This window comes from Pleurodeles waltl, chromosome 4_2, assembly GCF_031143425.1.
Source record: "Pleurodeles waltl isolate 20211129_DDA chromosome 4_2, aPleWal1.hap1.20221129, whole genome shotgun sequence".
NCBI lineage: Eukaryota > Metazoa > Chordata > Amphibia > Caudata > Salamandridae > Pleurodeles > Pleurodeles waltl.
Window position 1 is genome coordinate 134908903 of NC_090443.1, and position 288358 is coordinate 135197260.

Genomic DNA, 288358 nt, shown 5'->3' on the forward strand with positions numbered 1-288358 from the left:
TTTGATCGAAATGAGCAGCTGTCTCTCCCCCGATGGCCGGAGCTCCGCCGTCACCTCTTCATATCTCTTTAGACACCTGACCACACACAGTTTGGGAGTATGCTCAAAAGCGGGGTAGGTTACTGACCTGGTACTACACTTTGTACGACGAGAAATTGTGAAAGTCACTCCCTCTGGAGAAAACACCCTAGCAGATACATCCAAAGCCCGGACATCCGAAACTCGTTTGCACGAAATGAGGCAGAGCAAGATTCCCAGTTTTGCTGATAACTGTTTACGTGAAAGGTACTGATTATCGGGCCATGAGATCAAGAAGCGCAAAACCTGGTCAACATCCCACAGGGAGGCATATCTGGTTCAGGCGGTCTAGCCATTCGAATGCCCTTCAGGAGTTTGCACACCCACGGGTGTTCCCCAACGGGGCGATCATTAATTGGGGGATGCCCCACCGAAATCGAGGACTGAAAGGAGTTAACTGAGCAATAGGATTGGCCAGAAGCCGCTAGGCCGGCTAGAAAATTCAAGATATCGGTATTCTGGGCCCCCAAGGGATCGAAGTGCCTTGCCATACACCAACGAGCCCAGCAGTTCCAGGCTGATCTGTACCTCTTACAAGTACTAGGGGCCCAGGCCTGTCAGATGAAATCCTCAGCCTCCTGTGAAAGTCTGTGGTCCGCCCAGCGATCCCGGAAATCCTCCAGGCCACCAGAGAGAGATGGCCCTGGAGGGCTAGCGGATGGGACTGCCCCTCTGGATTTGACAGTATGTTTGGACGGACTGGAAGTAGGATAGGAAGGTAGCAGGAGAGTTCCAGAAGCACTGGGAACCCAACCTGAGACCGCCAGGGCGGTGTGATTAGAATCACTGTCGCCCCCTGACTACGAATCTGAGCAGTTACCCTCGGGATCAGTAGGAAAGGGGGAAACGCATAATTCTGATCCCGACCCCAGTCCTGAAGGAAAGCATCGACTGCCATCGCCCCGGGAGCCAGCTGAAGTACCGGGGTAACTGAGTGTTCCACCTGGACGCAAAGAGGTCCACCGCACAAGGGCCCCATCGATCCTAAAGAGCTAGGAATACTGCTCTGTCCAGGTGCCAATCACTGGAATCCTCCAGATATCTGGAGTTCCAGTCCGCCAGGGCGTTCTGGGATCCCGGAAGGTATTCCGCTGAAACCGAGATTTGACGTTGAAGGCAAAAGTGCCAGAAGTCCTTTGCCTGCTCCGCTAGAGCCTTCGAGCGGGTCCCCCCCAAGCGGTTGCACCGCCGAAACATTGTCCATCCTCAGAAGGACGCAGCAAGAGACCTTGTCCAACGTCAGAGATCTGATCGCGAACGAACCCGCAAGTAGTTCCAGACAGTTGATGTGGAGGCTTAGTTCCCGTTGGGTCCAGCGGCCCCCGAAGGAGATGTCCCCACAACGAGCTCCCCAGCTGAACCGGCTGGCGTCCGACTCTATGACCAGATTAGGTGCGGCCCCGAAAATCACTCTGCCGTTCCACGCCTCCATGTGATCCAGCCACCACTGGATCTCCGTCCGCGCCTCCTGGGACAGAGCAATCAGCTCCAAGTACGAAAGGCCCCGACGTAAGTGGTGGGCCTTGAGGTGCTGAAGGGCCCTGTAATGGAGTGGTCCCGGGAAGATGGCCTGAATCGAGGAAGAGAGGAGTCCCACCACTCTGGCCAAATGCCTCAGGGAGATCCTGTCCCGTCTCAAGACTTTGGACAGTTCCTTCTTGATCTTCGTAATCTTCGTGCCCGGGAGAATGAGGGACGCTGCCTGGGAGTCGATGAGGAAACCCAGAAAGGTCATGGACTGCGAGGGGAGCAGTTCCGACTTCTGTGAATTGATCACGAACCCCAGGTCTTGCAGAAGCTGAACAGCTATGTTCACGTTGGATATCAGCTGCGAGCGCGACTGGTCCATCAGGAGGATGTCGTCGAGATAAATAAGCGAATCCCCCGAGCCCGCAGGTACTCCACTACTGGTTTGAGTAGCTTTGTGAAGCACCACGGGCCGACGACAGGCCGAACGGCAGGGACGAGAATTCGAATGTCTGTCCTCTTCAAATGAATTGCAGAAACCGACGATGGGGGCGAAAGATGGGGACCGTAAGATAGGCGTCCTTGAGGTCCAACCGCACCATCCAATCCCCGCGAAGCAGGAGGTCTCTGAGCACGTGGATGCCCTCCATTTTGAAGTGGCAGTAAACCACCCACTCGTTGAAGGACTTGAGATTGATAACGGGTCGGAAACCCTTGTCCTTCTTTTCTACCAGGAAAAGATTGCTCACGAAACCCCTGGGATGGATGGTCAATGGGTAAATAGCTTCCTTCTGAAGAAGCCCCTGAACCGCCGCATCTATCAGTGCTGCATCCGCATCTGAGAAGACTAAGGGCCGTGGAGGAGACTCTTGAACTGGAGTCCCCCTAAATTCTATGCGGAAACCCGCGACCGTCTGCAACACCCAAGCGTCCGACGTTATGGTCGCCCACTTGTGGGCAAAGAACCTCAGCCTCCCTCCTAGAACGCGAGGGGAAGAAAGGGTAACACTCACTGTTAACGCCTCCTGGGGCATTAGCTCCACCGCAGGCAGTCCTCTTGGTCTTCCCTCTCCCCCGGTTGGGGAAGAAGGTACCCTGCCGGCCGTCCCTCCATCCGTTGTTACGCGGTGGGTAGGGGTTGGGGCCTTGCTGGAACGCACGGCCGGAAGAGCGGCCCCTGCCCGTCTGGCCCCGCCGAAAACCTTCCCCGGAAAGATTTTCTTGATGGAGCTCTGCGCCTTGTCGAGCGCAGAAAAAGTCACCACGAACTTGCTCAATTCCTTTAAGATAGGATCTCCAAACAAGTTCCCCTGGGCCACAGCCCCAGCCTGTGAGTTGGAGAGTTCTCCTAACTTAGGGTCTATTTTAATAAGTAGGGATCGTCTCCTCTCTGCAGAGAGAGCGCAATTTGCGTTCCCTTGCAAGCAGACCGCCCTCTGGGCCCACCCAGCCACAATATCCGTGGGCATGGGAGAGTTGGACCGCTTAGCCCGTTCGGCAAGTTGGATGATCTGCGTGAGGGGACCCAGGACATCCAATAACTTATCCTGGCACCCCCTCCAGGAACGGTTAATACCTTTCTTCGGATCCTTGTCGTACTTCCCGAAGAAAGTACACATCTTAGGATCCAAGTCAGGGGTTGCTGCCACTCAATCTGGCAGAGTCGGGCGCGGGCATTCTGCCCGTAACCTGACCCGAACCTCTTTCTCCAGAGGCTGGCGGATTTTGCTGGCCACTTAATCCGCCACTTTCTTGTCCGGGTGCCACTCCGAAGAGCGGGGGTAATATAAATCCTCTGGTTGGAACATTTCCGAATCTGAGCCCTCAGTTCCAGGCGGGCCTGACAAATTAGAGGACGGGCGCCAAGGACGCCCCGCTTCCTGATCTTCCTCGGAGGAAGAATCCCTGTCTGTGTCCCTCACGACCCACTTAGGGGAACCCTGATCTGGGTCCGATCTGGTGTGAACCACTTCACAGGTCTCTCCGGGTTCGGAACCCTCCCGGAAGGGTGGTTGCTTTAGCGTGCGCGCACTCTTACGGAAGGCTTCAGCCAGACTACCGAAGCCCTCCAGGTGCCCCGCGACACGCTTGCGACATTTCTTGGGAACTGCCTCTCCCTGTAGGTCAGTTCCCGTCACCCCAGCCAGTTCTGTCCCCTTGAAGACATGATCCGAGAGCCTGGCCACACTGTCCTTTAAGGGACCCAAGGCTCTACTAATGGCCTGTGTCAGCAGGAGGTCCACCTCAGGGGCCAGGGCCCTCTGAGATGAACTCTCCCCGGGGACAGGGCGGGGAAAACATCATGCTCATGTGAATTCTGCATGAGGGCACAGAGGGTTAAACTGCAGGATTAAAATGCCCTATGCGCTACAGGGCAGCCCCCCCGCACTCCTGCCGGAATGGAAAATGTGCCCTAAGGCAAGGGCCTCAACGCACGAGACGCACGTTAAATAAGGGCCCGAGTAAAAATACACCGCCACGCGGTGTGTGCGGGGGTTGGCAGGGCTTAAAGTGAGCAGGGACTCACTTTTAGCCCAAACGCGTTTTCCCAAGGTGACCGAGCGCAAACGCGACTCGAATCGCTGAGGAGAAACGCTCAGGAACACCAGGGCGCGCGAAAGAGCGCCCGCTGGTGGACCCGACTGGTATAAAAAATCGATCGCGCTCGGGCTGAAAAAAGCCTACCACGCGTCCAGTTGCCAAGCAACTGACAGAAACGCGCACGCGATCAATACAATAGGTAAACTATATATAATATCAGTAAATCGTCAAAAGACAATCCTTTGCAACTCTACAACTCAGAGACAGAGAAGGGGACTTATCTGAATCAGAGAGCAGTGAAGAAAGAGGAAGAATGTCACTTCCTGGGGATATTTATACAAGCAGTCGGATGGCAGTGTGATTGGACATTGGTTGCCATGGGAATAGGTCTCTTGGGCATTGTAGTTTTCTTTGTTGAACTTTAAATCTGCTATTAATAAAAAGTGAAGAAAGATTCTGCATAATCCTCGCCTCAGGTCCTGACATAGAATTGGAAAGGCAGGACTTCTTAGTTTTACATGCCTTCAGGTGTCACCTGAAAGGTCACGTCAGGCACTAAAATCTCACCCATGATCAAGGGGTAGACATGGAACATTCACACAAATAAACACTGAAAACTTGGCAAGTGTACTCCATTCTATTTTATGTCCAACCCTGTCTCTTCTCGCAATCATGGTCCCTCAAGAAGCATTCGTGTGTGGTTATATGTGTCATAAGGGCGTAGTCTTTCTTCTCTGTTCATGAAGGCCTTAGACCGCTCAGTAGCCGTGCTTTTCTTTCTGGCTAGACCAGTGGAGGAAGAGCGTCAGCGTCACTTGAGTCTACTTCCTGTCCTGTTCTTCCAAGATGGCGCAGACGGTGAACATTAGTGAGCTGTCTCTGCAACAGCTGGAGGGTTTGAAGAACCAGCTTGACCAGGTGCGGGATTGGGGGTGAGATGCATCTGGAGGGTTTTCGGGAGAGTTGACGCTGTGTGTCTGTAGAGGAGTGTAGTACTACGGATGCTGAAAGGAAAGACCCGTGAGTTTGAAAGGCATAAGGGTGATCGTGTGGGGCATTGATTCGTGGCGAGAGGGCGGGGGCTCGGGGAGTTCGGCACCTACGGTGGAGCGTGTTGCATATATTATTAGACTTAAAAGACTCCTTTTGTTTTCGTTGTCTGTGTATTGATGGGATAGGTTTTCCTTTACAAATAAACACAGTTGGGATTTTTGCTGTACAGCGTTTATTCGGAGAGCACCTTGAAAACGAGTACCGAGCCACCGAAAGCGTCTTTGATGCCTGGTCTCGTGAAGTTTAATAACAGGGGGAGGGGATTAAACTTGACCGATATGTTAGAGATTCGTATCAACTTGCTCCTGACACGTCTCCTCTCTATTTCTAGTACGAGTCTCACACGTCTATATTTTAGTGCTAACCTGCGTATCAACAGGAGCGGTTAAAGGTGTGCGTACCAGTGTCCGCGCACGTGTGCGACAACTCTTAAATATCCATTACTATAACATTTCAGTTTTATACTTGAGCCTTCGAAATTCCTTGCAGCTTTGAATGAAGACTTGCAGTCAACGGTCTTATTCTGCTATTTGTATTATTTGAATGTTTGATGCATCGTGCTGCACTCCATTGTTACCACTTAGGATGGACCTTGGGATGAGACCACTGTGTGACCGGTTCGTCCCCCTGCTCTTCTGTAGGAGGATCTGCGTTACCACAGAGCTCCACTGCCATCGGCAGGGGCTTGAGGATATCTTGTCGAAATGGCTCTGGCAACACAGCATGGTTTAAATATTTGAAATCCACCTTTACAGAGATAGGGCTTGCAAATCTGTGGAGTGCTCCAGGTGAGGTGGGGGCTGTTCTAAAGATCAGCTCAAAGACGCCTTTTGGCATTTTAGAGACTCGCACCTACATTCTCAGACGGACTGAGGGTCTCTTACGGAAGCTTTCCTTTTAGTAAAAGATACTTACATTGAGGAGTACTCATTGGATGAGGTTGAGCCACCCATAGCTGGCCGTCTTTACCTGCAATTTCGTTACCAGACCCTACCTCTCCAAACCTTTATTGCTAAGTGGGAACGAGGGCAGGGGGTTAGTGATCAGCGATGCCCAGCATGTGATGTCAGCAGTAAAACTGTGGAACATGTTATGTTCTGCTCGGTTTATTTACGTTGCAGGAGGCTGTGGATAATCCGGCTCTGACGGTCACTAGGTGTCCGGATGTGCAATGACACCCTGAAAATACTGAGGTATGATAGCAAAGTGCTGCTCTTTGCACCAGCTAGACACCTGATGGGAATGTGAGGACGAGGGAAAAACTGCGTACGGCATTCAACAACATAGCTAGTCGCGCACTAATTAGTGCCAATCATACTGCCAAGCTCTGCACTGTCGTATTTGCTTGTGGGCATTGGTGTAAGTAACTACATGTCACTCAACTCCTATCGCTAAGGGCTTAAGTCTAGGTGTGTCATTGTTTTATGACTCTAATTTTATCCTTATTTCCCTATTCTATTCGAATAGAGAGACTTTGTTAGGTAGTCAACAGGGTTTTTACAAATGTGCCAGATGTAAGGCTTGCAAAAATAGTGTGAATTGCAAAACATATATGTTACCTATTGGTAAAGAAGTTAAGATTAAGAAATTCTTAAATTGCAATTCAGATTTTGCAATATATGTAATTTGATGCCCATATGGGTTCCGATATGTGGGGAGTACAGTCTTTCCAATGAAAAAACGAATTTTGGAACATTGGCGAGCAATTAGAAATAATGATGTGAACTATCCGGTGGCACGCCAATGTGGCCAGGTACATGGAGGGCAAATTGACAAGATGTTTTTTGGAATTGATAGGGTTTCTGGAACCACGCTATTACAGGTGGCTTTCATCAAAGTAGTTAGATCGTATCCCCGAGAAAATTTATAAAGTTATGAGATTATTTTAAAAGAAATGATTTTGTTTAAATGATGCAATGGCATCACAACATTGATTGTTAGAAGTGATAATATGTAATGAATGGATGTACCAATTTTCAGTATCATTATTATTGATTATATTATAGGATGGATAATACTGTGGGCCAATTGGCATTTCACTTTTTGATATTAACAAGGGAAATTTAATTGTTTAAAGGTAATACATATACCGCAATAATAGGATGGCACACCGCCTTAACAGGTTTATTTTGATTAGGAAATGGAGTAATGTAAAATTAGGTACCGCAACAAAATGAACATCCATTTTTTTATATTTTGACTGTTATCATTGAAAATTACAATGGATTGGTATAGTATTTCTTTGGCATTTGTGTTTCTTTTATGTTTAGTAAAGCAAATAGTATATTTTCTAGGGGGGATGGGATCTCTGTAAAAGAATTGGGCTAGGAAGAAGACCGTAATGGTTGAAACGCGTAGCCGTTGATGTAAGCTGAGACTTTGCTACTAAAAAGCTATTAAAGAACTATTGCAGTTGTCTGGAGTGCCGGCGTTCTATTTTCCACATTTTATTATACATATATACTTTTGCTGCAGAAGAGGTTTCTGAAATGTGCTGGTATCAACACTAAAAATTTTCAGAAGCCTTGTGATTTTAGTGAACTGATGGTACAGGCCAGCACCCCACTTTGAAAAATGTTCTGGATGCCAGTGCAGTACACCATCGCCCACTTTTATATGCAGATTAATATCTTGGCTGCAGTCTGATTTTGAAAGGTGCGGTCAAGGCTGTTGCGTTTACACACAATTGCTGTCATTACATTAAAAAAATTGCTCCCACCTCGTGTCAGTTAATGCTAGCAGGGTCACAAAAGTCTGTTGTTCTAAAAATTGGGTCATGGTTGTAAAAAAGTTAAGAGGAGGCACTGTCACTTGTATCTCTGTTGAATTTGTTTTATTCACAGTCCGACATCGCAAACCATTCTTGAATATTCCCTTGGTTGAAATCACTTTCTTTTTATAACCCGGAAGCACAGCATGTCTGGCTTTCCAAATCCTAATTAACTCTCAGAACGGAGTTTATAGTTTACTGGGCAACCTTCTTTGCTTTCAGCAATATGTATTCAGATTGTCCAGTTTTATCCAGCCTGAGTCAGTTCTCATAACCCTATTCTGTGTGGATTGTCGTGTTTGGTAGAGCTGGTACTATTTTAAATAAATCACACAAGTGGAAGTTTCTAGATTTTTTCAAATATAATTTTCTTTTGCTTAAGGATAGCTCTAAATCAAATACAACCACCAGAGTTCTTACTAGTTCATGGGAAATCCCATTTTTTTCCTGCCAAAAACTTAGATTTACTTTGGTGCCTACAAAAGGAATTTTAGTTGTATCCACATTTAGACATTAATAATTATCAGTCATCCAATAGTGTATATTCTGTTGGCATAATTGTTGCTGATATCTCCTACAGATCTACCATGATTTCAGTATGATCAGCATACATTTAATAGAGAAGTCCACAAGCCTTATTCAGGCGAGCAAGAGGGACCCCATAAGAAGAATGGGTGTCCTAACCAAGTTGTCCTTTTTCATAAAAGAGCATATGTACTTTAGGGCTGCACCTCTTCCCACCCCCAAATCACTTCATTCCCTCATACAACAGCTAATGTCCACAGTATCAAATGCTGTGGAAAGCTCAAGAAGAACTGAAACCACCAGATGTCTTTTGTCCAAGAAGAATAACATTCCTTCCCTCATATTTGAAATGACCACCTCTGGTCCTCATAAAAGATTAAATCCTGATTGATAATCTGAAAACAAACACATTTTCTGTGCAGGCCCGGAAGTTACTATATTGTCAGAATTTTTTTTACCAAGAATGGTGGCTTGGACTCGAGATGAAAACTGCCCACTATCCTATGGTCACATGTGGATTGTGTCGCATGTGCTGTTTCTATAGCCTCTTTTTAGCAAACTGGGGTAATCCGTCTTTGTAAATCTAGTATTAAGAAGCCTAGCTATTTTATCTGTCAAAACACTAATATTTGTCTTCATTAATAAAGCAGGAAGGACTTTCTTCCTTTGTGATAGTACAGATTGTGGCTAGTCTATAACCAACTGTCTTTATTGTTACCAAATCGAAAGAGCGAAATCTTTTTTAAACTTGTTCAGCATCTGATCTTTCAAATTTAAATCAAAGATTAACGTTTGAAAAATACTTAATAATTTGCTTTCTGAAACTTGTATATGTGTCTCCTCTAAAAGCCTTACGTTCACAAGACATGTAATTTCCTTGAAGGGCTTAGGGTTTATCTTGCAAATGCCTATCTTCTACAATTAATTTGCTACACTGATGGTGGCTGCAAGCTAATTTGTCAGTTATTTTCTGGATTCTTATGCAAAACGCACTTTATTGACAATATTTTTTCTTCCAGTTGATAAGTAACTCAGTACACCAACCATTAATCTTTCTACTAGAACTACTAAACAGTCTTTTGTTTTTTTTATAGGGGTCAGCAGGGTAAGAAAGGCATCACATTTGGTGTGAAATGACTGCAGCATAACTAATGTCTTATTATGCATAACCAGCGTTTCACCTAACAAAAAATTAAGCACCTGTTAATTTTCTTTTACAAAGTTTGTTTCTAGGTTGCACTATTTAACTTTTTATTATGACTTTATGTAATGGAGTGGTCTAAATGTAATCATAAATTGATGTGTCCACGAACAAGGTATAGAAATTGTACAAAACAGTATTCCCTCGGAAAGATGAATGAACCTAATCTCCCCTGGCTACTAAAATCAATACAAAATAAATTCTGTTTGTATACTGGATAAATATTTTCTCATATAATCATTGCATCAATATAGCAAATCTCTTGATTACCGGTTCATATTTTAGGTCCCGCAACAGGAACGGTGCACTGAACAGTGACATGAGTGATTAGTGTGTGCTAGTGTTATTTTCAAATATGGACAGTCTAGAGCAGAGATCTTCAAACTTCTTAATGCCGGGACCTCCATCTCAAAAACTTTTAGGTGTAAGGATGCCCTCCTGACAAAAATTTCTAGAACCTGGTACTCCTCGTCATTGACAGTCATAAACGTCCCCTATTCCCACAGCAAATAATTTTTAAAGTGAGGAAATAATATTAAACGGTGTTTAGCAAACCAAATGTCAGTGAGTGTGAGGGCGTGGTCAAAGTTGTGGCTAAAAACGAATGTTTTAATTTATGAGGAATTGGCGTAGGGCAGTGCTGCAAGTCTTCTTGCTACATTGCCCTACGCCAATATTAAAGGGCAGAAATGGACCATGTTTATGAAATACAGTGCATTCCTGTCCTTTCGCACAAATTGCTTCCTAGTGCCAACAGAGGCTGGATTGTTTTTGTGCAGGAAGGAGGACCATCCTGCACAAAAACAATCCCAAGAAGCATTTTCCATTTCTATATGTGTGGCAGAATGCAACACATATGAAAAGAGGGAAAAATGAGGAGAAATTAAGACATTTCTTCTCATTTCACCTGCTCTGGGGAGGCATAAGGTTTTGGCACTGCTCCAATTTATGTGATTTTGTAAATCTGGGGCAGCGTCAAAATCCGTGGGTGTTGGATGGGAATACCCAACACAACGCCCATGGAGCGCCTCCTTGACGCTAACTAAGGCAACATAGCGGCTTGTGGTGCTTTCCCTTCTCCATATCTATGAGGCCATGTAAAACCACACAGGGTGGCTTTGTGTTGCCTCATAGGTATGAGTGAGAGGCTTGTGCCACCAGAGCGTCAAAAAAGTGAAGGGGCGCAAGCCTGTTTAAAAAAACAAAAAAAACGTTCAGAATATTTTGGGCCTTTTTTTTTTTATAGGTCTTTCACCATCGGGTAGCTACATATAAAATATCAGGCAGTTTAAATGGCAAATAAATTTGCATTATGAAACTTATATTGGTTAATACACTGCAGAAGTCTGTGTAACCAGAGAGCAACTGAATTAAATTGTGGTTGGTGCAGGGGATAATAGTGACTTGTGTATTTTTAGTGCCACAAGGTCAAAGCCTGTGACTGAAAGCACTGTGAATATGTAAGGCATTCATTTATGCCTGAATCACACACAGTATAAGATAGGCCACTACAAAAAGGTTTAAGAAAAAATGATGCTTCCCAAATGTAGATTTAAATAATACCAGATGTGCAATACCATTTTTTTTAATAGCTGTCCCTTCAACACCTCCAGGTGAAGTAAGCGCTATGTAAATCTAATTTAAAGAACACACTTCAAAGTGCAGTGGTTAACTCTTTGCACTACAACTCAGAAAGAATAAATGTTTGTCATCACAAAGCTTTGATTGATTCGATCATTTAAAGCCAGAACTGGCTCCGAAGCATCCTTTACAGTTGTAGATTACCCTTTACGTTTTCAGATCAACTTGTAGCGCACATTTGTATTTCATTCAGGAAGCTGGTGTCCTGGAACGAAGGTGTCCTTAGCTGTCTGTGCGGCTTAGTTTCACAGCACAGGAGATTCAATAAGGCAAAGTTCAGGTGAGGCTGGGGGAAAGCGAACCACCCCTCCCAGCCCCTTGCCCAGAATTCCAAGGCCCACCTGGGGGGAGGGGAGGGTCGCACCTCATAGTTTGGGGACCTCTGTTCTAGAGGCTGATATAAGCCACAACTGTAACAAGACTCCAGGTTCGAGAACGATGTGTACACAAGTTTCATCAATATCAGTTCACTAGTACTGTAGTTGACGTTTCAACCCCGTGGTAATTATTACAGGGTTATCATCAGCACCATATGGTAGCAATCGGTTCAGCATAGTGGCTGGATTAGGGTCCTATAGCAGTGGCAGTCACTGGATGCACTAATCCTTCAAAAGACAAGTTTTGAAATACTCCTTCAAAGAATTGGTAGAAAAAAGGTCCTTAATCATTGAAAGGCATGGCCAAATGAAGTCAGCGGTTTCTAAGTGTACAGTCATTGGCTTTATTGGACACCGTGCAAATAAAGAACCAAATGCTGTGTGAGAAGGACTCCCAGGCCTCTGGTGGAAGCCTTTTGAATCAAGCAGTTCAAAGAAGCCACTGGACAGGGTATAGTCCTCGTTATTCCAGAAATTGGAAATGTCCTAGAATAAAACCTTAGTTACCTGTGGTTCAAAGATTATAAGAAAAATAATAAAGTTTTCTCAAATAGAATTATGATATTGTGGTTGCCTGTAAGCCACTGCTACAGTAAAAGATAAATCTGCCTAGTCATACATGTAGTGGTTAGATGTACAGTAGACAAAAAGTCCATCCAGTGTTTGTTTACAGGAGAGTTGCCCTTAGTGAAAGAGCAAATACCCCACCCTTTCTACCTTCCTAATCGAAGCTTGGCAGCATGTTGGTAAAATGTAATTTTAAGTATACCTAATTGTTCTTGAAGAACAACTGTTACTGATATTAGTTGAATACCTCACCCATCCCAGTAGACTTTTTAATTATGTTGATAATTTTAATAGATGAGCAAGAATTCATAAGTGCAAACTCAAGTGAATGGGTTGCATTATCTTCACTCGCTCTCTCAAACCATACACTATCTAGAGTAATCTCTTTTTTTTAGATATACCTTCATCAAAATCAGATGAGTTTCTCATCACAAACTCTAACAAAGAGAATCAGACCCCATCTCCCACAACCCTGACACACACAAACCTCTCACACAGATAAATGGTTGCCTTAGATAGGCATCTCTGTGAAATACATTTTTTATGTATGAAATAATTATTAAAGATATCTCTATAGAGCACTTTTACCACAAAGTGTTGTCTGGTGATGTCCTGAACGAGGAGAAGAGAAGATGGTATTGATACTGCTCCTAAAGCTGAGAGCTGCACCCCAAGTTTGCAAGTTGTTCTTTCATCCTCTGTCAATAATTTTAAGGACCCTTGCAAATGAAGGGACTGTTCTAAAAATCTTAGATCAGGTGTCTCCAACCAGTCGGTTGTGAGCTACCAATAGCTCCGAGGCCCCTTCAGAGTAGCTCACAGTATGGAATTCATTTTTAAATAAGCACTTAGTGACATTTTTCCTTTTAGAGTTGATGGAAGGCCGTGTTTATTTTATATTATTACTATCAGGCTGTAGATAGAAGGGTCTGATAAGGAGCAGTGCTGAAGTCCGTTGTATGATCCATGGTGAGGAACAGAGGTGCAGAAATGAAGCACTAAGCACTCTTAAATAGAAGCCCTTGTCAATTCAATATTGGAGGTGGTAAGAAAATAATGTTTCTCCATGCTTTTAAATTAGAGAAATTGAGAAGTTACCTCATGATTAAGTTAACTTTTCATTTTAATTTCCTCAAACTTTTTTTCCAAAGTGTTGCATTTACAGAAAGCAGGCCTCTTTCTCACAGTGGCCAGTAGAACACTGTGCCGATAGTCTTTTTTTTTTTTTTTAAATGGGAGAAATGTAAATTTCAGAAAAATGTTCCAAGTTCTGAACAATGTGCACTTTAAATTTCTCCAATTTACAAAAAAACTGTTAGTGTAATACATGTAATGATGCCACATATGGTGAAAGGAATGTCCTGTTCGGCAAGAACATACAAGACAAGCTCTCAGTTACCCATACACACGCATCCTATTTATATGCACACATTTTTAGACATTCCCAAAGACCATGCTCTCACTGACACACATGGCAGCCCTGTCATAGTGCCCCCAGGCAAAGCATTTTTTTCAAACCATAGTGTCTGGTTCTACAGACAGTAGGCTTAAAGTTAAGGAAGCTGGACGTGGGGGGAGTTTGGTAATTATATGTGAGTTGTTTAGCCTTAGGTAGCTCACAGTGATTTTCAATGCTCAGAAGTAGCTGTCGCAAATGAAAAGGTTGAAGACCCTTATCTTAGATGGCCAGAAGTCCTTAAATCTGAAACTCTATAGATTTTTTGGGGCCTTCCCTTGCTTGCATATATATTAAAAGTGCAGAAGCATTTGAAATATTTTAATTGGGGACAGTGCCTGAAGCGATTGCTTGCCTGGCTGCAGTCACGTATTACACTTCCTGAGAGCGAGTCTCCATTGGGCAAACCCAATAGAGGGTGGTGTTTTAATCCAACATTGAATTGACCCCGAGTCCAATAAGGATAGCTTTCATCGTAGGGTTTAATAGATCACTTTAAGAAGGCATGCAATGTGAAACTTTGTTTTTGACAGCTTTGTTACTATGTAAATCCAAACTAAGCATATGTTGTCTGAATTTACTCAAACAGTTTACAGTAGAAAAATCCTGTTGAAAAGTTATAGAAACCCAGAGACATATTGCCATAACAATCAAACGTGTTTCAAGCACAACAACCTCCATTTTACTTTGAGGTTGAGCTAGCTTGGATTCACCCAACATTAAATGTACTCTAGACAGGTAATTTTTCAGAGTCGGTTTACCCCAGAAGTGTGAATTTATTGAAAAGCTATGGGTTACTTACATGTGATTGTGACCTCGGTGGTGAAAGCTGCTGCTCTGCCGCCTCTAAATATTGCCAGAATGCCAATTTAAAGAGGCCCCAGGTCTTCTCTTTGACCCATGCTTTTTGCTTTGGTGAGTAAATCCTTTGCCACCTGATAAACAAGGGAAGGTTTGGTGCAGGATTGGAGACCGAAGGTCATCACACATTGATGACAAACTCTTCTTTCTCTGCTACCCGTGATGGACTGGGCAGCGATTGATGGGGGATATTGAAACTCTGTGATGAAACCTCTGGTCTTGTGGTTAACAAGATAAAGATAAATTAGTCTTTGTTACCTGCACAGGGAGGATGGAAGGCTACCAGGTAGTAAATCCACTGTGTACCCAAACTCAAAATGTTAAATAATTTTGAAATCCATGTTGCTGTCAAACCATTACAACCCTCTTAGATTGGATCCGGAGAGATCTTTGGGGGTGTAATTTACCTTTTTATGGGGTGCATTGTTTTGTTGATGATGGTCTTCCTCACAAACTACACTCCGGAAACTCCTGAGTGTTTCTTTGAGCATGAGCCCCGTCTCACTCTTTCTTGTGGGTGTGTAAACAACCCCGGCTCTCCTGGGACAAATGTGTCCAGTCAGACTATGATGGTGGATTAAGTATTTTAACTATGCACCATGCTACGTCGGACATAGTCATTTGTCATAAACAAATGGTTCTGTTGATCCAGAGTTGAATCCCCATTAGACTAGAAGGTCAGACAATGTCAATATTTTTATGGCTCCATAGCTCCTGACTCCCTGCCCACTAAACTTGCATTTAGCCTGCTGGTGGAACGTGATGCACTGGACCAGATGGGAGGGCATGTTAACACGTGAAGTGACACTGTGGCAGGGGATGTGATTGGCATACTTAAATATGAAGTTGTTCTGGACATGAGATGTCATTGTAACCTCCAAGCTGAAGGATACATAGGAACCCAGTTATACGAAATCCTTAAAACAATTTCAGAGAAGTTTAACTCTTCAGTTCCCAATTCTATAGTTCTTTTCAACTATGGGATGCTCTGGAGTACTAAACATGCTCTGGAGTACTAAACCGCAGATCTGATGGCCTTTTTCTGAATTTAGACCCCTGGAAGCTAAGATTAGCCACCACTCCAGCCTCAGCGGGTAGTCAAGTGCGTGTGTAAAAGGGCCGATCAGCCCATGTGTGCTGCCATCTCGGTTCGGCTGAGCTCTCCACTTCACAGTTTTTTCTCAGCGTAGATCTTTAACTCTGCAGAGGAAACCTTATTTTCACTAATACATTTAATTATCATTCCTTAATTGTTGAACCCCCCCCATCTGACATTTTCCCAAATGCTAAGTATGGTGAAATCCGTGACAGTAATATAAAAACAAATACTCTGCTTTTTTTTCAACTTGGTACCTTTTTTTTTCTAAAAAGACTTCTTGTGTCCGCTTGCTTTAACGTGCAATGCATGTCTTTATTTAATAAGGTGTGCAAACTTAGTCCCCTGAAAGAAATGCAAAACTTTCTCTTTAGTGTTAAGTGGAAAAGAGGAGGTAACATCAGTCCTGTGGCTGAATTCCACACTATGTAACCAGGAATCTTCTACTCAAATGCTGGGTTCCTTTTTTGACCACATTGTGTGATCAGACGCAGATCACTTTATACTACTGCGGCTCATTTTAATTGATAGTCAATTATGAGGGCACCTTCAGTAAATTCAAGTGTGCTATCTAAGAACCTTACTTCTTCAAAGTTTTAGTAGACTATGTTGCGCCGCATAAAAAAATATTGGTCATAAATAAAGGGCACATGGCAAACTAATACATATTGGTTTACACGTGCAAGTGTTATCAGGGCATCATTGATGTAAAAAAACATATTTTTTTTTAATAACCTTACCGACAATGGTCTAATCTAATGCACAACAGTAAAATACAAGAGTTAAAAAAAATAACATCTTTAATTTGATATTTTTTGTTGTATTTTTGATATTTGGTGTATATTGTTTAAATGGCAAATCTTTCGATGGCTCAGCTTGTTCTATAACTCTTTGAGACAAGCCTGACCCCTGACATTGCATTGGTTCCTTCTGTGACTTTCCAGGCTTAAAAACCTAATTAATAAATTAAGAGGAAGATGAGAAGAAATGGAGGGGAAGATGAGGCGGTAAGTAAGTTGATTTATAAAGATTGGGAAGGGGCTTTAGCTTATCTAAGAGATGCACTGATAAGAGCAGAATTTAACTAATAATACCATGAAGGACACAGATGCAGGTATTTTAAGATGCCATTTTTGTCGGCTTGCCTAAGGGCATACATGTCGGAGGGATCATTCTATCGCATTCTCTGTTTATGACATAGAATTCAAATTATTGGAAGAATGTGACAGAGATTGCAGGCACTCATTCAAAAAGTATTCTCCCCCTCTGACTGATAGTTCTTAGGATCTGGAATGACTTAAATGTATTTTTAAAAAGTTGGCATTAACTGTTTCGATGTAAAACATAGAGTACCAAATGTTAAGGAATGTTGTTTGAATTTAGACATGTGCATAGAAATGGAAAAATTTAATTTACAAAAAGCGAAATGCATAGATAAGATCTGGGTATCATTTATGTCATTTCAGATCCAGAAGAAGTTAACAGTTCTGTTGTTCAGTTCGACATTGCATTGATGTTTGTCCTTGTATTCTATGCGAGATTCGCCAACTTTCTCTGAGTCTCCCTTTCAAAGATTCCTTCAGTAGATGGCATCCCCACATTTGATGAAATCCTGGTGAAAGCTACTAACAAACTGAGTTTGAACAGTTTAGCCAACTATTTAGTCATTTTTGAAACTCACTCAATTATCACGCTGCCTACAAGCCATTTTTAGGGTCGAGCCTGCGTTGCTCTGTCAACTTCACGTCCGTGTTTTTTATTGGTTCGTGGGCTTGCCTAATAAAATCTGCTTGCTTTCATTAGTGGAAGGCACGCATAAGTCATGCCTTTTCCGCTGGCTAGCCCCCCTGGAGCGCAGCGACCAATTACAGAAAACATGCGAGGCTCGCTGTTTTCCATCAGGCTTGTGGACTTCTTTTTCTCTAATTTACGAGCGCGACCTCGCTTGGCAGAAGTCGAGCGCTTTACATAGTTAATTTCACTTTTTCGGGTTATGTACATAAATGCACTTTTGCCCGATAGGTGAAAAGTCGGGTTAGGAGTTTACAACGCGATCAGCTCTAACATGAGCAAACACGAGATCCGTTGCATTGCAAATGCTTGTTACCCTTGGTTCCAGGCTTGTTGGATCCCGCCATGAAGTTATTCTTACAAGCGCTTCATTTGGAGCTTCTCCAGCCAGACTGTAGAAGAAATATGCACCTCAGGACTATATTCCACTTTTTGCTTAGTATAGATCCTCATCCAGATTTGGGGATTGTAAAGGCTGCAGGGAAGTACCATCCGTGGTCTCCAGCTTCCGCTGCCTTTCCAGAGAAAGAAAGTAAAAGGATGAAGGCTGTTAGCGCTAGGGTCTATGAAAATGTACAAACTACTTTGAAAGCAGCTAGTGCCGATGCGTTGCTTGGCAGGTGCGATCATTCTTTGTGGGACTGTGCCCAACATTTTATAGCCAGGTTTTCTCATTGAGGGCAGGAAAGACTTTAAAGAAATCCTCGAGAGCTTAACGGTGTCAGCCCAAGAAATTGGTGCGGCAGCAGGTTGATCATATCTGCCTTGCATGACTATTGCCATGGATTGGCTATGCAGTGTTTTTCCTGACTCTTAGTCTTGAAGCCTGAAGCCCAACAGAGATTTCAAGCATACATTTCTCTGGAACATTTGCTTCTAATGCAGATGAAGAAATGCAACACACAAATTCAGAGTTGGCAGCAACAGAAGGAGAACTGTCAATCTTGAAAGTCAGCATAATGAAGGGGTTGACTTGCGGCTTGTTTTCTTGCAGGAGAGCCTCCTGCAGAACAGTGACTCTTCCCTTATCTTTCTTTGTTCACCACTCCGGTTTGGGGAATGATACGCAAGTGCAGAAATATCACAAAAGGCCAATGGTTGCTGAGTTTTGTGCCAAGTTTCTGTTCTGAGTTTCTCATCTTCTCCAGTAATACCATAAAATAAATTGTGTAAAATCCACATCAGCCCATTTTATTATGTGGGAGCAGTCCTGGACATGGAGGCTGCTGACACTTGTCCTTCAAAATGGGGGGATTCCTTCTAGCCACATGAAGTGTCACATTATTTTAAAGATGTGACATCCAGCAACTTGTCAGATTTTCTCCCGTCAGGGGGGTCTTTGGTTTCATACATTTTCCTAGTTCCACATCCACTAATCTGGATGAGACCACGTCAGCAGTGTCTAGAGAATCCGTGGGCCCAGTATAAAGGCAGCTAGGACGACAATATGACTGTAATTGAAGCTATCTTTACATCTTTTTCTTGGTCCTGCTGATCGCAGAACTCCATACAAGATATGCCATTGCATTAGGATGCTCGGTCACATTGTTATGAGGAGCTGCATGGGACACCTGCATATTGGGGGTTCAAGATAAAGACGTCCTACCTTTTCAGTTTTCTGAGACCGAGGGCAGTCCATCTAGCTCAGTGCACTGTCTGGGCAATAACAGATGCTCTCATTCTACACTTCTTGTCTCAAGAATCAGACGTTCTAGAATTCAGTAATTGCTTGGTATGTCTACATTAGAGCAGTCCACCTGCTGATGATTCAGCTCTCCCAAACAGACTTTCTAAGCAGGATCTTTTTTAAAGAAAACCATGAGTGAGTGTAAAATTACAAAGTGCTTCACAACGCCTTCTGTGAATTGGGATTTTCAAAGCCAGATCTTTTCCTAAATGTGGATAGCAAAAATACCCAAACTACACCATGTTTAACCAGTGTAGCACCATGAGAAATACCCTTTGATAATCTGCTCAAGACTGGTACAGAACTTTGTGCCTTTCCTCCAATGCTTAGTATTTCAGCTGCCATAAACAAATGAGAAACAAGGCTTGCATGATCCTAATAGTCCCTGATAGCCAATTAAGTGATGTTTACTGATTTGCATCAGAGTCCAGCAAGAAGATGCTGTGCAGACTGGCACTCTAGTAATTTTCAGAGGCCAGATCTGGCACACTGTAGCCTTTCATGATTGAGTTTGGCAACCTAGTGCTCCAACTCTTGAAGTGCGGACTCTTGAGTTTTTTCCACAACATTGCAAGGACATTTGAAAGCAGGCTAGGTATCTATCCACCAGATGTCGTATGCTGTTAAATAGAAGAGCTTCTGCTTCTGGTGTACACAGAAGAATATTGACCTGATTTAGATGCCAGAAGGAGGCAACACTCCTGCAGCTTATCTACATGGAAAATCTAGTATGTAGTGTTCTTCGATAAAAGTAGATTTTGCAGGCACTACTGGCTATAGCAAGTTTAATTCACAAAACTATTTTAAGCATCTCTGATATAAAAGATTTCCTTAGTGGATTAAGAATAGGTTTCCTCTAATAATTCAGTCTTCGCCTCCATGGTAGCATAATGTATGGCTCTCAAAATTGTTACACCCCCTTTTGAACTGATTCATAAGGCTACCTTAAAATGCATTTTTTGGGGAAATATTTCTTTTTTATTCGCAGCCATCAATTCTGCATGGTGGTTTAGTGAGATTTAGGCATACTGCGGTTATGAAGCTGTATGGTATTTCATATGAGTAAGGTTTTCATGAAAATTCAAACCGGTTTCCACTCAAAAATATTGTCAAACATTCACACCAATCGGACGATTTCCCTTTCAATTTTGTGAGCAATCCCTCATCTCAATCAGAGGTGTCTTTTCCATTCTTTGAGTGTTAGAATAATTGACATTTATGTGAAAAAGATTAAGGACATTAGACAATCAAGCCGCCTGTTTGTCAATTATTTACGCGTTCATACAGATTTGGCCACTTTGAATAAACAAAACAATCCATCTAGAGAGAAACTGCTCAAATAAGTTATTGTCACGCTATAACAATTACTTTGTAAGGTCAGGGGCCTATCTAAAATGGGTAAAGCATCTACAGCATTATTAAGGAATATTTTAAGCACTGAAATATGTAAAGAGGCTACTTGGAGGTCCGTGCATAATTTCACAACTTACTATTGTCTTGACTCCTATTTCTAGGTAGGTGACCAAGTGGACAAACTTCTTTACAAAACCTTTTTAGTTTTTTTTCCATTGTGTCTTTTTCTGCCTTTTTAGGTCGCAGCCTACCACACAGCAAAGTTGTCTGGTTTGCTAAAGGCATCTTGGGGACATTCAGAAAGTTGACCTAGGAATGTATTTTGCCCTTTGCTTGCCATTGGCTCTGTGGTTTGTAACTCACATTTTCTTGCTTTCCGTTTGCTGGCTTTATTTGTTTTAGGCTGACCAGCTTGAGTTCGGTCCTTCCCTTGCCAAAACCTTATTCACAGAATCCTTCAAGTGGTTCCTTTCTGCAGACAGGGCTGTAAATCTTGTTCTTATCTTATCAAATTTGCTGTGCCTTCAAAGACCAAAGTCACATGCCAAATGCAGTCTTTTAGGGGCCCGTGTTTTCTATTCTCTAACTTCAAAGTGAGAGAATTTATGCGACAGTCATGCTAATAGTCGTTTATGAAAGAGTATTCTTCTAGCACACAACAACATTTAAATGAACTGTGTAAGTATTTCAGAATATATCAGAATTAAGAACGCACAAATGACACACATTTTTGTTATTTCTTAAGCATGGTGGAAACAAATACTCTAAGATGATCAAAATGACTCATTTTTGTTTGTGCACTGAACCGTTTCATTAGTAAAACGGTAGTATGTGCAAATATAATGGTCATTTCAATTAAAATGTTTTGTCTGTAATTGCTACCTCACCATGAATACTCCACTCTACTCTGCGCCACTCCATGCCGCTGCACTCTGCGCCACGCCACGCCACTCCATTACAATTCACGCCTCTCTACTCTGTCAATGCACTCTTCCCCACTCTACACCACTGCAGTTTTCGGCACAACACTCTACAGCACTCCAATCTATTCCACTACACCCCACTTTACTGTATGCCATTACACTCTGTACCACTCTATGTAACTGCACTGTACTCTGCACCACTTGACTTTACGCCTCTTCACTCTACTTTTAAACAATCTTCTCTTCAACACTGCACTCACGCTAATCCACTCTGTACCACTCCACTCAATGCCACTGCACAATATGCCTCTCTATTCTTAACCACTGCACTCTACGTCAATGTATTCTCCACAACTGCACTCTATGCCACTTCACTCTGCTCCGCATCGTTGTATTCTACGCCACTCAACTCCGCTCTTCTTCTCTACACTCTGTCACTCTACTCTGCAACACAGCACTTTCCACCACTCTACTCTACTCCACTGCATTCTGTTACTGCTCTGTATCAATCAATCAATCAATCAGTGAATTTATAAAGCGCGCTATGTACCCGACAGGGTTTCGAGGCGCTGGGGAGGGGGGGGGGTGCTGCTAGCGTTCGAAGAGACATGTCTTGAGGAGTCTCCTGAAGGTGAGGAGGTCCTGGGTCTGGCGTAGTGAGGTGGGGAGAGAGTTCCAGGTCTTGGCGGCGAGGAAGGAGAAGGATCTGCTGCCAGAGGTCTTGCGCTGGATTCGGGGGACGATGGCGAGGGCGAGGTTGGCAGAGCGGAGTTGACGTGTGGGGACGTAGAAGTTGAGTCTGGTGTTCAGGTAGGTGGGTCCGGTGTTGTGTAGTGCCTTGTGTGCGTGGGTGAGGAGTTTGAAGGTGATCCTTTTATCCACAGGGAGCCAGTGGAGGTCCTTCAGGTGGGGGGAGATGTGACATCGGCGGGGTATGTCGAGGATCAGGCGGGCGGATGCGTTCTGGATGCGTTGGAGTCGTTTGATGTCTTTCGTTGGGATGCCTGTGTAGAGTGCGTTGCCGTAGTCAAGTCTGCTGCTGACGAGGGCTTGAGTCACTGTCTTCCTGGTTCCTGTTGGAATCCACTTGAAGATCCTGCGGAGCATGCGGAGGGTGTTGAAACAAGAAGAGGAGACAGCGTTGATCTGTTTGGACATGGTGAGAGCAGAGTCGAGGACGAAGCCGAGGTTTCGTGCGTGGCTGGCTGGGGTGGGTGGGGGTCCGAGGGCGGTGGGCCACCAGGAGTCGTTCCAGGCCGAGGGGGTGCGTCCGAGGATGAGGACTTCGTCTTGTCGGAGTTGAGCTTCAGGCGGCTGTTGCTCATCCACTCGGCGATGGATTTTAGTCCCTCGTGGAGGTTGGTTTTGGCGGTGAGCGGATCTTTGGTCAGGGAGAGGACGAGCTGGGTGTCGGCGTAGGAGTTGATGCTGAGGTTGTGATGACGGGCCAGTTGTGCGAGGGGGGCCATGTAGATGTTGAACAACGTTGGGCTAAGAGAGGAGCCTTGGGGGACGCCGCAGATGAGGTTGGTGGCTTTGGAGCGGAAGGGTGAGAGTCGGACTCTCTTGGTTCTGTCGGAGAGGAAGGATGAGATCCAGTTGAGGGCTTTGTCTTGGATGCTGGCTTCGTGGAGACGGGTTAGCAGGGTGCGGTGGCAGACTGTGTCGAAAGCGGCTGATAGGTCGAGGAGGATGAGGGCTGAGGTTTCGCCGTTGTCCATTTGTTGTCTGATGTCATCTGTGGCGGCGAGGAGTGCGCGGTCTCAGTGCTGTGGTTTCGTCTGAATCCAGATTGTGAGGGGTCTAGGATGGAGTTGTCTTCTAGGAAGTGGGCGAGCTGTGCGTTGACTATCTTCTCGATGACCTTTGCTGGAAAAGGGAGGAGAGAGATCGGTCGGAAGTTTTTGAGATCGTTGGGGTCAGCCTTGGGTTTCTTGAGGAGGGGTTGGATTTCTGCGTGCTTCCAGCTGCCCGGGAAGGTGGCGGTGTTGAAGGAGAGGTTGATGATCTTGCGGAGTTTGGGGGCGATGATGGCGTCGGCTTTGTTGGATACGTGATGTGGGCACTGGTCCGTGGGAGAGCCTGAGTGGATGGAATTCATGGTTGTTAGGGTTTCGGCGTTGTCTACTTGGGTCCAGGTGGTGAGGCGGCAGGCGTGGGAGGAGTCGTCGGGGGTGGGGTCTGGCGGAGGTGCGGTGTTGAAGCTGTCGTGGATGGCTGCGATTTTCTGGTGGAAGAAGGCGGAGAGATCGTCGCAGAGTTTCTGGGAGGGAGGGACGTCGTTGACGTTGGCGTTAGGGTTGGAGAGTTCCTTCACGATGCAGAAGAGTTCTTTGCAGTCGTGGGCGTTGTTGTTGAGGCGTTCTGTGAAGTGGGCGCGCTTGGCGAGTCGGATCCATTGGTGGTGTTCACGGTTGGCGTCCTTGAGGGTAGTAAGGTTGTTGGGTGTGCGCTCGAGGATCCATTTCTTCTTGAGTTTCTGGCAGGTGCGTTTGGAGGTGGTCAGTTCGTCTGTGAACCAGGCTGTTTTTTTCTTTTCTTGGTTGGCGGTGGGTTTCTTGAGTGGGGCTAAGGTGTTGGCGCAGTTGAGGATCCATTGATGGAGGTTGATGGCGGCGGTGCTCGGGTCGGTGGGTTCGGGTGGTGGGTATTTGGCGAGTGTGCTGGTTAGTTGGTCTTCGGTGACTTTTCCCCAGCGGCGGTGAGGCGGTAGAGGGATGCGGTGGTGTTCGGTGTTTTTCTTGAAGGTGAAGTGGACGCAGTGATGGTCGGTCCAGTGGAGTTCGGAGGTGTGGCTGAAAGAGATGTGGTTGCTTGAGGTGAAGAGTGGGTCAAGCGTGTGTCCGGCGATGTGGGTGGGGGTGTTGACCAGTTGACGGAGTCGGAGGTTGGTGGTCAGTGATGCGGTGTTGGCGTCGTTGTTGTTTTCCAGGTGGAAGTTTAGATCTTCCAGGAGGATGTAGTCTGGAGAGGCGAGGGCGTGGGTGCTTGCGAGGTCGGAGACGGTGTCGCTGAAGGGGGCTCTTGGTCCTGGAGGGCGGTATATGAGGGTTCCTCTGAGGGTAGTGTTTGGGTCCGTGTGAATCTGGAAGTGGAGGTGTTCGGCTGTCTTGAGGGTGTCGTCCGTGTGGGTGTGGATCTTGAGGGTAGATTTGTGGGCGATGGCTATCCCTCTGCCGATTCCGTTGGTGCGATCTCTTCTGGTGATCTTGTATCCGTCAGGTATGGCGATGGCGATGTCAGGGGCCGAAGAGTCGTTCCACCAGGTTTCGGTCTGGAAGGCCACGTCTGGGGCGGTGGTGTCGAGCAAGTCCCAGAGCTCGATGGCGTGTTTTCGTGCGGAGCGTGTGTTGAGGAGGATGCAGTGCAGGTGGTTTGTGTTGGTTGTTGCTGGCTTAGTTGTTCTGTTGCAGGAGAAGTTGCAGGTGCGGCAGGAAAAAGGTCCTTTGGTGTGCTTCGGGCACTAGACTCTACTCTGCACCACTCTATGCTACTGTACCCCACTCTGTGCCACTGCACTCTATGCCGCTTGACTCTACTCTGCGCCATCTGCATATCAGCTTTACGCCACTCCACTCTGCACCACTCGGTGCCTCCGCGCTCTATGCCTCCACACCACTGAATTCAGTGCCACTGGACTCTATGCCACTATACTCTGCAACACTCTACGTTAATGCACTCTACACCAGTCCACTCTACGCCACTCCAGTGTATGCCACTCTTCTTGACTCCACACAATGCCACTCCTTTCTACAACACTCTACTCTTCACCATTCCACCCTGAGACACACTACTCCACTCTCCACCATTCCACTCTGAAACACTCTACTCCACTGTTGACCATTGCACTCTGCGATACTCTGCGTACTCATCTCCATGTCCCTAACATTTAGCCATGCTGAACAACCGCCACACTGCTGTACAACATGGCTAAAACACATTAGCAAAGCCAATAGCTCTTGCATAGTTGAGACCTATTGGCTTTGCCAGTGCTTGTATTGAAATGGACTTACCACTCTGTTCAATGATCTTGATTATTGATGCTTAATAGCTAGCTGAGATGGAATGTTAACTGTAATGCTAGCTCTTCCTGTAGTCATAAGCAACCCCCTTCCCTTCTAGTGCACAGGACTATGGCGGGAACGGAGGCGAATATTAGGCTGTTCTCTCTTTGTTTCCTTTATAAGAACAAAACTACAGTTCCCATAAGTTTATCGCTCCTTCCTGGCTGCTTGAGGCTTTGATTAGTTTCTGGCTCAGGGGGCGCGATATGGTCAGCCAACCGCTAGAGGGCTTCACACTATTTATTATTCGTGCTGTACCCCCTGGCACGTCAGTTTCACTATTCGGTTTCTGGAAGTGAGACACGGCCACGCTCGCTACGGGGGCTGTCAAAATCCTTTTATAAAGACTATCTGAGTCTGCCTGGAGTTTGAACACCCTCGCGTGAGTAAGAACGTAGTTTATGGGGACTCTACCCAGGCGATTTGGTAACCATCCGAATTCTAAGGGTGTATGTGTCCCAGGGCCGCCTTCCCTCCCAGACAGTCTCCACCCCAATAACTGCTGGGGCTTATCATTCCTGGTTTTACCACCAGTTCTGCTGCCCTCTAGCCTTCACATATTGCTTACCAAGGCTCACATGGCCATTCTTAACAAGATGCAGGATTTTGCTGATTATTTGGGAGAGGAATCTAACGAGAATATAGAGGAGGAGGAGATAACCTACCTCCTAATAGACAATGAATCTTGCCACATTATGAGCATGACCATGTTTAAGGCTGTCTCCCAAGCTGTGGCGCCCTTGGAGAAGAAAATAGTCCAACTTCCAACACAGTTCCTACACTCCTAGGCAAGAATCTTCTGGGCCTTGCCTCCTCACCTCCAGGGCAGCCTCAGGTCCCATCTGACCCCTCACACAAATGTGCTTACAAGCCAGTCATGGATCAGTAGGCCAACAGGTTTTAACCCAGCCTACCCCCTTAATGCAGTCTCCACCCTAGTACTTTGAAGGGTCCTTCTCTTTTCCCTCCCCAGTCGGATCCTGTGGTTGAAGCTGATTCCTGCACAGCTACAGACTGGGAGGGTGACCGGGGGAACCAAATAGGCCTTGGTGTTCCTCCTTGACAGGGGAACGTAAGTCGGTCCTGGGCCTTAGACCAGAATCTGATATCCTGGACCTGAATGATCTGTTTCACCCATACGCTACAAAGAACCCCCTATGTGGCATGTCGCCTGCGGACACCTTTGGATAAAGAGGTCCACAATTCCCTATGAGCCAAATGCCTACATCTCTCGTTAGAAGGTAAAGTTGCCATCATCCCTGACGTCAACACTGTGATGGCTTCCTTTTTGGCCAAATTTGTAAAGGATCCCAAAAACAGGGATAGTCCATTCCTGGTGCTCATGCCAGGACAAGTTGCTTGATGTGGCAGGCCCCCGACCAAGATTTTAGACATGGCTAAAGATGCTAAGGGTACCCTCATCTCTCCCGAAGGCCTTGTCGGGGTGGGCTCAATGAGCCATAATTTTTCTGGGAAATGGGAATTGTGCGAGTTCCACTGAACAATCGTTGTTGAGGCATACGTGGTAAAGGCATTAGTGGTAACAACGCAGTTGTTGTTCCACCCGCATTGTTCAGGCATGCGTGGCTCCAGCATGCGTTGTTCCGACATACCTTCCAGCTCGAGATCTGCCATCTTCAAAAGGGTTTCACGTATTCCCAGTCGTTTTTCCCCGAGAAAGTCAAGGAAGAGTTGCAGTGGTGGATTGCCCACATGGACGCCTGGAACAGGTGTGCCATTTGTGGATCCCAACCGGATCTCATTATCGGATAATAGTGGTTCAGGTGCCCATTGCAGGAATTTCTCCACAGGAGGAAACTGGTCCACAGAAAAACAAGCCCTCCACATTAATTGAGAACTCATTGCGCGTTCCTTCGCAGAGAAATGCTGGACCAAGGACAAAGCCCAATGTTGCGTTCTCCTCACGATGGACAGTGCAGCGGCAGTCTGATACATCAACCATCTGGAGGGAACTAAATCGAAGACCCTCTCTAACTTAGCCCACAACTTCTAGTCGTATTGCCTGGCCAATCAGATTTCAGTAACGGCGGAGCACCTGCCAAGGAAGCCCAACCAGGTGGTATACTGCAACTCTCAGCATTGGCAGGGTGTCAGCCTCTGCCAACTCCATCCCCGAGATCCAATCCAGGTGCGGTCCTTTCACCATGGACCTGTTTTCCACATGACTGGCTCACCAACTAGACCAATATTGCTGTGAAACCCAATCCCCACGCAGTGGTGACACTGGCGTTTCTCCAGGATTGGAGCATGGAAAAAAGGTACGGATTTCCCCCCTTTACCATGATCATGAGGCTATCTACCCAACTTCGGAGATAGAGGCTGGCCTTGGAAGTGGTAACCCCAATTTGGAGATCTAAAGTCTGGTTTCTAGTTCTGATGGCACTTTCTTGGGATCTTCCCCAAATTCCAGATCTTTTCCGGGGTCCCCACAGGAATCGTCACCACCTAGTAATAGAGGTTTCTCTCCATCTTATGGTGTGAAGGATTACAGGGAACGCTGGAAAATCCTTGGCATTTCAAGAAAAGCTGTATCCCTGCTTGCTAAGTCCTGGGCAGACAGTACGAACAAACAATATCTCTCTGCCTGGTCTAGACGGTTGGGTTGGTGTTGTCAAAGACAGCTGGATCCTGTGGGGGCAGAAGTTGTCCATATCCTAAATTTTCTGGCATTCTTGGCCTCCGAAGGTCTGGCCTTTAGATCCATTCATTCTGCTGTTTCGTGGGTCATGTTCCATTAGAAGGGCGTCCCGTGGGGGAACACCCTCTCATTTGCAAACTTCTTAGAGGTATCAGACTGTCTATTCCCCCGGGTCCCCAATACGCTACTCTTTGGGGCGTGAATAAAGTTCTGCACTTTTTCAAATCGAGGTCTGCGAACAAATACTTGTCAGAAAAGCAATTGTCAGCAAAACTGGCTACCTTTTTGTGTTTGGTGTCTTGTCGCAGAGTTTCGGATGTACGAGCATTGGACGTAACTGGTAGAGTATTTACTCCGGAAAGGGTAACATTCAGCATCTCTAGAAAAACAAAGTGCAACTCAAGGATTGTTTCTCATTTGATGTTCCCTTTTGTACCAAAGCTATATGAGAGAGGATCGCTGCCCTGTGGGGTACCGTCAGCTATTAACTGCCGTCACTAAACCTCACAAGGCAGTGTCCTCTTCCACTATTGCAAGGTGGATTAGATGGACCATGCAAGAGGCTGGAATTGACACTTCAGTGTTCAGGGCTCACTCGGTGAGCGGAGGGAGCAGCGTCCGGAGGGGATCTTGAAGGACAGTGCTGGCCGTGGGTTGGGGAGACCGCCTCATGAGGACTCATGGGAACTGTAGTTTTGCTCTTTTTTTTTTTGCTGTTTACTTATAACGTTATCAATGGCTGCTGGCTAATAAAGGAAGCGAAGGGAGAACAGCCTAATCCTCGCCTCCGTGTCCTTAATAGAATTGAAATTTTGCATTAAGATAGCTAGGAAAGTTTTCATTGACTACTGTTCTAGAATTAAACTAGCTCTGAAAGGAAAGAATTAATGGGATACTTGTACGTGCTCTTTCTCAAAGGAGCAGATTAACTTTTCCAGCCTCCGTAGGTGCTGCATGTTTGGCTACGTTGTCCTTCATTACTTATTTTTTTTTTTTTTTTTTTTTTTTTTTTTTTTTTTAAAACCCCTTCACTGCTATGCCTTTCCCCTCCGAGGTGCTGAGCCCTTTTTTGTTTATTTGTGTTGGTTCGTGCATACGACTCCAAACGTTTTTTTTCTAGATAAGGTGCCTATACCAAATTTGCCTCTACCCCCCACCCCCAAAAACATCCTGGGGCGTCTAAAGATACACCGGGTTTGTGGATTCCCATGGAGCGAATTGAGAAAATAGGCAAACATTTTGAGATCTAGATATATACACATGCAGTGAAATCCAATTGTTAATTTGGTAATAACAGATGTACTATTCTATACTCCTCCCCTCCACCCCCATTCAAGTCTACAGATTAAAAAAAAGGTACCTCACTTGTGTGTGCAGACCTAGTGTCCGTGACAAGGAAACAGCCCAAAACGCAACATGGAGGCAGCACATTTTTGCACCCAAAACTGACCCTCTTTTCCAAAAGTGGATTGCTCCAGTTTGTGGACCCTAGTTCGGCTGGCACCTAGGGCAATCTAGCCAACTTGTACATTTTAGAAAACTTGACACCTATAAGTATCCAGGGTGGGCTGACTTGCATGGCTCTCACCATGTTTAATTACCCAGAATCCCTTGCAAACCCCAGTCTTCCATCCACCCTGCATTTCCCCGCCCCCCAAAGTCTCATGATAAAAATAGTACCTCACTTATGTGACTGGGCCTATTGCCTGGACCAGAACAAATCAAACCTAAGTCAAGGCGGGTCCCTTTGCGAGAACTCCCCTTGATGTTAGTTTGATCATTTCCTATCTCGGGCACTAAACGCAGCCTCACAAATGGAGCAGCATTTTTATTGAGACAAGTGGGGAAACGCTGGGTGGTAGGAATATTGTGGTTTGATTCCGATTCTTGAGGAATATGGCACAGAAATGTAAGGAAAATGTGTGATTTTAGTCACAGGACATGGTTAGTAAGAACTTGTTGGGATCTACGAGAGGCACACCACCCTGTACTCCCCTGGGTGTCTAGATATTTGCATAAACTAGAGTTGGAAGTTTTTCCTTCGAGACAATGTACGTCCTGGCAGAGAGGGACCGAAAAGACAAATATTACGTCACAACCATCATTCCTCAAGTACACACACATACTGGTTGGATTTCGCACAAGGGCAAATGAAGGTTCAAAACATAAAATTTCATTAACGAAATTTCACAAAAATGAAATGCACTGTTAATGATTGAAAGGTAAAAAATCTGAACCAATGACTTGCAGCTCGTGAGCTGTAAAGCTGCAACAAGGCACAAGTCGCTTTACAGGCCATTCATATGTTTTTCATATGTCTAACACACAAGACCATTCACACTGCCAGACGTGGACCCAGCACCTTACAACATTCACAACAGACCACGCCATTCAAGTGCCCATCACTTTCATACACCATGACTGACAGCAATCACACCGACTGGCAGCTGACGGAGTGTGTGGACTGTTTTTTGGCTTAGCAGTGTGTGTAGTGACCAGTAGCAAGTCACTACTCTCACACCACCATCCCAGAGTCAGTCCATGCACACTGCCATCGTATTTTTGTTACCAAAAAGGAAAACACAAACCAATTGGAAGTAGATGAAAAACTATACTTATAAACACAGCAGCTCTAACACATCACACTAATGCCAACCGTGGCAGTTTACTTTTCTGTTAATGGTTGCTCCCAGTGTGTGGTACAGTTTTAAATATGTGGGTGCTCACAGCCCACGTTTACAAGGACAATTGGTGCAGTACATACGACTCGCCTTCCGCACACCTCTTCAGATACAGACTTGACATCCCCAACTGGGAAAGTTTTTTGTTTTTTGAGGGGGGGTGGGGGGGAGAGAGGAGAAATGCAATCGGGAAAATGGCGATCTTTTAATCTAGCTACGTTCTCCAATGCTCCGAATCTAGAAACTCTTGCCTGTTCCAGTATAACAATGGCTGCTTATCACAGACTGAACAAATGTCATCTTTGACTCTGGACAACAGTCCTTGAACACAACAAAAGCATTGAAGTCCCTAATTGGAATAAATGGATAGCCAACTTCTTATACCAAATGTAAGCCTTACGAACAGCAGTGAGAGGTTCCAACCTCTGATCTATTCTATCTACATCACCCATGTCCTAATTGTAGTCTAAAAATGCACCCAGGTTTGTGCACTTCAGCAACCTACTCCGAAACAATCACAGGTGAAGTACTTTCATTGTCGATGGTAATCGGCATGTAGACATCTCTCCTGTGTGAAAATTTCACGGCTAGAAGTTCATCACTACACAAGGCACTGCACTGTCCCCTCTTAAGATATTTTTTTTTTGTTTGTTATGTACAAACAAGCTCCTTTGTGTAAGATTTATGGCTAGAGCGGATTGTGCCCCACGCATCAGTTCCACTTTGAACAAGTTCCTCAACACACACCAGTGTAGAAGTAAGTTCCCTCACAATTTTCTTACTAACTCTGAGAGTGGACTGACAACCGGGGGGGGGTCAGTACTGGAATCCCTACCACTGTGCACCTTGAAATTATAGACCTATCTAATTCTGCTCTCAGAGAGCATATACATCATAATTCCATAATGTGCCTTGTTGCTAGGAATGTACTGCCTAAAAACCATACAGGCCTTGAACAGGACAAAAGACTCCACCACAGCTATTCCTTTCCCTGGAATAGAGATCTGAAAATCGATGTACAAAGTGGTCAAGAACAGGCTAAATCTTAAAAGGACAGTCCCCATCAGGGTGATCTTGTGGCAATGCTGATGGATAATCAACAAATGCAGAATCCAAAGAAGGAGCAAATACCGATCTCGACTCATGGTTGCAGGAGATATAGCCATTGCCATCAATGGACTAGTATACCAATATGAAGAAAGCCACTGCCCATCAAAAAAGTTAAACCCAAAAATGTCTTCAAGTCATCCAGATTTGTGGGAGTCCACCGGCTAGCTCTAGTGTGGGGTTTAACTCTGGCACTGTAGTCCCTCAAATACCTTTCATCATACAAATTAGTCTGGTCGACTATCTCATCCAAAAATACAGTTGCCCATAAACAACTGAAAGAAATTTATAGCCAAACTGTTTTCAGTATTCATTCTACGCTCTGCAACAACAGCAAAGGCAGACAACTGGGGCTGCACCAATTTTGGGGCAACCGATAGTTCAGCACTTCGATTGGGAATCATTTCAGCCCAATGCTGCAATCCAGATGCCTCTTGCTGCACTATCGGCACATCATTGTCCTCCTTTGAAACAGGCACTTCCTCCACACTGAGAGTGGCTTCATCATCCGGTGATTCCTCTCAGACAGAAAGAGTCTTTCTCATGATCATGGTTGGCAGAAGATTCGAAAAGCATACCACAACCTGCTGACGGTAATCCTGCGGCTAGCCATAATCCTTACTAATAAAAGTAGCTTGACAGATAAGTCACCAATAACTAACACTATGTAAAATAAGTAATACAAAGTGTAGCTTTACCACAATTACCTATATAGTAAAAAATTAAACCACTCACTTGCCTGAGGCAGCTAGACTCGCAAGCGCCTATTCTGCACAGACACAGCAAGCACCAAAGATATCCCATTAGAAAAGAAAAACAAAAGAAAATTACACACAGGACAACACAATACACATCATTCCCAAATGCAAACAGAATTTCACACACAATAAAACAGGTAAATATGGTGTTATTACACCATTTACAAAAACACATCTATGCAGGGAAATGATACTCATTTAGAGTAAACAGAACAAAAACTATCCTACCAAACACATGCAACTAACTCTGCAGATTTACCAGTGCAAGCGGAAGTCGCAGCAAAGGAAATCAAAAGCTTTGCACTAGAATAAAATGGAGAAATAAAACCTTACAATCATAAATGCTAATGATGACAATAAATAAAACCGTTAACATTATAAAACACCACCCAAATGCCAGCCACGCACATCGCCAGCAGCAAGCCAGTCAACACACAGTGCCTGCAAAATCCTTAGCCTCCACACACTGCCAGGGAAGCGCCATACCCACTCACCCCCTCCCATCACAATGCCGGGGAAGCACCAGTCACCCCGGCCCCCCCACACACACACTGCTGCCGGGGAAGCGCCTGTCACCCCTGTCTCTCCTCCCCACCCCCCCAACACATACATACACACACACACACATACTGCCGGGGAAGCGCCCCCCCCCCCCCCCCTCCCACACACACACACACACACACACACACACACACATACACTGCCCCATGTGTCTATTTTGAAATAAATGAAACCCACCCTGAGCCCAGAGAAGGACTTACTGTGTCCTTTCTCTAGACGTGCTGGAAGCCATTTGTCGGCTGCATTTGATGACATTGGCTCGCATACCATCAAATCACCGGGTGGTGCTGGGGGTGGCAGCGGAAGTGAATGAATCTTTACTTCAATTATAAATATACTCATCAAAGAATAAGACAATATAAATAGCACATTCGTTAAAACAAAAGGATCACAGTATAAAAATTCCCTCTTCGTGAATAAAAAATAAAATTCACAGCTGTACTCGATAAATGAGATGACTGATCTTCATAATAAAATCCCATAGTTCATCAATTTATTCGAATAAAGGGCACTCTTCAACAAGGAACAAACTGCCACAATATGATCATTTAGCAGTTGCAAATAAAGGCAGGTTGAAATTGGCAGAAACCCCTTGCTCTAAGAAGAGGCAACAAATACCCCGTTCTAAGGCAGTAGTTTGCAAACTTTTTAATGCTGATACAACTGTTAACTGCTCAGTGCTTCTCTTGGCCAGAACCTGGAAACACTAAAGCCCCCCCCCCCCCCCTCCCGTTTGAGGACCCCTGTTCTAGGGGGAATCATAGTACCCACAGCACAGCACCAGCGCTCTAGAGTCTGGGGTGAACAGTCATCACACAGCCAGGTATTAATAGGGGACAACTTGTATTGGCCTGGAGGGACACAAAGATTAGATTGAATAGCACCCAGCCAAAAACTCTTGAGAAGCGATCTCACCATGGATTTCTAACAAAGGAGAGGTGTGTTTCAGGACCCACATTGGTTTTCTGGAGCAATAGAGCTCTCATAGATGTATTTCCTAGGCCAGATTCTCTCTGCGCTCCTTGGCCTGCTGGAGGAATTGCTCCTTAACAAGCTTCCAATCACCTTTGGTTATTGGCTACAGACTATAAAACAAATTGGGTGCCCTAAGGATGGAGCAAGACTTCTCATGTCCTTGCTCACACCCAAGACAGTGTTCAATTATTTCTCTATTAAATGCAGTGTGCTCACCACTCCAGATGGTAAATCACAAAAGCTGCAGAGCAATTTTAGCGAGGTCTGACATAATCAAAACATAGAACATGTATGAAAAGGCTGGGGCTTGTGGGGCCCAAGACCAACAACCTTCTGCCAACTCAATTCTCTTCGCGTTGGATGACTTGGCAGTTATGGTATCCCCGGATAGCAGAGCCATATAGCAAAACTGAGAGGCATTTCATTTTGTATATCTGGAGGAGCGGTTAATCGGTTTACTACCCACCATTAATGCGAACCAAAAAAGAGATCGGCATGCTTGTTTAAAACTTGAGCAGTGATTTGGAGGGCATGGGATCCAGTTATTTTGCTGGTCAAAAGTGACCCCCAGGTAAGGAAGTGTGGCCACCCTTGTGATAACCCGTCCATTGAGTGTAATTGGTCTGAGCTTAGGGGACCACCTCCCACAGATATAAGATGTCTTTGAGATATTGACATCCGACTCCAGCTCACCCATGAATTCAGCAAACCTGTCAACCAATCCATTAAGCTTGCAAAAAATTAACACCTCATCATCTGCATACTATAGGGAAGGCACAAATGTGGATTTAACCCTAGCATTGACATCTAGGTGTAAGGCGCGAAGGAAGTTAATCAATGGTTGTGGCAGCCCAAGGCTCTCTAAAATACTCCAATGCTTTGCACGATTTACCCTGTCAAATGCGCAAATCAAGGTCATAAATGCAAGGTAAATCGCTCCCTTCTTCGCTACCACATATTTGCCCATTAGCAGATGTAAGTTCAAACATTGTTCTATTGTTCCCCAGCCCTCTCGAAAACCATACTGCGCCAAGCAAAGAACATTGTTAGCTTGTACCCACTCTTCAATGCATTGCACAATAATACGCCCCACAATTTTAACAGTGGAATCAAGTAAAGAAATTGTGTCGTGCCTACAGCCCTTTTTAAAAACAGGAATAATAACTGCAGATTTCCATGAGTTTGGAATGTCGGTTAATGCAGTGGCATTTACAACATTGGTCAACAAAGGGCCCCAGAGAGCGATGTTTCCCTTATAGAGGTCCATATGGACCCTACCGGAGCCTGGTGCTTTGTTTGAAGGACTGCCTGTTATAGCTAGACGAACTTCCTCAACTCCAAAAGTGATTACCAATGGGAATAGAGGAGAACCCTTAACCTCTTGGAAAAGCTTCTGCAACCAATGAATACATCTTTCTAAAGTGGACCACCCACGTGAGGGTGGTAATATTAGTTCCTATGTCATCGGGTGAGGCAAGGTAACTGGTTTACCATTAACTCTGTGCCAAAAGCCCCTTGCATTACCCAGCTTACAGGTACTCCGTAACTTCTTCCACAGCTGCTCCTTAAGAATTTGCTTCCTGTTTCCAACAGCGTCCTTATGGGCATCTCCAGCAATTTTAATTAGTTGCTGGTTCCTGTGCCTAACCCAAAGGGCAATTTGTAGGCGTCAGTGCTTAATTTGTAAATAAAAATGTGCCGGTGCCCAAAGCGCTCCTCTTAAACAGGCGGCTGCTGCAATTAAATGTGCAAACACGGAATATTGAGGCAGCGTAATCCTGAAGCCAGCTCGGGCCTATTCAATCTATTTACAGCCACTCCCTACCACTTCAGCTCACTCTTGCAGCTTTCTGCTTTCTCCCATTGTCACGCTTTTTAGTTTTCCTCTTCCTCCGGCTTTCCCATGTGTGTCTTTTGCCTGCAGTAACTGCTTGAGGCCGAAAAATAAGGGCCGGCCCTCAAAAATAAGTGCTGGTGCTCCGCACCAGAAACAACAAGCACAAATTAAGCACTGGTAGGCGCATATCAGCCACTCTGCAACTTCTATCAAACCAAACAACCGTGGGGCTCCAGATGGCCTGGAAAAATCAAGCATAATAGATTTTATGGTATAGTTTAGACTCCAAATATCAGCCAAAACATTGACCGAAGGGGCCTCGTTAGCTAACAATAAATTTAGAATGCATATTTAAATCTGATCTGACTAAAGTTTCCAGCACAGTGGAGATGGAAATATTTCACCATTTAAGCCTAAGGCCCTGGTCTTTAGGAATCAAGACTCCCACACTTGGGGCACCAGTTGGGGAGTGAGTAGCTGGTATTACCATCCTCACTTCAAAAGGGTTATAATCGTTATAGAACGATTCATGCACCTTCCCAGAACTAACCAGCATTTGCAATGCAATTGGTCGCGCATTTGTGAAAGTTGGCGTTCTTGGTGTTGAACATTGCATTTTTTAAGCTTTTTTTTTGTATGCAGGTGAGTGATGATATTTGCATAGTGCTGTTGCCCTTCATATGACCTTGTGGCACTGGAGAACCAGAGAATAGGAAATGGCTTATGGGGGAGGGGGAGGGAGACAAGTAATATGCCCGCTGAGGAAAAAAGTAAGTAATAACATTGAGGAAAAAGCACACACTCTTGGAGAGTGCTAGATTAAGTAAAGCATGTGAAATATAAGCAGGGAACAACATGGTTACGTTAACGCTTTTACCCTTGTAAAATGCTGGCTCAAAAACCTGCAACATTTACCATTCTAATGTGCACAAAGCAGGGAAAGCGTGCAGTATCACAGGCTGTTCCTAGGTGTCCCGTGGGACCACCTTTGGCCACATATGGGAGTGCACCCTGCAGTTTTGAATTCCACACATCCTCAGTGACGGTCAGGCACTGTGCTGTGAAATGAAGCGTGGCACCCGTTTTGTGAAACGTTTTTTACGCTGTGCATTCAGGTTATGAGGGAGGGGAGACAAGAGTACTATGCTGAATGAAAAAAAAAAAGTAAGACTGTTTTCTGGTGGAAATATGTATTCTTGTATAGCCCCAAAAAATCTTCCCAAAGTGATCCTCACAAGGTTTCACCATACCGTGAACAAAAAACACCTGCTGTGCCCAAAATATTACCACAGATAAACACTGTACATGGCATGTTAAGCATTCACGGTGGACTAGCGTTTCCAAGTAAAAAGACCCTCATTGCAACTTTTTAAAGCCATGGATTCTCTAAGAGCTGATACTAAAGTAGCTATTTACGTGTGCTAAAGTGGCATGAGAAAATTGGGTGGGGGAGGGGGTCCTCAGAGGGGCGTGGCTGATGTAATGAAGGCATGGCTCAAAAACATATCCGCTAAAAATCTGTCTATAGCATAATGTGCCGCCCGCTTGATATTTTGATGCTTCAGTTCTGCAATGATGAGACTGTGAAAGAACTGTAACACGTCTCTTTGGAGTTTCATCAAAGGTATGAAGGGTGGTACTGCTGCAGAGTTAAGATTTTTTTTTTTTCCACCCTGAGGGTGAGGGCAAACACTAAGAGCACCAAAGGGACCAGTCTCGGCACCTGCTTTTTAGAGCTGCCAATGCTGCACACCGGCAGGACCTGGCCCACTTAAAGCTCTGATAACAGGCCGTTTGCTGTAACATGGCTTTATCTGCTGCGCAATAAAAGTTTCATGTAAGGGGCGGGGGCTTACAATGTGCACGTGTGTAAAGAAATGGCTCCCTGTTGCAGTTACCCCCCACTTTTTGCCTGATACTGATGCTGACTTGACTGAGAAGTGTGCTGGGACCCTGCTAACCAGGCCCCAGCACCAGTGTTCCTTCACCTAAAATGTACCATTGTATCCACAATTGGCACACCCTGGCATTCAGATAAGTCCCTTGTAACTGGTACTTCTAGTACCAAGGGCCCTGATGCCAAGAAAGGTCTCTAAGGGCTGCAGCATGTCTTATGCCACCCTAGAGACCCCTCACTCAGCACAGACACACTGCTTACAAGCCTGTGTGTGCTAGTGAGAACAAAATGAGTAAGTCGACATGGCACTCCCCTCAGGGTGCCATGCCAGCCTCTCACTGCCTATGCAGTATAGGTAAGACACCCCTCTAGCAGGCCTTACAGCCCTAAGGCAGGGTGCACTATACCATAGGTGAGGGTACCAGTGCATGAGCACTGTGCCCCTACAGTGTCTAAGCAAAACCTTAGACATTGTAAGTGCAGGGTAGCCATAAGAGTATATGGTCTGGGAGTCTGTTTTACACGAACTCCACAGCACCATAATGGCTACACTGAAAACTGGGAAGTTTGGTATCAAACTTCTCAGCACAATAAATGCACACTGATGCCAGTGTACATTTTATTGTAAAATACACCACAGAGGGCACCTTAGAGGTGCCCCCTGAAACTTAACCGACTGTCTGTGTAGGCTGACTAGTTCCAGCAGCCTGCCACACCAGAGACATGTTGCTGGCCCCATGGGGAGAGTGCCTTTGTCACTCTGAGGCCAGTAACAAAGCCTGCACTGGGTGGAGATGCTAACACCTCCCCCAGGCAGGAGCTGTGACACCTGGCGGTGAGCCTCAAAGGCTCACCCCTTTGTCACAGCCCAGCAGGGCACTCCAGCTTAGTGGAGTTGCCCGCCCCCTCCGGCCACGGCCCCCACTTTTGGCGGCAAGGCTGGAGGGAACAAAGAAAGCAACAAGGAGGAGTCACTGGCCAGTCAGGACAGCCCCTAAGGTGTCCTGAGCTGAAGTGACTCTAACTTTTAGAAATCCTCCATCTTGCAGATGGAGGATTCCCCCAATAGGGTTAGGATTGTGACCCCCTCCCCTTGGGAGGAGGCACAAAGAGGGTGTACCCACCCTCAGGGCTAGTAGCCATTGGCTACTAACCCCCCAGACCTAAACACGCCCTTAAATTTAGTATTTAAGGGCTACCCTGAACCCTAGAAAATTAGATTCCTGCAACTACAAGAAGAAGGACTGCCTAGCTGAAAACCCCTGCAGCGGAAGACCAGAAGACGACAACTGCCTTGGCTCCAGAAACTCACCGGCCTGTCTCCTGCCTTCCAAAGATCCTGCTCCAGCGACGCCTTCCAAAGGGACCAGCGACCTCGACATCCTCTGAGGACTGCCCCTGCTTCGAAAAGACAAGAAACTCCCGAGGACAGCGGACCTGCTCCAAGAAAAGCTGCAACTTTGTTTCCAGCAGCTTTAAAGAACCCTGCAAGCTCCCCGCAAGAAGCGTGAGACTTGCAACACTGCACCCGGCGACCCCGACTCGGCTGGTGGAGATCCGACACCTCAGGAGGGACCCCAGGACTACTCTGATACTGTGAGTACCAAAACCTGTCCCCCCTGAGCCCCCACAGCGCCGCCTGCAGAGGGAATCCCGAGGCTTCCCCTGACCGCGACTCTTTGAATCCAAAGTCCCGACACCTGGGAGAGACCCTGCACCCGCAGCCCCCAGGACCTGAAGGACCGGACTTTCACTGGAGGAGTGACCCCCAGGAGTCCCTCTCCCTTGATCAAGTGGAGGTTTCCCCGAGGAACCCCCCCCCTTGCCTGCCTGCAGCGCTGAAGAGATCCCGAGATCTCCCATTGACTTCCATTACGAACCCGACGCTTGCTTCTACACTGCACCCGGCCGCCCCCGCGCCGCTGAGGGTGAAATTTCTGTGTGGGCTTGTGTCCCCCCCGGTGCCCTACAAAACCCCTCTGGTCTGCCCTCCGAAGACGCGGGTACTTACCTGCAAGCAGACCGGAACCGGGGCACCCCCTTCTCTCCATTCTAGCCTATGTGTTTTGGGCACCACTTTGAACTCTGCACCTGACCGGCCCTGAGCTGCTGGTGTGGTGACTTTGGGGTTGCTCTGAACCCCCAACGGTGGGCTACCTTGGACCAAGAACTGAACCCTGTAAGTGTCTTACTTACCTGGTAAAACTAACCAAAACTTACCTCCCCTAGGAACTGTGAAAATTGCACTAAGTGTCCACTTTTAAAACAGCTATTTGTCAACAACTTGAAAAGTATACATGCAATTTTGATGATTTGAAGTTCCTAAAGTACTTACCTGCAATACCTTTCGAATGAGATATTACATGTAGAATTTGAACCTGTGGTTCTTAAAATAAACTAAGAAAAGATATTTTTCTATACAAAAACCTATTGGCTGGATTTGTCTCTGAGTGTGTGTACCTCATTTATTGTCTATGTGTACGTACAACAAATGCTTAACACTACTCCTTGGATAAGCCTACTGCTCGACCACACTACCACAAAATAGAGCATTAGTATTATCTATTTTTACCACTATTTTACCTCTAAGGGGAACCCTTGGACTCTGTGCATGCTATTCCTTACTTTGAAATAGCACATACAGAGCCAACTTCCTACAACGTTTATTCTACTTTTTTGGGGTTGAGGTGCGTATATGTGATGAATGGCTTCTAACCCTGTGTGTAGTGTATAGGGCAGTCGTCGTAAATATGTCACTCAGTTGTGCCTGATGTTGATTATTCTGCACTCGCGTGCTGTTGTCCCGTGCATGTCCTGACTCACAAGAAAGGTTCCTGAAAACTGGGTTTCCAAAGCGGAAGTATGGAGAGCAGGCATGTGTGTCATGAAAACAGCTACTGGCCAAAGAGTGCAGGGAACCGGCTCTTCGACAGGGAGGATGGCAAGTGAGTTCGTGCTTCACATGCCAGGAACATGTGTCAACAGCAGACAAGGTGGGGATACCCTGTAAACAAGGTAAAGTTCACCTCATCCCTATTGAAAAACACACCAAACAGTGGTGCTTCTTTGTGGCCCCTGAACACCGCTTAGAACAAATAATAGGTGGAAAAGATACTCTGCAAACTTTAAAATAAATTGCCCATAGGGAGCTGGTAAGCCCTTGCCTCTCCTTGCAGAACAGAACCCCTGTGCACTGCGACTCTTACAGCTACCAAGGCTTGTTTGCTTCTGATTTAGGAGACCTTGAGGCTCAGTATAGCACAGGCCCCAGCACTTCCTACTGCAAAGCACAACCTCCTCTCTGCTGCTCCAGTGACGTGGGGCTCCTCTCCAGGTGTGATGAATGGGCCTAACTGCAAATTAGTGAGCCTGCTGCCAAAGGGTTGCCTGTGGGGGCTGTGACTTCTTCTGTTGGCACTCCCCACTGCTGAGGGTCACCTCAGACTCCCCTCCAAGGGGCGAGTCCCCTGTGCCTTGCTGGTTCATTTCAGCCTTGCAACTCTTCTTTTGCTCCTCTTGCATTTGCCAATGCTTTTTGGTGGTTCTCCTGCACCACTGACCATCTGCGACCCGACAACTGACGTGGGACACCATCTGCACCGCTCCAAGGACTTCTCTTCAGCTCCTGGGCTCCACAGCTGGTCTTCTCTCATCGTCAAAGTGGTTCTGCATCCACAGTGTGTAGTGGCTCCTACCGCAACTGGACACTCCATTGTGGACTGGACTGTGTCCCCTTCTTTTGCAGGCTTTCTGCTACTAGAATCCATCTTTGCTTGCTTCTTGTCTAGTCTTGTTCTTGTACAGTCCTTTTTCCAAACCCTCCTATTAGTCCTTGGGAAAACCAAGTACTTACCTCTGCACTTCTGGTTGCCGGGGGTCACTCAGGTACTAGCCTATTGGGATTCCTAGTTCTTCCAGCTCCCCTCTAACAACTCCTCATCCTTGGGTGGGGGACTGTGTCTCGCATTCCCCTTCCTAAGTATATGGTATGTCCCTCCCATAGGGCCCTTGCTATTTTTACTAAGTATTGCCAGTGCTTGTTGTTTCTATGCTATTTACCGATTGCTGGTGTGTATAGAATTAGGGGGTCATTACAACCCTGGTGGTCCAAGACCGCCAGGGCTGTTATGACTGAAGCACCGCCAACAGGCTGGCGGTGCTTCCCAGCTCATTACGACCGCGGCGGAAGAGCCGCGGTCGCACCACCGGGGGCCGGTGGTTTCCCGCCACAATGGCCCCGGCGGTAGTAATCTGCCAGGGCAGCGCTGCTAGCAGCGCTGCCCAGGGGATTGCGAGTCCCCCCTACCGCCAGCCTTTTCCTGGCGGTTTGAACCGGCAGGAAAAGGCTGGCGGTACGGGGAGTCGCGGGCCCCCTGACAGGGCCCTGTGCAGCTTTTCACTGTCTGCTATGTTTCTGCCCGCCGGCCCAGCGGGGATCTCAAAATGGCCACGGCGGGTGTGCGGCTGCATTGGCGGCCGCCCGGCTGTCCGATCTTGGCAGATGGCTTCAGCCGCCCGCCAAGGTCGTAATGAGGGCCTAAGTGTGTACTTACATCCAGTTGAGGGAAATGCCTATAGGTATTCTAGTGTTGTGTTACTATAACAAAGTATCTTTATTTTTGTAACACTGTATGGTTCTTTCATGTGTGATGAGTTGCTGTGTGACTGTAGTGGTAATGCATAAGCTTAGCATGTCTCCTAAATAAGTTTTGGCTGCTCATCCACAGCTGCCTCGAGAGATCCCTGGCTTCTTAGACACTGCCTACACTTTACTAATAGGGGATCCCTGGATCTGGTATAAGGTATTATGTCTTATGTGTGCTGCATACATGAGAGAGGCAAACCGAGGAAGGGGTGTAAAGACAAGCACTTTGATGTCTCAGATAGTCTGGGAGTAAAGAGATGGTAGCAGTAGATGTTAAACGTTTGTTGTTGTTTGGTACAGTGACACTGGCCCCCTATCTGTAAGGTTGAAAATGAGTAGTGGCAAACATCTGTCCAGTGATCTCATTGTGATCAAAAACCTTCCTTCTTGGGATACATCTGGTACACTTTTTTTCTGATTGTCTTTTATTTCAATAGGAAGTGGAATTCCTTTCTTCATCTATTGCCCAACTGAAGGTGGTCCAGACGAAGTATGTGGAAGCCAAGGATTGTCTTAACGTTCTCACTCCAAGCAACGAAGGCAAGTGTTTGGGGAACCTGATAAATGGTGGTGTTGGCCTTGCATGAGATACAGAATATGGATGTAGTATATTGAAACATATTTCAGTATATTTTGGGAGATTGAGGATTTGTAAGCTGGGGTTTCATGTGTGCTGGTGGTGCTTGAACAACAACAAAGACAAACTCTGAGAGAAGGTGTTTGGGGGGTGACGTAGTAGTATGCATTCGGGCACCACAGAAGTAATCTTTGTCTACAATGTTGCAAAAGATTTGTATGAAATGGAGTAGTTTTATATCAAGTGGCATTCGATCAAAGCATCTACACCAAATAAGAACGTTACTTATTCTTTACTGTATTATGGATAAGGTAGTTATGTTGGAGACTGTGTCCTTTGTAAAGTTTTTTTTTTTTTTTTTTTTTTTTGATACATTTTGCATATGAACAGATTTGGACAGCACTTTGCATTGTACTCTGCTAAGTTTTGGCATGCCTTAAAAAAAAAAAAAAAACATGTGAAAAAAGCATTGATTTCCATAGCAAATTTTACTGAAAGATATAGAGAAAAACACTGAACGGATTTACACCAACTTGCATGAAGAAGAATTATACCTGTAGTTTAGGCATATTAAATTTAAATCTTTTAAGTATGTGATTTCATCTCCTGGGTTGCCCAAGAAGACTCCAAACCAGTTTCCGACCTCACTGAAAATCCAAGTGCCCACTTTGGTCTCAAGAAAATAGCCTCTGAACATTTGACTCTGCAGCGCACATCCCGTACTGCAGGGCTCACATTTAGGCCAAAAACAATAAGTCCTCTTGTACATCTTTACTTAGGGTCTGATTACTCACCAATTAGTTTCCCTCACTGACATGCTCCAAAAAAACTCTTTACCACATAGTGTGCACCCACAGCTACTCAGACTAAGCATACAAGAAAAGCTAGAAAGATGATTGTTATTGCCTTCTATTTCTCTGTCAAAAGAGAACTGGAAATGACCTGTTCCAGGGACTCTTCATATTATTCTGTGCTACACCTTTGATTAGATGTTTTCCACCCCTTCGAGGTATGTAAATGTGAAACTAGTTTTGAAGCCTCTAACAAATGGTTTGCTGGAAGATGAGGCAACCTAAAAAGGGAATGATGCAAATTGGGATGCTTATGGTGAAAGTCATTACCTGCAGAGGATAAGATATTTGTTTAACAAGACTTAGGAAATTCTATAATGATGCCATAATGTAAGCTGATCAATGAACCCGACATTTCCAATATCTATGAGAAACTGACCAACCCAGATAATTATACAGTCCCTTTCATCCTGGATATTAAACCTTGACCTGTAGCTACACAAATATAGTTCTTCTGGGTGCTCACTAAGTTATTAGGGTGTCTCCAGAAGTCCCCAAGACCCAAAATATGGAACCACCTCGAAACATGCTTGAGCCAGGGGATAGAAAGTGCATTTGGTCTACCTAAAATGTCTTGTAAAGATTCCTTATATGCAGCTAACTCAAGGGTAGTCCAGATGCGCACCCAGAAGAGTAAAGGCCTTAAGGCTATTACATCAGAAATGCGGGGGAACCCAAGATCCCCAAAAAACTGGGATCAATGGAGTGTTACAAGAGCATGCAAGAAGAGTTCTTGTAAAGTTGTTTTCCCCTACAGATAATTTGCTAACATTGGACGAGCTCCAGACCTCGGCACCATAAGACGCAGCACCCTTGGCCTTTGCTAAAATAATCTTAATAGCTGGAGGTAGATTTGTAAAAACGCAGGATAGCCCCAGATCTGTGCTGAAGAAGTGCGGTACTCTTATCAATCTTGGCCTCCCATTGCATATTGTTAGTATTTCTTAGCCCCAAATAATCAATAGAACATACCTTACTTAAGGGGACCTCATTGAGTGAAATAGTGCATTTTCTGGTGGGGCCCCTACTGAGGATCATAAATGTGGTTTTGCTGGAATTAAGCTCCAATCCATGGTCTGCACAGAAAGCACTGAACCTGTTCACCAGAACCTGGAGGCCCATAGAGGTTTTGGAGATCAAAAGTGAATCATCAGCAAATAATAAGATCGGAATGTTTTGATCATTCAAAGAAGGGGCGTCATTTTGACAGGCAGACACAACTTGCACCACTTAATTAATGAACAAGGAGAAAAGAGTAGAAGCAAGGACACCACCCTGGAGCACCGCCGCCTAATATCTATTTGATCGGTAAGTTCGCCCTGATTGCCCCATCTCACTCGTGCATAGGTGTTCTCGTGCATCCTTTGAATTAGATGTACTAGGTTCTCCGGGGTACCAATTTTATACAAGACTTCCCATAACTTCCCTCTGGGGACCAGATCGAAGGCAGATCTCAAATCCACAAAGGCAACAAACAAGGTTTGTTTTGCTAGAATGACATATTCCCAGAATAAAAGGGAGCGCCTAAAGACCTGATCCATTGTACTAATCCCAGAAAGAAAACCAGCCTGAAGTGGGGATAATACCTGATTGTCCTGAACCCATTCCATAAGCCTGTCTAAGACTTGCTTAGCAATTTTCTTTTGCAAATTGTCAATGAGACTAATTGGTCTGTAGTTAGCGGGTAAACCCAAATCACCCTTTTTATATATGGGAATTATTTCCGCCCCAACCACATTTCCGGGATAGGACCTCCTGCTGCTTTAGCATTTGACAATGTATTTATATACCACGCCCACATGACGGGTTCAGATTTAAACAAGTCCCCTGGTATCTTGTCGGGCCGGGTGCCTTACCCGGTCTTAAGGAATTGATGGCGGCTGTGGTTTCAGCCATTGAAAAGACAATGTCCTCTGCAGAACTATCAGCAGATATTCTGCAGTCATTGACCCCATTGCACAATTTATCCTGAGATGAAGGCATGAGGTCCTGTTTTACAGATAAGGCATAATGCTCGAAAAAGTGGGCCACCCATCTTTCGGGCTGGATACGCATACTAATAGTATTGTTGCCCCCTCTGTCTAGCAGCCAACAGCCTCCAAAAATACCTATTATCTTGGTTCTTGATTGCATCCAGCATCGTCTGCCAAGTATCATGTTCCCAGTCTTTCTTAACTAGTTCCAAGGCCTTGTTATACCTAAGTCTAGCATTTCTAATCACCCCCTGGGAATGCGTTTTGAGGGCAGATTTTAAATTAAGCTTCGCATGAATAAGGTCCTTATTAAACCATTCCCTTGATTGAGTATAATTGGGGGAGTGCCTAGACATGATTTCCTTGTGAAAAAAAATGCCCTGTAGGATGCATGCCATTTCTGCATGGATACTTAAGATTGGAATGTTACCAGCCTCTTGCTCATCGAGCTAGAGAAGAGTTTTAAAAAGGATGAGTAGAGTTCCTTGACCAAGTATGGGTTTGACATTACTTTTGGCAAGCTGACGCGTGTTTGTCTATGATTCAAAAGGGGCCTCAGAATATCATTGGTCTCAGAGTTCTGAACTCTCCTAAACGCGTGACTGGTTAAAGTAAGACTTAGACGGTTGTGATCACTATCATGACTGGGTTCTACCTTCATATCTAGGGTACTGGACCAAAGCCTAATATCCACTAGAAAATAGTCAATGGTGCTGGAAGAGGGTCCTCGCTTAAAAGTGGGGCAAGATAGTGCGCCCATTGCATGCTCCTAGTCCAAATCTAAGGCAGAGTGAAGTTAACTGTGAAGCAACCCCAAAGGTCATCCTCCTCGGTTGTCAAATTACTAATAAAGGTATTAGGTTCGAAAGTGCAGTTCATGTCTCCTGCAACCACCAGAAAACCTGATGAATGCAGGTGCTCCATGTGTTCAGCTATCTGGGCAAGTACTTTGGACTCTACACCTCGATAAACAGATCTTGCATACACATTGATCATGGTCAATTTGAAGCCGGGTAGGAAAGTGAGTTGGACACCCAGTAGGTCATACGAATTAAAACATAATACTGAATGGTCACATTTTAGTTTCTTGTTCAACAAAATAAGACCCCCTTCGATCTGCCAAAACCCCCAGATGCAGGTTACGCCGCAGAGGAATATGTTCTGAACCCATCTAAATAGATCGGCTCTTCAGCCCAGGTTTCCTGGAGTAAGCATATACCTGCTTATTGATGAAGCTAACCCACTCCGGGTCTCGTAACTTTTTCCCAGTTCCTGCCACATTCCATGACATAATGGCGAGTTCTGAACATAACGTCTCAATCCCGGCTCTAGATTGTGAAACATTCTCTATATTACCGATCCATTCTTCCCGACTGACCCCGGTGACTGCAATGGGAATCCCTGCAAAAGCAGCAGAATTTAGTCAATCCAGGTCAGATAAAGAAGGGGAGGGATTCTCTGTTGTGGTTGGAGAACAGCTCCTATGTGGATCTTGGGCCCTTCCCATATGGCCATCACATGAAATAGAGCGACTACTAACATTGCCACAAGGTGGATCCGTGCAGAGACTAATACCAGTTATTGCACCAACCCTCAAGGAGCTAGTCCGTGAAACAAAAGCAGTAAGATTGTCCACCAAGAGATTATCCACGAGGAGAATTGAGATAAAATCGAACTCCGATCCTTGTTGACTATATCTGCACACCTCCAGGATGTCGGACCGGATAACAGAGAGACAGTTCCTCTGGGTCCGTAGCTAATAGATGATCTTATTGGTGAGGGAATCCAGTGTCTCTTTACAACCAGACGACAACCTGGGGACCCCTGTCATATGTATGTAGCCACCTTTCCTCCTCCAACCATGTTCCCCCTTCATATCATACACCTGAGTTAATCTTGGGGGGCCAGGGAAGAGTGGTCTGGATGGTCTGACAGACACCTGTGCTCCTGTAACTCTCTGTGAACCCTTAATAGTGTCAAAGTGACAAGCTATAATCTGCTTACCTTGACCATATATACTCCCATTTGTATTTGGGGCTGGATTAAGCATTTGCCCAGTTGGAACTGACACCGATGGGCAGCTCGCTTTGCCGTTTGCCACCATGTTTCCGGACCTTGCATGGGGCACTGGGCGTGCGGAAGGGCTGGCCACTTCAACACAGGTATCTAACACAACTGGCGTAGTAAACACCCCATCAGGAACAGAAACAGGATTAGGGTCACCCTCTTTGGACAGTTTGCAGTTGCACACTGCCCTCTGTTCAAGAAGTCCAGTAAATTGGTTCAAGATTAATAGTACCAAGGACTTTAAATCGTCCAGCTTCTGGGAGATGGTAACCAGATTGTGTGCTCTATTTGGTTGCGCTTTCCTGTCCTGGGTCAAAAGTGAATGAATAATGGAATTCCCTCTTTCTGGTTCCTCCGGGGATGTGTGCAAGTCGCATTCTGGGGGTTCACTAAGTGCGGACAGGGCTGAAAATCTGTTAGAGCAAGGAATATCAACAGGGACTAGGACCTCTAGGATTGCGGAGGCTGGAACCCCAACTTGAGGACATTCAACGAACTCCATACACGGAGCCAATCTCTTCATAGGAGAAGGTGTTAATATCTGGACTGCAGGAGCGGGATGAAGATCCGCCTCTACAGCCAAAGGAGGCCTCTGTGGTCTTTTCTTGAAGAGATCAGGAATCTTCTTATGGGAGATGGTGTCAAGACTTGAGGGTGGAGGAATGGAGGGACTCCTCAGCATGGCCTCCACCTCCTCAAACAACGTGTCAATAGCTTGGAATTGATTGCTACTGGTATTGGAATGACCATCCACTTTCCCACTTAGCCGTTTCTTAAGTTTCTTTAGACCAGAATGGGGCACAGGAATATCGGCTGCCTTCCGTTTCCCCATAGCTTAATCAAAGTAATTGAAGATATTAAAAGAACGGAGCGTGAGTAACACAAATGTCATTGTTCGCCTTACCTAGGACGCTGGCACCCTGGAACTTAGAAGGTTGGCCCAGCCCAGGCTCGAGCAGGCGAAGACGTGCCCATCTTGGCCCGGGCGCGTCCCGCGCAGCGAGGCTCGAGGCCCCTGAAATAGGGCTGGAGCAGCAAGGAATGCTGGGTGGTGTGGTCCCTTAGTTCCCTCCGCAATAGTGACAGCGTCCAGGAAATGCACGTCTACATCTCCTTGTTCAGTTAAAATACTTTGGTGCTTGGTACAAGATTAGGTTCAATTTAGAAGATGCCTTATCAATTTTCAGTGTGAAGTCTCTTTTTGGCCCTCTTTTATCATGTACTCATTATACCTTGATAAGCATACGAAGTGTAGAACATATTGCGAATGGCACTTGAAATCACCAGACTCATCAGTCTGAAAGTGTGTCACAAAAAGCATGCGATTTAAGATGCTACTGTGAATTTGTGGACTTCAAAGATCCATCCTATAGATCTATAGGACAAACACATGCAATTGTATATGATTAGTTTGCTACTTAGATACATCTAAGTAGCAAACTAATCATATACAATTGCATGTGTTTGTTCAGATTTTAATTATCATTATCTCATACTTAATTAGTGTGACAGTCACGAACAGATATGTTTTGATACGTTTTCAGCCTTTCTTCAAGTGTAGGAGATAGGAAGCTATTCTATCCCTTTTCCCATTCGTTCTGGGTCTGCTGATATGGTGCAAACAATCCTGATCCCAATTTCTGCCACTTTTTTTCTAGCAATGATTCAGTTATGAAGTTTGGGACCAAGGCCTCCGTGACCAGTGCAAAGTTCAGTTTCCTAATATTATGGAAGACCCAATTTGGAATCTGTCATGCCCCTCCGCTTCACCCAACCTCCCACCCGGGAATAAAAGTCGACAACTTTGGTTGCAGTTATAGGTTCCTCCTTTGATTAATGAATAATGTGCAACAAAAAGCAAACCTATCTTGTGAACTCTGCAACTTATATGTTTCAGTTTAATGATGCAGCTGGTAGGCCTTCTGAACACATTGTGAAGCTGGTGATAACGTTTTTTTATTCTTATTTTTGGATCAGTGCACAACAGATTTGTCAGCAAAAGGTGAAGAAAAGTGTCTTGTCTCTTTTTTAAATATTTTCTACGGTAATTATGGTCCTAGTTGTAACACTGCATTCTGAGAGACTAGAAATCTGAGATATAATTTCCTCTTGAGATGGAAATGTATTTATGCCAAAAACGCAGTTTGTGATTACAAACAATGCTGCACCTCCAACTTCCCTTTAATATTTTACAGATTGAGTGGCTGAATCCAGTCTTTGCCAACAAATCTAATACTTCTCCCCTTTCACATAATGTATAGCTTGTAAACAAAAGAATGTGCTTTAGTATAAGCAGGGCTTCTATATTGAGCCCTGTTGAACTTTGTAAATCTGTCCAATTGACTCCACATCATAGCATATCTTGTATATTTCTAATGTGGGTGCTTTGGTGAGGGTGGTACTTGCATATGTTTTATTGGTTAAAATGTTCAATTGACATGTCTTGTCTTGTTTTTCTTTCCTAGGAAAGGACTTGCTTGTCCCACTGACCAGTTCTGTATCCTTTTGATTTTACAGTACCCTTATTTTTACAACATTGATATAGTGACTTAGTTGCTCAAGATTCTGTGGTACTCCAGCAATGTGTTTGTAATGCTGATGTCCATGGGGAACAAGGTGGAAACTTCACTAGACAGCCCTTGAAAGTGCTGTGACTCATTCATGTGGGTCGTGCCAAAATCCATCTACTTAATCTCACATTAATATCAATAATTCAGAGATGCAATTGCACCACACACACTTTTTCCAGGTCTACTTTCTTTACTTACAGATATAACAGGTGTTTGCACCAAGATCAATGCGCATCAAATGTCTAGTTTCTGGCAAGCAACCGCTTCTAAAAAAACATTAAATAGGAGTCCTGTAAGTGTTTAATATTAGAGCAAATCACAAAACCTTTCGGCTTTTGTGTAATGGAGGTTGTGTTGCGGGTGGTGTGAACTTGGTTGTTACTGTAGTCTTCAAGGTAGAGGTTGGTTTTTATTTTCTCTAGTCTTGTTGCTCTTAACTTTGTTTAAATATGAAGATACTTATAAACAGCACCTGCACCACCACTGAGAGGTCTTCACATATGCCATTTTTTAAATTTACACTGCAGCAAAGCTGTAAAACATTGAGCAAACAATAACTAGTGCATCAATAACATCAAAAATGTAGAGGAAGGGTTGTAGAGAAATGTGTATTTGTGAAAGAGATCCATATTTAAATTTCAGCTGAAAGTGTCTGGGATAGGTATAGTTCTCAGTTTAAAGAGTAACAACCAACGATTGGGAAATGTTTACATTTTTGTTTTCTTTCTGACCAAAATTTTTAAACCATGGATTCCTCACATTCAGAATATCCAGGTCACCAGGCTGGATGCAGAAAACGTTCCTAGCATTGACTCCTGCGTGCCAATTGGTACAGTAGCAACCGTCCGCACCCCAGAAGTGAGGGAGCTGAGCCACATAAAGACCCTGGCCTTGCGTGTTGATGTTAGTTTCCTTCTTTCAGCACCATTAAACGTGGATCTCGAGCTTCTGTTTTCTGATGACTCCAAAAAGAATATTCTGAATGTGTGCTAGGAAAGATGCTTCCGTTGAAAGTGACAAGATTCTAATGGTGTTGTGACTGCAGGAAGCAGGTGTCTCTTACATACATGTACAACCTTTGCCTGGGCTCTGGTAACATCTCAGTGATGTGAAAAGTGTTACATCATGCACCTGAAAGTGAGCAGGGAGTGGGAAGTGAGGCTGTTGTGTTAGCAGCTACGGGACCACTCCTAGTCTTGAGGCAGGTCCAGTGCAAAGTCCCACTCTCACTCAGAGTCTCTAAGTAAATTGAAAATGTGCCACAAACACAAGAATGCCAAGCCAGGCTCAATTCCGTTCCACCACTCGAAATCTGATGAGAAGTAGTGAGGGTGACACTGAAAAGGTCCTTGACTGCCTGTGTCTTCTGACTCTGATCCAGTTATTCAGCTGGCCCTAGCACGCCCTACATTTTTTAAGGCTGTTGTCAGCCCTGCAGCAAATGTCAGCCTTTGAGGTGGCCATGTTGCAGATTATTCAGTTGCTGCCGGTTTCCTCCAGTGCCCTTCATGCCCCCACGGAACCACGGGGTGTCCATTCAAACATATGGCAGCAGGCTGTCTCACCATTGTATACCATCCCTTTGTGACCTGGTTCAGTGCATGTGCTGAAAAGGGCCCAGACATCAATTCTGGCTCCAGGGTACATGTCGGTCCCTTCAGTGCCTCTGCAGGCGGCAGACCCAGTTCTGATACTATTCTCCGACGTCAAAACGAAGTAAGCTGCATCAAGCTTATAAAATGCTGTTAGATCACCAGACACACAAGGTGATGGCAAGAATGCTTGTAATAAGTCTAAACACAGTGGTGTAAAATGTGGCCAGTGGTTTAGATTAATTCAAACATTACTTCATCACCTCGTTGTTTTTGTATTACGTTACCAGAGGCAGGAATCCCTGTTTGGCTTTTATTCTGACACAGTATGAGGCCCACAAAATGTTCCCCATGGCACAGATGATGTGACAAGGCGTACAAGCTGCCGCTGCCGCCACCGCCCTCCAAAGTTGAAGGGCATTACTTAGCCTTACTAAATGCTAGGTGGCTAGACATCTCCCCAGTGACGGGGCCGGACTTCCACCAGAAGAAGAAAGCACCTCATTTACTGAGAGAGTGCAAAGAGCCATAGTGCCAGACTTACAACTTCCCACAGTTAAAAGCCAAGCCAGTTTAGTGAATGGAATTCTCAAAGCAGGTCCTACTCTGGAGTAATGCTGCCATTTAATGAGGTCTTCATTGCCACTGGGACAAAGCCATGCAGCGCTTCTATCATTCATCCTGTGGCTAAGCGAGAGACCAGCACCTGGTGACCCTGACTTTCTAACAAACATCACATGCCTAAAATCTTTCTTGTCCAGGCATACAAGTGAAGTCTTTCTGAAGGCTTTTCCTTCGAGCCACCAGCTAGGGAGTTGAAGCATAAACATAAAATATTTTTTCTCAGCTAACTTTCCCCTGTGCTACTTGAACACAATGTGCCTTCTAGCATGTACACCAGTTACTTATAGGACATGACAATGGAGGTCTTGCTGCTCTTCCTGGAAGACCTCTGGGCTTTACTTTCCGAAATAATTCAAGACGGATAGGTTGAAGCAAAATGTGTGTTACTGGATTTTTTAGGGCTTGTCCCCCATGTACATGCCCTTTGAAAGATCTTGACTCTTAGGGGCTTGAATGATTTTTAAAGATTTTTTTTTTCAACACAGCAAGATCTTTGGAGTTATTGTCTGCAGCCAGGTATGTCCACCAGCAGTACAGTTAATTTAGGGGCCACTGAAGAGGCTTATCCACCAAACAACGTCCACCTTCTCAGCCTGGGCAAAAAACAAGCCAAGCCTTTGAGGCAGAGAATGCAGTGCTGGCCAAAGCTGTTTGCAGAAGGATCAGTCTCCCACTTCCTCCCGTGCTGCAATAGCACATAAGCTGCTTTGATTTTTCTATTGCAGACCCACAACCATCTGGTAGAGGGCAGGGATATTACTTTCTCTCCAGCAGGCAATCTATCATGTAAGACTGCTGGGTTTTATATTATTCAATGGGACTACGTCCTACTTTTCTTTTCGCCCCGTCTCCTATTCCAACCCACACCAAAATATATTTTTGCAGTTCTCTAGGTGGAAAACATTAACCTTGTGCTGGTCAAAGGCAACATTGAGTGGATGCAGGACTCTAAAATGGGCGAGGGGTACCATTTGTAGTACATTCTCATGCCGAATAAGGGCAAAGGGAATGTTCACAAATCGGACGGCTGTGTCATAGCTCAATTCCAGATATTGAAGATGCATGTATTCCTGTACCTTGATGACTGGCTGCTCAAGGCAATATCACCACTGTAACTTGCGACCACCTCTGGAAGACTGCCGCCCTCTTGCCTTGAGGGTTTTCCATCAGTGACGGAAGTTCCATCTGAAGCTTACATGGAGGATTTCCTTCATAAAGGCTGTCCTTGACATAGAGGCATTAATGTCTTTACACCAACCCCAACGTTTCCAGGACATTCTGCAAATGATCCTGATGCTTCAGACTTGGTACTGGGTCTTGGTGAGAACAGTTCTAAGACCCATTTGGGCTCCTAGCCATGCACACCCAGATTTGGAGGTTGTGAGTGATGCTTTGCTGTGGAGATTTGGGGGTTGAGGGTCATTTAGAAGAGGGGGACATCAGAGGCCTCTGGTCTCCATGAAGGGACAACTTCTCTGGGTGCTTGGGTGGTCATTGGTATTGGACAGTATCCTTAATGTGTAGTCTTATTTATCTTGGGTGTGCCATAGGACTTGAAAGTCCAAGGTAAGCAAGATGAACAGTCAAATTTTAAACTCGCTAGCATTATGAGTTAAATAATTACCCACAAACTCTCTATACGTACAGGCAATAGTTTGGGTAGAGACCAATTGAATCCCGGAATGGTCAGTGAACCACAGTTAAACATTGTGGAATTACTAGTGTCTGCAAACTATAATCACCTAACACCCCCATCAGCCTTTCTGTTACCTGGTTTGAGGGAGCAATAGCCACTCTCGACTTTGAGTGAAGGCACATTGGGTGTACACCTTGGACGGCGAAGCCCAGTATTTTGCTGTCAAACCGCAACAACAATTTTTAAGCCCATTTGTGAACTCGCTAACATTATCAAATTTGTAGTGGGAAAATCCTAGCGTAATCCAGGCAATCAAGAACAAAGGAAGAATGGCATAGCTTTGGACATCATGCATGGATTATACTCATTGAGTCGCAATAACCCTACAGTGTCAAATGGCTTGGTGGTGTGTGGCATAAATTTGGTCACATTACGCATTTTCCTTAACCTGCTCTCCAGATGTATGTCCCAGGCAAGCTGAATGATGTGCAGCATGTGCTGATCGATGTGGGAACTGGTTATTACGTTGAACAGGTGAGAGAAAGAACTAAACAAATCTGCTTAATCTCTCCAAGTTGGGGGTATACATCTGCTTTCATTCATTCATTAATTCATTCATTTATTCATTGATGCATGGCTACTGGAATGAACTGCATTTCACAGTATGAGTTTCGCAGAATAATATCCTGCACTTAAAGTAAAGCCCCTCTTTACCTTTTGAGATGTCTCTAACTGGTAGTACAAAATCCAGGTCAGCTTCTTTTGCGGTGCAGGACTTCATTACTAGCTACTTTTGTTTGATCACCAGAATGTTATCTTGAAACTACACAGGTTCAACAACACTCCAACAATCTTCTCCCATTCCATCCATCAGAGTAAGTTTTAGCTACCTTTTCTTTTTGGATGCAATGCACCAGTATCTTTGCCATCCTGAGAGTAGTAGAGAATTCTTACGGCTCCTTTCCTTTGTTGAAGTATCCATATGTTGGACTGAGATTCTTGAATGATAGATTAGATGTTTTATGACACTCTTTGTCAGCCATGATAGTACAGTATTTTTGCATCAGGACAGTACACTTTTGCAGCACTTATTTTTCACCCTAAAGTAAGTTCGCCCCTAGAACTCTGCTTAGTAGGAGCTCTAGGTAAACATTGTTAGAAGTTATGGTTGTGAATTTGTCTACAGGTAGGCTTGAAGTACTTTGCTGATAGGAGCTCATCGTTCTCCTGTAGTGATGGATGGAATGCTTGAATTGATCAGACATTGGTAATTACTCAGGGCCACATCCCAATCCATCCTTAATTTGCACACCTCAGTGTGGACCCAGCTGAAAGCAGATCCAACTTGGCCATGATCCATTGGGATAAATCCAACCCAAACTGCCAAGCCAGGTACTCCCTAAACAGCAACACAAGCAACCCAGGACCAGTTTCATGATTGTTATGGGCTCAACCACCAGTTATAGCTTGGTTCCCTTGATGGTGTGCACGGGACCCACATCTAGGCATACCCGTCCTACTTACTAGGACATACTAAGTATAGCAAAAGTGTTGGCTGGAATGCTTGAGCTAATCTCAGCCACTTGTAATTACTCAGAGCTGCATCCCAATCCATTGTTATTTTGCACACCATACCACCTCCATGTGGATTTAGCTATATGCAAATCATCCTTGGCCCTGCTCCACTGGGAACAGTCTAGCCCTAACTGCTATCCCAGGTCTTTCCTGAATCATAACACAAGCAACCAAAGACCCGGTATCTCCCTCGGTATGGGCTTATCAGATGGATTGGGATGGGGCCTGAGTAACTATCAATGGATGAGATTAATTCAAGATTTTCATAGTCACTTTTTGTATACAGTAGTTGTCCACTAGCATACCTAAAGAAGGTTACCTGGATGCGTGCTAGTCAGTGTCTGATAATGATCTGACTTTGCCTATTCTCTCAGTGAGAGTGTTTATCTGTGCTGAGTACAATTTCTGATAAGACGTAGCGAGAGGAAGGTATGAGTGTTCTTGTTCATGTTTTCTCATCATCGCCTTGGTTTGTTCTGCATTGGCCATACATCCATACAATATACCGATTTGTAATAAATTGACCGAGAGACCGGAAGGATTATATACACCATCAGTGAGATTTAGTCTTATAGATTTTTTGGGGAAGTGAACATAATCAATGAGTTTATATTTCATTTAACTGTGGAAAAAGAATACACGAGACACTGGCTTACAACCTGGGCTATTGGTAAATTTGACATGTCCATTCGACTGATCCAGAGACTTCGATCACCCTGCAGTCATAATACAGACCTTAGCAGCTATTCCTAAGTGACTGAAAAGGCAGGGCCCTTTGCCAGCCAGTGCATCTTCTCATCCCACTACTGATTCACTGGACACAGCTCACATCTTGGATTCACTGGCGCTAAAAGTGGAAAAAAACGCCTGTAATTAATCTGACACCTCCCTCTTTCACCCCTGTTCAAAAACTTCTAAGTTCCATCTACAGCTGCAAGAAGTTCATGTCTGTGGGCTCTTGTAGGTAGTGCTTTCCACTGGGAAAGCTATTGTAACACAAAGTCATGTTTTGTTCTCTTTAGGGGCCTGATGCTATGACACGAACGTGTGCAGAACTCTGCTTGGCATGCCTTGATGTCTGTGGCATGTTCTAATGCTTCAGCACCCCAACATCAGTGTCCATTGCAGAATTGGCTCGCTCTACATTGCAGCCCTCGCAAAATCAACTCTGTACCCACACACACAATAAAAGTACACAGTGGTATGGGGAATGGCATGAGCAATGTTGAGGGTGGTCTTCTGTGTAGAACTTGCTGTTACGGTGTAATGTGTGTATATTGTCCATTTTTGCCATATGTCTGATCTGTTTTTCCAGAGTGCAGACAGAGCCAAAGACTTCTTCAAACGGAAAGTGGAATTTCTAACGAAGCAGATCGAAAAAATTCAGCCAGCACTTCAAGAGAAGCATGCTATGAAACAGGGTAAGGTTGAGATGCTTGGAAAATGCACCAGGGCATCCTGCGATGATGACTGGTCACATGTTAAGTCGCTCCACCGTAGAGCATCTGGGATGTCCTATGCTCGTTTTTCCTCTGAGTCCCACAACGGGTTAATGTGCTACATTTTGACAATTTTCAAATGATCTGCTGAAATAGACCAGTAAATAAACCGAACACTCTGCCTGTGACGCCCGTGCAACCTCCTCACATTGAGTGGAAGTTGTAGCCCCTTCCAGTCATTAACGACCCCATGGGGTAGTGGTATAAGCTGCCCACATGATTCCCCAAGACTTGGGCTTGGAACAAGCTCATCATCCGCTATGATGTTTTATGCCTCAGGCGCACACAGATTAGTCCGGTAATTCCATTTTAGAGTTGTGAACTTGATGACACGTAAGTGGATGCTTTCCAAAATGTCATTCTAGGGCTAGGGATAAGACACATACATATTGTTGGATTTTGAAGTACAGTTTTGGAGTAGACAGATAAATGTGACTAAAATGTTTCCGTTGTACAGTGCACATAGATAAATGCTTTGAGAAAAGTAGTTCTAGAAGTGGGCGTTAGACATCCTCATCCGTGCTTCCCGTATCTCATTTCAGTGGTAACGGGAAAGAGGGGCAAGAGGGGAAATGATCGTCTTAATAAAATATCACGTCAGGCTTTAGAGTCGGACACATCCTTTCCAAAATCTCCTCATTGGTGTGCACATGCTGTAGGGTAATGTAGTTCTGTTATACGGCTGTTCATCATGTTATTATGACAGGGTTGGCCTGGGCTCTTGCTGCATACACTGCTGAGAGTGAGCAGAACAGCAACAAGAAGCAGAGGCCCCCCGATGTATCGAAACCGAGCAGACAGACGACAAAACCCGTAGAGACGGTCTGAGTAGAGGGGAATCAGACGGGGGAGGACGGGGTGACAGAGCTGGTAAAAACGAACCTAGCCGATGGAAGATAAGGGTCTAGAAGGGAAACCAAACGGGTGCAGATCTGCACACAAAATGATCTCGTGTTTCTTGATATTTCATAAATAATTGCGACGTTTTCCCTCTAATATCGTAATAATTTAATTTCTCTTTTCCAGCTGTGATGGAGATGATGAGTATGAAAATCCAGCAGTTATCAGCTGCTCAAGCTGCGGCAAAAGCCTGATGCTCCACTTGACTGAGTTGTTGCCCGGTGCTTGGACTGTCCTTCACACCCTCACAAGCTGCCTGCAGCCGGAGACCGCCCTTTTTAGTCAGGATTTAGCCAAGTCTTACCTGCCTATAAATATCCCGTGCAGGAGAGCAAGCAGATGGAACCGAATGTTGGGCAGAACATGTGTTCAATTTACTTTCGTAAATGTTTTGTGTCTTAAATTAAGTTTTTTTTTTTTTTTTGTTTTTTTTTTGTTTAATGTATTTCTCACGAAATAGAAGTAAAAGCTATACAATGTTACATCAGCCGTGCAGTGTTTCATTTTTTTTCAATTGTTATTGCTGGATGGGAGTTAGTGTGCCAACCTTCCCACGAATCTTGGTGCAAGGTGCATGAATTAAATGGTAAACGGTCAAGAAATGCATTCTACCAGGGTGTCTCTTTCCCTCATAACTTGAAAAACAATAGTGTTTTTTATTACTGATGTCTTCAGAAAATTCGTCCTCCTGCAGTCGTTTCAGGGGTCATGAACAACTATTATGAATCAGTTTCATGGCACAGTAATATGACCATCGTAAGATTCTCTGATATTCATAAGCTGTAAAATCTCACTGCACATGTGCAGGATAAAGAAAAGTACTTTTAAATACAATTTAGATGAAAATAACATAAACGAACCCTATCTGCTAGCAGCAACTGTTCCTGTTTTTTTTAATTTTGTATTTTTAACTACCAATTTATCTAGTGCAGTCATGTAACAGATTCTGCAAACAGCATCCTCACCTAAGCCCCTTCTACCATTCAACAAGGCGTTAACAGAAACAGTTTTAGCAGCATGGGGGAAGCCTACGTCTGGTTAACTTTCAGGTCGTTTACAGTCATTGCCCAGTAGCTGGTGATCCGAAGTTTTGACTGACCATCTTTGTTTATTTTTGACTGACCATCTTTCATCTGAGTATATGGTGGTTCAAGTGTCTTTGTGTCCCAAGCAGAACCCTGACTCATTCCCTGCCTCTCCTTTGGACCTGAAGTAAAAAAAAAAAAAAAAGGAGGAAGTAGGAAAAAATATTTTTCTCTTAGGGATCCCAACTCTTTTGTTGTCGCGTACTACTTGTGTCCTATCATGGTATTTACATTCTTTGCGGAAGAGTAGATGGTACAAATGATTGTACCTAACATCTTTGAACGCTCAAAGGATTATTTCCTTGACTGGGTGCGACTCAGCATATAATCAGGTCTGGTCTTAACACTGACGACTCAACGACATAATCAATTAGCTCGTCTATTGCCATTCTCTATTACTCCTTGTTATCGTCTGCTAGATTTTCAGGGGGTGTCCAGCAAACCTAATAAAGATGCCATTTGATCGCTGTCATCTGCTTGGCGATAAGGCTGATTTGGCCCTGGAAAGGGTTCAGGTAGGTGAGGGCAGTGGTTTAACCACCCATCATTTCCATAGAAAATATTACAACTTTCATGGGTTCTCTAAGGGAGTACCACTTTTTGTTTTGTTTTTTTGTTTTTTGCAACACCAACCTTCTGAAGCGAGCCAATGGCTAAACCCAATTTTGTGCCAGTACAAGGTGCATAGTGGTTCCAGGTGCCACCTGATTCAGCAGAAGCCCTCCCCTTCCACTCCTGCCCTACCTTACTCCTGAAGGAATACTTGAGGCCTGTGGGAGTGGTGTAGTGTGTGGGGGGTCTCTCCCCATTTGCTACACTGGAGGACTGTCACAATGGTCACCTGGGTCTTGCAAACTGTCTAACCAGGCTATGCCTTTCCATTCCAGGAGTATCCTCCTCCAGTCAATGCTCTCTCTTCTGCTACATACCCCCTTGTAAAAAAAAAAAAAAAAAAGGATTATTATTTGGGGTGGGCGACTGTCCACTTCAAGGAATAATCACAACCCTTTTCAGGGTGACCCCTTAAAGCCACAATTAAACCGATTTCTGGCCACCTGGTAGCTATGACACAGGGCAGACAGGCTTAACTTGGGGCAATGTGTAAAGTATTTATGCAGTACCAAGACAATAATAAAGACAAAATGCCAAACAATAAAAATCTCAAACTGAATACGAAAAATAGAGTAACCTTCTAAAAAATGACCAAAATGCCTAAAATCTAATAAAGGGAACTGACATTATCATTTTTTAAAGTAAAAATAGCGCAGAAAAGCACAAGGAACAACCTAATCAATGGTCACGGTAGAACATGACCTAGGTGCAATTTGAGGCCGACTATAATGGAGCATGGGTCAATACCATACAGGTTTGTTCTGGTAAAAGATTTTAGCTGCTTACTTACTCAGTCCTAAATCCACCACAGAAGGAGTACCCAGTAGGACCTCAGGGGACACGTGGAAACTCACAGGGTGGTAGGCAGAGGCCTAATCCAGGTCCACTTGCCACTGATCTGCTGGGTACTTCTAGAAAAGGGCCTCTTGTAGCTTCTCGTATTCCTGTAGCTTGAACAGGAGGTCAGCCTTCTGATCCTTGGAGTCCATGTCTTTGTCCTGTGTACAAGAAGGGAGCAGGTTCAGTTCTTTAGGTTTTCTCTCAGGCCACAGACAGCAGGACCGGTCCACGTCTGATCTTTCACAGGTTCAGTAAGTGTTCTGAAATGGGTGCCTAGAGGTGCCGCATTTATGCTTAGTTCTGGCTAATGGGTAGGAGAGAATCCTGGGCACACCCTAACCAATAAGCTATAATTTTCTTAAGCTAACCCTACCCACTTTAGGCATTTACAAAATTGGCCACGTTAAACCGGGTCTCAGAGAGGTGGTGGTGTATGTGGGGAGTGTACTACAGTTACCCTACTGTCCTCTCACATCTAACACTAAAATCCAGTTTTAGGCAGCCACTATACCCACAATAAACCCAGGGATAGAGCTTTGTTAGGACAAAAGCAAAGTCGATAAGCAGCCAGACATTAGATCAACAAGAATTGTCTTGGCAACCTGTTTTATCCCTTTCTCAAGTAATCTCCAATGGTTATATTTATACCCAGCAGACCTGTCAAGCAGGATTTGACTCTCAAGCAGGATTCAACACTGTAGTGCCAAAATGATGCCCTAAGCCCCCACTCTGCATATCCTGTGGGGTTCAGAGGAATTGTCTCTGCCCTTTCAGATCAGACTGTTGTTCACTTCTGGGAGGCATTTGTCACCTATTCAAACCTATTCAAGGCTAATCACTGCCTGAGACAATCTTGCGAGCCAACAGATTAGCCTCCAGGAAAATAAGGCAGAGAAAAGGTAACTTTCTAAAAGTTACTTTTCCTTAATATTTTTCTTGTTACTGGATGAGATTGTAAGGTCTGTATGCAGTGTGCTACCTAATTGAATTTATTTTTATTTATTTATTTGAGTTCATTCGGTCTAGAGATCTAGGCCATTTTGAGTAACAAAGATAACAATCAAACATGATAAAATAGTATTTGTTAAAAAAAAACAAGATAACAATAAAAAACAGTAATAATCAGGACAGTATAACAATAAGATCAACAGGACTAAGTATTTGATTATAGATAAAAAGTAGAATAAATAAGACATGGCTAAAATATTAAGAATAAAAAAGATAAAATATAAAATTCTGTCTGACAAACCAATGTGTGCAATTGTTTCCCCGTAAGACCTGGCCCTCATCAAAAATAAAATAACAGTTGAGACTCCTTCTGTCGACTAATGACAGGATGGCTCACATGCCCTTTGAAACAATAAGCCTACGCCGGATGTACCAGGCCTCCGCTAAAAATTTGGTAACTGTAATAGCTACCACGGTGGATGAGTCGTATGTACAGATTCTGGTGGCGTTTGCTCTATCATGTAATGACATATTTTTGCAGAGGGAAATGATCCACCTCCCTCTGGGATTTTTATACAGAGGGCAGAAAAATAGTATATGCTCTATTGTTTCTTTGCAATTTTGGCAAGAGATACATCTATCATTTGAAGCGATGTTAGATGACCAGTGAGCCGTAAAACCATTAATAGGCAGTGTACCATATCTTAGTTGGAGATATAAAGCACGGGCGTACGGAGGCATGGGAAGGTTCAAGAAGTTCTCAGGCCAGGGCTCGTGCTTGAATTGGAGAAATTCCATTGTTAGCCTGCCCGCCCCTTTTTGGTGCAAGGAGTCTTCGTTAACTTTCTCCCAATATCTTTTTGTGACAAGTTTCTTTGCATTATCGGGGATTTGATCCGGATAGTTCCAGTAGGAAGGAAAACCTATTTTGACCCAGGCAGATTTCATTTCCTTCAGCCATGGGATTTTCTCCAGTGCCTGGGGGGTGGCTATGAGCTCTCTTATAGCCAGCCTATATGGTTCGAGTTCAACAGATTTCCATAAGCGGATCCAATAGGAGAGAGGCCTTAGGGCTGCTGTGGTTTTGATACTGTTTAGACCTAGGTCTAGCCTTAGAGGGGTCATTGGTGAGCCCATACCTAGCCGGGCAATCTGTCTAAGGAAATGGTTTTCCTTGGTTTGCAGAGTATCAAGGTTTTTGTGGGACCCCCAAAGTTCCGCTCCATACAGGGCCGCTGCTCTGATTTGGACATTGTAGATCTCTGCAAGTATGTTCAAGGGGGGACTCAGAGCCTTTCTCGATCTACGGACAAGGGCCCCACCTCTCTGGCTTATAATGAGAGCCCCTTTGTCAATGGCTGCCATCCATTTGCCTGTGGTCGATAGTCTGAAACCCAAGTAGTCGAACTCTTCTACTTTCTCCAGTGGGATCGAGTTCATTTCTATGCTAACGCGCAAGCGTTTCTTGGAGGTACTATACATCATGAGTTTTGTTTTCTTAACGTTTACATCCAGACCATAGTCACTACAAAAAACACAGAATTGGTTGATCAGGTTTTGGATTCCCATTGGCGATTTAGATATCAAAATTGTGTCATCTGCATATAGCAGACACAGGATTTTTTTCCCAAACAATTTAGGTGAATCATTTATACAGTTCTCTAAGTAGTGGATGCAATTATTGATATATAGCAAAAAAAGAGTGGGTGCCAGAACACATCCCTGTCTAACTCCTTTTTTTTAATAGCTACGGGGTCAGTCAACTCACCCCCCTGGCCACATCTAATTTGAGCGAAAGTATTTTCATGCAGTTGAGCAATGAGTTTCAGGAGACCAGATGGCACTCCCATGTTTGATAATGTTGACCACAGCAGGTTCCGGGGGATCAAATCAAATGCGGCTCTGAGATCTATGAAGACCACATAGAGATTACCCCTCCCCAGGTCAACATTCTTCCATTTTATTGACATGAATCTTAGGGCTTGGTCAACTGTACTCACTGCAGGTCTAAAGCCTGCTTGTAGGTCAGAAAGAGCTTCGGACTCCATAATCCATTCCTCAAGATGGAGCAAAAGATGCTTTGCATAGATTTTTTGGGAGTTATCAAGGAGACTAATCGGACGATAATTGGCAGGGATGTTCGGATTTCCTTTTTTAAAAATGGGTACTATTTCGGCCCCTTTCCAAGTGGGAGGAGCGGGGGCCCCTGCTGCAATAGCATTGCAGATAAGGTTGAGATATGGTGCCCATATATCTGGTCTTGATTTGTATAGATCGCCTGGGATCTTGTCTGGGCCAGGGGCTTTTCCCCATTTCAATGAGTCTATTGCTGCTCTTGTTTCGGATAGAGAGAATGTGATCGGGGTAGTCTCATGGTTTATTGGGGCATCAGGGGCCCACAAAGATGCTTCAGAAGGCCCTTCATATAGTTGCCCAAAGTGCTCTACCCATGATGCTGAGAGGATTGATGAGCCAGGTGCGGCAGGGGAGTTGCTACAGTCATCAGTTATTAGTTTCCAGAACCTAGATGTGTCATTAGATTTAGCAGTCTCCAAAATAATAACCCATCTGGCCTCTTCCCAACTTCTGTGTGCCTTAGAACATTCCTTCTTATAAACTTTTCTGGCTGTTCTTAACAGCCCAACATGGCCATCTTTTATTGCTTCCAGGAGAGACAGTTGTGCTTCTCTGCAACAGTTGTCAAACCAAGGAGCGCAGTGCTTTTTGTTAGATTTATTGAGAAACTTTTTTGTGAAAAGATGCTTTAAAGATTGGAACAAGTCAGTGTGGGCTGCTAAGACTCTGTCACCCTCCCCGTTCTCATTTAGGCGGATCATACACTCCATCTGGTTGGCAAGCAGGTTGTAAATGGATGCCAGGTGTTTAGGGGAAGAATGAACAGATTCCCATTTTAGGTTGCGTCTGTTATTTGTTAGAGCCAGCTGGGAGGCATGGCTCTTGGAGTAGGGCACAGTAAACAAAGGAAAAAGTCCTCTGGTTGATAAAATCAACGGGTCATGATCACTCTCAATTTGCTTTTGAACCCTCATATCAAACATGTGGCTCCACAGTCGGATGTCAAGAAGTATATAATCAATACGACTGCTGAGCCCTCCGCGCCTAAAGGTAGCTTGTAGATTTACATCCGAGCGTGAGCGACCGTTGCAGGCTCGGAGGCCATGGGCTAGTGTGATGTCGGCCAGTAAGCGCGCAGATTTATTCAGCCTTGGTCTTTTGTTGGAGACTAGCTGAGGGATGCCCCAATGGGCATCCTCTTCTTTACATATTCCTTGGATTAGAGGATTAGGTTCAAAAGTGACATTAAAATCCCCTCCAATCAAAACAAAGAAGGAAGGATTGTTTTTAAGAAAACTGTCCAAAATGGACAGGACATCAGAATCGGTGTGGGAGCTCACATTCCTGTTATAGATATTAATTAAAAGTAACGGTCTCTCTTTAGAAATCATTATTAATAGGACTTGCAAGTCAGGGCAACCCGTATCTATTTCTTCTATCTTGCACCTAAGAGAAGTGTTGATCCACGCAAGCAGCCCTCCCGATGGTGTCCCAGAAGAGGACTTGCGTGCTGGAACCCAATAGCTTTTAAAGCCTAGTCTATATTTGGGTTCTAATGCCCACGTTTCTTGGAAGAGGCAGATCAGGTGATCATCAGTAAGACTGCCCCATCCTGGACTTTGTAATTTGCTTTCCAACCCTGCTATGTTCCAGCTGAGTACCTTATCGAGATCCTCTGTTTTTATGGACCCTGCTTTATTCTGAGGATATTTCCTACAGGGGGAGGAACTGCTAGGAACCATACTAATTCCCTCGGGTATATTAGGACCAGTGGCTTTCTCGCTATGTGCCATGTGAACCTCGCTGGATGTGGCCCCAGCTATATATGAATTAGGTAGGTTGGACATGCGGGTGGACACCAGAATGTATGGAACAATTGACAGGGACGGAATACATTCCTCGCTGACTTGGCTCGTGGTGCTTATGGGTGATCCCTGGTTAACAGGATCTGCCAAGGTCAAAGGGGCACCAGAGTTAGAGATGCTGAGGGCAGTAGGGTGAATGTCCTCAGCATCACCATTGCTCGGAGCCACTTCCGAAAGGTCGTCTCCTAGTCAGTCTGTTTCAGAAAGAGATGACGAAGGGCAACTGGGGCCAAATAGAAGAATAGACTGTGTGTGGATAGCCGGGGAAGCCCCGTATAACGTTGGCGGTTGTCTACTCCAAACTGGCGTGGGAGGTGGATAAAACACTTGTAACCTGCAAAGGGAGGCTTTTCCAGTTATAGGATAAGGTCTATTAGCGTTTATAAAGAGCCGTTGGACAAGGTCTGGAGAATTAAAGTTGATAACTATGCAGTCCCCTGAACCGATCTTCGCTAGGGAACCCACCCACCCACCCTACCCTTCTCACCATCAGTATTGAGGGTGTCATGGAAAAAGCAAACCCTGCGTTCACGTGCAACCAATGAATAACCTTGTTTTTAAGTTCGGTAAAAGATTCAGTGGAATGAGGTTTGAGTTCAGGAACATTCGATATAATGAGTACATAATGACATGATTCTGGTGGCAAATGGAGCACTTTTGGATCTGACAGGCCCCTGGACTTGTCGCTCTTCTGGTGTTCTGTAAGCAGGTGATCCCAAGTGGGGTTGCCATCTCCCGGATTAGTTACAGGGTTATTCCATGTGGCGGTTCCTTTTAAAAGGGGAACTGGAACCATATGGGGCTTATTCATTAAAATACTAGCTGTTTTGACGGAGCTGGTCCAATCTTGGTTTAAAGAGGAAAAAGGGATTTTTGCTATTTGGCCAGTGGGTCTGTTGGCAGTGATGGGGTCATGGTTGGCAAGGGGATGGGATTGAATTTCTACGGATGGAGCAATTTTGGGTGGCTGGCTATTGATAAGGCTTTCCAATTTGTCCTCAATCGATTGGAGGCGGGTTAAAATTGGAAGAAAAAGTTTGGAAAGCTCATCTCTTATGAAATCCCTGGTGTACTCATTTGTATGACACTCGTTTGTGTTGTGTAAGGGGATTGATACCGTATCCTTATTAGAAGGTTGGGCCATGTTAGAGGGGCTCAAAGTCCTAGATCGTTTGTTTTTAAAAGCGGGTTCCCTTCGTTTCCGTTTTCCTTTGGTATTGGAATCTGCTAAGGTGAGGGGGCCTTCGTTTGGGGGACTCTGGGCAGGTGGAATAGGTGCAGCACGGGTGGTAATTACAATTGGGGTTTCGTCCTGATTCTCCTGGGAATTTTTGAAGGGGGAAGGGAAAGGGGTAGTCAGTACAGACTGTAATTCTGGTCGCGGGAGGGCTGTGGGGCTGAGCTAACATGAACTAGGCTGTTATTTGAAGAAGGGGGGGGGCAGCTAAGCGTCGCTGCACTAACTCTATTTCTTTTTCAAGTTCCCCAACAGCCTTTTGCAGAAAGCCATCTAAGGTTCTGTTAGAGTGCTGTTTACCTTCCAACCCACCCCCACGTCGACGGCCCATTATTCTTTAAATCAGGGGCCTTTAGTGGGCCCCGGCTTATAGGGGTGTGTAGGCCTTTGGGACCCAGCCACTGACACTATAGTGTGATTAATAAGCTTCTCAGACCCTGCTGTTAACAATTCCCAAAAACAAGACCACAGTAAGACGCCCAAACGTATATATATAAAGCCTGGCCCAACCACTTATCGGGCACAGACAGGCGTAGAGCGGGTAATGAATTATGGGCTCCTGCCCTTGGGGGAAGAAGAATGGTGCCGCCTCCTTCCACCCTCCAAGAAACGGAATTCAATAAGCAGTTATATGATGAACTGAGATAAATTCAGCTGAGTATGTGGATACACCTTCAAGTATCCGGTTTGGGATAATAGTTTTCCACGTGCTTGGTGGGGCCTGGGGCTCTGTGGAAGAGCTACCCACGCACCGAGCAGAGGAACTTGGAGTCTCCTTCAGGCAGCCATAGACAAGTTTGCTGTATGGACCACGTCTTTGGGTAGATGTCAGGGGGGTGGCCCTGCCCTGCCTGGCGATGACGGGCAAGGACGGGCCCGCCCTGGGCCCGGGCGCCGCCCGCGTCCCGCGACGGCGGGAGCGCGAGTACAATTTAAAGGGCTCCTGCCCCTTGACCTCCTCCCGGCAAACAAACAGCGCTTCCCGCGACGGCGGGAGCGCGAGTACAATTTAAAGGGCTCCTGCCCCTTGACCTCCTCCCGGCAAACAAACAGCGCTTTATTTAAATGTGAATGTGTTATGGTAGGGATTGGCTACTTTTTGCAATACATTTTGATTTATTTTATAATCATTTTGACAACAAAATGGATGGAATGTGTTTTGATAATTGGGATAGAGATTAAAATATCATGTAGTTAAATTATTATGTATATATTTTGTGGTCAATTTATTTAAAAAAGAGAAAAATACAAAAGCCCTCATTATGACTTTGGCGTTCTTTTCTTAAGACCACCAAACCCATGGGCGCCAGAAGACCCACCATATTACGAGTACTGCAGGATTTCCACCGCATTTTGAGTGGAAATCCTGCAGTAGTCATGCTGGCGGGTGGAGGCGAATAGGCAGTTCCACCACCGGCCCCGCCCAAAGGACTCCACTAGCCGTTTTTCGACCTGTAATACAGCCTGGTGGTGTCCTGATGGTGGGGCACTGCCGGCGGTGGAAGTGCCCGTTCCCTGCTGGACGACCTCCTTGCCAGACAAAGTAAGTCGGGCGTCCGACAGGGGAGGGGGTGGGAGGGTTTGGGGTGTTTTGTGTGCATGTGTGACGGCGTGTTGTCTGTGTGTATGTATATGTATGCGTGTGTATATGGGTGTTGTCTGCATGTATGTATGCATGGTTGAATGCGGGTATGAATGTTGAGGTGAGTGCGGGTATGAATGTTGAGGTGCGTGCAGGTATGAATGTTGAGGTAATGTGTGTATGGATGCTTGTGAATGTGTGTATGTCTGGTGTATGAGTGTATGAGTGTATGCAGGGTTGCGTGTCTGCGTGTATGCATGGGGAGGGGCAGTTCTGTCTTAGAAGGGAGGTGGGGGGCTTCTGTTGGGGTGGGGGGGGATATTGGCCTTGCTGGGGGAGTCGTCTGCCAGTGACAGGGAAGAAATTCCCTGTCACCAGTAGCCTTTCCGCCAGGGTTTTCGTGGCAGTGCTACTGAGCTGAGGTCACGGAAACCCAGGTGGAAAGCAGACTCCTAATACCATCGGGGGTCTTCATTGGACCACCGGGTCGGAGATGCTAATCTCAGGCCCGGCTGGTCCAACTGCCCTGGCAGTATGAGTGGGGATGTGGTGGGTTGGCAGAGGCCAACCTGCCACACTCATAATTTAGAGGTCTTCACTGCCAGCCTGTTGGTGGTGGGACCGCCACCGCGAGTCTGGCGGTCATGAGACCGCCAGACTTGTAATGAGGCCCATAATTTTGTGTCTCATAGATCATACAGAGGTTACATGACAAACTGAACTTGGACAGACCTGCCTGTAGAAATTCAATGGGGGTCTTGTTAGCAAAGGCCTGCTGATTAGTTCTTCCTGAGCAGTACCATTTGGTGGAAGGTAGCAGTGAGGAATTGAGACTGAAGTTTCTGTTTTTAGCTAGGATCTGCCATTTTGTCTGTCATTGCTAACTGCTTCAGGAAAGATGATGACCGCCTCAGACATCATTGTGCCTGGGTTGTGGGTACTTCCTGCTCAGAAGCATCATTTTACACAAAGTCGGTGTCTGAAGCCCAGCATAAGAAGTACATTTGAAAGCGAACCACCCCACACCTGGTCTGAAGTTAGACCGTGGAGCCACATCCTCTCTCTAGAATGTTATGTATAAAAATGACATCCAAACCACAACATTTTGTACCAGTTCAAATTGCTTCATAGGCATGAACATAGGCAAGAAAGAGATTGCTCTGAGGAGCACTAAAAAAAACCTTCTGTTTGACCAGATCTTGGGTCTCCCTGGCAGCTATTCTCCCAGAGGTGAGGGGACATCACCTTACATTTGCACTTTCGGATGAAGGAGCGGAGGGTCTGCTTAGTGCCTATGAGTGGTGTACATTGTGGGAGAGCAAAGGAGTCTGCTGGCCCTGCAGGAGGAGAGACTGTTCAGGTGGATGAGTCTAGATTCGTAAACCCCTAGAAAAAGTAGCCTGAGCGAGTGAGCCAAGACCAACCTATACTGCAAGAAAGCCCCCAGTACTTTCTCCACAGTACGAGGCAAGAACTGCACACCAAAGACTACTCAAGCACCAACATCTGTGTGCCCTCTGACTGTTGTGGGATGCAAGTACTACAGTATGAAAAGCAGCAATAATGCTGAGGGAGAGATGATTGGTTTAAAAAGGATGCAACTGCCAGAGCACATGTTTTCAGAGGCATTGGCTGAGAGGAGGGTCACAACTACTTGCTTTAGGATTCGTCTGCATCAGGCCTGATGTTTCCAAATGGCAAAAGCACCTTTCTGCCTGGAAGCTGCACGTGCCAAAGATGACATCCCTCTCAACTGAGAAACAACAAGCAAGTATCGCAGGTTTCCGCCTGAGGTCATACAAAGCAATGCAATGACTCAAGCAGGAGGACCTGAGACTGATTCTGACTGCAACAATGGGGGCGATGGTTTGGGGTGATGATGAAGTGCCTGTGCGTTTATATCTTTGGGTTACCTGAACGTAAGGATACGCTGCGATTCTACCAAAGATTGCTGGCAACTATAATGAATAGAGTAGCCTAGGGAAAAACAGAGCATTCGGCACAGGAGGCATGTGGCACTCACCGGAAGGGGTGGGGGGGGGGGTGGGGGGGAGAGGATCGTGATCAGGGTAATACTATACATTTGCAGAAGTGATTGTGTACTAGTTAGTGCTGCTGTTTGAGTACTTTTTTTTTTTTTTTATTACAAAAATATAAGCACAATATTTCAATGTGAAGTCTTGGGTTGCTCATCCTCCCGAGAGTCAAGTAAGGAAGTAGTTGTACTTGACCCAGTTTTCAGAGTCGTAATAGGGCACAATACAGGCCAAAAGTAGCAGATGTTATCAGCCCCTACAGTTGGAGCCCAGTAACTTGCATGTGCCTAGGTCCCTCTAAATGGGATCTGACCACTTGCTTTGATAGCTGCCTCCAGTGAAGGTACGGGTGACATGGTAATCAATTTCCTGCCTTGTGATGTGGGCTTTACTTTAATAATGACCAGCTGCACTGCTCTAAGAGCTTTCTTTATTAGACCAAAACACTCCTCATCTGTAGAATGTATGGAGCCGGTGTGGTCTAACCTTCATTGTACATTATGAGAGTAAATTCTACCTTGCTAGGCACTTTTATTATTAGATTGTCAGTGTTATCTTATGTTTGAAAATGAGCTGTCAAGATTGTGCCTTTGGTAGTTTTGGATGGCTCTACTTAATTGAGAGAATGCTTCCTCCCAGCCATTTCCTGTAAAAGGTGAGGTGATAAACTAGTACAACGGTTTCCCTATCTCCTCATATTGTGGGAGATATGGTTGCCTGAAATTCAGAAATATATTAATGCTCATAGATTTCTCTAGCACAATCAGTAAGTCCCAATGTTCTATGGTTCTCCGTATCGTCTGGTGCAAATCCTTTCCCTTCACTACCTAATTAATATTCCAAGAAAAATGCATTCAGATAGATTTAGCCAGATCCAAAGGGAATGCTCTTGGGAGGTGCCCCTTTTGACATGGTCAACCCCCACATTTTGCAATATTGTGTACAATTGACAAACTCCTCTACCTGTGTATGTTCCTAGTGTTACCTAGGGCCTGGGTAGAGGAGAGGGTCTCTAAGGGCTGCAGCACATATTGTGCCACCCTCAGAGTGCACCCCCCCACCCCCAACACGAAAAGCACAGCTGCTATTGCAGACTGCATGTCCTGGTGCCAGCCAGGTGAAAACACGACATGGAATACCAAGGGGGTGTCAAGTCCCTACGACTGCATCTAAGTATCTGTAAGTCACTCCTAAAGCAGACCTAGGAGACCTAAGGCAGGGAGCATTATACTTAATATGTGGACATATCCGCACAAGCAGATATGCCCGGTGATGTTCAGCCCCATTGCGGAACATTAGAAGTGACCATGGATCCCATCTTAAGGCATGTGCTGGGCACCCGTCAACACTAGTGACCCAGTCACATAATGGCATCACTGAACTCTATGGTGTTTGGTAATCAAAGACCTTGTCTTAAATCCAGACTGATGCGAGCATCAGATTCATTCTGACGTGCACCCAGAGGGCACCGTAGAGGTGCAACCTAAATCTCACTAGACTCTCACTGTGTTGGCTTACTGGTTTCAACCTGTCTGCCGCCACCAGACTGGCTTCTGACCCCCTGGAGGTCAGATACAATACCTGCTCCATGAGCGGTGTTACCACCCACTCTAGCAAGATGGTTAGCAGATCTGCATCCCAAGGCTAGGACCTTCAATGACCTTGCCGCCTTTGGTATGTAAAATCCCCTGGCTTCCCCAGAGCTGGGTGCCCATTTGGCACCAGGATAGGCTGGAAAATTAGTCAGTAGACGTGTACCACTTCTGGGCTAGCCACTACCCGAGGACACTCAAGGAAGGGCTCCACCATCTTGGTTTTGGTTGGAACTAGCCTTTCTGGGATAGGGATATGCCCACTCCCCACAGGAAGTGGTCATACAGCTGATATAGGCACCCTAAGGGTAGGTCTGCTGTTGGCTACTACCATACACGCCCCTGAACGCCCCTAGATTCAGTATTTATGGGCTCCCGGACACCAGAAGACAGATTCTTTAGACCCAAGAAGGACACCAAAGAGCTGTGAAAAGCAAGATCAGAGGAGCAGCTACTGACTTTGCCCGACCCTGCCAGCTGCCCACAATCTCAGACTATTGCGCCATTCATCTTGTCCTGCAGCTGCTCGGCCTCCAGAAGCCTCGGTGGACTGCCTGGACTTCTAAAAACCCCAGAAGCTGCCATGGAGTAGTGGAACTACTTCCCTGCACCTTGCAGGCACCTAAGAAGAACCCTGTGGATTCCAGACCGCATAAAACCCAACACAGACAGCACCACTTCACCTGTGCACCCTAGTCTGAGTTGAAGTGGGCCAGTGGTGCCACTGTGGTCCCTAGCCCTCCAAGACACAGCCCACCTGGAGTGTCTCAATTGTGGACTCCCCAACACCACCTACAGCCTTTTGTGTATGCCCCCTCTATTGAGACCACCTCCAGTAACGGACTCCCCGACGGTCCTGCACACCTCTATACCTGGCTGCCCCAGACCGAAGAGAAGAGGACCAAAGGTGTCCCTACGTCCCTGAGCTTTGTGAGACCTGACCCGACCTGTTAGTTCGGTTGGACTGGACCCTCAGTCCACTCCTGCAGCCCACCTTTTGCCACGACCCAACGGTCCAGGGCACCCCTGCACTCGGCCAGCTTAGAATAAGGAGAAGAGGACCACCGGTGTCCCCAAGCCTTGCAAGAGTTGAGTTCCCCTTTTGGCTCACTCGGACTAGCCCACCCAGTCCTCACCTGCAGCTTCTTTTCCCTAGGACTAATCCCCAGTGGAATCAACGAGGCACCCGACGTTCTAAAACACCTCCCTACTCTGATGCCCCAGAGCCCCCCCGAGGTGATGTTGGTGCTGCCTTTGACAGTGCCATGTGCCTTAACTCTTGAGAACTGGTCCTGAAAGACCCTGTTGAATGCCTGTATGCTATACCTGTGTTTTTCTCCACAGGTTTGCATTATTGTTTTAAAAGACACTTCAAGTAACTTGCTATTTTACTTCAAAACTGCAACAGTGTTTATCTTGGTTAAAGTAATCTGGTGTTGAAACATAATATAAACAAAGTAATTATTTTTTTTAGCAATTGGTCTCAAGTTCCTTCTTGAGTGTTTCTCTCATTTATTGCCTCTGTGAGTACAACAGATGCTTAGCACTACCTCCTGGTAAGCCTAACTGCTCGCCCACACTACCACTTTTGGGATTGTCATTTGTAACCCTGTAAACCAATAAGGGTTGCCTGGACTAAGTGCATAGTGCCTCCATACATTGGTGCACTACATTGAAATGCAGCTTCCTACAATTCTATTTTGCTTGACTGGTCAAATATATTTCTGTATGCTTTTCTTCTCATTCCATTGCCACTGAAAGTGATCACCAAATTGAAGCAGTCCAAATCAAAGATGCCCCTTATAACTCACCATGTCAGTTAAATCCAGATATTCGTTCAGCATATATACATGGCGTGCCTGTTGGATCTTCCAACTCATGATATTCTCTCTAAATGTCCCATACATCGACCAGGATCATAGTTTTGAATTGGGTTCTTGTATATTTTGCTTTTCATGAATGAGGTAATAGTTAAGATGGTTGTAAGACATTACCATCTTTTGTGTGTTTTACCCCCAATATTTGCCCTACTTGTTTTTCTGGGTTTAGAACTATGTGCATTTTACCCCTGCTACCCAGCAATAAAGTGCCTGTGCTCCCCCTTTAAGAATGTCGAAATTGGCTTAACCCTAACTGGCATGATTCTTTCCTATGGGCCTTAATATGGTGCAGAAATATACCCATGGCATGGAAAATTAAATGTCACTTTTTGAATGCAGCATTGATTGTGCCATCTACTACAATGACAGAAAAAAATGTGGCTTCAGGTCCAGCCTGAGTAGCTTGACTGTAACAGCCTAACTCCGCTATAAAGACAAGTCCAAATAATACTTTTTGAAATGTGGGAAACTGCTTTTAAGTATTAGTAAGTCACCCCTGAGTACATCTCAGCTCACAAGATAAGGTGCCTGTCTGATATTTATGTGTGAAATTAAAATGGGTTGGTCATCCAGTGACTAGGTCCCAAAACCTTCACTGGCAGGGAGGTAGCAGAATCCTAGAAAATGTCAAAGCGTGTATCATGAACTTTAACCTGTAGCTTTTTACGGGAAAAAGCTTCAAAAGTCAAATATTCTCTTGGTTCTAGTAACAGTCCAATTAATTGGTTGTTAAATAGGTAATAAATATTTAGGAAAAGTAACTTTTAGAAGGTTACATTTTCCCTGCCTGTAGCTCCTGGAGATTAATTTGCATTAGCTTTCCAGCAGCTGCCCATCCAGTATGCGTCCTTAATGAGGTGTGAAAACCGCTTCCACAGCAGGAACAATGGCGTGGGTGTTGGGAGGTGTTTTGTTCCCTTTTATTGGAAGACTAGTTAGGGTGGACCCAGGAATGTCAACTTGTAAAAGGGCCTATCCTTTCACAAGAAAATGTAAGGTGAGACCTACAGGAGGCTACCCTTTATCCTGTGCCACCACACTGGCTCGCTCCAAACCAAGTAGGAGGGAAGCTACCCCAAGAACTGCTTTTAAGTGACCACAGAGGGAGGGAACAGCTCATTTCCACGGCCAGACCTCTCACTGGGAACACAGCCTCTGCACAAGGGAGGAAGGGTTTCTCCATCTTGAATTTTAAGAGTAAGGTGCATTGTGGAATTGTTTGCTGTGGGGTAAACAGGAACTGCTGCAAAAGGGGGCAGGGTTGCCCCTCGAAACGTTTACTGCATTAGTTAGGGAGGAGTCAGGAGTCACCCCACCCACTAGCTGGAGCCAGCCATAATCAGGACACCCCAAGACACCCTCTTCAGAACATTTTCTGGTTCTGTGGAAAAAAAGAAGGCAATTGTTTTTTGCTTATGACCTGATAGGAACCCTGAAGGACTGGACCTGCTCTTGTACGCAATACAAAGAAGTGGATTCCAGGAACACAACCAGAGGCAAGACTCCTTTTTCCTGAAGCAGTTAGTTGACCAGTACCAACTGACCTGGAGCTTGCTGGTGGCCTTTGCTGGAGTGAGTCCAGACTCTTAATTACTGTCCCTGTGGTCCAGGGAGCCCTTCAAGTGGTGGGCCACTCCAATACTTGTGGAGCAATATGATGCCCTCAATGCAATGGTGTGTGATTTTGATGCACACTTCTCAGATATAGCTTCTGGTTTGCCCCACTTGAGGATTTTGAGCTTAATAATAAAAAAATAAAAAAGACTAAGTTAAAAAGTAAAATTCTAGACAGGGATGTACCTGCTTGTTGTATTTGACCTGTGCTTTATTGTGGTCAACCTGAAATCATGCCTAGATCCTGGTCTACCACTCCTATAAGAGTAACATTAGCACTTAAGGCTTTTTTGGAGCTATTTTTTTTTTTTAACCTAAAACATTAAAAATTCATACTTCCTGTTCTGCTTCTTGGATTTTTGTTGTTTAGGTATCTTGTTAATTAAGTTTTACTCTGTTTCTGATTTGGTATTGGGATTTTATTGTACGGTATTTTTGCTTTATTATACTTTACATATTTCCCTAACTTAAAGCTTTCTGTTCTGTGCTATAACTACCAGAAGCTGTTGCTCAGTTTAATTTAGTGACTTTGGCTTTCATCCAGACAAGTTAGTCCTCTTATGATTTGAGGTGGATGAGAAACGCAACAGCAGAGGGCACACCTGGAGGAGGTGCCTCAGAGGTACGAGGGGTGATATCTTTGCCTGGAATGGCGACTGGGCACTGCGTGGAGTGTTCACCCGAGTGGATAGCCACAGTGTGGAAGGAGCCCTGATTAGAGGCCTCAGGAGGATCCTTTAGAGCCACCCCTCAGTGTACCTTTAGCATACCAGGAGCGGAGGCAGTGGCGGCCCGTCCTTTAGGGCGGAGGGGCACGCCCCCCCCACCCTATGAAGAGTGTCTGTCAGGCTAAACAAAGGCCAGCCTGACAGACACTCTTCATGTTCAGGTCAGGCAGCCAGGAGCAGACATGCGCGATTTGCGCAGACTCCTGGCTGCCTGAGCTGAACTTTGCTGGGCTGAGGAGATCACAGCTCCTATGGGCGTGACCTCCTCTGCCCAGCAAAGGTGCCTCGAGGCCCTCCCCTGGGTGACGAGGAAAGCGTCACCAATTGACACTCTCCCTGGGTGCTTCAGGTTTAAGCCCTGAAGCGCCCAGGGCGAGAGTCAATCAGTGACACTTCGGGTGGGGTCAGCAGTCTCACTGACCCCATCCCACTCTGTGACGAGGCTGGGACTGCTGCCTTCCCTCATTGGCTGACCTGGGAAGGCAGCAGACCCAACCCTCCAGGGACCTGGAGGCTAAAGGTAAGTGTGTGTAGGTGTATGTATGTATGTGTGTTATGTTTTACATTGAATGTTTGGTGCGCGCGTGCATCTTTGAGTGCTGTGAGTGTTGTTAATGGATGTGCGTATGTGTGAAAGAATGAATGTGTGTGATCTTGTAAAATGAATGTTTGGTGCGTGCGTGCATGTTTGAATGGTATGTGTGTTGTTAATGGATGTGCGTGTGTGTGTGTGAAAGAATGAATGTGTGTGATCTTGTAAAATGAATGTTTGGTGCGTGCGTGCGTGCATGTTTGAATGGAATGAGTGTTGTTAATGGTTGTGCGTGCGTGCCTGTGTGAAAGAATGAATGTGTGTGATCTTGTAAAATGAATGTTTGGTGCGTGTGTGCATGTTTGAATGGAATGAGTGTTGTTAATGGATGAGCGAGCGTGCGTGTCTGTGTGTGAAAGAATGAGTGTGTGTGTGTGTGTGTTTGTGTGTGTGTGCCCCGCCCTCCCCCCTCCCAACGCTGCCGGCCGACACTGAGCGGAGGCACCGTTGGTGACCAGGACTCCGGCGTGCCAGTGTGGGTGGGAGACACAGGATAAGAGACAGGGCCTAGTGATGCCCACAGAAGCGAGGAGAGTGCTGGGGGCCGGCGGAGATCCGCCTCACAGTTACGAGCGTCGGACGGGGCAGCAGGCGCCTCCGAGACCCGGTTTATAAGAGGAACTTTGCATCAATAAAAGCTGCAGCTGTGGACTGGGTTGTTCGCCATCATTAGGGTAATCGACAAAGGGGAAAAAGAAGAGCCCCAAAAGTGTACACTGGACTGGCGCTAGTGCATTATTTATAGTGAACTGCCCAATTAGGGGTTGCCCTGCACCATAATCTGCCAGCATGGCTATACAGCGCGCAAAGAGGGAGGCTTCCTGAGAGACTTCTTGAGTAAACTTCCACCAAAAAAGATCGATCGATCTCAGAGGACCTAGGGACTGACAACTGACCCCTCTCACCGAAACAGCCATAGAGGACTCGCCTGCGACAGCAAGGGAGCGCCTCAGAAGCAGAGAACATCTGACCTTCCCTTGGTTCTGCGATCAGTGTGGGACTCTCCCTGGCGCCTCCAACCTGTAGTGCCACATTTCGCTCTCACCCGCCTGGGAGGTGCTGACAGATAGATGTGGAGGAGCTCCCCATCTTCCACACCTCATAAACACGGACTTGTTTGGCTACTGGCAACACGGAGCCCTAGTGTGGTATTGTCTGCTAACAGAAGAAGGAACGTATTAAGTTTCATGTTCTTCTTGTTTGTTATTCCCATATAGGTCATCCAGGCGATTCTCACTGCACATTAATTCAAGGAGGTGGGTGGGTGGGTGATGTGTGAGGCAGGTTATCACCCTTTCTGCTATCAATGCCCGATGCAGATTGCTTTTCAGATAGCCCACTTAACCCTCTGACTCAATGATCAAAATACTTAGCCTCCATATTAGGGGCCTTAATTCTCAAGCCAAACGTTTAGCTTTACTGTCCATGTTAAGTTAGTCCAAATGTGACATATGCCTCCTGCAGGAGACGCATCTCTTGAAAAAGTACTGGCCATGTCTCCGGTTCTGCTGTTTTGACCTACAGTTTTTTTTCTTTGGCCCATAGAAGCAAAGTGGGGTGGCTATGCTTTTAGCAATGCACTTCCCGCGATAAGTGGTCCAAACCCAAGCAGAACTCCAAGGTAGATTGTGGTCACTCCGTATTTCACTCCACACTTAGACCTTCATGATAGCCACGATCTACAGCCCCAATGATCACCAAGAAACATTCCTTAGAGATGCTGTGGGCCAGGTGATAGCGTGTACACACCAGGATGTGCTAGTGGGGGACAAATTTAAATTAGTACCTGACACAGTTCTGGATCTGTCCACCCAACGGACAGGGCAGACCGGGGCATTCACCGCGACAGGCTAACAGATATCGGACGGGTAGACAGTGTGGCATGCACACCTTCCAATTTCAGAGGGTACATGTTCTACTCGTCAGCCACCAGACATATGCTAAGCTGGACCTGTTCTACACCTCCCAATGATTCACGGCTGCAATTTCCGCGGTCCACATAACACCATCAACCCTCTCAGGTCACTCTCCTATAATTATAACACTACGCCTCCCATGCCACTCACCCACAACGCAAAGCTGGTGACTTAATGCCAAATTTCTACAATATGAATCTGTAATCTCAGAAATCAGACACTATTCCTACATACTTAGCTACTAATGATACACCAGATACTCGTATTGCCCTTCTCTGGGATACATTGAAAGCAGAAATTGGGGGGATAGGATTCATAGCAATCTCAGCCCGACACAACAAAGAACGCAGGGACAAAAGACTGCTCTTGAAAAACAGAGTGCAGGAACTTGAAGCACAACAGTCATTCTGGCACGCACAGCCTGCGCTGACAGCTCATGGCAGCCCGTGCAGAGCTAAGGGCATTAAATATGGACAAGGCACAGTATGCCCTACTACGTCCGAAACAAAAATTCTACTCGGTGGGCAACAAGCCAGGCCCATTGCTAGTGCATGCCCTACACACACAAGCGAACCATCACAGAATAGCAGTGATTGAGGGGAACAAAGGGGAGAAACTCCACCATGATGAACATATAGCGCAGGCATTTGGGCACTTTTACACAGCGGAGACACTGAGAGACACAGATCTACCCCATTACCTAGATTCCATTCACCTGGACTCTGTAACCAGCAAGGATGTCACACACTTAGAAAGAGATATTCAGGTGGATGCGGCTACGGAAGCTATCAAGAAATTAGCCCCCAGTAAAGCTCCTGGGCAGGATGGCTTCCCCTCAGACTTCTATACATGCTTTGCATCACAGCTTGCCCCCATACTGGCCTGCCTTTATAATTCATTCAGCACCACTGAGGCACTCACGGAATCTATGGGCCATGCCACGATTACGGTGATCCTCAAGCCTGAGAAGAACTCAGAGCAACGCGCCTCATATTGGCCTATCTCATTATTAATCATAGATGCCAAAATGTTTACTAGCATTCTGGCAGCACGCTTGGCCCCTTGCATGCATGGGCTCGTGTACCCGGATCAGACGGGCTTCATCCCCGAACATAGTTGTGATAATAGCAAACGCTTAGGTCACCTCATAAATAAGGCCCATTGTTCCCACACACCAGCACTCCTGATGGCGGTTGATGCTGAAAATGCATTTAATAGAGAACACCGCCGCACCTAAGGGCAGTGCTGATGAAGTTCAGCTTCGGCCCATGCTTTCGTGGGTGGGTGTGGAGCAACTATGTGGGTCCTCAGGCACAAGTCCGGATATATGGTCTACTGTTGCGGCCCATGGAGATTGCAAGCGACACGAGGCAAGGGTGCTCCTTGTATCCCTTGCTCTTTCCTCTTTATATGGAGCCTCTAGCAGAGAGAATTAGGCAACACCCCGAGATAGGAGGCATTTCAATGGGAAGAAGGGAACACAAGCTGGTGATGCACGCGGATGACGTCATGGTTTCCCTCACACAACCCCATGCATCACTCCCACCACTGATAGCATAACTGGGGGACATTGGGGAAATATTAGGATTCATGGTTAACCTCCGAAAGACGCAGCTCCTAAGCTTGACCATTCCACACATAGATCAACAACGCCTTTCTGCACAATTCTCTTTTACCTGGGCCACACAGGGGATCAGTTATATGTGCCTCCAGATTTATTCTATTCTAGAGTGGACAGCCGAGCAAAACTACGCAAGACTTATCTCCTTAGTCAAATCATATCTTCAAACATGGACGGGAACCGCTCTTTCATGGATGGGACAGCTAGCTGCGAAAAAAAATTACATTGCTCACCAAGATCTTGTATGTAATGCAGAAACTGCCCCTCACACCCCGACCACGTAGCTTAGGGCACATGCAAGTGTTAATCGAATCTTTTTGATGGGGGGAGGTGGTTTGAGAAGGCTTACATTCTCAAACAGGCAAACTGGCAGCTGAAGGAAGGAGGGCTAGGAATTCCACACCTTCTTCACCACTACCAAGAAGCACAGATTAGGTATATGGTGGAGAGGTCCCAACCTGTAACGGAGAAGTACTGGTGCTTCAAAGATCAGGCAATAGCAGGGATCCACATCTGGAAAATCCCCATGGCTTCCAAAACAGTTTAGACAAATTGGGGTGTATCTTTCACCAATGCTTCGAACTACAGTGGGGACATGGGACAGGGTACAACTCACAAAATCATTGTCCTCTAGACTCTCCCCGCTGACACCACTGAGTAACCCGGACTTTCTACCAGCAATGAGCGAGGTTTCCTTTAGGCAGTGGCAAGAGTCTGGTTGCAAGAGGGTAGGGAATTTTGTTTTAATCATATTGGGTTCCGAGAATTAGCACAGCTGCAAGCAGACTTTAGCCTTCCCCCGAGTTCACACAGGCAATATCTTATTGACCTGATATACGCCCACGCATGCCGCCCGCTTACTCCCTTTGAACAATGGTTGCTAACTAGAGACTCAGATAAACATCTGATCTCCGACTTGTATGCCTTTCTTAATACATCCACAAGGAAGATGCCCTCCGAGCGGTGGGACATACTATAGTTGGCCCGGACAACAGTACGTAGCGCCAATGGCCTGGAACACCTGCAGAAAATAGTACACTACTGGTATTACACCCCAGCCCGGTTGGCTAACTGTAAAACAGGAGCAAATTCAGCATGCTAGCGACAATGTGGGCAGCAAGGGGCCCTCACACACATTTACTGCCTGAAATTGAAAGACTTCTGGCACAAAGTCCCGACGGACATTGACAAAATGTATGACTCAGAGCTACCGTGTTTCCCTAGTTACATCATATTGGGATAGCCCAATGCACTGACTTACCCATTGCCCTTGGAGCAAGGCCAAGCCTTCTCGTTGGCACTGAGCGCTGCTCGACAATTCATATTGACACGGTGGGTGCACAGACAGCTTACCAACAGTGTTGAACTGGTGTTACAAACTATGGGGTGGAGGGGGTACGAGGTATGGAGAAAGTGACGGCTGTGGTGGAACAAGATCTCCCGTGATTCGAGAAAAACATGGAGACCATGCATTAGATATTTATACCAGGAATTCCGAGTACTTACACATCCACAGTACCCTGAAGGTTCTTCACCTTGCACAGAAAGATTAGGACTTATATTCAACTGTGTCTTTGGCTGGGACTTAACAAATAGTGCATCACTACCTCCATTAAGACTGTATGAATAAGGGCATGGTTGACCTTCCCTGTTGATACCCTTGTTTTCATTGCTTTCTCTCCTTACTCTTCCTCCCTACTCTGAGGCTCTTGAACCAGTCGCTTGTTACCTGCTGGCCTGTGGATGTAGGCAGAGATGTTCTAAGTCTTTCCTTTCGCTATGCAAAAATTAATAAACAGAATGAAACCATAAATTATGTTCTTATCTTGTCACATTTGCCGGGCATTTAAACACAGATGTCAAATCAGGCTCTGTCTTCTGAGGGAACTTGGTGTTGACTTTTCTTTCGCTGACTTCAAAGTGAGAGGATTTATGTGATTTTCTTGCTGGATACTGGAGGTTGCAAAGGATAGGATTTTTTCTAGCACACAACACAATTTAAATATAAATGAGCTGTGCAAATATTTCAGAATATATCAGAGTTAGGATATAACAAATGGAGCCCATTTACTTGCAATTCCAAAGTGTGGTGGAAACAAATATTTTATTACGATGAAAACAAATCAGTATACTAGGTGATACCATTTCCAGACATTATCGTTTGTGTGCTGTATATTTGTTATCAGTAAAACTGTATATGCAAATGTAATAGTCATTTAAATTTAAAATGTGTTGTTTGTAATGGCAGTGCACTACCATACTCCACTTTACAATATTCCACTATACGACACTCCAGTCTAAAATACTTTAAACTATTTCATTCTACAACAGTGCACTCTACAACGCCCCACTCTGACAGTGTATGCCTCTCTACGACACTCCATGACAATTTATGCCACTTTACTCCACTACACTTTACTCCACTCTGCTCTGACTCTTTACTCCACTCTACAACACTCTACTGTACGCTACTCTGACACTCTATTCCACTCTGTTCCACTCCCCACGCACACTCTACGCCACTCCACTCTAAGCCAGTCACCTCTAAGCCACTCAACCACATCCCACTCTAGGTCACTCTACTCTACAGCACTTTACTCCACTCCCATCCACAACACTTTACTGTACTCCATGACACTCTATTCAACTCTATGCCAATCTACTCCACCCTACGCAATTTTCTCTACACCAATCCACATCATTTTACTCCACTCTAAGCCATTCCACTCTGACACATTGCAGCTCCACTCACTGACACTGTACTCCACTCTACGACACAGTACTCTACTCTATGCCACTACACTGTATGCCGCTTCTCTCAACTCTATGCCATTCCACTTTACGCCACTCCACTCTCTGGCACTTCACTCTATGACAATCCACCCTACAGCACTCTACTACATTCTACACCATGAACTCGACTCTCCTCCACTCTATGACAGTCCACTTTACTCCACTCCAGTCTTCTACAACACTCCACTTCAAGACATTCTCCTCTACGCCTCTAACTTTTAGCCATGCTGAACAGCAGCCATTATGGTGTATAACATGTCTAAAACACATTAGCAATCCCAATAGCTCGTACATAAATGTGATCTGTCCAATGCTTATGTTTTCTGGCTCTCTCATTTGTGTGATGTTTCACTCTCAAATACACTCCCCTCTTCACTTATTGCTGCCCCCTTCTCCCTCACCCCAGCTTTTCCACTGCTTCCTGCACCCTAAGCCTGTTTTTTTTTTTCTCCACCGTTGCCTCAATCTCCTCATTGCTGACCTGTCCGCTACTTGTTTCCAGTCCCCGATGTTGACTTCTCCATTACCACTTTCGCCCACCAGCCCCTCTGTTGCTCTGGGGACTTTAAAAAAAATATGGGGCATATTTATGCTCCGTTTGCGCCGGAATTGCGTCGTTTTTTTGACGCAATTTCGACGCAAAACTAACTCCATATTCATACATTGGTGTTAGACGCGTCTAGCGCCAAAGTCCATGGAGTTAGCGTCATTTTTTTGCGTGGACACCTACTTTGCGTTAATTATATGCAAGGTAGGCGTTCCCGTCTAAAAAATCGACTCCGAGGCATGTGCGTCGGATTTATACTCCCGGGCAAAAATCACGACCGGGAGTGGGCGGGTCAAAAAAAATGACGTACGGCCGCTTTTGCGCCATTTTTTAGCGCCTGCAAAAGGCAGGCGTTAAGGGACCTGTGGGCTCTGAAGGAGCCCAGAGGTGCCCTCCCATGCCCCCAGGGACACCCCCTGTCACCCTTGCCCACCCCAGGAGGACACCCAAGGCTGGAGGGACCCATCCCAGGGACATTAAGGTAAGTTCAGGTAAGTATTTTTATTTCTTTTTTTTGTGGCATAGGGGGGCCTGATTTGTGCCCCCCTACATGCCACTATGCCCAATGACCATGCCCAGGGGACAGAAGTCCCCTGGGCATGGCCAGTGGGCAAGGGGGCATGACTCCTGTCTTTGCTAAGACAGGAGTCATTTCTATGGGGGTTGGGAGTGAAAAAAAATGGCGCAAATCGGGTTGAGGCGAAAAAATTGCCTCAACCTGACTTGCCCCATTTCTTGACGCCCAAGCCCCATATCCCCCTACGTCGGCGCTGCCTGGTGTACGTAGTTTTTTTTAACGCACACCAGATGGCGCCGGCGGCTAACGCCGGCTAACGTCATTCAATAAATACGGCGCCCGCATGGTGCTTCAGAATGGCGTTAGCCGGCGCTAATTTTTTTGACGCAAAACTGCGTTGGCGCAGTTTTGCGTCAAAAAGTATAAATATGGGCCTATGTTTTTCAATTTTTTTGGACGGCAGCCTGATACCTTCCATATACTGTTCATCCGCTCAATTCTTAAAAAGCGCTTATGCACACATTTAAAATTCATCAAATTCATTGTCTGCCATCTTGACATGAAAAATAAAAAAGATACCAAAATGATGGCTTTTCATGCTGTATGTGCACGCATATGCCATCACACTGGCTGCCACAGTGTCATAATATGTATGAACCCAAGCGTGCATGTCAACACACTTTTTGTAACGGGTGGAGAGGGGAGCACTGCCAAAGCCAGTAGGTCGAAAAGGCAAGACCTATGGGCTTTGCCAGTAATTGTACTTTACTAGGGACAACTATCCTTATGACTCTGTGCTTTGAATAAGAAATAGCTAACGTTGTGGAGTGTTTTAAATATTGAGAAATACTTGCATTGTGTCGTAGTTTCATTGCCATATAACGATTTGCGACGTAGCATGTTTGTAGCTTAGTAGTTTCATGTTGTAGTAAGTTTACTATGCAGTGGTTTTAAGGAACATGTACTTTTATTAGGCACTGTTTTCATTAGATGTAAGCAAAGGTTTTATGGTACAGTGCCGAGCTTGTTTTGGGGAACTGTAGCTTCGTACCAATATCCTGCTATGTTTTTTGCATCATGTGTTTATATCGTGATTTGGCGGTACCGTTTCATTTTGAAGTGGCTTCACTGTGAAGAAGCTCTATTTTGCTACTGTTTAGTATAAGACAACTATTATCAATGGGTTTCAAGGTACACTAAAGTCTTAGTCAGTGATTTCTGATTGAAGTATTTTTAAACACTGATTTCAGGGACAGAAGCTTTGTCATGTAGCGGTGTTGAGATACAACAACTTAGTTGTACTGTGGATTTGAGATACTATGTTTTTTTTATGCATTGGTTTTCAGGGTGCAGTGATATTACTTTACAGTAGCCCAACTGCACAGTTGCCCATAAGATAAAGTAGCTTAGTCCTGTAGAGTTTGATGGGTACGTACAGAAGCTTGTGCAGTGACTTCAGGGTATAACGTACAGTAATTGATGGATACTGTAGCTTCTCCATACAACTGTTTAAGGGTGCCTGGCTTTAAGAATCCGTGTTTAGGGCAGGGGTAGCCAACCTTTTCTGTAATAAAAGCTACTTATGTACAAAGACAATCATCCCGAGTAACTAATATAATTAGTTGTGATAGTGACCACATCAGATAAGATTACAGTAGTGGGCATACTATGCATGATTAATAGCCATGATCACTTCAGAACATCGGGCAGGGTTATCAACGGTAATGTAAAACGAGTTAGAGCGATTAACATTGTAGATTCCTAGCTGGACTTTTCTTGCCACATAAATTGAAAATGAAAAGTAAAACAGTTGACATAAGCGAGTCAATTCAAGGTGCCATGGCTGTCATGAGCATGAAAGTGGAGACACAAAAGGAAAAAGAGGTTCGCTCACAGTCAAACGTATCGGCAAACTTGCAATTATCCATGTAACAGGGTCGATGGCTCGGGCGGTAACAAAACTGCCCCAAGGAGGGGCAAACGCAAAGCATTTACCAATGATAACAAAGGATTTTTGAAAGGCAAGCCCATGAACGAGTGATAGAGATGGGTGTGCGGTGGGTGTGGTTAAAAGCCCACAGATAGATTACAACACGTCAGAGCGCTTGCTTGCGCGCTCGACCTAAAAAGGCCTTGTCAAGTTGGAATTCCACTACATGGCTATTACATAACAGCCATAGCTTCAATGCCTCTAACACAAAGGTATTAACATTAGTACTAGGTTGCCCCAGCGCCACATGATTTATTTACTCAAATAAAAGTTGAAAAGTTGAAATGTATTTTGGTCATTAAGCTATTTTTCTTAAAACTTCAGCTTATGCGTTCTGAACACATTTTCGTCTCGAATACACACTTTCAATTTCCGTACACCTATAATAATTCAGCAAAGCAAAAGCATCTAGTTGGGCTGCACAAAGGAGAGCTACTTGTAGGTAGATGTAGAGCTAGCAGTAGCTTACAATCTACTCGTTTGGAGAAGCCTGGTTTAGGGGCTGCAATTACTTTCTCATTCAATGTTTTCCAAATACAGTCGAATTATTTAGCATTGGTTTCCAGTGGCAACACTTTTGTCTTGCTGTAGTTTGAGCACTGTAGCTAAATTCTGCAGTATTTTTGCTGTACTGCGTATTTATTAGGCTGTGGTTTCTAGTCTCCAGATCAGAGGAATAGCTCCAGAGTTTTTATGGGGTGTGTTACACCCCCCTAACAAATTTATTGTGTATTAAATAGTTAGGTACAAGTGCTTTCAGTCGGGGAATGTGAAATGTCTGTCAGATTTCAACTGGAATTTTTACATGCCAACACTAAAAATAGCACACAATTTCTCTACAGTATGTGTTGAAAACCTTAATTTTTTTTAATTACTTTGATAAATATTGTGTTTTAAATACTCCTAACATCCCTCACTCCTCTTTCTTTACACTACTCTTTAAGCCCTCCTCATGTCCTGCTTCTTACATAATGTGTTTTGACAAGGTATTCCAGCATGATTGTTGGGAAATTGCTGTGTGACTATTGTGGTATTGCTTAAGCTTTGGATGTCTCCTGGATATGTCTTGGCTCCTCATCCATAGCTACCTCTAAGAGAGCACTGGCTTCTAGACACTGCTTACATTTCACTAATAGGGGATACCTGGACCTGGTATAAGGTGATAACACTATAGGTGCTCACAACACACCAGGCTAGCTTCCTACACAGACATGCTGGGTTTGCTGTTGAACTTTTGAGAGGGGTGTCATCAGTCTGTTCTGTGAGCTTGTGGTGTCTGTCGCCATGGAACTTGGAGGGTCTCTTCTGGGCATATGTGCAAGGGTATGTGAGGTTGGTGCTTGTGAAACGCTTAATGCCACCTTTAGGCTATTTGCCCGAACCAGTAGAAGAAAGAAAGGAAGGGTAGGTATGTGAGTAGGAGGGAGCAGGTCTGACACTGGATCTCCTCCTTCTTTTTACCCTGCAGTACCATGGGCCCATGCTCAGCCCTTTCGAAAACACTACATGATTATTCAAGTGTGCCCTGTACACTTTATTTAAAAACAATCACAGACATATGGTGGTCTGCCAACTTCTGCAGGTTGTCACCTCTGTGATGGTTGTGAATCATAGAGAGTCACAATTTGTGACCTACCTCATTAATATTCATGAAGTAGGTCGAACTGCGAACCACTACGATTTGGGTTTTTGCGAACTGACCTATTGCATAGGTCAGCTCCCAAAAACAGAAAGGATTTGGTAAAAGTTGGTGTGCAATTTATGATCAATTTAACCAAATCCATTATTTGTTCATCTGGCCTTAATCTGCAATCATCTCTGGCGAGGCTGAAACCAGATTTGATTTTTGGGTATTTGGAAATAGTGAGCTAGAGTCCTACCAATGAGTTCTAGGCTATGTTTCTTTTAGAATGTTAGTTGATGGGTGTGCCCTTTGCTGGAGACTGTAAGGGGTTCCTGCCTTCCAACATCTGCCTGTATCTGTTAAGAGAGTCTTTGTTTTTAGCTCAATGTTCAGATCAGTGTTTCTCTGCCCAAGTGTTTTGTGCCAGTGTTTCTCAGGGCTAACCAGGGTCTTCCTTTCGAAATTAAGCGTTTCTGTGACTACATGTTCCAGAGTGCATGCCTATGATTCCTTGACGCAGTGTGAGTGCTTTCTGTGCTCGATTTTCAGTGCACACCATTTCACAGTGTTGTGTTATTAGTGACAGTGTATTCTTTGTTGCAATGTGAATGAACAAACTAACCCAGTTACAGTGTATTCAATGATTAATTTGTAGTTATTTTTAGGTCGAGCGTGCAAGCGCTTTCACTTGTTGAAAGTATTATGGGTTTTTAACCACGCCCCCCGCAGCCCATCACTTTCACTCGTTCGTGGACTTGCATTTCAAAAATCCTTTTTTATCATTGGTAAATGCTTTGCGTTTGTCCCTCCTTGGGGAGATTTTGATACCGCCTTGGACACGGACCCTGATACATGGATAATTGCATCTTTGCCGTTATGTTTGACTGCAAGCGAACTTCTTTACCCTTTTGTGTCTCTCCTTCGCGCTCATAGTGGCTGTGGTGCTTTGAATTAGCTTGCTTATGTCAACTGTTGTACTTTTCAATCTATGTGGCAAGAAAAGTCCAGTTAGGAATTTACAACACCGACAGCTCTACATCCAGCAAACGTGAGACCCATTGCATTGCAAATGCTTGTTCCCTTTGTGACGCTTTTAGTTTTTCTCTTCTTCTGTCTATCCCATTGTGTCTTTTGCTCGCAGTAAATGCTTGAGGCAGAAACATATGTGCCGGGCCTCAAAAATAGGCACCGGAAAACACCGGCTCAAATTAAAGACTGATCGCTGACCATTGGTGATCTCCAGTTGCCCCTCCCATTCTTGAACGGCTCAGGAGGATGGACAGTTGCTCTCAGGGAGAGGGAGTGACACATGCCAGCAGAAGTTTCCCACAGACGCATAAAATAATCTGGGGGCCGTGGCTGAACGTCCCCAAGAGACAGTAGGTGAACTCAAAGGCGCAGGTACACAAGAGATGAGATTTTGTCTGCTGGCTGCGGTAAGGGACGTGGATGTGAAATATATTATGATTTTGCTATGATATTGTTCTATGCGTCGATGTCTGTAAGCTTGGTTGGAATTCTAACGTTAAAACGAATAAACAGATGAAGAAAACAGTTTTGGGCCGTTCTCACAGCCTTTGTAGGTGCACGCAGAGTCTAAGCAGTGTATTTATTTAGAAGTCTTCTAATTCTTGTCTATGGTGTTTGTTCTGGGTCTTGGTGTGGAGCTGGTTCCACCCCATTACTCCATCCAGTGCTTAATTTGTGAAAGAAAGTGCCGGTGCCCCAGGCACTGCTCAGAAGCCGGGAGCCTTAAACGTGGGGCGCAGAATACCAAGCATGGTGGTCTTTAATCCAATACACTCCTGCCCCATTGTCTCGCTCTCGCAGTTCTTGTTTTCAGTTTGTGACGGTTTTGCCGTCTATTTCCTTCCCAATCGGTCTATTTTTCCTATTTTGCACCCGGTAAATATATTATATGGAAAAATAGGTACTGGTTCCCAAAAATAAGTGCCGGTGCCCCCACCGGCTCAAATAAAGCAATAGCTGTTTCCTTGTAATTGATACCTGTGTTTCCGTCAACTTCCCTGTCGCCAATAACGGTCAGCGATTAGAAACATTAGATTAGAAACAGGCTCACTTCCGCAAGAAATGTCACAAAGCAGGGTCGGTATGTAAATACTTTCATAGTTAGAAACGGTATTTAGCTTCATGTGGTAACCTTGCCCTCCTCTTCCACTTCTCTGCAGGGCACCAGTCGGGCTTTAGCACAAGCTGCAGTTTGTCTACGAGGGTTTCTTGTGAGACTGACGTGGTGGCTTGAGGCCTGGGGGGGAGGGGGGGGCGAGACATTCATGCGCGGTGCCCTGTACAGCAGCCTGGTCTCTCACCTCCCCAGTGCCCCACAACACTTTCCTGTCACAGCATCGGGGACACCATACCGCCGAGACAGCAGTGGTGGCCTTAAAATGTATTCAGTGTAGTACGATTCGATAGGAGACTATCAGTTCCCCTCTTTTGGAAGGCATCACATTTACAGTTGAGTGCATTTTACAAATATTGAATTAATTGTTTAAAGAGTAGTTAGTGCGCAAGCGCTCGAGGCGTCAAAATAAAGGGTTCTTTTTACTTACAAAAAGTGTCATCATTTGAATTGGAATTAGAACACCATACAGAATGAATGTCAAGAGGAAACGATGGAATAAACAAATCAACATTTAACAGCTGGTATGGATAGTTCATTGACTAAGAAAGTCTAAATGGAATGAAATCATTTTGACTTTAGTCCTGCCTAATTGGGGGTTCTGTTCTAATATTTTTTTTTTATTGACATGATTAGTTTATGTGATCTCAAACAGACCAGCTATCAGCTCTAACACGAGGAAACGCTAGGCCCGTTGCATTGCAAATACTTGTTTTATTTGGAGAGGGAGAGTACCTGCACTTCTCAGAAACAAGCAGGTATTCTGGTACAAAGTACTTGCGCTTCTATTTTTCCATTTAAAGCACTGTTCATAAGAAGCCAGAAAACAATGATTTTAGCGGATTGAAAAAGTGACGAATCAATCATGTATTATAAGAAATAAAATACTGTCCGTTGCTCATTAAGAGAAAATTGTAAGTGACCTCTGAGTTTGTGACTTTATAAAGGAACTCTTTAGTGACTTGCAATGTCCTTTTAGTACACCTAATGGGAAACTTCCCCCTACATACACTAGATTCAAAGTGCATGTTCAACTTGTTGCTGTACTCAGACAAATATGCTTTAGATCAGTGATATGCCTGCAGATGTAGCACTGTCAGCTGTGTGCGGTATTTTTCCACTGAGATGGAGATTTGGCTATTTCATTATTGTTTAGGTTACCATTTCTGCTTGTGCTTGGAGGATTTCAGCAACTTTATTAATATTAATTGGTTGCAATGTATTCTCTGATTGCTTGAAAACATTTCATAATCTGGGTTGCTGTTCTTCTGTTGATCGACCTCATTTCTTTCACAAGCATGGACAAAACCAATAGGTTTCACTTTAAAAGCCGGAGATTTTTAAAATATTTTTTATTGCAAAGCATATGCCTCAAAATAAATAAAAAAAGGAAGAAACGTTATTGCCTGCACTGGGTGGCCATATGGTTGGAATACAAATGTTAAATAACAAAAAAAGTATATGATTTTGGTAGAGCAGTATTGATATTTTCTATCTGGAAGGTACACTTAAAACAGGCATAGAAACGTGTTTTATTTTTAATGCACTTCAGTGTTAATGTCACAAAGTTAATAAAGCGCACGGCTACCCATAAGGGCTTCACTTCACAGTATAATATGGTTCTTAGTAGAACAAGGACATTGTATTTTTGAATTTCTATTGCTGGAAGTTGAAGGCATGATCTAAACACAAAAGGACAAGGCATTGGTATACTATAGGTCCACCAGGCCTGGTGCTAATTTACTCTTCTTGTTATGTGGGTGTGAACCTGATAAAAAAAATGTTATTCCTCACAGTGCAGCAGAGCCAGTGGCTTAATTCGGCCAGCCCGTTACCCCATGGTATGATGGGCAGAAGCCAAATGTGAATGGCATCTAGGGTGACCGCCCGTCAGTAAACTTCACTGAGACTCCGTTCTTTCTGTCTCAAGTCAGTTGTCTCTCTTCATCCCTATTACGGATAGCTTTTGCCCATAATTCTGTGAATTGCAGTAAGCAGTAGCAGGCCTGGGTCAGTCAGACTTTTCAGCACCCATGCAGTGCCCGCTACTTGGAGAAGAAAAAATCAGTACCAGGCCCCTGCAAGTGATGCCTCAGCGTTCTGCATCACAGCTTTTTTACCGCTAGAACTGTGATCATGAGTGCAATGGGGCTTGGGGTCAGAAACAAGACTAAAACGAAAAAAGCTTATTTCAACCATATTTAATGCATACACCTTAAGTGAACAATAAACATAAGGTAAATGAATCTGTAGGAACCGCATTCTTCTGGCAGGAAAGCTTACAAGGAAATCGGTTACTTCAGATATTTGTGTCTAACCGCATGGTCATCGGTTTGAATCCTGTTTGGCACAAAATAATTACACACTTAAGATTCTGAGCTGCAGTTTAAAACAAGCATTGGCAAAGCCAGTAGGTCTTGCCTTTGGGACCTATTTGGCCCTGCAACTGCATTTTGGTGATGCTCTGTAGCGTCCGACTTTTTTCCCCTGATGATGTGCAGAGAATTGTTGAAAAAATGTAAAAAAATGGCATGATATTGCAACTGTAGCAAGCAGGCGCATCATTCCATTTGTACGTGTGATGATGCAATGGCGCGCCAGCAGAGTGACACAAGTGACATTTGCTTTATTTTTTTTACTTACCGACGCAAGCTTAAATGTGCCATTTGGACCAATAACTAAATAACGTTATTTTTTAGCGCGAAGATGTACATTTTAAAAAAAAGGCCTGGCGGTGGTTAGGGGTAACAGGAGTGAATGGGAAGCTGGTGGGGAAGTGGAAGCGCAAGGATTGCCGTGGCAGAGAGCAACACTGGGAGTGGGAGAGAAGCATGGATGGAGTGAAGAACACCCAGCGCAGTGGCACAGGGGGAGAGAGGAACATAGGGCGCAGAAGCATACAAAAGAGTGAGAAGCACCCAAAAGTGACAGCAATGTTGTGAGGCCTTCTTGGTCCACGTTGGTTCTCCATTTTAGCTTAGTTTTATATTTTACAATTTACACATTTTAGGCTGACATTGCTTTTTAGCAATGACATTTTACACGCTTTATGCTTGCACTATATTATTCCGAAAATACACAATACATGCTGTTTGTTCTTAGTTAGCCTTCATCGACATGCAATCTGTACACTCTGTTCAAGGCTAGGAACATAGAACAAAATATCCTAGTGCTTGCGTTGCCTGTTTGGCGACAGCTTCGAACATCTAGACATGTCATTGCCTCAGAGCTGTGCCTTTAACACAGTGTGGTTTTGAATATATAAACTTTGCACTCTCCCAAGGCGGTCAGAGGAGCTCCCTGGCCACTACCATCCTGGAACGAATACGGTGTTCGACATGCAGCTCTGCTGACACTGATCTTCCATCTTGCAGAGAAGGATTGCCACCTCCCCTCTAGACTGGCACCCTAGATCAGCTTTCTGAATGTGGGGGTGTTAACGCGTCCCTTTATGACTAATTTACTCACTTTGGGACTCGTTTTAGGCCAATGAATCTTTTGACCCTGATTGAAGACACCTTAGGACGAGCTAGCTAATCAGCATGTCAATGAATATGTCAATAACGTCATCGAAGTTCACAGTAATACAACAATTCAAATTAATCAGACATTTAATAAACTCGAAAGACCACCATGACCTTTTTCTCATAAATAACCCCCCAGTTTAATATGATTTTGTGAAGTTTATTCCCTATTGATTACAATTCTACCAGCAAGTTTATTAGTCTCAAAACCAAGAAACACATTAGCACAGTCACAATATGGCAACTCTGATAGGATTTCATCAAAGCAAGAATCATGAATATTAGAACATAACACAGCGTCAACATAGATTTTCTTTAGCAGAGTAACATTAGCGCATTATTCAACAAAGCATTAGATTCAGTCATTTGTCTATTTGCGTCAGTTTAGTGGATCCCTGTCCTAACCTCGAATTAGCATTGGCATGTTGGGCTTCATGCAAAATAATTTAGTAACACCAATTTAGAAAACATCTAGCTATGGTCTCTGTCAAAAGAAGCAGTTGGTACCTAGAAAGGAAAAGCAAACAGACAATTACAATTTCATTGCCATATAGTTACCCTCCGTATTGGGTCAGCACTCAGGTTCGGTCTTCGTCTTCAGGACATCAGTTGGTACGCCATCAGGAATTCAGCAATCGGGTAAAAGGGGGCACTTCCTCCATAAGGAGGTAAAGTGTAAACAGGCAATTTATAAGGCAAGGATGGTTTTAAGAACCAAACAGCAAAGTCTCTATGCAGAGTGACATAGTGTGTGGGTCCTAGCAAATCGCATCAGCATCTCCCTATCTCTCTCTCCTATTCTCTCCTGTTCTGATTTACTTCCTGATGTCAAGGGTTTTTATCCCATTTTCGTTGTACATTCCCCTAAAATTTGGTTGGACAAGGGGTTGCACCCCACTATCTTTATCCAGTAGTCTTCAAATTAGCTCATCGAATTTGCCACCTCATAACAGTTCTTATGTATTTTATTGGTCCTTATGATGGACATCTTCAGCGGGGGGAATGTCTGGTATGATTTCATAGTCTAGTGGTCCTTTGCACATCTTCAGTCAGTGGCTCCATTGTCTGTACCGGTTCAGGCAACCTTGTACCTGCTAATGGTCTACAGTGTTGCATTCAGCTAAAATGTTTCTACAAGCATGTCGAATTTCATGAGAAGGGATCTACTACAGTTACATTCAGCTTCTAGTTTGGAGAAAAACAAGAGTTCATGTCCTTCAGCAAGTCAGCACACTGCACGTTAGAAAAACACATTTAATATGGGAGTCAGGCAGCTATGCCTCGGCTCAAGCTAACTAAAGCCTAATGATTTATTAGCAAACTCTTAACATATGACCTATTATTATTAGTTCAAAATCATCTTTTAATATACATTTTTTTAATTATTAGTCAGTTTCATTAGTCCCCGTATATGTTGGCGGACACTCCCTGTGGGCATATTTCAAGCGCACGTTATAGCAAAATACATTAAAACATTTTCTATGCAGCATTATTATACATTAGTTCATAAACGTTTCATGTTAATATAGAATATATAAACTACGCTCTCTCAGGGGTCTCAGGCTATCCACCTAGATTGGGCAAAGGGTACACCTGCTATGCTCTTAGATTGTAGATGGCACTAGGTAGGAAGATGTAAATCTAAGACTGTTTATACTTTTCACCATATTAGTAATGCTGATTACAATGCTTTGTTTCATCTGCATAATAATCACAGCTCATTCTCCCTATGCAAGAATTGTTTCAATATATGTTTGAAAACCTTTGTTTGTATCTTTTTCTGTGTTTACCCTGGACATGCATGAGTACAAAAACTAAAGGGGTAATATCTGTTTCTACGACTTTCTTGGGAGTCAGAGTGTCATGCCTGGGAAGGTTAGGGGTTCAGGGGATGCACTTTGAGCTAGCTAGGAATTGAGTCGACAGTTACTGATGGTGCAGAGAGGCTCAGCCCTCTCATCCTGAAGTTCTGACTCCCTAATATTGTATTGTACTGTAATAGTATTTATATAGCGCTTAGTACCCCTGACGAGGCGTCAAAGCACTTTTCAGCCAATAGCACGCTTCTCCGGAACCCAAGAGGAATTAGTTGTGGATTAGTATAGGGAAATATGATTTCAGTTTCAGTATTTTTATGAGTTAATTTGAGCAGAGGATATGTTAGATTATTAGTTGGATTGACTAGAGTAATGGAGGGATAGAAGAGGGAATAATCCAGAAGTGTTAATTGGGAATGTATAGTAATAGGATGAGGCCTGGGATGAGTAAAGGAGAGATGGAGGAGGGAAGAGTCTGTGGAAAGCGTTAGGGAGATCATAGTAGCAGGAGGGGTTTTGGATGAGTCAAAGGTGCAATAAATGAGGGCTAATGTATTAGGGTTGTTTGGGAGATCATGGTAGAAAAGTGAGGTTTGGGTTAGCTAGATGTGGAAGAGGAGGGAGGAGCTTAGGCAGGGTTATTTTGGAGATTAAAGTAGTAGAATGGGTTTGGGATGAGTCAGAGTGGGGCTGGAGGATAGATTGATAGAGGCATGACATATGGTGATGGGTAGACAAAGTAAAGCTTACAAGAGAGTACATTTATATTATGTTTATTTATTAATATTTATATATATATATATATATATATATATATATATATATATATATATATATATATATATATATTCCAACAAAAAGAATCGCACCGCACTCCGTGAAAGTAGCAATTCCTTTATTACTGAAAGTGCAATGTTTCACGGAGTGTGGTGCGATTCTTTTTGTTGGAAATTGTCAATTGAGGGATCGGTCTACCCTTCAGCACCAGTACCAGCTAATGACCGCACCATTTTTGAGCAGCCGCATTGTGTTCGTTGTGATATATATATAATTTTTTTTTTATCATCATTTTTATTTTTGTTTCATTTATTGATTCATTATTATTTATTTATTTTTTACTTTAATTTACTTATTTATAATTAGAGTTTTATGTATAGATTTTATTTTATTTATTTGTATTTATACACACACACACATATATATATATTCACATACATTTACATATTAAATGGTGAGTAAATATACATTTGTTAAACAGATTTAAAGAGTATGTGTGTAATTTATTATTATGACATAGTAGTGATGCGTATTTCCTAAAGAACTATACATATCGAGAATATACACATATTCAGATTAAAAATATTTATCAACACAGGCATTTGCAGTCCATAGCTGTTTGAATATGGTGGTTATGAAGGAAAGAGACAACTCTTGAGCAGTCTTCTGAAGACAAGATAGTTATCTGTGGATCTTATATTTTGGGGTAATGAATTCCATAGTTTGGCTGCTTGAACGGAGAAGGATGTACCACCTATAGTCTTTGTTTTATATGGTGGTGTTCTAAGGTGGGGTGCCAATCTTGAGCGTAGGTTTATTTGTTGAATGTATTTGGTTATTTTGTTTCTGATAAAAAGCGGTCTTGTTCAATGTATACCTTTATGGATGATACAAAGCAGCTTGAAGGTGGATCTTCTGGCAATGGGTAACTAGTGTAGTGCTCTCAAGGCAGGGGAGATGTGGGCTTGTGGCTTTACATGTAATAGTTGCCTGGCAGGAGAGTTTTGAATACGTTGTCGTTTTTTCATAATAGATAGAGATGATCCATGGTAGAGGCCATTGGCATAATCCAGTTTGGATAGTATAAGAGAGATAGTAGGGTGCACCTTGTATTGAAATCTGAGGTGGGGGAAGATGCATCGCATAGTCTTCAAGGTGATGAAGCTCGTTCGTGCTAATTTGTCCACTTGGGCATTCATTGTTAACTTGGAGTCCATGGCAATTCCAAGGTTTTAAACTTCCTCGGATGATTGAGGAGGTGGTCGAGATCGTCAGGCCAGGCGCACAGTGGGTCATAATTTTTCCATTCACCACATATGAGTATTTCCGTTTTGGAGGCATTTAGTTTGAGATGGCTCCAAGACTTACACTGATCTACAGCTCTGAGGCAACTGAAGATTAGTGAGTTTTCAATGTCTTTGGGGCATTCCAATTGAAGAAATATTTGTGTGTCATCTGCAAAGTTGTAGCATGTGAGTTGAAAATCATTGATCAGTTCTGGTAATGATATCATGTAGATGTTTGTAGGAAAGTACCATCTTTCTTGGCATGTTACCCCCATTTTTACCTGTATGTCAGTATGTTTTTGCCTGTCTCGCTGGGATTCTGCTGATTAGGACCCCAGTGCTCATAGTTTATGGCCTAATGTGTGTGTCTGTATAGTGCTTGACAGTGTCACTGAGGCTCTGCTAATCAGAACCTCAGTGCTTATGCTCTCTCTGCTTTTCAACTGTGTCACTATAGGCTAGTGACTTCATTTACCAATTTCAATTGGCACACTGGACCCCCCTTATAAGTCCCTAGTATATGGAACCTAGGTACCCAGGGCATTGGGGTTCCAGGAGATCCTTATGGGCTGCAGCATTTCTTTTGCAACTCCTAAGGAGCTCAGACAAACCCTTCCACAGGACTGTCACTGCAGCCTGCGTGAAATAACGCACACGTTATTTCACAGCCATTTTCACTGCACTTAAGTAACTTATAAGTCACCTATATGTCTAACCTTCACTTGCTGAAGGTTAGGTGCAGAGTTACTAAGTGTGAGGTCACCCTTCCACTAGCAAAGGTGCCCCCATTATTTCAGGGCCATTTCCCGGGACTCTGTGAGTGCGTGGGCGCCATTACAAGCGTGCACTACATATAGGTCAATACCTATATGTAGCTTCACAACAGTAACTCTGAATATGGCCATGTAAGGTGTCTAAGATCACGGAATTGTCCCCCCATTCCAAATATAGTATTGGGGAGCCAATTCCATGCATCCTGGGGGCTCCACTATGGACCCCCAGTACTGCCAAACCAGCTCTCTGAGGCTTGCACTGCAGCTACAGCTGCTGCTACCTCACAGACAGGGTTCTGCCCTCCAGGGGTCTGAGCAGCTCAGCCCCAGGAAGGCAGAACAAAGCATTTCCAATGGGAGCAGGGTGTTACACCCTCTCTCTTTGGAAATAGGTGTTACAGGCTGGGGAGGGGTAGCCTCCCCCAGCCTCTGGAAATGCTTTGAAGGGCACAGATGGTGCTCACCTTGCGTAAGCCAGTCTACACTGGTTCAGCGACCCCTTGTCCCCTGCTCTGGCACAAAACTGGACAAGGAAACGGGACTGATCACTCCCCTGTCCATCACCACCCTAGGGGTGGTGCCCAGAGCTCCTCCAGTGTGTCCCAGACTTCAGCCATCTTGCTTTGCAAGGTGTGGGGGCACTCTGGAGGGCTCTGAGCGGCCAGTGCCAGCAGGGGACGTCAGAGACCCCTCCTGATAGGTCCTTACCTGATAAGGTAGCCAATCCCTCTTTCAGGGCTATTTAGGGTCTCTCCTGTGGGTTCTCTTCAGATTCTACTTGCAAGTTTCCAGCAGGAATCCTCTGCAACTATTACTTCATCCTCTGACCTCGGATCAACTGCAGCCTGCTCCAGGAACCGCTGTAACAGCAACAAAGTATCCACAAGGGATACTTTTCTTCTGCAACTTCAGCTCCAGCCAGCAACTGCAACAGTTTCCACAGTGTGCATGCTCTGAGGACTCCCCGTCTTCACCCTGCACCAGAAGGACCGAAGAAATCTCCTGTGGGGTGACAGAGTCACTCCCCTGCTCCCGCAGGCACCTTCTGGGCCGACGACCGGTTCTCTCCTGGTGACGCGCGTGCTCCTTGGAACACAGAGGGTGGTCGTCATCGACACAGACTGTCCTGAGGCACTGCTGTCGCAATTTGGAGGAGGTAAGACCTTGCCTCCCTCCAGAACGACCGTACCCCTGTGCACAGAGTTTTCTTCACCTCTTGAGGCCTCTGTGCACTATTTGCAAAATTCATTCATGCACAGCCTGGCCCAGGTCCACAGCACTTTATCCTGCGACGCTCAACTCGCTGAGCTGTTCTCCAGCGGCGTGGGACCTTCTTTTGTAGTGCTGCACCAACCGCATTTTGCACCTCCTTTGTCCCTGTGTCCTGGGACTCCCGTGGGTGCTGTCTGGTGCTCTGAGGGCTCTCTGAAGTGCTGAGGGCCCCCTCTTCTTCCTCACACATAGTTGAGGCCCCCAGGTCTCTCCTGGGTCCAGATAGCGCCTAGTTGATGCAAAACGCAACTTTGCCGGAACCAAGGCTTGTTGGAGGAATCCAGCGCCATAACTCACCTGCATCCAACTTCATGACATGGGACATCCTTTACATCATGCAGGAACCCGCTGGCATCTTCCTGCAGTGCATTTGTGCAGTCTTCGTCCAACCGGCGACTCTTCTTTTACACCCTCTTCTGGGTTGGCAGGGGCTCCTGTCCTTCCTGGAACTTCTTTTGACTTCTGGACTTGGTCTCCTTCCTTTGCAGGTCCTCAGGTCCAGGAATTCAGTGTTTGTTGTTTGCAGACTTGGTTGGTTCTTGCAATAATCCCAATCACGAGGTGTAGTGTGTCCTAAGGAAACTTGCAGTACTTTACTCCTGCTTTTTTGGGCTCTGGTGTGGGGTAATTTACTTACCTTTACTGTATTCTTACTCTCCCAGCAATTTTGCACACACTACACTTGTCTAGGGGGAATTTGTGATTCGCATTCCACTTTCTTAGTATATGGTTTGTGTTGCCCCTAGACCTATTTTCTCCCATTGCATTCTATAGCATTTCCTATTGTTTGCACTATCCTTTGTCTAATTACTTACCTTATTTTGGTGTCTAGTGTATATATTGTATATAATACTTACTTCCAGAAGGAGTATTACCTCTGAGATATTTTTGGTACTGTGTCACTGTAGTGCTTTCCTCTTATCTAGTTTCTAAGCACTAACATAACACAACAGAAATGCACTTCTGAGGTCAAAGAAGACTTTTATTGTTGTTAATTCTTCCCCAACCACAATATTTTATGTATGACGAATTAGTAGCTTTCAAGTCCGCGTTAATCAAACAAAATATATCAGTTTGCAATATACACAGCAGGTTATATTTATAAGATATTGAATGCAAAGCAAAACAAATACTTCACCGTGTGGGAATTATCTACAGCTTCATCTTTCTAAGGTCTGCAAGCTGATGACCCCTGTCAGCCGCGAGAAAGAGAGATTCATCTACCCACACGGGATTGCTGGCAGCCTGCGCCAAGCTCCAGCACGAGGTCCGGCAGATTCGAATCTGACTCTCTGCAGCCTGTTACATTCGTTACAAAGGTGTGCCCCCTCCTCTCAGACCTGGGAAACTGAGCAAGCCTTTTGGAGACTGGCCAGGTCTCCAAGACTACTCCTGTTCCCAAGCTCAAGCGAAGAAAAAACAACACCCATGTACTCTCTCTTATCATGTCTAGTCTACTGTGAGAAAAACATCTTGGTTCTCTTGTGCAAAAACACAGCTTGGAAAAATACAGCTTGGATTCTCAACTGCAATGTCTAACTCCACGTTAAAGGCAATGGGCAGCTAACCTAAATATCAAATGCAATGTCATGTTAAAGGCAATAGGCAGCTAACCTAAATATCAAATGCAATGTCTAGTGTCATGTCAAAGCCAATAGGCAGCTGAGCTGAATACAAAATGCAATGTATAATATAATGTCAAAGCCCATAGGCAGCTGAGCTGAATATAAAATGCAATGTATAATATCATGTCAAAGCCAATAGGCAGCGGAGCTGAATACAGAATGCAATGTATAAGATCATGTCAAAGCCAATAGGCAGTTAAGCTGAATACAAAATGTAATATATGATATCATGTCAAAGCCAATAGGCAGCGGAGCTGAATACAAAATGTAATATATGATATCATGTCAAAGCCAATAGGCAGAATATCTAATAGCATGTCAAAGTCAATAGGCAGCTAAACTGAATACATCATGTCAAAGTCAATAGGCATGCAATGTCAAAGCCAATAGGCGGCTAGACTGGATACAGCATGTCAAAGCCAATAGGCAGAATACAGAATGTAATGGCTAATGCAATGTCAAAGCCCATAGGCGGCTCAACTGAATACAGAAAGTAATGGCTAATGCCATGTCAAAGCCAATAGGCAGAATACAGAATGTAATGACTAATGCAATGTCAAAGCCCATAGGCGGCTAAACTGCACAAAACATACCATGTGCTACTGGTGAACATTGAGCAACTAATATGCGCAGTGGTGAAACACAAAGTCATTGGTCAAAACAAACTTTATCAAATGGCAGTACATTCCGCCCTTTGACCAATGAATTTTTGTTTCACATATCTCTTGTTTCAAACAAAAAAAAAATTTGAATGATCAAAGCAATCCCTGTAAAGCAATAGAAGTGAATTAACACATTGATTTCATAACCTTTCACATCAGATACATCTACATAGAAAAGACTGGGCAATTTTTATACTCTGAATGAGTCTCTAATTCAACAGTGTTAGCAATTTGATGTGGCATGAGTTCTGCTCATGTAAAGGTGCACGGTCCACCTGAAAGGTTTGCTGGAAGATAAGCAAAAGTCAGAGTTCCATACGAGAGGGGAAAAAAAAAAAAAAAAAAAAACACAGCTTAGTTCCGGTGGAAGAATGCAATCAAACAAGTTGAACTTGAACTGAAGGCGCAGTTTGCGCAAAATGGATCCATGGTGCTGGCACTTTACTCAGCCAGGTTCAGGTTGGGGATTCGGTCCCTTCCCCGACCCCACACGCACACACCGGAAGGGGGACCACACAGCACACTCAGGGACAGTGGCGAAACGTGGTAGGATCTGCAAAAGAAACAAGTATGACTTTTCTTGCAAATAACATTTTTCATTTAAACTGCACCCTTCCTCTTTCTTTCCCTGTTTTATAATCAGCAGGACGTTTTTGGGGCCCTTTGTTATATTCTCTGCAGGTTCTGGAGGGTCACTTGGGGCTTCAGCCCACACATCAGCACTGAGGTTTTTATCTGCTGCGCCACAGCTTCCCTTTTCTTGCACTGTCAGAAGGGCTGGGGCAGACTCATTCTTTACCAAACCTCCATTCACTGCATTTTTGCCAAGTTGGGCCATTCTGTCTCCAATTTGTATGAATGAATCAGATTCTTTTCTAGGTATCAGCATAATTTCGATTTTTCCTTGGTAATTTGCAGCAATCACTCTCCCTAAAACCTGATCAATTTGCCATTTCTGTTCTGGTAACGTTCCTCTCCCCAACTGCTCTGTGACTGCTTGCATGACAGATTGCTTTTGTGCGTGCTGCACAGTTTTTATCAAATCTAGGGGAATGTGCATCTCTCTCATCTCTGCCCACCTGTAAGTGGCTTTTTCTCTCAGCTGTTCACATTTCTGGGGCACCCACTTAGCCATCCCCACTAAGGCAGAATTCTGGGTGTACACTTCTCTCTCTGAATTTTTCTCATTAACATCTGCAAGGTAATTGAACCAGTTAGGTACAAGCCATGTGGCTAAAACATTATCAAAGAACCAAAAATCAGCGTAAAAATGACACATCTCACGTAGCTCTTGCTTTAAAATCTGACACACATTATACAACGCTGTTCCTTCTACTGTGCCAGAAAACAACATTTCAGTCAATGAATCATTAGTAAAACAAACATGCTTTTTATCTTCAGTGGACACGAATTCAAATGGTGCACACAACTTCATTGATAATTCTTTTACCTGTGGTACTCTAGCCCTGTCTTGCAAGTACCAGATCCATTGTATGATTCTAGCTAGGGGCACTATTTTCTTTCCTTGTTCATGATTTAAATGTACATAAGTATTTCCTTCTTGCACTGCGCAAAAACCTAAAGTCTGCATTATTTCATTTGCCAAATCACAAGCGCGCAGCTGCATATAATTTTTCACAGTGACCATATACAAAAGTGTTAGGATTTCTCTCAAATGAGGGCTATTCTTTTTCCAAAAATCAAACAAGCTAATGAAAGTCGGCTCTTTCTCTAAAATCTTTGGTTTTACTTGTGCATTTTGCAACAGTAACTCGTAAATCACATTCTGGTCTCTCTCGTCGGTGTTATCAGTTAAGGAATGCATTTTGTCTGCCAAAAACCCTGGCTCACACGAAAACTCAGTGCAGCTCGGAGCTGTCTTAACCCCCTCATTACTGGAATGGGAAAAGAAAGATTCTTCAAAAACAGCCCTTTTATAACTTTCAGTCGGGCTAATTTGCTCACGTAAATTCCTATTTTCATGTTCCAACTTCCTACATTTCTCCTGCATTTCTCTGTAAGCAGATAAAGGTATCCAGACCTTTCTGTCATCATTACTTCCAAAAGACACGTTTTCTACATCAGGCATTTTAGCTACACATGCCTTTTCTTCTGTAATTCCCCAAACAGAAAACAATTCACAGTTTTTCTTAGCACCATCAGGCAGTTTAACAACACATGACATGGTCTGCCGTGCTACTGTGATTCCCCAAACAGAAAACAATTTCTGTAATTCTCCAAACAACAAAAAACAATTACACTTTTAAAGTGTGCACTTAGAAATCTACCAACTCGTCAACACCCTCTTAATCACCTCTTAATGACCGACCCCACTCCTGGTACCAATTGTAGTGCTTTCCTCTTATCTAGTTTCTAAGCACTAACATAACACAACAGAAATGCACTTCTGAGGTCAAAGAAGACTTTTATTGTTGTTAATTCTTCCCCAACCACAATATTTTATGTATGACGAATTAGTAGCTTTCAAGTCCGCGTTAATCAAACAAAATATATCAGTTTGCAATATACACAGCAGGTTATATTTATAAGATATTGAATGCAAAGCAAAACAAATACTTCACCGTGTGGGAATTATCTACAGCTTCATCTTTCTAAGGTCTGCAAGCTGATGACCCCTGTCAGCCGCGAGAAAGAGAGATTCATCTACCCACACGGGATTGCTGGCAGCCTGCGCCAAGCTCCAGCACGAGGTCCGGCAGATTCGAATCTGACTCTCTGCAGCCTGTTACATTCGTTACAAAGGTGTGCCCCCTCCTCTCAGACCTGGGAAACTGAGCAAGCCTTTTGGAGACTGGCCAGGTCTCCAAGACTACTCCTGTTCCCAAGCTCAAGCGAAGAAAAAACAACACCCATGTACTCTCTCTTATCATGTCTAGTCTACTGTGAGAAAAACATCTTGGTTCTCTTGTGCAAAAACACAGCTTGGAAAAATACAGCTTGGATTCTCAACTGCAATGTCTAACTCCACGTTAAAGGCAATGGGCAGCTAACCTAAATATCAAATGCAATGTCATGTTAAAGGCAATAGGCAGCTAACCTAAATATCAAATGCAATGTCTAGTGTCATGTCAAAGCCAATAGGCAGCTGAGCTGAATACAAAATGCAATGTATAATATAATGTCAAAGCCCATAGGCAGCTGAGCTGAATATAAAATGCAATGTATAATATCATGTCAAAGCCAATAGGCAGCGGAGCTGAATACAAAATGCAATGTATAAGATCATGTCAAAGCCAATAGGCAGTTAAGCTGAATACAAAATGTAATATATGATATCATGTCAAAGCCAATAGGCAGCGGAGCTGAATACAAAATGTAATATATGATATCATGTCAAAGCCAATAGGCAGAATATCTAATAGCATGTCAAAGTCAATAGGCAGCTAAACTGAATACATCATGTCAAAGTCAATAGGCATGCAATGTCAAAGCCAATAGGCGACTAGACTGGATACAGCATGTCAAAGCCAATAGGCAGAATACAGAATGTAATGGCTAATGCAATGTCAAAGCCCATAGGCGGCTCAACTGAATACAGAAAGTAATGGCTAATGCCATGTCAAAGCCAATAGGCAGAATACAGAATGTAATGACTAATGCAATGTCAAAGCCCATAGGCGGCTAAACCGCACAAAACATACAATGTGCTACTGGTGAACATTGAGCAACTAATATGCGCAGTGGTGAAACACAAAGTCATTGGTCAAAACAAACTTTATCAAATGGCAGTACAGTCACCCAAATAAACTACCTTTAGTTATGGTAACACTGAGTATTGTCTTTACTTGTGTATAAGTGTTGTGTAACTATAAGTGGTATTGCATAAGCTGTGCATGTCTCCTAGTTCAGCCTTATCTGCTCTGCTATAGCTACCTCTATCAGCCTAAACTGCTAGAACCCTACTACTTCACTAATAAGGGATAACTGGACCTGGTCAAGGTGTAAGTACCCAAGATACCCACTACAAACCAGGCCAGCCTCCTACAATGTTGAAAAGCAAAGGTGAGATGATTGATCCCTGGTGGACCCCTGCTTTTGTGAGGTAGTGCTTGGATTAGAAGGGGGAGAATATATAATATTAGTTCTGTTTTTAATGTACGATGTAATCCAGTCAAGAGCAGTCACTTTTATGCCGGCTTTGTGGAGTCTTTGAATTAGGGTGTTATGGTCAACTGTATCAAAGGCAGCCGAGAGGTCCAAGAGAAGTAGTGCAGCAACTCCATTGCGGTCGACTGTGTTTTTAAGTTCATCCCAGATTGCTATGAGTGCCAATTCAGTGCCTCTTTCTGGGCGGAATGCAGTTTGGTAGTCTGAAAGAATGGAATTGTCTTCATTGAATTGTGACATCTGGGCGAATGCTGCTCTTTCTATCAGTTTGCCCAGGAAAGGTCCATTTGTGATTGGTCTGTAGTTGTTCGGGTCCTGCCAGTCTAGGTTTGTTTTCTTTAATAAAGGAAGTATGTATGCCTTTTTCAGGTCTTCAGGAAAAGTTCCTGTAGTTAAAGAGTTGTTGATGATTCTTCTTACAGGTGTGGCAGCAGAGATGGATAAAAGAATGTTCTTGAAGATGTGTGGTGGACAAGGGTCAGAAGGGCAACCAAGAGGCCTGCTTGCTTTGACCAATTCCATAAATTCTCCTTGTGATATTTGTTTGAGCGACTATAGAGCCTGGGTTGGTTTATTCTTAGAGGGGATTTTAGGAAAGGGGTTGGCGCTGATGGTTTTCTTCTGTTTTAAATAGGAGTCCAATGTTCTGCCTTGGTTGTGTTTTGAGTTGCCAGATTGTGAAATCTTGAGTAGTGGGATGACTTCCTTCGATGCATTTAGGTTTTTGAAATTCATTGAGAATTTTATAAAATTCTTTGGTTGCAGATTTAGCATTTTGTATTCTGTCTGAGTAGTAGCTTTTTTGATTGATGATTTGTATATTCTGTTAAGTTTGTGTAGCTGCAGTTTGTTTTGAATGTTGTTTGTTTTGAGCCAGGTCACCTGTAACCTTCTGATTTGTTGCTTTATCTCTTTAAGTTCTGTATTTCTCCAAAGTGCTGGTTTTCTTTTGTCCTGTTTAGTTTTTCTGAGTGGTATTAGGATATCAAAAGCTTCATGTAGCCACTCATAAAGTTTTAGAAAATAATTAATTGTATCTAGATTTGAGTTTGCTGTGAGTTGTGTTTGTAACTCATCAAAATTGAGTTTGCTCCATGGTCTATAGGTGCATGTATGTAAGTAGTTGTGGGGTGTGTTGATTTGTGTTATTTTATGTTGGAAAGCTATCAAATTGGGGGTCTGACCATGTGATTGGCATGATGCTATGAACGGTAACTAGTTCAGGCTTAGCAAAAATGACATCTAGGATGTGTCCAGCGATGTGTGTGGGATTGTGTATAATCTGATGTAGGTTCAATGCGACTAGGCCAGTGGTGATAGCTTTTTGGATGGGGCATATTGGGTTTGTCAAACCAAATATTTAGGTCCCCAAGAAGGCATAGGTTTGAGTATAATGTAATACGGTTTGAGACTGTATCTAGAAAAGCGTCTGGGAATGTTGAGTTGTTAGGTGGAGGTCTGTAAAAGAGGAGAAAGTTACACGAGGAAGTTGGAGTAGGATTGCATCTCGTGAGGAGGGCTTCACAACCTTGAATATTATTGCTAGTCCCCCTCCCCTCTTGCCTATATGGTTTTGTGTGATGGCTTGATAGCCTGGAGGAACGGCTTCATGCAACACTGGGGCAATGTCATTTCCCAACCATGATTCTGGTATGTATAGAAAGTCAGGTTGTGTGTCTGTGAGCAGGTTGTAGATGTGGTGCTTGTTTTTTTAGAGTGATCGAGCATTTATAAGCTGGCAGTATAGACTTCGCAAAGTACTCTATTGGGATTAAAAGCTCTGGCATGCAAGTTACAAATTGACACTTCACATAATCTATCTGTCCACTCCATTTCAACCTCTTCCAGTCTTGTCTTCCATTTTCTCAATCTGCTCCTTCCCCTCTCCTACCTTTGTCATTTGTTTGTGCCTCTCTCACTACCACAAGCTCTCTCTTCCTTGCTTTTTGTATACACCCCACCTTTTTTTCTGTTTACATCCTTTTGGTCGCCTTTAATGAAAAATTTGCTAGCATTCGTGCCAAGACTTTTCATGGAGGCGAGGATAATGCTTCTCTCTTTCTTTACTACTCTTCAACAGCAGCCAATCAAATTATTAGTAACAACGTACATTAACATAAAACCATGGAGCACGTAACCCACCATGCCCTGTGTCATCCACCAATCCCATGAGGGCTACCCCTTCAAAAGTCTGCTACGCTCTCATAACTTCCTCTTTCTTTGCAGAAAAAGTTCATGGGTGGGATAAACATATAACTAAAATCATGCAATTTCCTTAATCATCAACATGTTGACCACCACAGATAAACAAACAACAGCATCAACATTTTCTCTGAAACCCTGAACAAGGGTGGGATAATCCTTGCCTCTGTGTCCTTAATAGAATTGAAAATTCTTGGCACGAATGCTAGCAGATTTTTCATTCTATGTCGGGACCGGAGGCTCAGATTATGCTAGTTTAAAGCTGAGTAACTACCAATGAAACAACATCCACCACAGGTTTATAATAAAACTATTTAAAAACGGAATCTAATGACCAATCTTCTGTTTTCAGAATATCTTGCAGGGGTGTACCCAGACCTATCCATTTCGAAGCCATAGCACCCATCACGGAGTGTGCTCTGAAGATTCCAATGTCAATACCAGCCTCCTTCATGACATCTCTGATCCATCTCGTTATATTAGCGGATGACACTGGTTTGAAAGGTTTCTGCATTGTGAAATAAATGTACGAGTCTCTTCTTGTAAGAGGAGGAATTTCTACAAGATAGAATACAACAATTCGGAGTATGTGTCAAGATAGCATTTTATTTCGCTGCAGAGGGTCACGCCGAAAGAGTGTCAATGACACTCTCTGGCAAAGAGCAACTGACCTCTTCTCCTTTCTTCCTCTATCTTATTGCAGTACCCACTTTACCACACTATACATGCATCATAATTTCTAAACACGTTCAAGCAAACGTTTCCTGTGACACCACTGAACCACAAGAAAAGGATGTTCAAGCACAGAAATAACATTTCTGAAAACATGGGGCGGTTAGGCCATCTGCAAAGTTTTGAAAGCAATTCTAAGAAACCAGCACGTTCGTAAGAAACAAAAATGAGCAGGGCTGCTGAAGGCATACAATTTTGCTCGTAGTATAGAACAAATTGAGTTAAAAGGTTAGACAAAACGGAGCCCTCACGCCAAGTTAAGAAATCCATTTCCCACACAATGCAATCAATAACTGCCCATGCGGATCACTCCTAATCAGGTGAGTACTGACTTCATAAGCCTTTAAACATTTCACAACACACAATTGCTCATTAAAGGAAAAGCTGAATAATCAATTTTGGTCAATGTTTTCATTCTTTTTGTAATGGAAAAAGAGACTCCTTCCGGAGTAAATACTCTACCTGCAAGATCCAACGCCTTCACATCTGTTGTGATCCTGCAGGAAACTAGACAAAGTAACATAGCCAGCTTGGCAGAAAGCTGCCTCCTAGTTAACAAAGTATTCTAAGGCCATTTCTCAAAAAGGTTTAAAACCCTATTTACATCCCATAAAAAGGAATATTTAGGTTTTGGGGGATTCAATATCCAGATACCCTTCAATAATTTACAAACCACAGGATGCATGCCCATAGACAAGTTACAACCTCTGCAATGTCTGCTTCTATGGGATCCACTTTTCGTTCCAGGCACCAACCCATCCAGCATTTCCAAGCTGACGCATACTGTCTCCTAGTGGACGGGGCCCACGCTTGCTTGAGGAATTCTGAAGATGACTCTGAAAGGCCTGGTGTTAGGAAACTATTTTTCAACCCTCCCCAGAGTGGTGCAAAGAAAACACAAACACCAGGCAAGGCTCCGGAACAGATGAAATGTGTCTTGAGGCACCAAGGTTTATTGGCATGCCAAGGCAGAAGGCAGACGCACATCCCAGTGTTACGTCTTACAAGCTAGCATCTTCTGCCCTGAAGCATATAAGTCAGGCACTTATATATGTTAATAAGTGCTGTCATAGCACAACCCCAAAAGGGGACACAGTCCAAACATGGGCACGCACATCCAAAAGAAATGCTGCATACACAAACCTTAAAGTCCATAGTGTAAAAATATACATAATGCAGTGTGAGCATGAACACATGAACAGACAACAGGTGGCCCTAAAGGAAAGGGGGCTGGGTTGCTGACTGGCTGAACTAAAAGTGCGAGACCGAGCTAAACTTAACAACGTGGCTTGGAGAGGTTTGTTTGTACAACTGGCACAGGTGTCAGAGAGGTCAGTAGGGAAGTCTTACTGGGATTCAGATAATGAAGGAGAGAATTGGAACTAAAGTATCATATCTATAGGTACATACATGTGAATATATATTTTTCCCGACAATCTCTCCTTTTTTATAGTAATATCATACTTGATTGCAAAAATATATATATATACATTGCAGAAGCATAGTAATAACGTATCAATAAAATACATATCTTCGGATGGCATTACACATTTTTTTAAGATGAAACACATATATTGTCATCTAGGTATAAACCTATGAGGTATTCATTATTTAAACATAGACAAAATGATATGCTAGTATCCAATGCATTCATGTGTTATGGGTCTATAGCCATTAAATCAAACATTTCTTTATGTGCTTCCTTTACATCTTGGTGTATTCTAAGATATCTGTGGGCTAGCTCCTGCTCTGTAGGAGGAAGAACTTTAACTGCAGAAATCGAATAGCTGCTTTTACTACAGAATTGATGGAGCACGGCAAAAGTTCTAGATATAGATATGAAGTCTTTCTGTTACTCAGTTCTAAGCTACTTTCTAATTGTCAGTGAAGCAATGGCATGCAGTGTGCTGTCCTCTGCTTCTCCTACTGGTCTGCAGTCGTTTTGTTCAGGGGCTGCTTCATGGACCTGCCCTGCGGTGTCCTGTTCAGTCTATTTTTCTGCAAGTGTGACTATCACCTTTCTTCGAGACTACGTTGTGTGCTTCCCTCAACTGCATCAGTTGGTGTCACCTGACACTTGATGAGGAGCTCTCAGTGTGGTTCTTATGAATGGTTTGGTCTGTCTCCCCCTTTCCTGGTATGTTGCGCTGCTGCACAGGTTGCAGGTGCTCATCTGTTGCAGGCACGTCGGTCTTGGTTGTTGTTGGTGCGGATCAGCACCTAGTACCGTGAATCCACTCAGGACGTCCCGGTACCTTCACTGCCATCCGCGTCACCAGGAGTACGAGGTGTGGTCCAGTCCACCTAGAACTAAGAGAAACATCTTTTATTTTTCTCACCATGACTATCTCCAGCTTTAAAAGGATGTGTAGGCTCTGAGGACGGATGGGGCAACGCTTTCTTCACCTGGAGATGGTGATGCCTCAAGACTGCTGACAATTTTATAGCATAGTCAGAAATGTTTTCATCTGCCCACAGCAGTGCTGCTTGAGATGCTGGGAGAGGCAACCTCAACCCCCCAGACATAGGCCGCCCCATCAGTACCTCATGGGGGGACAAAAGGGTTGTCCTAGATGGAGTTGCCCTTATGGCATGCAGCACTAAAGGAAGAGCATCAGGCCATTTCAGGCCTGTTGCATCAGTTGTTTTTGCTAATCTATTTTTTTTTATAGTGGAGTTCATCCTCTCCACCTTTCCTGAACTTTGGGGGTGGTAGGGCGCATGCAGTTTCCACTCTATTCCCAAACATTCACACATCTTTTGCACCACTGCAGCCACAAATTCACCCCCTCTGTTGCTATTAACACCCTGGGGGACCCCAAATCAGGGTATAATATCTTTCATCAAGCATCGCACCACAGTTGCCGCATCATTCTTCCTTGTGGGAAACGCTTCCACCCATTTTGAAAATTGATCCACACACACCAGCAAATATTTGAATCCATTCACCGGGGGCATACAGGCAAAGTCTATTTGGACATTGGTAAACGGCTCCTGTGGTACTGGTAATTGATCATGTGTACCAGGGGACCAGCCTTTAGTATGTTGGGCACAGACAAGACATTGGGAGCAGAATTGTGCAGTGAAGGCTGTTATCCCTGGTGCAAACCATTCCAGTCTACTTAGCTCATTCATCCCCCCTTGTGCCATGTGAGTGGGTCCATGAGCAAGTCTTGTAAGGGGAAGGAACATACTACGTGGAGCCACAGGTCTCCCATCCTGGTGGACCCATAATCCCTCATCATTTTGCAAACACCCAGCATCAATCCACACTCTTATCTCAGCTAGTGTTGCAGACCATTGTGCTTCCTTTGCATCAGCTAGCAACAATTGTCTCTGAATAAGCTGAATTTTTGGAATGCTTTTTGCCATTAGGGGCACCATTTGTACTGGCTGTAACATGCTTTCTCTTGCTGCTGTGTCAGCCATGGTGTTTCCTCTGGCTATCTTGGTGTTAGCCCCTGTATGTGCCTCGCATTTTATGACTGCTATTCTGTTGGGTGGTAGTATTCCTTTTAACAAGTTCTTTACCAAAAGGCCATTTTGGATAGGGCGCCCTGCTGCTGTTATGAAACATGATACTGCCACAGCTGGCCAAAATCGTGGAAAACTCCAAAGGCATAGCGTGAGTCAGTATAAATGTTAACAGTTTTTCCCTCAGTTAGGATGCTTGCTCTTGTTACAGCATACAGCTCAGCTTGCTGGGCAGATGTGCCAGGGGGCAGAGCTGCAATTTCAGTTATGGTGTCTACTGTTGTTATCACATACCCTGCTCTGTAATCGGTGTCTGTTAGTCTACTGGAGGAACCATCAGTGTACCATTCATAGTCTGCCTTTTCTAAAGGTGTCTGTTGTAAATCTGGTCTGGGTGTGGTGCATGTTCCTAGAACCTCAACACAATTATGGTCAGGGGTCTCATCAGAATCACCTAAGGCAGGTAATAATGTTGCCAAATTAACAGGGGGCATTTTTTAATGGTAATATTAGTGTTAGACAACAACGTGACCTCATAACCTGTGTGCCTGGCTGCCGAAAAATGCTGTGTTGCTGCTGATGACAACAAGAACTGTACCGAATGTGGTACATAAACAATACAAGGGTAGTCCATCACAATGGAAGCCGCCCTCTCTACATCACAGCGGCTGCCGCCACTGCTCTCAAACAGGCTGGATGCCCAGTCACTGCCGAAGGCAAAGTCACAGAGTAAAATGCCACAGGTCTTTTTCCAGAGCCATGCTTCTGTGTCAGTACACCATTTGCAATGCTGTCTTGCTCTGACACATAGAGATGGAAGGGTAGTTTGTAATCAGGGAGCCCCAATGCTGGTGCAGTACACAATGTCCCTTTCAGTTTCTTGAAATATTCTGCAAGTTTATTAGTCCATACAGTGTTGTTGGGTGCATCTTGTAGCGTGCATTTCCTCAAGAATGCATCATAGGATCTGTACTCAGGGATCCACTGGCGCAGCAGTTCATCATCCCCAGGAAGGACATCATTCTGCCATTCATGCTTTGAATCATTTTTATCCTGTCAGGTGATATGCAGCGTGTACCTTTGGATACCACATAACCAAGGTAAGTCACTTCTTTTTGGCAGCACTGAAATTTTGACAATGAGGCTTTGTGTCTTCTCTCCTGGAGGTGGTTCAGCAGAGCTACAGTGTCTGTTTCACAAGCCTCAAGTGATGGAGATGCTACAAGGAGATCACCAGGGTACTGCAGGATTACACTGCTGCCTTCCGGGTGTAGGCTGTCCAGTTCTCTCTTTACTGCCTGTGCATAGACTCTCTGTGAAGCCTTGGGCCAGTCTTGTGAAAGTGCACTGGGTATCATTTACTGTGAAGGCAAAGAGGTACTCACTCTCTGGATGGACCATAATACTGAAAAACACACTTGCAAGACTTAACTGAAACGTACTCTGCTTCTGCAAGTATAGAAGATAATATAGTATGGGTGTCAGGCACAACAGGTGCTAAGGGAACCACAATGTAGTTTGTCTGGGGTAAATCCTGTATGAATCTATATTGCCCAGTGTTGCCCTTGGGTAATGGAATTATTGGACTATTACAGGGGCTATTGGTCTTTTTAATGATACCCTCTGGTAAGATAGACTCAATCACAGGTTTTATTCCATCCTCTGCCTGAGGTGACAGTCTATACTGACGCACATAAGGTAGTTCTGCATTTTCCCTAAGCGTTACTTTATGGGGAGGGTGTGTTTTTCATTATCCTGCCTCATTTTTGTGTTTGCCTAAACCTCTGAGTTCAGTTGTTCTAGGACCTTGTTTTCAGTCAGCTGTAAAGTCATATTCCCTTCAAGCTTGTAAAAAACTACAGCCCTGTCGTTTCGGAGCATACACAACATTCAACACCATCCTTCTCCATCTCCCAACACAGTCACAACTCCCAAAGGAAATGTAAAATTCTTAGTTACCATGGGGCCCAAATTTGTAGGATAGAATGATGGTGCTACAGCTATAGACGTGTTGTTCTGAAGCTGGCCCTATAAGAATTTCTCTTCCTGTGGTCCTAGGTCAATGCTCACTGCTGCAGTTTGCACTGTGTTAATCAATTCTAACCTGCACTCAGGTGCTTGTAAGTAAATCCCATTTCTTGAAAGCATATAGTATTGCAGGAATTGTGGCAGATGAGGTATACCCCCAGCTAATTGGTGGGGTCACATCCATATTGAAATTAAGAAAACAACCATTTTATCTCCTACTTTAATTGCAAACATTGTATTCTCTTCAGATGTGTCAGATACCTCCATCATAAAGCACTGGGTTCATCGGTTTTCCACTGCATGGGTTATGTCTCTCTCTGCGTCATCCTATGTTCATACTTGTTTTCTCTAGAAAGCGTTCCCCATGTAGTGCTTTTTCTCCTGTAAGCCTCTTGGCATGGGCAAGAATAACACTGATCCCTGCTCTTGTCTCCTTGATGGTATCCTTGCCCTCCATCATATCTATACTGTGCCCCTTGATAATGTTATTCAATAATTTAAGTCATACCTTGCATATCTCCTACACAGGTACTATTCCTCAAGAAAGCAGCAAAAACTCTGCCCTGTCCTTAATAGAATCTGCAATTCTTCCTTTATCCAGTCTTGTTAGTTGCACAGTGACGGTCCCTCAAGGAAGTTACAATCCAGTGAGACACTGGCTCCTTCTTTTAGTTACGTTTTATTGACACTGAAAAATGCATCATAAGGGGGTCAATCAGTTACATTCTTGGACCTAGAATGGACCTATGGTGTTCAATTTAGTTTCAAGAGGGCTGAATCAAAGCCAGAAATGTATTGCTACCACTCTGCAAATTCTTCCATTTATTAAAAGTATTTAAATTACTAATGATGGTATTCTAAAACATTTTACATGTATTCAGCATCAATTTGACCCTCTTTTTACTAAGCAGAAGGACTTTCTTTCATATATTAGCTCTTTTTACCGAGTATGTTCTGGTTTGTATATTACTCGAAGTGGGTTCTCCTACCATGGAATAGTTTGAAAATGTAGGAAATTAAGTTATTCTTAACCTACTCTTCAAAATTACAAGCATACATTATATATTTTTTCTTTGGTCTGTAGTACCTATTTAGAACAAGTTGCACTCCAGTGTGCTTTTTTTTTTGTTTTTTTTTTTTACTTTTAGGAAATTGTGCTCATTCAGTGTGGTGAGGGCTAACATGACACTGCACTGTTTGCACGTGTGTGGAAGAGAGCCGTCTCAAATGAGGACAAAGCTGCAAGCCTCCCTACACAAAGCATCTGTTGCAAACCATAAGAAATAGAAGCAAAACTGCTGAAAAGAAGTAGCCTGTCCTCCAAACTAGCTCACCCTTTTCATTTTCTTTAATATTATTACAAGTGGTATATACTAAATGTACAAATTGCATTAGTACAATTACAAATGTACATGTATATATACATATGTATCTCATATTTAATATATGGTGATGACCTGCAGTCATGCTTTCACAGTCTATTGTAGACCCTTCAGCAGTTTGCCAAGCTACACATGTGCATGTGTCCGTTTCAAATCATTTAGATAAAACCAGTTTAATCAGTGTACTGCTAAAAATATGGTGTAAAATAGGACTGCCACAGTTGTCATTACTTCTTTGCATAACTTTGAGGAAATAATCAAAGCTACCCTTGAGTATTTTTATTTTTTTGGTAACAGCAGTGCAAGTCAGGGCTAATTACAGAAGCTAAGCATCTGACACTTAAACCTGCTGTCGTAAATTCACATCCCCTGTCCCAGCACAGTTAACAACTGCTGTTTAGTGTTTTAGTGTTTATCCTATGTGAGAGTCCCATCAGAGCTCTGCAGGGCCAGAAGCATGACTGCTTAACATCCACATTTTCAGTCTTTGGAAAGGTAGGATTTAAACTATGCTGTTTTTGTATTTCTGTGCCATGCACTCTCTATCACCAATTAACATCAGTAGGGAAAGGTAACCTTCCAAATAAATGGCTCAAGAAAATTTAGAATGCCAGTATGCGCATAGAAATCCTGTGCAAAAAGCAGGCCAGGAGCTGGGGTACTTGAGAAACAGTGCAGCAATGAGGCCACATTGAAACTAAAGCTCACATTTTAATTTTGTCTCTAAGATACAGAAATATTGGCATTGTTAGAGCTCACAATTATCCTGTTTTGTACTCAAGATATTTACCTATTTAGACCCAGAAATATGAGTGTATAATGTGAGAAAAATGACACAGAAAAGTAGCAGCACCTTAAAAGTGTGCTTGAAATGCAAAACATTAACCGCTTCTTAATAAGATGTTATAAAAGAATACTTATGAAAAAGACGATTTAAAATCATTATGTGGATAGGATAATGCAATTCTAATGATGTTCCCTCTCCTTTCTGTTTCCTTACTTGTAGTACACCATGAGAAGAAAGGGGTGCAAAAATGTATGGGAATTAGTTACATAGCTCATATTTACAATAGTGATATTAGACATAATAAACATCGTGAAAATGCAAAAACCATTTTAGTAAAATTAATTTTAAGAATAATTTACATGTGTGTATGTTGAGCAAACATTGTGGTAGTTGGCCATATTCAGCCTTGGTCATTACTGAATAATGTTTTAAGGTCTTCAAGCTGTAACTTCACACTGTAATAAGTGTTTATTCAGAATTTACATTTTAGGTTGATCTCTTTATTGCTGCGAACATGATCCCTTACTGAATCATAGAAATGTTTATTTTATCCTTTAGAAATAAGTAATTATTTCCCATCCAACCACAAATATATTTGAAAGATCTTTTTTTTTTTAAAGTAGTTTACCATGTGCTCAGGGCCAGTAAATTAAATGCTACTAGTGGGCGGTAGTACTGGTTGTGCCACCCACAGATGTAGCCTTTCAAAACCTGTCTCAGGCCTGCCACTGCAGCCTGTGGGTGCAGTTTACTGCTACTTTGACCTAGCATTTAAAACTGTTTGCCAATCCGTAAAAATCCCTTTTTGCTACATATAAGTCTCCCCTAAGGTAAGCGCTTGGTTGGTGGGGCATGTACTTTTAAGTTTACATGTCCTGGTGGTGTCACGCACAAATTCATATTTTGTTTTTCTTTCTCTCACTACTGTGAGGTTTACTCCTCTTAAATTGAGTGCGCTTTTACCATTAAAGTTAGTTTTATCATCACTATGTTATAAATTTCACTCCTAAAATGTAGATATTTGTCTGCTGTTACAGTTTTGTGTGCATGCAGCCTGTCTTTAATACCCAGGCTTTGTTACAGCTGAACTCTGCTTTCCCTCTCTCTGTCCACATTAGCACGCAAACTAGTTTACATCTGTTACACAGTCTGTGTCCTTCTTACCTTGCTCTATGGGGCTATCTGGTCAAAACATTTCTCTCCTGTCATCTGGTTAAACAACTTTTTAGTCTTTTTCAGCATTCTAGGGCTTACCACCATTACGTTTCCTTTAGACTTGCCGCTGCCAATTGTGCCCTTCCCTCTCAATTTTACAGTCTGGAAAAAATAAACACAATGGTTGTATCCTGCAAAACAATTGTTACACAGGAAAAAAAAGTTATGCAGTGGTGAATAGACAGAGAGATAGAGACAACAGGAGCTGTTGACAATTTAGAGGCACAACATAAAACATTTTTCTAGTCTAATGCAGTGCTGCACTACTTTACATGGAATTTAAAAACATTGCAATGAAACATAGTGGCACATTTACACTTAAACAACACATAATTCAAATACAGCCATTGATCAACGACAGACTATTTGTTTGTGCACATTTCAAAATAATTTCCTGTGTTCCGGTGCCAGCTGATCAAATGCTTCCCAAGCTACACTCCAGGAGGGTTTTAATTAATTAATTTATTTATTTATTTTCTCTCTGGGATTCCCGTAAAACAAAAACAAAATTCTCTTCTTTCTGTTCAGGATCTCCTGCGTGGAATTACAATTCGCCGTACGAATTTGCCACTATCATTTAACGCAATGATACGGATAAGTTTGTTACTCCTCAGTCACCTATTTAATAAAAAAATTATCTTCAGTCTGGCCAGGTTCTCCTGCGTGGAATTACAATTTGCCGAACGAATTTGCCACTATCATTTAACGTAATGATACGGGTAACTTAGTTACTCCTCAGTCACCTATTAAATAGCCAGCTATATTTTTATTTACATCAATCCCCAGTTTAACTCTTAGCTAAGCGTTGAAAGGCCACAATAACGGGCATTTAATTAACTTACCGGTGATGGCATTTCACGCATCCCACTTCTGACGCCATTTGTTAGGAAACAAACATATAACTAAAATCATGCAATTTCCTTAATCATCAACATGTTGACCACCACAGATAAACAAACAACAGCATCAACATTTTCTCTGAAACCCTGAACAAGGGTGGGATAATCCTTGCCTCTGTGTCCTTAATTCTTGGCACGAATGCTAGCAGATTTTTCATTCTATGTCAGGACCGGAGGCTCAGATTATGCTAGTTTAAAGCTGAGTAACTACCAATGAAACAACATCCACCACAGGTTTATAATAAAACTATTTAAAAACTGAATCTGATGACCAATCTTCTGTTTTCATAATATCTTGCAGGGGTGTACCCAGACTTATCCATTTCGAAGGCATAGCACCCCTCACGGAGTGTGCTCCGAAGATTCCAATGTCAATACCAGCCTCCTTCATGACATCTCTGATCCATCTCGTTATATTAGCGGATGACACTGGTTTGAAAGGTTTCTGCATTGTGAAATAAATGTACGAGTCTCTTCTTGTAAGAGGAGGAATTTCTACAAGATAGAATACAACAATTCAGAGTATGTGTCAAGATAGCATTTTATTTCGCTGCAGAGGGTCACCCCGAAAGAGTGTCAATGACACTCTCTGGCAAAGAGCAACTGACCTCTTCTCCTTTCTTCCTATATCTTATTGCAGTACCCACTTTACCACACTATACATGCATCATAATTTCCAAACACGTTCAAGCAAACGTTTCCTGTAACACCACTAAACCACAAGAAAAGGATGTTTAAGCACAGAAATAACATTTCTGAAAACATGGGGCGGTTAGGCCATCTGCAAAGTTTTGAAAGCAATTCTAAGAAACCAGCACGTTCGTAAGAAACAAAAATGAGCAGGGCTGCTGAAGGCATACAATTTTGCTCGTAGTATAGAACAAATTGAGTTAAAAGGTTAGACAAAACGGAGCCCTCACGCCAAGTTAAGAAATCCATTTTCCACACAATGCAATCAATAACTGCCCATGCGGATCACTCCTAATCAGGTGAGTACTGACTTCATAAGCCTTTAAACATTTCACAACACACAATTGCTCATTAAAGGAAAAGCTGAATAATCAATTTTGGTCAAGGTTTTCATTCTTTTTGTAATGGAAAAAGAGACTCCTTCCGGAGTAAATACTCTACCTGCAAGATCCAACGCCTTCACATCTGTTGTTATCCTGCAGGAAACTAGACAAAGTAACATAGCCAGCTTGGCAGAAAGCTGCCTCCTAGTTAACAAAGTATTCTAAGGCCATTTCTCAAAAAGGTTTAAAACCCTATTTACATCCCATAAAAAGGAATATTTAGGTTTTGGGGGATTCAATATCCAGATACCCTTCAATAATTTACAAACCACAGGATGCATGCCCACAGACAAGTTACAACCTCTGCAATGTCTGCTTCTATGGGATCCACTTTTCGTTCCAGGCACCAACCCATCCAGCATTTCCAAGCTGACGCATACTGTCTCCTAGTGGACGGGGCCCACGCTTGCTTGAGGAATTCTGAAGATGACTCTGAAAGGCCTGGTGTTAGGAAACTATTTTTCAACCCTCCCCAGAGTGGCGCAAAGAAAACACAAACACCAGGCAAGGATCCAGAACAGATGAAATGTGTCTTGAGGTACCAAGGTTTATTGGCATGCCAAGGCAGAAGGCAGACGCACATCCCAGTGTTATGTCTTACAAGCTAGCATCTTCTGCCCTGAAGCATATAAGTCAGGCACTTATGTATGTTAATAAGTGCTGTCACAGCACAACCCCAAAAGGGGACACAGTCCAAACATGGGCACGCACATACAAAAGAAATGCTGCATACACAAACCTTAAAGTCCATAGTGTAAAAATATACATAATGCAGTGTGAGCGTGAACAGACAACAGGTGGTCCCTAAAGGAAAGGGGGCTGGGTTGCTGACTGGCTGAACTAAAAGTGCGAGACCGAGCTAAACTTAATAACGTGGCTTGGAGAGGTTTGTTTGTACAACTGGCACAGGTGTCAGAGAGGTCAGTAGGGAAGTCTTACTGGGATTCAGATAATGGAGGAGAGAATTGGAACTAAAGTATCATATCTATAGGTACATACATGTGAATATATATTTTTCCTGACACCTGGCAAATACCATTGTTGCCTGACAGCGTCCAGGCCATCAGGGAGAGTTGCTCCGACATCACCAATGGATTAACTTCTCCCAGAGGCCCGCAGGGCATGTCCGGACTCCACGGAAGAAGCAGTGGATAATCGCATGTCTTCGGTATTAGCAGTGGAAACCATGGCTGTACTTTCCACACTGGGGTGATTAAAACTACTTCTGCTCTCTGGTGATTCACTTGAGCGGCCACTCTCGATATCATGCTGAATGGGGAAAAGCATAATTCAGATTGCCCGACCAATCCTGAAGAAAAGCATCTGTTGCCATTGCTTCTGGATCCGGTCTCCAACTGAAGAGCCTCTCCAGCTGATGATTCAATCGGGATGCAAAAGATCTATGTAACAATACCCCCATGTGTCTTGAATTAGAGCAAATATCTGCGGATGCAGTTTCCAATCGTTGGGATCTCTCAGAAATCTGGAGTTCCAGTCCGCTATGGTGTTTTACTCCGCTATCACTATGATCTTGCGATCCAGACACAAGTGCCAAAAGTCCTTGGCCATCTCCGCCAGGAGTCTGGACCTGGTTCCCCCCAAATTGTTGATATATCTGACCGCAGAGATATTGTTCATCCTCAAAAGGATGCAACATGATGCCTTTTTCGGGGCTAGAGCCTGAATAGCAAAGGATCCTGCCAACAGTTCCAGACAATTGATGTGCATCTCCAGTTCGTGAGGGGCCCATCTGCCTCCGTGGATACCTCTCCACAACGCTTGCCCCAGCCCCATTGACTGGCGTCGGATTCTATCATGACATCTGGCTGTGCACCAAAAATTGCCCTGCCATTCCACGCCTCAACCTGTTCTAACCACCACTGCAGTTCCGCTCTGACCTCCACAGAAAGAGGAACCTGCCCTGAATAAGCTAAGCCTTTCCGAAGATGTTGAATCTTCAACCTCTGCAAAGCTTGATAATGCAGCGGGCCCGGAAATACTGCTTGAATGGATGAAGCTAAGAAGCCCACCAGTCTTGGCATCTGCAGCAGAGACACAATCGATCTGGAAAGGGCCATCCTCAATTCCTTATTATTATTACTAAGCTGGATTTCTCTCTGTTGATCACAAATCCTAAGTCTTGGAAAAGATTGATTGTCATCTGGAGATGCTCGATCACTCTCTTGCGTGACTGCGCCATAATCCATGTCGTTCAACTACACAATCAGACGAATTCCCTTCTCTCTCAGACACGCTATTACTGGCTTCATAACGTTGGTGAAACACCACAGGGCTGAGGCCAGCCCGAACAGTAGCACCAAGCACTCATACTACTGATCTTTCTATTGGAACTTTAAGAAACACCTGTGTGGGGGAAAATGGGAATGGTCAGGTACGTGTCCTTCAAGTCCAGCCGGACCATCCAGTCGCTTTCCTGAAGAAGATCCCTTAGGAGATGAATCTCCTCCATTTTGAAATGCCTGTAAACAATCCAGAAACTGAATTCGCACAAGTTCAAAACCAATCTGTGATCACCTCCTTTCTTTTGCACCAGGAAGATATTGCTGCAGAAACCTTGGGGATGGGGTTTGAATATCATCACAGCCCGTTTCTGAACAATTCCTCTATTTCTGCATCCACAAACTCTTCCTCTTGTTAGGAAAAATGGAGAGGTTTTGGAAGCCCTTGCTGATAAGGGGTTTGGTAAAACTCCATGTGAAACCCTTGGACCATCTGAAGAACCCATATATTGTGGGTGAGTACATGCCAGTTGTGTGTAAATAGTCTGACCCTGCCCCCCAAAGGAACATTTGATAAATTGAGCATTCTTACCTCAGTTACCAGAGGGATAAAATCCCCTCAAACCTTTGCCTGATGTCGATTTGTGGTATCGCGCTCGAGAAGGGAAGAAAGTTCCCCCTCTGGTGGAGTCTTGATATCCTCCACGCTGACGCCCATACGTCCCCCTTTGGAGGCCTTGCAAAGATTGACGGCCTGAAGAGCGACCTCGACCTCACCCGGCCCTGATGAAAAGGTTTGGATGGAAAACTTTCTTCAAAGACGTCTGCGCCTTATCAAGGGCAGTAAAGGTACTGATGTATTTCCCGATATCTTTAACAAACTTTCCCCCGAAGAGGAGTCCGTAGGCTAAGGGGTCTGCTTCCGCTGGTGCCAAATCTGAAAGTTTGGGATCTATTCTCATGAGATTAGACTTGCGGCGCTCTGTAGATATCGCACAATTGGCGTTACCAAGGAGGTAGATGGCACGTTGAGTCCAACCAGGGAGAATATCAGGATCGATGGGGTCACCCTTCTCTTTAGCTTGTAGTGCATCTCCAGAATTTTCGCAAGGGGCCCCACAACGTCCAGCATCTTATCCTGGCATGTCTTCCATGCCCTATTGGTTTGCTTCTTGGGATCCCTGGAGTATTTCTTTAAGAAGGTAGTGATGCTGGGATCCACCTCCGGCGTAAGAGCCACCTTATCCAGGAGGTCTCATCTGGGGCGTTCTGCCCTGAGGTGATTGCGCACATCCTTATCAAAAGGTTTGCGCAAAGTATTACGCAGATAATCGAACACCTCATGTTCAGGAGCCCAGTCCAAGGACCTAGGATGAATGATGCTCTCCGGATCGAAGTTAAAGGGGGTAGAAGGAGATGGGTCTTCGGGAGGAGAAGATCGTTTCCTGTTTCTATGGCAGCGCGACTTATCATCTACTGTGCTGCTTGACTCACCAGACCGGGAATCAGTATCAGAACTGGAAGGCAAATGAGTGCGCTTGGATTTGGACACCTAATACCCACGATCTTCTGCTGGTTTGTGCTCCAAGGAAGAGAGAACCACCTCATGAGGCTAATGCTTAGATTTCTACTTACATTTCCGAGGAACGTCCGAAGACTACCTGATGGAATCTGAGGAGGCCGGAGTTTTTCAGGCCTGGGTGTTAGCCAATAATTGCAGTTGGGCTGTGATGGGGCGCAGAGCTGCTGTTAAGGTTTTATGAATGGAGTGTTGAACGGAAGCGACCAAGGCCTGCAGAGGATCCACCTCATCATTGTACTCCCCAACCTCCTCATTATCCTTCTCAAAACAGGCCGCCCCATCAAATAGATTCTTCTCTGCCATAATTTGACCAATACCCATGGTAAAAGTGACACTTGGCGTCAGGGGGGAGCAACCCCAAAGTGCAAGGATAAAAAAAAAAAAAAAAAAGAATATGCCACAGCAAGACTCTCTGTGCTCCTCAGGCAAGCCTGTGAAAGGACTATTACAGCCCACACCTACTCTGGGGATGTGGACATCAATGTCGAGCCAAAAGTTCAGTGCGAACGTGCAATCAATACATTCCGATGGACAATGGCTTCACCCTTCCAGCCTCAGCGAAGGCATCTCACTCACACTCGGACAGTTCGCGCGTGCATGTTGCTAAGCAACCACTTCTGTCAAAAACAGAAGCCGGGCTCGGGTAGAGCCCAGCCTACAAGAAATAGCCCAAACGGGCTACATGTAAACTTCAGAAGGCTCGTCCTCGGGCCGACAAGGGAAGGCTCCGAGCTTGCGTGCGCTGGCCATCGGCAACCAAAGGGGTAAGTGTGCATACGAAATGGGGAGAGGGTTGACCCACAAGCAACACAGTGCACCACATGCTGCAACGCCTCACCAGCACCAGCACTCCACCGCGCCTGGCTGACTCCGCCTTCCGGCTGAGGAGGCAGCCAGCCGGTGGGAGTTGAAATACGATAAGGCGGACACTCCGCTGTCCGCGAGCCGACCGGTCACACCTTCATGACCACGACAAGGGCAATCAGGAAATAAACTTATAGCCTTGAAAACCAACCAAAAGAGAAACGTCATAGCATTCAAACTTCACACAGATAGCAATAACAAGAAGTGAAAGACACTTATCTTGCCTGCTCGAGCAGCAAAGAAAGAGGAAATTATGAGAGCGTATCGGACTTTTGAAGGGGTAGCCCTCATTGGATTGGTGGATGGACACAGGGCATGGTGGGATACGTGCTCTATGGTTTTTTGCTAATGTACGTTGTTATTAATAATTTGATTGGCTGCTGTTGAAGAGTAGTAAAGAAAGAAAGAAGCATACTCTGAGCCTCCGGTCCTGACATAGAATACCTTCCTGTATCTCTTTTTTGCTCCTCTGTCGCATCTCCCTATTCAATCCTTGTTTCTCTCTTTTAGCATCTGTTCTTGCTCTGAGTTGGCTGACCGTTGCTTGTTTTCCTTCTCTCTCTCCGTTCACTCACTGTTCCAAACTGTCGTCCCCCCTTCTATGTAGAGACGACTCTCTCCTCCTTTCTCACTATCCTTTCTCTTCCCATTTCACACCATCCAGTGGTGTGACTGTCTCTGAACTTTGTGTACATTCAGCAGCAGGGTACTGCCTCTGGCACTACCATTCATGGTATGGGGGTCGTATTGTGTTGCTTGTCAAATTCTGCCTGGATTGTATATGTCTGCCACGTGTGAATGTTTGCTCAGAACGATGAGTTATGTAAAACAAATAACATAAACCCGTTTTGAATTGTACTTCTGTCAGCCGTCTATTTTGGAATTTCCGACTTAGTGACTTCTCCGATGTATCAATAAAAAGTGACATTTTGTCCAGATAATTCGACCTGGATTTTGACCCCTTGTACTGAAATGTAATAGTTACTGCCCAGAATTTGCCGTCTTGCTAGCTGATCTCCCTAATGGCATCTGAGCAGACCCATCGAAGACTAGGATGTAACTAAAACCCATCTATGTATTTTGTTTTATTACAAGACACCGGCAAAACAGGTGAAGCTGCATTCATGCCAGACAGAAAAAAAGATAACATGTCCTTTCCCATATGACGGGGTTGGCAGCACACAATAGTTTATATTGCTGTGCACTTACAGGCTACATCTTGTAACCATTGTGTGGTCGCCACGTTGGGATCAGGCGGCATAACTCTGTGCACAAGTGTGTTATTAGATTTTGCCTGACTGTGTCATGGCCACCACCCCCGGAAGTTTCTTTTCTGCCGCTGGCGCGTTAGTTCCGCCGCATGTTTCCCCGATTCTCCTCTCACCTGGTGTTCGCTGTCCACCGCGCGATCTCCGCTTCCAAGAGGTTCCCTGCTCTCCGCATGCCTGCAGATCCCAAGCGACCCCGGCAAGACGAAGCCATGCCGAGCCGCATCGGCACCCACAACGGCAGCTTCCACTGCGACGAGGCTTTGGCGTGTTACTTGCTGCGGACGCTGCCTCAGTACCGGGTAAGAGGACGGGAATAGAGCTTGCATTCAGCTTCCATTGCGGACGTCTCTGTTATACACGTGGTCCTGTTTACCTTTAAGGAACAAAAAGTCACCACCATACCGTGACAGTTTTTCAATCACGAGCATTTCTTTAATCAGTAACTCCGTTATACTGTGTTGTCGAATTTGGCCGGTGAGTTCAAATCAGTAATTTCATCAAGAATGCCCCACTTAGTGAAAATAAATCTTCGCACTGGAAAACTGTTGTCCAGGTGACATGGAGTGATTAACTGGCCACCCCACAAAAGGGTATAAAAAGCCTAGTGTTTTCAGACTCTTGTTACCACATACTTACCCAAAGTTCACAAGTATCAGTGACCATATGTACCAAATCCACAATTATTAAGGGCAGGTGTTAACCTTTGTTGATAGGGGGCAGACTTTTTTTGAAGTAGTGGGCAATGTATTTTAAGGGAATAACACTATAACATATTCAGGTTGCAAGAACGTTGAGAGATGGGCAGAATGGTGTTAAGAAACATTGACCACTTCACATTCCTGAGCATATAGTAAGTCGAAGTAAGTTGGCTATTTTAATGTGGACTCTCAACATGTATTAAACTGAGGATTATAACATCAATTGGACAAGGGTATGTATTGCATGTATAATTTGGTGGTTGCAATATTTGAACTGGCTAATGTAGCATCCTCCCCAGCCTGGGTACCCACTGACTATGCCACACATGTAGCTATGTATTACACATCCCTACTCTTCAGAGTGTAACAGCAAACTCAACATTTAATCCTGCATTCCCTTCACCACGTTCTAAAACTTACGTCATTGTTCTGTGAAGTCTTTCAGGATCCTATAAGGTTCCATCATACATAGTCACAAGGCACAATTTCTCCTCTTCTGTTAAAGCAAATATTACAATTATTTTACAACATATATACATCATAACTCTTCAGTGAGCCTTTTTGGCACTTTGACTCGTCTGGATCTGGTTACTGATTCCCAGTTTCCAAAGACCTGAGTGACCATGATCTACTTCGGTGATGCAGGAGTAAAGTCAGTCTAGGAGTCTCCAATTGTCCTCTCTGAGACAGTCTGTTATTTACATTAATGTCCCATGAGCATTAAGCCACATGTTTGAAGTGCAAGGAATCTTATACAATAGATTTTCCATGCGATTGGGCAGTCACCATGTGCCCTTTGTTGGTAAAGCGTGAAATGGCTCTGCAACAAAAGAAGCATCAGATTTATGCCTTTGTGGCTGACGAACGAGTACTTGATCGCCTCATGTGAAGGCAATGTTCTTTGCATGGTGCCTTTTGTCAGAATAGGCCGTAATTTTCTGTTTACAACTCAAGTGTGTTATACGTTCACTGTATCAGTTTTGGGTCTAGTGTTGGTCTACTGAGGTAACTTGGTCGTTACGGTTCTCCTGAAAATCCGCTTTGCACGGCTTCCACCTGTGGATGAGTGAGGAGTGGAACTTTAAGCTCGTAAAGTAGAATTCAGGACAGTCCTGAGGTTGAGCTCTAATGTAGCACACTGAACAGCTTTCTTTAGCATACTCATGAAACGTTAAACAAGGCCGTTAGCCTGTTGCATTTCTGATGCTTCACATTAAGCAAATTGAGGAAGTCTCTGAAATTCACTACAAGACTCGAGGCTATACTTATGGATTAATATCCTTTAATGCCACTCTAAGCAGCAGCCTCTGTGCCTTTAATGAAACCTAGATTCCCTGTTCATTACACTGCAAGAATTGCCGTTCTATGCTATTAAAAGGTGTGCCATTGTCAGTTTTCAAAATTGTAGGTATACACCTTGTCGCAAAGATGCCAACTAATCTCTCAATGACTTTCCTGTGTGATAGACAAAAGATCCTCAATTAATGGGAAGCAAGAGCATTTGTCCACAATCACCATCAGGTGATGTCCGTTGTCAAGTGGACTGAAAAAGTCAGCAACAGTCCTTTCCCAGGCTTGTTTGGGCAATTCTGACATGTTCTAGGGGTGTTGAGTAGTTTTCGATAACAGGCAGTTACAAAGACAACAGGTTTGCAGCTCCTTTTCAACTTGTTCATCAAGATGAGGAAAGCGATCTTGGAAAACCTGTTTAGTGACAGCAGTTCCACAATGTCCTTCATGGGCCACCGCAATGACTTGCTGTTGCAGACTCTCCAGATTTAAATTTTTTAGAACCCCTCAGGATAATTCCTTCTTGTGTCACGGACAGTTCACCTTTGACATTGTTGTGCGTCTGATAGTTGAGTGTGTTGATTCCATGACTGATGTGTAGTATTGTATTTTAATTTTAACATGGCACTATCTTGACTCGTGGTAGTGACAATTTGCTCTGACGAAATGGCAGCTGGTGTGTTTGATTTCACAATGAAATTTATGTAAGCTTCAGCAATGTTATATGGGTTACCTTGACATTGTGTAGGCCCTTGTGAGAAGTAGTCAGCAGGGTTTTGATCTTTCCCTGGGTGTTTCACAATTGTGTAATTGTACTCTTGCAATCGTAAACCACAACATTCAATTTGTGGAGGCATTTTGGCTTTTATATTGCCAAAAATAGTCAGTAGCGCTTGATGATCTGTTACAAGCGTGAAAGGTTTTCTATATAGGAACACATGGAAATGTTCACACCCCACATCACTGTTAAACGTTCCTTTTCTCATTATGAATAAGCACGTTCAGTCTGGGACAAACATTTACTTGTATAGGCGGCAGTGTGTCTTTGAGCATTTGGCTGTCCGCTGTCTTGTGCAAGGATGGCACCTAACCCTAGTGGGCTAGCCTAAAAAACTTCAGTATGTAGCTTTAGATCATAATATACCATTTCAGTAGCGTTTTCAATAGCTTGTTTAATTCTCTTAACTTTGCTCACGTTCATGTGACCAGTGAAATGAAAGATTATTTTTCATCAACTCTCTGATATGGACAAAGAATTTTAACTTTGTCTTATTGAATTCACATTTTTCAGCATTTAGCATTACACCTGCATCAACAAGTCAACAACACACTTGTCTTAAAGCTTTGTCATGTTCCTTCGGTGTAGCTCCGAAAACCAGTCTGTCACCACTACAGATGAAAGCAGGTTGTATGACACGTTTAATGACATCTTGAAAAATCTCAGCAACTGATAAGACACCAAAATTTAATCTTTGTATCGAAACAGACCAATATGTGTGAAAACAATGGTAATGTACCTGCAATTCTTGAGTTCCAGCTGATATCCTTTATTTAAATGAAGGCAAGTAAAGACTTTAACACTGCTCAGTTGTGTTATGTCGGAAATGTGCGGCCCTGTATGTCGTTCTTTCACATGCCTTGTTCTCTTGACACATACACACGCAGATGCATATGCCTCCTTTAGTCTTTTTTGGGGTAATACTATGGGAGAAACCCATGGTGTGGGACCAGTAGAATGCTCAATGATACCATGGTTAAGTAATGATACAAGTTCCTTTTCAACAGCTTACTGTAAATGAACTGATATTCTTTTGTGTCTTTGAGCAACAGGATGAACATCCTCATTGATATGAAACTGTACTTTCAGTGTAATCTTTGGACAATGTTTGAATGACTTGGGTGCTTTCTCATTGGTATTTCTCTTCACATGCGGCCAGTCCAAGGTATGCACATTTCTCTGAGGTAAACATTGACATTGCGCAATAATCTTCTTTGCTTTCACTTGATACTGACAAACTTTTTGATGATGATTCAGATCGACTTGGTTCAGTGTCAGTTTGTCTCAACTGATTTTGCCGCTTTGCCTTATCAACTTGCATCGAACTTCGCTAGTGGAATATTCGGTCTGCCATTTTTTCTTCTCGTTGTGACACACTTTTTTCTTTCGACTTGTAAACTGTCACAAAATGGTTCTCATTACCACAGCCTTTGGATATCTGTCCAATGGTGGGACATTTACCTTTGCGTGGAAACGACAATCCACATCTGAAACATAGCTTCTTTCCCATGATGACATCATTTTGTGTTCTTTGGCTTTGTGTTTCTGCTTACTTTTCATGTTCATGACTGACTCACTTTGGGCACCTCTTGCCTCCAGGTCAGCAGCTTGTTGATCAGCACGCTTTTGAGCTCTAGCAGCAACGGAAACTCGCTCCAAGCTAAGAGTTTCTCTCAGCATTCATCATCTAATTGTATCTAATAAGCATCCGTCACCAACTCTAAGACACGTTGCTTCTTCGCTGTTGAGGTATTTTAATCTGCAGTGCATTATGAGCGTATCCAGTCTATCAACATATTTATCTATAGTTTCCCCAATTCTTTGTCGTTCTTAACTGAAAATGTTCCTACGTAATCTACATTCCGCGCACTGGATTGAATTTGAGATTTAGGGCTTCTTCAATTTTAAAGTACATAACTTCATCGGTTTGGAGCATTTTCTTTGACCTCTATTACACCAGCAAGATTCTTGAGGTATTTAATAATCTTTTTACCTGCTCCTTCTAGTGCATCAATTAAATCATCAAGAGTGTGTATCCAAGCAGTCTGCCTATTGCCAATATTCTGCTTTTTAGTGGTATTAAAGGGTTGTGGTGGTTTCGGTAAGGCAGGAAGGAAGAGCTGTTCTTGGGGTCAGCTGACACTGCGACTGGAGATCTCTCAGACTCCACCTGGTGATATTAGTGAATTGGTTTGTGCTATCTATGAAGCTCTGTGACGTGCTGGCCTCTGGATTGTCTTTTATAGTCCTTGGAGCTATGGCCTCTTTCTTGGTCTCCATTGAAGCCCTTCACTTTCTGGAGTTGTGCTTAGCTGCCACCCAGCAGCTTTGGTGGCGTACCACTTCAAGTTTTGGACAGCTCCGTATGCACAACTGCTGTATTTCTTCTTGGGTCTCCTCGCCTGCCGCTGAGGTTGTAAAGCTCTTCATTTCGAGGCTCAGGTAAGTGTAGCTACTATGTGCTTAGTTACCAATCATTCTGTCTGCTAGCGCTCTTTTTTTCTGTATCTGTGTTTGGCCTCCTTTACCGTTCTCAGTCTATGCACTGTGTAGGTTTATATTGCATAGAATCGCTGTACCTTTCTGTTTGGCCTTGATCCTAGTTTCACGGCCAATGATGCGTAGACCTCTCAATGAAGTTTTTTTTTTTTATCATGTGCTTTACACCAGCTGGAGTTGCGCTTTGACTCCACATACACCAACCGTCGATTTGGTACTTAGATGAAGGCACACGTGGCACATACAGCAAATTCTCTGGGAAAGCACTGTTGATTATCGGGTTACTTATCCCCTATCTCGTTGCCAGTTGTAGCATCCTCCCTATCCTTGGCACCTGCCAATGATTATGCCACACACACAGCTATGTATTAGACATCTATATTCTTCAGTGTTTAACTACGAACTCAACATTCTATACCTGCATTCACTTCGCCATGTTCTAAAACGTACATCGTTCTGTGGAGTCTCAAGATCCAAAAAAGGTTCCATCATAAATACTCACAAGACACAACAGCCAATGTAACATAGTTGCTAGGGTACATAGTTTATTTTGACCAGGGATTCATAGAATGCTTGAATGAGTTGCCATATTTTTAGGTCGCGCATAAGTGTTCGACCTGGTATAGTCTTATACTGCAGGTTTAAAGCAATTTCATTTGTTGGTTCCAGTGTCATTTAAAAATTCTTCCTCGCTAGTGGTCAGTTCTGTTCACGAAAGCCACAATATGCCCTTTCTGGTAAATTGTAGCTAAACCTAAAAGCAATGATGTGAAACTTGCTTAGCCTTGCATCGCATCGAGAAAGTCTTTGTCCAGGGCCCCTCCCTGCCAGCACTCACGACATCGCACAGAGGGCATTGCTTATCTCCTTTATTGTGGCCATACATCTTCTCAGGCTGCTCTGCTTACTTCATTAGAGCTTTGTTGAAATGCAAGGCAAAAATACTTGCAAGACTTTTCATTCTGTTTACATACAAGCACTGTCCTTGGCCTGCAGGGTGAAATTCTTTTCCTATTCACATTAAGTATATTTTTCACTTTGTTTGCTTGGCCAATATTTTAAACCGACTTAGCTTGCCTTCTGTATCCCTTGTTTTTTGTTCTTTTCCCGTCTTCGGTTTTGCCAGCGGTGGTGGGTGGTAACCAGGCTCAAACTCAGCTACATGAAGACAAGCTACTTTCAAGACAAGCTGATCTGCCTATGTGTTGTGGAACTTCAAGCATAGGGGTCCACCATAGCCCAGTGCCTTCCCAGTTACTAGACCCACCAAAACCCCTTAATAAGCTGTAACTGGTTAACTTGATTGTTCGCCATAAAATGCATGCGATACAAAATATAAAAATATTAATGCAATTAATAGGACTTTGTAACATCTTGCTGCCCTTCATTAGCCAAGCCACAGTGAGATTCCATATAGAACTGTCTTCTTGCGCCACCTGCTGGGCACCAGTTATATTAGCGGAGGTCTGAGAATCAAATGCTTGAATTTATCACCTGATCAGATTCACAAACACAGCAAAGAAAACTGAAGTCGGTCAAGATTGCGGATATCAAATGGGTTATTAGCCACAAAGACTCTCAAGAGCCATGGCCAGCGGGCGAAGTCATTTAAAAAAAGTATAGGAACTGTGATATGTGGGCAGGTTGAGTGACCGTGGGGACAGGGTTTTAAGGGGTGGCTAAAACATCACAATGTTCTGTAACTTTTGTAGGTCGATCTCCTTCAAGTAAGTACATATAAAATAAAGCACAGCTTAAATGCAAAATAAATGCAAATTAAGCTAATCAGTGGGAAACCTTTACTGTATGAAACCACTATTAGTTTATGCACTGCAGAAGTCTGTGTCCGTAACCTGAGAGCCACAGATTTGAATACTGATTGGAGCATTGGAGAATAGTGACTTGTATATGTTTAGTGCTAAGAGGTCCCAGTTTGTGACAGAAAACACTGTGAATTTTTAAGTTGTTAGTTTAAACTTGTAGTGCACACATGTAGAAAGTTGGCTCTGTATATACTATTTCACAGTAAGAAATAGTGTGCACAGAGTCCAAGGGTTCCCGTTGGAGGTAAGATAGTGGCAAAACTAGATAATTCTAATGCTCTATTTTGTGGTAATGTAGTCGAGCAGTAGGCTTATCAGAGGGTAGTGTTAAGCATTTGTTGAACACACACAGTCAATAAATGAGGAACACGCACTCAAAGACTTACTCCAGGCCAATACGTTTTTATATTGAAAAATATATTTTCTTAGTTTATTTTAAGAACCACAGGTTCAAGATTTCCAGTAAACAACAGATTAAATGCAAGGTACTTCACTTAGATACTTTAGGAACTTTGAATAAAAGCAATATCATATACAGTCTTTGTAAAAATGGCAATAAGCTATTTTCAAAGTGGTCACTTAGTGCAAAAATCAACAGTTCCTGGGGGAGGTAAGTAAAGGTTAGATTAGGAGGTAAGTAAAACACTTACAAGTCTCAGTTCTGGGGCATAGGCAGCCCACCGTTGGGGGTTCAAGGCAATCCCAAAGTTACCACACCAGCAGCTTAGGGCTGGTCAGGTGCAGAGGTCAAAGAGGTGCCCAAAACACATAGGCGTCTATGGAGAACAGGGGTGCTCCGGTTCCAGTCTGCCAGCAGGTAAGTACCTGCGTCCTTGGGGGCAGACCAGGGTTTTTTTATAGAGCACTGGGGGTGGGGGGGGACACAAGTAGGCACACAAAACACCCCCTCAGCGGCACAGGGGCGGCCGGGTGCAGTGTGCAAAGCAGGTGTCGGATTTTAGGTAGAAAACAATGGAGGGACCCGGGGTCACTCTGTCGGTGCAGGCAAATTTGCGTCCTTTTTTCCCAACATCCTAGGGATTCTAGAGGTACCCAGACTTTGTGGGTTCCCCTGAAGGAGGCCACGAAATTAGCCAAAATACAGTGAAAATTTCATTTTTTTCAAAAAAATGGGAAAAAGTGGCTGCAGAAGGCTAGTGGTTTTTTCCCTGAAAATGGCATCAACAAAGGGTTTGCGGTGCTAAAATCACCAGCTTCCCAGCTTTCAGGAACAGGCAGACTTGAATCAGAAAACCCAATTTTTCAACACAAATGTGGCATTTTACTGGGACATACCCCATTTTTAAAAAATTTTGTGCTTTCTGCCTCCTTCCAGTCAGTGACAGAAATGGGCGTGAAACCAATGCTGGATCCCAGAAACCTAAACATTTCTGAAAAGTAGAAAAAATTCTGAATTCAGCAAGGGGTCATGTGTGTAGATCCTACAAGGGTTTCCTACAGAAAATAACAACTGAAAAAGAAAAATATTGAAATTGAGGTGAAAAAAAAAACATCATCATCATCAGCTTTATTCGATCAGTGACCATTAAAAGCACATAAAAACAGAGATAATAAATAATACTTAAGTAGATAAATACACATCTATAAATTGATATAAAAACATTAAAACAATAATAAACTTGGGTTCCACATAAAACTCTAAAACTTATCTATAAAAGAAATGAAGCCTTAAATTGTTTTTGGAAGTGACATCGTATACGCCAAGCTGTTGCTAAATACTTGCTTACTGAAAGAATTACGTTGGCTGAATTATGGCTTTTTAAAGCCCGTAGAGCCAAGGTACAGTTCTTAAATCCCATAGACCTGCATGTATTATGAATCCATTTTGATCACGGAATCGCGTAAGCTGGGCAAAAGAACATAAAATGCTCAATGGTTTCAAGAGTGCCGCCACAAGCAGGGCATTTATCCGGAAGATTAATCGGCCCCCACCTATGAGTCAATGACATCAAAGGCAAGGAGCCAAAACGAAACCTTGCATATAAGCTCTTGCCCTGCTAATCCGGTATAATGTCCAAGTAAGAGTCAAACTTTGGAGACCATTTGAGATCAATAAAGGAATTGGTTAAGCGACCATGGGATTTGTGGGTTATGTAGTTATCCCTAACATAAGACCAATAAGTTTGCTTTAAGATGTTTTTATGCCGTCTCTCTAGTTTATGGGGATTTTTCCAATAGTCACCCAGACCCAACAGCCGAAGCCAATGGGCCACATGACGAATCCAGGGAAGAGTGTTGGCATTTTAATAGGTTGAGTAATGAGGTCTTATATATATCTAGTTCGGGGGTTATCCATACCCTGATCCAATAAAGGAGGGGTCCTAAATTGCTAGATCTGCTACTCAGCTTAACCCCAAATCTAAAAATAAGGGAAGCAGGGGTGTGGTGCGTGGGCATGCAATTAAAACTCTTGCAAAATTGTTTTCCCCCACACTAATCTTGTTACAGTTAGAGAAACCCCATACTTCCGCTCCGTACAGGGCTGCACCTTGAGCCTTAGCTATATAAATATTTATTGCTGGGGAAACAACTTTTGTAGAGGTGCTTTGATAAAAACGTAATATAGATGAAGCGCTCTGTTATAGGAGCACTGCACTTTTTGTGATCTGGTCTTCCCATGATAGTTTGCTAGTTAACCTAACTCCCAAGTAGTCTATAGAGCTAACTTCCTACAAGGGGACTCTGTCAATGTGAATGGAGCATTTTTTCCTAAGTCCTTTGGATAGCACCATCGATTTGGTTTTGTTGATATTAACCTCCAACCCATGATCGCTGCAAAATCGATTAAACCAATCAACAAGGATTTGCAACCCCATTGGTGTCTTTGAGATGAGAAGCGAATCATCGGCGAAGAGCAGGATGGGAATTTTGTGTGTTCAGGGAGGGAGCATCATTCTGACATGGACACAGCCTTTACTACTTCATTAATAAATAAGGTAAATAATAAAGGGGCTAGCACACAACCTTGGCGAACTCCCCTTCTAATTGGGATCTGTTCAGTCAGTTCGCCTTGTTCGCCCCACCTCACTTGGGCATAAGTGTTATCATGTAATCGTTTTAACAGGAGTAGTAGGTCCTCTGGGACTCCCAATCTACCCAGCACTTTCCGCAGTTTGGCTCTTGGAACCAAATCAAAAGCAGATCGCAGGTCTATAAATACATACAAACAGGCACTGCTTGGCAATAAGAACATATTTCCAATACAGTATGGCCAGTCGAAAGTCCTGGTCAACCGTGCTAGTTTTAGCACGAAACCCAGACTGTAATTTTGAAAGGATTTGGTACTCCTCAACCCAACTGGTTAGCCTCTGCAAAATTTGTTTAGCGAAAATCTTTTGTAAGTTGTATATAAGGCTAATTGGCCTGTAATTGGCTGGAAGGTTGGCATTTCCTTTTTTATAAATGGGTATGATCTCTGCCTCCTTCCATATACCTGGAATTTGTCGCCCTGCAGCTATGCTATTTGAAATAGCATTAATATACCAGGACCAGATATTTGGTTCTGATCTGTAAAGCTCTCCAGGAAGCTTATCCGGTCCAGGTGCTTTGCCAGGTTTCAGGCTATTTATAGCCTCAAGGGTTTCTTCTACTTTGAAGATCAGGTAACCCTTAGGGACACACTGGGCCCCCACTTGGAGGGCCGTGCTGGGATTCGAATCCAACAGCTTTGGTGAAGACTGGACCACATTAGTGTCCATTGAGCCCTCTGGTAGGGCATAAAGAGAATTAAAATGTTCTACCCAGCTTTCTGGTTGTATATGGTTGCTGGGACAACTCCTACCTCCATTTTCTCTTTTGGACAGGAGTTCCCAGAAGCGCTTTTTATTCTTCTCTCTAGAAGCGTCTAATAATTCTTGCCACAGGGAATCCTCCCACCGCTTTTTTGCATTAGACAGGGTTGCTTTGTATAGGGACCTAGCTTGTGTAATTTCCCCCTGGGAGCCAGACATTACTACTGCTCTTAACCCAGACTTAGCCTTTGAGCACCTCTCGTCGAACCATCCCTTACGTGCCCCTTTCCCTTCATGTGGCTTTGACCGCCTTGCTTTGTAAAATAAACCCCCGTAGCTGAATAATCATGCTGTCATGTATTTTGAGAATCCGAATATTCCCCACAGCCTGGTCTTCGTACTCAGCCAAACTATTTAAAAAAAATTGATATATTGCTCTAATGTGGTGCGGGTTGGACATCAATTTTGGCCAGGTAATCTTAGTAAATTTGTTATTCCAGCATGGTGGCGGAGTGTTCTCCTGAACATTTCCCCAGATAGGGTAAGGAGCAAGGGGAAATGGTCACTATCACATCTCACTTCTACTTTCGTATCTACCAAATGGGGCCACAACCTAACATCAACTAAAAAATAATCAATAGTGTTTATGGACATGCCCCTTTTGAATGTTGGTGCGATATTCATATCAGATAAAGTTCTACCATTACAGGCCCTAAGGCCATGTTTTAAGCATAATGTGGCTAATTGCATGGCCACCCGAGATTTTTTGCAAAGGCCGAGTAGTGGATAATTGTGGGATCCCCCACAACTCATCCTCTTCATCTGTTAAACCACTTATAAGGGTAGAAGGTTCGAAGGTACAGTTAAAATCTCCAGCTACAATTAAGATAGTCGAGGGGTGGAGGCTTCCCGCAAATTCGGACAGGATAGCCAAGGTATGGGACTCGGAGCTATATGAGACCGATCGTATGTAGGCATTAACAACCACAATTGATAAACTTCTGTTGAATGTGATGCACATGGCTTTTAGATCTACAGAATTAATTTCCAAAAGCTTATAGTCACACTGCAGATTCTTGTTAACAAGCAATAAAAGCCCACCTTTCGCCCGGCCCCTCCCCTTCTCTGGAGGTATAGCGGGTGCACTAAATGAGAGAAATCCATCTATATTGGTAGCGTCCTCTGCCCTAGTTTCCTGAAACAGACATATATCTATTTTCTTAATAAAAGAGGCCCATTCACTGTCATCTAATTTATTTGCCAGGCCAGCAATGTTCCATGACATAAGATCTAATATACATTTATCTTGGTTTATCACCATGGTTGTACATCCAGCATCCACCAGGCTCAAGTCATTACTGCAGATGTCTAATGGTGGTGCTTTATCATCCCCCGTTAGATGTAAGACCTTGGAGCGGGCCATCACATTGGTCGCTGATTCAGTAGTCAGCCATACAGGATTAGGCAGCGACCCAAGATCGGTAGCTGCCTTTCGTACAGCACCTCCACGGGAATTAATTAAACCATCTAATCCAACCGGTCCCATAGCTGGTCCAGAATTATATGGGTGTAACATGAGTCTTATTCCCCCCCTAGTTGTTACACTATCCAAGTGGGTGAGAGAGTCAAAATCCATTAATTGTGTCACCATAGTCTTATCTTCAAAATAAATAGTTATTGTATCAAAATTGGTCCCTGGGATGCTGCTTCTCATGGCCGATATTATATCAGAACAAATAACAGAAAGACAACTTCGTTGAGAGCGTATCCAATGTATAACTTTGTTAATCAAAGAGGCTTGGTTCTCAGCTGACCCTGGCGATAGTTTTGGAACATTGGTCAAATAGATTGTGTTAGTTCCTTGACTTATAGGCAGGTCCCGTTCTTTGATAACTGTACTCTCAATATTGTTGCGGGGGAGAGTGATGTTGTGAAAGGGGATTTTATGTGGCCTGTAGAAGTTTGTATAAAACTGGCCTCTTGGACAGTTTCCGGGAGTTAAGATCCGCTGGTCCTACCTCTAGCTCTGTCACTAGTTAAATTACTTGACCAATTACCTTGACGATCTCCGTGTCTAGGTACATTTGTGGACCTCCTTCTGGGCCTCGATTGTCTTTGTTGAGGTCGCAGCGGTAATCTTCCCTCCCTTGTAAAGCTGTCTCCCCTCTAATGGAATTATCCCTTGATTCAGCCCCCTTTGTTGGGGCAGATGGTGGAAAAGCTTCTTTCCCCCTGGCCTCCCCGCAAACCTTACAAATCCCTGCACAAGCACTGTTATTTCCGTGCTGGTGTGCATGGTTGCTCTTCATAAGATCTATTAATACTAGAACCAATCCCTTGACTTCATCAACTCTCTGAAGGACTGTAGCCAGGTTATCTCTACTAGCTGCAGATTCTTTGCTTTCCGACTCGGACTGGGAGATCAGTGGGGTAACACTAAGGTTGGACGTTCCAACTGCTGACTTACACTTCGACACACTTGTGGGCACGGGCGAATCCTCTATTACTAACAGAGGTTCAAAGCGATTTGTACACAATAGGCTTGGGACCACCTTAATCACCGTTTCAATGGAAGGAGGGTTGGTGTATGCGGTGCATATGAGAGACCCCTCTGGGATACTGGAGGACTCGCTATGTTATAAGTGGGTTTTGGGGTGGGGTCCCTACAGTTATGCGGGCCCACATCCCCATCACCCCCTGTTATAGCATCTACAGAATTCCTTGTCCCCTTCTTTTTAAATATCTCTGGTATTTTCTTATCCTTAGGGGGGTCTTTCTTGGGATTATTTACCCCTATAGTTGTTTGTGTACCTAACATAGACTCAACTTCTTTGACTAAGAGGTCTATTTCATCCAGTGGGTTAGACCTATTGGGTGAGCCCAAATTCAAAGGTCTACTTGAGCGTTTTTTTTGCTATTTTAGTACGCTTGGTTTGCGCTGGTAAATCTATAGCCTTCCTTTTCCCCATATAAAAAAGATGCCCGTAAAATAGATAGATAAAGATACAAAATACAATGGAAAAAAATAAATAAAAAATAACTCCCTTGTGTGATGGATGTCCTGCCACTGAAGTATCTGGCCCTGCCTGCCAAGCCTCTTCCAAGGAATAGCAGCGTCCCACTCGTTAACTAAGTGCTTGATTTAACTTGTTTAAAAACAGCCCTCCGGGTGATAACCTCCGAATTCCAGTAGAAAAACTTGTGAGAGGCCTACTATTGTTGCAGTGCAGATGAAAGAGGGGGTGGCCCAGCCTCCTCCGGTCTCCGACGGGCACAGGACGGGCCCGCCCTTGTCTTCGCCCGGGCACGCGCGTGTCCCGCGAGGCGGGAGCGCTTTACAAGTTTTAAAGGGCTCCTGCCCCTTGGATCTGTGCCGCCTCCTCCTCTGCCCCCAGGTGCCGGTAGCAATTTTTCTCTACGTTTTACTCTGTAACTTTTTCCTGCAATGTCAGATTTTCGAAAGCAATATACCGTTACGTCTGCTGGACTCCTCTGGTTGCTGGGCTATATAGGGCTTGTAGGTTCATCAAGAACCCAAGGTACCCAGAGCCAATAAATGAGCTGCACCCTGCAGTGCGTTTTCATTCTATACCGGGTATACAGCAATTCATTTGCTGAAATATAAAGAGTCAAAAGTAGCTATCAAGAAAACCTTTGTATTTCCAAAATGGGCACAAGATAAGGTGTTGAGGAGCAGTGGTTATTTCCATATCTCTGAATTCCGGGGTGACCATACTAGCATGTGAATTACAGGGCATTTCTCAAATAAATGTATTTTTTACGTACTCTTATATTTGGAAGGAAAAAATGTAGAGAAAGACAAGAGGCAATAACACTTGTTTTGCTAATCTATGTTCCCCCAAGTCTCCCAATAAAAATGATACCTCACTTGTGTGGGTAGGCCTAGCGCCCGCAACAGGAAACGCCCCAAAACGCAATGTGGACACATCACATTTTTTGAAAGAAAACAGATGTGTTTTTTGCAAAGTGCCTACCTGTAGATTTTGGCCTCTAGCTCAGCCGGCACCTAGGGAAACCTACCAAACCTGTGCATTTTTTAAAACTAGAGACCTAGGGGAATCCAAGATGGGGTGACTTGTGGGGCTCTGACCAGGTTCTGTTACCCAGAATTCTTTGCAAACCTCAAAATTTGGCTAAAAAAACACATTTTCCTCACATTTTGGTGACAGAAAGTTCTGGAATCAGAGAGGAGCCACAAATGTCCTTCCACCCAGCGTTCCCCCAAGTCTCTCGATAAAAATGATACCTCATTTGTGTGGGTAGGACTAGCGCCCACGAAAGGAAATGGCCCAAAACACAACGTGGACACATCACATTTTTTCATAGAAAACAGTGCCTACCTGTGGATTTTGGCCTGTAGCTCAGCCGGCACCTGGGGAAACCTAGCAAACCAGCGCATTTTTTAAAACTAGAAACCCAGGGGAATCCAACATGGGGTGACTTGCGGGGCTCTGACAAGGTTCTGTTACCCACAATCCTTTGCAAACATAAAAATTTGGCCAAAAAAACACTTTTTCCTCTCATTTCGGTGACAGAAAGTTCTGTAATCTGAGAGGAGCCACAAATGTCCTTCCACCCAGCGTTCCCCTAAGTCTCTCGATAAAAATGGTACCTCACTTCTGTGGGTATGTATAGCGCCCATGAAAGGAAATGGCCCAAAACACAACGTGGACACAACACATTTTTTCACAGAAAACAGAGGTGTTTTTTGCAAAGTGCCTACCTGTGGATTTTGGCCTCTAGCTCAGCCGGCCCCGGGGGGGGGCAGAAATGGGCTAAAATAAATTTGACCCCCCCGCCTACGGGGTCGCTCCCCCTGCGTGACATTGGCGCCCAAAAAAAAAATCCCCGTGCCTAGTGGTTTCTGCCCCCTTGGGGGCAGATTGACCTAAAATCGGCCAATCTGCCCCCAAGGGGGGGCAGAAATGGTCTAAATACAATTTGCCCCCCAGGAGAGCGACCCTTGCCCTAAATGTTTTCTCCCCATCTCTAAAAAAAAAAAAAAAAAAAAAAACACAAACAAAAGTTTGCCCTGCCGCCTAGACGTTTCTACCCCCGGGGGGGCAGGAGTGGCCTAATATAAATTTGTCTAAGGGGTCGCTCTCCATCTGTAAAACAAAAAAAAGAATTCCCGGTGCCTAGTGGCAGAAATAGCCTAAAATAAATCCCCCCCCCGGGAGCGACCCTTGCCTACGGGGTCGCTCCCCCTGCGTGACATTGGCGCCAAAAATAAAATCCCCGGCGCCTAGTGGTTTCTGCCCCCCTTGGGGGGCAAATTGGAGTAACAAAAAAACGGCCACTGTTACCCAGAATCCTTTGCACACCTCAAATTTGGCAAAAAATACCAAAAACACTTTTACCTCTCATTTTGGTGACAAAGTCCTGAAATCTGAGAGGAGCCACACATTTCCTTTCCTTTAGTATCACCGATAGGCAGGAGAAGATGTGATGGACTGTTGGAGTGCAATTCCTCATCAGTCTCCATACGTGCCCACACGTGGAAAGCCTCTGGTGGGCGTACTTACGTTTCCCCCACGACCCCTTTTGAGAATGACCTGTCGACAACCTCTAAACAGCAGAGATAGCGCGAATTACGTCCACAGGTCATCCTCTGCATTGTTAAGTTTAAATCGTTGTGTTATACAGCATGAGGGAAGTGCCGCTCTTCATGCTACATTAATAGGGGTAGCAGCTCATACACTTGTCTTGTGATTCGGCACTGCCATTGCGACCCCATGTCTTGAAAATGGATATCTTCTCTTTCTATAGTTTCAACCCCTAGTCCTTCATCGGCCTCCTCGGGAGCAAGTAGGAGACTGCAAGGCGAGGAAGTCACCCCTTTGACGTTAATGTGAATTAGAGTTTGTGATGTTACTTATGTTACTCTCGGAATTTTGGTGAAGCAGCATCCATACCTTTCATGGAATGCACTTTCATCAGGACATGGCTCCCATACTCCTTAAAGTAGAGCGCCCCTGTGCTCCCTGCAGTCCCCCACTAGAGGGCGACACCGCGCACATGGCATGCACCGCTTCGCATCAAAGGCTTGAGCTGGGATCATGAGATGAATTATGGAGCGAACGCGGTCGGATTTAGCCAGACGATGTATTATTTAGTGTCTCTAATAGGGAGGCCTGATCTTCAGTCTGTAACGAGGACATTCTCTGAGCTGCCGCCGGTCCTGGCCCTTTCAAGAGAAGGAACAGGCGCCTGTTGACCTCCGCCGGCTGCGTTGCGAGATTAGGCCTGGGCTGGGGAGCGATCTATTCTTCCTCCTCCTTAGCCTATAAATAGAAGCCAGAGAAAGCAAGAGAAGGGGGTGGATGGGGCCGAAATCATCCTGCCGAAAAATACGGAAATGTAAGGCCTTTATATGCGGCGAGGTGGCAAAAGGGACTTCACTGAGTGTCGGCCATGTACTCGGTGGTCTCTTGGTGGCTGAAAGTGTGTGTGTGGGGGGGGGGGGGGGGACGTTAGTACCCAGCTCTGTGGCTCACGTGCCTTAAGGCGGCACATGGACCGGCCCAAAGTGACTGAAACAGTATATTCATTGCTGGGCATATAAATAAGGATGAAAGAGTGCGGCACGACCCGCCCCCCCTTTCCATGCGTAATCTGCGAACTGTGTAATATAACTGGTGCTCAGGTAAAGCGCTACAATACCTTCTGCTCGAGTTCGTGCTATATAATGCTACAAACAGTTTACATACTCATCTCAACGCTGTGGTCGTTGTTTTGCAGCAAGAACGCAGTAACCATCGGGTGGTTTTGTCAGGGTGAAGTAGCAGCAGCCAGGCTGTGTCGCCGACTGCCTTGTACGCCTGTCACTGGTTTTCTCTCGGAGTGTATACCGTTAGGCAGAGATGGCCTGTCTCCAAGACATCCTCTTGCCGCCTGATTGGATTTGTGACCGTAAGAGGATTTCCCCTTGTCTTCCAGAAAGTTTTTATCTACATTATAATGTGTGTTAAGTGTGAGGTTATTTTTGGGGGTGGGGGCGACTCTGGCGTTGATTGTGTATTCATGGGCTGTCCGTACATACTTTGCTGCATTAGGTTGTGTGAGGCATTTTCTTTTGGCCTCGAGACCATCAGTGGTCACTGAAAAGTAATTTTGATGTGTATTGTTGTTGACCACTCGTGTTCAAATGTTTCAGGTACTAGTGCAATCCGATTTATTAACAAAGTTACCCCGTCTGCACTCTTGATTCTTGAAGAGGGCGAGCATGCAAGGGTACTCTCGGAGATGTATTAGATTTGTAACTTTTAAACAGAATGACATTAATAACCGACAGTAGGCTTCGTGTCTGCTCAGAGCAGTATCTTTACTGTTAGTTACCTTACTTGACCCCTGTCCTATCTATATTCAAGAGCTTACTGCCTGCACCATGTCACCTTTACTAGCTCCCCTCAACCTCTCCCGGTCATCCGCTTTAATCTCAAAAGCTCTCAAAAATGCTTCATTCGCTCCTTTAATTAAAAGGATTTAATGATCACATAGATGCTTGAGCTAATTTTCTGCCCATCTCTTTTCTACTCTCTGCAACAAAAATGTTAATGTACATGGTAGGGTACTCCAGGGAATATCTTGTAGTGTGCTTGATAAATTCCAACATGGGCACAGAATCTGTTTTGGTCTCAGCTCTGGATGACACATGGACATCTAAATGGAGTGGTGGCGAAGGCCTTGTCACGTAAGCTGTTGTAGGGGCATTTGATATATTGAACTATAACATCTTGCCGAACTGAAGGCCATAAGTCTGGTGGGACAAGTTATCTCCCAGTTTAAAACTTTCTGATCGAAGGAGTTATCGGTCTGTCCCAAACTAGTTCACTTGGTTGGGGCCTGTGTTTCAATTTTGATTCCCAGCTTTCTTAATCGTCAGATTGTAACCTTAACTTTAGCTTGTTTTCCAGATCAAACTTCTGTGCTGATTTTTTTTTCAGTACCTTAATTCATCTTGATGAAGCTCACAGTATCACACTAGGTGGTATCGTGGTTACTTGGGATATGGCGACTCTTCAATCTTGGTTTATCAAGAGAGATCCGACCGATCCCAGCTGCAAGTACTTGAAGCATGTGTATTTAGGTTGTTGACAGGAGCTCCTTACCTTATATCTGAAACTACTTTGTTGTAAAAGCCACACTGGTTGCAGATATGTCAGTTTAAATTCCCTTCAACTGTTTTACCTTATCCATAGCAACGTACATGGCTGATCATCTTTGTGTGTGGTGATTAAGCCCCAGTAAGTGCTGTAGTTGAATTCTCAAAAAGAACGAAGTGACACGAATCTGATAACAACTGAGTATATTTATAAGCAGTACGGCCAGGAGTACAGTCCAGTTCTGTAACTGAAACCACACTCAACTCCGCTCTCACAAATAGCGTCTTTTATAGTTTTAGTCAACACTTAAGTTCCACCTCCTTCATAGTTCTTACAATTAACAAAGGCAATAATTCTTCAATAAACATCTGACTGCTTGTTACAAAAACGCGGCTTTAACATAAATAGTTTACGTATATGTTGGACTTTTGCTTATGCAGGGTCATCCCCAGTCTTTTTGCCTCCTGCCTCCTGCCTCCTATTTTTTTCTGACCTGTTGCTGTTGGCTTTTCAACTCTGAGCACTTTACCACTGCTAACCAGTGCTAAAGTGCATATGCTCTCCGTGTAAATTGTATGTAATTGGTTTATCCATGATTGGCATATTTGTTTTACTGTTAAGTCCCTAGTAAAGTGCACTAGAGGTGCCCAGGGCCTGTAAATCAAATGCTACTAGTGGGCCTGCAGCACTGGTTGTGACACCCACATAAGTAGCTCTGTAATCATGTCTCAGACCTGCCACTGCAGTGTCTGTGTGTGTATTTTTACACTGTAAATTCGACTTGGCAAGTGTACCCACTTGCCAGGCCTAAACCTTCCCTTTTCTTACATGTAAGGCACCCCTAAGGTAGGCCCTAGGTAGCCCCAAGGGCAGGGTGCAGTGTATGGATAAGGTAGGACATATAGTAATGTGGTTTATATGTCCTGACAGTGAAATACTGCTAAATTCGTTTTTCACTGTTGCAAGGACTCTCTCTCTCATAGGATAATATGGGGGCTACCTTTAAATATGATTAAAGCGTAGATTCCCCTAGAGAGTAGATGGACATGTGGAGTTTGGGGTCCCTGAACTCACAATTTAAAAATACATCTTTTAGTAAAGTTGATTTTAAGATTGCGCGTTTGAAAATGCCACTTTTAGAAAGTGAGCATTTTCTTGCTTAAACCATTCTGTGACTCTGCCTTGTTTGTGGATTCCCTGTCTGGGTCAGTTTGACAGTTGGGTTGTTTTTCACCTCACACCAGACAGTGACACAAAGGGAGCTGGGGTGTAACCTGCATTTCCTGATTAGCCATCTCTGCTAGGAGGGAGGGGTGGAGTGGTCACTCTCATCTGAAAGGACTGTGCCTGCCTCTAACAATGCCGGCTCCAACCCCCTGGTGTGTGTCTGAGGCCTTGCCTGGGCAAGGCAGGATTTCACAAGTAGGTGTGAGTCCCCTTTGAAGAAAGGTGACTTCAAAGACTAAAATGGGTATAAGAAGGGCACCCAAATCTACAGACTTTAGAAACACTTCTGGAATCAAGAGGAACCTCTGCCTGGAGAAGAGCTGTTAGCTGAGGAAGAAGTGCTGCCCTGCCTGTGACTGTGCTTTGTGGAGCTTTCCTGCAGTGCTGCTTCTGCCAGAGTAAGAGGGCAAAGACTGGACTTTGTGTGCCTTCCATCTTGAGAAGAAATCTCCAAGGGCTTGATCTAGAGCTTGCCTCCTGTTGTTTGAAGTCTCAGGGACAGCAAAGACTTCTCTCTGCCAGCACCTGGAGCCTCTGGAGAGACTCCTACTCTGCCCTGTGGTGCCCATCCAGTTCCTGGGACCCTGAAAGGAGAAGCTGGCAGCCTAAAGACAAGAAAATCCACGCACAGAGCGCCGTGCGGGGAAAAGATCGACGCGAATCCGATCTGCGGCTGAAAAACGACGCTCCGCAGCTGAGAAACGACGCTCGCAGGAAACGCGACCGAAGAATCGACGCACGGAGCAGGAGAAACGACGCGCAGCATCGCTGACGGAGGCTGGGAGATCGCAACCTGCGCGGGGGGATCTTCAACACATCGTGCGGCTGGATTTTTGACTCGAGTACCGCCGTGCGGAGTTATTTTCGACGCACACCCGCCCGTGCGGGGTTATTTTTGACGCACACCAGGTACATTTTCACTCTAGCAGCGCTAGTGTGTTTTTAAAACTACTTAAAGACTCTTTTTGATTTTTAATTAATAACTTGACTTGTGTATGGTGGATTTTTGTCGTTTTGGTCTTGTTTTGTTTAGATAAATATTTCCTATTTTTTTAAACCTGTGTTGTCATTTTGTAGTGTTTTCATTGAGTTACTGTGTGTGTTGGTACAAATACTTTCTTTACGCCTAGCACTCTGAGGTTAAGCCTACTGCTCTGCCAAGCTACCAAGGGGGGTAAGCAGGGGTTAGCTGAGGGTGGTTCTCTTTTACCCTGACTAGAGTGAGGGTCTTTGCTTGAACAGGGGGTAACCTGACTGTCAACCAAGGACCCCATTTCTAACATTGGTGATCAGCGGTTGGGATTTGGACTTGTATTTGTACTTGACATACAGTGATTAAGTGTACACTACTGTTTTGATCTCAGACCACTACGTGACCACATACTACTTGTTTGGTGATCTTTCATTTTTCTCTTTGGGACTCCTTTTTGTTCTACTTCCATGATTTTGCTGATCCCTTGACTGATTCTTTTTACTTCATTGGGAACTTGTTTTCTGCCGTTGGAACTTTGCACTTATTGCCATTATGTCTCAATCTGGAGATGCAACAGCTGGAGCTGTGTTTGAATTAGGAAAACTGAAGAGGTACTCAGTTGCTCAATTGAAACAGTTCTGTGAAGATCTTGCCTGTCACGTTAAGAGCTCTGCCAGGAAGGGTGAGCTACAAGAGGCATTGAGGGCCTGGGTGACAGCCAAGGAAGCTGGGGGGCACACAGAAGATATGGATGGGAAAGTGCAGAGTCTACACAATGGTGTATTAGAGGTATCTGTTACACCTGGGGGGAGGTTCTCCTGGAGTGGTAGCAGTAGGTCCTCTAAGGGTCTGACTCCTAAAGATGTGCAGGACAGACAGGCAGAAAGGGCTCGCCGGTTGGAGGCAGAAAAGTTGAGGATGCAAAGGGAGTATGACAAGTGGGAAAGGGACTTAGAGATACAAAGGAGGATTTATGCTTACAAGCTTAAATTGAAACCGCTGGAAGTCATGAGGGCTGAGTCCAGCTGGAATGGTGGCAGCAACAATTGTATATCCAGTGCTGCTGAAGAAGTGCACATGCCCTGAGATGTGGTGCCCTACTTGAAGGAGGCAGTTAACACACACCAGGAGGTTCAGGGGTATGAGGTAGCTCCAGTGATGCACAGGGTCCCTGAGGTGGATTGGGGAACTGGCATGGGGAGTCATATTCCTACTGGTGGGAGGGACACTCTACTGACTCTAGGTGGGAGTGACAGGGAGAGGGGTTCCCCCCAGGTAGAAGTCCTGGTTATGGAGTGTGAAGACATCCCAGAAGAGTGTGGGTTGAGTGTCAGGGACAGTCAGGTACTGTCTCACCAGTCTCAGGAGGGTGATGTGGGGTGCTTTTTCAAAGCAGAGTCACTGGATGGTTGGGTGAAGGGTACTTTGGTTAATTCATGTGAGGGGCTGAGTGATGTAATTGCTGGAGAGCATATGTCTAGTCCTTATTTTCCAGAGCTATGCCAACACCAGGTGGAGTGTGATTACTCTGACCCCAGGGAGCTTACAATGGAGGCAGACCTCTTGGTGAGTAACAGAGAGTCTGAAGAGGCATTTGGGGGTGCTCCTGAGAGGAGTGGTCTAGGTAGTTCCCAACCAGGTGAGGTAGGGAAGGATTGTAGTGTCCCAGTGTAGTGGGATGGGTGAGGGACCCCATGTCCAGTCTCAGAGGAGAGGGAATGGGGATGGGTTGAGGCCCAAGGTGCCCGAGATCCGGTCCCAGGTCCTGGAGGGTTCCATGAGGGAACACCAGGAGGGGAGCCTAGCATGTACCATAAGGCCATCTGTTGAGGGAGACCCCACAGTGTCAGGAGAACTTGGGGGGGCGGCTGTAGCCAGCGTCCCACCAGTTCCGGTGTCTGGCAGTACCACTCCTAGTGAGGGGGTGCAGAAGTCCAGACAGAGGGTTGAGAGGGGGTTGCGGACCCCAGTGGAGAACCTGGAGGGTCAGGGGTCAGCTTTGAGAGCAGAGCCCCCCAGGAATGACCTTGGTAAGACCATTTCTGGGTTGGGGGGAATGCAGACTCTGTCAGATGGGCAGAGGTCAGGAGACCTGCGCCAGCCAGACTCTTGTGTGGCCCTTGGGGACAGTGTGTCCCTTGAGGGGGGGTAAGTGTGCCCCCCTGGAAGTCCTGGTGTGCCAGGCAGTGGTTCGACCGCAGGGTGGTGACCCTGGGTTGGATGACCAGGTTCAGAGGATAAACTCTGACCTGGTGGGGGGTAGGTATGCCCCCCAGGAAGTCCTGGGTAGCCAGGCAGTGGTCCAGTCTGTGGGTACAGACTCTGGACTGGAGGATCAGGTGCAGGGGGTAAACCCTGACCTGAAGGGGTGGGCGGTTTGCCCAATCACCCCCCCTGGTGTGATTTCAAGGGGTACTCTCCCTGAGGGGGGGGGTGCAGAACCCTGAGAGTAGGGGCAGGGGAGGAAGAGCCTCACCCCTGGCCCCGGTGCAATCTAAGGGTACAGACCCTGGATTGGAAGGCCAGGTTCAGGGTGTCCCCCCTGACCTGGAGGAAGGGGCTAATGCTAACAGTGCCCATCCCAGGTTGTCTTCTGAGGGGGCCACTCCTAGTTGGGGGGTGCAGGACCCCAGAAGGGAGGGCAGGGGGAGGGAAGCCTCACCCCTGGCCCTGGTCCAACCTGAAGGTACAAACCCCAGGTTGGCGGACCAGTTGCAGGTTAACAGCCCTGCACTGGTGGAAGAATTGTGCAGGACTGCTTCTACAAGCACCCTGACAGTTTTTGACTCTGGGGGTGCCGCTTCTGCAGGGAGGGTACTGAGCCCCAGAGGGGAGGACCAGGGTCAGGTTGTCATCCCTGACCTGGTGGAAGAGAGAGTGGTCAAAGGGTGCCAGGCACCTGGGGCTACCGCCCCCCACTCTCCGCAGTCACAGTGGTTGGAGAGGCCTGAGGTCGGGATCTCATCCCTGACAGTTGTCCGGGGCCACCGTGGCTTGCTGTCCTGGTGGACAGAGTTGCCCCTGGGGGGGGGACGAGAGTCACACCCCGGGGGTGGAGTGGGCAACACCACTGTGTTGGCCCTGGTGGTACTATCTGCCCATTGCAATTCATCTGTGAGCAAAGTAAAGTTAGGTGCTGCACAGAAGGTGTCTGTAGATGTGGAGAAGGGTTCCCCATGGGTTAGCTTAGTGGGCCCTGAGAGTATGGACAGAGGGATCCAACTGGAGTCAGGAAGGCGTAGAACTGGAACATGCCCCTGCTGTTGTGGGCCTGGGTCCTTGTTCTATCGCCCCAATCAGGGAAGTACATCAAGGTATTGATTGTTCTCCCCTGGCTTTAGGCTGGTAGGGGGTCGTGTTGGACTTTTGCTTATGCAGGGTCATCCCCAGTCTTTTTGCCTCCTGCCTCCTATTTTTTTCTGACCTGTTGCTGTTGGCTTTTCAACTCTGAGCACTTTACCACTGCTAACCAGTGCTAAAGTGCATATGCTCTCCGTGTAAATTGTATGTAATTGGTTTATCCATGATTGGCATATTTGTTTTACTGTTAAGTCCCTAGTAAAGTGCACTAGAGGTGCCCAGGGCCTGTAAATCAAATGCTACTAGTGGGCCTGCAGCACTGGTTGTTACACCCACATAAGTAGCTCTGTAATCATGTCTCAGACCTGCCACTGCAGTGTCTGTGTGTGTATTTTTACACTGTAAATTCGACTTGGCAAGTGTACCCACTTGCCAGGCCTAAACCTTCCCTTTTCTTACATGTAAGGCACCCCTAAGGTAGGCCCTAGGTAGCCCCAAGGGCAGGGTGCAGTGTATGGATAAGGTAGGACATATAGTAATATGGTTTATATGTCCTGACAGTGAAATACTGCTAAATTCGTTTTTCACTGTTGCAAGGACTCTCTCTCTCATAGGATAATATGGGGGCTACCTTTAAATATGATTAAAGCGTAGATTCCCCTAGAGAGTAGATGGACATGTGGAGTTTGGGGTCCCTGAACTCACAATTTAAAAATACATCTTTTAGTAAAGTTGATTTTAAGATTGCGCGTTTGAAAATGCCACTTTTAGAAAGTGAGCATTTTCTTGCTTAAACCATTCTGTGACTCTGCCTTGTTTGTGGATTCCCTGTCTGGGTCAGTTTGACAGTTGGGTTGTTTTTCACCTCACACCAGACAGTGACACAAAGGGAGCTGGGGTGTAACCTGCATTTCCTGATTAGCCATCTCTGCTAGGAGGGAGGGGTGGAGTGGTCACTCTCATCTGAAAGGACTGTGCCTGCCTCTAACAATGCCGGCTCCAACCCCCTGGTGTGTGTCTGAGGCCTTGCCTGGGCAAGGCAGGATTTCACAAGTAGGTGTGAGTCCCCTTTGAAGAAAGGTGACTTCAAAGACTAAAATGGGTATAAGAAGGGCACCCAAATCTACAGACTTTAGAAACACTTCTGGAATCAAGAGGAACCTCTGCCTGGAGAAGAGCTGTTAGCTGAGGAAGAAGTGCTGCCCTGCCTGTGACTGTGCTTTGTGGAGCTTTCCTGCAGTGCTGCTTCTGCCAGAGTAAGAGGGCAAAGACTGGACTTTGTGTGCCTTCCATCTTGAGAAGAAATCTCCAAGGGCTTGATCTAGAGCTTGCCTCCTGTTGTTTGAAGTCTCAGGGACAGCAAAGACTTCTCTCTGCCAGCACCTGGAGCCTCTGGAGAGACTCCTACTCTGCCCTGTGGTGCCCATCCAGTTCCTGGGACCCTGAAAGGAGAAGCTGGCAGCCTAAAGACAAGAAAATCCACGCACAGAGCGCCGTGCGGGGAAAAGATCGACGCGAATCCGATCTGCGGCTGAAAAACGACGCTCCGCAGCTGAGAAACGACGCTCGCAGGAAACGCGACCGAAGAATCGACGCACGGAGCAGGAGAAACGACGCGCAGCATCGCTGACGGAGGCTGGGAGATCGCAACCTGCGCGGGGGGATCTTCAACACATCGTGCGGCTGGATTTTTGACTCGAGTACCGCCGTGCGGAGTTATTTTCGACGCACACCCGCCCGTGCGGGGTTATTTTTGACGCACACCAGGTACATTTTCACTCTAGCAGCGCTAGTGTGTTTTTAAAACTACTTAAAGACTCTTTTTGATTTTTAATTAATAACTTGACTTGTGTATGGTGGATTTTTGTCGTTTTGGTCTTGTTTTGTTTAGATAAATATTTCCTATTTTTTTAAACCTGTGTTGTCATTTTGTAGTGTTTTCATTGAGTTACTGTGTGTGTTGGTACAAATACTTTCTTTACGCCTAGCACTCTGAGGTTAAGCCTACTGCTCTGCCAAGCTACCAAGGGGGGTAAGCAGGGGTTAGCTGAGGGTGGTTCTCTTTTACCCTGACTAGAGTGAGGGTCTTTGCTTGAACAGGGGGTAACCTGACTGTCAACCAAGGACCCCATTTCTAACATTGGTGATCAGCGGTTGGGATTTGGACTTGTATTTGTACTTGACATACAGTGATTAAGTGTACACTACTGTTTTGATCTCAGACCACTACGTGACCACATACTACTTGTTTGGTGATCTTTCATTTTTCTCTTTGGGACTCCTTTTTGTTCTACTTCCATGATTTTGCTGATCCCTTGACTGATTCTTTTTACTTCATTGGGAACTTGTTTTCTGCCGTTGGAACTTTGCACTTATTGCCATTATGTCTCAATCTGGAGATGCAACAGCTGGAGCTGTGTTTGAATTAGGAAAACTGAAGAGGTACTCAGTTGCTCAATTGAAACAGTTCTGTGAAGATCTTGCCTGTCACGTTAAGAGCTCTGCCAGGAAGGGTGAGCTACAAGAGGCATTGAGGGCCTGGGTGACAGCCAAGGAAGCTGGGGGGCACACAGAAGATATGGATGGGAAAGTGCAGAGTCTACACAATGGTGTATTAGAGGTATCTGTTACACCTGGGGGGAGGTTCTCCTGGAGTGGTAGCAGTAGGTCCTCTAAGGGTCTGACTCCTAAAGATGTGCAGGACAGACAGGCAGAAAGGGCTCGCCGGTTGGAGGCAGAAAAGTTGAGGATGCAAAGGGAGTATGACAAGTGGGAAAGGGACTTAGAGATACAAAGGAGGATTTATGCTTACAAGCTTAAATTGAAACCGCTGGAAGTCATGAGGGCTGAGTCCAGCTGGAATGGTGGCAGCAACAATTGTATATCCAGTGCTGCTGAAGAAGTGCACATGCCCTGAGATGTGGTGCCCTACTTGAAGGAGGCAGTTAACACACACCAGGAGGTTCAGGGGTATGAGGTAGCTCCAGTGATGCACAGGGTCCCTGAGGTGGATTGGGGAACTGGCATGGGGAGTCATATTCCTACTGGTGGGAGGGACACTCTACTGACTCTAGGTGGGAGTGACAGGGAGAGGGGTTCCCCCCAGGTAGAAGTCCTGGTTATGGAGTGTGAAGACATCCCAGAAGAGTGTGGGTTGAGTGTCAGGGACAGTCAGGTACTGTCTCACCAGTCTCAGGAGGGTGATGTGGGGTGCTTTTTCAAAGCAGAGTCACTGGATGGTTGGGTGAAGGGTACTTTGGTTAATTCATGTGAGGGGCTGAGTGATGTAATTGCTGGAGAGCATATGTCTAGTCCTTATTTTCCAGAGCTATGCCAACACCAGGTGGAGTGTGATTACTCTGACCCCAGGGAGCTTACAATGGAGGCAGACCTCTTGGTGAGTAACAGAGAGTCTGAAGAGGCATTTGGGGGTGCTCCTGAGAGGAGTGGTCTAGGTAGTTCCCAACCAGGTGAGGTAGGGAAGGATTGTAGTGTCCCAGTGTAGTGGGATGGGTGAGGGACCCCATGTCCAGTCTCAGAGGAGAGGGAATGGGGATGGGTTGAGGCCCAAGGTGCCCGAGATCCGGTCCCAGGTCCTGGAGGGTTCCATGAGGGAACACCAGGAGGGGAGCCTAGCATGTACCATAAGGCCATCTGTTGAGGGAGACCCCACAGTGTCAGGAGAACTTGGGGGGGCGGCTGTAGCCAGCGTCCCACCAGTTCCGGTGTCTGGCAGTACCACTCCTAGTGAGGGGGTGCAGAAGTCCAGACAGAGGGTTGAGAGGGGGTTGCGGACCCCAGTGGAGAACCTGGAGGGTCAGGGGTCAGCTTTGAGAGCAGAGCCCCCCAGGAATGACCTTGGTAAGACCATTTCTGGGTTGGGGGGAATGCAGACTCTGTCAGATGGGCAGAGGTCAGGAGACCTGCGCCAGCCAGACTCTTGTGTGGCCCTTGGGGACAGTGTGTCCCTTGAGGGGGGGTAAGTGTGCCCCCCTGGAAGTCCTGGTGTGCCAGGCAGTGGTTCGACCGCAGGGTGGTGACCCTGGGTTGGATGACCAGGTTCAGAGGATAAACTCTGACCTGGTGGGGGGTAGGTATGCCCCCCAGGAAGTCCTGGGTTGCCAGGCAGTGGTCCAGTCTGTGGGTACAGACTCTGGACTGGAGGATCAGGTGCAGGGGGTAAACCCTGACCTGAAGGGGTGGGCGGTTTGCCCAATCACCCCCCCTGGTGTGATTTCAAGGGGTACTCTCCCTGAGGGGGGGGGTGCAGAACCCTGAGAGTAGGGGCAGGGGAGGAAGAGCCTCACCCCTGGCCCCGGTGCAATCTAAGGGTACAGACCCTGGATTGGAAGGCCAGGTTCAGGGTGTCCCCCCTGACCTGGAGGAAGGGGCTAATGCTAACAGTGCCCATCCCAGGTTGTCTTCTGAGGGGGCCACTCCTAGTTGGGGGGTGCAGGACCCCAGAAGGGAGGGCAGGGGGAGGGAAGCCTCACCCCTGGCCCTGGTCCAACCTGAAGGTACAAACCCCAGGTTGGCGGACCAGTTGCAGGTTAACAGCCCTGCACTGGTGGAAGAATTGTGCAGGACTGCTTCTACAAGCACCCTGACAGTTTTTGACTCTGGGGGTGCCGCTTCTGCAGGGAGGGTACTGAGCCCCAGAGGGGAGGACCAGGGTCAGGTTGTCATCCCTGACCTGGTGGAAGAGAGAGTGGTCAAAGGGTGCCAGGCACCTGGGGCTACCGCCCCCCACTCTCCGCAGTCACAGTGGTTGGAGAGGCCTGAGGTCGGGATCTCATCCCTGACAGTTGTCCGGGGCCACCGTGGCTTGCTGTCCTGGTGGACAGAGTTGCCCCTGGGGGGGGGACGAGAGTCACACCCCGGGGGTGGAGTGGGCAACACCACTGTGTTGGCCCTGGTGGTACTATCTGCCCATTGCAATTCATCTGTGAGCAAAGTAAAGTTAGGTGCTGCACAGAAGGTGTCTGTAGATGTGGAGAAGGGTTCCCCATGGGTTAGCTTAGTGGGCCCTGAGAGTATGGACAGAGGGATCCAACTGGAGTCAGGAAGGCGTAGAACTGGAACATGCCCCTGCTGTTGTGGGCCTGGGTCCTTGTTCTATCGCCCCAATCAGGGAAGTACATCAAGGTATTGATTGTTCTCCCCTGGCTTTAGGCTGGTAGGGGGTCGTGTTGGACTTTTGCTTATGCAGGGTCATCCCCAGTCTTTTTGCCTCCTGCCTCCTATTTTTTTCTGACCTGTTGCTGTTGGCTTTTCAACTCTGAGCACTTTACCACTGCTAACCAGTGCTAAAGTGCATATGCTCTCCGTGTAAATTGTATGTAATTGGTTTATCCATGATTGGCATATTTGTTTTACTGTTAAGTCCCTAGTAAAGTGCACTAGAGGTGCCCAGGGCCTGTAAATCAAATGCTACTAGTGGGCCTGCAGCACTGGTTGTTACACCCACATAAGTAGCTCTGTAATCATGTCTCAGACCTGCCACTGCAGTGTCTGTGTGTGTATTTTTACACTGTAAATTCGACTTGGCAAGTGTACCCACTTGCCAGGCCTAAACCTTCCCTTTTCTTACATGTAAGGCACCCCTAAGGTAGGCCCTAGGTAGCCCCAAGGGCAGGGTGCAGTGTATGGATAAGGTAGGACATATAGTAATATGGTTTATATGTCCTGACAGTGAAATACTGCTAAATTCGTTTTTCACTGTTGCAAGGACTCTCTCTCTCATAGGATAATATGGGGGCTACCTTTAAATATGATTAAAGCGTAGATTCCCCTAGAGAGTAGATGGACATGTGGAGTTTGGGGTCCCTGAACTCACAATTTAAAAATACATCTTTTAGTAAAGTTGATTTTAAGATTGCGCGTTTGAAAATGCCACTTTTAGAAAGTGAGCATTTTCTTGCTTAAACCATTCTGTGACTCTGCCTTGTTTGTGGATTCCCTGTCTGGGTCAGTTTGACAGTTGGGTTGTTTTTCACCTCACACCAGACAGTGACACAAAGGGAGCTGGGGTGTAACCTGCATTTCCTGATTAGCCATCTCTGCTAGGAGGGAGGGGTGGAGTGGTCACTCTCATCTGAAAGGACTGTGCCTGCCTCTAACAATGCCGGCTCCAACCCCCTGGTGTGTGTCTGAGGCCTTGCCTGGGCAAGGCAGGATTTCACAAGTAGGTGTGAGTCCCCTTTGAAGAAAGGTGACTTCAAAGACTAAAATGGGTATAAGAAGGGCACCCAAATCTACAGACTTTAGAAACACTTCTGGAATCAAGAGGAACCTCTGCCTGGAGAAGAGCTGTTAGCTGAGGAAGAAGTGCTGCCCTGCCTGTGACTGTGCTTTGTGGAGCTTTCCTGCAGTGCTGCTTCTGCCAGAGTAAGAGGGCAAAGACTGGACTTTGTGTGCCTTCCATCTTGAGAAGAAATCTCCAAGGGCTTGATCTAGAGCTTGCCTCCTGTTGTTTGAAGTCTCAGGGACAGCAAAGACTTCTCTCTGCCAGCACCTGGAGCCTCTGGAGAGACTCCTACTCTGCCCTGTGGTGCCCATCCAGTTCCTGGGACCCTGAAAGGAGAAGCTGGCAGCCTAAAGACAAGAAAATCCACGCACAGAGCGCCGTGCGGGGAAAAGATCGACGCGAATCCGATCTGCGGCTGAAAAACGACGCTCCGCAGCTGAGAAACGACGCTCGCAGGAAACGCGACCGAAGAATCGACGCACGGAGCAGGAGAAACGACGCGCAGCATCGCTGACGGAGGCTGGGAGATCGCAACCTGCGCGGCGGGATCTTCAACACATCGTGCGGCTGGATTTTTGACTCGAGTACCCCCGTGCGGAGTTATTTTCGACGCACACCCGCCCGTGCGGGGTTATTTTTGACGCACACCAGGTACATTTTCACTCTAGCAGCGCTAGTGTGTTTTTAAAACTACTTAAAGACTCTTTTTGATTTTTAATTAATAACTTGACTTGTGTATGGTGGATTTTTGTCGTTTTGGTCTTGTTTTGTTTAGATAAATATTTCCTATTTTTTTAAACCTGTGTTGTCATTTTGTAGTGTTTTCATTGAGTTACTGTGTGTGTTGGTACAAATACTTTCTTTACGCCTAGCACTCTGAGGTTAAGCCTACTGCTCTGCCAAGCTACCAAGGGGGGTAAGCAGGGGTTAGCTGAGGGTGGTTCTCTTTTACCCTGACTAGAGTGAGGGTCTTTGCTTGAACAGGGGGTAACCTGACTGTCAACCAAGGACCCCATTTCTAACATTGGTGATCAGCGGTTGGGATTTGGACTTGTATTTGTACTTGACATACAGTGATTAAGTGTACACTACTGTTTTGATCTCAGACCACTACGTGACCACATACTACTTGTTTGGTGATCTTTCATTTTTCTCTTTGGGACTCCTTTTTGTTCTACTTCCATGATTTTGCTGATCCCTTGACTGATTCTTTTTACTTCATTGGGAACTTGTTTTCTGCCGTTGGAACTTTGCACTTATTGCCATTATGTCTCAATCTGGAGATGCAACAGCTGGAGCTGTGTTTGAATTAGGAAAACTGAAGAGGTACTCAGTTGCTCAATTGAAACAGTTCTGTGAAGATCTTGCCTGTCACGTTAAGAGCTCTGCCAGGAAGGGTGAGCTACAAGAGGCATTGAGGGCCTGGGTGACAGCCAAGGAAGCTGGGGGGCACACAGAAGATATGGATGGGAAAGTGCAGAGTCTACACAATGGTGTATTAGAGGTATCTGTTACACCTGGGGGGAGGTTCTCCTGGAGTGGTAGCAGTAGGTCCTCTAAGGGTCTGACTCCTAAAGATGTGCAGGACAGACAGGCAGAAAGGGCTCGCCGGTTGGAGGCAGAAAAGTTGAGGATGCAAAGGGAGTATGACAAGTGGGAAAGGGACTTAGAGATACAAAGGAGGATTTATGCTTACAAGCTTAAATTGAAACCGCTGGAAGTCATGAGGGCTGAGTCCAGCTGGAATGGTGGCAGCAACAATTGTATATCCAGTGCTGCTGAAGAAGTGCACATGCCCTGAGATGTGGTGCCCTACTTGAAGGAGGCAGTTAACACACACCAGGAGGTTCAGGGGTATGAGGTAGCTCCAGTGATGCACAGGGTCCCTGAGGTGGATTGGGGAACTGGCATGGGGAGTCATATTCCTACTGGTGGGAGGGACACTCTACTGACTCTAGGTGGGAGTGACAGGGAGAGGGGTTCCCCCCAGGTAGAAGTCCTGGTTATGGAGTGTGAAGACATCCCAGAAGAGTGTGGGTTGAGTGTCAGGGACAGTCAGGTACTGTCTCACCAGTCTCAGGAGGGTGATGTGGGGTGCTTTTTCAAAGCAGAGTCACTGGATGGTTGGGTGAAGGGTACTTTGGTTAATTCATGTGAGGGGCTGAGTGATGTAATTGCTGGAGAGCATATGTCTAGTCCTTATTTTCCAGAGCTATGCCAACACCAGGTGGAGTGTGATTACTCTGACCCCAGGGAGCTTACAATGGAGGCAGACCTCTTGGTGAGTAACAGAGTCTGAAGAGGCATTTGGGGGTGCTCCTGAGAGGAGTGGTCTAGGTAGTTCCCAACCAGGTGAGGTAGGGAAGGATTGTAGTGTCCCAGTGTAGTGGGATGGGTGAGGGACCCCATGTCCAGTCTCAGAGGAGAGGGAATGGGGATGGGTTGAGGCCCAAGGTGCCCGAGATCCGGTCCCAGGTCCTGGAGGGTTCCATGAGGGAACACCAGGAGGGGAGCCTAGCATGTACCATAAGGCCATCTGTTGAGGGAGACCCCACAGTGTCAGGAGAACTTGGGGGGGCGGCTGTAGCCAGCGTCCCACCAGTTCCGGTGTCTGGCAGTACCACTCCTAGTGAGGGGGTGCAGAAGTCCAGACAGAGGGTTGAGAGGGGGTTGCGGACCCCAGTGGAGAACCTGGAGGGTCAGGGGTCAGCTTTGAGAGCAGAGCCCCCCAGGAATGACCTTGGTAAGACCATTTCTGGGTTGGGGGGAATGCAGACTCTGTCAGATGGGCAGAGGTCAGGAGACCTGCGCCAGCCAGACTCTTGTGTGGCCCTTGGGGACAGTGTGTCCCTTGAGGGGGGGTAAGTGTGCCCCCCTGGAAGTCCTGGTGTGCCAGGCAGTGGTTCGACCGCAGGGTGGTGACCCTGGGTTGGATGACCAGGTTGAGGATAAACTCTGACCTGGTGGGGGGTAGGTATGCCCCCCAGGAAGTCCTGGGTTGCCAGGCAGTGGTCCAGTCTGTGGGTACAGACTCTGGACTGGAGGATCAGGTGCAGGGGGTAAACCCTGACCTGAAGGGGTGGGCGGTTTGCCCAATCACCCCCCCTGGTGTGATTTCAAGGGGTACTCTCCCTGAGGGGGGGGTGCAGAACCCTGAGAGTAGGGGCAGGGGAGGAAGAGCCTCACCCCTGGCCCCGGTGCAATCTAAGGGTACAGACCCTGGATTGGAAGGCCAGGTTCAGGGTGTCCCCCCTGACCTGGAGGAAGGGGCTAATGCTAACAGTGCCCATCCCAGGTTGTCTTCTGAGGGGGCCACTCCTAGTTGGGGGGTGCAGGACCCCAGAAGGGAGGGCAGGGGGAGGGAAGCCTCACCCCTGGCCCTGGTCCAACCTGAAGGTACAAACCCCAGGTTGGCGGACCAGTTGCAGGTTAACAGCCCTGCACTGGTGGAAGAATTGTGCAGGACTGCTTCTACAAGCACCCTGACAGTTTTTGACTCTGGGGGTGCCGCTTCTGCAGGGAGGGTACTGAGCCCCAGAGGGGAGGACCAGGGTCAGGTTGTCATCCCTGACCTGGTGGAAGAGAGAGTGGTCAAAGGGTGCCAGGCACCTGGGGCTACCGCCCCCCACTCTCCGCAGTCACAGTGGTTGGAGAGGCCTGAGGTCGGGCTCTCATCCCTGACAGTTGTCCGGGGCCACCGTGGCTTGCTGTCCTGGTGGACAGAGTTGCCCCTGGGGGGGGGACGAGAGTCACACCCCGGGGGTGGAGTGGGCAACACCACTGTGTTGGCCCTGGTGGTACTATCTGCCCATTGCAATTCATCTGTGAGCAAAGTAAAGTTAGGTGCTGCACAGAAGGTGTCTGTAGATGTGGAGAAGGGTTCCCCATGGGTTAGCTTAGTGGGCCCTGAGAGTATGGACAGAGGGATCCAACTGGAGTCAGGAAGGCGTAGAACTGGAACATGCCCCTGCTGTTGTGGGCCTGGGTCCTTGTTCTATCGCCCCAATCAGGGAAGTACATCAAGGTATTGATTGTTCTCCCCTGGCTTTAGGCTGGTAGGGGGTCGTGTTGGACTTTTGCTTATGCAGGGTCATCCCCAGTCTTTTTGCCTCCTGCCTCCTATTTTTTTCTGACCTGTTGCTGTTGGCTTTTCAACTCTGAGCACTTTACCACTGCTAACCAGTGCTAAAGTGCATATGCTCTCCGTGTAAATTGTATGTAATTGGTTTATCCATGATTGGCATATTTGTTTTACTGTTAAGTCCCTAGTAAAGTGCACTAGAGGTGCCCAGGGCCTGTAAATCAAATGCTACTAGTGGGCCTGCAGCACTGGTTGTTACACCCACATAAGTAGCTCTGTAATCATGTCTCAGACCTGCCACTGCAGTGTCTGTGTGTGTATTTTTACACTGTAAATTCGACTTGGCAAGTGTACCCACTTGCCAGGCCTAAACCTTCCCTTTTCTTACATGTAAGGCACCCCTAAGGTAGGCCCTAGGTAGCCCCAAGGGCAGGGTGCAGTGTATGGATAAGGTAGGACATATAGTAATATGGTTTATATGTCCTGACAGTGAAATACTGCTAAATTCGTTTTTCACTGTTGCAAGGACTCTCTCTCTCATAGGATAATATGGGGGCTACCTTTAAATATGATTAAAGCGTAGATTCCCCTAGAGAGTAGATGGACATGTGGAGTTTGGGGTCCCTGAACTCACAATTTAAAAATACATCTTTTAGTAAAGTTGATTTTAAGATTGCGCGTTTGAAAATGCCACTTTTAGAAAGTGAGCATTTTCTTGCTTAAACCATTCTGTGACTCTGCCTTGTTTGTGGATTCCCTGTCTGGGTCAGTTTGACAGTTGGGTTGTTTTTCACCTCACACCAGACAGTGACACAAAGGGAGCTGGGGTGTAACCTGCATTTCCTGATTAGCCATCTCTGCTAGGAGGGAGGGGTGGAGTGGTCACTCTCATCTGAAAGGACTGTGCCTGCCTCTAACAATGCCGGCTCCAACCCCCTGGTGTGTGTCTGAGGCCTTGCCTGGGCAAGGCAGGATTTCACAAGTAGGTGTGAGTCCCCTTTGAAGAAAGGTGACTTCAAAGACTAAAATGGGTATAAGAAGGGCACCCAAATCTACAGACTTTAGAAACACTTCTGGAATCAAGAGGAACCTCTGCCTGGAGAAGAGCTATTAGCTGAGGAAAAAGTGCTGCCCTGCCTGTGACTGTGCTTTGTGGAGCTTTCCTGCAGTGCTGCTTCTGCCAGAGTAAGAGGGCAAAGACTGGACTTTGTGTGCCTTCCATCTTGAGAAGAAATCTCCAAGGGCTTGATCTAGAGCTTGCCTCTTGTTGTTTGAAGTCTCAGGGACAGCAAAGACTTCTCTCTGCCAGCACCTGGAGCCTCTGGAGAGACTCCTACTCTGCCCTGTGGTGCCCATCCAGTTCCTGGGACCCTGAAAGGAGAAGCTGGCAGCCTAAAGACAAGAAAATCCACTCACAGAGCGCCGTGCGGGGAAAAGATCGACGCGAATCCGATCTGCGGCTGAAAAACGACGCGCCGCCAGCTCCGCAGCTGAGAAACGACGCTCGCAGGAAACGCGACCGAAGAATCGACGCACGGAGCAGGAGAAACGACGCGCAGCATCGCTGACGGAGGCTGGGAGATCGCAACCTGCGCAGCGGGATCTTCAACTCATCGTGCGGCTGGATTTTTGACTCGAGTACCGCCGTGCGGAGTTATTTTCGACGCACACCCGCCCGTGCGGGGTTATTTTTGACGCACACCAGGTACATTTTCACTCTAGCAGCGCTAGTGTGTTTTTAAAACTACTTAAAGACTCTTTTTGGTTTTTAATTAATAACTTGACTTGTGTATGGTGGATTTTTGTCGTTTTGGTCTTGTTTTGTTTAGATAAATATTTCCTATTTTTCTAAACCTGTGTTGTGTCATTTTGTAGTGTTTTCATTGAGTTACTGTGTGTGTTGGTACAAATACTTTACGCCTAGCACTCTGAGGTTAAGCCTACTGCTCTGCCAAGCTACCAAGGGGGGTAAGCAGGGGTTAGCTGAGGGTGATTCTCTTTTACCCTGACTAGAGTGAGGGTCTTTGCTTGAACAGGGGGTAACCTGACTGTCAACCAAGGACCCCATTTCTAACAGTATACATCTTCTAATGTGCCCTTCGATCTTACCTTACCCTCTGAACTCTACCAGTATGACACCCTTACACGTCTACCAGGCTTTGAAGTTCAACGGTCTGTCTCCAACTCCCTGCCAGCCTTGCGACTCAAACATCTAGTGCCCTGTCTCCCTTTCAGGCCTGTCATGATCTACCCCGTTCTCCTAACCCTGGTGTCAGAAAGTGGCTCAGACTCTCCTCTGTGTATGTTGTCCTTCTAAATTATCTGTGGTATGCGAAGTCCGACTTTAACTGCTTTGCCCTGCACCTGGCCTCTTCTTTCATTCTCCTTCCTGTCCTTGCCCTCCAGTCTAACATGGTACCCAGGTTGAGGCTTATATTTCTCTCGTACAATGTACACTTCTTCACTTTTCCCTTCTAAATCGTGTGTTGACTAGTATTGGCCCTCTTTCATTTTCTTGAGGCCTATTACAGTGCACACCAATTCTGAGCATTTAATTGGATATTTTTCTCTTCTGCATCCTACACCTAAGGCACCATTCATATGCAGTGGTCAACCACAAGAGCTTTTTAATACCCAAGATTATTCTCTTTCTTATAAAAGAAATTGAAAACCTTCCTGTTCACTAATTATGTGGTTTGTTAATATTACCCATTTTAGCATCTCTTTTTGTCTGCAAATAATGCCACTAAGGGATCGTCTGGGGTATTTGTGTGCTTTAAAACAAAAAATAATACTATGGATTATTCTATCAGGGCTTTAATAAAAAAACGGGAGCATCGATTGGCCTTATTTTCCTAGGCGGCAGACTAGTAAGTTCCCCCCCCCCCCCCCCGCCTCAGACATCTTATTTTTGATTTGTTTGCATCCCCTAGTCAGTAGAACCACGGCTGGTGCCAGAAGTTCAATCTTTCAAAGACGATATGACAATTTATGACCATCTGCTTTCTACCCACATTTTACAACAGCACTCTAGCAAAGGGCTGCACACTGGCTGTTTTAAGACTTTGCCTGACTATCATGAGTCACAAAGCTGTTTTAAACACTCCCAATCCGCTCATGAACTGGGATTATGACCTGCTTAAAAATATGGTTTTAGTGTGCCAATGAATTAGTCCCAAGCCAGAGACCCGCAAATAGTAAGGGATTCCTGGAATCCACAGGTCAGTGACGAGAGGAACATTGACTGAGTTAATTTGGCATTAATTTATTATACCAATTGGTCGGTACAGTCAGTACAAACTGGGGAATGGGAATAGAGTAGCACACAAAGTGGCTTCCCTGTGCCCCCTGACCCATAGTTTTTCACCAGTAAAAATGATTTAGCATGAGGGTACAGTCCCATCTTGCAGTTTGAAAGATGCAGAAAACATTTTTATCATCAGAGCGACAATCCTGAAGAATAATTCTCAATGTTCTGTTTGGAGTGGAAAAGGGAAGATAAGTGGTCCCTTAAAGTAAATAATGGTACTGAATGGAGTTGCATTTGTTTAGAAAAAACCAACACAAAAAAGTAACACAAGCTTTTGGGGAAAAAACGCAGGTGGGGAAAAGAAGACATAAGGTTGAATCAAGGAGGGAGTGTAACAAACAGGAGGCAGCGGTGAAGCAGCGCGGAGGGCAGGCTAAATTTACCCTGGAGTGCGTTGGGGGGGAGCAATATGGAGGGTGCGGGCAGGGGGGGATGGGTAGTTGCACGGCGGTCACTTACGGAGGAAGGAAGCAAACACAGCGATGGGGAGGTGGAATCCTATGAATGAGAGTGGGCAAAGTGGAGATAAAAAGCATGGGAGAGTGGTTCGAAGGGCGAAGCTGTATAAAAGTGAAAGAATCTGTAATCTGCTTGAAGGACGAGGTTAGTAAAAATACATTTTATGATGATATATAAAGAAATGTGTTGTTGTGAAGTTGGAAAACGGGAAATGCACACGCACTCATGGAGTGCTTTTAGAAATTGTTTTTAAAAAGTCCAGAAAAGCAGACACTTCTGGCAGGTAAAAAGGGTGCCACTCACAGAGGTGGTGAAGAGTCAGTGCTCCACGCGAGAGGGCCAATCAATAGATGAATGAGCTAAAACAAAACCATTGAATAGAAAGCAATAACTTAAATGACGCAACAAAAGACCAATGGGTGGATTTGCTGTCCAGGCCAGCAATGGACATGGCCCTAGTAAGTCTTTGGCAACCAGGCAGCAGTGCTGTCCGGCAGGCTTCAAGTTAAAAAGAAGTTCCCTGAATGTGAGCAGTGGAAGAATACAAGTTATTCAGTCAGGACGACAGGCAACATGCTGCGGGGACGGGGCAAACACAAGAAGAGGAGACCCACCACTAAATAAGAAGCCAGTGAAGAAGTGTCAATATATCCTACAAATGTAAAGCAATTCAAGTTGTTGGTATGGTCCACGAGAGACCTCACTTACAGGCAGCTAGATGCTGTCTAGCAGCCGGGACCTGAAAACAAGTTCAGGATTAAATAAAATGGCAAAAGGAAGGGTTGCACAACACTTTGTTTAGCATGGGAGGGGAGGGGAGGACCAGGGTCAGGTTGTCATCCCTGACCTGGTGGAAGAGAGAGTGGTCAAAGGGTGCCAGGCACCTGGGGCTACCGCCCCCCACTCTCCGCAGTCACAGTGGTTGGAGAGGCCTGAGGTCGGGCTCTCATCCCTGACAGTTGTCCGGGGCCACCGTGGCTTGCTGTCCTGGTGGACAGAGTTGCCCCTGGGGGGGGGACGAGAGTCACACCCCGGGGGTGGAGTGGGCAACACCACTGTGTTGGCCCTGGTGGTACTATCTGCCCATTGCAATTCATCTGTGAGCAAAGTAAAGTTAGGTGCTGCACAGAAGGTGTCTGTAGATGTGGAGAAGGGTTCCCCATGGGTTAGCTTAGTGGGCCCTGAGAGTATGGACAGAGGGATCCAACTGGAGTCAGGAAGGCGTAGAACTGGAACATGCCCCTGCTGTTGTGGGCCTGGGTCCTTGTTCTATCGCCCCAATCAGGGAAGTACATCAAGGTATTGATTGTTCTCCCCTGGCTTTAGGCTGGTAGGGGGTCGTGTTGGACTTTTGCTTATGCAGGGTCATCCCCAGTCTTTTTGCCTCCTGCCTCCTATTTTTTTCTGACCTGTTGCTGTTGGCTTTTCAACTCTGAGCACTTTACCACTGCTAACCAGTGCTAAAGTGCATATGCTCTCCGTGTAAATTGTATGTAATTGGTTTATCCATGATTGGCATATTTGTTTTACTGTTAAGTCCCTAGTAAAGTGCACTAGAGGTGCCCAGGGCCTGTAAATCAAATGCTACTAGTGGGCCTGCAGCACTGGTTGTTACACCCACATAAGTAGCTCTGTAATCATGTCTCAGACCTGCCACTGCAGTGTCTGTGTGTGTATTTTTACACTGTAAATTCGACTTGGCAAGTGTACCCACTTGCCAGGCCTAAACCTTCCCTTTTCTTACATGTAAGGCACCCCTAAGGTAGGCCCTAGGTAGCCCCAAGGGCAGGGTGCAGTGTATGGATAAGGTAGGACATATAGTAATATGGTTTATATGTCCTGACAGTGAAATACTGCTAAATTCGTTTTTCACTGTTGCAAGGACTCTCTCTCTCATAGGATAATATGGGGGCTACCTTTAAATATGATTAAAGCGTAGATTCCCCTAGAGAGTAGATGGACATGTGGAGTTTGGGGTCCCTGAACTCACAATTTAAAAATACATCTTTTAGTAAAGTTGATTTTAAGATTGCGCGTTTGAAAATGCCACTTTTAGAAAGTGAGCATTTTCTTGCTTAAACCATTCTGTGACTCTGCCTTGTTTGTGGATTCCCTGTCTGGGTCAGTTTGACAGTTGGGTTGTTTTTCACCTCACACCAGACAGTGACACAAAGGGAGCTGGGGTGTAACCTGCATTTCCTGATTAGCCATCTCTGCTAGGAGGGAGGGGTGGAGTGGTCACTCTCATCTGAAAGGACTGTGCCTGCCTCTAACAATGCCGGCTCCAACCCCCTGGTGTGTGTCTGAGGCCTTGCCTGGGCAAGGCAGGATTTCACAAGTAGGTGTGAGTCCCCTTTGAAGAAAGGTGACTTCAAAGACTAAAATGGGTATAAGAAGGGCACCCAAATCTACAGACTTTAGAAACACTTCTGGAATCAAGAGGAACCTCTGCCTGGAGAAGAGCTATTAGCTGAGGAAAAAGTGCTGCCCTGCCTGTGACTGTGCTTTGTGGAGCTTTCCTGCAGTGCTGCTTCTGCCAGAGTAAGAGGGCAAAGACTGGACTTTGTGTGCCTTCCATCTTGAGAAGAAATCTCCAAGGGCTTGATCTAGAGCTTGCCTCTTGTTGTTTGAAGTCTCAGGGACAGCAAAGACTTCTCTCTGCCAGCACCTGGAGCCTCTGGAGAGACTCCTACTCTGCCCTGTGGTGCCCATCCAGTTCCTGGGACCCTGAAAGGAGAAGCTGGCAGCCTAAAGACAAGAAAATCCACTCACAGAGCGCCGTGCGGGGAAAAGATCGACGCGAATCCGATCTGCGGCTGAAAAACGACGCGCCGCCAGCTCCGCAGCTGAGAAACGACGCTCGCAGGAAACGCGACCGATGAATCGACGCACGGAGCAGGAGAAACGACGCGCAGCATCGCTGACGGAGGCTGGGAGATCGCAACCTGCGCAGCGGGATCTTCAACTCATCGTGCGGCTGGATTTTTGACTCGAGTACCGCCGTGCGGAGTTATTTTCGACGCACACCCGCCCGTGCGGGGTTATTTTTGACGCACACCAGGTACATTTTCACTCTAGCAGCGCTAGTGTGTTTTTAAAACTACTTAAAGACTCTTTTTGGTTTTTAATTAATAACTTGACTTGTGTATGGTGGATTTTTGTCGTTTTGGTCTTGTTTTGTTTAGATAAATATTTCCTATTTTTCTAAACCTGTGTTGTGTCATTTTGTAGTGTTTTCATTGAGTTACTGTGTGTGTTGGTACAAATACTTTACGCCTAGCACTCTGAGGTTAAGCCTACTGCTCTGCCAAGCTACCAAGGGGGGTAAGCAGGGGTTAGCTGAGGGTGATTCTCTTTTACCCTGACTAGAGTGAGGGTCTTTGCTTGAACAGGGGGTAACCTGACTGTCAACCAAGGACCCCATTTCTAACAGTATACATCTTCTAATGTGCCCTTCGATCTTACCTTACCCTCTGAACTCTACCAGTATGACACCCTTACACGTCTACCAGGCTTTGAAGTTCAACGGTCTGTCTCCAACTCCCTGCCAGCCTTGCGACTCAAACATCTAGTGCCCTGTCTCCCTTTCAGGCCTGTCATGATCTACCCCGTTCTCCTAACCCTGGTGTCAGAAAGTGGCTCAGACTCTCCTCTGTGTATGTTGTCCTTCTAAATTATCTGTGGTATGCGAAGTCCGACTTTAACTGCTTTGCCCTGCACCTGGCCTCTTCTTTCATTCTCCTTCCTGTCCTTGCCCTCCAGTCTAACATGGTACCCAGGTTGAGGCTTATATTTCTCTCGTACAATGTACACTTCTTCACTTTTCCCTTCTAAATCGTGTGTTGACTAGTATTGGCCCTCTTTCATTTTCTTGAGGCCTATTACAGTGCACACCAATTCTGAGCATTTAATTGGATATTTTTCTCTTCTGCATCCTACACCTAAGGCACCATTCATATGCAGTGGTCAACCACAAGAGCTTTTTAATACCCAAGATTATTCTCTTTCTTATAAAAGAAATTGAAAACCTTCCTGTTCACTAATTATGTGGTTTGTTAATATTACCCATTTTAGCATCTCTTTTTGTCTGCAAATAATGCCACTAAGGGATCGTCTGGGGTATTTGTGTGCTTTAAAACAAAAAATAATACTATGGATTATTCTATCAGGGCTTTAATAAAAAAACGGGAGCATCGATTGGCCTTATTTTCCTAGGCGGCAGACTAGTAAGTTTCCCCCCCCCCCCCCCCCGCCTCAGACATCTTATTTTTGATTTGTTTGCATCCCCTAGTCAGTAGAACCACGGTTGGTGCCAGAAGTTCAATCTTTCAAAGACGATATGACAATTTATGACCATCTGCTTTCTACCCACATTTTACAACAGCACTCTAGCAAAGGGCTGCACACTGGCTGTTTTAAGACTTTGCCTGACTATCATGAGTCACAAAGCTGTTTTAAACACTCCCAATCCGCTCATGAACTGGGATTATGACCTGCTTAAAAATATGGTTTTAGTGTGCCAATGAATTAGTCCCAAGCCAGAGACCCGCAAATAGTAAGGGATTCCTGGAATCCACAGGTCAGTGACGAGAGGAACATTGACTGAGTTAATTTGGCATTAATTTATTATACCAATTGGTCGGTACAGTCAGTACAAACTGGGGAATGGGAATAGAGTAGCACACAAAGTGGCTTCCCTGTGCCCCCTGACCCATAGTTTTTCACCAGTAAAAATGATTTAGCATGAGGGTACAGTCCCATCTTGCAGTTTGAAAGATGCAGAAAACATTTTTATCATCAGAGCGACAATCCTGAAGAATAATTCTCAATGTTCTGTTTGGAGTGGAAAAGGGAAGATAAGTGGTCCCTTAAAGTAAATAATGGTACTGAATGGAGTTGCATTTGTTTAGAAAAAACCAACACAAAAAAGTAACACAAGCTTTTGGGGAAAAAACGCAGGTGGGGAAAAGAAGACATAAGGTTGAATCAAGGAGGGAGTGTAACAAACAGGAGGCAGCGGTGAAGCAGCGCGGAGGGCAGGCTAAATTTACCCTGGAGTGCGTTGGGGGGGAGCAATATGGAGGGTGCGGGCAGGGGGGGATGGGTAGTTGCACGGCGGTCACTTACGGAGGAAGGAAGCAAACACAGCGATGGGGAGGTGGAATCCTATGAATGAGAGTGGGCAAAGTGGAGATAAAAAGCATGGGAGAGTGGTTCGAAGGGCGAAGCTGTATAAAAGTGAAAGAATCTGTAATCTGCTTGAAGGACGAGGTTAGTAAAAATACATTTTATGATGATATATAAAGAAATGTGTTGTTGTGAAGTTGGAAAACGGGAAATGCACACGCACTCATGGAGTGCTTTTAGAAATTGTTTTTAAAAAGTCCAGAAAAGCAGACACTTCTGGCAGGTAAAAAGGGTGCCACTCACAGAGGTGGTGAAGAGTCAGTGCTCCACGCGAGAGGGCCAATCAATAGATGAATGAGCTAAAACAAAACCATTGAATAGAAAGCAATAACTTAAATGACGCAACAAAAGACCAATGGGTGGATTTGCTGTCCAGGCCAGCAATGGACATGGCCCTAGTAAGTCTTTGGCAACCAGGCAGCAGTGCTGTCCGGCAGGCTTCAAGTTAAAAAGAAGTTCCCTGAATGTGAGCAGTGGAAGAATACAAGTTATTCAGTCAGGACGACAGGCAACATGCTGCGGGGACGGGGCAAACACAAGAAGAGGAGACCCACCACTAAATAAGAAGCCAGTGAAGAAGTGTCAATATATCCTACAAATGTAAAGCAATTCAAGTTGTTGGTATGGTCCACGAGAGACCTCACTTACAGGCAGCTAGATGCTGTCTAGCAGCCGGGACCTGAAAACAAGTTCAGGATTAAATAAAATGGCAAAAGGAAGGGTTGCACAACACTTTGTTTAACTCCCCCCCCCCCCAAGTAGTTATACATTAATATGAAAATCAAGAACCCGCCGGGAAAGCAGTTTTTTTTCCTAGCATTCCAGATCCTTCCTGTATTCAGTCCTAGGCTATGATTAAGTTTTAAAATTGCTGATTGTCTTCCAAGAATTTAGTTTGAAGAATTAAAGGTACGCTGTTTGCTTTAAATTTTATAACCCTTATTTATTTAAAGCCTATCTGACATAAATCTATAAGTAAATTATTAGGAGTAATGTTTCCTAACACCCGCCCCCCTTCAATGAATGAAAAATGTAGAGGTGTCAATTTGGCCAGTCCGGTTTCTGGTTTTGAAAATGTGATCATCCCATTTGCAGTTAATGCCTGCCTGGCTCCGTTATCTTTATTGCACGGCAGAGCCAAGAGGCGAGGAGCTGCCCTGGTGCTGGAGAATAAACACGCAGCGTGTTTCCCTGCAGCTTCAGCCCTGCTTGCTGACAGTGCGGATTGAACTGCAATCTCCCGTCGAGAGCTGTTTTGCAGGCCTCAATTCCCTTCCGGGGGGTGAACGGCCCCTGTAGGCCTTTCCAGTTGGCGGTGAGTTGGGGCCCGGGCGGTCTTTGAAAGTCATTCTGCCCACGTGAAGTTGGGACAACTGTAGGTGAACTTTATAGAAGATAGTGCAAAACTCCACCGTTTGACCCAGCCTGCTCCTGTTTGCTGAGGTGAGTACCTGCACTCTCCTTTCCTCCCTCATCGAGCCGAGGGAACGTCTCACTCCTTCCTTGGTTGGCAGGACGAAGAGCCCACGAGCGATAGGAAACCAATGTTAACTTTCTAATTTTATAGTAACATTTCCCTCTTTGGAACCACACAAATAAAAACAACACGTTTCGAACTCTGAAATAAATGCAACAGGAAGGGTTTTTACATCGTAAATTCCGAAACAAATGCCATGGGACGAGTCTTTATAGGGGTTAACGCAGAGCGAGCTTCTTACACAGATCTTTACTTGGCTAAAGAGGTCTTATTTTCATCTTAAACGTTTGTAATTGTGTTTAATATTTAGGTGTGTAAATTTAAATACTCGGTTTGCGTCCACTAGTAAAGCAAGGTGGCCTCGGGGCCTCAGCCCCGCCCTTTTGTTGACCTTCTTTACCAGCATTTGATTTGTGCAGCAAGTTGGGTTCGACCGAATTATGAAATAGTTTCATTGTTTACAATGATTGTTTACGTCGACTCCATGTCAAATGCAGTAGGAATGGGGTTCGCGTTGCATATTCTGACATACGGTAAGAATGGATTTTACATAGTAAGGTCCCTAATAAGTGCATTTCGATGGTGCTTTACATACATTGTGGACTAGACACAAACCATTAGAAAAGGCGTTTGCGTTGTTTAACTCTTGGAGACCTTACAAAGGTCGCTAATTCAGCAGGGACTAAAATGGCCTGGCCTTTGTGTTCATTTGTAATTTAATGTTTAGTTTTGAGTTGTGTTGTTGTTTGAATACTATAATCGCTGGTTAAACATTGATTTGTTAAGTTATTATGTGCTTTACCGATTCCTGACTTCCTAACTCAAACCACTTCCCCAGAAAACCCTAGCCTGCTGTGCCTCAGAGTCTGATAATAGAGTATTAAAGGGTCATCTTTTGCTCGATATGGGTCCATTATAGTGTGGCCCCAGACTACCTGAGGTCAAATGCTCCAGTTTTCACAGTTGACAACATTAACTTGCGGCTGCTGTGATTCCACAAACCCACACGAAGTGGATGTGCGTTCTTATTGTCCACTGTCCCGAAGAACCCCCCTGCGGCACCTCAGCCTCCTACAGCACCTCAGCCTCCTACAGCTGCAGTACTTGTAGTCACTGGGGAAAAGGGATAAGAGTGCATAATGCCGCCTGTATCTCGGTGTCCCAATGCAGTGACTCGGCAGCCTTAGGAGTGGCCTGGTGAGTGGTCCCCATTGTAATAAACAAAGAAAAGGCTGGTGTGTTTTGCTTCCAGTATCTCCTCCAGCAGCGATTGTGTAATGAGTTGTTTGGACCTGTGTGAGGCTTCCCCTTTGAGCCATTGTCCGTCTGTGCCCTTGGGCAGTCGCACTGGACGAGGTCTGTGCGGCACTATGTTAGCTATGGCAATCTTTAGTCACTCGGTCAGGCACAGCAGCAGTACAGTGGTCCTGCATAGATGAGAACCGGCTGCGCCTGTTAAGGTCTCTGTAACACACATGCGCCCTGTGTGTGAAGGGCACTTAGCTGCACATGCCCACCTCTTAATTATGGGTGCAGATTTATAGGTTTTGAGAATTGGAAAAAAACGTTTTAGGTGAACTCCTGCCAATGTCTTGTGACCTATTTAATCTCTCATTTCCCACTTCAGAATTGTAGATAGTGTACATCTCTGTCCAGGAGCACATGCAGCAAAATTTACAATTAAGCATTTTTCTTATTTTTCCCTGTGGTGAGCCCACCTCCTCTAAAATCCCTGAAAGTTTGTAGTTGATTCATTCCATATCTCATCCAGGCAGAGGAGTTACTCAGCTGTCTGCCGGGTAAAAGTCTGAAGATTACTAGGATGGGAAAAGGTTTGACTGGAGTTTGTGAATGCTAACAACTCACAATTTGGACAGCTTTAACAAACTTTCAAAGCAAACACCTTTTTTTCTTCCCATTCCCACTCCTTGTCTGGGTTTGCTACTGTCGCTCTCTGCACTGATACTAAGAAATTCACAATAGGATTACCATTTGCGCTTCTCAGGAATTTTTCTGTGAATTTCTCACATGAAAAAACGTCCTTCTTTTGCTGGTCAAAAATGGCTTTGTGAATTGGTCTGTTATGTGCATAGACTTGGAAGCTGGATTAACTTTGGGGTTGGTGCACAGGGACCGGCATCAGCCATGGTAAGCCGCTGTATTTTAAGCTGCTTCAGAGCTGTAGATGTGAGGCCCAAGGTTAAACCCCATTGCGAACCAACCGAAGAACCAAAATCATCACATTGCTCACAGGCTAGCACCTCACATACTAACAGCCCTCAAAATGACAGAACCATAGCACACCCACACCCATCGGTATCAGCGAGACACTACTAGAAGATATTGCACCCTTCACGGACAGCTACTCGCCAACTACTGACAGCAATCACAACCCTCCCAGAGAAGCAGTCTGACTCTGCTGACAGCACTGATTCACCACACAGGCTAGTCATGTCATTTTACGGATGACACACACACTTCATAGACTAGCAGTCATAAGCCCTCATTATGATCATGGTGGTTCGGCCCGCCATGCCGGCAGTGGCGGCTGAAGCCGCCAGCTGGCATGGCTGGACGAACCGCCATATAATGCACATGGTGACGCCCGTCAGCGGCAGCCGTCACCCATCGCCAGGCTCCCGCCGTCAGGCAGCCTGGCGGTGGGATGAAACACCATCCGCCAGGGTAGCTGTGCTACCCTGCGGATAATGTTTCATTTCCCACCAGCCTTTTCCTGGTGGGCTATCCCCCCAGGAAAAGGCTGGCGGAGGGGTGCCCCTGCATTGCCCATGCACTTTGCATGGACAGTGCAGGGGCCCCTGTGCAGAGCCCCGTCGCTCAGGTCACTGCCTGATTTCCGGGCAATGATCTGCGTGACGGGTGCAACTGCACCTGCCGCACAGAGGCATTGATGACGGCTGAAGCCGCCGTCAATGTTTCGGCCAAGCCTTTCTGTGGGCCGGTGGGCGGAAACAATGTTTCCGCCCGTCGGCTCGGAAAAGTTCATAACCTTGCCAGCGGGGTTCCAGGGTCGTTGGCGGGTCAGTGTTTTGACCGCAAGCATGAACACGGCGGTTGTTAGCGCCGTGTTCATAATGACTACCATAGTTCACCAACAGAAACTCTTAGGCCCACATAGATTAGCAGTCTCACATAATTAAAGCACTCACATGCCTCACAGAATAGTTGTCACGCATACCAGAAAATCTTTAATAACTCTTTAATATGGTTAGCCAGGCCAGTGGGTTGTGTAAGCCTCTTACTTGATTGGTGAGTTTTCACGTGTAGCATTGAGAATCGGTCAATTGGAAATTTAGTAAAGTGAGTGTATGATTAGATACACGAGGACAAGTATGAGTGACTGTGTGGGTGGCTGACAGTCACTGCATGGGTGGAATGATCCAGACGCTTTGAGTTATAACCCAGACCGCTAAGCATCGCCATTGCTCGTTAAACTTTAAGTAATGATTGTACGATTTAGTGCTGACATTTTTAAAGACTGTCCCCTTCTGATCTCTGATTTTGTTTCTGGAATCATCCTTTAGGACGCAGAAATTGTGCGGACGAGGGACCCTAAAATTCTGTCAGGTTGTGATGTAGTTGTAGACGTGGGCGGCGTGTATGACCCTGAAACTCACAGATACGATCACCATCAGAGGTTAGTAAGGACGAGATGTAGATGAGACCAATGGTATTAACTTTATGGATCAATTTTCTATATTGTTTTAAGTGAACTGATAAATGCTTTACTGCTTACACCCTAGATGCCGGCTGTGTTCAACATCAACATTAAATTAAATAACATCCCTCCCAACCTCAATGACCTATTAAACATTATATGGACTTTCACATCATGAGACTATCTATACACAACGATTATCTGTGCCCTCACTTTGCAGCCACCAAGTTCAGCAGAAAAAAATCAAATAGTATTCTTCGGGAGGTGTAACTAGAGATGACTACCTATTTGTGCCTTCATGCATTGGAAGCAGCATGTGTGATTTGCAAGTTGCATAGATGTTGTGGACCTTCTTACCCACCCACCCCTTGTATCTCCTTCCCCCACCCCTTGTATCTCCTTCCCCCACCCACCCACCCACCCACCCCTTGTATCTCCTTCCCCCACCCACCCACCCACCCCTTGTATCTCCTTCCCCCACCCACCCACCCACCCCTTGTATCTCCTTCCCCCACCCACCCACCCACCCCTTGTATCTCCTTCCCCCACCCACCCACCCACCCCTTGTATCTCCTTCCCCCACCCACCCACCCACCCCTTGTATCTCCTTCCCCCACCCACCCACCCACCCCTTGTATCTCCTTCCCCCACCCACCCACCCACCCCTTGTATCTCCTTCCCCCACCCACCCACCCACCCCTTGTATCTCCTTCCCCCACCCACCCACCCACCCCTTGTATCTCCTTCCCCCACCCACCCACCCACCCCTTGTATCTCCTTCCCCCACCCACCCACCCACCCCTTGTATCTCCTTCCCCCACCCACCCACCCCTTGTATCTCCTTCCCCCCACCCACCCACCCCTTGTATCTCCTTCCTCCCACCCACCCACCCCTTGTATCTCCTTCCTCCCACCCACCCCTTGTATCTCCTTCCTCCCACCCACCCCTTGTATCTCCTTCCCACCCACCCACCCCTTGTATCTCCTTCCCACCCACCCACCCCTTGTATCTCCTTCCCCCCCACCCACCCACCCCTTGTATCTCCTTCCCCCAACCCACCCACCCCTTGTATCTCCTTCTCCCACTCACCCACCCCTTGTATCTCCTTCCAACCCCTTGTATCTCCTTCCCCCACCCACCCACCCACCCCTTGTATCTCCTTCCCCCACCCACCCACCCACCCCTTGTATCTCCTTCCCCCACCCACCCACCCACCCCTTGTATCTCCTTCCCCCACCCACCCACCCACCCCTTGTATCTCCTTCCCCCACCCACCCACCCCTTGTATCTCCTTCCCCCACCCACCCCTTGTATCTCCTTCCCCCACCCACCCCTTGTATCTCCTTCCCCCCCCACCCACCCCTTGTATCTCCTTCCCCCCCCACCCACCCCTTGTATCTCCTTCCCCCCCCCACCCACCCCTTGTATCTCGTTCCCCCAGCCACCCACCCACCCCTTGTATCTCCTTCCCCCAGCACCCACCCACCCCTTGTATCTCCTTCCCCCAGCCACCCACCCACCCCTTGTATCTCCTTCCCCCAGCCACCCACCCACCCCTTGTATCTCCTTCCCCCAGCCACCCACCCACCCCTTGTATCTCCTTCCCCCAGCCACCCACCCACCCCTTGTATCTCCTTCCCCCACCCACCCACCCCTTGTATCTCCTTCCCCCCCCACCCACCCCTTGTATCTCCTTCCCCCACCCACCCACCCCTTGTATCTCCTTCCCCCACCCACCCACCCCTTGTATCTCCTTCCCCCACCCACCCACCCCTTGTATCTCCTTCCCCCACCCACCCACCCACCCCTTGTATCTCCTTCCCCCACCCACCCACCCCTTGTATCTCCTTCCACCACCCACCCACCCCTTGTATCTCCTTCCACCACCCACCCCTTGTATCTCCTTCCACCACCCACCCACCCCTTGTATCTCCTTCCCCCACCCACCCACCCCTTGTATCTCCTTCCCCCACCCACCCCTTGTATCTCCTTCCCAAGACCCACCCACCCCTTGTATCTCCTTCCCCCACTCACCCACCCACCCCTTGTATCTCCTTAACCCCACCCACCCCTTGTATCTTCTTCCCCCCCACCCACCCCTTGTATCTCCTTCCCCCCCACCCACCCACCCCTTGTATCTCCTTCCCCCCCACCCACCCACCCCTTGTATCTCCTTCCCCCACCCACCCACCCCTTGTATCTCCTTCAATTGTATCTCCTTAACCCCACCCACCCCTTGTATCTCCTTAACCCCACCCACCCCTTGTATCTCCTTAACCCCACCCACCCCTTGTATCTCCTTAACCCCACCCACCCCTTGTATCTCCTTCCCCCCACCCGGTCCCTATACCTTTTCCCTACACACACCCACCCGGTCCCTTCTACCTTCTTCCCCCCCCCCCCCCCCCCCCCCCACCCACCCGGTCCCTGTACCTTCCCCCTCCCCCACCCACCCACCCTGTCCCTGTACCTTTTCTCCCCCCCCACCCACCCACCCGGTCCCTGTACCTTTTCTCCCCCCCCACCCACCCACCCGGTCCCTGTACCTTTTCTCCCCCACCCACCCACCCGGTCCCTGTACCTTTTCTCCCCCCACCCACCCGGTCCCTGTACCTTTTCTCCCCCCCCCCCCCCACCCACCCGGTCCCTTTACCTTTTCTCTCCCCCCACACCCACACGGTCCCTGTACCTTTTCCCTCCCCCCACACCCACACGGTCCCTGTACCTTTTCCCTCCCCCCACACCCACCCGGTCCCTGTCCCTGTACCTTTTCCCTCCCCCCACACCCACACGGTCCCTGTACCTTTTCCCTCCCCCCTACACCCACCCGGTCCATGTACCTTTTCCCTCCCTCCCTCCCCCCCACCCGGTCCCTGTACCTTTTCCCCCCACCCAGTCCCTGTACCTTTTTCCCTACACCCACCCGCTACCTGTACCTCCCACTGGTGGAGAAGTGTGGCTCAATGGTTAGAGCGGCAGACCCTGAAGCAGAGATCTGGCTCAAGACCAGGGTTCAAGTCCCGCTTCGGCAGGTCTTGGGCTCAATTCCCCTTGACCAGATAATTCTCGCCTCTGTGCCTAATCTAATTCATGGGTCCCACTCTGCAACTCTGGGCAATAGCTTGCTTAATCTCCACAACGGCCCCAACAGCGCTTGGATGCCTGGCTTCACCCTGGGGGTGCTCAGGAGTGGGCGCCTCACAGGGAAAAGCCAGGAGGGGTTCCATAGCGGTATGAGTACAGCGCTTTGAGACCCTAACGGGTGAGTAGTGCGCTGTACAAGTGCTAATTTACATTTACACCCGCTCCCTGTACCTTTTTCCCCTACACCCACCCTCCCACCCGCTCCCTGTACCTTTTTCCCTACATCCACCCTCCCACCCGGTCCCTGTACCTTTTTCCCTACATCCACCCTCCCACCCGGTCCCTGTACCTTTTTCCCTACACCCACCCTCCCACCCGCTCCCTGTACCTTTTTCCCTACACCCACCCTCCCACCCGCTCCCTGTACCTTTTTCCCTACACCCACCCTCCCACCCGCTCCCTGTACCTTTTTCCCTACACCCACCCTCCCACCGGTCCCTGTACCTTTTCCCCAGAGTCCCAGTAACTTTCCCTCACCCACCCACCTGGTCCCTGTACCTTTCTTCCACCCCCCCCTCCCCCCACCCGGTCCCTGTACCTCTCTACCCCCCACCCACCCATGGTCCCTGTACATTCCCCCACCCACCAGGTCCCTGTACCTGTGTCCCAAACGTAAGTTATCCATTGTTACAGAAAAAATCAGTTTGTGTCTCTCATCCACTTTGAATAATATTTTTTAATCCTAAAAAAATACTGCAGTCCTCTTAATCCTTTCAGAAAAGTAATTTCATGTTGTCATGTTCAAATAGCGAAAAGGTTTAGATTGTTGCCCTGAAGGAATCCCTTCCTCTGTGGGACGAACCACGTTGGCTGTATTAGTCATTCACATTATGAGAAGAGTATAAAGAATATTATCTTGATCACTATCGACTTTCGTGGCTTTTTTGTAAATTACAGTAGGGATGAAATCGGAGTCAATTTACTGTTTTCGGAGTGCTTCTCTTACAATTGTAGAGAAGACGAAATGTATGAGGAGAAACCATCATTTGATGGTTTCTCTTCGCCTCCACAAAGTAATATAGTTTGGTAACCACAAGTCAAGTAGATTTTTGATTTTGTTAAGTTTGTGTGCTAAATACTTTTAGTGATAAGATTGAGGTTTACTGATTTATCTTCTAAAATGACATTGTAAATATTGAGGCTGAAATTATGCCACATGTAACTTAGATGTTCTGCAATATGAAAATTTTGGCTGTCGGCTATGGTGACGATTTTTTTTTTTTTTTTACCCTTTAGGTTTTTTTGTTTTTTTTGCACAAATTGTGCAAACTTTCACAAAATGAATGTCTGTTTCAGGTATTATAGCAAATCCAATGAGGATTGGATTGTCTAAAAGCAGGTGATGCGATACTGGGCAATTCCATTATCAATCTCTCCAGTTCTGAGTAAATTGGGAACTTGAGCAAGAGGAACAGATTTGTCAAGGTTTAGACATGGATGAATGGATACAGTTAAGACATTAATAGTATTCACTGCTCTCACTGCCGCTCAAAGTGACCGGAGGAAAATTGTTGAATCATTTAAATGAAAATGTATAGGTAGCTTTTTTTTGCCGGGATCAAAATTTGTTGATAAGGAAGGTATGAGTTTAAAATCGGGATGATGTGAATCGTTTTGTATTTTTTATCTCGCTGTCATAGGAGGTAAGCTGTCAGCATCTTAAACTTTGCAAAGACTATCAGCCAGAAATGCAAGAATGGGAAATTTGCTTAGGATGGATGAATCGAATAGCTATGTATGTGTAGTACAAATCGCAAAGAGAATTGACTCAAGATGCTCAAGATTTGCATAGAGCTGCTTGAGGAAATTGACATTTTCAACCAGAAGTAAGTATTGAGCTTCTTGCTTGCAAGGAACTGGATCAAGAATATAGAACAACCTGTATACGTTTACCATTCAGTTCTATAACATCACATAAACTTCCAATAAGGCAGGATGGAAAGTAGGTTTCAGGTTCTCTCACCACTTAAATGATTTTTTGTTGAGTATCTTTTATTGCAATAAAAAAAAAAAAAAAATAGAAACAGTTTTCCCAAAACATAGGACCCTTATGTTCACATACTTTGGGTTACGATCTCCAAACAAATGGATAGCACCTTCTTTAACAGCCTCCCTTCGATGCCATGTAGTTCCTATTTACTCTACTTTTGTGGAAAAATGATCATGAAGCAGCTTGAATCTCAAAGCACGTCTTAAACTGGGTTTGCTGGAATCATTATACGTGTCTCTGGTCTACGTAAGGGGACATTTGCTCGTTGTATGCCTACTTCCTCAGCTTACTACTTATGCCTCAAATGTCCAGGTTTTGTATTTTGCTCTACTTTCTTCCGGATCTTCTCCCCCCCCCCCCCCCTAAAAAAAAAACACTTTGTTTTTTTTTTAAGGCTCTTGCTATTTTTTTTGTAGGTGAACGTGATTCCACAGAAAAAGGTCTACCTCTCCGACTGTTTTCAGTCGGGGTTTTTTAATGGTGACTTTTTATTGCAAACTAATTGGGGGCCGATTATTTAAGAAGATGAAGGTATGCCCTTGAAATTGAATTCACACCTTTTTAGTTTGGCATGTTATACATGCCACTTCACTTTGAAAATTAGAAGGCAGGCTGCTGAGTACTTCTGTTTGGGACACACCACCACTGTGCATTTAGATAGTCTTAATTTCCTGAGACCACCAGTGAGTCTTTGTAGACTTCTCCCTCTAGACCCTTAATCCGAATAGTTATTGTTCTACCGCAGTTCAAAAGATCTTCATACACAAATGCTGCTGAGATTTTTTTTTTTTTTTTTTAAAGAAAGTTCACCTTGCTTGTGGAATGAACCTGAGATCCCATACGTTTCCTGATTTAATGTTCCACAATACTGGCCCTGCAAGATCCTAGGATCAGGTGTTTTTCATCTGAACTGACAAAGTGAAACAGTAGATCAGACAGGAGAGATTACTGAAAAGATGCATCAGTACTCAACCCATCTAGAACACCCCATAACATTTTCACCAAATCGAAGGTCCTGCTCTGTAGACTCAGTGCAGACACTTTCTTTGCCTTTTGTGTCTTAGAAGCTTTTTGTATTTTACAGAGGAGAACCTTTTTTGTGTCTTAGATGAACAAGTCTTAGATGAACAACTTACTTACCTTCGGTAATGCATTATCTGGTAGAGGCATTGTGTTACTGTAGGTAAGTAACTTGTAAATCTTATAGATTTCTAGCCGCAGATTCCTTACCGTTGACTAGATACCCAAGTAATACCGTCCCCGGTGGTGGCCTGTGGGCACATTTTCTAAACTAGGAAGTCCTGCATTGTTGAATGGGCAAATTGCCCATCCCTGCAGACCTGACTGTCCGGGCAGAAGTGTTTGGTAAACGTGTGCAGGGTTGCCCATGTTGCTGCCTGGCAGATGTCCAGGACTGAGACTCTAAGCACCAACACAGAGATCGCAACTTTGGCTGTGGTGGAATGAGCCCACAAGCCCTTAGGGGGTTGTTTCTTGGCCAATGAGTAACATATTTTGATACTGAGAACAACCCATCGGGAGATGGTTTGCTTCTGCACAGCCCTACGTTTCTTAGCCCCAACATAGCTCACAAAGAGTTCACTGCCCCCCTGGAACTTTTTTGTGCGGTCAAGAACAACGCTCTTTCTGAGCCCAGACGTTGGAGTCGCTTCTCTTCTTTGGAGGGATGTGGAGGAATGTAGAAAGTGGGCAAGGTGACAGATTGGCCTGCATGAAATGGTGTCACCACGTTTGGGAATAACAAGGCTTTAGTGCAAGGCACTAAAAAGAGAGATAGGGAGGCTTGAATGACAAAGCCTGTAGCTTACTCCCCCCCTAGGCAGATATTATTACCACGAGAAAAGCTGATTTGATCATGAGCAGCCGGAGGAGAGAATTATGCAATGGCTCAAAGAGCGCACATCAGAAAAGTGAGGACCAGATTAAGGTCCCACTGAGGCATAATAAAAGGTGAAGGGGAAGACCTGTACTAGTCCATTTGAGGAATCTATTTACAATAGGGGACTTAAATAAGGAGGGGTTGGTCAGGCATCCGCAAGAAAGCAGGCAGAGCAGGAACTTAACTTTAAGAGTAACCAGAGCAGAGCCCTGTTGGGCAAGGGTGAGAATAAAAAGGACAGGTAGAGGAGCTGAAAGAGGGTTGTTTGATTTTCTCTGTACAATATAATACAAATTTCTTCCATTGGCAGACATATGCAGTCTTGCTAGATGGACACTTGACTGCCAGAATGACATTACAGACTTCGGAAGAAGGTCGGAGCTGTCAGCTGCTGCGCTCCGTCTCCATGCAAGAAGGTGGAGAGTTGACCGGTTCGAGTGGAGGCCTCTCACCTGCTGTTGCAACAGAAGATCCTCCTGGAAGGGGCAGCATGATAAAGGATCGATACTCCGTTGCAGAAGCCCGGTGTACCAGACTCTCTGTGTCCAGTCCGGAGCCACAAGAATTACTTGGGCTCCGTCGTTCCTGACCTTCATGAGAACTCTGGGCAGGGGTTGTATGGGCAGAAGGCGTACAGGGGCCGTAATTCCACTTGAGACAAAAAAGTCTCTGAGCGCTTGCCACCTTGGAAACTTGCAAAACTGCTGACATTGCGCATTCTCTTCAAGGTGAACAGATCTATCAAAGCTCTCCCCACTGCTGAAAGAGACGTTGCGCCACCTCCAGATGGAGACGCCACTCGTGATCCACTAGGCATCGCCGCTGAGTTTGTCCGCTCTGATGTTCAGAGAACCTGCCAGGTGTTGAACCACCACAGATAAGTCTGCTGCTCCAGCCATGTCCAGAGATGCAGGGCCTCTTGACAAAGGCTCCACCTCGCCCTGTTTGTTGCAGTTCCACATGGCAGTGGTGTTGTCCGTGAACATCTGCACTAGCCTTCCTTTGATGGAAGGTAGAAAGGCTTCGATGCCAGTCTGATTGATCGGAGTTCCAGCACGTTGATGTGGAGTCCAGATTCTACTAGAGACTTCAGATCTCCACCTTTCTCAGATGGCCGCCCCACCCCATGAGTGACACATCTGTCACCACTGTGAGATTTGGTTGGGGAAGGGAAAGGAGTCTGCCTTTGACCCAGTTGCGGTTTGTTATCCACCAATGCAGGTCCTTTGCAGTTCTGTCCAAGAGCTGGACCATGTCAGAGAGATTTCCCCCGATGCTGCGCCCACTCTAACTTCAGGTCCCACTGCAGAGCCTGCATATGCCATCTGGCATTTGTCACAAGCAGGGTTCAGAAGGCCATGAGGCCTCAAAGTTATTCTCACCTGAATCCAGGATAAAGGCTGAAACATCTCTATCATAGCTTGAATGTCCTGGATTTGCTGCTCAGGAGAATAAGCCAGAAACAGCACTGTGTCCAGAACAGCTCAAATGAAAGGGAGGGTCTGAAAGGGAGTCAGGTGTGACTTGGGAGCACTTATAGTGAACCCCAGCGAATGCAGGAGGTCCGCCATAGTCTGGAGGTGTGAGACGACAGCCTAGGGTGAGCATGACTTCAGTAGCCAATCGTCAAGATTGGGGAAAGACTGCCACCCCTAATTTCTGCAGATGTGCTGCGACCACCGCCATCACCTTGGTCAACACCTGAGGATTGCTGGTAAGGCCAAAGGTGAACATGGTGAACAGAAAGTGCTCGTGGTCTACCATAAACCACAGGTAACGCTTGTGGACAGGCAGAATGAGAATATGGAAATATATATCCCTGTGTCTGACCTGAGCTAATGTGAGCATCTTGAATTTCTCTTTTTTGAGGAAGAGATCAAGGGTTCGGAGGTCTAGGATAGGTTGAAGACCTTCACTCTTTTTGGGTATCAGAAAGTAGCAGGAATACCAACCACTGCCTACTTCTGTTATCAAACCCTTTCTACAGCTCTCTAGGCCAAGAGAGCCATGACTCCCTTGCGAAGCAAGTAGGATGATCCTCCGTCAGCTAATAGTGTGTTGGAGGTATAGGGAGAGGGAAGGATTTGAAGGGGAGGCAACTGCCCCTCCGAATGATCTGTAAGACCCACCTGTCCGATGTTATGGAGATGATTCTGCCACAAACTGGGTGCCAATGATCTTATAGAGCAATATTAGGAGGGCTTGGCGTCTGCAGCTGCCAAGGAGTTGGTGGTTGTAGCGGATCTCCTGATACTTGACCTTCGGGCCAGTATGCACCGCGCCCATGCATAGCTTAGGGAGCTTGTACAGGATGGTGGCTGGCATAAGGTTAGCGCAGTGGAATACCCTTCCTTATCCACAAAAGTGGTGAAAGGCAGACTGGGAACATGGGGCAACTGAGGAGCCTAAGGAGTTGGCCGTAGCCATTGATTCCTTAAAGTGCTCCAGTGCTGATTCTGCCTTTCTCCAAAGAGACTGGTGCCATCGAAGGGCATGTCCATGAGGTTAGCCTGCACATCCCCCAAAAAGCCAGATGTGCTCAGCCAGGGGTGACTTTGAAGTGCCACCGTCCATAAAACTGCTCTGCCCGGCGAGACGGTTGTGTCTGAACCACACCAAATGGTGAACTTGGCTGCATCTCTCCCATCCTTTACTGCTTGGGCGAGAGTGGCTCGGGCCTCCTCCTGGACCTATAGCAGCACCATCACTGTGTCCATTTCACCTATAAGAAAACCACAGAGCAACACCGCATCCAGCTACCTCCCCACCGCCGCTGGGGCAAAGTCACCCAAGAACAACTGACCAGCACCCTCATCAACAACCTTCCACCCGACGCAATCGACCCGAGCACAGCCGCCAACAACCTCCATCAATGGATCCTCGACTGCGCCAACACCCTTGCCCCTCTCAAGAAACCCACCACCATCCAAGGAAAGAAAAAACCAGCCTGGTTCACAGACTATCTCACCACCTCCAAAAGCAACTGCCAGAAGCTCAAAAAGAAATGGATCCAAGAACGCACACCCGACAACCTCGCCGCCCTCAAAAACGCCAACCGCGAACACCACCAACGGATCCGCAGCGCCAAGCGCACCCACTTCACCGAACGCATCAACAACAACGCCCACGACTGCAAAGAACTCTTCGGCATCGTGAAGGAACTCTCCAATCCGAAAGCCAACTCCAACGACATCCCGCCCTCCCAGAAACTCTGCGACGACCTCTCCACCTTCTTCCACCAGAAAATCACCACCATCCACGACAGCTTCATCACCGGTCCACCGCCAGACCCCACCCCCGACGTCTCCTCCCGCGACTGCCGCCTCACCGCCTGGACCCACGTGGACGAGGCAGAAACCATAGCAACCATGAACACCATCCACTCAGGCTCCCCCACGGACCCCTGCCCCCATCATGTTTTCAACTCGGCCAACGCCACCATCGCCCCCGAACTCCGCAAGATCATCAACCTCTCCTTCACTTCTGCCACCTTCCCGGACAGCTGGAAACACGCAGAAATCCAACCCCTCCTCAAAAAACCCAAGGCTGACCCCAACGACCTCAAAAACTTCCGTCCGATCTCTCTCCTCCCTTTTCCAGCGAAAGTCATCGAGAAGATCGTCAACACTCAGCTCACCCACTTCCTCGAAGACAATTCCATCCTGGACCCCTCACAATCCGGATTCAGACGAAACCACAGCACTGAGACCGCCCTCCTCGCCGCCACAGATGACATCAGACATCAAATGGACAACGGCGAAACCTCAGCCCTCATCCTCCTCGACCTATCAGCCGCTTTTGACACTGTCTGCCACCGCACCCTACTGACCCGCCTCCAGGAAGCCGGCATCCAAGATAAAGCCCTCCACTGGATCTCATCCTTCCTCTCCGACAGAACGCAGAGAGTCCGTCTCTCCCCTTTCTGCTCCAAAGCCACCAACCTCATCTGCGGCGTCCCCCAAGGATCCTCCCTCAGCCCCACGTTGTTCAACGTCTACATGGCCCCCCTCGCTCAACTGGCCCGCCAACATCATCTCAGCATCATCTCCTACGCCGACGATACCCAGCTCGTCCTCTCCCTGACCAAAGACCCGCTCACCGCCAAAACAAACCTCCACGAGGGACTAAAATCCATCGCCGATTGGATGAACAACAGTTGCCTGAAACTCAACTCCGACAAGACGGAAGTCCTCATCCTCGGACGCACTCCCTCGGCCTGGAACGACTCATGGTGGCCCTCCGTCCTCGGACCCCCACCCACCCCTGCCAGCCACGCAAGAAACCTCGGCTTCATCCTGGACTCCGCCCTCACCATGTCCAAACAGGTCAGCGCCGTCTCCTCCTCCTGTTTCAACACCCTTCGAATGCTCCGCAGAATCTTCAAGTGGATTCCAACAGAAACCAGAAAGACGGTGACCCAGGCCCTCGTCAGCAGCAGACTTGACTACGGCAACGCACTCTACACAGGCATCCCAACCAAAGACATCAAACGCCTCCAACGTATCCAAAATGCCTCCGCCCGACTGATCCTCAACATACCCCGCCGAAGTCACATCTCCCCTCACCTAAAGGAACTCCACTGGCTCCCGGTAGACAAGAGGATCACCTTCAAACTCCTGACCCACGCTCACAAGGCACTTCACAACACCGGACCCTCCTACCTCAACACCAGACTCAACTTCTACACTCCAACACGTCAACTCCGATCCGCCAACCTCGCCCTCGCCATTGTACCCCGAATCCAGCGCAAGACATCCGGCGGCAGTTCCTTCTCCTTCCTCGCCGCCAAGACCTGGAACTCTCTCCCCACATCTCTTCGCCAGACCCGGGACCTCCTCGCATTCAGAAGGCTCCTCAAGACCTGGCTCTTCGACCGCTAAACCAGCAGCGCTCCCCCCCCCCCCCCCCCCCCCCCCTCAGCGCCTCGAAACCCTGACGGGTACATAGCGCGCTTTATAAATACTATGATTGATTGATTGTGCAACAAGGTCCCATATTGTGTGGTTATAGTAGCCCAATAAGCATGCAGTCTTCACCGATCACAACGCAAGGCTGGTGGAAGAAAACATCTTCTTTCCTAAGCTATCCAACCTCTTGGATTCCCTGTCCAGGGGAGCGTTAGGGAATGCTCCATGGGAAGTAGAGGATTGGACAACCAAGCTCTCGAGGTGGGGTGTTAGGTGAGGTAAAATGGGTACACAGGGGCAGGGCGATAGCGGCTTTGGGTTCCTGGAGCGGTCATGCAACCATCATTTCGATTAGGAGTGTTACTTGCTAGGAGTCGCGTGCCGTGGTATCACCTGCTGGGCTGCTAGCCGCTTCAGGGATTGCTCCCTCAAAGCCTTCTGTACTATGACCTGGCAGTCTGAACAAAGCTTGGAGTCGTGGTTGCATTTGAGACACCACAAACAACAAATGGCGGACTGTAACTGACATGGCATGGTGACAGGCGCCACATGGTTTAAAAGCTGTCTTCCATGAACACACCCTTGACACACCAGGAGGTAAACCTCAAAATAGAATTTAACAAAATGTCGAAATAATTCAGACAAAAACCAACAGAGGGGTAGCCGTTCTCTGGATCAGCGATAACTGGGGCAGAAAGAAAAGAACTGACGTCCGTGTGCCATGATGGTGCCTAATTGGTCAACACAACATCACTTCTGGTGCTGGCGATGCCACCAACTAGCGCACAGGGTACTGATCACACAAAATTGTTACAGATCTAGTCTGATGCCTGGAAAATTGAAAGTTAAGAAATCTGAGGCTAAATGTCTCTATTAGATTTGCACTAACAACAAATGCAGTGTGGGACAGATGTTTTATGTGCCTGGTTTAGGAAGCAGTGTTTTGGTTTCAAACGTGAGACAAACTGATAACTGAACGGAGTCCTTAATAGTTCTATTTGACATTGGAAAACTGTGAATGGAAGCATGGGCCAGCAGGGCAGTGTCAGGAGATGTTTATGATCCCCCAACAACATTGTGCTGTTGGGGTTGGTGGGGGTAGGAAAGGAAAGTTGTGGAGGCAAGGTTTAGAGAATGTGCTGTACACAGTTGTAATTGAAGTGTGTGCTCAGATTAGGCACTTGTTTTCAGAAGGGTTTTGGAACTTAATGTTACTAACACGTTGTGTGTTTTGTGGCCCTCCATTTATTTTGGCTTTTGCTTTAATTTATGATTCTGCTTAATTGGAGGGGCCGAGTTACATGTTGGTACCACAGTTGGTGAAAAGGATTTGGTAATGCTATATTTTTAATAGGTTTTAGAGAGCGATGGGGATTAGTACAAGTTGCCAGAGCCAACACAATGCACAGTGTAGGTTTATTGCGCCCTGTGTCAAAGTCAAAATTACTATCCATATTTTGCTGCTGTACTGCTCTGTACTGGGCATGACGCAAAGGTCCTTTTGGCCATGTCCTTGAAGAATTCCATGTACTGAATGTTTTGGCTTTTTAGGTAGTCTGACGACTTTGCTCAGTCCGAGCAGTAGCATCCCCTTTTGTTTCTCTTCTGAATCCTTCTCTCCTGTTGCTTCTCATAGGTCTTTTGTGGAGAACATGAACAGTCTGAAACCTGAGAAACCCTGGGTGACCAAACTCAGCAGTGCTGGCCTGGTGTACTTGCACTTTGGGTCCCAGATTCTGTCCCACATCCTAGGTACTAAGGAGGACGATCCAAAGATCTCAGTGCTGTATGATAAGGTAGGACAAAAAGATACTTATTTTGGTGTGTTCCGTGGGATCTTTCTTCACAGTGGTTCTGCTATTTTCATGTTTAATATACCTTTGCCTTTTTACCCTATGGATTTGGAAGTATTGTTTGTAGGACTACGGGTGACTGAGATGGTCCCACACCATCTGGAAACTGTCAGCCTGACTTCTTGGGCTAGCTCGCCGCACTTTACCCAAACCTAGAAAGTAATGGGTATTTTTGACAGCCTAAAACCATGACACTCTGACTCTGCAGGGAAGTCATGGTGAACAGATCGTAACTTTCTCTGTTGCGCAAAGTCTCACATGTACCAAGGAGGATGAGGAAATGCAAGATAAGCTTCATATGCTTTATTAAAGCGATTGCATCTGATAATAAAAGGCATGAGCTGCGATGATTAGACAGATGAAGCATAACGCAGTGATTATTGTTAGGATTAGAGTGAAGAAAAAAAACAATTCTACCATCCTGGTAGGATCCTAAAACCCTATTATTTCCTACCTACTCCTTAATGTCTAAAACGTGAGAGCATAATAAAGTTAGCCCTTCTGCCTATCCCGGTCTATGGGAAGAGCGCCGACCCCCAAACCTAAAAGACGGGCAAGGGTCTGCTTGTTGTCTACTAGCAATCCTCTTGGTTTGGCTGAAGAGTCGGTGCCAGGATCAGCGAAGCTGTCAATGAAATGGTGTATGTATATTGGCGGCCATGACTGGAATGCCCTTTACCCTCCTTAGGCCTACGTGGTATTTATATAACAAATATGACAGTGTTCACAGAACAGACCTGACGTGAAAATATGTCTAGAACTGAGTTGCCTCTATAACTCATATAGGATGTCGCTGACTGCTTATAGTTTCTTTGATACAATGTGATTCATGTGTTATTTTTTCCCAGATGTATGAGAATTTTGTAGAGGAGATTGATGCCATTGACAACGGCATCTCCCAGTGTGATGCAGAACCACGGTATGCCATCTCAACGAATCTCAGCTCACGGGTTGGCCATCTGAACCCACGATGGAACGATGAGCAGCAGGACACAGAGGTAGGTATTTGAGATAGCAGAAGAATGGGTGACAACAGGTGGGCAAGAAGATGAAAGGGGTGAAGGAGGGGGGATAGTAACTGTGGTGAGCAAAGGCAAAGAAGTTGAAATAATTGTGCAGAGCCAGTCATTGTTTTTCAGGCAGGTCATGTTAATGCACAGTGCACAATCTGCCACTTATGACATTGTAGTGCCTTTGGATAACCTATGACTTTCCAAACATTTTTCAATCACAGATCCACTTGTTTCATTTGTTTCTCACATTCATGCAACACATTAATATTTTAAGAACATATCAAATAATGTATAACCATTAATAGTTCGAATGAATTTATTTGAACTGCAAACCATAAAAAATATACATTCAGCACCATGGTAAACATTCACTTAATAAAAAACAAAAGCCAGGCAGTGCACTCTCATGATGAGTTTAAAGTCTTTTGACAACACTATTAAACATACTTGCAATCATTTTCTCAAATATTCACCCACACATTGCAGCTCTTGGTGATGAATAATCAGGGTGCATCACCCGTTCAGGAGTGAAGTGGAGAGGGACAGTCATCCATAGATTTCTTTGTTAAAATTTTCAACGTATGGTCAGAGCCTAACAGTGAGGAATAATTCAAGCATGTGCAGCTATGAAAGATACTAATGCTAGAAGATTCTAGTTGTAGTTTATGAGCGACTAACAGTTTTCTCCCTGGATGAGTAACTGTATTGTGCAAGTATTCATAATACACATGCGGCGAAAATCGATGATTTCATAAATTAAGTTGATGCAGAAATGAACTTTCACTTGGTAATAGCCCCATCCTGTTGAATTTTGTGAAGAATACAAGATCATACAGAAAAGGTGATGTACGCACTGAAATGAGCATTTAACTAGATAAATAATGTAATATATTCTTCCTCGTGTGACAGCATATTGCTGCTGATGCCAAGGAGACCAAGCATATTCTAATGGCTAACCTTGAGTAGCTGAACATAGTTCTACGACACCATGATCAGGAATACATTGTCATTCTTTGTCAGTTGAAACATTCAGTTCAGTGTCTCCTGAGTAGTCTGCTTCACATTGGACTGATATTTTCTCGGACCTTATTCAGTTTACACTTATTGCGAAATACATAAAGAATTTTCTAAGTGAGCAAAATCCGGACTAGCATTAAGTGTGTACACGTTTTTTGTGTCTACCAGTTAGTCTGTCAGCATGCATATATCGTGTTTCCCAAGGCCATATTGTGTATTCTTCTGTCACAGTTGGTTGTCCAACTGCTGATACAGCTCGATTTTTTTTTAAGCACTCTGTACCAGATAAAATTTTCATTAAATAGTCTTAAGTGTGCAAACAGAATATAGTCTTGAAAAAGCTCATGGGTGCATTACTCTTCTCAAACAGCGTGTGCCAACTGAGCTCACTGTAAAAATGAAAAAGCAATGAAAATGTTTTGGATGAATAAACTGACGTGCACCAATAAGATGTCACTTTTGAAGTGAAAGTAATAAGAGTAAATGGGGGCACTGCGTCAATGATTCGTCAGGACATTATTCTGGACAATACATGTTAAAGGAGTAAAACAAAGAGTGCTGTCTCTCCTACCTTTTCACTTGAATTCATGCACTACTGTTTAAATAGATAGATTAAAAATAATAGAAAGAAACCTCACCAGAGCAAGCAAACACTAACTCTTTTTATAGATGCATGTAAAGTTCCTCATCCTGGTTCTTTCCACCTGATGCTAAAATGTATCTAGATTCTTTGTCTCTGGGCTCTTTCTCTGTCACCACCTGTCTCCGGTTTCTCCACGTGATCAATCGCATAATACTTCATTAGTGACCAATAACTTGTGTTTCTGCTCCATGTACTACTGCATTACTGCGGGCTATTCTATAGAAAGAAACCCATGGGGGATCAGGAATTGGAAAGAAAAAAATAAGTTAGAGGAGTGAATTGGCTATAAAAATTAAAAAAAAAAAAAACTGGAAGGGAATGTAATGGGACCAGTTTCTTTTCAACATCAGTAGAGGGGTTGTGAAACTTTACAGTATTGTAACAAATGGTATGCAGGGGCATCAGCGAATGGGCAGTTGGGCTAATTGGCACAAGAACATCACCTTAATGAAATGATAGAGACATTGTGGTAGCATGCAATTACAGATAGCTGTCAACATTTGCAACAGACTGACTCACAAAATCAAAATATAGTTTGCGCAAACGAATGGGGCATATAATATGAATTTTAAGTTGGGCCATTAAACATCACTGGTCAGGCAATGTCCGAGCCCACAATGCACTGTATCAGGTTTGATAAATAAACGGGCTGTGGGTAGAGCGGAATGATCGTGGAAAAGGGTGACCGGCTACATTTCTACAATGGATGGGTGAACATGCGCACTATGCATTTAGCTCTAGTGGAATAACGGATTTCAGAAAGGCAGCGCTTGGTGTGGAATGGTGGTGCAACAGATGGTTGAATTTGAGCCTGAGGAAGAACTTGATATAGGCTCCCCTCCCCTACATAACATGGTTTCCCCTTTAAATTAAGTATGCAAATGTGTAAATCATCTGGAAGCTGCACCCGCTTGGCCTTGTACCGTCTTCCTTAGTAGTATGCATATGTCGCCCTCCACCCCACTACCCCCACCCCTTTGCCAGGATGATAGACAGCTTCCCAAAGGGTGCCCCCTAGTGTGTTTCCCACGGTTTTTGATGACGGTCCTAGATGCCGAAGAATATGAGGGCATCTCGACAAAACAAAGAAGCACTTACTTCATATAGATATGAGGAAGGACCCTGGTTTGATGGAGAATTAATGTCTTTGTAGTCTTGTTGACCTCCCTGTAGGAGGATTCATCTTATCACAGAATTCTAAAGAAACAGGAACAATCATATTGCCAAACGCACACAGGGTCACTGGTGACATTTCCTTGTGCGCTATTATACAGGTGTAGAGTAGGATACATATTTGACATTTATCCAAAGAGGCAGAAATAACTCCACTTGGGTAGATATTTCACTCAAAGCTGTGGACTCTTGTTGGATAAAATGGCAGGAGAGGTTCCTTCGTGGCAGTCACTCACACAGCTACTGACACAGATGCTCAAACACCCACTCACAGACACACTCAGACACTAAGACTTTTGCACCTACTCTCAGATCCACTTGCACACCCACTCACTGACCCACTCAGACGCTCGCACATATACACTCGCAGATCCTCACACACCTAATGCACACACTAACACATCCACGGTCTCATCCACATAGACCCTTTTGGACTCAGACACCTCACACAGAGAGAGACAGGCACTGTGGCCAACTTCAGCCGCAAGTGGCTAAAGGCCGTGCATAGCGTGGTGTTGTGTGGTTAGGTGCGGTTGGCCCTGCATCCATCCTTGAGACGTGCGCGGCACAGGTTTGTGTGGTTCTAGGAGGGCGGGGCACAGGGTGTGCCCGGCTATCTTTGGATTAATGTATAGTAATGAAAATTAATCAAGATACTGTAACTCACTGCACATGGTAACTGACTTGTGCCCTCACCATGCACTAATTACCCCAGATATTACAGCACTCATTACAACTTTTTATAATGTCAATAAAAATATCGATAAAATATTAGAAGTCAAATTTGGAAGAAAAAAGTATGCACTGCGGAGTCGCAAGTTATACTTACCTTAGGCTGTAAGTAACAGCAGAAATCCTATGTCAACAGATGAAAACCATACTGGTCTCACGAAAATATGATAAAGAAATGTAAACAATGGAAATTTGCGCGGGACCAGTGAGACGACGAGTCAGGCCGAGTATTCACTTTCACCCAAAAAATTGAGATACCCAGAAAACAACTTTAACAAACAAATAACTTGGATACGGTTAGCACCAAAGACACCTCAAAATCAGAAGTGGAAACTGACTATTCAGAGGGGGACAACAGTGGTGGAGTGCCACAACCAAGCACCAGCACCAGTTGTAGGAAGTTGGCTCTGTATGTACTATCTCAAAGTAAGAGATAGTGTGCACAGTCCAAGGGTTCCCCTTAGAGGTAAGATAGTGGCAAAATTAGATAATTCTAATGCTCCATTTTGTGGTAGTGTGGTTGAGCAGTAGGCTTATCAGAACACACACTCAAAGACTTAACTCCAGGCCAAATATTGCCTTTATTTTTAGAACCACAAGTTCATGATTTGAAGTAAATACATAAAATGCAAGGTACTCCACACAGGTAAGTTAGGAACTTTGAATTAGAGCAATATATACATATACAGTCTTTGTTAAAATGGCAATAAGCTATTCTAAAAGTAGACAGTGCAAAAATCAACAGTTCCTGGGGGAGGTAAGTATTGGTTAGATTGTGAGTTAAGTAAGACACTTACAAGTCTCAGTTCCTGGGCATAGGCAGCCCACTGTTGGGGTTTCAAGGCCACCCCAAAGTTACCACACCAGCAGCTCAGGGCCGGTCAGGTGCAGAGGTCAAAGAGGTGGCCAAAACACATAGGTGCCTATGGAGAACAGGGGTGCTCTGGTTCCAGTCTGCCAGCAGGTAAGTACCCGCGTCCTCGGGGGCAGACCTGGGAGGTTTTGTAGAGCACTGGGGGGGGGGGGGGCACAAGGAGGCACACAAAACACACCCTCAGCAGCACAGGGGCGGCCGAGTGCAGTTTGCAAAGCAAGCGTCGGGTTTTGTATTGGATTCAATGGAGGGACTCCGGGGTCACTCTAGCGGTGCAGGCAGGGCACAGGGGGGCTTCTCGGTCCAGCCACCACCTGGGCTAGGCAGAGGGTCGCCTGGGGGTCACTCCTGCTCTGAGGTTCGGTTCCTTCTGGTCCTGGGGGCTGCGGGTGCAGTGCGTGGTCCAGGCGTCGGGTCCTTTGTGACAGGCAGATGCAGTCAGGGGGAGCCTCTGGATTCTCTCTGCAGGCGTCGCCGTGGGGGTCCAGGGGAGTCGTCTCGGGCTACTCACGGGGTCGCCGTCGCCTGGAAGTCCTCCCTATGGTGTTGGTTCTCTGGATCTCGAGCAGGGGGCGTCGGGTGCAGAGGGTGAAGTCTCACACTTCCGGCGGGAAGAGTGAGGTCTTTGAAAGTTGCAGAAAAGTTGCAATATTGTTGCTGTTCCTTGAGCAGAGCCGCTGCTCACAGGCGTTTCTGGTCCTTAGGTTCAGGGCCGTCCTCTGAGGCTTCAGAGGTCGCTGGTCCCTGTTGGATGCGTCGCTGGTTTTAGAGTCAGGAGACAGGCCGGTAGGGCTGGGGCCAAAGCAGTTGTCGTCTTCCGTCGTCTCTGCAGGGCTTGCAGGTCAGCAGTCCTTCTTCTTGTTTAGGTTGCAGGAATCTGATTTCCTGGGTTCTTGGGTGTCGCTGAATACTAAATTTAGGGGTGTGTTTAGGTCTGGGGGGCAGTAGCCAATGGCTACTGTCCTGGAGGATGGCTACACCCTCTTTGTGCCTCCTCCCTGAGGGGAGGGGGCACATACCTAATCCTATTGGGGGAATCCTCCAAAGTTAAGATGGAGGATTTCTAAAGGCAGGGGTCACCTCAGCTCAGGGCACCTTAGGGGCTGTCCTGACTAGTGGGTGACTCCTCCTTATTTTTCTAATTATCTCCTCCAGCCTTGCTGCCAAAAGTGGGGTCAGTGGCCGGAGGGGCGGGTATCTCCACTAGCTGGGATGCCCTGTGGCACTGTAACAAAGGGGGTGAGCCTTTGAGGCTCACCGCCAGGTGTTACAGTTCCTGCCGGGGGAGGTGAGAAGCACCTCCATCCAGTACAGGCTTTGTTCCTGGCCACAGAGTGACAAAAGCACTCTCCCCATGTGGCCAGCAACTTGTTTGGTTGTGGCAGGCTGGCAGAAACTGGTCAGCCTAACACTAGAAGTGGATTGGTATTCAGGGGGCATCTCTAAGATGCCATCTGGGTGCATTTTACAATAAATTGCACACTGGCATCAGTGTGCATTTATTGTGCTGAGAAGTTCCATAACAAACTTCCCAGATTTCAGTGTAGCCATTATGGAACTGTGTAGTTTGTGTTTGACAAACTCCCAGACCATATAATCTTATGGCTACCCTGCACTTACAATGTCTAAGGTTTTGCTTAGACACTGTAGGGACATAGTGCTCATGCACATATGTCCTCACCTGTGGTATAGTGCACCCTGCCTTAGGGCTGTAAGACCTGCTAGATGGGTGACTTACCTATGCCACAGCCAGTGTGAGGTTGGCATGGCACTCTGAGGAGAGTGCCATGTCGACTTAGTCATTTTCTCCCCACCAGCACACACAGGCTGTGAGGCAGTGTGCATGTGCTGAGTGAGGGGTCCCCAGGGTTGTATAAGACATGCTGCAGCCCTTAGAGCCATTCCCTGACATCAGGGCCCTTGGTATCAGGGGTATCATTTACAAGGGACTTATCTGAGTGCCAGGGCTGTGCCAATTGTGGAAGCAAATTATAAATTGGCATCAGCAAAAAGCAAAATGTCAGGGGGTAACCATGTCTAGGAGGCATTTCCTTACACCAGTTAACAAGAAAAACATTAAAAAAGACCCCCCCCCCCCCCCACAAACAGGTACGCCCTCCAGATCCCAAAGTAGAAAAACAAGAAGAGGATGGAAAAGGCACAACAAAATCCTTGCCGCAGAGGGCTGCATAGAACAGGGGGAGGAGGAGTTATCGCAGATGAATGTAGACAACCTCTCAGTAGTAAACCTTACAGAAGGAATTTTGACTAAGACTGAAGTTGAGGTTCTGAGTTTAGGTTTAACCTTCAGCCCCTTCTCACATTTGGACTATACACAGACACGTATCGATAAGATTATCAGAAAACTCAAGCTTAGGAAAGTACACCTGTTTCATCCCCGTAAGATTTGCAAATCCGTGCAAATGTTTCCCATCCGATTGATACTCTAACGGGGGAAGACTCTATTAAGAGCATTAAGAACTCTACAAGAATTGAAGGAAATGGCACCTAGAGTGACAGTGGATCCACTGGATGGAGCCTTAAGTAATTTGGAGAGAACGGGAATTGTGCAATTTAGTGGCAGGAGCACTTCAAAGTGAAATCTCTGTTCATCCCCCAGACTCCGCATGATGCTGTCGACTGTTTTCATGAGGCAGAGATCTGGATACATTTTAGAACTGAGAACAGGTACCAGCAGGATCAGCCTAAATTTAATCTGAATAAAGAGCAGTGGCGCCAGGACACTGGTAATTAAACCGTCAGACAAGGTGGGGAACATTGTTCTGCAGATTAAGGAACAATACACTAAGGAGGCTCTCAGACAACTTGAGGATAGGACATGTTACCAACTGATTATAAGAGGACAATACATGGGGAGTATCCAAAAATTTTATGATTTATTGGAGAAATCGAGGGACTCTAGCTTATGAAGAATATCAATTCCTCTGAGTCGAGCAACCATGTATTCCAACTTTGTCGTTTACCAAAGGTGCATAGGAAAGCGAAGAATCCACCAGGGCGATCAATAGTGTCATCCAGGGAGAGTCTCCTGGAGCACGTTTCGACCTTTGATTTTTTTTTTTTTTTTAAGGATTTGAGATCCTATGTAAAGGACACAACATATTTTATGAAAATCATAGAGGAGATCCAATGGGAAGAGAATTTCCTTCTAATAACTGTGGCTATACTAGCTTATATACATGTATTTCACATGAATAGGGTCTGAGGGCGGTGGAATTCTTCTTGAACAGCCGACCACTGAAGTACCATGTATGCAATTTGATGGTATTGGAACTGATCTTCAGTCTAAATCACAATATATTTCTCTTTGCTGGACAACTGTACCAACAAAAACAGGGGTCCGCTATGGGCACGTGCTTTGCCCCCAGCTATGCAAATTTATTTGTGGGCTGGTGGGAGAAGCAATTGGCTTGGAAGAAGAGAATGACCCTTGGGTGGAGAGTGTTGCCCTTTGCGTACGGTAAATTGATGACTTGTTTATAGTGTGGAGGGACACACAGGAAACAGTTGTAAAATATGAGAGTTTGAATGAAAACATCCTTAATCTCTATTTTATGAGTCAAATCAATGAGACATTAGTATCCTTCTTGGACTTCTTGGTCTATGTGCAAGATGATCAGCTACACACTACACTTTACAGAAAGCTGACAGCGGGCAATTCTGTTTTGCATGCTAAGGGATAGCACCACCGCAGTTTGGTGAGGAGTATACTAAATGGGGCGTTATTGCGTATTAAGCACAACTGTTCCTCACCAAGCCAATATGCACAGGCAGAAAAGGATGCCATGATAAGGTTAAACAAAGGGGATATTTTAGGAAGGTACTGAGCCAAACTGTGGAAAGGGTACATTCCATAGAGTTACACTTGCAATGTTTTACTAGCAGAGAAAGGGAGGAATATGTTTTGAGGCTGATAGCAGGGTTTTCAACTGATTCTGTGTTCTTCTATAATATTCAGGTTTGCCACCAGCCCCACAGGTCGCTTGTGGGAGGAGTACCCCAATGAAGCATCTGTTGGTGCACAGTCACTACACAGATAGGAAAAGTGAGAAATCTAAGATTACAGGATTCTTTCCCTGTTCACGTTGTAAAGCATGTAAACCGAGTGCTAAAGTAGAAGATTACAATGTGCCAGGGAAACTGGTGAGAAATCCCATTACTACATTTTTAAATTGCAATTCCAGTTATGTGGTGTATTGTCTTATTTGCCCCTATGATAGGAATTACGTGGGCAGTATGGTGTACACAGATAAAAAAAAGAAAATATGCACGCCATTAACCATGTGGACACAGCATAACCAGTAGCTAGGCATTTCCACACTAACCATAATAGCAACAGCAGTTTGACATCATTTTTTGCATAGATAAGGTCCTGAGGGATGAGACAGGAAGAGACAGGATCCAGAAGTTTGGAATCATGACACATCATTGAAATGCAGACTAGGACTCCTAGAGGATTAAACAGTAATGCAGAACTATGGACACACATTGGTTAGACCATTAGGGTATGGGAGGGCGCATGATATGGAGGAACAGCTAGTAAGACACCCTGGAATTGCCCATACAGGGCCTAATTATCTGCACATTCCGTTAAGAGATGTTTCACCTTCCTAACTGATGTAGCGGCCCAGTTAGCAATTTTACATATTAGCACGCCCTGTTCTATTGCGACTGGACAGGCCTTTTCAGGGCAGAATGTTTAGCTATTGTTTGGACCATGTAACTACCTATACGGAGGGTAGCATTACAGATTGAATGGTTCCTTGTGTGCCTTTGACAGTGATTAGTGACACGTGAATTTCTGTGTAACATCCAACAGCTCGTTCGTTTTAAGATAATATTAGAAATAACTTCAAATGGGCTGCCTTTGGTGGAACTTTGTTGTATCGTGTGTAAGGGAATTTGTTTCTTTGCATTTCAGTATTGATTTTTTTGGTGTTGCTACTTAATGATATGCAGTGGATTTTGTTGGGATAAGTATATAAATATATAATACATGATTGCTACTTTAAGATGGCTGCCATAGTTTGCTGTCAGACCACTGAGGATGAGATTTCTAAGTGCATTAACTAAGTTTGTGATGATGCTGCTGCCCAATAAAATTCAGTGACGTATTTAAATGGCAAAGCATTACTGGTTATTTTGACAATGATAAGGGCTGAGCGTCAAACACTTTTGTAAAGGTTTTCCTTTCGTTTGCCAGCAAATACATTTTAAGACCTGCAATTCTCTGGGTGTGCAATCCTATTGGACTTAAAATGAATAAATATATATATATATTTATATTTATAGAAAAAGCTTTTTTGTTTTTTTGTTTTGCTGATAACATTGGTGCCGTTTGGTGAATCTTTATGAAATATTCCATAACAATACATAACACTCACTTAAGCATCTTTCTGGAAAGTTTCAGGGTGATCTGTCAAGTGGGGGCTGAGAAAAGGGTGGGTCCCAAAATTCTTTTCCTCATGCATTTTTTTCATGGGGATATTGAACGGAATAGTGCCTGAACCACTGGATGGATTTACACCAAATTTGGCAGAAAGGTAGCTCTTGGTCCAGAAAGCGACCTTTTTTTTATTTGCTGTAAATCCGTTCAGTATTTTTTGAGAAATAAAAAAAAAAAAAATCTCATTTGAATTCATAGGGACGCAAAGGCTTTGCGAACCCTCCTGATCTTGTGCTGAGATCTGATTGGCTGCCAACATTTCAACAGGGAAGTGTTGGCAGCCATCTTAGGATTCGTCTTCAGCCGAGTACCAGAAAAAATATTTTTTTTTAAAGAAAAGGGACCAGGGTAGCGACACCCTGACAACTTAGCTCTGGCCCTGGGGTCTCCGACACTGACCTCCTTGTTCCCCCAATAGCAAAAAAACATATTTTTTTAGGGGGGGTGAGAGATTTTCACCAGGAGTAGCGGCAGATCTGGTGATAATTCAACTGAAGCCCCCAGTGGGGCCAGGTCCCGGAGGAATGTTAAAAATAAGGAGGGGGTGCACGGTGCCCCCGTCCTGGGCTTACTGAAGCTCAGGGGGCAGCCACTACCCTGGGGCAAAATGCTTTTATTAAAGTAGGGGGGATCCTGTGGACCCCTACCTCCCAGGGGCAAACATACGACATTTGGGGGCGCCTACCCCACCACAGCCCCAGGGACTACCACCTCACTGGGGCAAACACAGAATTAAATGAGGGGAGGCAGCGTCAGCCCTGGGGAACGCCACCTCCCAGAGCAAACACAGAATTAAATGCGGCGAGGGCCCTCTCTCCCCTGGGGACTGCCACCTCCCTGGGGCAAACATAGAATTAAATGCAGGGGTGCCCATCCCCGGGTTTGGATTAACGTATAGAAATGAAAATTACTTTACATAAAAAAAATTAATTAAGAAAATAAATTCACTGAAAAAAACAAAGGTTACAGGGATGTTATAGCTAGGAAATAGAATAAAAATTTTTTTTTAAAGAATCACTTCAAAAAACAAAGGTTACCGGGAAGTTATAGGTAGGTTCACATTGTTTCCACTGTCCCTTTTTTAAGGGTGGGGGTTTAATTGAAAAAATGTTTCTACCAAAGATTTAACTTGTGCCTAAGGTAACTATAACTCGCACCCTTGTCATGCACTGCTAATTACCCCACAAATTACAGCACTCATGACATATTTTGATAACATCATTGTTAATACCAATGTAATATTTGCAGTAACATTTTTGATGAAAAAACTGTGCACAGCATGGGTGCGAGTTAGTTACTTTAGGGCACAAGTTATAGTTACTTGAGATACTAGTCACTATAAGAGGGGAATTTCTGTGGTTTGTAAGTTTAAAATTTGAGCCTAACTATAACCTCCCCGTAACCTTTGTACCTAGAGAAAATATATCTATATATAATATAAAATTGGAAACCAAAACAAAATCTGTTTTTAAAGGAAGGTCAATACCAGACCTTATTACAAATCCTTGGTAGGAACATATTTTCTATGAAACACCTACCCTTGGGGAGGGGGGGGAAAGGGGACCGTGGAAGAGGACAAGAGAAGGACCGTTAGAGAAAAACAAGCATTGGCAAAGCCAATAAGTCTCACCTATGCAATTGTACTTTAGCCTTGCTGTATACCAGTGTGGCTGCTGTTAAGTATAACTAAAAGTTAGTGGTGTGAATTAGAGTGGGGGTAGAGTGAGATATAGGGTAGCTTTGAGTAGAGGGGAGGGGTAGATTGGTGTGGAGTGGGGTTGGCTGAAGTGGGGGAGTTGGGTAGATTGAATTGCGGTAGATTAGGGTGGTGTGAGGTAGATTGGACTGGAATAGATGGGAGTGGGGTCGATTGGGGAAGAGTGGAGCGCAGTGGGTTGGGGAGAGTGGGGCAGGGTAGATTGGGGTGAGATGGATAGGAGTGGGGCTGATTGCGGTAGAGTGGAGTAAGGCGGATTTGAGTGGAATAGGATAGAGTGTGGGGTTAGGTTGGGATGGGATGGGATGGGGTGGGGTTTGGTAAACTGGAGTGGGGTAGATTGGGTTAGGGTTGGGTGGATTGAAGTAGAGTGGAGTAGATTGGGTACAGTGTAGTGGATTGGATGGGGTAGATTGGAATAGGGTAGTTTGGGGTAGAATTGAGTAAGGTAGATTGGGGTGGGGTGATGGTAGTTTTGGATTAAGTGTGTTAAACTGGACCAGAGTGTGGTAGATTTGAGTGGCATGTGGGACTAAAGATTGAGGTGGAGTTGGGTAGATTGGGTAGAGTAGAGTAGACTAGAGTAGGATGGATTGGGTGGATTTAAGAGGAGTAGATTGGGGTAGCGTGGAGTAGGGAATATTGGAGTGAGATCAGGTGAGTTTGATGGATTGGGTGGATTAGTGTGGTAGATTGGAGTTGAGTGGCTAAATTGTAGTGGAGTGGGGTAATTTGGAGCTGGTTTGTTTGGAGTAGAGTGGGGTAGATTGCAGAAGGGTTGGGTGAAGTGGGGTAGATTGGGTTAGAGCAAATTAGGGCCAGGTGAAGTAGAATGGGGTGGAGTAGATTGGAGTGGGATTGAGTGGGGTGATGTGGAACTGTTTGGATTGGTGTGGTTTGTGGTAGATTAGGATGGGGTTGGGTAGATTGGAGTGGGGTAGATTGGGGTAGGGAGTGGGGTAGATTGGAGTGGATCAATTGCGGTGGAGTGATAGATTGGGGTAGATTGAAGCAGGGTAAGGTAGACTGGGGAATAGTGGAGTTAAGTGGATTGGGGTAGATTGGCTTGGAGAGGACTAGATCGGAGTCGAGTGGCATAGTGGAAGGGCATAGAGAGGAGTGGAGTGGTTTAGTGTGGAATATACATGGTGACTGCAGAAACACATTTTCATTGAAATGACCATTACATTTGCATGGAAATATGGTTTTACTGCACACAAATGATGTGTGCAAATGTCATCACCTAGGGCCAAATGTATGACTGTTTTAAGCGGTCGCAATCAGAGATTCAGCTTGTTTGCAACTGCTAAAACAGCCTCTGGCACGTACAAACCCTATTTTGAGAATTGGTAACCTATTACCGACTCGCAAAATAGCATCCCTTAGCACGCCGCTTCCTTATAGCGAGTCACTGGGGGATGTACAATTGTTTTCTGACTGGAATGCGGTCACAAAACAATTGCAGCTTACTGCCTTCTTCAAGTAGGTGGTAAGCCATTTGCAAACTGGGAAGGGTCCCTAGGTGATCTCTACCCTGTTATGAAAGGTAGCTGAAATGTTTAAGCGCAGGCAGTGATCCCATAGATACTGGCTACCCTTAAATGAAAAAAACATTTCATTTTTCTTTTTGAAACGCATCCAGTTTTCTTTTAAGGAAAATGGGCTGCATGGAAAAAAATGTATGGCTTTAGGTAAAAGCAGACGCAAATATGGTGGTCTGCTGTCCCCAGCAGTCTAGCATCTGTTATTTCCCATTCCCAATGGGTCGTAAATTGTGATCTGCCTCATAAATATTGATGAGGCAGGTCAATTGCGACCCCATTAGTAATCACTAAATTTGCCTGTGACACATTTAGTACATTTCCTTTAGTGACTCACAAATTACAAGTCTTAAAAATTCACGATTTGCGAGTTGCAAAAGGAAATGGTTGTTTATCTGCCCCCTAGTGTATTGATGTCTTTTGATTGTATTCAAATATTGGTTTCCACCCCACTTCAGAATTACAAAGAAAAAGTGCTTCATTTATACTAATTCTGAAACATCAGCACAGTTGATTTTTCTCTGATTTCTCATCTTACAGGGGTACTCAGCAGGATTGTCACACAAATTCTCTAACTTTGAAGTCAGAGAAAGAAAAATAAACACCAAGCCCTCTGGTGTAGGGAGGTTGACATTTGACCTTTGTCTCTGAACGCACAGCAAATGTGACACAATACTTACAAGATTTAAAGGCCTGTTTACAGAAAACGAGTTTGTGGGAAAATAGTAAACAAGCTTTGGGCAACGGGAGGGACAAACCCAAGCTGGACAGCCTAAAGCAAATAAATCTAGTAAACAGCCAGGAAATGTGGGTTACAGACCACAAAGCCAGTAGTAAGCAGCAGGCAGAATGCTTTCATAGTTCTATTTTCTGAATGTCCCCAAGATGTCTTTCGCAAACAAGACAGCTGCGCTATCTGGTATGCTACGACCTAAATAGCAATTGAAAATGGCAAGGGGGGCCCCAAGGGTTACACCCAGATGATCATTTTAAACAAATGGGATGTTAGACATTGATAGGAGTGGAAAGGGGAGTGATAGGAGAATGGATCTTACTTTGTAGAAAAACAAACCAATTTTATACCAAAAGGTAAGTTCCATTCCTCTTGAAAAGGTCAATTGAACAGTTCAATTCAAATGTTTTTCAGAGCAGGTATTCAGGGGCCATTGCACTGTGTGTGACTGTGTGCTGCAGATAGGGGCTTCTGGAGCTCAGGCCCTCCCGCACCACCGGACCTGCGGGGTCCTAAGTTATGCCACTTCATGTGGCCATTGACATCAACCATGAGGTCTTTGCAGCCCTCAGTGTCACTTAACACCTCAACAAGTTAGCAATGAACATTTGGACTACCGTCTTAGCCATTTCTTCCTTTGCAGAATTGATCAATCTGAGACATCTATTTAGTGATACCATGCTGTAAAACACTTTGAAAAAGAAGGCTTAGGGAGACCTTGGGGGTCAGTACTTGGAACTAATGGAGGAAGATGATCAATCACCTATCACAACCAATAAGCTCATTGATCTTTTTTGTATAAATTGTGCAGGTGTTTGAAAAAGAGTTTTCTCTTCCTCGTCAAAGGAGTTTATTCTTGAGCCATTAGTTGCCAGCTCCCTATACAAATCATGCCTAGTCCAGGGTTTTTGCCTTTGCCTACCATAATATCCCCAGTTTCTTACAGGGAACTATTTCCATGACCTTCCTCAGGTCCAAGATCACTCACTCTCCATCTCAGGTGGTTGGATACTACAAGGTGAGCTTAAGTAAGGCGGATGTTAAAACTCTTATACCTGAAGATCTAGCCAAACCAATTTGTAAGTAGGTAAGGCAAGAAATCTTAAAGTAGGCATCAGTGAAATATTGAGGCTCCGCAAGGGAGAAGGATCCCAGCTATGAGCTGCACTTTTATGCCACAGAAAGACCATAAGCGGAGACAAGCTATTGGTTAGAGTGAACCTCTTCTACAGGACAGATGGATCCTGATATGGCGAGGCTGGAGGTGATGACCCCAGGTGTGCCTCGGATATTGCAAAAATCTGAGGATTGCAGCATAATAGTGAAACCCAGGGGGTTGGGGAATGGGGGATGGAAGGATACAGCAGATTAGAAAGTGGTGCATCCCCCGGCTGGCGTTTGAACATAAGAGCTTTGCACTGGAACACCTTCCAAAGAGTCCACAAAGTAGGCTGCATTACCAGTGAGACACTGCGAAGGCGCAAGCCTTACCATGATGAGCATCCTTAATGCAGTGTGGAATGTCAGATGAGAGCTGTATGTTAAGTGCTTTACCATGCCCGCTAAATCACTGTTTTGGACCTACCGCAACTAAATTTGATCGAAGAATACACAGTGGTGTGCTGTGTTGGCAGCTGTGCTGTCCCGATGGTTGTGAATTGGACACAACCTGCTGGCTGCAGGCGTGGTGTTTGTAGATGTTTCTCAGTGGCCGATGACTGTTCTCCACATGGGACAGCCCCGGCACCACCTTCTCATCAGGAATATTAAAATCACTGCCTAATTGACCTACATTAGTAGACAATGGCTGAACCTTTGCTTGCTGCCCATTGCAGTGTGGAACTGAGACTGTACGAGCTCCCACCTGGCCTCTAGATGGGGAGGCACTCCAAAATGTAGAACAATGCACCAACCGATGCCCAGAAATGGTGAGGAATCAGTGGGAAGATAGTAGCATCCCCAGAGACAGCATTGCAAAAGCTTAGACTTTGCAGTCACTTAAGGATAGTTTAAGGAGCAGTTAACTTGTAAATTGGAAATTCTTAATCCCCTTTGCTTGTGATTTATCCACAGTTGGTCACATGTAAGCCTGCATGTTCTTAAACTTTCAGTGCGGATAAGTGATGAATTCCTCAAACCAGTTTAATTGTGTAGACAATGGATGTCTGTTAGCGTGAACTTTGTCCACTTCAGTGCTGTTTCCAGATAGTTAAAGAGGAAGGATATTACATTATCAAAACTTGTATATTGAGACTTTGACAACACGCTAGCAGAAAAAAATAGGGCTTACTTACGTGCATGTGCAAGCATATCAGAATGAAGGCAGGAGATGTAGGAACTAGATCAAACAGGCAGAAGAGGCAGGAGCGTCTGAAATAGGAACAATAGATACGAAATAGAGTTGAGAAGAGAAGAAAGCAGGATAAACCATAACAAGACAAATAATGGAGTCCTTAATAAATGAAAAGCCACAAAAAACTTGAGACGGCAAATGAATCTGATGAAAGAGCTTGGAGTCATTGGAAAAGGGGATGAAATGGAGTAGAGTACCCCGAGGACAAAAATTAAGTGTCACCAGCTGAGTGGCCAGTAGAGAAGAGGCACACACAGACGGATCTTGAATAAGGCTTCCATATGGGGATAGTGAAGACAGGAAAGGGACCATTGGAAATGTCCATTCATTTGTGGGAATCTGACAAAATAATGAAGGGTAAACTCAAAATAAGAAGAAATAGAGTAAGGGTGGTAGTCCGAAAACCAAGGATAAGAACCTATAGACGTAGAAACCAGGCAGGAGAACCAGGAGTTAAACTGGCCAGAGTGGGAACCGAATATAGAAATTAGCAGGAGACCAGGGCTAAGCTTCCACACGTGTAGAAAGTGGCCTGGAGAACCAGTGCGTGAATTATTTTCCTCTCATTTTCAGTAAAATGTCTTAGATTGATGCATTCTTACACAACACTCTGAGCTTTAAAATATAGGTCCAATAATGAATGACATTAAGCGCATCCACATCAGAGTAAAGTTCCAGAATGGGTCATGTTGAGGCAAGAAGCGGAGAAACGGGTAGTGTATGCGTGCAGTAAGGACAGGAATTGAAGGCAAATCAGGGTTGCAGTAGAAACCAAGAATGGCTTGGGGTGGACAGGATAGAGCGTGAGGCACAAATACAGTAGTAGGCAAGGCGATGTTGTTGTAGATAAAAAAAAAAAGGAAGGAATGTGAAAGTGGAGGCGAGTCAGGGAAATTAGGAGGAGATTCTGTCCTGTCTTGGGTAATGGGGGTGATTAGTTTAGTTGGCTTTCATAGAGAATTTTTTGTAGACGTTTCGCTGGGAGCAAGTTCCAAGTCGATGTGAATAGGATTGTGTGGCTATTTCTCATCCTTTGAATTTTCTACTTTAATGTGTACAATCCCGTAAGCTTCCCGGGTTGAGTTTCATCTATATCTTTTGTGTACGGATGTCAGATGACCTGATTTGTCGTGAGGCATTGCTTTGTGTGGGAGATAGACTACATTGAATTGTATTCCTTTGACATTGACATGTATATTTTTAATCCTAGCCTTGTCGCACCATGAGTTAGCTCTTGGCACCTTTGGCCTTCCCAAACTAAAAATCCTCGTTTGCTACAGGTTCTGTTTTTCCTAGATTTTCTTTTCATGCTTCCGTATTGTCATCTTTATCTCACTGTTATTTTGTGCAGCGTCTGCTTTAATGTTGGAAAGAAATTTGGTTTTTTTTTTAATGACTGAGCCTTAACTGGGAAGAAAGTAAGGTTTCCTATGGTTACATATAACTTTTCTCGATCCTGGAGCAGTCAACGGTTACTGAGCAGTCTCTATGCTAGGGGTAATCTGCTGTAATGAAAATGACACACGGTCTGTAGCCAATCTTATCCTACGAGGTAAAATGTGAGTGCCCTCTGCAGACTAAGTAGGCTTTTCCCTGGGACAGACTTGGTTTACTGCATGCTCTTAGTGGTATGGAGGTGCCAGGGAATGTGGCAGGTTGAGTGTTCGAGGTGCCTTTGTTTCCAAGCAAGCCTGGAATCAGCCTGTGATGCAAGCCTGGAATCAGCTCTAGTTTGGAGCCCAGGAAGCTGATAGATAAATAAAAACTAACTGTCCAACCTCCAAGTAATCGAGAAACCCCCTATCTTAAATGACCCCCCAGCTCCATCGCACAACATAAAGGTTTAGAGTTCATAAATTCGTGGTGTGTAGTTAACCGAACTAACAGAGATCCGCTGGCCACCACACAGTCTGGATCGGGAGTCCGTTTCACACACAGAAACTACTGGTGCTTGGGCTGACCTACCTTCGTAGTACTTCAACCACAGCAGCAACAGCCCCCCATTTTGAAACTGCCTGATTACACTCAGAATTTTTCCTTGGTTCGGACACCTATGGAACAAGGGGCACAGGCACTGTTGGTTAGCACGGAGGTTTATGATTAGGGACCAACCGCCACTTCAAATAATGTCACTTTTGGAACTGTGGCAGACATAATTAATCACTCTGGCAGATTACGTCCCCTGTGGACTAACATAGGACAGACGAAACTGAACAAGGACACAATTTCATATCCTTCTATGCGACTTCGTCTTTGCACAACTTGTTTTATGAAAATAGAAAAGGAACTTCACAGGCAAATGAACAGTGAGTAATATGGGGGGAAAAAACATTAATTTTTGCTTAAGTCCTTGCTCTCTCCCCACAGAAAATGCAAAATGCATAATTCCAGTTCAGCACAGGCAGCAGGCCACACTTGTGGCGTGGCCTACAGGAACCAAGCTGCACGGGTGCTTGGGGTGGGTGGGTGGGGGTGTGTGTGTGTGTGTGTGCGCGCTGCTGCTTGGGGTGTGTGTGTGTTTTTTTTTCTCCTCATTGTGTTCAATGAGTAGCTGCCTTCGTTGCAGGATGCACGTCAGGCCTTCTAACTCCTTGAGTACTCCTAACTATAAAATCTCATAATTCTCTGTATCCAGTGCCCACTTTTCTCTTCCTCCTCTTTTCCTATCCTCTCTTTTGCTTTTCACCCTCTCTGCCCTTCCTCACTCTTATTTCTTTTTCGTATGATTTCGTGTGCTCTTCTAATCCTATTTCGTTGTTGTGGTTTTGTCCTAAAGCTTCCATCTGTTTGATTGCATAGCCTTCCTTAGAATTTGAAATCTCACTTACCTGACTCCAGTTAGTTTAAAAACACCCACTCGATCAAAGCTGAAAGGTCCTCAGCCATCAGAGGACGGTTAGTAGACATGAAGGAAGGCGGGTTCGGCAGAGATGAGCACAGAGCTGTAATTCCAGCCGCCGCGGGTTCGCTTTGAAAGCTGTTATAAAAACCCACAGGGCGGCTAAATTACTTTATACGAGTTCTGCATTCGGACAGCAGCAGCAGAGGTTATTCCAGGAAATGTATCCCGAGTCTTCTCTGACAGCAAGCGGCCCAAGGCTGATGGTTTTTGAACAGCGATATTTCAGCAACAAACGTTGGCAAAGCCAATAGGTCGCGCCTACGTGAGAGCTGTTGGCTTTGGCAATGTGTTTTGGCCATGTTGTACACAATTGTGGCTGCTCTTCAGCATGCCTAAACGTTAGTGGACTGGGGTACATTTAGGTAGGATGAGGTAGATTGGGGTAGAGTGGATAGGGTGTTTTGGGCTAGAGAGGATTGGAGTGGGGTTAGATTGGAATGGAGTTGTGTAGATTAGGGTGGATTGGATTGGGATAGATTGGATTGGACTGGGGTGTGGTAGAGTTGTGTGTAGTAGGGTATATTGGTGTAGGGTGGATTATGGTAGATTGGACTGGGGTGGATTGGAGTTGGTGTTGATTAGGGTAAATTTAAATCGAGTAGGGTAGATTAGAGCGGGTGGGGTTGAAAGGGGAGCTTTCGGTGGAGTAGACTGGTAGTAAAGTGGGGTACATGAATGGAGTGGGGTAGATGGGGATGTAGTGCGGTACTTTGGAGTGAATTGGGGCTGGGGGGGTGGGCTGCGGTAGATTTGGGTAGAGTGGAGTGGGACTATTATGTGGTGGAGTGGGGTAGGTTGAGGTGGAGTGGTGTGGGGAAGATTGGATTGGAGCGTAGCGTAGCGTAGCGTAGCTGTGGCTGTTAGGCTACATCTCTAGCACGTACCTGCATCTGAAAATAGGGCAACTGAAAGCGCTTTCAGTTGAGTACATATGAGAATGAGGACTTGAGCTCAGGTTTTAAGACGAAATGGAGTAGTTGCTGCGCTTTATAGAACTGGATCATTTTAAACGGACACATACTTCGTAAATGCAGAGAAGAGGTGTCATATATATGACACGGAATACATGGGTTTTAAGGAGAAATGGATTAACTGCAGTGCTGCCCAACATTCTGGCACTTTAGTAAGCCACATACTTTGTTTGACAAGGTACAGATGTGCCCAAAAGGATTGTTGCTTAGTGGCAGCCTGGCCTGAAGCATGTGACTGGACTGCTTGTCTGGAAATAGTATGGGAGTCCGGTTTCAGACTAGTGTACACTTTAAACATACACATACTTTTGTATGCAGACAAGAGGTGCAGCCTACTAACACATGCGGTCACACACACTGCTTTAATATTCTGTGCACTTTGTTTGGTGCTATAAAATGAAGTGCTGCATTACAAAACAAATAAGGGATTAACAAACAAAACTGTAGGGCAAAAGTTAAAGGCAACCCAAAGGTGTAGCATGGAAATGATGAAAAGAAAAGTGGAAAAAAGTAGCCTGAATCACAGCAAAAGCAGCAGAAGGACTTCTAAAGGTCAAATTAAATCAATTAATACTTGGTCCATTCTTCAGAGAAATAAGAGGAAGTGACGTGAGGCACATGATGGCTATTTAGGAGGCAGCTAAAAAGAATCACATCTAGGCCAGCGAATGGTAAGTAATGGACAGGCTCCAAGCGCGTTCTGTATATAGTACCCCTTGAAGCAATAGCTCTTGCATGCTTTTAGGAGAGACCTAAAAAAAAAAAAAAACAGGTTGCGCGGATACAGCTCCTCTACATCTTCTCAACATTATGGGTAACAGAACCTGGGAAGTATGCAAGGCCACTGGAATTGTGATTGTGTAGCTGCAGAATTTCTCCCATAATTATCAATCTGCTGCATATGCCACATAATCCAACATCTCCTGCATAATCTGCAGATTTCCACAAAAAATATAGTTTCTATCTCTAATAGTTCAAAGGTTACTAAAAATGCATTAACATGTTGGCGCGCACTGGATTGCAAAGGTTGACTGGTCAGCTTTCTGTTGCTTATTGTTATGTTTGAGTGTTAAACTGGTACTAATGAGGTGCAGCCTATTACCAGACAGTGCTAACAAGTGTAAAAAAAAAAAAAAATCAAAATAATACTTCCAGAAAATGTGCATCATTACGCTGCATCATTTTCCTTTCCTTGCTGCATAATTTAGGCAACTCTGCCACATAATTCCAGTGGTTCTGATCATAGCTAACAAATTTCCAGCACTGCGGAGTTACCAACATTAACTCAAAGGAAGCTCTTTTATTTTACCGTGCCATCAGTGTGGTAGGAAGCACTGTCCGCAGACGTGAGGGCTTGTTGTAGTCGCGCTTAGGTTTAGGGTTTGAGCCCTCTCCCGCTGCGGAATCCTAGAAACATGCAGGGATACATCAGAAGAACGAGGGAAACCGATGTGTTCACCGCAGTCACAAGTTGGTATGACTAATCACCTGGGCTGGGAGAGGAAGAATCGTTCAATAGGGGCAAGAGAGAAAGTGCTGCAGAGAATTTAAAAACATGGAGTGTCTGCTGGCGCAGAGAAATAGGCAGAACACAGCAGTTTGCTGCTGGTGCAGGCAAGCAGAGCACAACATGTGGGTCCCAAGCTGTTGTAAACACGCTCTTAAGTAGAGGTCCTCCATGGACCCCGTTAAGCGAATGTTCAGCCAGAAGTGCCTGGTCCCTGATGATCTAACTCCACTATTTCTTCAGGATCTGGGTGAGAGCTGAGACAGCCCTGACCGGCCATGTCCCGCACAGACCGGTGTGAATGGATCCGGCTTAACATCTTGGCCTGGGGACTGCATCAAGTTTACAAATGTGTTTATCACTGATTGTAGAGTTTCGGAAATGCCACGCAGCGCCACACCATGAATCCCTTAATAGAAACCAGTACCTGAACCAGGGATGGAGGAACAAAAGTTCGATCTGTGTATTCCTAACCAGCGTCAGAAACCGAGGTCGCCTAAACAGGAAGCTATTTCTCCAGGTGTTTTTTCCTTCAGTCTCAACCTTAACTAGCAAGTTAGTGTGATCACTTTTGTACTGCACTTTGTCTAACCCAACATTTGGTCTCCACGACAAAGCAGAGGGCCAGTGCCACAGAGCGAATTTGTAGCCGTTGCACTTTACTTAGAGTATCTCTTGATCATTCTCTATTTATCCAATATTAGCATCAATAACCTGCTGAGACAGAGCCCGAGGACCCCAAAGCCCGCTTTGTGGCCCGCATCATGTTTTTGTTTCCATGGAGCCACCTCTAGAATTCTCTCTCTCAGCACATTACATAATTATACTGAAAATCATTGTGTTACCTCTAACATCATTGCTTGACCTGTGCTGTAAAATCTGTAGACTGAACCCTGGAAACCATCTCTGAAACCAGGTGCCAGATCCCCTTTATAGCATCCGGCGACTGAACTCGGGAAGTAATCTCCGAAACCAGAACTTTCTATCACCAACTCTACTAGACTATCCAGGCAGCATCTTTTATAGCATCCCTTCAGTCTTGGTGACAGAACAAAGTGATGCCTGAATGTGTGGATTTGTCTTGACTGCCTGTTCAACCAGTATCGCAGGTCTCCATTCAGCTCCTCTTGTAGCTGGATTGAGGATTCTTCTTTAATTCGTATTGAAGGGCCGTAGGTTAGATTTGCACATTGGAATGAGCGTAATTTGGATCCAGGTAGAAAATGTTCATGCTTTGATCTCTTTTTCCTTAGGCTGGGTTCCGGAAGGCGATGGAGCTGGTGGGATCTGAATTCCAGGACCGATTACACTACTATCACAGCTCCTGGCTGCCAGCCCGTGCTTTGGTGGAAGAGGCTATTAAGGAACGCTTTCAGGTAGGGGATGTGACGGGTACCTGTTTCATAGCAGTGGGAGTAGGCCCTGCTCTAGGCAATGCTATAACAATATACAAGGTGACCCAATGTTGAGAAACCTTGCATCTTTAGACGCAACCACAAAGGAGTTGCCAAGCTAGGCTGGGCATCATGGGCTAAGCTAGTGTATATCTTTTAAGAAGCAAATGCATACATGTTGTGAATTCTTAATGGCAAATCAAAGTCCGGAGTTCATGTTTCAGAATGGAAAATGTCCTGTTTCTCTAAATAACCCCTTTCAACAAAGCAACTGTGTAACTAACTCTGTGTAGATCATGGATCTGTGAGAGTCCTGATACTCTTTCCTCCCTCTTCTTGTGTTAGTCCATCTATGTCTGTGATAAACCAGTGCTGTAACAATACTGTATTTTAGGTAATCAAATTACTGTGCTTTCTTCCTTAGGGCTGCCTTCCTTGGTGATGCCTTACTGTGGGGCACATTTTCTGCTTATCGTTTTAGAGGTTTCTGGCTCAACTGTCTTAATTTTTTCCTTTCGGGTTTCCCTCTTCGTGCTGAAAGTTGAGAGCGTGTGTTTTTCTGTTGCATGCTTTTGCTTGTCCCAGTTTATGAAGGATGATGGTGCTGTGCACAAAGCACCATACTGCGACATGCTGTCAAAGTCTAAGCAGGAGATCTCCATGATGAGCAAATGTCTAGGCGAGTGTAAGAAGCCAACTTAACCCTTTGGCTGCTAGGCCTTTTCCCTCTACAATGCTAAGCGCTATATTTGGCTGTTGGGGGTAGTTTGGGATTAGGCCTCCTTAATTTTTTTCTACATAATGTAGCCCTGCCAAATTTGCGTCCTTTTTTCCAACGCCCTGAGGATTCTAAAGTTACCCAGGGGAAAAAATAGGAAAAAAGGGCTTTGCAAAAAAGTGCCTGTTTCTTTTCCTAAAAATGGCATCAACGAAAGGTTTGCTGTGCTAAAGCCACCAGCTTTTAGGAACATGCAGAGCTGAATCAAAAAAACGATTTTTACCACAGTTTGGGGATTTTTCAAAGAGGTAGCCTAATTTTCTAATTGTTATGCTTGCAACCTTCTTCCAGTATGTGGTGGAAAGCGCTGTTAAACCCATGGGTGATCTCTGAAAGCTATAGATTTTTGAAAAGTAGGCAAAACTCTGAATTCCACAAGAGGTCATTTGTGTAGATCCTTCAAGGTTTTCCCAAATAAATTAACTGTTGAAATAAGGAAGTATTAAAAATGAGTAGGAGCAAACATTCATTTATGGCAACATCTTCATCTGTAACTTTGTGTCACAATGGCAGATTCACAAGAACAATATACTATTATGTATGCTGGACCCTTCTGGTTGTGGGTACATATAGGGTTTGTAGGTTTTCCTAGAACCCGGGATACCCAGGGCCAATAATGGAGTTGCACCTTAGAATGCTTTTCTAAAATGGGCAGAATATATGGAATTTAGGAACAGTGGTTATTTGCACATCTCTGAATTAATGGGTTACCCCTACTAGCATGTGATTCAGATGCCATTTCTCAAAATGTCTTCCTTCTTACACACTGGCTTACGTTTGGAACGCTCAAATGCAGAGAAATTAATACAATTTGTATTATCACATGTTCTACTATTCAGTATTTCCCCAAGTCTCCCGATACAAATGGTGCCACATTTGTGTGGGAGGGCCTAATGCCAGCGACAAGAATGGGTCCAAAACGCAACATGGGCACATTTAATTTTTTCCCCTGAAAACTACCCCTTTTTTTGCAATGTGAATTTTGGACCCTAGCTCTGCCAATACCTACGGGAACCTAGCAAACCGTTCATTTATGACAACTAGACACCTAAGAGAATCCTGGGTGGGGTGACCTGTATGGCTCTCACCAGGTGTTTTTACCCAGATGCCCATGCAAACCTAAAACTTTGACTAAAACACTAATTTTTGTGAGAAAAACTCCTGAAATCTGTGGGGAGCCACACATTATCTACCACCCACCATTCCTCCAAGTCTCCTGATAAAAATGGTACCTCAGTTGTGTAGGAAAGGCATAGTGCCCACAAGAGGAGGGGCCAAAATGCAACATGGACATGAACACATCACATTTTCCCACTGAGAAGTGTTTTTTTTTTTGTTTTTTTTTTTTTTAACATTGTGGGGGGTTGTGAATTTTTGGCCTTAGTTCAGCTGGGACCTAAGGAAACCCAGCAAGCCTGAACATTTTTTTTAACTTGTCACCCTGGGAAAACAAGGGAAGGGTGATTTGTGTGGCTTGGACCAGGTTTTCCTACCCAGAAACTCTTGCAAACCTCATACTTTGATTAAATAAAAACACATTTTCCTCACATTTCTGTAATGGAAAGTTATGGAAGCTTTAGTCCAACCTACCCCATTTCAGTCCAACTCACCTTACTCCAGTCCAGCCCACCTCACCCCAGTCCAACCCATCCCACTCAAAACCACCACATTCCAGTCCAACCCACCCAACTCCAATCCAGCCCACCCACCTCATCCCACTCCAGTCCAATCCACTTCAGTCCAACCTAGTTCACCTTAATCCACCCCAATCAAATCTATCTCACACCACCTTAATCCACCCACTTCAATCCAATCCACCCAACATCAGTCTAATTAACCCCACTCCAATCCAAAACAACCCAAATCATCCCAGACCAATCCAATCTACCCCACTCTAATCTAATCCACACACTCTAATCTAATCCACCCCAGTCCATTTGAATCCAAACCACTCCCGTCCATCCCAGTCCAATCCACCCCACCCATTCTATCTCACTTTATTCCTCTCCATCCCGCTCCAGTCCAGCCCACTCCGATCCAATTCCACCACTCAGTCCATCTCACACCACACCAATATAGTTTACCCCACCTCAGTGCACGCACTCCACTTCACTCCAATCCACCTTACCACACCAAATACAATCCACCCCGTCTAGCCCACCCCCACTCCTATCCACCCCAGTCTACTCCAGTCTATTACACACTACTCCAATCCACCACACTCTACTCCAGTCCACCACTCTTCTCCAAACCATCCCACTCTAATCCAATCCTACTGACTATGTAGGAAAGTACCCTCTTTTAGGCATGGTTACCCCCACTTTTTGCCTGCTGTCAGTGTGTTTTTGACTGTGTTCACTAGGATCCTGCTAACCAGGACCCCAGTGACTGTGCTCTCTCCCTCTAAATTGGGTTGCTTAGGACTTTACACACCTCACAGTTGGCATATTGGTGCCCCCATATAAGTCTCTAGTATATGGTACTTGGGTACCTAGGGCATTGCGGCACCAGGGATTCCCCATGGGCTGCAGCATGTATTGTGCCACCCATGAGAGCCCATGCAAAATGTGTCTGCAGGCCTGCTGTTGCAGCCTGCGTAAAAAGGTGCATGCATCCTTTCACTACAGGTCACTGCACCAGGTCACTGCAAGTCACCCCTATGGTAGGCCCTCCTAGCCCAGAGGGCAGTGTGCAGGTACCTATGTGTGAGCTCATCCTTAATGAGCAGAGGTGCCCCTACGAACTCTAGCTCCATTACACTGGACTTCGTAAGTGCAGAAAAGCTATTTTACCCGTGTACTGGACACCAGTCACTACTTGTGACCAGCTACATAATCGTAACTCCGAACCTGGGCATGTTTGGTATCAAACATGTCAGAATAATCCCCCAGTACTGCTGCCAGTATTCGTTGTATGATTCCATGCGGTCTGGGGGCTTCCTAGAGGACCCCCACCATTGCTCCTACTAGTCTTCTGGGGTTTTTCAGGAAGCCTGTGATGCTGCCACTCCTCAGACAGGTTTCTGCCCTCCTGCTGCTTAACCAGCTCAGACGGAGGAAGGCATAACAAAGGATTTCCTGTGGGAGAGGGAGGTAACTCCCTCTCCCTTCGAAATAGGTGTTACAGACACCTGTATGCTTTGAAGGGCACATCTGGTGCCATCCTTGCATAAGCTGGTTTGCACCAGTCCAGGGACCCCCGGTTCGCACCAGTCTAGGGACCGCTGGTGCCTTCTCTGGTGCAAAACTGGACAATGGAAAGGGGAATGACCACTCCCCTGTCTATCACCACCCCAGGGATGGTGCCCAGAGCTCCCGCAGAAGGCCACTTGATTCTTCCATCTTGAATCCAAGGTGGACAGAGGCACCTGGGAGCATTTGAGTGGCCAGGTTAGGCAGGTGACGTCACAGCCCCCTCCTGATAGGTGGTCACCCAGCTAGGTGACCAATCACTCTTCCTGGGCTATTTAGGGTCTCCCTCTTGGGTGGGTCCTCAGATTGGATGTGCATGATTCCAGCAGGACTCCTCTGCATCGTTTACTTAATCTTCTGGCCACTTGGACTGAAACTCGACCCTCCAGGAACCGACAGTCTGCAACTGCAGCGACGACTCTGCTCTGCAACATTGTTTCTCAGGCTCCTTCCAGAAACTGCACCCTGTGCATCCTCTGAGGGCAACGAGTCTTCAGCCTGCACAACAAACAAGAAGGAATCTTCCTTGGAGTGAAGGAGTCACTCCCCTGCATCCGCAGGCACCAACTGCAATAATGACTGGCTCTGTTGATCTTCCTCCTCTGGTGCTGTGTGGATCCCGCATCACAGTTGGCGGTCTGGAGTGGTCCCCTTGGTCCTTTCTACCACCTTTCCAACTTGGGAGATGGTAAGCCCTTGCCTGTCCTTGCAGGACAGTACCCCTGTGCACCGCAAGTCTTGCAGCTACCAAGGCTTGTTTGTTCCTCCTCCAAGGGATCTTCAGGCTCTTTGTAGCTCCAGCACACCTTCCTGCAAAGCTCAGTCTCCTGCCTGCTACCCCAGTGATGTGGGACCCCTTTTCAGGTGTGCTGAGTGGGCCTCACTGCGACTCCTGTGCCTGCTGCCAGTGGATTGCCTGTTGGGGCTGCCTCCTCTTTGTGACTCTCCCAGCTGCTCAGGGCCACCCTGGGCCCCCTCCTTGGGTCGAGCCCCCTGGGCCTTGCTGGTCCTCTTCTATTTTGCTATCTAGCTATTTACTAATTGCTAATGTGTATATAATAGTCTGATTACCTACCTAGAGTTGGGGGTACTGCTTATACCGTATTTTAGTATTTGTGTTACTATAATAAAGCACCTTCATTTTTGTAACACTGGTTCTTTCATGTGTGTAAGTGCTGTGTGATTGTAGTCGTATTGCATAAGCTTTGCATGTTTCCTAGATAAGTCTTGACTGCTCATTCACAGCTACCTTCAGAGAGCCCTGGCTTCCCAGACACTGCCTACACTTCACTGATAGGGGATACCTGGTATGAGGGGATTGACACCATAGGTGCTTACCACACACCAGGCCAGCTTCCTACACTCTACTCCAACCCATCCCACTCTACTCCAACCCATCCTACTCCACTCCAACCCACCCTACCATACCTCCAATCCATTCACCATCCCAGTTCGGTCCAGCCCACTCCAGTCCATCACACTCAATCCAGTTCACCTTAACCCACTGACTCCAATCTAATACAGTACACCTAATCCACCCCACTCCTGTCCAATCCACTGCACTCCAAACCACCCCAACCCACTTCAATCCATTCCCGCCAATGCAATTCATTCCACCCCATCCACTCCACTCAATCCAACCCCTCACTCCATTCCAATACACCCCACTCCAATTCAACCCAGTCCAATCCAATCCATCCCTAAAGTCCACTCCACTCCAGTCTAATCCACCTCACTCCAAAAACCCATTTCACTCCACTCCACCCCACCCTACCTCAACCCAATCCAACCTACCACAGTCCAGTCCAACACAGTCCAATCCACGCCACCCAAATCCAGTCAACTCCATCCACCCCACTCCAGTCTACCTCACCCCAATTCAATCCAGTGAACCCCCACTTCAATCCACCGTACCAAATCCAATCCACCCCACTCCAATCCATCCACTCGACTCCATTCCACTCCACTATCCATTCCAGTGCAATCCACTCCACTCCAATCAAATAAATCAAATCCACGTCACTTCAGTCCACTCCAATCCTCCCCACTACAGTCCAGTCTAATCCACCCTACTTGAAATCAACCCAATCCAGTGCACTCCACCCTAGTCCTGTCACTACTGTCCAGTCCATCCAATCCAAACTAATCATCCAACTCCCATCCACCTTGCCCTATTTCAATCTACCCAACTCCATTCAATCCACCTCACTGTACACCAGTCCAGTTCACCCCACTGTACTCCAGACCACCCACTACCTCATTCCACTCCAACCTGTTTCACCCCACGCCAATGCACAACGCTCTGCCACTGAACCATTAAACTCTACTCTCCTTGACACTCTTACTCCCCCTACTCCACTCTGCAACACTCTACCCCCGACACTTCACGCCTCTTTTAGCCATGCTGAACAGCAGCTACACTGATGTATAACATGGCAAAAGCACGTTGCCAATAGCTCTTGTGTAGGCGAGAGCTATTGGCTTTGGCATTGCTTGTCTTAAACTTTATTTGCAATGACGTCAGCACGCTATGCACACCAATCATCATTGCACAGAAAAAAAACTGGGAAACCTCTTTCGTAGCATCTGAGGCTAAAAAATACCAAAAGGAATTCCCTCCTATGCTGCCATGATGTGCTGGAGCCGTCCTCATCCCCTTAGCACTGGTGCCGAGAACAGCTGCAGCACCTCCTTTGCACCCAAGAGGTTAAAATGCAAGTTTATTTATTTATTTTATGGAAGAATACTTTTAACTGCAGATTGCTCACCTTAGACTAATTTTCCAGGCGCCAGACTGGATCCACAAATCTTTTCTCCAAGGACTGCACCTGTGTGCTGCTAGTTGGTGCCATGCAGTTCTGTACTAACTCCACACCGTTACATAATTGATGAAACAGATACACGTTTAAATGCCACCCCTGTGGGCAAATGTCAGTTCTTTTTTTTCTTGGCTTCCAACGTTGATCAGGAGCTACCCTCCTACTTTGTTGGGTTTTCGGTTTTCATCCGTGTTCTAGGGAACAGTGTCCCAATACAACAGCTTTCATCCCAAGCTCCATCTGTAGGAAACAGGTGTTGGTAAGGACCTAAATGTGGCATGTCTTTGGAGTCTGCACTCTGGGCACAAATCAGGTTGCACAGTAAGAGCGCCTTCGGGCACCCTCAGGCGATATAGGACCAGAAGGCGAAGCTGTATATCACTAAACACAGGAAAATGTGGCTTAACTTCACAGAAGTCATGATCCGATTTGCTGATCCGATCCTGAGGCTGTTTCTGCGACTGCTGAACTCTGCGCTCAGTCATCCATCAAGTCCAAGCACAAAAAAAGCAAAGCAGGACTTGCCATGAATTTCTTGGGCTATCATCAAAAACGCACGGCCTTAAAGGAGCATATTTTCAGGTCCCATCTGGCTCCCTCAAAACCATAGGGATTCAAAGTCTGGTTACTGCCAGTAGGTCCATTCCCAGTGCAGCTTGCCTCCCTGGTTCCTGTTATCAGGCCGAAACTGACTTCGCTGCCAGTGTTGTTAATGGTGCTGGAAGAGGACCCAGTACCAAAGCTGGACCTCGAACAGACTGTGGCTGGAACCCAACCAATGTGCATTGAAATTACAGATGCAACTGGTCGTCAAGCAGACTGCCTCTAGCCCAGTGCTCCGCCATGTCAGACCTATCAGCAGAGGCTCCATTATCTCTTTCGCTCAGACTCTGATCCTATACTAAAGCAGGGGACACCTCAAGGAGTTAATGATGATGGGGTTGGCTTGCTTCCTTCTCACTATACTAATGGTACCTTGTACATTTTTTACAAAATGCCAGTGGGCTTGACACCTCGCTTCAGACAGAACTGGAGTCATCTCTTGTGCCACCAACAGAAGAGTGCCTCATTTACAGTGGTAGTTAGGAGGTCAGCTTAAGCACTATAATATCTGTTATTCTCTGTTAAATCCAAAACAAATGTCTATACAGAGGTCTTACTGCCTGGGCCTGCTACTTTTAAACCCTTGTTTTCCTTTAGCAATGCTTTTCCTGATTCTTTGAAGCCTACTTGATTGAAGCTTTGTTCTTACCCACATGTGAGCAGGAAGGTGACCAGCCTACACAGACTGGCACCTGGTGACCAACAAGGTAAGTCTTAACTCATGATCAACCACTTAGATGATTCATGATGGATAGAACACTGCCATCTCGCAGTTTGATTCTTCCTTGTTTTAGTGGCATCATTGTTTGAACCAATACTTAGTTCTCTGAGGTTTTTGACTTTGAAAGACCGTTTTCTTGACTCCCAGTATGTCAGCTAGTAAAATTTGCAAACTTTAGGTGTGGTTCTATTTGCGCAGTTGTAGGTTCACCTTTTCATGTCCCTCAGACTGTTAAGGTATCTATGTTCTTTTCTCCACACATCGCTCAAAGATGAAGAGGTCATAAGGGGTAGATCTGAAAAGTTCTTTATTTTTAAATAGTTTGGACAAATGATTTGCACATTGGTTGATCGATTGTTGTGGAGGTGAGAATAAAGGGAAACCAATTCTAATATTAATACTTACTGTATTTTATATGAATCTCTGCAGTGCCTGGGGAGAAAGGAACTACGGGGATAGGAGGGAAGGGCATTATTGCTCACCCCACCATAGTGAAAGTGACTTCCTATGCTCTGGCCTTTGAAGTCCCAGTAGCTGATACTTTGTGCTGCACATAGTGCATCTGTTTCTTTTTAAGAGCTACTGTTCGTATTCACAGGGAAGTGGTGATGCTCATTTTGCTGAATAAATCGTTCGGGATTTTTTTTGGGTGTAAAATCTTTTTCTTTTAAACCATAGACACTCGCAAACATCTTCTCGGAAGCCGGAAACTAGGGTCTAGAGTGTGCTGCTGGGATGGGAACAAATGTACGTGGGGTTTATGACTCCACCACAATCCTCGGAGTTAGACACAGTCAACTAAAGAGATTCAAATTGGACCGAACATTGTTTTTTTTCAATTGTGAAGAGTGTGTCATTCTGTATCATAGTTTGCATCCATTCACCAACTTCTGGAGGTATTCTTGAGCGCTTTCTATTTCTCCCATTGAGAGTTAATTGTATAAATGGAGTGCCCTAGTTATCTAGTTAGTATTAAGATAGTTTTGGGATAATGGTAAACTACTATCTGCACTATGGATATTGCCCAGTAATCACCTACTGCTCTAGGGCTCCGAGGGAAGACTGCATAATCTCCTCCTGCCTTTTTATTCACTTGCTGCAGACTGCTTTCAACAAAAATAACTGAATAAGAATGCAAATAAAAGCAGGACTAATGATTTCAGTTACTTGATTTACTTTAAAATAGATAATTAAATCTCTTGGCCTCTTTCTCAATGATATTTTTAATTTAAATTTGCATTCGTCCAAAGATGTCTCTTAACCTTTGTTTTACGCTCCTGCACTCTGCACTAATGATTGTATGGTGATGGTCTTGAGTGGCCGCTACTTTATTTCTTAATGTCTCCTCCCTCTCTGTTGATTGTGCCACAGTAACATTGACCCTGGGGCTTTTCTGCTGGGTGTGTTTTGTTTTCTCTTTAATTTTATCAGATGGGTTGTATGATCATAACAGAATAAATGAATTGATTGAAACATGTGTAGATCTCACATTGAAGGTGCTATCTAAGTTCCTATATGACTCAATCTACATAGAGCGGTTGCACTCTTTGGTTTGATACCTTCTGTAAGGCGGTGCTTCTCTTTCCTCTGTCCATTCAGGTAGATGCCAGCGGGGAGATTGTACTCTTGTCTCGCGGCGGCTGCCCGTGGAAGGAGCACCTCTTTCGCCTGGAGCAGGAGCTAAATGTGGAGAAGCCCATCAAGTTCGTGCTGTTCACGGACCAGAATGGCCAGTGGAGAGTACAATGTGTACCTGCCGGACTGAACACTTTCCAGAATCGGTAAGGACCAGTGGGTTAGGCAAGTGAATGCTGTTGGGAGCAAACCTCTAAATTGGAAAAACTGGAGAGCTGTCTGACGCCTGTTTAGTATAGCCAAGCTTTAGGGTTATTGGCCGGCTGCACTGTTAATTTGTTCACACTGTACATTTGACTGCACTAAAAGTGCTCCGTCCTGCTTGCTAGCTCTGGTTTTCAGTGGCCCATTGGTTCAGTCAAATGTTCATGCTTTATTATTACTCAAATCTTAGCCTCCTTATATGAATGCCCCACAGTGGGCCATTTTAAATTGCTTTTTTGTTGTTTTGGCCATAGGTTCATTGACTTTTAGGAAAGTCCTAGGGAGGAAACGTTTGCAAACTTGTGCCATGGTGCTGAACAGTCCACTCAAACGAAGGGCCCAGAAATTACTTACCATGGTGATCGAACCCAGTTAGGCCCAATATCCAGTTAGACTACTTGTGGAAAAGTCCTGCCAGGCACAGTTCTGTTCTCTCCTTGTGCTTTTTTGTCTTTTTCTACTCTCTTATTTCTACTCCTACCTCGTCTTCATTGAAGGCACTTTGTGACTGCAAATGTATCACCAACGTATTTATTCTGTTCATTTCCCTGTGCACTTCAAGCACAGCCAAGCCAAGGGGTGGGCGACAGATTCCCTGGTGCCCTTGGTTTCCGGAGCCTGCCCCAGACCTTCTGCATCGGTTTATGGCTCTTTCTCCACCGCTTCCGCCAGGAGAGTGTTCTGTGCATTCATTACCCTCTTAGAGCAGAATAATGTCCTCCTCTTATGCCTTTGACATCAAATGTTATGCATGCATTCATTACACTTTAATTGCAGACAGTTAACTTCCGTCAAAAGTGTAACAGAAGTGAACTGTCTTTGGTGATTCGACGCGATCTCTGCCCTCCCAGTGGAGAACTGTTTTCAGCCATTATGCCTGGACCAGCTCAAGTTCCCCCATGCATTTGGTGCTCTTTCAGTGCTGACATTTCCCTTCCAAATCGCCACTGCCATCATTTCACATGCACTTTCATTGTTCTTTCAGGCCAGAACGATTTCCTTCCATTATACCTTTGGAAGTTGTTCATGCATCCACTGCCCTTCCAGTGCAGATGTTTCCATCTCGCACCTGAGCAGGCAGTGCTGGCCCCAAGCATTCACTGTCCTTCTAATCAAGAACGACTTGCTCCAGTTAAGCGTTAGCCATCGGTGATTGTTCTAGGCGTGACTGCCTTTTCAAGGCAGACTTGTCTCTTCCATTACTCCTGAGCCAGCAGTGATTGTTCAGTGCATACTTTTGCCTGTTAGTATGGAAATGTTTTTTCTTTTATGCTTACCTTTGGTGATTGCTCCATTAAGTCATTGTTCTTTTAGTCCAAGAGATTTCCTCTAATCTTTCCTTATTCTTTGGAGGTTGATTAATACAGTCACTGACGTTTCAGTGCTGACACTTCGCTTCTATTACTCCGGAGCCAGAGGTTCTGCTTCCTTTCATTCCCCCTAAGTTCAGACCGTAGCGAACTATGCCTTAGGCATTGGAGGTTGTACAGTGCATCCACTGCCCCTTCAGTTCAGGCTTGTTACAGCCATTACACCGGTGCCACCGGGAACTGTTCCATGCTCTGTAGTTATGCCTGGGCCTTTATCATTATTCAGCGCACTCACTGCCTATGTTGTACTGCGATTTCTCTTCCATTACCCTTGAGCTAGCGCTGCTGGCTCCTTGTATTCGCTGTCCTTTCAATTGAAAACTAAATGTTCTCATTGCACCTTAGCCAATATTTTCTTTTTCCGTTCAGTCTCTGGCTGATGGTGAAGGCAATTTTCTGCCGTTACACCAAAGCAATCATCCTCTTCAGTTTCACTTTGTCACCCCTAGGTCTGTAACTCTTTTTTTGTCTAATGATTTGCCTGCCTTTTTTTCCTTCTTCTGGATACATTTTCCTGTAGATTCCTCACCTTTGAATACTCCACTCTTTCCAAGCTTCTGACTGGGCTAGAAAAAGTGTTCCCAGCAGTCACTGTCCAGATGGCACCATTCTGCTCCAGACATGACTTTGCTTCTGCACATGACGGCACCGGAGCATATTAGGCACCAACCAAGTTGAACCTGGCGTTTCCCTGTTCTTAAATCAACTATATGCAGGTCGAGATCTTCTAGCTCAGGATGCTGGATCTTTTCATTACAGCTCTGGGCTGCTTCATAAGGGAATGCCTATTCCTCTGGGCTTGGCAGCTCTGAAGGTGGGTCTTGCAGGCATTGCACCGGCCACCAGAGGAATCAGTCCTCCCATTAGTCTTCCCCTTCTGCAACTACCACCAAACCACTTCAGTGTGCCTTCAGTGTTGCATGCCCATCCATTAGGGGTCAGGCTCCATTATTTCCTCCCAGGGTGGCAATCCATCACATCCAACAGAAGGGTCTTACAAGTAGCTCAACATGACTATGTGCCCTGCCTTTTCTTTTTGTCCTGCCAGATCTCCACCCCCCACCCCCGACCCCGCCAACAGTCTTTTCCCCCTTCGATGACTAGCTGTTGAAGGCAAGCTCACCACAGTAAGTCGTGGACCACTTCCGAATGACAGCCAACCTCCTCATCATTTGGGTTCATGATCAATGAGCCGAAGTCGCTCCTAGCTCCTTCACAAAGTCTTCCATTCATTGGAGCTATTCTTCAAGCTATGTATTTTAGGCCTTCCCTCCAACTCAACAAGTCCAAGCTATGATTTTGCTGATACAGGCTCCGTCCTGGATTACTGTGAGATCAGCTGCAAGGCTTCTTGGACTCTTGGCCTCCTGCATCCACCTTGTCTGCTATACCAGGTGGCACGCGTGTGCTCTGCCATAGAATTTGAAATTCCAGTGGGCCCAGCATCAAGAAAATCTGATAGATGTCATCCAGATCTTGGAGGAGATTGTTCAGAACCTGCAGGGGTGGCTGCTCAAACGCAATTGGTCCAGTGGCAGGTGCTGCTCCTTTCCTCACCCAGATCTGACGGTGGTGACAGACGCATCACTGCTGGGCTGCAGAGGTCAACTGGGGGAGGTGGAGATCAGAGGACACTGGTCTCCGACAGAAGCCTGGCTCTACATCAATCCGTTGGAATTATGGACCATTTGTTTGGCTCTGAAAGCCTTCTGGCAGTTCATCAAAAAGAGACTGATGCAGGTTCTAATGGATAACACCACTGCCATGTGGTATTACAATAAGCAGGGCAAAGTTTGGTCCTGTGCCAAGAGGGTTTGCACCTCTGGGGTTTGGTTGGAGTTTCAAGGCATTCACCTGATTGTGAACCTCCTGGCTTGGCCTTTGAATGTCAAAGCGAACAAGCTGAGCAAGTGGCATCTGACATATATCTACATCATGAGTTGGCGTAGGACACCTTCCAACAGTGGAGAGATCCCTTACTAGACATTTTTGCCATAGTCAAGAATGCAGAATGTCAGAACATTTTGCGTGTTGGAGTTTCCACAAGAGCAGTCAGCAATCCATTTTAGCTGGAGTGGAACATGAGGCTCATGGACTCCTTCCTACGTCTGCCTGCAGAGTTCAGAAAAAAGGTACAGAACAACAGGGCCAAGTTATCTTAGTGATCACTGACTGGGCTAGAAGAGTATGGTACCAAGACTTTTGACCATGGGCATCTGTCCTCCGACCAGGCTACCACACTGCAGGATCTTCAGTCACAGTAATTGGGCAAAGCCCTCCACCCGAATCGGCGAAACATACATCTTCATGCTTGGAGACTGAGCGACAACAACTGGCTGCATTTGATCTTCTGCCTCAAGTGGTGAATGTCATCCTTCCCGCCAGGCACTCTCCCACGAAATTCACTGATTCTGTGCACCAGGACAAATTTGTGGTCTAGTGTGGCATTCATACCACTGATCCACTTCAAGTGAAGCTGTCAAACATGCTTTTGTTTGTTTTATCTTAAGCTCAGAAAGGTGTTGCAGTGGGCACTACTACAGGTGGTTTGTCACCCCATTCAGCCTTTCTATGTGTACCGGACTAACCGTCCAAATTTAAATCATCTGTTGCAACAAGATTTATTAAAGGTTTGACACACATTCCCTCCACAGCAGTCCGTGATGCCACAGTGGGACCTTAGCTTGGTCTCGACGTTTCTCTTGTGTGTGCCATTCGAGATGATGCATAGTTAGTTTGTACCAACTCCTGACTTTGAGGACTGTCTTCCTCGTTGTGTTTATATCAGCTTGTTGCATGAGTGAAATTCAGGCACTTTTTGTCTATTTCCATACACCACCTTTTGCCCAGACATGTTGGTGTAAGGACTCAGGCAGCATTCTTGGCAAAAGTCACTCGCCATAGCAAGTGGGTGAGTTGATTTTTCGAGGCCTGTACTCTAAGGTGAGGAATCTGCAGTTAGAAGTATTAATCAGGAGAACAAGTTACTTAGCATCAGAAATGCTCTTTCTGGTGGATACTCTAATATCCGATTCCTCACTGCCCTCCCACTACCCCTGGAGCAGAGCTGGTGAAAAGCTTTCAGATCCCATCTGGAGCTTGAGGTATTCCAAAGCGAGGAGTCTGTGGTTGATAGTGTCCTATTACAGAAGGAAAGTCACTTGTGTTTTTTTTTTTTTTGCTACTTTTAGTAAACGTTTGGATTCTAGAGGTGTTCCTCGTCCGGCTTTGGTTCATATCTTATGCTCCTAATACTTTGTGGATGAGTGTTTGACAGAACTCACTGGAGGGGGATTTATGGCTTTGGAATAGACAGTAGAGTCATAAAAATGTGCATGTTGTATAGGTCCAGAAGTTTTCATGAGTGTTGCGAATGGTTTCCTTTTAATTTTCTCCTAATATCTGCTTTGACAACAGTTTGATGGCATTACTGGCCTCTCTGTCCTTGGCCCTCTCATGTCATGTTGACCATATTTGTACCTATTTTCAATAGTCAGTTTGTCCTCTTTTTCTGCCACGTTGTCCTTCTACATCTTTATTTTCTGTAAAGTATGTCCTATTGATTTAAATAAATCTTTATTCGTGTCCTTGAAGAGCAGCTGTGAATAGAGCTCGGAAGGCAGAGTGATTATTTTACATAGGCTGAAGACCCTTCAGTTTTTTGCTCTTAGCATCAGTCTTGGATGGGATTTTCCCTTTTTGTGAGCCCTGGTGAATCCAGTCCATCTTCAGATGGACACCCATTTCCTAACTTACATACCTTCTGCTCCACGAGGCAGAGGATTGGCTGAGCATACAGATGAAATCCCCCACTTGCTTCTAGAAATAAGTGTTATCCTACAGTTAACAGTGTAAACGAACTATGCTCTCTGTCCTTAAAGAGAATACTAGTCTCTATTTAGATAGCTATAAAGTATAGTGGCGTACATATTGTACTCCCTTCCAGAGACAATCCATAACTCCTTGCTCAGATTTAAGTGCTTTGGAGGTAGGCCAGGGACATTCTAGAGATAGCGCAAGTCACCTCTAGAGGCGGTTGCTTCATTCTCTCAAGATTCAATCCCCATGCCCCCTTCTGTTTAGGAGACAGTTCAGAGGGGCATTGGGTATGGTGGGATCCCGTTGTGCAGATACTAAATTCTCCAAGACACGCTGGAATTATTCAGCGTGAGAGGCTTAGGGTTTAGTGCGCGTTGAGTCTGCACTTCACTTACAGGTACTGATTCTGCAAAGAGGAGTGGAGACATTATCCTTGCTGCTGCTTTTGTTGGGATTCTTTGAGGGAAGACGAGAATAACCTCCATTCTCCTCCTTCCGTGCTGCCTAGTAAGTGATCCCTCTGACAGCGACATTGGTGGGTTGGATGTTACCCAGTACTTGGGCTTTCCCTGGTCAGAGGGGCAGTACAGGGGAGGAAGGTACCTGGGGATCTGCCCCCTTTTCAGACCGGGGTTGAAAAGTATCCATGTTGAAGTGGGTACTGACGCGGTGTGACGTTGGGGGGCTGTGCAAACGAGGCCGGATCATTAGTCTTCTGCATGCTTGGTTTGTAACTCTCGCTCATGGGCCTCTCTCCCTCTCTGCAGGCTTTCGCTCCTGGAGGAGTGGCGCGGCGTGCGGGACGAGGAGCTGTCTCAGAGCAGCGGGATCCCAGGCTGCGTCTTCGTTCATGCCAGCGGCTTCATCGGCGGAAACCTGACGAAGGAAGGGGCTTTGGCCATGGCACGGGAAACCCTGAAGAGACAGCTAGCCGCCAATGGACAGTGATCTCTGAAGTCTCCGATGTCCCAGCCAGCCTCCAGTGGAAGGTCGTGTCTGAACCCCGTCATATTCCAAGTCGTCACCACTCTGAGTGTCCCGGGGGGCCACCAGTCTCACACTGAGCGAAGATCGTGCCGTAGCAGCTGAGCTTCCGCCGGAGTCTTTCCTCTGCACCCTTGGGTTCACGCAGGTCTGCCGTGGACAGTCTCCACAACCCTTCCATGCTGGAAAGGACCTGCTGCCCTCTTAATCTGGTTTCAATACACACATTTTAAAGTATTCAGTAGCGTTTGTTTTCTTTCCATTAAATGAATGACTGGATTATGTGAGACATCAACAATTTAGAGAGTAACACCTCTAATAAAGGCGATGGGGTTAGGGTTCTGCCAAACCAATACAAAAGTTTCCCCCCTGGACTTGTTGCTAAAATCCAATAACAACAAGTCTAGAGGAAAACCGTTTGTACTGGTTTTGACTACGTGGGCGCCTCACCTCTCCCAAATGCCCTAATATGCACATTTGCCCATCTTTTCCAAGGCTGCATATCTCGTGAACAGCGCGCCGTGCAGTGAGTGAGTGCCCCGAGAAAGCACTCTCAGCTTCTAGAAAGGTGCAGGTGAGATTGGAGAGTCTCTGTGAGACCCTGGGGCTACCCTTTTAATGACGGCAGCCCGTTGGCGCAGACGTCCATTGCTTTGAAAGCGATGTCACGCAGCTGCATGGAAATACCCCAGAGCTGTCGCCTGCAGTACTGCGACATTAAAACGGCAATGGTTCTTAATTGGAACATGTTCTCGATTACACCTGTCTTATGCAGTGATTAAACGGGCTCGGTGGATGCTGGCAGGAACATGCCGCTGTTATTGGCAATAACATAGAGTAATGTCTCCTTCACCCAGCTGGTTATAGACTGCACTCAATTTCTGAATTTCCGCCTGCACCAGAAAGTGAGTTATGTTTTGGGTGTTTGTCTAGCACCCTTGAGGTATGGCAGCGGCTTCTAGGCGCTTAAGGGTACAGGTTAAACTGCAGTAAAATGTCAGGCAAGACGATGGATACACATTAATTTGCCAGGGCTGACTTATGCGCAGGGTATTTTTCTGATTGCACAACTGGCTCTAGTAAACTGTTACTCTGCCTTGCCGATATTCTGAAAGTCACTCCATGCATCTCTGATTCTAGGAAAGGGGCAGCCCATGCTTCGCCTGGCTCTGATAGGCCTGCGCCTTGGTACTTGTGTTGAGAAAGCACCCCAGTTGAGGCTTGTAAACCAGCAGCTGGTTCCCACAGTGCAGCTCTCCCTGCAGAGCTGCTTCTTGTAACGCAGAACCCTGTGCGCATGTACGGTTCCTATACAGCGGGAGCCGTGCAGAACCGGCCTTGGAAAGCAGCACCGCATAGCTGGTTCTGCCATAGGGCTCTCCTTGCTAAGCACAGCCAGTTCTTGTAAGGCAGCGTTCCGCGCCGCGCTGCTTCCGGTAACGCGACACACCCAAGCCTTCCTGCCGCCCGAAGAAAAGCCACCAGTTTGTGCACGGATCTGACAAAGATGTGTTCTGGAAAAAAACATGCTGCAACCCGTGCAGCGCTGGCCCAGTGCAGTGGAGACGTGCAGTGCACAATTGGCTCTGGGGAATCAGCACAGGTAAATGATAGAGCTGCATACCGGCTTCTAGTAAAGATGCATGAAATGTGGCTATTTCAGAAGTGTAAGTGCTGGTCACTACCCTGCATAGATGTCCTGGTAGAAAAGCAGTCCGTTCAGAGCGTATTCTGACAGTGCAGGAACCTGTGCATACACAGTTTTACTAAACAGCACCACATGCATAGTTGGTTTCTGGTAAATGGCCATTTCTGCTTTAAAAGTTATATCAAGGCAGCTACCGGCACATACCTCATTCTAGTAACGCAACAACCACTACATACCTGATTCTAGTAAAACAGCAGCTGGTGCATACCTGGTTCTAGTAAAACATACCCGAATATAGAAAAAGTATCAGCCAGTGCATACTTTGTTGTGGTTTCTGTACCTGATTCTAGTAAAGCAGCCTCCGGTGCGTACCTGATTCTAGTAAAGCAGCAGCCGATGCACACCTGATTCTAGTAAAGCGGTGTAGGAAGTTGGCTCTGTATGTACTATTTCAAAGTAAGAAATAGCATGCACAGAGTCCAAGGGTTCCTCTTAGAGGTAAGATAGTGGCAAAAAGAGATAATTCTAATGCTCTATTTTGTGGTAGTGTGGTCGAGCAGTAGGCTTATCAGAGGAGTAGTGTTAAGCATTTGTTGTACATACACACAGGCAATAAATGAGGAACACACACTCCGAGACAATTCCAGGCCAATAGGTTTTTGTATAGAAAAATATATTTTCTTAGTTTATTTTAAGAACCACAGGTTCAAGATTTACAAGTAATACTTCAAATGAAAGGTATTTCACTTAGGAACTTTAGGAACTTTGAATTAGCAAAATAGCATATACAGTTTTCACATAAATGACATATAGCTATTTTAAAACTAGACAGTGCAATGTTCAACAGTTCCTGGGGGAGGTAAGTGTTTGTTAGTTTTTGCAGGTAAGTAAACCACCTACGGGGTTCAAGTTTGAGTCCAAGGTAGCCCACCGTTGGGGGTTCAGAGCAACCCCAAAGTTACCACACCAGCAGCTCAGGGCCGGTCAGGTGCAGAGGTCAAAGTGGTGCCCAAAACACATAGGCTTCAATGGAGAAGGGTGTGCCCCGGTTCCAGTCTGCCAGCAGGTAAGTACCCGCGTCTTCGGAGGGCAGACCAGGGGGGTTTTGTAGGGCACCGGGGGTGGGGGGGGACACAAGTCCACACAAAAAGTACACACTCAGCAGCACGGGGGCGGCCGGGTGCAGTGTGCAAACAGGTGTCAGGTTTGCAATAGGTTTCAATGGGAGTCCAAGGGGTCTCTTCAGCGATGCAGGCAAGGGGGGGGGCGCTCCTCGGGGTAGCCACCACCTGGGCAGGGGAGAGGGCCACCTGTGGGTCGCTCCTGCACTGGTGGTCGGATCCTTCAGGTCCTGGGGGCTGCGGGTGCAGTGTCTTTACCAGGCGTCGGGTCTTTGAAGCAGGCAGTCGCGGTCAGGGAGAGCCTCGGGATTCCCTCTGCAGGCGTCGCTTTGAGGGCCCAGGGGGGTCAACTCTGGCTACTCACGGTCTCGTAGTCGCCGGGGCGTCCTCCCTGTGGTATTTGTTCTCCACAAGTCGAGCCGGGGGCGTCGGGTGTAGAGTGCAAAGTCTCACGCTTCCGGCGGGAAAAGTGTGTTGTTTCAAAGTTGCTTCTTTGTTGCAAAGTTGCAGTTTTTGTGGAGCAGAGCCGCTGTCATTGGGAGTTCTTGGTCCTTCTAGATGCAGGGTAGTCCTCTGAGGCTTCAGAGGTTGCTGGACCCTGTGGAACGCGTCGCTGGAGCAGTGTCTTTAGAAGTGGGGAGACAGGCCGGTAGAGCCGGGGCCAAAGCAGTTGGTGTCTCTGTCTTCTCTGCAGGTTTTTCAGCTCAGCAATCCTTCTTCGTCTTAGGTTGCAGGAATCTATATTGCTGTGTTCTGGGAGCCCCTAAATACTCGATTTAGGGGTGTGTTTAGGTCTGGGGGGTTAGTAGCCAATGGCTACTATCCCTGAGGGTGGCTACACCCTCTTTGTGCCTCCTCCCTGAGGGGAGGGGGGCACATCCCTATCCCTATTGGGAGAATCCTCCATCTGCAAGATGGAGGATTTCTAAAAGTTAGTCACCTCAGCTCAGGACACCTTAGGGGCTGTCCTGACTGGCCAGTGACTCCTCCTTGTTTTTCTCATTATCTCCTCCGGCCTTGCCGCCAAAAGTGGGGCTGTGGCCGGAGGGGGCGGGCAACGCCACTAGCTGGAGTGCCCTGGGGTGCTATAACAAAGGGGGTGAGCCTTTGAGGCTCACCGCCAGGTGTTACAGTTCCTGCAGGGGGAGGTGAGAAGCACCTCCACCCAGTACAGGCTTTGTTACTATCCACAGAGTGACAAAGGCACTCTCCCCATGTGGCCAGCAGCATGTCTGGTGTGTGGCAGGCTGTTAAAAACCGACTACACGGATAGTCGGTTAAGGTTTCAGGGGGCACCTCTAAGGTGCCCTCTGGGGTGTATGTTACAATAAAATGTACACTGGCATCAGTGTGCATTTATTGTGCTGAGAAGTTTGATACCAAACTTCACAGTTTTCAGTGTAGCCATTATGGTGCTGTGGAGTTCGTGCATGACAGACTCCCAGACCATATACTCTTATGGCTACCCTGCACTTACAATGTCTAAGGTTTTGCTTAAACACTGTAGGGGCATAGTGCTCATGCACCTATGCCCTCACCTATGGTATAGTGCACCCTGCCTTAGGACTGTAAGGCCTGCTAGAGGGGTGACTTATCTATACTTGTAGGCAGTGTGAGGTTGGCATGGCACCCTGAGGGGAGTGCCATGTCGACTTAGTCGTTTTATCCCCACTAGCACACACAAGCTGGCAAGCAGTGTGTCTGTGCTGAGTGAGGGGTCCCCAGGGTGGCATAAGACATGCTGCAGCCCTTAGAGACCTTCCCTGGCATCAAGGCCCTTGGTACCAGAGGTACCAGTTACAAGGGACTTACCTGGATGCCAGCGTGTGCCAGTTGTGGAAACAAAGGTACAGGTTAGGGAAAGAACACTGGTGCTGGGGCCTGGTTAGCAGACCTCAGCACACTTTCAAATCCTAACTTGGCATCAGCAAAGGCAAAAAGTCTGGGGGTAACCATGCCAAGGAGGCATTTCCTTACACAACCCCCCTCCCCCCCCCATCCCAAACGAAAGAGGATGAGACTAACCTTTCCCAAGAGAGTCTTCATTTTCTAAGTGGAAGAACCTGGAAAGGCCCTCTGCATTGGCATGGGCAGTCCCAGGTCTGTGTTCCACTATAAAGTGCATCCCCTGTAGGGAGATGGGCCACCTCAACAGTTTTGGATTTTCACCTTTCATTTGCGTTAGCCATCTGAGAGGTCTGTGGCCAGTTTGAACTACAAAGTGAGTACCAAAGAGGTATGGTCTCAGCTTCTTCAGGGACCAAACCACAGCAAAGGCCTCCCTCTCAATGGCACTCCAACGCTGCTCCCTGGGGAGTAACCTCCTGCTAAGGAAAGCAACAGGCTGGTCAAGGCCATCATTTGTTTGGGACAAAACTGCCCCTATCCCATGCTCAGAGGCATCAGTCTGCACAATTAACTGCTTGGAGTAATCTGGAGCTTTGAGAACTGGTGCTGTGCACATTGCTTGTTTCAGGGTGCCAAAGGCCTGTTGGCATTCTACAGTCCAGTTTACCTTTTTGGGCATTTTCTTGGAGGTAAGTTCTGTGAGGGGTGTCACTATGGATCCATATCCCTTCACAAACCTCCTGGAGTACCCAGTCAAGCCAAGGAATGCCCTGACTTGAGTCTGGGTTTTTGGAGCTGCCCAGTCTAGAATAGTCTGGATCTTGGGCTGGAGTGGCTGAACTTGGCCTCCACCTACAAGGTGTCCCAAGTAAACCACAGTTCCCTGCCCTATCTGACATTTGGATGCCTTGATAGAGAGGCCTGCTGCTTGCAGGGCCTTCAAAACCATCTTCAGGTGGACCAGGTGATCCTGCCAGCTGGAGCTAAAGACAGCAATATCGTCAAGATAAGCTGCACTAAAGGACTCCAAGCCAGCAAGGACTTGATTCACCAACCTTTGGAAGGTGGCAGGGGCATTCTTTAAACCAAAGGACATAACAGTAAACTGATAATGCCCATCAGGTGTGGAGAATGCTGTCTTTTCTTTTGCTCCTGGTGCCATTTTGATTTGCCAGTACCCTTCTGTCAAGTCAAAGGTACTTAAGTATCCGGCAGCACCTAATTTGTCAATTAATTCATCTGCCCTTGGACCGGGATGGACATCTGTCTTGGTGACAGAATTAAGTCCTCTGTAGTCCACACAAAACCTCATCTCTCTTTCCATCTTTGGTGTGAGGTTTGGGGACAAAGACCACTGGGCTAGCCCAGGGGCTGTCCGAGTGCTCAACGACTCCCAATTCCAGCATCTTGTGGACTTCCACTTTGATGCTTTCCTTAACTTGGTCAGACTGTCTGAAAATTTTGTTTTTGACAGGCATGCTGTCTCCACATCATGGGTACACAGGTGTGTCTGACCAGGGGTTAGGGAAAAAAGCTCAGCAAACTGTTGCAGGACCTTCCTACAGTCAGATTGCTGTTGGCCAGAGAGGGTGTCTGAGTAGATCACTCCATCTACTGAACCATCTTTAGAGTCTGTGGAGAGGAGATCAGGGAGAGGTTCACTCTCAGCTTCCTGGTCCTCATCTGTTACCATCAACAGATTCACATCTGCCCTGTCATGGAAGAGTTTGAGGCGGTTCACGTGGATCACCCTTTTGGGGGTCCTGCTAGTGCCTAGGTCTACCAGGTAGGTGACCTGACTCTTATTCTCTAGCACTGGGTAAGGGCCACTCCATATGTCCTGAAGTGCCCTGGGAGCCACAGGCTCCAGAACCCAGTCTTTCTGCCCTGGCTGAAACTCAACCATAGCAGCCTTTTGGTCATACCAAAACTTCGGGAGTTGTTGGCTGGCCTCAAGGTTTTTACTTGCATTTTCCATATACTCTGGCATCCTTGAATGTAGGCCTAGTACATAGTCCACTATATCTTGTTTAGGCTCATGAAGAGGTCTCTCCCAGCCTTCTTTTACAAGAGCTAGTGGTCCCCTTACAGGATGGCCAAACAGAAGTTCAAAGGGGGAAAATCCTACTCCCTTCTGAGGCACCTCTCTGTAGGCGAAAAGCAGACATGGCAAGAGGACATCCCATCTCCTTTTGAGTTTTTCAGGGAGCCCCATGATCATGCCTTTCAATGTCTTGTTAAATCTTTCAACAAGACCATTGGTTTGTGGATGGTATGGTGTGGTGAATTTGTAAGTCACCCCACACTCATTCCACATATGTTTCAGGTATGCTGACATAAAGTTGGTACCTCTTTCAGACACCACCTCCTTAGGAAATCCCACTCTGGTAAAAATACCAATGAGTGCTTTGGCTACTGCAGGGGCAGTAGTCGACCTAAGGGGAATTGCTTCAGGGTATCTAGTAGCATGATCCACTACTACTAGTATTTATTGGTTCCCTGAGGCTGTGGGAGGTTCAAGTGGACCCACTATGTCCACACCCACTCTTTCAAAGGGGACCCCCACCACTGGAAGTGGAATGAGGGGGGCTTTGGGTGTCCACCTGTCTTACCACTGGCTTGACAGGTGGCACAGGAGACACAACTCCTTGACCTTCTGGGACATGTTGGGCCAATAGAAGTGGTTGACTAATCTCTCCCACGTCTTGGTCTGTCCCACATGCCCAGCAAGAGGAATATCATGAGCTAAGGTCCGCATGAACTTCCTAAACTCCCGAGGCACTACCACTCTCCTAGTGGCACCAGGTTTGGGATCTCTTGCCTCAGTGTAGAGGAGTCCATCTTCCCATAGACTCTGTGTTTCTGTTATTTTGCCTTTGGACTCTTCAGCAGCTTGCTGCCTAAGGCCTTCAAGAGAGGGACGGGTTTCTTGCCCCTTACACAACTGTTCCCTTGAGGGTCCCCCTGGGCCTAGGAGCTCAACCTGATAAGGTCCTAACTCCATGGGCTCAGTTCCCTCAGAGGGCAGAACTTCTTCCTGGGAAGAGAGGTTCTCTTTTTCTTGTTGTGTTGAAGCTGGTTCCCCAGTCTTCTTTCCTTTTCTCTTGGGGGGTTGGGCCCTTTTTCCAGGCTCCAACACCTCTTTTTCACCTTGAGCCTTGCACTGTGCCCTTGGCTTGACACACACCAGTTCAAGGATACCCAGCATGGCTGCATGGGTTTTGAGGTCTACCCCAGCCCTTGCTGAGGACTCCAGGTCATTTCCCAGCAAACAGTCTACAGGGATATTTGAGGAGACCACCACCTGTTTCAGGCCATTGACCCCTCCCCACTCTAAAGTTACCATAGCCATGGGATGTACTTTAGTCTGATTGTCAGCGTTGGTGACTGGATAAGTTTGTCCAGCCAGGTATTGACCAGGGGAAACCAGTTTCTCTGTCACCATGGTGACACTGGCACCTGTATCCCTCAGGCCTTCTACACTTGTCCCATTAATTAAGAGTTGCTGCCTGTATGTTTTGCATATTAGGGGGCCAGGCAGCCAGTGTGGCTAAATCCACCCCACCCTTGGAGACTAATGTAGCTTCAGTGTGAACCCTGATTTGCTCTGGGCACACTGTTGATCCCACTTGGAGACTGGCCATTCCAGTGTTAGCTGGAGTAGAGTTAGAAGTGGAACCTTTCTTGGGACATGCCTTGTCTCCAGTTTGGTGTCCTGGCTGATTACAGCTACGACACCAGGCCTTTTTGGGATCAAAGTTTTTACCCTTGGACCCCAAATTGGACTGTGAAGAGGCTCTGGGCCCTCCCTCCTGAGCAGGTTTTTGGGGCCCTAAAGAAGACTCTTTACTATTTTTTCCTTTGGATGTCTCAACACTCTTTCCCTGAGGAGTCTTTGTGACCCCTTTCTTTTGGTCACCCCCCTGTGGAAGTCTTGGTCACCCTAGTCTTGACCCAATGGTCCGCCTTCTTTCCCAATTCTTGGGGAGAAATTGGTCCTAGGTCTACCAGATGCTGATGCAGTTTATCATTGAAACAATTACTTAACAGGTGTTCTTTCACAAATAAATTGTACAGCCCATCATAATCATTTACACCACTGCCTTGAATCTAACCATCCAGTGAGCCCCCCTGAACCTAATTCTATACTCAGTGGAGAATCCAAAGCCCTCAATCAGGGTAGCCTTCATGAGGTCATAGGATTCTGCATCTTTTCCAGAGTGTGAGGAGTCTATCCCTACCACCCTCCAGTGAACATTTCCCAAAGGAGAGCACCCCAGTGAGATCTGTTTACTTTTCTGGTTGCACAAGCCCTTTCAAAAGCTGTGAACCATTTGGTGATGTCAACACCATCTTCATATTTAGTTACAATCCCTTTTGGGATTTTCAACATGTCAGGAGAATCTCTGACCCTATTTATGTTGCTGCCACCATTGATGGGGCCAAAACCCATCTCTTGTCTTTCCCTTTCTATGGCTAGGAGCTGTCTCTCTAAAGCCAGTCTTTTGACCATCCTGGCTAACAGTAGGTCATCTTCACTGAGGCTGCCCTCAGTGATTCCAGAGGTGCTGGAATCTCCTGTGAGGGAAGCAGCATCTCTGACTATCACATTTGGAGTCAGGGTTTGAGGAGCCCTGGCCTCCCTAACTAGGACTGGAGGTGGGAATTCCTCCAATTCACCAGCTTCCCCCTCTGGGAGGTCATCCTCCGAGGGGTTGTTCTTGGCAAACTCTGCCAAAAGCTCCTGGAGCTGTATTTTGGTAGGGTTTGAACCAGTTCTAATCTTTTTTGTTTTGCAGAGAGACCTTAACTCTGACATCCTAAGATTCAGGTAAGGGGTGACGTTGAGTTCCATCACATTCTCTTCTGTATTAGACATTATGTTTCTAAAAGGTGGAATACTTTTTAAGAATCTAAAACTATCTTTAGAACTTAATTCAAACTTTTACAAAACTTTTAAACTCTAAAAGAAATGCTAACAGGGACTAACTCAAGGCCCTAGCAGGACTTTTAAACATTTAGAAAAATAGCTCAAATTTCAAAAATTTGTTTCTGACAATTTTTGGAATTTAGTCGTGTGATCAGGTATTGGCTGAGTAGTCCAGCAAATGCAAAATCTTGTACCCCAGCACTGATCCACCAATGTAGGAAGTTGGCTCTGTATGTACTATTTCAAAGTAAGAAATAGCATGCACAGAGTCCAGGGGTTCCCCTTAGAGGTAAGGTAGTGGCAAAAAGAGATCATTCCAATGCTCTATTTTGTGGTAGTGTGGTCGAGCAGTAGGCTTATCAGAGGAGTAGTGTTAAGCATTTGTTGTAGATACACAGGCAATAAATGAGGAACACACACTCAGACAATTCCAGGCCAATAGGTTTTTGTATAGAAAAATATATTTTCTGAATTTACTTTAAGAACCACAGGTTCAAGATTTTCAAGTAATACTTCAAATGAAAGGTATTTCACTGAGGAACTTTGAATTAGCAAATTAGCATATACAGTTTTCACACAAATGACATATAGCTATTTTAAAACTAGACACAGTGCAATTTTCAACAGTTCCTGGGGGAGGTAAGTGTTTGTTAGTTTTTGCAGGTAAGTAAACCACCTACGGGGTTCAAGTTTGGGTCCAAGGTAGCACACCGTTGGGGGTTCAGAGCAACCCCAAAGTTACCACACCAACAGCTCAGGGCCGGTCAGGTGGAGAGGTCAGAGTGGTGCCCAAAACACACAGGCTTCAATGGAGAAGGGAGTGCCCCGGTTCCAGTCTGCCAGCAGGTAAGTACCTGCGTCTTCGGAGGGCAGACCAGGGGGGTTTCGTAGGGCACCGGGGGGGGACACAAGTCCACACAAAAAGTACACCCTCAGCAGCACGGGGGCCGCCGGGTGCAGTGTGCAAACAGGCGTCGGGTTCGCAATAGGTTTCAATGGGAGACCAAGTGGTCTCTTCAGCGATGCAGGCAAGGGGGGGGGCTCCTCGGGGTAGCCACCACCTGGGCAAGGGAGAGGGCCACCTGGCGGTCGCTCCTGCACTGGAGGTCGGATCCTTCAGGTCCTGGGGGCTGCGGGTGCAGTGTCTTTACCAGGCGTCAGGTCTTTGAAGCAGGCAGTCGCGGTCAGGGGGAGCCTTGGGATTCCCTCGGCAGGCGTCGCTGTGGGGGCCCAGGGGGGGGTCAACTCTGGCTACTCACGGTCTCGTAGTCACCAGGGAGTCCTCCCTATGGTATTTGTTCTCCGTCAGGTGCAGAGTGCAAAGTCTCACGCTTCTGGCGGGAAACGTGTGTTGCTTCAAAGTTGCTTCTTTGTTGCAAAGTTGCAGTCTTTGTGGAGCAGAGCCACTGTCCTCTGGAGTTCTTGGTCCTTCTAGATGCAGGGTAGTCTTCTGAGGCTTCAGAGGTTGCTGGACCCTGTGGAACGCGTCGCTGGAGCAGTGTCTTTAGAAGTGGGGAGACAGGCCGGTAGAGCTGGGGCCAAAGCAGTTGGTGTCTGTCTTCTCTGCAGGTTTTTCAGCTCGGCAATCCTTCTTCGTCTTAGGTTGCAGGAATCTATCTTGCTGTGTTCTGGGAGCCCCTAAATACTCGATTTAGGGGTGTGTTTAGGTCTGGGGGGTTAGTAGCCAATGGCTACTAGCCCTGAGGGTGGCTACACCCTCTTTGTGCCTCCTCCCTGAGGGGAGGGGGGCATATCCCTATCCCTATTGGGGGAATCCTCCATCTGCAAGATGGAGGATTTCTAAAAGTTAGTCACCTCAGCTCAGGACACCTTAGGGGCTGTCCTGACTGGCCAGTGACTCCTCCTTGTTTTTCTCAGTATCTCCTCCGGCCTTGCCGCCAAGAGTGGGGCTGTGGCCGGAGGGGGCAGGCAACTCCACTAGCTGGAGTGCCCTGGGGTGCTATAACAAAGGGGGTGAGCCTTTGAGGCTCACCACCAGGTGTTACACTTCCTGCAGGGGGAGGTGAGAAGCACCTCCACCCAGTACAGGCTTCGTTACTAGCCACAGAGTGACAAAGGCACTCTCCCCATATGGCCAGCAACATGTCTGGTGTGTGGCAGGCTGCTAAAACTAGTCAGCCTACACGGATAGTCGGTTAAGGTTTCAGGGGGCACCTCTAAGGTGCCATCTGGGGTGTATGTTACAATAAAATGTACGCTGGCATCAGTGCATTTATCTTGCTGAGAAGTTTGATACCAAACTTCACAGTTTTCAGTGTAGCCATTATGGTGCTGTGGAGTTCGTGCATGACAGACTCCCAGACCATATACTCTTATGGCTACCCTGCACTTACAATGTCTAAGGTTTTGCTTACACTGTAGGGGCATAGTGCTCATGCACCTATGCCCTCACCTATGGTATAGTGCACCCAGCCTTAGGGCTGTAAGGCCTGCTAGAGGGGTGACTTATCTATACTTGTAGGCAGTGTGAGGTTGGCATGGCACCTTGAGGGGAGTGCCATGTCGACTTAGTCGTTTTATCCCCACTAGCACACACAAGCTGGCAAGCAGTGTGTCTGTGCTGAGTGAGGGGTCCCCAGGGTGGCATAAGACATGCTGCAGCTCTTAGAGACCTTCCCTGGCATCAGGGCCCTTGGTACCAGAGGTACCAGTTACAAGGGACTTACCTGGATGCCAGGGTGTGCCAATTGTGGAAACAAAGGTACAGGTTAGGGAAAGAACACTGGTGCTGGGGCCTGGTTAGCAGACCACTTTCAAATCATAACTTGGCATCAGCAAAAGCAAAAAGTCAGGGGGTAACCATGCCAAGGAGGTATTTCCTTACAAGTGGCAACTGGTGGAGCAGCCGGTGCACACCTGATCCTAGTAAAGCAGCAGCCGGTGCACACCTGATCCTAGTAAAGCAGCAGCCGGTGCACACCTGATCCTAGTAAAGCAGCAGCCAGTGCGTACCTGATCCTAGTAAAGCAGCAGCCGGTGCATACCTGTGGTGCGTACCTGGTTCTAGTAAAGCAGCAGCCGGTGCGTACCTGATTCTTCTAGTAAAGCAGCAGCCGGTGCGTACCTGATTCTTCTAGTAAAGCAGCAGCCGGTGCGTACCTGATTCTTCTAGTAAAGCAGCAGCCGGTGCGTACCTGATTCTTCTAGTAAAGCAGCAGCCGGTGCGTACCTGATTCTTCTAGTAAAGCAGCAGCCGACGCGTACCTGATTCTAGTAAAGCAGCAGCCGGTGCGTACCTGATTCTTCTAGTAAAGCAGCAGCCGGCACGTACCTGATGCTAGTAAAGGAGCAACCAGTTGGCACCCGATTCTAGTAAAACAGCAGCTGGTTCATACCTGGTTCTAGTAAAACATACCCGAATATAGAAAAAGTATCCGCCAGTGCATACCTTGTTGTGGTTTCTGTACCTGATTCTAGTATAGCAGCAGCCGGTGCACACCTGATTCTCATAAAACAGCAACTGGTGTTTACCTGAAAAGGAAAAACTGGTGCAGAACTGATTCTTGTAAAACAGCTATTGGTGCACACTTGTACACAAAAGCAGCCAGTGCATATCTGATTCCGGTGCATACCGGGTTCTAGTAAATTAGCCAGTGCATAGCTCATTCAAGTAAAACACCAGCCAGTGCGCATCTGATTCTAGTGCATATCTGATTTTAATAAAGCTGGCAGTACATGGTTGAGACTGGCTTCCATACCTGATTCTAGTAAAGCTCAAACAGTGCATATCTGTTCCTAGCATCAACCACTGCATATCGGATTCTAGCAAAACAGCAACCGGTGTGTACCTGAATCTAGTAAAGCAGCAACTCGTGCATACCTGGTTCTCGTAAGGCTGTAAATGGTGCATACCTGGTTCTAGTAAAGCGGCAACCGATGCATACCTGATTCTAGTAAAACAGCAGCAGGTGCATACCTGATCCTAGTAAAGCAGCAGCCGGTGCGTACCTGATTCTAGTAAGGCAGCAGCCGGTCCATAAAAGGTTCTAGTAAAGCAGCAGCCGGTGCATACATGATCCTAGTAAAGCAGCAACCAGTGGGTACCTGATTCTAGTAAGGCAGCAGCCGGTGCATAACTGGTTCTAGTAAAGCAGCAACCGGTGCGTACCTGATTCTAGTAAAGCAGCAGCCGGTGCGTACCTGATTCTAGTAAGGCAGCAGCCGGTGCATACCTGATTCTAGTAAGGCAGCAGCCAGTGCATACCTGATTCTAGTAAGGCAGCAGCCGGTCCATAACTGGTTCTAGTAAAGCAGCCGGTTAATACCTGATCCTAGTAAAGCAGCAGCATGTGCGTACCTGATTCTAGTAAAGCAGCAGCCGGTGCGTACCTGATTCTAGTAAGGCAGCAGCCGGTGCGTACCTGATCCTAGTAAGGCAGCAGCCGGTGCGTACCTGATTCTAGTAAAGCAGCAGCCGGTGCGTACCTGATTCTAGTAAAGCAGCAGCCGGTGTGTACCTGATCCTACTAAGGCAGCAGCCGGTGCATACGTATCTGATCCTAGTAAAGCAGCAGCCGGTGCGTATCTGATCCTAGTAAAGCAGCAGCCGGTGCGTACCTACCTGATTCTAGTAAGGCAGCAGCCGGTGCATACGTACCTGATTCTAGTAAAGCAGCAGCCGGTGCGTACCTGGTTCTAGTAAAGCAGCAGCCGGTGCGTACCTGGTTCTAGTAAAGCAGCAGCCGGTGCGTACCTGGTTCTAGTAAAGCAGCAGCCGGTGCGTACCTGGTTCTAGTAAAGCAGCAGCCGGTGCGTACCTGGTTCTAGTAAAGCAGCAACCGGTGCGTACCTGATTCTAGTAAAGCAGCAGCCGGTGCGTACCTGATTCTAGTAAGGCAGCAGCCGGTGCATACCTGATTCTAGTAAGGCAGCAGCCAGTGCATACCTGATTCTAGTAAGGCAGCAGCCGGTCCATAACTGGTTCTAGTAAAGCAGCCGGTTAATACCTGATCCTAGTAAAGCAGCAGCATGTGCGTACCTGATTCTAGTAAAGCAGCAGCCGGTGCGTACCTGATTCTAGTAAGGCAGCAGCCGGTGCGTACCTGATCCTAGTAAGGCAGCAGCCGGTGCGTACCTGATTCTAGTAAAGCAGCAGCCGGTGCGTACCTGATTCTAGTAAAGCAGCAGCCGGTGCGTACCTGATTCTAGTAAAGCAGCAGCCGGTGCGTACCTGATTCTAGTAAAGCAGCAGCCGGTGTGTACCTGATCCTACTAAGGCAGCAGCCGGTGCATACGTATCTGATCCTAGTAAAGCAGCAGCCGGTGCGTATCTGATCCTAGTAAAGCAGCAGCCGGTGCGTACCTACCTGATTCTAGTAAGGCAGCAGCCGGTGCATACGTACCTGATTCTAGTAAAGCAGCAGCCGGTGCGTACCTGGTTCTAGTAAAGCAGCAGCCGGTGCGTACCTGGTTCTAGTAAAGCAGCAGCCGGTGCGTACCTGGTTCTAGTAAAGCAGCAGCCGGTGCGTACCTGGTTCTAGTAAAGCAGCAGCGGTGCGTACCTGGTTCTAGTAAAGCAGCAGCCGGTGCGTACCTGGTTCTAGTAAAGCAGCAGCCGGTGCGTACCTGGTTCTAGTAAAGCAGCAGCCGGTGCGTACCTGGTTCTAGTAAAGCAGCAGCCGGTGCGTACCTGGTTCTAGTAAAGCAGCAGCCGGTGCGTACCTGATCCTAGTAAAGCAGCAGCCGGTGCGTACCTGAACCTAGTAAAGCAGCAGCCGGTGCGTACCTGATCCTAGTAAAGCAGCAGCCGGTGCGTACCTGATCGTGGTAAGGCAGCAGCCGGTGCATACGTACCTGATTCTAGTAAAGCAGCAGCCGGTGCGTTCCTGGTTCTAGTAAAGCAGCAGCCGCTGCGTACCTGGTCCTAGTAAAGCAGCAGCCGCTGCGTACCTGGTCCTAGTAAAGCAGAAGCCGCTGCGTACCTGGTCCTAGTAAAGCAGCAGCCGGTCCGTACCTGATCTTAGTAAAGCCGCAGCCGGTGTGTACGTACCTGATTCTACTAAGGCAGCAGCCGGTGTGTACGTACCTGATTCTACTAAGGCAGCAGCCGGTGTGTACGTACCTGATTCTACTAAGGCAGCAGCCGGTGTGTACGTACCTGATTCTAGTAAAGCAGCAGCCGGTGCGTACCTGATCCTAGTAAAGCAGCAGCCGGTGCGTACCTGATCCTAGTAAAGCAGCAGCCGGTGCGTACCTGATCCTAGTAAAGCAGCAGCCGGTGCGTTCCTGGTTCTAGTAAAGCAGCAGCCGGTGCGTACCTGATCCTAGTAAAGCAGCAGCCGGTGCGTACCTGATCCTGGTAAGGCAGCAGCCGGTGCATACGTACCTGATTCTAGTAAAGCAGCAGCTGGTGCGTTCCTGGTTCTAGTAAAGCAGCAGCCGGTGCGTTACTGGTTCTAGTAAAGCAGCAGCCGGTGCGTTCCTGGTTCTAGTAAAGCAGCAGCCGGTGCGTACCTGGTTCTAGTAAAGCAGCAGCCGGTGCGTACCTGGTTCTAGTAAAGCAGCAGCCGGTGCGTACCTGGTTCTAGTAAAGCAGCAGCCGGTGCGTTCCTGGTTCTAGTAAAGCAGCAGCCGGTGCGTACCTGGTTCTAGTAAAGCAGCAGCCGGTGCGTACCTGGTTCTAGTAAAGCAGCAGCCGGTGCGTACCTGGTTCTAGTAAAGCAGCAGCCGGTGCGTTCCTGGTTCTAGTAAAGCAGCAGCCGGTGCGTTCCTGGTTCTAGTAAAGCAGCAGCCCTGGTTCTAGTAAAGCAGCAGCCGGTGCGTACCTGGTTCTAGTAAAGCAGCAGCCGGTGCGTACCTGGTTCTAGTAAAGCAGCAGCCGGTGCGTACCTGGTTCTAGTAAAGCAGCAGCCGGTGCGTACCTGGTTCTAGTAAAGCAGCAGCCGGTGCGTACCTGGTTCTAGTAAAGCAGCAGCCGGTGCGTACCTGATTCTAGTAAGGCAGCAGCCGGTGCGTACCTTGTTCTAGTAAAGCAGCAGCCGGTGCGTACTTGATTCTGGTAATGTAGCAGCCAGTGCATATGTGATTCCAGTGCACATATATGATTCCATTAAAACAGTAACCAGTGCATATCAGATTCTAGTGCCACACCCAGTGCATATCTAGTTATTGCAATGTAACAGTCTGCACATTGCTAGTTCTTGTAAAGCTGCACGCCGCACATGCCCAACTGATTGTAATATAGTAACCATGTGCATAGCTGGTTCAGTAAGTCTACTTACCAAACATAGCTGTCTCATGTAAACCCGCAGTGGGGGCATCGTTTTTTCTAATAAAGCCGTAGATTGTGCAGAGCCTGTTCTGATACAATAGTACTCCGTGGATAGCTGGTTTCAATAAAGCAGCACTCCCTGCATGACTGGCTCTAAAAAAGAACAAATATCCGTTGAATACGTGGTTCCAGTAAATCAGCAGCCAGCGCGCCTCGGGTAATAACACATACTGCGGATTTCGATCAAGCGGCAAGGGTGTATCGGGCTATACGGAAGGAGTACCCTGTTTATAGATTTTTATTTTTTTTTATTTTAAGAAAGGCGTACCAGTTTCTAATAAAGAAGCACATTGTGCATAGCTGATTTTGATGGAGTTCCCATTGCCTTGCAGTCTTAACTAAAGCAGTATCCTGTGAATATTGCGTTCCAGTTCTGTCTGCATATTTAGTGATGGTAAATCAGCGACACTTGCACTGAGGTTCTGAAAAAGCTTATGAAAGTAAGAGTAATTAGTGGACTGCTTTAATTAATGTGAAGCACCTATAATGACGCCAGGCCACATTCCTGTGAATTTTTTTTCCCACAGTGCCACTCCAGATAGGGACCAGCACTGTGCAAATCAGTCTCAGTCCTGCTTAATGAGGAACGGTCCAGCACGAACTGACTGACCCTGTCTGCTTCAGACCGCATTACAAGCGAACCCGGACCGGCTTCGGCCTTATAGGTGGGGTGTAGCTTCTGATAAAGCAGCGTCCCGTGCATACGGGTTCTGATGATGTGGAACGCAGCATAGAGCGGGTTCAGCGGCACACCGCGCACAGCTTATTGAAGTAAGAGACACCCTATGCATTGTTGGTTCTGATTAACGAGCACTCTACGAATAATCGGTGCTAATTAAGAGGCACTCCCTGTAAAGCATGGTCATAATTAAGCGGCGCCCAGTGCATAACGCAACACCTGTAGCTGTTGTGATGTGGCGTCCCTGACATGATCAGGCAGCGCTTCGCGCATAACTGCTCTGTTAAAGCGTCACCTCCTTTTTTTTTTTTTTTTTTAACTGATTTCATGAAGCTGCACCTGTGCAGTGCTTATTCTAGGTAAACCTCCTCCCGTGTATAGCTGGTTCTGATATGCAGATTTCCCTTCGCCCCTCTTTGCTGTTCTTCTCTTCACTGGGGCTTATCTTGACGTAGAATCTTCTCTGAAATTGCAAGAAACCTTTTCTTGACGGCTGACAGAACCCGAGCCTGGCCGCCTGTGCTTCCCACGCAGGTCTCGCGGGCTGGTCTTGTGTGTGTTTTTTCTTATTCATTGCAGTTGAGAGAAACGTATTCAAGAGGCGCCAGTCTCACGTTTTTTTTTGGCGCCGAAACCTTGTTTTTGTCTGGCTTCTAATTTAAAGAGAGGCGCGCAGAGAATTGATAAAAAAAAAAAAAAAAGACTGCGCTGCCTTCCCCGGGTACCAAGCAGGCAGAGATAAGCAAGAAGGGGAAGTGGTGGGGTCGGCTGCCACATCAGCATGCAACTGCTGTACCCGGCTGCCGGGGAAAGCACTTCTCAGTTAATTGCACTCCTAACACGGAGATGACAGGATTGTGCCAATACACCGACTCGGGCCCTCTGCAGCCGGGGCTCGGGGCCTGCACCAGTGATGGAAACCAATCACTGCCGAGGGGATGTCAGCGCCCGGGAGAGCGCGGTTTACCACAGAGAGACTGGTTGTTAGCACACAGGTCACGGACTGTGGGATGTGTGGTAACAGGCGGAAGGACGGTATTGGTTATGGGCTTACAGACTGAAGTATATAGGAGGGTGAGAACGGCATGTTCGAGCCTGGTTGAGGCCATAGGCGTGAGTTCTCCTCTGTAGCCCAATTTAAGGATGAGTCACCGCGAGCCAGTACACTGCCTATCTCCCCTTTCCCAATTACGAAGCTTGCTAAAGAAAAAAAGCTTTGAGAAAACAAATACTTATCGAGTTAGTAGTCAGACTTTTGGATTTTGCCAATGCTTGTTTTGTCATAGTTTTCCCCCAAATAAAACGTTATTCTTGGGGAACGTACTGTGCCATTGTCAATATACAAAAAAACCGTTGGCTTAAAAAAAAAAAAAAAAAACGTTTTTTGGCTTCAAAATACACACACTGTGACGCGTGGGTTCTATCATCCTCTCCTGGAGACACAGAGTAGAAGGTTCTCCCTTTATAAAGCACCTGTAAGCTCCGCCTGCTGAGCCACACCCCGTCCACCCTCGAAGTAGGTAAAGGAATTCCCGCCTTTTACCAGGATGATGGACAGCTTTCCAAAACGACCCCAATGCGTTTACCGCCGATTCCGGTGGTGCGTTGTTGATGCTCAGAAGCACGAGGACATCTCCACAAAGACGCACTAGTAACAATCGCATTGCCAAAGGAAAACAAGGTTTCTGGAGACGTTTACCCCGTGGCCCATCACGTACCCTTAGTGTACAATATAAACGGGGCGTATAAAACATGCTAGGTAACGCTTACTGACATACTCGTAGAAAATACTCCGGTTGGGTAGGCCACGATGCTCATTTTACAGAAACTAAACCTCAAAGGAAGCACTTACAATCATAATCGTAGCAGGTGCCGCAGTCGAAGCTCAGCTTCTGGAAAGGACAAGCCACCCTAACTCTTGGGCTTGGCAAAGATAAAACACGGCTGTGCGCTCAGAGATCCCATAGCAGAAAAAGATCTAGAATCCTTCCTGGAGGTGAACTGATGATGTACTGGAGCGTAATCTGTATCTGACTGTGACGCGCGGGTTCTATCTTCCTCTCCGGGAGACACAGAGTAGAAGGTTCTCCCTTCATAAAGCACCTGTAAGCTCCGCCCGCTGAGCCACGCTCCGTCCACCCTCGAAGTAGGTAAAGGAATTCCCGCCTCTTACCAGGATGATGGACAGCTTTCCAAAACGACCCCACTGCGTTTACCGCCGATTCCGGTGGTGCGTTGTTGATGATCAGAAGCACGAGGACATCTCCACAAAGACGTACTAGTAACAATCACATTGCCAAAGGCACACAAGGTTGCTGGAGACGTTTACCCCGTGGCCCATCACGTAACCTTAGTGTACAATATAAACGGGGCATATAAAACATGCTAGGTAACGCTTACTGACATACTCGTAGAAAATACCCCGGTTGGGTAGGCCACGATGCTCATTTTACAGAAACTAAACCTCAAAGGAAGCACTTCCAAATATAAACGTAGCAGGTGCCGCAGTTGAAGCTCAGCTTCTGGAAAGGACAAGCCACCGTAACTCTTGGGCTTGGCAAAGATAAAGCAAGGCTGTGCGCTCAGAGATCCCATAGCAGAAAAAGATCTAGAATCCTTCCTGGAGGTGAACTGATGATGTACTGGAGCGTAATCAGTATCTGACTGTGACGCGCGGGTTTCTATCTTCCTCTCCTGGAGACACAGAATAGAAGGTTCTCCCTTTATAAAGCACCTGTAAGCTCTGCCCGCTGAGCCACGCCCGTCCACCCTCGAAGTAGGTAAAGGAATTCCCGGCTTTTACCAGGATGATGGACAGCTTTCCAAAACGACCCCAATGCGTTTACCGCCGATTCCGGTGGTGCGTTGTTGATGCTCAGAAGCACGAGGACATCTCCACAAAGACGCACTAGTAACAATCGCATTGCCAAAGGAAAACAAGGTTTCTGGAGACGTTTACCCCGTGGCCCATCACGTACCCTTAGTGTACAATATAAACGGGGCGTATAAAACATGCTAGGTAACGCTTACTGACATACTCGTAGAAAATACTCCGGTTGGGTAGGCCACGATGCTCATTTTACAGAAACTAAACCTCAAAGGAAGCACTTACAATTATAATCGTAGCAGGTGCCGCAGTTGAAGCTCAGCTTCTGGAGGTGAACTGATGATGTACTGGAGCGTAATCTGTATCTGACTGTGACGCGCAGGTTCTATCTTCCTCTCCGGGAGACACAGAGTAGAAGGTTGTCCCTTCATAAAGCACCTGTAAGCTCCGCCCGCTGAGCCACGCCCCGTCCACCCTCGAAGTAGGTAAAGGAATTCCCGCCTCTTACCAGGATGATGGACAGCTTTCCAAAACGACCCCACTGCGTTTACCGCCGATTTCACGTGGTGCGCTGTTGATGCGCAGAAGCACGAGGACATCTCCACAAAGACGCACTAGTAACAATAACATTGCCAAAGGCACACAAGGTTGCTGGAGACGTTTACCCCATGGCCCATCACGTACCCCTAGTGTACAATATAAACGCAGCAGATACCGCAGTTGAAGCTCACCTTCTGGAAAGGACAAGCCACCCTAACTCTTGGGCTTGGCAAAGATAAAGCAAGGCTGTGCGCTCAGAGATCCCATAGCAGAAAAGATCTAGAATCCTGCCTGGAGGTGAACTGATGATGTACTGGAGCATAATCTGTATCTGACTGAGACGCGCGGGTTCTATCGTCCTCTGCTGGAGACACAGAGTAGAAGGTTCTCCCTTTATAAAGCACCTGTAAGCTCCGCCCGCTGAGCCACACCCCGTCCACCCTCGAAGTAGGTAAAGGAATTCCCGCCTTTTACCAGGATGATGGATGGATGACTAAGTATTTTTTACCCATGATTCTAATTATGTATTGTATGTGCATATGTGTGTGTAGTCATGTGTGTGTGTGTGTATAAATATATATATATATATGTGTATGTATGTGTATATGTTGTTTCTGTGCCTGGCATGTTTGTGGATCATTGCATGGCTCCTGTTTTTTTTTTTTTGGGTTGTTATACTAGATATCTATGAATTTCTGCTCTCTTTTTATCACACTTATCTACTCATCACTCTTATGTCATGTCTCTATCAAACTATCCTCCATTCTCACTCGGACTCATCCCAAATCCCTTCGACCACTTTCATCTCCTAAATATCTCTGCCTAAGCTCTTCCCTCCACCTCCACATCTAACTCACCAAACCTCACTCTACCTCTGTGACCTCCCACACAACCCTACTAAATTCTCCTGCATTCATCTCACCCTGCTACTATGCTCTCCCTAACCCTTCCACATCCTCTTTCCCCTCCGCCCCCCTTTTATTCATCTCAAGCCTTTGGATTGAGTAAATGAAGGATAAACTCCAAATTAACACTTCTGGATTTCTTTCCTCCTCCACCCCTCCATTACTCCAGTCAATCTAACTAACAAACTCTCATATCCGCAACTCAAATTAACTCATAATAATACTAAAACTGTACTCCTTATTAAATTATACTAATCCATCACTAATTCTTGTTGGGTACAGGAGTAGCGTGCTACTCATCGAAAAGCGCTTCGACGCCTCGTCAGGGGTAGTAAGCGCTATATAAATACGATTACAATACAATATAATACATCACCATAGACGTCCGTGGCAGTTAAGGGAACTGATTTGTGACTGGTTGGTTGTGTTCTTTGTGAAGGAGCAGAATGCAGTCCCTCACAGTGCAATGGGCCAGTGGCTGAAGTGGGCTGACGCAGAGCTGTATTATGTAGTGGGCAGAAGAAAAATGTGAGTGTCAGAAACAGACCAACGGATGAAGTCGGCTAGCTGAATCACTTACATCGTGAGTTTATTGTGCATATAATTTTAGCATTATTGAAAGATCGTGTCTAACTCAAGACCTAAAAAAAAAAAAATTAGGCTGCTTCCTGATGTATACTGCAGAATTCTCACCGTAAATTCCCCCCCTCCCCCACCACCACGTGCTGAGCCCTTTTTTGGCTATTTGGGGTACTTTGGGCTTCGGCCTTCGGCCTTCATAACCTTTTGTCCACATAAGCTATCCATGCCAAATTTGCATCCTTTTTTTCCAACATCTTAGGGATTCTATAGGTACCCAGGGTTTGTTGGTTCCCCTGGAGGAGACCAAGGAATTAGCCAAAATACAGCTAAAATTTAGGGTTTAAAAAAAAAAATGGGAAAAAAGGGCTGCAGAAGAAAGTATGTGTTCTTTTTCCCCTAAAAATAGCGTCAACAAAGGCTTTGCAGTGCTAAAATCACCAACTTCCCAGCTTTCAGGAACATGGAGACTTGAATCAGAAAACCACATTAGTCAACACAATTTTGGCATTTTACTGGGACATACCCCATTTTTACTATTTTTTGTGTGCTTTTAGCCTCTTCCAGTTAGTGACAGAAATGGGTGTGAAACCAGTGCTAGATCCTGAATAGCTAAACATCTCTGAAAAGTAGACACAATTCTGATTTCAGCAAGGGGTCATTTGTGAAGATCCTACAAGGTTTTTCCACAGAAAATAACAGCTGAAATAAAATAAGTATTTAAATTGTGGTGGAAAAAAACAGCTATTTCGCTCCATGTTTTACTCTGTAACTTTTTCCTGCGATGTCAGATTTTCAAAAGCAACATACCGTTACTTCTTCTGGAATCGTCTTCTTGCGGGATATATAGGGCTTGTAGGTTCATCAAGAACCCTAGGTACCCAGAGCCAAGAAATGAGATGCACCTTGAAATGGGTTTTCATTGTATACTGGGTATACAGCAATTCATTTGGTGAAATAGAGTGAAAAATTATTATCAAGGAAACCTTTGCATTTACAAAATGGGCACAAGACAAGGTGTTGAGAAGCAGTGGTTATTTGCGCATCTCTGATTTGGGGGTCCCCATGCTAGTATGTGAATTATAGGGCATTTCTCTAATAGAAGTCTTTTTTACACACTGTCTTACATTTGGAAGCAAAAAATGTAGAGAAAGACAAGGGGCAGTAACACTTGTTCTTCCATTCTGTATTCCCCTTTGTCTCCCGATAAAAAATGGTACCTCACTTGGGTGGGTAGATCTAGTGCCCACGAAAGGAAACGCCCCAAAAAGCAACATGGACACATCACATTTTTACATTGAAATCTGACGTGTTTTTTGGAAAGTGCCTAGCTGTGGATTTTGGCCTCTAGTTCAGCCGTCACCTAGGGAAACCACCCAAACCTTTTTTGAAAACTAGACACCTAGGGGAATCCAGGATGGGGTGACTTGTGGGGCTGTCACCAGGTTCTGTTATCTAGAATCCTTTGCAAACCTCAAAATGTGGCAAAAAACCCCACTTTTTCCTCACATTTCAGTGCTGCAAAGTTCTGGAATCAGAGTGGAGCCACAAACTTCCTACCACTCAGCATTCCCCCACATCTCCCGATAAAAATGGTACTTCACTTGTGTGGGTAGGCCCAGTGCCCGCAACAGGAAATGCCACAAAATACAACATGAATACATCACATTTTCCCTAAGAAAACTGATATGTTTTTTGCAAAGTGCCTAACTGTGGATTTTGGCCTCTAGCTCAGTAGGCACCTAGGGAAACCTAGAAAAACTGTACATTTTTTTAAACTAGACACCTAGGGGAATTCAGCATGGGGTGACTCATGGGGCTCTCACTGAGTTCTGTTACCCAGAATCCTTTGCAAACCTAAAAAATTGGCAAACAAAACACTTTTTCCTCATATTTCGGTGCTGCAAAGTTCTGGAATCTGGAACAAACTTCCTTCCACCCAGCATTCCCCCAAGTCTCCCAATAAAAATGGTACCTCACTTGTGTGGGTAGGCTAATGCTTGCAACAGGAATGGATCACACAAGGGTCAATGGTAGTCCTTGCAGGAGGACTAGGGTTAACCATGGAGTGATCCTTCCTGACGCAGGCACTAGGCACAAGCACACAAATGGGGTGTGTTTTTATCAGGACAAGTGGAGAAACACTGGGTGGTAGGAATTTTGTGGATCCCTTCACATTCCTGTAGTTTCTGTGATGAAAAAGAAAGGAAAAATAGTGTTTTTGATCGTTTCACTTTTTCAGGGTATTCTGGGTAAGAAAACTTTGTGAAATCCAAACACACCACACTTCCGTGGACTGCCCCGGGTGCCTAGTTCTTATAAATGTCTGGGTTTGTTAGGTTTCCTTATATGGCTGCCGAGCCCGGGACCAAATACTCGGGTGACTGTCTTACAAAACCGGGCTGTTTTGTGGTAGGTAATTTTGATGTCTCCACAAACTGTTTTGGGTACTTACCTGCTGTTCTCACTTGCCTACCCACTTAAGTGAAGCAATGTTTTTCTCTGGAGACTTAGTGGAACGCTGGGTGGAAAAAAAATTGTGGCTGCCTGCAGATTCCAGGACTTCCCCTCACTGAAATGCAAAGCAAAAGTGTGTTTTAAGCAAAGTTTGTGATTTCAAGGGGATTCTGGGCAAAGGAAAACTGGTGACAGCCCCACAGGTCCTAACCCCTTGAACTCCCCTGGTACTTGTATGTTAAAGTTAATCCACCACTCACATTGATTGGTTTTAGCACATCTTAAAATTATGGTTTCAGAGCATGAATACTTATCAAAGTATCTGAATATTAAAACCAAGCCTTCTGAAGGTGGGCCATAAAGCCACGTCCAGGCCCCAACCTCTTTATGGTCCCTTCACACGCCATTCACTCACAACAAACAACCCTTTCATACAGTCGGTCACAGGCCCAATCCAACCAATCACTGCACTTATATTAACTTACCGCTGCCAGACAAGGGCTCATCACATTCATATGCCACAGGACAGAATAAGTTTGACTACATTTTACCACCGGTCAAGTAACTGCCTACTTCTTCTTGAACATTACCAAAGGCATGCGTAACAAACCTTAACTAATGACTCCCCTGACAGCCACCCGAGGCTCAGGAAGACATGTTTTTCATGTGCTTTTAGCGCACTCACTGTGATAAATCTAACTCCTTCCAGTATGTGGATGTAAGTTGAGGGTGCGAGAGTATGCCGTGCAAAGTGATTTCTCAAACTGAGTGAGCAAATCTACCTTTGAAACTAAAACAGACATGCTGGAGAGTTCTTGCTATGTTCTCTAAAGAGAAGGTCATAGGCTATGAAAAAGGGTAGTGTTTTGCACACGAGTCAGTGAGAACGTAGCATATGTCACAGCCAACATTATGTGCAGTGCTGTAACAGTAATGCACTTATCATACAGCAAATTGAACATCTACTAAGTTCTGATGGAGGATAAACATGGGAAGCAGGTCAAACACTGACCCATATGTGTGATTGTCCTTCAATGTTGGGATGGCATCAATGGGTTTGAATCCATAGGTGTAGATTATGTACATCTGTACTAGCTTTACAATCTGCCTTCTACCTGTGCAATATCCCTGTGAAGGCACAGCTACCATAACCTTTCCTTATCCATTCATCTCTCTGTCCTCATCAGAGTCCTGACTAATCCTGTATGATTGCCAAGTGAACCTATACTAGTTTGTGGATGCAAGTTGGGGGTGTCCGAGTATGCCTTGGGAGGCCTATTCCTCGAACTGAGCGAGCATATCTACCGCTGAAAATAAGGCAGACATTCTGGTGAAGAAATCCTAAGGTCTCTAAAGTAGAAAGTCATACAAATATCATGTGGGACTCATTCACCAACACTTCTCATTTTGCTTTAAAAACTAAGCTACAAATTGAGTTTGCACACTTTCAAACAAGAGGAAATGTTGGTGAATATGTGCAACAGGACATTTTTTTGACTTATTACACTTACTCTGGTTATCGTTGGCAATCATAGTGGTCCTTGTGTAGCATACATAAGTTCCATAACCAGCCCTTCAATATTCAGTCATGCTTTTAACATTTTGCCACACAGGGTACTCTGTGACAATGTGGCATGTGTTCTGTCCACTAGTATGTGCAGTATGGGGACTATAATGCACGGTAATTGAACAGAACACCTACCAAGGTCTGATGGTGGATATAGGTCTCAAGTAGGCATTAGGAAGTCCATGATTTCCTGAAGTAGATGAAGTAAAATTCTGTGACTGCTTGCCTAATGAAGCAGTGGCCCATGGACTTTCAGTATCCATGCACAGCCACTGAAAGGATTACCCAATGGCAGCTCCACCTCAGTCGATTTCCGAAAACCTTGCTTTAGTACAATACAATGTAAAACAAATGGGGACACAGAGGCCTTGTGGAGATGGGCACTGGGGACAGTAATACGGACTCTCCTGCCGCTTTCCATGCTTCAAGCACACTTTACAGCGATGACATGGATGATTCTTTTTGGGTGTTGCTCCTGCAGCCTTGCCACATCCTCTGGAACATATGCGTTGGAGGCTGCTGCTGTTTCTGTAACTGCAGTGAAGCTTTCAATTACAGACAACTGGTGGTCAAGGAAAGTCATGAGTCTTCCTGTTGTTGTCTGACGGTAAACAACATACGCTTTGTATGTTGCCATCTGGATCAGGTGGGTAAACAGTTTCTTGTACCAAGTGCAATTTTTACGACACGCATTATAAGGGTGAAGAACCTGGTCGTACTTATTGTAACCAAGTATACCGATGGGCTTGTAGACTTCGGCCCTCTGACCCCATACTGTGATGGGGGAAGTGCTCACATCATGAATTGCAGTGAGTATGTATACATCACGCCTATCGAAGAACTTGACTGCGAGCAGTTTGTTGGAATGCAACGCAGTACTCTGGGATTTCTGGAGCTTCTTGCAAACAAGCTCCTGTGGGAATCCTTTTCGGTTACAACGAGCAGTACCGCAGGCCACAGTGCACTGAACAGCTCTACTCCTGTATAGAAATTGTCCACATAAAGGTTATAGCCTTTGTGAAGGAGTGGATGGACAAGTTCCAGTACAATCCTACCTGTGACCCCTAACATGGGAGGCAACCTACAGGGTTTAGGGTAGAGTCCTTACCTGTATACACTCAATCTGTACACATAGCCAGAAGAGCTTTCACACAGCATGTACAGCTTTATGCCATAGCGCAAGCTCTTTTGCTTGCAATGTACTGTCTGAACAGCAGCCGTCCTTTGTACAGGATCAAGGACTCATTAACTGCTATATTCTTTCCAGGAGTATAGATCTCTGGAAACCTGGCAGACAAGTGTTCCATGACAGACCGAATTCTGAACAACCTGTCATGGTCTGGTTGGTCCCGGGGCAATGCAGCAGAATTGTCATTGAAATGCAGCATGCACTGCAGTAGCAAAATACGATCTCTGCTCATGTATGGTGCAAAAATGGGGTTTACCGAAACCGTGCGAGTCATCCAGTAGGACTGCAAGGTGGGTTTCTGCACTAACCCCATTTTGAGCGTAAGGTCCACAAATATCTTCAATTCTGCCAGCCAAATGGGAGTCCGCTGGTGTGCCCTAGAACGGGGCCCTAGAGTGCATCCATGCTCCCTCAGAAATTGGTCTGCATGCAAATTTGTGTGCTGCACAATTTCCTGAAGGAAGTCAACATCCAAAAATAGATGGACATAATCGATTGGAAAAAGCTTGGCCGTATTGACTTTACATCCAGCGTCACCAGTAAAAGGTGGAATTTGGGGCTGAACTAAATTCGGCGGCTGCCAAGAGAGCACTCTCTCTGTGCTTGCAGCTGCATGGAGCTGCTCTCTGGGTTCGGCTAACCTGCTATTGTCCCGCTGCACAGACTGTGCTTGCAAAGGGACAGCACAACTGTTGTCATAGTCTTCCTCAGAAACCCTGGAAGAGGTGTCGTCGGATGGGACTCTGCCGACTGAATAATAACTTCCAGATTCTGCCCCATTGTCATCTCCCTCAAATGCTGTCTCAGTCTCTGATCCTGCCTAAGAGCTATCTTCCATAACCTGAGTTAGTGCTTGAGCAGCAGTCATCCAATGAGACGCCATCTCTACTACTGGCTAAACTGACCCTCTAAAGTATTAGCCTACGTAGAAGGCAGATAGTCACAGAATTGGTTGTGGGTGTGTATGATGTATCTATTAGTAAATGTCGTCACCTTAACTTAGCTTCTTCTCTGATTCAGCAGATTCTCTGAAGACACTGAAAAAAAAAAGACACACTATTATTTCACCTTACCACATACCCATCATCACGCCTTTAGCGCTGGTGGCACCCAGTGCGGCAGTCATTTTTGGTGCTCTGCCTCCCATGACCCCTTCTTCTAATTCCCTCAGTACCACCCAGCAAAGGAGCCCCTCATATCTCCATAGCCCCCCCTGCATGTATCATTTGTTTAAAGCGCAGGTAATGCCTGGCTTTACTAATCCACTCCACTAAATACATGTATATCATTTGCAGCAGACATATAAACTATCTGAGCTATGGTGTCAAAACTGCCACTAGACAAAATATAGATCTATTTCTATATAAAAATAAGCTCTCTCACATATATATATATATATATATATATATATATATATATAAAACAACACATATAAAAAAGCGATATATATATATATATATATATATATATGTTCGATGGCATGTGTAGCTGCAGATACACATGCTGTCTAGTGTTGGGCTCGGAGTGTTACAAGTTGTTTTTCTTCAAAGAAGTCTTTTTGAGTCATGGTATCGAGTGACTCCTCCTCTTCGGTTCCATTGCGCTTGGGCATAGACTCCATTGTTAGATTGTTTTCTTTCCGCCGTTGGGTTCGGACGTGTTTCCTTTCGATCTGAGATTTTGATTCGGAAAACTTTGGAAAACTCTCTTTTTGTCGGTATTGTATTGATCAGGTTCATAATCTTCCATCGACACAGCACTACGGTCGGGAAAACAACTTTGTTCGCCCTTCACGTGGACTGGACTCCATTAAGATTCTGTCCTCGGTGCCACGCAAAGTACCCGTATACAGACCAGCATCTGGTTTGCAAACTCTGCCTTTCCCCAGACCATCAGGAAGAAAACTGCGAGGCTTGTCGATCCTTCTGATCGAAAAAGACTCTTAGAGACAGAAGAGCAAGAAGGCTTGAAATGGCACCAAGGAGCGGGGAACATCTCAACGTGGAAGAGTTGATGCAGACTGCAGTCTCGGTTCCAGATTCTGAGTCCAAGCAGGAATCGGACGAAGACAGACCAGTCACAGCAGGACAACATGTGAGTAAGTCTGCCCCAGCACCCACACAAAAGAAAAAACACAAGGCCTTAGGTATGCCACTGCCGGAAGGCCATGGCTTGAAAAAAGACTGTTGGTGACCAACTTCCTAGTTTGGCACTCAAAAAGGCCACTCCTCCAAAAACATCGGAGACAACTAAGAGCTCTGTTTTCGGCTCCACTAAACACCCCTTTTCGGAGTCGAAACCTTCGTCCTCTTCATCTTTTTCGATCCCGAAAAAGCACGCTCCGGAGCCGAAAATGCCAGCTTACACAGGGGAGCATGGACTTTCAAAGAGACTTAAAGAAAGTCACAAAACCTCTGAAGAGGAGTTAGAGGTACAACCAATTCTAGAAATTATGGATGAAAGGCAATCCAAGATCCACATCCATAAGGAAACAGGAAGAATTCTGACAGCACCTCCTTTTAAAAACAAAGAGGAAGCTAGCTTTTCAGGAGGAATTGGACACTATGCAGCCTCCAGCTAAAGTGCCAAAGCAGAAAGAGAAACCATCACCTCCTCAATCTCCTCCTCATTCTCTTCCTCATTCTCCCCACCTACCTACCTCTCCTCCTACCAGCCCTACACCAGTGCAGTCACCCACTCATTCTTACGATTTACAACAGGACAATGTGGATCCATGGGATCTTTATGACCCTGATCCCGTTCCAAGTAACGATCCAGACAGCTATCCCTCTAAACCATCACCACCTGAGGATAGCACTGTCTATAATCAAGTCATAGCTAGGGCTGCAGCATATCATGGTGTTACCATGCATACAGAGCCGCCAGAAGAGGATTTTTTATTTAACACTCTATCCTCAACACATTCTAGGTATCAATGCCTCCCGATGCTCCCAGGCATGGCAAAACATGCAGATCAGATCTTTAGTGAACCAGTTAAGGCACGCATCCTAACACTTAGGATAGAGAAGAAATCTAAACCTGCACCCTCTGACCCTGATTATATCACCCATCAGGTACCTCCTAATTCTGTTGTAGTTAGCGCTGCCAGGAAGAGAGCAAATAGTAATCAGGAGATGCACCCCCTCCTGATACAGAGAGCAGGAAATTCGATGCTGCAGGGAAAAGAGTTGCGTCCCAGGCAGCAAATCAGTGGAGGATAGCCAACTCGCAAGCACTATTAGCTCGCTATGACAGAGCCCACTGGCACGAGATGCAAGACATAATACAGCATCTCCCCATAGAACACCAGAAAAGGGCACAACAAGTAGTGGAGGAAGGGCAAGCAATTACAAACAATCAAATAAGATCTGCCCTAGATGCAGCAGATACTGCTGCTAGGAGTGTCAACACTGCAGTCACTATACGCAGACATGCATGGCTCAGATCTTCTGGATTCAAGCCAGAAATACAGCAGGCTGTGTTGTACATGCTGTTCGACAAAACACATCTTTTTGGGCCAGAAGTAGAGACAGCCATAGAAAAATTGTGAAAGGGCTCTGACACAGCAAAGGCAATGGGTGCACTCTACTCTGCACAATATAGGGGGTCCTTTCGTAAACCTCAGTTTCGATGTGGTTTCAGAACACAGCCCTCAGAGGCATCCACCTCGCAGACAAAGCCAACTTTCCAACCACAATATCAACATGGTAGTTTTAGGGGCACATTTAGAGGACAATACCCCAGAAATAGAGGGTAATTTCAGGCCTCTAAACAGCCTCCATAGCACCCAAAACAGTGACTTCCCTCATTCCCTTCCATTCCACACACCTCCTGTGGTGGGAAGACTACAACAGTTCCACACAAATTGGCAAAATATTACCACAGACAACTGGGTGTTGTCAATTATCCGCAATGGCTATTGCCTAGAATTGATAAACACTCCTCCAAATATTCCACCAAGGTCACACAAGCTATCCACAGAACACACAATTCTTTTACAACAAGAGGTCCAATCTCTACTACTCAAACAAACAATTGAAATAGTTCCACAGTCTCAAATCAGAACGGGAGTTTATTCACTATATTTTCTAATTCCCAAAAAGGACGGCACCCTCAGGCCAATATTAGGCCTCAGGCCTCTCAATCTTTATATCTTGTCAGAACATTTCCACATGGTAACGTTACAGGATGTCATCCCACTGTTACAAAATCAAGACTTCATGACAGCCTTAGACTGCAAGGATGCGTACTTTCACATACCCAACCATCCTACACACAGAAAATATCTCAGATTTGTCATTTAAGGAAAACACTACCAATTCAAAGTGTTACCCTTTGGAATAACAACAGCGCCAAGGGTATTCACCAAGTGCTTGGCAGTAATAGCAGCCTACCTAAGAGGACAACATATACATGTCTTTCCATATCTAGACGATTGGCTAATAAAATCAAACCGTCATACACAATGCCAAAATCATACGCATTATGTAATACAAACCTTACACACACTAGGTTTCTCAATAAACTACCAAAAATCACACTTTCAACCAGCCCAAATACAACAGTATTTGGGTGCAATACTAAACACTCAACAGGCTCTAGCATATCCAAATACATAAAGGATACAAGTGTCCCAAAATCACACAAATACAAACAAATCAACAATACACTGTCAGATTTGTCATGAAATTTTTTAGGAATGATGGCATCATGTATTGCAACTGTACCACAAAACAAGACTAAACATGCGGCCCTTACAACAGTGCCTTGCACAACATTGGTCATAGTCACACGGTCAACTTCAAGATCTAGTGTTGATAGACCATCAAACATACATGTCCCTTCAGCAGTGGAATTCCACAAATCTAAGCAGAGGGCGGCCATTTCAAGACCCTGTGCCTCAGACCATAATTACAACAGATGTATCAATGATTGGTTGGGGAGCTCACCTAAACAATCACAACATTCAAGGGCAATTGGATGTCAAACACAAACAGCTACACATAAACCACTTAGAGTTATTAGCTGTCTTTCTAGCACTCAAAGCTTTTCAACCTCTTCTCACACAGAATAATGTTCTTATAAAAACAGACAACATGATAACCATGTATTATCTCAACAAACAGAGAGGGACACATTCATCCCAACTGTCCCTTCGAGCCCAGAACCTTTGGAAATGGGCAATCCACAATCAGATTAATCTATTGGCTCAGTACATTCCAGGGATAGACAATCAGTTGGCAGATCTCAGCAGAAATCACCAACAAACTCACAAATGGGAACTCCACCCTCAAGTACTTCAAAAATACTTTCAAAGGTGGGGAACTCCAAGCATAGACCTTTTCGCAACAAGAGAAAACACAAAATGCCAAAACTTTGCACCCAGACACTCACATCCCCAATCCAGGGGGAATGTTCTATGGATCAATTGGTCAGGGATATTTTCATACGCTTTCCCCCCTCTCCCACTCATACCGTTTCTAGTCAGCAAGTTGCGTCAAACTTCACTCAGAATGATACTCATAGCACCAACATGGGCACGTCAACCGTGGTACACAGCATTATTAGATCTGCCCGTAGTACCACACTCCAAACTCCCTTCCAAACCAGATCTGATGACACAAAACAGAGGCCAAATCAGGCATCCAAATCCCAAGACACTCAATCTAGCAATTTGGCTTCTGAGGTCAGAGAGTTTGGATATTTACAACTCTCCTCAGAATGTATGGAAGTTATTAAACAAGTGAGAAAACCCACTATTAGACAGTGCTATGCAAACAAATGGAAAAGGTTTGTATATTACTGTCAATCCAAAAATATAGACCCTCTTAAAGCATCAATACAAGATATTGTATCTTATTTACTTAATTTACAAAAATCAAACTTGGCATTCGCATCAATATAATGTCATCTTACTGCAATTTTTGCATATTTGCAAAATATACAACATAGCTCTTTATTTAGAGTTCCCGCCATTAAAGCATTCATGGAAGGTTTAAAATGCATCATCCCACCAAGAACACCACCAATTCTTTCTTGGAATCTAAATATAGTGCTTACAAGACTCATGGTACCACCATTTGAGCCTGTGCACTCCTACCAAATTCAATTTCTAACATGAAAAGTTGTCTTTCTAGCGGCAATTACTTCTTTAAGAAGAGTAAGTGAAATCCAAGCCTTTACTCTTGAAGAACCTTTCTTCCAAGTACACAAACATAAAGTTGTACTAAGAACAAATCCAAAATTTCTACCTAAAGTGATATCACCATTTCATATAAATCAAACAGTGGAACTGCCAGTCTTTTTCCCACAGCCAGATTCTGTGGAAGAGAGAGCTCTACATACATTAGACATCAAAAGAGCTTTAATGTACTATATAGACAGAACTAAACCTTTTATAAAGACTAAACAACTATTTGTCGCTTTCCAAAAATGTCATACAGTGAATCCGATATCAAAACAAGGTTTAGCACGATGGATTGTAAGATGCATCCAAGCATGCTATATTAAAGCAAAATAACAGCTTTTTGTTACTCCTAAAACACACTCTACAAGGAAAAAAGGTGCATCAATGTATTTTTTTTAGGTAATATACCAATGGCTGAAATATGTAAAGCAACCATATGGTCAACACCACATACATTCACTAAACACTACTGTGTAGACGTATTATCACGAAAACAAGCCGCAGTAGGTCAAGCTGATCTAAGAACGTTATTTCAAAGAACTTCAACTCCTACAGGCTAACCACTGCTAATTTATGGGAGGACACACTGCTTTGTAGTCTCTGCAGAGCATGTGTATCTGCAGCTACACATGCCATCGAACGGAAAATGTCACTTACCCAGTGTACATCTGTTCGTGGCATGTTCTGCTGCAGATTCACATGCACCCTCCCTCCTCCCCAGAAGTCTGTAGTCGTTTAAGTTACAAACATTTGTACATATGTATATACTTTTACATTAGCATGGACATCTCTTTTATATCTATATACTCTATTACTCCTTCCTTTACCCTCTGCGGGAAAACAAACTAACAATAGAGTCGATGCCCATGCGCAATGGAACCGAAGAGGAGGAGTCACTCAATCCTGTGACTCAAAAAGACTTCTTTGAAGAAAAACAACCTGTAAAACTCCGAGCCCAACACTAGATGGTGGACTAATGCACAGCATCTGCAGCAGAACATGCCACAAACAGATGTACACTGGGTAAGTGATACACATCTATGAGAAATTTGTCTCTCGTTACATATGCAATGCAATGGGTCTTGCGTTTGCTCGAGTTAAAGCTATTAGAGTTGTAAACTCCTTACCGGACTTTTCTTGCCGCATATCCTGAAAAGTAAAACAGTTTCACATATGCAAGCTGACGGCCGATACGAGCACAAAGCAAACACACAAAAGGAAACAGAAGTTCCTTTCCTTGAAGCAGTAAGGCTGCAAGGTGTCCATCAGTACACGCATTCACAAAGCATTACTGCCTTAACAGCCGGGTCCGATGGGATGGAATGGGTATTCTGCCTGTTTGGTCCTGCAAAAATTTTGGTGTGAGTCATTCCACAGACCCACCACGTACTGCTTTGGTATTTATTTATTCTAAAGATGAAGAGTCCGTGGTTAGAAGTATTTATCAGAGCAAGTTACTTAACTTCGCTAGCACTCTTGCTACTGGATATTCTATTTACCTGAAATTAATTACTGCCATCCTTCCTCTCTGTTCTGTGAAACTGTCTTTTTTCTTTCTAAAAAGGTCTTAATTTAGTGGTCTGCGCATTAGTACCTTGGATTATTGTGGGGCTCCCCGTCTGAGGGCACAGACAGAGGGTAGAAAGAAGCTGACATCAAAGAAGCTGACCCCTCAGGGGTTGGTGCTTATATGCACCTTTATCATCACTTCCAGGGCTGAAGGAAGTAAATGTGGAGCCACATGGCACCAGCTATCGGCATGTGGAGCAATTCTGTTAGTCTTCCAGATTCAGTCCAGCGCCTGGGGATATTCTGATGATGAGGAATCTGCAGTTAGAGTATACACCAGCAAGAGATTTACCTAAGGTAAGTAACTTGTTCTTCTGCATAATGAAAGAGGATAGCCATAACATAACACAAGTAAAATATAGAATGTGTTTTTTTCTTCTAATAGAGAATGTCCAGGTGTAATTAAATGTACAACATTGATGAGTCGGCCTGAGCTTTTGTTCTTAAGGCCAAGTCTGAGCCATAGCAGGAATCTTGCTCTGTTCGCCCTATGTATTTGTTGGCTTTCCCGCGTCTAGTGTTTTTTAAGCCCAAAGATAAAATTGGCTATTCCCTGAAATAAGTGACAAAAGGGAAATATCTTTCTTATTACATAGGCATTTATAGGGAATTGTTACTTTGGTGAAAGCTTCTCTTGAAACCAGTCCCAACCACCTTGTCTTAAAGTCACTTGATAAAACTTGTCAATTCAACAAAAGGGCTTGGTTCAAATTGCATGTCTGGTTTAAAGTAAAAAAAACTGAAAAAATGTTAAATCTTCCACAGTGCCTAAAACGGCAATAATAGAAAAGTAAATGAATGGGAAATAGAAAAGGGCGTAATAGAAAAGAAAGTAAACAGTGTGCCAGTAGTCTTTTTTTGTTTTACTGCATAAACAGGGGGGCAGGGCAGAGAAAGAAGTGGCAGGACAAGAGAACAATAAAGAGAAAGTGGTAAAGGGAACAGGGAAAGGCTGTGACGATTTGAATAGGGCATTTCTACCATTTGAATACTCTTCATTTGCTTTTAAAATCTGGATACCGTTTGCAGTTCAGAGCTTCATGTTCTCAAGAATCAAAATGTTCTGTTAATTTGTATTTGTTATGTTTCGTATTGTTTAGATCTGATTCATAATGGATAATTGCAGTAGATTTATGTAGTGTTTACTTATGGATTATATTGGATAATAGTGACTTGCTGGCTAGCTACTGGTGAAGAATCTGTATGCACCATTGCATGCATAATATGGCTAAAGTTGAGGGTGGGTAGTGGTAAAGGGAACTATGGGTAACTTTAGGGTTCAGGGGTGGATAGTGTTAGAGTAGGAAGACTAATTTTAGGGTTTGGTGTGGTAAGGGTAATTTTAGGGTTTTGGGGTGGGTAGCAGTAAAGGGTGGTATTAGTACTTTTAGGGTTTTGAGTTTACTTATTGTAATTATACTTACCATGGTTGGTAAAGGCATTCAATAATGTGAGTTTCTATCACATGGTAGGTATGTGTTTTCAAGATGGCTGATATGTAGTTTGTGTAAGTGGATATTGATGTCATTATGGACATTCTAGAACGAGTGATTGCAAAATACCGGATAAAGAAATGCAATGGATGAGAAGGCTCTCAATATCCACAGCAATCAAATAGCATAGAAACCTAAATTAGTCAATATTCATTGAGCAAAAGACTAAAAAATATTCAAAATAGTAGAAAAAACGTACCACCATTCTGAGAATTTTCAGCATTGCAAAAACAAAACAAAACAACAACAAAAAAAAAAAACATCCTCTGCACTCTGACATTCACAGATTGAAGGTATTCGTTGAGGGGGAAGTTGGTAGGACTCTTGCATGTCCTGAAGAATTGTCCATGACCGAGATTGTGCGAACAATTTATCAATACATTAGGCAAGAGTGAACATAAGCAACCTTTGCGTTGTTAACCTTTGCGTCAAAGTAAAAAGATCATACTAAGAATTCCTGAGCCAATGGAACCAACATCATCAGGATCTGGGGTGAGGAGCAGGAACCCAAAGATAAAGCATGCCACAAACGTTAGTGAGGGAGCACAAATAGTCATTAGAGCCAAGTGGGCATAGTACATCTTCACATGCAATATAAACCGTAGTACAAATAACATGGGGAGCCATGACCAATGTATTCTTTTGAGGGAAGGTTACTGCTTCTATTCTTGGCTAACCTCACAAACTTTCATGTCTTTAACAATGGGCTGTGTTTGCACATGCCATTTAATAGAGCAATGGTTCTAAAGAGGATGCTTCTTTTTATCTATTAGTTTAGGAAATTACTTTCCTTTACCATAGTGTTTTCAAGAGACTTGGTGCCAAGGATTATGGGGGTTTGACCCACTGGTGCAGAAAATCCACATGTACAACTAAAATATTAGTCCGGAAATCCAACACCCAAATTAATGTTTGTAGAATGCTAAAGCAATTCTCGGAAATAGCCCATAGGTTACAGTACTAGATCTCCACTCATAAGCCTAGCTAGTCGCCATAGAGTAGGAATGATGCACCTTTTCTGTAATGAGAACTACTTATGTTCAGTGAAAATCATCATGAGCTACTAATTACTATTACTAGTGTTGTAATTGTGTAAACAGACAAGATTACATTAGTGGCCACCATTTATAAGATGTCCAACAGTGATCACCTCAGTCCTCAGGCTGGGTTGCCAGCATCAGTGTAAAAAAGGGGTTATCAGTGTGGATTGCCCCTGTGGGTAATATGTTACAAGCATAGCTGATTTATTACTCAATAGCTTTAAATATATTTTGGAGATCAAAAAAATCTATAACCAACAGTTTGAGGCCTGGAAAAACATGTTTTTGTCTCTCATAAACACTTTGAAATTCTGGTGTACGTATATTATTTCAACCAAGCAACAAAGTATAATTTAGTACGATGAGCTGCATGCCTTAAAACTAGTTGGGGAACTACCAGTAGCTTGTGAGCTACTCATTGGAGAACTCTGCCACAGAGTGTGTTGGAGGGTGGGGTACTACTGGTGCTGAAGATAGGCTAGGACCCAATTGTACAAACTATAGGAAAATACATTTTCCGGATGTGCATCTCAAAGCTGGCCAGTTGGACTTAGAAGTTTTTGTAGATAAAGGCACTATAACCACTAGAGGGAATGAGAAGAAAATTAGTAATTACTACATGTCCTCCCCAGTACTTCTTAAAAACTAAGAGTTTGTTAACCTGATTCCTGGTGGGAAGATGCAGAACTTTCTACAAACTCCTGGGGCAGTGTCATGCATGTTAGTCAAAATGAATGAACAGGACGTAAGAAAATGAGATACACCCTTGCCAACTTATTGTGGGATGATTTATCATGGGTTCTCTATCTAACACTGGGAGAACCTGTGAAGAGACATTCTTCCAACACTGTCCTTAAAGTCAGACTAGTCCTTGGGTATTGAGGATGCCACTGTCCTAGTAACATCGTCTCTGGGCTGCTCGCTAGTGCTAGATGCTGGTGGGGCTTCCTATGAGAAGTATAGTTACCACAGTCTTTAGATTTTTGTTGTTATTGGGGGCACACCTAGGGAGTAGTGGTAGCCTTTGAATTTACCATATCAGTCAGAATTGGAAAACTCTTGTAGGTTTAAGATCTAACAACAATTTCATATAATATCTTTGGAAGCTTAAGGACTCTATGGATGTTTCCGCCTCTTCCACGTTTATGGTGGCAGATTGCAGTGAATGGGAAACTATCCTCTGACTTATGATGAAAATAAAAACAATTTATTTTGCTCCTTTCAGGCTAGAAAGCAGCCAGTATGGTAACACACAAAGTCCGAGATGGTTTTACAGCGTTAAGCTTTTCTGGAGTCACATGCTATGCATTATATCACCATTTGGGTCTGGAAAGTCCATTTATTTTGCTCTTAGTCATCAACTGGTATGTGGGCATACCCTTTTCCCTGTGACACCAGACTCACTCCACACAGCCCCAGTAAGTGATCACCACCTTCAGGTTTTTTTTCTCCAACCGTTTGGTACTGAAGCAGGGTTTGCAGCTCCAGGACAAAGACACCCAGGGTTCAAAGAAAACACTGAAAAACACAAGACACCAAAACAAATGCTATGTCCATGACTTGCAAGAGCTCTGGGGAAAGAAGTCACTGAGCAAAACCTCAAACTACAGATTTTTCTCTATGGTTTGACCACGTGGTTGGAGAATGGTTAAAAGGGGCATGTTGGTTGTTATAGAGTCTGTTTGATCCCAGAAGTGACTGAAAACATCCTTTTTGGATTTTGTTCCAAGTTCCATCATAAGGTAGCACAATAGGATAAGCACAAGGTGTGCAAATTGTGTCTTCACAAAGACCACAGATGGATATGAGCAGGGAATGTGTATAATTCTCCCCTAGAAACCTTAACGTAAGGGAGAAACAGAGGTGTAGGTGGGAACATAATACAGTGGTTCAGTCAAATCAATCTCAAGTGTCCCTAAGGAACCCAGGACTCTCAAGCAATGAAAAAGTATTGGAAAAACACCAAAGAGGCCCATAGAAATCAGGGTTCAGACTCTGAGAACTCGATGTCCACAGTACACTGAGGCTCGGATAGAAGATGCTCACAAGAAATCACATAGAGAGTTAGAAATCTTGAAAAATGGACTCCCACAAAACCCCAAGATGGCAGTGGGGCCCACACGAGGCCTCTGGATTCAAATTCCACGAATTCAACTTTGACGCCACAAAGCAAGGCAGTAAAAATAAAGCAAAGGAACCTCACAGATCAAAGATAAGACACACTGAGGGCAAACCTTCACACCACAGCTTAACTCCAAAAGGAATCCGTATCAGGTGAAGGAAAGGGTGTGAAAAAAGGGTCACTAGACGCACAAAGGAAATGGACTTCTATGATGGAAAGTTCTGGAATATGCAGGGGCCACAAACCTCCTTCCACCCAGCGTTCCCCCAAGTCATCTGATAAAAATGGTACCTCACTTGTGTGGGTAGGCTTAGTGCCAGTGAAAGGAACCGGCCCAAAACACAGCGCAGACACTGCATTTTTGAACTGAAAACGTTTTTTTTTTGTTTTTTTTGCAAAGTTACCTATGTGTGGATTTTGGTCCCTAGCGCTGCCGTCACCTAGTGAAAGCTGACAAGCCTGTACATTCTTTCAAACTAGACACCTATGGGACTCCAAGATGGTGTGACTTGCGTGGCTCTCACCAGGTTGTGTTAACCAGAATTCCCTGCAAACCTCAAAATGACTAAACAAAACACATTTTACTCACATTTCTGTGACGGAAAGTTCTGGAGTCTTAGGGGAGTCCCAAACATCATTCCACCCAGCATTCCCCTAAGTCTTCTGATAGAAATGGTACCTCACTTGTGTGGGTCGCTTAGTGCCTGCGTCAGGAAACAGCCCAAAACGCAACAAGGATTCATCATATTTTTCCACTCAAAACTGACCTGATTTTTGCAAAGTGGGTAGCTGTGGATTTTGGACCCTAGCTCAGTCGCCATCTAGGGAAACCTAGCAAACCTTACATTTTTTAAAACTACATACCTAGGGGAATCCAGAATGGGGTGACTTGCGTAGATCCCATGATTTTTTTTTTTTTTTTTTTTTTTTAAACTCACAATGCCCTGCAAACCTCTAACGTTGCCTGAAATAAAAAAAAATCCTGTGATGGAAATTTCCGGAATCTGCTGGAATCCACAACATTCCTACTACCCAGCATTGCCCCACCTGTGCCGATTAAAAACCCTGCACCACCTGTGTGGATGGCTTACTGACAGAAATGTATCAAACCAAGGACAGTGGGAGCCCTTAAGTGGGAACTCCTATTGACCTTGGTTGGCTTTGGTCCTGCTGCTGGCACTATGCCCAACCACAGAAGTGCTGCAGCAGTTTCATCACCACAAGTGGGGCAATGCTGGGTGGTAGGAATTATGAGGATTTCTGTGGATTCTGAAGGTTTCCTTCACAGAAATGTAGGGAAAATGCACGACTTTAGGCAAAGTTGGATGTTTTCAGGGCATTGCAAGTGAGAAAACCTCATGGGATTCACACAAGTCACACCATCCTGGAATCCCCTGGTTGTCTACTTTTAAAAAATGTCTGTGGTTGGTAGGTTTCCATAGATGGCAGCCAAGCATATCCCAAATCCTACAGCTGCTCCTATTGCTGATCCCTCAACGTAGCACTTTAGGGCCTTTTGTATCAAGATCTCTTGGCCCACCCACATACGTGATGTACCATTTTTATAAGGAGACATGCAGGAGTGCTGTGTGGTAAAGAAATTTGTGGCTTCCCAGAGATTCCAGAAGTTTTCCTCATGGAAATGCAAGGACATTTTTTTTTTTCAGTCAAAGGTTGAGGTTTGCACAGCATTGTGGGTAAGAAAATGGAGTGGGATGTATGTGAAGCACACTGGACTCTCCCAGATATCTAGTATTGAGAACTGTTTGGGTCTGGTAGGTTTGTAAGGTGGCAGCCTACCCAAGCCCAAAAATGGAGCCATTAATCTTTGCAAGTGGGATGATACTGGGAGTTAGCCAGACTTTCTTGTACTATTTGGAAATGCAACATCCAAAAGAGCTAAATGTCCTCTTCCTTGCCATTGAGAGGCGATGCTTTAGTCCCCAGGGGAGCAGAATAACTGTTGAGGTTTTCGGGCTGAAGGTGGGGCCTGATGTTAGGCTGCGAAAGGCCAACCCCATTATTTTATTAAAATATATATATTGCTGCCATAGTGGACTTTCTCCCGGGGGCAAATCAGAATTTTTTTTAAATTTTTTTTACCCCATCTGCCCCTGGGGGAGCAGAAAGACTTGCACCATTTACCTGGGGTTGGGGCATAGCCATGTCCAGGCTGGGTAGCCCCCCCACTCCTCTGTTTGAAAAAATCCCTGCTTTCCAGTGGATTTGTTGCACCCCTGTGGCGGCAGATTAGGGGAAATTACCGCAGTCTGCTCAGGGGGTTGAGGGGGCAGAAAGACGCCCCATTTTTATGTGGTTTGGGGCATGACTATGACCATGCTGGGCAGCCTCACCCCTACAAATCCAAATAATAAAAATAAAATAAATAATAATCCCTAGTGTCTAGTGGGCTTTCTGCCTCCCTCCCCCCGAGGGGTTCCGATGGAGTTAATTGTCTGAGAGGTGGAGGGGGGGGGGGGCAAAAAGACTGTTTCCCTAATTTTATGGGGTAAGGGACATGGCCCTCCACCTACCCCTACAATTCTAATAAAAATAAAAAAGTAATCACTGGTGGGCTTTATACTGTCCCTGGGGGTACAGATGGGGGGGATTTTCCCTCGGGGGTGCAGAAAGATTGCTTCCGTAATTTTATGGGGATAGGGACATAGTCATGCTCATGCTGGGCAGCCTCCTCCTACAATTAAAAAAAAATATCCCCAGTGTCTAGTGGGCTTTCTGCCCCTCAGGGCGCAGATAGGAGTAATTGCCCCTATCAGCTTCTCAGGAGAGGCAGTAAGCCGGAACGGTTTTCTGTGATGGGGGAAGCACAAGCCCTTACCTAATGGGCCACTCCTCCATTGTCCCTTGTGGGTGGATCCTTGTTTGGGGATCGCCCTCCTGCAGCGATTTTCCAAGCAGGGGTCCACTGGGGAATGGTACCATTGGAAATGGGAGATTCTCCCCCTTCCAACTATACCTCCCCATCTGAATCAGTGCTCAGGGAGCTGACATAGCACGAAAACCAATGCAGTGATAGTGAAATGAGCCAATTGGCTCATTTCACTTTCATTTCCATTAAATTGACATCAGCCACCATGTGCACTGATTGTCATTTCAATGAAAAAACTAAAATAGCCTGCGTGCTGGACGGAGCTCTTCCCTCCACACACGAGGGCTGGCGCAAAGGATGGCTTGGATCCATCCTCCGCACAGACAGTTAAGCTTTTCTGCCAATACCAGTAATAACCCTAGAGAAAAGCATTACAAACAAGTGTGCTGACAACCAAGTCACTGAGACTAATAGCCACTTAGTGGGGCAGACAAACCTGTTCCTCATATCTGGTGAACGTGGCAAAAGACAGGGTAATTACTTCTTAATGATACAGGAGGGGCGGGTGTGTCACCTTGAGCAAAAGAGCTTCAGAAGACATATGTTTGGTCACCTGAGCCTACATGGAGGTGCTGAAATAAACTAGGAAAACAGCAACAAGGAAATGTTACAAGGCTAAGTGGACAGATTCATCCACTGGTACAGGAAAGAGAATCGAACTCTTCATGTAAATAGGGATGCACCGTGATCAGATACCCAACATAGCTACTGGACAAAAAAACACTGTGTATCCATGAAGGACCCCCTAACAGCCATAGTGGCATGCATGTGCAGCACCACAGGTAAGTGTGCTCGATTGGAAACCAGTTGTTTTGTTTCATTCATACCTACCAACATGGGGATGCCAGACACAAAAAGAACCGTTGCAGGATGGGTATTATAGGCCATACAAACATGCTACATGCCAGCTAGGATGCCGTTAGAAAAAGATCAAGAGCACACTCCACTAGTAAATTAGGAACAACTCTATTATTCCTAGCCAATGCAACCATAAATGATATCTGCATGGGGGCAATGTGGTCATTCATCCATTCATTCAGATAACACTATTCAGGTCCACAAGCAAGCACAATAGGACAGCAGGTCCCAAACACACACACACACACTCACTCACTCACTCACTCACTCACTCCAACCCAACCTCCTCGGTGGGGGGAATACCGCAATGTAGTCAATGCATATAATGTGACTCCAGAAAAGATTCACGCTTGAGAACAAAATGGTTGCTTACCTGGAGTAGTAGTTTTATAGCTTCAAGGCGTTTCTGGATTCACATCCAAGTCTCCTGCCTCCCTTGGATCGCGGTGAGTTTTCAGAAAAGTCAGAGAAAGCAAACAAAAAGGAAGATTTACAAAGCTCTAGAACAGTACAGTTCACAAAAAAGGGAAAAATAATCAGAAGATGGCAAGTACGTACTGGGGCTTCAGTGGGTGCATTTGACATCATAGAGGAAGGATTATGCCCACCTACTGGGTGATGACTAGGAGAGGAAAAACAACTATGAGATGGCGGAATAATGCACAGCATGTTCATCCAAAAAAAAGCTTTCAAGCTGCAAAATTACTTATGCTGGTAAGTAACCAATTTGTCCTAGTGGGTGAGGAAGGATGCATGCCCATCTCATTTTAAGTCCTGGCTACTTGACTGCAAGGTGTTTGTCACTCATGGGAAGTTCACTTCCATCATTCAACCTCCACCCACATCGACTTCAGTCAACCAGACCTTGGTTTTTGTCCTCCTGGTCAGAGGCCTGATCACTTCCACAAAGAGGGCAACACAATGGTGCGGCTTAGCAGCCTGATTCTAGCTTGTGGGGGGTGAGGGGGGCTGCAACACACAGAGAACAGTTCCTGGCTAAAGTCTACTAGGACGATGTACAAAGCACCTACTCAGAGTCCAGATGAAGTGCCATGTACCTTCTTAAGGAGTCACTGTTAAGACTTTAGCCCCTTAGTAAACATTGATAGGGTGTTGGGGCCAGCATAAGGTTTCTTTAAATTGAAAATCCCTTGCACTCCAGGTGAATTGTATTGTCACAGGTTAGTTTCCATTGAGGGCAGGCATGGAAACAGTCACCAATGGTTAGGTTGTGCATTCGGGGAGAGAGCAGCCAAGTCTTTTTTATTTGCTGGTTCTAACTCAGAGCAACATTAAGAGGGAATGAAAAACTCTCAGGCAAATTCTAGTCCAGGGTTTTTGTTTCCTCACTTTTGTTTGCTCATTGTGCTACTACAGACAGGGATCCACCATATGCAAGAAAGCCTTAATCCCACTTCACTAGGAACAGTCCACTCCAAATTTAGGGCCCGATTTAGATCTTGACGGATGGGAATACTCCATCAAAAAATGGGACGGATATCCTGTCCGCTCTATTACAATCCCATTATCTCTTCTGGAGATCGTAATACGCCAGACGGGATATCCGTAATGTTTGTGACATTATTCTATCCACCGAGATCTAAATCCGGCCCTTAGTCAAGACATATCCCCTCTGACTGGGAATACAACCAACCCGAGACTGGTCGTGACCTCTGGACTGGGGACCTTGTTACAATGCTCTTTCCCTAATCTTGTACCACCATTCTGTGACTGCTTCTTTCTTATGAGATTCCGGTGCTTTGGCATTTGTAACCCCACCAAGTCAGCTTCCCCCCCCCCACACACAACGATACACCACTCCTTTGCTGTGACTCTACGAGTTGCCTTTCCACCTCATGACACCAGTGCACTGGTCCCCGTGCTGCCCCCCTCCCCTCTGGGTTCTTGTGGCTACCAACTCTAGGATCAATGGCTCTTCTAGTATTTGCCCCGCCTCATAGCTGCATGGGCGTGTCTATTCTGACAACTCTCAACTCCCTCCTTCCTCCTCACACATACTTAGCTCAAGAGCTGTGTTTTTCGTAACCTCTTCTAGGTGCCCACCAGTCCTAGGCTGTTAACTGCACACCTTAATTCCTGTCCAGTGTGTGTCCTCCCTTACATCTCCCTCCCCTTCCCACACTAGTTATGATTAGACATTCAGCACTGCTCCCTGCTAGAATGACATTATGATTCTCCCCTCCCCCGTTCTTCTGATGTACGATGTATTATATATTTGACATTTTAATGTTGTTTGAGGTGCTGCAACCACCGCTGGACTGCAAAGGACACAATACATATTTAATAATGATTGTCTAGCAGAGACAGTAATCGCTGTGTCTCTGTATTATTGGAGCTGACATCCTAAAACCTCTAATCTTGGGGACACAGACGGAAGCCGTGACCAGAATACCTGAACCTGCGGAAGGCTGAGTGCAGTTGGAACTGGGACACAAAGGTGCGGAACCCATAGCTTTCTGGTATTCTGCCTGTCTTCAAGTTTTCATCAAGCCACCTAACTTGGCCGCTCGGCGTCATGTCCAGCAGTGTCTCTCTTGCAAACACACTAAACTGGAAAAGTCCTTGCTCAGCAAGATAAGCTGTGCCACCCTGTCTCAAATGACTTTCTCTGACCTGCCCTGCGATGTTCTACCCATAGTGAACTTGACAAACTGTGAGTCTACTGGAAGTGCTCCATGTTTAGCTACGGCTTACATGCAAAGCTTCAGGCTCCACTAGCTGAAGCATTCATCCTTAGAGTACTCTCACCCATAATCAAGGGGCCTGCTTTCCCCTCCTGCCAGGTTATGGGTTACTGGCGATTGGTGGCAGCTCATTCTAGATTTAGGGGCACAAGTCTTATTACCTCTACTCCTGCACAGAGAGGGCCTCTCCTATGCAATATCAGTGTAATCACCAATAACTGAGATCTTTAATTCCTCCAACCCAATCGATGTGTGTGGATAGTACGAGATGTGAAAGAGCAGGTTATGTGGGGCATACGAAAAAGGATATGCTGGGTGAATGGTGTCTTTAAAAGACGTAGCAAGTGGCTGCACAAAATGGTGATTACATGCCACACTCAGGTCTTTGTCTTTGCCTGTGGAGGTACTAAAAATGAAATCCTGTTGATTCTGCCCTGCAGCTCTCTAGAAGATGTATACAGGCCTGGCAAATTTACACCTGGTCACTTCACACCAGTTTCTATGTGTCATAATAGGTGAGCGTCTCTCCAGCTGTCTGTGTTGAATTGGTATTGGATGCCTTGTAGCAAGAAGACCTTGGCTTCTAAGCATCTGGTTTTTGATAGAGGCTAATCCACATTGCTTGATCTGATTGTAGGAGCCTCTCTTTCTACCTCTGTACTCTGTGCTGAATTGAGTAGTGTTTGAAAGCTCGCAGTTTGGTTGGCTCTAGCTGCCATTCAGTGCCATCACTGCAGAATAAACATCAACTTCATCCTGCCAGTAGTTGTGTTTCATCTAGACCTTGAAGAAAACTAGTCCATAGAGACATTTCCCATGAATATGACCCCTGCAGCTTGTGGTTTCCTCCCAGACCAGGACTAGGCCTAGATTCTTGAGAAGCCCTGTTGCAATGATCTTCCTTGGAAGAAAAGGAGAGAAGAAAAGTAGGCCAATGAGCAGAAGGGGCAAGTGCAAGGCCCATTTTATAGAAGTCTCTGTAGAGGATTTTTTTTATTATGTCAAAGAAGTCAGGCACACAGAACAACGAAGACTTGCAGCCCGGTGGCCCACCAATACAAGAACATCTGCAATACAAAGCACTCCGTGATTGACGGGGAGTTCCTGCATCAGCCCTTGTACTATTCCTGACTTTGTGGGAGCCCTTAGCACCCTGTGTCTAGCATGAAGGGATGCTATGGGCTTTCCTGTTCACCCCAGTCCACTGGGTAATGTTCCATTGGTTGAGGCTATTTGCTCAGAACAGTTTGAACCATTTCTGCAATGCTTACAGTTCCAGAATCTTTGAAAATGAAGCAGTTTTAGGTGCCACTTCAAATACTTTTTGATATTTATATATATTTTAAGATCGTTTTTCTGTTTATACTTAAAATGTGGCCCTCTCGTGGCCCTCTTTCCATATTCTTGAGGAACAGCACTTGCTGTATTCCCATTCTATCCCACCATTGCCTGGCAGAGGCATTACATACACGCCATGTTTGATCCTCACATCCTCAGTCTTCTTAGAAAGTTGAAAAATACACTCTAGCCAGTATTGGAACCGTTGGGGAATTCTTAGACCGGCAGGCTAGAAAGCCACGTAGCTTAGATAATGTAGAGCTCTTGGAGTACACATGCGCAGTAAGAACCTGGGAAGTTCTGGAGTCGGGGACCACAAACAGAAGGCCGGCATGCATCTGAAGAAGGACTTCAAAGAAACCACAAAACAGACGTCTAGATATATGACCATTTCATCTTGCGAGTCTCTAATTGCGACTTTTTGCGAGTCGCAATTAGACTCGCAAAATGAAATGTTCAAATGTGTCTCAGATACATTTAGCAAATTCCCAATGGTGTCGCAAAGACCTACCTCATCATTATTCATGAGGTAGGTCGCAATTTGCGACAAATTGGGAACATTGGGAACTGAGGACAGCAGACCACCATGTCTGTGACTGCTTTTTAAATAAAGCAATATTTTTTTAATGCAGCCAGTTTTCATTAAAGGAAAACAGGATGCATTTCAAACAAACAAAAGAAACGTTTTCGTTTTATTTTTTCAGAGAAGGCAGTGGTACGTGGGACCCCTACCTGCTTTGAAAAAATATTTTTACTTCCATTCACAAAGGGGAAAGGGTCCCCTGGGGAGCCCGTCCCATTTGCGAATCGGTTACCACCAACTTGAACTTGGTGGTAACAGTGATTGTTTTGCGACTGCATTCGCGGTCGCAAAATAATCTTACACCCCCCTGCAACTCGCCTTTGGCATGCCCCTTCTTAATATCGACTCGCAAACCTATTCTGCGAGTTGGTAACAGGTTACCGACTCACAGAATAGGATTGTTACAGACCGTTTGCGACCGGGAAAAGACTTTCATACATCTGTCCCAGAATTCCCACTTCTGGGCCCCTGACCAAAAACACTCCATAATCTAAGTCTTGTTATCTATTGTGTTTCTCACATTTTGGTACTTGGCTCGCTACTAGTCACGATTTCGTGCTCTCAAATCTGTTTAAGTGACCTTTTTTTATCGTCTGTCTTTTTATTCTGATGACCGCTTGTCCTTCTGTTTTTGAGAACTGCATGGAGTTGGAGTTCACCAGATTCAAATCCAAGAATACTGAAGTTCTCTTTTTCCTTCTTTATCTGCTGTAATTATTCCTCCTATTCTGTTTTCTTCCTCTGCTAGGAATCTTAATATGATTTTTCAATTTTCTCAAACACGTTTCTTCAGTTATCCAGAACTGTTACTTGTATCGTTTTACTGTTCGTAAAATTAAATCCTTTCTATCCTTCTCCGCACTGAGATTGGTGCTTCACTGTTTGACTTTTTTTTGCATTTGCTACTGTTCCTCGCTATATGTTGGCCTTCCAAAATACCTGCTCATTCTGCTTGAATTACCTGTGCTAATCTCTCTATGGGGCTCAGCTTCATTGGCTTCCGTTTAGACCTCAGCTCACTTTCCGTTATCTTAGTGTAGTTTTTAAGGGCCTACACTCCCTTGCTTTACCGTACCCATGTTCTTTGATTTCTGTAGATTCCCCAACTTGTGCCCTTTATTCTGCCTCCCAGTTTCTTCGATCTGTTTCCCGACCACTGTGTACCTCCTTGCGCTTTCCTTCTTTCACACTCCTCACTCCTTATCTTTGAATATCCTTCCAATTCTCTTCACTCTGCTCCTACACTTTCTGTTTTTCAGAAAACCACTGAAGGAACTTTTGATGCCTGTAGCAGAGCGAGTGTAAACTTTGTGTACCTATCTAGGTAGCTGGGGCCTTGGGGTCTTAACAGGCGCCCACACCAGTTTTCTGCACCTCCAGAGCACTGTTGAATTACAGGAGGAGGCACATCACTTCCGCAACTTCTATAATATTGATAGATCTGGCGCTATCTTAAGAGGCTAGCCCCTCTCCCTCGTTTGCTGAGGGGCGTGGTTGCATGCAAGTCAGTGAAACACTTTGCATCTGCGCCTTCACCATATTGTGGACACGTGCGAGGAGGCAAAACGGAGGCACACAGTTTAGGGCACCCCTAAGAAAGGGTGTCCCAAGAAAGTAGACCAAGGGAGCCTCATGGACCACGGAAGACACCTCCTTGTAGGTGGGTGCAGTCACTCAACGCACCCACCTGGAGGGGGACAGCTGCCCCATTGAAAATGTAGTCTAAACGCCACCTGCACTGTGAAAGACAGATTGGCTACTTCAGTAAGCTGGTCCATCTTTCACAATACGTGGCAAATGGGCAGCACAAGTTCACGACTGCCCTGCTGGAAGCACATTATCAGTAAAAGGGGACAATGTCTCTGCTTGCACCCAGGGCACCTAATTAAAGGTGCCCTGCAGCGCAAACTGGGACACCCTACCTATAATACAGGCCCATGTTTGCTACTTACTGCTTCGTGAAGCACTATCACAATTCGATAAATAAATCAGAGGCTCCTAGCTCAACATGTAGAAGTGCCCATGCAGTATATTAACTTACTTAAGATCCTATTCTGCAAATGGTAATTAACACCATTTATGTCCTACCTCATGTTCATTGTACAGGAACCCATCTTACCGTGTAACCTTAAAGCACCCAGAATATTCACCCTGGAGCTGAGCTCCTCTATTCTACAGTAGGACCAATTGAGTGTGACACTTGGCTGAGCCTTCCAGAACGCGTCCTTAGTGGGGCCCACCAGTAGCTTACCATTCCTGTATCTTTGGTAGGGACCCAGATACCTGTACCTGGTCACCAGCATTATGCTTAAACTACTCTCCATCTGGAGCAGAAAGTCTGGGACTCTGCAGGCGTGTACCATTCAAGTCTCCCTTGATACGCCATATGGCTTTCTCTGTTTGAGGTGGTGGTTCTTCAGAAGTTTCATTATGAGTGGTTGTGTCAGAGAAGGCCACCCGTGAAAGAATCTGGACTGCTTTTTGCATTCCCAATTTAACTATACTGTTGCTCAACTGGTAGTTCTTTTCTAGGTTCCATCTAACCCACCAACACTCTCTATGTTCTGATTAGAACTGCAGGTGCCAGAGGATAAGCAAAGATTTTGGTTGTATCCATCTTACCCATATTCTCCTTCAACCTGAGATGCTTTTCTTGGGGTCCCACCGTGGACATACTGGTTCCAGCATCAGAGTAATCAGTGACCTCTGCCTATCTTCACATCTGTCCTAATCTATGTGAGAATTGTTTGAGGCACTCATATTCCTACATTGAAGGATACTATTCGTTGTTAGAAATGGGGTCAGTAGTTGACAGTGGTTTGCCCGCTGTCCAAGTAGGGACCCTCACTCTATTTAGGGTAAGTGAGTCACACAGCTAAGGTAAACCCTGCTCACCCACTTGGTAGCTTGGCACGAGCAGTCAGGCCTATCTCAGAGGGAATGTGTAAAGTATGTTTACACACACACAGAAATACTGTGAGATCACCACAAACGTACTTCAAGCCAGTTTAGGAAAATAGCCAATATTTATCCAAGTAAAACACAACCAAAATGGAAAAAATCCAACATACACAAGCAGAGATACAATTTTATAGAGATTAAATCTCAGTAAAGCGCTTTGAAGTACAATAGCTCTAACCAGAGCTATCATGACGTCTTGACTGATTTGTTCCCAACAGTCCGACTCCACTCGCAAGGGAGTGTGGGACGGTAACAGAGTTGAACGGACCCCAGACACAGTACCTTTGAAAACAATGAGGAAACAAAGATGTTACACTGAGTCAGGGATGTGAGGTGTCACTGGAGCCGGTGCAGCATTTGTTCCTTACTGCTACCGGGGAACTGAGGCATCAGTTCCTTACTGCTAGGCACGGAAGGTGAGGCATTGGTTCCTTATGATCGGTTGGGGTCGATGAATCCAGCAGGTGACGAAGCAAGGCATCAACACAGCAGTGTCGCGATCACACCACAGGGCCACAGGTGCTGCAGCGGAATCAGATGTCACAGACATTGGTGGCACGGCACTCACGCTGTGGTGGGACTCCTGGGGTGCTGCGGCTTCAGTCGCGGTTGTTGCACTCGGAAGGGACCATGGCTTCTCTGTAGGCAGTGGTGCAGAGTTGCACAGCGGTGCCGGCTCTGAAGTCGCTCTGGAGTAGATGTCCTTGTTTCTTATTGGTTAGACCAGAACTCACTCACAAGGGCCCAGGAACTGGATTTGGCACCTCTTGGCAAGTCAGGACTCTCAGCAAGAGAGCCTAGGTGCTGTCAGATGAAGTCTTAGATGTCCCTGGGACTTCTTAACAGGAGGCAAGCTCATCCAAGTCTTTGGAGAACCTTTGGAAGCAGGATGTAGAAAGCTAAGTCCAGTCCTTTCACTTCCAGGATGCAAGCAGCAGGCCAGCAAGGCAAAGCAACAGACAGAATGACAGTCCCTCCTACAGCATCCAGTTCTTCTTCCCAGAAGAATGTCCTCAGTGAGGAAGCATTCTAGCTTTGTGGGGTCAGAGGTCCAGTTTTTATACCCATTTCTGTCTTTGAAGTAGGCAAACATCATAGAGAAGTCTTTCTAGTGCACAAGACTCTGCTCTTCCCTGCCCCCAGACACTCCAGGGGGTTGGAGACTGCTTTGTATAAGGACAGGCACAGCCCTATTCAGGTGCAAGTGTCACAAACAGCCCAGCTGTCATCCTGACCAAGATGTGTATTCTAAGACAGACAAAGGCACATAATGGTTAAGCAAGAAAATGCCCACTTTCTAAAAGTGTCATTTTCAAACTCACAGTTCAAAAACCAACTTCACCAAAAGATGTAGTTTTAAATTGTGAGTTCAGAGACGCCCAAACTCCATATCTCTATCTGCTCCCAGTGGGAACTTACACGTGAAAGATATTTCAAGACAATCCCCATGTTGCCTTATGGGAGCGATAGACCTTGCAATAACAAAACCGACATGTAAAACACACCAGTACATGTCTGCTTTTTAAATACACTGCACCCTGCCTATGGGGCCGCCTTGGGCCTACCTTAGGGGGTGACATACATACATGTAGTAAAAGGGAAGGTTTGGTCCTGGCAAGTGGGCACACTTGCCACGTCGACATGGCAATTTGTAACAACATACACAAACACTGCAATGGCAGGCCTGAGACATGTTTGCAGGACTACTAATCTGGGTGGCACAATTAGTGCTGTAGGCCCACTAGTAGCATTTGATTTACAGGCCCTGGGTACACCTGGTGCATTATACTAGGGACGTACTAGTAAATCAGATATGCCAACCAAGGAGAAACCAATCACCAATACATTTTACCCAGAGAGCATGTGCACTTTAGCACTGATTAGCAATGGTAAAGTACTAAAGCCAACAAAACAGGTCAGCAGAAATAGGCGGATGAAGCTAAAAGGTTTGGTGATAACCCTGCAAAAAGGGCCAGGTACAACACAGGGAAACTTGGATCTTGGGGCAACGGAGAAATACTTGTTGCAAATGTGTGCATCTCTAGCAATTTTGTCATCTTGTCTGGTTACCATGTAGACCTGTGAAGGGCGAAGAAGGTGGTGTGAGTAATTGAGCCTGAACATGAGTATTTCACGGCTTTTGCCAGATCCCTTTTTGGGTTTGCTGAGGTACATCAAAGCTGAAGTTTAAAGTCTGTGACTTTAGGGAGCCTGAAATGCGATTTTCTGATTTTTTTTGTGCTTAGATTCTATGCACTCATAAATAGTTGCAGCCTTTGGCTGTTTTGTAGGAGGGTATTGGTTATTTTATGCCCACATGTAGTTGGCCTCTTTCGAGAATTTCTTATTTCAGTAACTTTTCCGTGTCAGCACATCAGTCTTGATAGTTCTTGTGTTCAGTGGGGAAGGTTGTAGTTTTTCATGATTAATCCTAGGTTTACATCTGTGCCTTCTCTGTATTTTTTTCTTCTCCGTATTCTTTTCTTCTCCTTTAAATTCTTTCATTATTGAGCTGTGCGCCAAACCTCCTAACCACATGACCATTCATAGTGTTGTGTTTCAAATGATCAGTTTCATCCAACTCGAGGATGACTTCATTCTCTCTCAGTAGAGCATACCCTACTCTGGTGAGCCTGCTTTCTGTGGAGTACATACTAACTCAAATGCTTTTACCCATGTCAACAGGTCACAACCAGTTGTGTAAGAAGAGTTTCCCTTGAAATCCTAAAGTGAGGAGGGGTGGCTACTTCCTGCATTAGAAGCTGCACAAGGGTGTAGGGGCAATTCTATTGGCCTCTCAATTTGTTCTTCAATTTTAAAGAGAGTAGCTGACTTCTTCTCCTTCATGTCCCTGTACCGCTCTTTCTCTGCCTTCTCCTGTTTCCTACCTCAAAATCCCTTCTCCTGACTGAACCTGAGCCTCTGTAGTTCAAACTACTGGTTTCTCTCTTTATTCTAAAGCATACTTCTCCAATGAGTAGCTCGCGAGCTAGTGGTAGCTCTCCACCTACCTCTAAGTATCTCACATCTGTGCAGCCCAGCTTATTAAATTAGAAGCTTTTGCTTGCTTCTTAATAAACATATACCAAAATTGAGATTGTTTTCAATTTGAAAATGTGCTTATTTTCAGAATTCATAAGCTGATATTTGAAACAAAATGGCTGAATTTAAAAAATATATGTAATTTTGATATTGGAGTGATAAATCATGTTGCATTGAGGAGAATTTTAAAAAATGCTATTATTACCTTGGTACCAGATGCACTTCAGTTATGGCTGTTAAATATTACCCACTAGAGGCATTCCATATGGACAAATCGTTTATTACATTACTGCTGCAAACAAGCTCTGCACTGAAATGATCGCTGGTAATAACTTTGCATATAGTGGCCACTAATGCAATCTTCTCTGATGCGGACATTGTTACAACAGTAATAATATTAGTAGCTCTCCGTGCGTTTCATTGAACATAAGTAGCTCTCGGTACAGAAAAGGTTGGAGACCCCTGTTCTAAAGAATGGCAGCCTCTAGTCTCTTAAACTTGATGATATTGGCAGAAGTGTACCCAGTTATGCTAGGGGCTCTTTGGGGTTTGGGAGAAGTGTAGATCTGGATTGAGATGAAGGGGCCACTAGGGAGCTCTCTACAGGAAAACCAAATCTGGACTATTTACCTGAATCTCTAAGTGCTCTGAACCTGTGGTAGACGCTGTTTGAGGACCAAATGGACTCATTTGCCTGAATTACAACCAGTAACTAAACTTTGTGGGGCAATGTTGACTAAGGCTCCCTTCAGCCTATATAAGTGATTTTAAATTAAGGCTCTTTTGTGCTAGTTCCTCCCATTCCTTTTGAAGCATCTAACAAAATACTAATTCCTCAGACATTTTTGAGTGTATCCTGCTTACCAATGTAATTTTTTTTATTTGATTCTGGCAGTTTGTGTGTGTGTGTGTGTGTAGTCACAAACTACCAGTGTCCCACGACCACAATAATAGGTCTTTCCAGTTAGATAAAAAGTTATTCCCTTTGGGTACTTGAATCATTCAAGTCAACAGTCAGGTGGGGAAACAGAATATGGTTAATAAAAAAAAAATGGGTGGAGGTTCTCCTCAAAAAAGACAAAAATAATACATTTACAACTTATATATAAAACAAACCGGTCTGTTCTCAGCCACTCCCCAAACTGTTACACGGCGGCACAAGGTCAAACAGGTCCCAGTCCAATTTGAAACATCAGACAATTTTTTATTGTTGTTCTTCTTTCAGCATCTTAATTTCAGGTTCAACAGTGTGTGAAACACATTTAAAAAGAAAATGAACGGCCTATGCGTTTTGGTTACGCCTTGAACTGGGCCTCACAGAAGCCCCCAATAGGCTTCATTTATGCAGTCCTTCATCCATTTCCCTAGCTCCAAACACTATTTATATATATTTACATATATATATTTTATATATATTTTGCTAATTATCCCACATCATAGTATGTCCTCGTTAGGGGTTGGGGGGGGAGACCTCTGCAATCTAAACCAGCTCCCTGCATCCTGCAGGAGCCAGTCTTGCTCTCGCCCACACAGAGCAGCAAAAAAGTATGCTCCTTGTGGGCAGGAGCAATATTCAAATCTGTTTATCTGCCCACAGTGATGGAAGTAGGAAAACATATCTGAAGTCCCCTTCTAGTGGGCAGGAGCATTTTTTAAGCTCCACCCACTGGAAGCAGACTTTGTGTTTGCTCTCGCTTGCCAGGAGTTTTGAAATTGCTCCCACCAATCGAGAGCAAACACAGGGGTCCCTGCCTGCACCAGTGTGGTCAGAGAAACCAATATGTCCTGGGAGTAGGCACCACCAGGCAAAGCAGGACCTGGTCCTCGGGGATGGGGTTACTAGGGCCATTAATTGCTCTAGTAGGATGGCCTCACAGCCTCACCTTTCTAATTGTGGTCAGGCCCCAGTGCTGAAATTAGCCCTGGGAGGAGGGGGGCCCACATGGTCCCCTTCCCATTACGAACAGGGCCAGGCCCAGGGGATAGATCCTGTAGCCCAAATTAGGCCAGGGAGGGGGGCTGCGTCCTTTTTACCTATGGTCCCAGGTAATGAGGTCCTCAGAGCTGAAATTGTAATGGGCCACGTGCCCCCCTCCCACATGTTCATAAGGCCAGACCCTGAGGTCCCAGGGGATGGGTTCCCCGGGGCTAAATTGACCTGGGTAGGGGTCCACACTCACCCCATCCCCCCAAATCTATGCATTTCACCGCCCTCAAAGCCCCCCCACGACCTGGATCACCCGATTAAAATATATATATATATATTATAAACATTTTTGTGCTCAGGTTGGGTCAACCACCAGGCCGGGGAGGTCACTGTATTCCTACCATGCCCCCTTATGGGTTATTTTTTGCCATTTTTTTCTTGGGACACAGCCGAGTTTGAGTCCCAAGATGGCTGCCACCACTTTCTGGTTGAAGTGGTGGTGGACAATCAGCTCTCAGTACGAGATCTGTCAGATCCGTGGACCCTATGCATCTCTAGATATAAATACATCTTTTTCTTTAACAACTCAAGACTACTGAACAGATTTACACCAAATTACAAAAAGCACTCTTTCTAGACCAAGATCTATCTTTCTGACAAATGTGTGTCCCTATGTGAATTTGCAGGGGTAAAACGTGTTTTGGACAGCCCCTTTTTCTTGGCCCCTGCTTGACGAATCACCCGAAAATTTCCAGGCAGCAGCTGACGTGAGTGAAAAATTAGTTTTGAAAATGTTGTGAAGATTCATGAAATGGCGCCAAAGTTATTAGCAAAGCAAAAAACCTTTGCCTATGGAAAGTAGGTCCTAACTATAACTACCAACTGGCAAGATAGTAATAGTTAGGATCTAGTTTCAATAGAAAGTGTTATTTGACTTGCCTATATCTTTAGCACGGCTGAATGAATCATCCCGAGAATTTCCAGGCAGCAGCTGAAGTGAGTGACAAATGAGTTTTGAAAATTTCATGAAGATTCATGAAACACCGCCAAAGTGTTTAGCAAAGCAAAAACGTTTGCCTATTTTGTTATTTGGTGTAAATTGGTTCAGTGGTTTTAGAGAAATTAAAGAACATCTAAATTTGTATATATAGAGACACAAAGGATTTGTGACCCCTCCCGATCTCGTGCTGAGATCTGATTGGCTGTCAACACTTCAAATAGGAAGTGTTGCCAGCCATTTTGGGACTTGGCTTCAGCAGAGCCCCCCCCCAAAAAATGTAAACAAAAAAATAAAAATAAAATGGGCCAGGGTAGGGACACTCTGACCCCTTAGTTCGGTGCTGGGGACCCACAGGGACCACCCAGAGCAAAAAATCGTTTTTTTTTTTTTTTTTTTTCAAATGTTCGTTGTGAGTCGCTGTGGATCTGTGGAAAATTAAAAAAGAAAAACAAGCACGGGCTCCCGTGCTTGTTTAAATGGAGTCCCTGGGTGGGCCAGGTCCAGGTGACATTTATATTTTGAATGCGGGGGGCCATCTGTCCCCCCGCAGCCCTGCAGACTGCCACGTCTCCGGGGCTAATGTTTTTGAAAATGCTCTCCTCGTGGAGGCTCACCCCCGGGACATAGCTGTTTGCTTTTGCTTGTGGGATCTTTGACAGCTCTCATCAAGCAAAAGTAAACTAAATCCGCTTTCTGCAAGTGAGAGCTGACACACAGCATGGTTTCCATATGTCTTCTCTGCACTCAAATATGCGTGCGGGGAAGACAGATGAAAACATTGCTCCCACAAGCAGGGGGCTGCTATTAAAAGTAGCTCCCTGCTTGGGGGAGCAATACCGGCTCCTGCAGGACTCAGGGAGCTGGCTAGGATGGCAGGGGCCTTCAGGTTCCCTCCATTGTCCTGGCACTCTCCCTGTCTCTCTTCCATCCCATAAAGTTAGGCTCACATTTTAAACATACCAAACCATAGAAATTCACCTGTTATAGTTAGTTATATCAAGAAAGAAACCATAACTCGTGCCCTAAGGTAACTATAACTTGCACCCCTGCCATGCATAGTTTTTTTGTCAAACATTTTACTACAGATATTACATTGATAGTATGAATTATGTTATCATAGGTGTCATTAGTGCCGTAATTTGTGGGGTAATTAGTGAGTTATAGTTACCTTAGGACATGAGTTATAGTTACTTGAGAGAACTATCTCAACTATAACAGGTGAATTTCTCTGGTTTTGTATGGTTCAGTGTGAGCCTCATTTTTAAATTCTATATCCTAACTATAATGTCCCTGTAACCTTTGTTTTTTGTCAGTGAATTTTTATGCTTTTTTTTTTTGCTTTGTAAAATAATTTTAATCACTATACATTAATCCAACCACCACCGCGCATGGCCTGGCTCTGTGGTCAACCTCCTATAACCACCCAACCCCAGCCATGCACTGCTGATGGGTCTGTCTCTCTAGGTGTGAGGGGGTGTCTCTGGGTGTGAGAGTGTCTGTCTAGGTGTGAGAGTGGGTGTGTGAGAGTCTGAGTAGGTCTGTGAGTGGGAGCATGATTGAGTGGGTCTGTGAGTGGGTACATGAGTCTGGGTGGTTCTGTGAGTGGGTGCATGAGTGTCTGAGTGGGTCTGTGAGTGGCTGTATTAGGGTCTGAGTAGGTCTGTAAGTAGGTGCATCAGTATCTGAGTGGGTCTGTGACTGGTTGCATAAGGGTCTGTGAGTAAGTGTGTCTGGATCTGTGAGTTGGTGCGTTAGGGTCTGAGTGGGTCTGTGAGTGGGTGCATCAGTGTCTGAGTAGATCTGCAAGCTGGAGCGTGAGTGTTTGAGTGGATCTGTGAATGGGTGCCTGAGTGGGTCTTTGACTGGGTGCATGAATGTCTGAGTGGGTCTGTAACTGGGTGCGTCAGTGTCTGAGTGGACTGTGACCGGGTGCATGAGCGTCTGTGAGTGGGTGTGTCAGTGTCTGAATGGGTCTGTGAGTGGGTGCCTGAATTTCTGAGTGCTACTATGTGTGAATGAATTAGTGTATGAATGACTGTGAATGTTTTTTGTTGTAGCTGATATTTGCAAATTTGTTGCAACATTACACAGGGGGGCGCTGAGCATCAAGACATATTTGTGAATATTGCGCATCGTGAAAAAAATCTTCATAAGGTCATATTTGTAGCCTTAAAGACCCCTATATCACACCACTGGGGTCAGGGTACCACTGATACCACTTTTCTTTTTCTTTTTCAGTCCCGGGGGCCATGTCCCATTACCTAAAATGGTGGTTGCAGTAATCTGGTCAGGTTGCGACCTACCAATTACAGCA

General features: G+C 45.5%; 2 protein-coding genes and 1 long non-coding RNA gene across 3 annotated transcripts; 2 read left to right on the forward strand and 1 right to left on the reverse strand.

Moving 5' to 3' along the window:
- The first annotated feature begins 4858 nt into the window (after nt 1–4858).
- PFDN5 (prefoldin subunit 5) lies at nt 4859–58917 on the forward strand. Its single transcript, XM_069230953.1, has 6 exons — nt 4859–5004; nt 43009–43111; nt 50505–50536; nt 54921–54995; nt 57352–57457; nt 58562–58917. Exons 1-6 carry the CDS (start codon nt 4933–4935, stop codon nt 58627–58629), a joined length of 456 nt encoding a protein of 151 aa, XP_069087054.1. The 5' UTR covers nt 4859–4932; the 3' UTR covers nt 58630–58917.
- A 51069-nt stretch (nt 58918–109986) lies between these two features.
- Nucleotides 109987–120712, reverse strand: LOC138292386 (uncharacterized). The gene is made up of 2 exons (XR_011202667.1): nt 117997–120712; nt 109987–111381 (listed from the first exon to the last, which is right to left on the reverse strand). It is a non-coding gene; the product is annotated as an uncharacterized lncRNA (long non-coding RNA).
- Nucleotides 120713–125934: 5222 nt separating this feature from the next.
- On the forward strand, nt 125935–228985 carry MYG1 (MYG1 exonuclease). Its single transcript, XM_069230954.1, has 7 exons — nt 125935–126185; nt 174659–174771; nt 188371–188530; nt 189436–189585; nt 212484–212606; nt 222336–222517; nt 228532–228985. Exons 1-7 carry the CDS (start codon nt 125976–125978, stop codon nt 228710–228712), a joined length of 1119 nt encoding a protein of 372 aa, XP_069087055.1. The 5' UTR covers nt 125935–125975; the 3' UTR covers nt 228713–228985.
- Nucleotides 228986–288358: the final 59373 nt, after the last annotated feature.

Coding starts and splice junctions, on each gene's coding strand:
- PFDN5 (XM_069230953.1), top strand. CDS start 4,933: ATGGCGCAGACGGTGAACATTAGTGAGCTGTCTCTGCAACAGCTGGAG. Junction 43,112..50,504: donor TCTCACTCCAAGCAACGAAG/GCAAGTGTTTGG, acceptor TTTCTTTCCTAG/GAAAGGACTTGCTTGTCCCA. Junction 54,996..57,351: donor CTGGTTATTACGTTGAACAG/GTGAGAGAAAGA, acceptor CTGTTTTTCCAG/AGTGCAGACAGAGCCAAAGA.
- MYG1 (XM_069230954.1), top strand. CDS start 125,976: ATGTTTCCCCGATTCTCCTCTCACCTGGTGTTCGCTGTCCACCGCGCG. Junction 126,186..174,658: donor GGACGCTGCCTCAGTACCGG/GTAAGAGGACGG, acceptor ATCATCCTTTAG/GACGCAGAAATTGTGCGGAC. Junction 188,531..189,435: donor TCTCAGTGCTGTATGATAAG/GTAGGACAAAAA, acceptor ATTTTTTCCCAG/ATGTATGAGAATTTTGTAGA.